The 253,112-nt window shown below is 44.5% G+C and overlaps 3 protein-coding genes, 1 long non-coding RNA gene and 1 other non-coding gene across 18 annotated transcripts; 2 read left to right on the top strand and 3 right to left on the bottom strand.

Moving 5' to 3' along the window:
* Positions 1 to 10,691: 10,691 nt before the first annotated feature.
* HOMER2 (homer scaffold protein 2) lies at positions 10,692 to 138,818 on the bottom strand. 9 transcript variants are annotated; one of them, XM_086364345.1, is made up of 10 exons: positions 69,393 to 69,569; positions 67,530 to 67,693; positions 48,401 to 48,557; positions 40,796 to 40,927; positions 26,392 to 26,484; positions 20,785 to 20,891; positions 16,576 to 16,732; positions 14,321 to 14,431; positions 13,080 to 13,160; positions 10,692 to 11,583 (listed from the first exon to the last, which is right to left on the bottom strand). In XM_086364345.1, exons 4-10 carry the CDS (start codon positions 40,895 to 40,897, stop codon positions 11,395 to 11,397), a joined length of 840 nt encoding a protein of 279 aa, XP_086220471.1. In that variant the 5' UTR covers positions 40,898 to 40,927; positions 48,401 to 48,557; positions 67,530 to 67,693; positions 69,393 to 69,569; the 3' UTR covers positions 10,692 to 11,394. The 9 variants fall into 9 exon arrangements, 8 of the variants coding, with proteins under 8 accessions (XP_086220471.1, XP_086220472.1, XP_086220469.1 ...); XM_086364346.1 differs by lacking the exons at positions 67,530 to 67,693; positions 69,393 to 69,569 and adding an exon at positions 138,129 to 138,818; XM_086364343.1 differs by lacking the exons at positions 67,530 to 67,693; positions 69,393 to 69,569 and adding an exon at positions 101,163 to 101,350.
* TRNAG-GCC (transfer RNA glycine (anticodon GCC)) lies at positions 51,968 to 52,040 on the top strand. Its single transcript has one exon. It is a non-coding gene; the product is annotated as a tRNA-Gly (tRNA).
* A 2-nt stretch (positions 138,819 to 138,820) lies between the features above and the next one.
* On the top strand, positions 138,821 to 144,179 carry RAMAC (RNA guanine-7 methyltransferase activating subunit). 2 transcript variants are annotated; one of them, XM_086364353.1, is made up of 4 exons: positions 138,821 to 138,919; positions 139,629 to 139,677; positions 142,458 to 142,636; positions 143,356 to 144,179. In XM_086364353.1, the coding sequence occupies exons 3-4, from the start codon at positions 142,467 to 142,469 to the stop codon at positions 143,540 to 143,542; spliced, it is 357 nt and encodes a 118-aa protein (XP_086220479.1). In that variant the 5' UTR covers positions 138,821 to 138,919; positions 139,629 to 139,677; positions 142,458 to 142,466; the 3' UTR covers positions 143,543 to 144,179. The 2 variants fall into 2 exon arrangements, with proteins under 2 accessions (XP_086220479.1, XP_086220480.1); XM_086364354.1 differs by having other exon boundaries at positions 138,821 to 139,280.
* Positions 144,180 to 154,453: 10,274 nt separating this feature from the next.
* On the bottom strand, positions 154,454 to 161,318 carry C21H15orf40 (chromosome 21 C15orf40 homolog). Of its 5 annotated transcripts, none has more exons than XR_015150015.1 (4): positions 161,065 to 161,220; positions 159,614 to 159,740; positions 157,415 to 157,651; positions 154,454 to 155,983 (listed from the first exon to the last, which is right to left on the bottom strand). XR_015150015.1 is itself a non-coding variant. In XM_086364351.1 (4 exons), the coding sequence occupies exons 1-4, from the start codon at positions 161,212 to 161,214 to the stop codon at positions 155,888 to 155,890; spliced, it is 501 nt and encodes a 166-aa protein (XP_086220477.1). In that variant the 5' UTR covers positions 161,215 to 161,318; the 3' UTR covers positions 154,454 to 155,887. The 5 variants fall into 5 exon arrangements, 3 of the variants coding, with proteins under 3 accessions (XP_086220477.1, XP_086220476.1, XP_086220478.1); XR_015150014.1 differs by having other exon boundaries at positions 160,541 to 161,186; XM_086364351.1 differs by having other exon boundaries at positions 157,415 to 157,542; positions 161,065 to 161,318.
* Positions 161,319 to 172,698: 11,380 nt separating this feature from the next.
* Positions 172,699 to 233,383, bottom strand: LOC147349586 (uncharacterized). Its single transcript, XR_015150018.1, has 4 exons — positions 233,268 to 233,383; positions 184,826 to 184,909; positions 173,072 to 173,872; positions 172,699 to 172,873 (listed from the first exon to the last, which is right to left on the bottom strand). It is a non-coding gene; the product is annotated as an uncharacterized LOC147349586 (long non-coding RNA).
* Between the last annotated feature and the right edge of the window lie 19,729 nt (positions 233,384 to 253,112).

Here is a 253,112-nt window from a genome sequence, read left to right as displayed (position 1 = left end):
GGAGGTAGTTCACATAGCACTTGAGGCCACTCACGAGTGAGCTGGGAGGGTCTGGAAAGCAAGTGGACATGAGTGGCCACAGAATCACTTCCATTCAGTAGTGTGCTCGCTCTTGCAAACACGCATCGGCTGATCCAGCTAGCAGCCTTCCAAGTTAAACTGGGGCTTCCCAGGTGCCTCAGCAGTAAAGAATCCACCTGCAGTGCAAGAGCTGCAGGAGACATGGGTTCAATCCTTGGGTCAGGAAGATCCCCTGGAGGAGGGCATGGCACCCCACTCCAGTATTTTTGCCTGGAGAATCCTATGGACAGGAGCCTGGCGGACACTACTGAAGCGACTGAGCATGCACACACAAAAGTCAAATCATCCACTCAACCTTTGCTGTCAAACAGGATGGTGCATAGAGGATCTGGGGTCAGAGCCTAGGACAGCCTCATGGGGATTTATGCAGGACAGGGAAAGCTGGGGAATTGTGAAACAGAGGTGGTGGAGTGAGAGGGCAGGGGCAGGAACAGGGGACATCTCAGCAGACATAGGCTCCCCACTACCATCCTCGGACTATGTAAGCCCTCAGCCTCTGAAAACTCACCTCTGGAGAAAAGGGGGTCCCAGGAGTGACTGAGATCAAACTGCATGAGGCTGGTAGACTGAGGACCCAAACAGAAATTTTCTTGAATGAAGGGATGATAGAGAAGGTGGTATTGCTTTTACTCCTGAGCTGTGAACTGAGATTCACACCTCCTCCACGTATTTGGGAAAAGTTGGTTCTCTGCCGGGCACAGACTCTGCTATGTGAATAATCTGCTCGAACAGCTCTGGAAAAATCTTTCCCAGTAGAATGAGCCTCTGAGATTAGCTTTTCCTGCAATAGCCAGGAACACAAGCATAACACTCTCTGCTGCCTTCTGCTCAGAAGGACAGCCCTGCAGCAGAAAACTGCCTCTTGGGTTAAGAAAAGCCTTGGGGGACTTCCCTGGTGGTCCAGTGGTTAAAACTTCACCTTCCAATGCAAGGGGTGTGGGTTCGATCCCTGGTCGAACTAAGATCCCACATGCCTCATGGCCAAAAAACCAAGATATAAAACAGAAGCAATGTTGTAATGAACTCAATAAAGACTTGAAAAATGGTCCACATCAAAAAAAATTGTAAAAAAAAAAAAAATAAATAAAGCTTCAGTATTGACTTCATGAAGGCAGAAGATAACCAGCTGGATGGCAGGTGATCTCTGAGCACACCAAGCGTGGGGCTGCCCTGAAGCAGGAGCTGGAATTGATGGCAACTCCCCTAAACCCTCATTCGGTTGCAAAGGCTTAAATGCCTCAATGCACACTGTCTTCCTTGCTTGGGCACAGGAAGTCATCCTGGAGAATATCCACCTACCCTTGGGAAGAGCCAGAATTTCCAAAGTATCTTAAGACACAGAGGGCTTCTCAAAGATTTTTGTTGGCTTAAAAACAGACACAGACATTTTACTGAACTATGTATTTCTACATAAACAACTCTGTTACAACAAAATCAGGTAAAATCCACAAAAGTATATAAGTCTTTGAAGGAAAATACCTTTTCCCTTTAAGTATAAAAAGATGTCAAATAACATTGTACTGAAACACATGAAGCAAAAGCTGTTAGAAACACAAGAGAAACAGAAATATAACAGTAGTGGGAGACTAACACACTCTCCTTAGTCTTTAATGAATCAGGTCAGCAAAAATTAAAAGTCTGTAACATTATAGTTAATAAGGTCAGATCAATACATATAGATTGAACTTTGTTCCCTTCTGAGAATATACCTTCCTTTCCAGTTTCCTGGGAATATTTATTAAAATAAACAATTTATTAGGTCCCAAGAAAACATCAATAAACTCCTGAATGCAGAAATTGTACAGGCCACACCCTCTTTGACAACAAGGCAGTAAAAGTAGAAATATATAACAAGTGTTAAAAATAACAACAAAGAGTATCAAACTATCTGGAAATTTAAAAGTATAATTTCAAATAACTTTTAAGTAAAATATAAAGTCAAATCTGAAATTACAAATTATTAGAACTTAGAACACCATACCTAAAAATGTAAGGATTACAGATAAAGAAATATTCAGAAGAAAAGTCATATAGCCTTATGAATGCTAGTAACTATATCTACTATTAAACAGGAAAAAGTTAAAATGGCATTCAACTTGAGAAGGTGAAAAAAATCATAAGATACAGGAAGAAATTAATAAAAACAAAAAGTAACCAAAACATCATAAAATGGTAAAACAGTAAATTAAGACTGTTTAGGCTTAAGCCCTAAAATAAAAAGCACAAGCGCAGAACATTATGAACGAGAAAAGAAAATACAATAGTGCCAGCCCAGCGAATTTGAAAGTCTGAACAGAATCGTTATTTAGGAAGTTTAAGTTGCCAAAAACTTACAGAATAGGAAGAAACTTTAAAGAGACTAATGCGTGTGGAACACTGAATAAATTGTCAAAGAATTATTTCCTAAAAAGGCACTAGACTTGGACAGATTTATATACGTTATAAAGACCTCAAGGAGCAAAAAATTCTCAGTATTATTTAAACTGTTCCAGGGCATAGAAAAAAGAGATAAAGCTTCCCAAGTCCTTTTTTAAAGAAGTTAACACAAAACCAACATCAATACCTGACAAAGAAAGCAGGAAAAAAAAATTATACAAGTATCCACTTTAACATTTGAAAAATTCCAAACTAATAAAAGGAAACCAAATCCAGAGCATTTTCCTTATTTTAAAGCTCCTATTTTTATTATACAAGTCATAGCAGAGCCATGTAGAAAAATCAGAAAAGATAGATAAGAACATAAAATAAAACTCTACCATAAACCAACCCATCATAAATAACCACTGTTAACACTGAAAGGAGATGTACATCAAAGAATAATGACAACATTAGATTTTTCTAGAAATGCAGAGACAGTCTGACATTAGCAAATCTATTAAAATGATTCATATTAAGTCATGATAAAGAAAAACCATTTGATCATCTTGAAAGACGTGGGAAACAAAAGGCATTTAATAAAATGCCAACATCCATTATGGATTAAACTTTCAGCAAATTTAGAAAGAGAAGGGCCTAACATTATATAAATTTAAATGTTAAGAATATCTCATACTAAGAGTCAAATCTGTACTTCTGAAGAAACACTGGAGGTATTACCAAGTAAAAAATATATATAAAGAAGAATGTACAATATCGGCACAATTTATATAGATGTTATTTACCATTATTCTAAAAGTGCTGGTCAATGTGATAAGGTAGTGAAATAAGATTATTTAAAAATATGGAGGTAAAGTTACCATCACTACTCAGAACTATTATCTACGTGAAAAAGGCAAGAGAATTAACAGTAACAACAGCAAAACAATTAAAAGGAAATTCGGTAACTGGCTAGCTACAAAATAAATAACCAATTATCACATTAGATAAACAAACAACCATAGAACTCTCTATGAAGAGTTAAGAAAAATGAGGTAGATTGATATCTACAGACAGGAAAATGTCCAAGATCTATTGCCAAGGGAAAAATGCAAGTAGCAGAAGGGTCTATCATATGGTCCAAATGATAAAATATATTTCAGGAAAAAAAGATTTGAGGACCAGGGATCCCTGTTGTGGAGAAGGCAATGGCACCCCACTGCAGGACTCTTGCCTGGAAAATCCCATGGACGGAGGAGCCTGGTGGGCTGCAGTCCATGGGGTTGCAAGGAGTCGGACACGACTGAGCGACTTCACTTTCACGCATTGGAGAAGGAAATGGCAACCCACTCCAGTGTTCTTACCTGGAGAATCCCAGGGACGGGGGAGTCTGGTGGGCTACCGTCTATGGGGTCGCACAGAGTCAGACATGACTGAAGCGACTTAGCAGCAGCAGCAGTAGATCCCTGTTGACTGTTTTATCTTGGGGCAGAGGGATTTTTAATTATGGGGGGCTTTCAATTTCCATATTATGTTTTTTCATAATCTTTACATTTACATAGCTTTTATGTAATATTTTAAATTTAAAAAATCAATGGATTTAATTGATTTAATCAGTGGTGTACCTTTATGTGAACAATAAGAGGTTGGAAAATATAATGGACAAAGAGCTCATTTACCATAGAACCACAACGACAAAAAAATGATCTATACCAGAAAGAATACACAGAGGAACACAATACTTTATAAATTTACTGAAATGAAAGGTTAAATATTATGAAGTTGTTAATTCTAGTTATGTGTTGTGCTAAGTCGCTCAGTCGTGTCTGACTCTTTGCAACTCCATAGACTACAGCCCACCAGGGCTTTCCATGGGGATTCTCCAGGCAAGAATACTGGAGTGAGTTGCCATGCCCTCCCCTGGGGATCTTCCCAATCCAGGGATTGAACCCAGGTCCCCCACAATGCGGGCGGATTCTTTACCATCTGAGCCACCAGGGAAGCCCAATTCTCTCTATAGTAACCTATAAATTTTACACAATTTAATTTTCAGTTCTTCTATAAACATTACAAAATGAACCTGATGTTCTTTTGGAAATATCAACATACAAAAGTACTAGGACATTTTTGAAGACATTTATTTAAACGGGGACATTCAAATGTGAGATGATCAAACTATGCGGTACCAGTGCCAAAAATGTACACCGTGGACCACACAGAAAGTTCAGAAGGATGTTTATGACATATAAGGATTGCGTACACAGTGAAAAGTGGGGTCTTGTATCAGTAGAGAAAGGAAAGGTTTCCCCGTAAGTGAAGTTGGGGTAACTTGGAAAATAAATTCCAAATGCATCACAGATTTAATTGCTTAAAAAAATGATAAAAGTACACAAATAAAAGACTGGTGAAAATTCATAAACTTGAAATCAGAAATGCAAAGATGTTTAAAAGCAGGCCAGCAAAGGCAGCAGCAATGAAGGAAAAGATAAAGTTGACTAAAAATAAAATTTTTTTTGTCCAAGTCATATATGGAACTTAAAAAAAAATATTTTTAGGGGAAAAACAACTTCTTAGAAATCAACGAGTCAGCTAATCAGGGGGCAGTGAGGGCGGCTGGGGAAACAACTTCTTAGAAATCAATAAGACAGCTAAACACCTTGTGAGAAAATTGGCCAGAGAAGATGAATAGGTAAACAAGAAAAGAATATAATCTAATAAATATTTCAGCTAGGGTGCGTCACACTTTCAATTAAAAAAATGCATATCAAAACTAGCCCTGTGGTCCCCACAGTAACACCAGTGCAAAAGAGGGAGTCAGACGTTCTCACACACTGCTGGCAGGAGTATAATTTGGTATCATCTTTCTGGAAGGCAATATGAGGAGAGATGTTTACCAGCTGAGCCACCAGGGAAGTCCCATATTAAAAGTCCCCAACATGCGCATATTGTATTCTTAGTCAGGATACATTATGTGTGCTTCAGTAACCGTGACATGCCAGTAGTGTTAAGACTTAACATTTATTCTTTATCCACACTGCAGGCTCATGCAGGTGGGGCCGTGTCATAGTGGGAGAAGGGCAGCTATCCACACAGTCACTCAGGGACCCAGGCTGACAGAGGCTCCAGCCCTGGGACGTCACCAAGGCAACAGGAGTCTGCAGACCTGCCCAGGGGCATCTCAGAGTCTCAGCCTGGACGTGTCACGTGTCACTGCTGCTCGTACTTCATTGGCCATAATTAGGAACAAGACCTGAATGACTCTAGGGGCTGGGAAGTGGTGTCTCCTGTGTGCCCAGGAGTGGGGGAGAAGACAGGGCATGCTTGCACCACCCTTCATACTTTTAGCCAGCAAGTCCAATTTTAGAAAGTTATCCTAAGTAAATATTCTGAGAAGTTCATGAAGATGTTAGAAGAAAGGATTTCATCATATCCTTGAGCTGCTGCTAAGTCGCTTCAGTCGTGTCCAACTCTGTGCGACCCCACAGACGGCAGCCTGTTAGGCTCCCCCTTCCCTGGGATTCTCCAGGCAGCAACACTGGAGTGGGTTGCCATTTCCTTCTCCAATGCATGAAAGTGAAAAGTGAAAGTGAAGTCGCTCAGTCATGTCTGACTCTTAGTGACCCTATGGACTGCAGCCCACCAGGCTCCTCTGTCCATGGGATTTTCCAGGCAAGAGCACTGGAGTGGGGTGCCATTGCCTTCTCCCATCCTTGAGCATAACCATATAAAATTGGGACCAACCTAAGTACCAAAAGTACAACCTACACTGATGTTAAACATGATGCTGTTACACATTTACTGACATAGAAATATACTCACAATATAGTGTTAAAAGGAAAAAAGCAAATTAAAACAGTATAATATGTATAACATAGTTGCATCTCATGAAAAAAGTAATAAAACTTATATAGATGCATACAAAAATGTCTGAAAAGATATATGCCAAAGTGTTAACAGTGGTTATAATCAGATGGTATAACAACAGGTGATTTTTTTATTTTCACTCATTGTAATTTCTTCTTAAAAAAAAAAGGGATATATTATTTATGTACCAAAAAGGCATGAAAAAAACCCCAGTATTCTTGGGAAAGTCCACTTAACTACCTCACATTCATCATTAAATTCTTATATGTGATGCAAGAAATGCCTAAATTGTCTGTCACACCATAAGACACTGCTATAACAGTTTATTTAAAGTCAGGACTTTAAAAGTGGAACACAGGGCAAGAACAGTAACGCACTGCCCATGGCTGGGTATCATCAGACCTGTCAAGCATCCCACAGTCTGGACTCTACCGTGGTTTCTCTGGGCTCCTGCCAGGCGCATCAGGGATCTGTGTGGCCTGGGGATGGGGTGGGGGGCCCCTCTTTACAAGGCTATGCATTCGTCAAAGAGAGTAGGGCACTGTACAATTCCGCTCAAAACAAAAGACCCACAAGCTCCTCTTCTCAAAGATGGATATCAGAACATATAACATCACCACCAGGATTACTGAAGACTCCTCTTAGCTACACATATATTCTATAATTGAGAACCCTTCCTTGTTTCTCCCTCATCTCCCTGCTGCTCCCTCTCCCAACACATTCACCCCCCAGACACACTCCAAAGTTCACTAGACCATTTCACTCAGCTGCCAGATTCTTACCATAATCACCTTCTTCCTGGCTGGTGTTTAAAAAGGAACCGGGAAACCCATATTCTTGAGATAAATGTATGCAAAAGAGACGTAACACAACACACGTTTCTATACAGGATCCCCCTCTCCATGCCGTCTGTCACACTCACCATCCCCAGAATATATATTTCTTTTGGGGAAAACCATGCAATCAGAAATCAGGGTCCTTTTCACCATGCACACCATTTAAAGATCTATACGGACGTTGATTTGCAGGCTTCTAGCTTACATTGTCAGTGCTTCAACACCCAGTGATGTTTCAAGTAAATAAAAGAATCATCACAGCTTTTAGAAGGACAAATGACCAAAACAGCCACTTTCAGTGGTGAGGAGAGAACAGTGGCTGGCTCTGTCTTAAAGGGCACCCTCTGACTTAGAGGGCAGCCTCCATCGAGTGCCTCTGCTAAGTCCCATCTCGGCTGCCTGCCTGCCTGCCTTCTAAAGGTGCACCTGGCCACACCAGATGTCCCACAACAAGGTCCCTGGCACAGTCTGTGGTTGGCTCTGGCTTTCACCTAGAGTGGCCCCTGATTTCTATGGAAAAGCAGTGTTTCCTACAGAAAAGGAGTCTTTTCACAATGGGCAATAGTGATGCCTCTGGGCAGCACATTAACTATATCCCCCCCTTTGCTTGATGTTTTATGTCAGACACAGTGGTCAGGCATCAGCCAACCACCCTCTAGGCTGTGCCCGTGGGCTGCCAAGCCTAGAGATGTCCACAAGGAGCCTGCAGGATGGAGACCAACAGCTCAGACAGTGGACAGTCCTCCTGGGGGCTGGTCAGGTCCCATTCAACCTGTTCTAACCACTGGCCCACCTGCTTTCCACCTGGTGCTGGCTCCAGTCTGGGAAGGGGGTGGGCAGTGATGGGCACCTCCCCCAACCGCTCCCCTCCCCGCACCAGCATTCTGGTTACTGCTCTGCCTTCTTGGGGCCTCCTGCTTGTTTTGAACACACAGCTCTGTCTCCATGAAAACCACTGATGAAAGACTCAAAGCATTTGCATCTCATCACTCCGGCCTCTCAGAGCACCCACATCATTTTAAACAATGATCTCTTAAAAAGATTCCTGCAAAGCCAGAATCATTCAAAAAGGAACTCACTGCTGTAATGAACACAAATGTAATTCTGATTTGCTCATCTGTAAGTCGTCACTTGCTGTGGACACGTGTAGGAAGACATAGGACCAGGGTCTCCAGGAGACCTGGATGCCACCCAAGCTGTTGCTCATTCACTAGCTGGTTGACCCTGGGGGAATAGCTTGTCTGCTTCCTCTGCAAAACAGGGAAAGATCTGTGCCCAACCATGATCCAGAGTAACAGCCTGCCAGGGAGTGTGGAAGAGGGAGCACCCAAGTTCCGGGTCTCGGGTAGACACTCTCTTTTCAGGCCTGACCATGCTGTCCTGGCCTCTTACTCAGGTGGTTTTCTGTTCCCTGGGCACTAGGAATATTTCACCTCGCCTCCCCACTCTCCACTGAACCACACATCCAGTGGGGCTTTATTTACTTGAAACGAAAATTATTTTTAAGGATCATTATGGCTGAAGGCTTCCAAATTTTACTTTGCTTGTTTTAGTCCCGGATTTTACAGATGCAGAAAGAAAAAAAGAAAGCGCATCAGGATTTAGGCAGCCAGTCTTGGAAATGTCAAATCAGGAGACACCACTCGGAATAAAGATGCAGCCCTGGCTCTAAACCCTCCGGCAGCACAACGTGGCGGAGGTGCCTGTGGGGGTGGGGGTGGCGTTTATGCCCTGCCTGCGTTTGGCTTAAGATAGAGACAACTGAAGCGTGTGAGTGCTGAGAGGGGAGCTGGACTTCCTGATAAACAAGCTCACGGGGGAACTGAGACAAATTCAGTGGGTCATTATCATGACATCCAGAGGCTGTCGGATAGGGCCAGACTCTCGACAGACTGCCGAGGTTGTCCTGGGCGTGTTTTTTTCTTTTAAAGAAAGTAAATGAAGAACTGTTAAGATTTTTAGAGAAAAGCAGAAGGAACTGAAGTCCATAGTTTCTGTCCCTGCTGAGCCCAAGTCAGCTTCCCCATGAGGGGTGCCCCTCCTGGGCTGCATGGTGTAGGGCCAGCTGGGCCTGCCCCATGGGGGCTCGCAGCTCCTCACCTAGACCTGCCAGCGCTCACCCAGCTCTTCAGCTGTCGGCAAACAGGGGTCAGGGGTCTCAACCACACAGGGATAAAAGCAGCCCACCGTGCTCACGGCCCTGCTGCTCCAGAACGTGCCGGTGGCTCTGACAACTCTGTCCTCTAACGAATACATCCCCTGTGTGTATTCAGGACAGTCAAGACAGCTCCTTCTGGATGAATAAACCGCCTCACAGACAGGGGTGGTGGGCGTCAGATGACCCAAGCTGAGGTTTCGGAATCCTGGTGTCCGCTGCTCCTGGACAGCAAACTCGCCCCACCTTCTGACAGGTGGACTTGCCTGACCTGAGAAGAACACCCTTTAGCCCAATGCTGGGCCACGGGGCTGACCCAGGGCCAGTCTGGCTCCCCAGGTCACCATTGCCCCGAGAGCTGTCTGGAGCGCCAGGGAGGGGGCGGGGCCAGCAGCCCCACCGCCCATCGGGAGGGCTGCCTCCGGCCCAGTGGACCTCACCAAAGCCGCCCACCCTGCTTGTAGGTCTCCCTGGCATGCCCCAGTGCTCCAGACCACCAGCCTCCCGTCTTTCCCCATCCCAAACCAGACCTCCTCGCTCTGGGAGATATCTCAGCGACACGAAGGAGAACAGTAGGACGTGGACAGTCACATCCGTGTGTCCCCTGCCCACCTCCTCCGACTATTTTATTGCTTATCTACATTCAGCAGGGATAAATTCTAACATGTGAGAAAACCTTTTTAGAGGGACATGTTCTCGCAGTGGTTCTCAAAGCAGGTACGGGGGGACCAAAGCCTCTCCCTCCGTCAAAGGCATTTAGAAATGCCTACAGCCAGGGAAATTCAGACAATTGTGTCATGCACAGGGCAAATGAGATGCCCACTTACTTGCTCCACTAAGAAACTCAGTGAGAGAGGAGAGGCTTACGGCTCTGGTCCCTCCCTTCCCAGGAACCGAGGGACGCAGGAAGCAGACCTCGGCAGAACTCCTCTAAGGCCGAGGCTTGGTCACTTCGAACCCACTCTCGCTCATAGGCCTGTGTGATCCTTTGTGATTTCTTTTTCAATTATCTAAACCCAACAGAGGATCCTACCCTAAATCCCAAGCCCTGGGCAGCCCCTCTACCAGGGACAGTCGGCAGTCCTAGAATCCCCAGACCTCACACTTGGAGAGGAAGAGTAGTTGGAGTGTCAGAGGTGCCCCCCACCCCTATCCCAGGACAGAGAACCAGGATGGGCTCCCGGGGCTGGGGGAGGCTCAGACTATTTCCTGCTGCTTCCACCGCCACCTTCCCCACCCCCAGGGCCACCTGAGCCAATCCACGAGTCTGCTCACAAAGTCACATTCATGCCTGATAAAGAATGACCCAGTGCACCAGGACGGGGGACTTTCCAACAGGGGCTTTGGCAGGAGGTGGGGGGGGGTGGGCGGGCATTGATTAAAACACTAAATTCTCTGTATACATTTAATTGAACAAATATTTATTAAGCACCTACTTTGTGCTAGGCACCCTCACTGTGTGCTGTCCCCACAGCGCAGTAACCTGTTCAGAAATTAAAACCAAGAAAAGGAACGTTGTCGCAACCTTATAAACTGGAGGGCCGGTAGAAGTGGGCTGAGTGGATGTAGGTGATTCCCCAGCCAGGAAACACCCCCAGGAGACACTTGTCTCCTCTCAGGACAAGTATCTACTAAGTCATTGTTTGAAAGCATCTCTATATATGCTGAGAGGGAAGTTACTATGGCCACACCCCATGCACTGGAGCTGGTGGACATTCAAATACTCTGAGCTCTACTCAAAAAACAAAACAAAAAAAGAGGTGGAAAGGCTATTCCTATTTGGATTAGAAAATACTATTTTTTTTTCCAGTTCATATGGTTGCAACAGCCCTTGAGAAAGATATGAACATCCTTGCCCTGACTGCGTAAACGTTTAAGGTAGGCCTAGTTCTGGATTCCTGAGTCAGAATCGTCCAGTCATCCACGACCTCGCGAGGCCAGAGAAGAAGCGAGGGGGGATTTCTATTCCAGAGAGGAGAGGGTGGACGGCACCCCTGGTTTGGAAACATGACAGACCGCGCCTGCATTGACAGAAGCCACGCGAACGGGAGGAGGTCCTAGCACTACTGCGGGTCACACACACCCTGGGGACTCAGGCGGGACCTAGTTGTCGGCACCCAGCTTGGAGAGGCCCCGGCGGAAGTCGTGGAGGTCGTCAATCTTGCCGTCCAGCACCTCCAAGAAGCTCTTCAGCTCCACCTTCAGGTGGCGCTGTCGGTACTTGCTCTCCTCGATGTCCGTCTTCAGGGACCGCACTTTGTCCTCCAGGTTCTGATTGTCTCTCTCTGCCGCCTGCAGCAAAAGGAGAGAGGGTGGACTGCTGATACAGTGGAGGGGAGTCCGCCTGCCAATGCAGGGGACGCGGGTTTGATCCCAGGTCTGGGAAGATCCCACAGGCCTCAGAGCAACTGAGCCCATGCACCACAACTATTGAGCCTTTGCTCTAGAGCCCGGGAGCCGCAACTAGTGAAGCCCTCATGCTCCGCAACAAGAGAAGCCACTGCAGTGAGGAGCCCATGCTCCTACAACAAAGTGTAGCCCCTGCTCATGACAACTAGAGAAAGCCCCAGCGCAGCCAAAAACAAACAAACAAACAAACAAACAAATATATATATATATTATTATTATTATTATTTTTTTTTTTAAAGAGAGACAGAAAGAAGGGTCTGGGAACAAAGCAGGAGCCCACTGAGACCTGTGATAGTCGGTCAGTCAGTCCCCGCGGTGGGCCTGCCTCTCTGCGGGTGTCAAGTGCCCCCCCCACCCCCGGAAATCAGGTGTGTGCCCCTTCTTCCTGCTGTTTGCCAGCAGAGATCTCATCTTAAAATGATGCCCACAGAGAATGCAGAACTCAGAGTTCTGCCCAAAGCAGCCTGGTGCCAAGCGATGCTTTCATAAAGTGCCTGGCAGAGGAAATCTGACATCCCAGCCCATGGGGTTTTCAGCCCCAGGCCCAGGATTGTCGGCAGGGCCCCCTCTGGGTTCCATTCTGGGGGAGAAACAGCATGAATGGGAGAGTGACTTGTCTCCCCTGAGAAGGCAAGGCCTCCTTGGCCCCAGGCCAGCCGCTGGCCCTCCGTGAGGAAGCACTGGCCGTGCCAGACGAAGGGACGGTGGGTCTGCGCACCGTCTGTCCTGTGGTGTTGCCATGGAGACAGTCAAGCTCCCAATGGCGGGACTGCTGTGAGTCTTTACGTGATCATTCTTCATAGCAAACAAGAGCTTCCATCTTGTGGGGATAAAATGAGGCCTTCTAAAAATGTGTTACAGGAACCAGTTACTAACACTGAGGCTGTGTACCTGAACAAAGTGCTCTGGAAGTGAGGAGACCCTCGGAGGTGAGGGAGGACCTGAAAACACTCCTTCTGTGGATCAGAAATCTGAGGCCAGAAAGGGGTGTGCCCGCTCAAGGTCATATCCAAGGTCACTGGCTGGGGCAGTGGAACAGTCCCTGGTCTGAGGCTCTCCCTTAGCTCTCCCTCAGTCCCCTGCTCCTTCCTGGCCCTCCTGTGGGTCTGCAGGGACTTCTGCCGGCAGGAAGCAGCCACCTGCGCTACAGTTACGCACACGACACCTTTGTGTAAGTGGAAAAACAAAAAGGCAGACTCGGCTGAGTCTTCCCCTGGGGGCAGAGCAGGCATCCAGCAAGTAGTTACACTGGCTGTTTAGGAATCCGAAGTCATTCTTCTTCACCAAGTGAGGCGAGAATGGCAGAGGCCTTGGAGAAATGGGTAACATGACCTATGCCTTCGCACCTGAGTCAAAGTGCATGTGCTCCCCGCTCTTACCTCTAACTTCTCAGAGACGTATTCACACTCTGACATGAGCTGAGGTATGATTTCACTTTGTTTTCGGAGGTCTATCAACTCCTACAGGGGACAGAAATTTGAAGAAGAATATGAGAGCAAGTCAGATAAAATGTATTCTTGAAAATCCCCAACTTTGTGTGTACAGTCATGGAAGCAGCTTTTGGAACCTGTGTTGTTTGTGTAAATAATGGTGATGATGTTATACCTAACACACATCAGGTAATTCTAAAGGCTGAGTATGTCCCGTGAATTAAAGCATGAAGCCTGGATACCACCGTGAAAAGAGAAGTATGATTCCTGTTTTTGTAGGGAAACTGAGGCTGAGAGAGGACTGGTAACTTGCCCACAGTCTCCAGCCTCTGTGGACAGTGAGTCCTCTCCATACGAACCTTCGAGCTGCAAACTTACAAAGATGAGAACGTGCATTCGCATGTCCAGTTGCATAAATCAGTTCACGTGCCTGGTGTACATTGTCACATGCAAGCATCCTCTACAAGTGGGGGAGCTTTTGTGTCCTTTTACTACACAGGACTATACAGAGGACAGCAGTATAGTATCTTTATTTTAAGTCCAGGAGGTCCAGAAGCAAGTGTCAAAGCAGTGGTGAGGTAGTTGATACTTCTGTACTTTTCAAGGTACTAAACTGCAAGATTAAAAATGTTTTATTTTTGGGGTTTGCTTTTTATGTATTATTTGTGTGAAAAGTATGATAAACCTATTACGGCACAGTACTACATAGCTGATTGTGTTAGTTGGGTACCTAGGCTAACTTTGTTGGACTTAGGAACAAACTGGACTTGTGAACACACTCTCGGAATGGGACTCGTTTGTACAGAGGGGAGTCACTGTACTTAGCTGTCCTGTCCCCCCAAGAGAGAAATGACTGTGTGACTGCTGCATTAATTTGACAGCAGAACTCAACTTCTGATGAGGGACCATCTATGAAAGTTTCCAAGAGCGTTTGAAAATGTCCAACTCCTCTTGGATCTGAGACTGACTAAATATAATAAACACAAGGAGGCTGCACAGGGTAATGGTCAGGCCTTTGCTCTGGGCTCTTTGTGCCTTGGTGTGGCTCCTGGCTCTGTCTCTGTGCTGCTGTCTGGGCAGCTGCCAGGGCCAATCACACGTCCCACGGCCACCTGCCGTGTCCCTGGGTGGAGCTCACCCGCCAAGGCCCAGGGGATGTGAGCAGCATGGCTCAGAGCTCTACCACTCACCGTCTCCTTTTCTCGGAGTTCTGATTCTAGCTCCTCAATCCTTCTCTTCAACTGGGTATTCTTCTCCTTCTCTCTGTTGATCTCGCTGCACTGCTCTTCCAGCTCGTCAATCTTTAATAATAAATATCACATGTTAAAGCAGGGGTGCCAGTTTACTTTGGGCTTCTCTGGTGGCTCAGATGGTAAAGAATCCGCCTGCAATGCAGGAGACCAGGGTTTGATCCCTGGGTTGGGAAGATCCCCCGGAGAAGGGGATGGCTACCAACTCCAGTATTCTTCCCTGGAGAATTCCATGGACGGAGAAGCCTGGATGGCTGCAGTCCATGGGGTTTACTTTAATCATTAAACAAGAGATTGCCACAGGTCTTTTAAAATAAACCCTAAATTAACCCACTTACAAATGTTTCCTTGTGGCTACAAATGAACTCTATGGGGCTGCCCCAGGCTGTTTGCTCATACTGGCACAGGGCGCCTCACTTAATACCAGAGAAGCCATGGAAGTCACACAACCTGGCTTCAGGATGCTCCAGGATTCTGGTTTTCTCTTGCGGCCACAGGACAGTAGTTCTAGGTTTGCTTTTAAGGACCTGTCACAAGTAGGAGCCAGATGTCCCATGAATCTGTCTGCTTCTCCCCAGAATGACGTTCACATTATTTTAATCATGCCCTGAATGATTCTGTTGCATCTCCAGAGCTGAGGCCAGCAGGGTAGAGAATCCAGCAGCTCTGTGGGACTCAATGACATTTCCAACACTTTTAAATCAAGATGACCTTTCCCCACTGATGCATGCAGAAGGGGCCTGGCCTGTGGGCCTCTTCCTGGAGAGACGACAGTTGCTAGCTGACCTGGCACATCCTCACAGTGCATCTTTCTCTCCTTCCCCAGCTTGACCCCCCAGAAGGGATGCATAGGCCTGACAACCATGGCACTGCTGTCTGATGCTGGACAATTTCCAGGGGCCAGAGTGTGGGTACAGAGTGGCCAGCAGGAGTGGAACCAAGTAACACAAGAGTGCCAGGTCAGTGGGGCCCCCACTAAGTGGACAGTGGCAGTCCTCGGGGTGAAGGGCAGTGGGTAGTCACCTTGAGGACAGTTCTCAGAGATGACTGCAGCAACCCTCAGGATCTGCACCCCCAGCCTTGGGGGCTGTTGGAGGTCCCCCAACATCCACATCCCACCCTGGAAGTCAGGTTCCCAGGGCTCCCCACGCAGCAAGCAAGTTACACAGCAGGCGCTTCCTCCATATCCCCCCGCACGGCCCTTTGGTTCTTACACTCAGACGTGAAGCGAGAAAACTCAGCTCTTGGCTTGGAAAAAGAGGGCGATCGATCCCTCTGGCAGGCAGATGAGCCCAACCCAGGAGGGAAGGTGCAGAGTCAGCACTTGGCCTGCGCCCCTCACCATCAGCACTTTGTGAAAAAAGGACACGAGGCAGTTTCACGTGCCATCTGCACAAAGTGAGACGTGGAAGGCGAGCGGTCTCCAGGGGATCCGCTCAGAACAGGGTGGGGGGTTACAAACGTGGATGAGGGGAGCCAGTCCCTATCTCAGTGTGATGTGGACCCTCAAATCTGCAAAGCAGACCACAGTCAGCAACTGTGGGGTCAAAGTGCTGACCAGCAAAACAGCATGGCAACCCCAGGACCTCAACTGGGGGCCCCCAAACCTCCAAATCAGTTCAGCCCAATATCAGAGTGTGAGGGACTGATTACAGAGAAGGGCACAGGTGAATCCTGGAAAAAGGTCGAGATGCTCGGATGTTGAGGTAGGAGGGTGGAGGGCACATGAGGGCATTGGCCCCCCCACCCCACCCACCACGTCACACTTCCTGTCCTCGCTTCCTAACTCACGTTTTCGGAAATAGTGGTCTGCACAGAAGCAGGGTTTCTGAGCAATCATGCCTCACCGTTTCCCCAGTCTGTTTTCTTCCCTCACCCTCTGGAAGGTCACTGAACCAACAGAAAATACCAAAAGGAGGCTGCCCATGAAAGGCCCACCCGCAGTGCACATGGGAGGGTGCTCTTTGAGAGACAAAGCTGCTGTCTCCCATTGATTCCTCTTCCCCTTGGCAACACAAACTATGAGACTTGGTTCAATAGAAGGATTAAGTCACTTCTGTGCGTGGCTACACTCCCTTTACTAAGGCAGGCGGGAGGTGGTGGCAGGGCGGGGAAGGAGTGGAAGGAAGGTCCCGGCTGCCTTGTCCCATTCTGGCCCCCCACTCCCCGTGGGTTAGGGTCTCAGCTGAGCCCACCTTGTTCCGGAGCCGGTCGTTCTCATCTCGGCACAGGGAGAACTGGCGCTTCCACTGCTCCACGCTGGCTGCCGACTCCTGCAGCGCTGAGGTCAGCCGGGCGTTGCTCTCTCTCAGGGTCTGCAGCTCAATCTCCCACTTCTTCACATTGGCGGCACTGTGGGGTGGGGGCCAGGCGGTGACCGGGTGATGGGTGCCTTCCACTCCACTGCCCCAGGGCGGGGGGACCCAGACACCCCCTCAGCCCAGCCCTCAAGGCCACATCCTCTCCTACCGTGGCCTGGCCACAAGGACCACGGGTCCCGCAGGCCTGGTGCCTCTCTTTAGTGGGAACATATTTGCCCCACTAAAGGGGCACTAATTTGCCCTGCTGGGTGATTTTTCTCAAGGCATCACTTTAGAAAGGACAGAATTCTCAGGGAAGGAAAAGATGAAACTAAGAATGAACTGAGCCATAAAAAAGAACGAAATAATGCCATTGGCAGCAATATGGATGCGACTAGAGATTCTAATGCTAGGTGAAGTAAGTCAGAAAAAGAAAGACAAATATCTATGACATCACTTATATACGGAATCTAAACTATGACACAAATGAACCTATCTCCAAAACAGAAACAGACTCAGAGATGTAGACAGCAGACTTGTGATTGCCAGGGGGGAGGGGGCTGGGGGAGAGATGGACTGAGAGCTTGGGGTTAGTGAGATGCAAACTACTACATACAGAATGGATAGATGACAAGGTCCTCCTATATAGCACAGGGAACTCTGGAGAGAAGGGAACCCTTGAACTATATGCAACATCCTGGGATAAACCATAATAGACAAGAATATAAAAAAGAACTATATACATATACGTATAACTGAGTCACTTTGTTGTATGGCAGAAATTAACACAACAGTGTAAATCAACTCTAATTCAATTTAAAAAAAACTATGAATGAAGCCACACTGTGGTGGAGACCCCCCTGCCTGCTCCCTACTGACTCCTGGCCACAGGAGGGGTCCCTCTTGCCCCATGTCTAGCTCCTTCCTGAAATGAGCCTCAGGGATAAAGGTTCTGAAGTGCTGGGGTGGAGCCCAGGCCCCCTGAGACTCTCATGAAAGCTGTGGATCTTTTCAACAAGCTCCTGACGCCCCACTCTCTGGAGCCCAATGACTCTAGGTTTAAACAGCTAGCCTGATCCAGATTTGACAGCTGAGGACTAGAGGACAGAGGAGACAGGGCTGGGAATCCCCTGAGGGAAGAACTGGGGTTCCAACCACAGTGTGTGTGAGGGAGTCCTGGCCGACCCCATGTCACCTCAGGTCTGAGGGATGCCTCCATGTTATCACCAAACAACATGATAATCTCTGATCCTCTGTGATGAGGGAAGTTTTCAAAAACAAACTGCAGTTAGGTTCCCCTCAAGCTGCTCTGCCCATTCCACACTTCCCTTTGTTTCCTTGCTCTGGAGCCCAGTGTTCACTGCAGCACTATTTACAATAGCCAGGACATGGAAGTGACCTGAATGTCCACCAACGGAGGAATGGATAAATACACCGTGATACATACATACAACGGATACTACTCAGCCATAAAAAGGAGCAAAATAGTGCCATTTTCAGGGATGTGGAGGGACCCAGAGTCTGTCACACAGAGTGAAATAAGTCAGAAAGAGAAAAACAAATACCTGATAATATCACTTATTCATGGAATCTAGAAAGATGGTAGAGGTGAACTTATTTGCAGAGCAGAAACAAAGTCACACGTGCAGAGAACAAACATATGGACACCAAATGAGGAAGCTGGGGGAGGGATGGATTGGGAGATTGGGATTGACATATACCCACTACTATGTATAACATAGATAACTAATGAGAACCTTCTGTATAGCTACTGTGACCCAAATGGGGAGGAAATCTAAAAAGGAAGGGTAGAACTGATTCACTTTGCTGTACAGTAGAAATCACCACAACATTGTAAAGCAGTTATGTGCTTAGTCGCTCAGTTGCGTCTTACTCTTTGTGACCCTATGGATTGTAACCCACCAGGCTCCTCTGTCCATGGGGGTTCTCCAGGCAAAGAACACTGGAGTGGGTTGCCATGGCCTCCTCCAGGGGATCTTCTCAACCCAGGGATCGAATATGCCAATAAAAATTAATTTTTAAAAAACCCAACGCATCAGACTTAGCTACTGAGAAAAAAAAAAAGTTTCTGACTTCTAATCTATACTGCCTGGCTGAGGAAAGTTCTGTATCTAAAGTCTTCTTTAAAACAATTTTTTAAAGTAAATACAAATGTATTTTAATAATCTGCATTATCTTTCATCCACCTCAAGGTCCTAGACTGGAAAATATGTACTTTTGGTTTCAAACACCACAGACTGAAAACACAGCAAATACCATCATGTGATTAATTCCAGAGTTGACGAGTGAGAATCTGACCTGATTTAGGGAAATGACTTCACACTCATTCCTGTAATTCACTTGTCAATTAAACTGGAATTAAAAAAAAAAAAACAAAACATTTATTTTTAGGGGTGAAACATTTTCAACCAGGCAGTCCACTGTGACTTAAACAACCAAAAACAGTCCTCACGATTGCCTGATGATTAAGAGAGACTGGTCACAGTTTTGTCCTCTGAAGCACCTGATAAAACCCACAGTACGAAACAGGTGCTGGATCTGTGGATCTCACGTTCCTTCTGGAATTCCCAGGTCAGATCATGGGAACTGAGTTCCAAGCACCGGTCAGGCCGCTGGGGGGCAGAAGCGGGTGCTAACCCGTGGGCTCCAGCTGTGGAGCACGACTGCTGCCCCGGGAGGATTCCTGAAGGCTCCCGCCTTGAGTATAGGCAGGCAGTGTGGAGAATCTACCAGCCGTGTGACCTTGGGCAAGGACTGGCTGTACCACTTGGGCCTCGGTTTCCTTATCTGTGTAAAACGGAGGGATTAATATGACAGAGCTCTTACACAGGGCAGCTCTGAAGAACGCAGCCACAGGGAGGCTGGGGGGAGCTGGCAGAGTTCCCTGCCAGGTGAACAGAATGACCCCAAAGTCAGCGACCCTGAGGGTGCTCATAGGGCCAGCCCACACGATGAGGTCCAGCCTGGCTTTGGGAAAGATGCCACATTCTCGAGATACGAAAACACAAGCATGGTTACTGTAGTCATTAAAAATTAAAATCTTGCTGATATCATTATGGGGACTGCGTTAACTTTATACATCAATTTAAGGGAAATTGATACTTTTTTAAAATATTAAGGCTTCCTACTCCTTTCCAATAGACTTTTTCTATTTGTTAAATTATTCATGTATGGTCCTCAAAATTATTTGAGTTTTCTTCACAAAGATCCTGTACATTTTATAAGTTTATTCCTATGTATTTTATGGTTCATATTATATTTAATAATTCATACTATACAGGAAGGGCTTCCCAGGTGGCTCTAGTGGTAAAGAATGCCTCTGCCAATGCAGAAGATGTAAGAGACTTGGGTTTGATCCCTGGGTCAGGGAAGGCCCCCTGGAGGAGGAAATGGCAACCCACCTCAATATCCTTGCCAGGAGAATCCTACAGACAGAGGAGCCTGGCAGACTACAGTCCATGAAGTCACATTGTTGGACATGATTGAAGAGACTTAGCATACAGGCATTATAAAGGAAATCTCTTCCTCAAATATATAGTCTATGTGATGTTTGCATATAGAAAAGCTACTGATTTTTGTGAGACTTTATATTATTGTATAATATAATATATTATATTAAACTATATTAAAGATAGTTTCTTAAGATTTTTATATGTTTCTCTTGGATGTTCTAGACAGTCTGTCATATACAAATAAATGATAAATTTGGCTTCTCAAAAAACAAAACAAAGTGAAACATGATCACCCTGGCAGTCCAGTGGTTAGAACTCCACATTTCCATTGCAGAGGGCCCAGGTTCAATCCCTGCTTGGGGAACTAAGATCCCACATGCTATTTAGTACAGCTGAAGAAAAAAAAGGTCACATCTCTCTTTCACACACACACACACACACACACACACAGGCTGATGTGGACAGGCAACAGCCACGGAGGCAGCTGGTCTTCCTCTGGCCAGGAGACAAGACTGGCTGTTCTGAGCAGGACCCGGTCTCCTCCCCCAAATTCCTGAAGCCCTGCCCAGTGGGAGAGGCTGCAGGGGAGTGCTGGCCCTGGGCGACAGCACCTGGATTTGCACATGCTCACCTCTGGGTCAGAGCGATCTTCAGCTTGTCATTCTCAGACTTGAGGTGTGTGTCGGCAGGACCCGCACAAGAGGCCTTCTCATCATCTGTCCCATTGACACTGGATGCCTGAGTAGAACAGGGGGTTACCTTCGCAGCTTATCACTTGATCTGACAGCGGCAGGAGCTGTGTGTTTAAGAGTGTGGGAGACCCAATGCCTCCAACCAGAACACGCAACACGAAGACTAATAACAAGACTGGCCCTGGAGAGTCCACACGGAGTGCAGAAAGTCTGTGCCTTTTATTCACAAGACAGCATCTGGGGCCGTTAGGCAGAAACTTTTAAAATCAGACTTTACGGATAAACCTACAAGTCAGGATACCTGGTCTCCTTAAATAAGACAGGACAGAAGCCACAGATTAAAAAGGCAGCAGTGGTGGGGATGGTTATAATAAGAAACAGTGACTGAGTTTGGAGAAGGAATAGCAACCCACTCCAATATTCTGCAATGGGAAATCCCATGGACAGAGAAGCCTGGCAGGCTATGGTCCCTGGGGTCACAAAGGAGTCAGACACGACTTAGCAACCAAATGACAAGAAGAAGCTGAGATAACCTTTTTTATCCTAAGGCTACAGAAAGATTATTTAAAAAAAAAAAAAACCCACCAGGAATCAGATATGGGTGTCTGCTGTCTCCATTACTATTAGCATCATTATGAATATTCTGTAATGCTTTCTGTAATAAGACATACCACATGGAGGTTAATCTCATCTGGTCTCGGATAAGGTCTTAGAAAGACCTTACTTAGTCTCCAAGAAGCATAAAGGCAAAGGGAGGAAGCATAAAGGCAAAGGGAGGAACCATGAAGGGAATGAATTTCTGGCTAAATTTCTACATCACAAAAAAATGCCACGAACTATATTAGAATGTAAACAATAATGTGGGGGAAATATTTGAAGTGGATATGAAAACCAAAATGCCAATACTTATATTTAAAAGAAACTCTTAGACTTCTCAGCTCTTAGAGCGACACTCTGAAATATTTGTGGATGAAATGATTCTGGGATTGGCTTTAAAAAAAAGGTGGAGGGATAGGGTGGGTATAGATGAAATGTGAAGTGAAGTGAAAGTCGCTCAGTCATGTCCAACTCTTTGCCATCCCATGGACTATATAGTCCATGGAATTCTCCAGGCCAGAATACTGGAGTGGGTAGCCTTTCCCTTCTCCAGGGGATCTTCCCAACGCAGGGATCAAACCCATGTCTCCCGCATTGCAGGTGGATTCTTTACCAGCTGAGCCACGATGATTGGTCATAAATTCCTAATTGTTAAAACTGAACTGATGGGCCCATGGGGTTCAGTTACACAATTTTGCCTAGTATTGTATATGTTCAAAACTAGCCATGCTAAAAAATAAAGTTCTTGGAAATGAACATAAAAAAGGGAAAGGATATGCAATTGACATTTACAGTAGAAGACACACATAGACTCAATAAACAAAAAAATTTAATCTTATTAGTAAAGCAATGCAAAATGAAAAAAACAATAAAATACATTTTTCTTTTGTCAAATAAACAAAGCTCTGTGGGTAAGTGTGTGGGAGGAAAAATTTCTCTCATTCACTCCTGGTGGGAGTCAGAATTGTACATTTCTGCAGGGATGTTTGCAGTATGCGTCAAAAGCTCATAAAACCTCCTACCCTTAGTCCAATACTTCCATTTCAAGAATTTATCCTGCAGTATATGTATAACTGAATCACTTAGTTGTAGACCTGAAACTAACACAACATTGTTGTCAACTATACTCTGATGCTGAAGCTGAAACTCCAATACTTTGGCCACCTGATACAAAGAACCAACTCATTGGAAAAGACCCTAATGCTGGGAAAGATTGAAGGCAGGAGAAGGGGACAACAGAGGATGAGATGGTTGGATGGTATTACCGATGTGATGGACATGAGTTTGAATAGGCTCCGGGAGCTGGTGATAGACGGGAAGTCTGGCGTGCTGCAGTGCCTGGGGTCGCAAAGAGTCAGACACAACTGAGCAACTGAACTGAACTGAACTGATACTCCAATATAAAATCAAAAGTTAAAAAAAAAATAATCCTGCGGAAACCATCAAATGCACAAAAAGTACACAAGAACAGCTTATCACGGTGTTATTTCTATTAATGAAAAATTAGAAATAACATCAGTTCAGTTCCATTGCTCAGTTGTGTCTGACTCTTTGTGACCCCATGATCCACAGCATGCCAGGCCTCCCTGTCCATCACCAACTCCCAGAGTTCACCCAAACTCATGTCCATTGTGTCAGTGATACCATCTAACCATCTCATCCTCTGTAGTCCCCTTCTCCTCCTGCCCTCAATCTTTCCCAGCATCAGGGTCTTTTCAGATGAGTCAGCTCTTTGTATCAGGTGGCCAAAGTATTGGAGTTTCAGCTTCAACATCAGTCCTTGCAATGAACATCCAGGACTGATCTCCTTTAGGATGGACTGGTTGGATCTCCTTTCAGTCCAAAGGACTCTCAAGAATCTTCTCCAACACCACAGTTCAAAACCATCAATTCTTCTGTGCTCAGCTTTCTTTATAGTCCAACTCTCACATCCATACATGACTACTGGAAAAACCATAGCCTTGACTAGACAGACCTTTGTTGGCAAAGTAATGTCTCTGCTTTTTAATATGCTGTCTAGGTTGGTCATAACTTTCCTTCCAAGGAGTAAGTGTTTTTTAATTTCATGGCTGCAATCACCATCTGCAGTGATTTTGGAGCCCAGAAAAATAAAGTCAGCCACTGTTTCCACTGTTTCCCCATCTATTTGCCATGAAGTGATGGGACCGGATACCATGATCTTAGTTTTATGAATGTTGAGCTTCAAGCCAACTTTTTCACTGTCCTCTTTCCCTTTCATCAAGATGCGCTTTAGACTTCACTGTCCCAAATTATAGGAGTTTAGTGGAATAAGTTGTGATATAAACAAACACTGGAATTCTATTTATACATTAAAATAGTTTTGAAAAGTGATATTTGAAAACACGAGGAAATGATTATAACAAACATAAGTTTAAAAAAAAGATGAAAAAGAATAATACAAAAATGTACTGGAAAACTATATTGGTAAGAAATAGTTTAAAACATTAAGAAAATGTCTTCGGTAAGAATATAGGTAATTTTTATTCCTTCGTTTATAGTATGGCATATTTTAAATTTCTGCAATAAATATGCATTGCTTTTACATTCAGAAAAAACACATTAAAAATTTTTGTAGTTAGGTTGTTTAAAATCTTCAAGTATTTAGAAAACTTGGCCAAAGTACTCATTCTCTAAGAAATTCAAAAAACCAAGCAACTGTGTGATTTTTAATAAAAAGAAAAATGGACAATGATCTCCATAGTTGGGAAAACATCAGCAAGGGTAAATAAAAACTAAAGCTTAGAAAAGCCATTTATATGTAATTAATATATATCTATATAATAACATTTTCTCTGTACACTTGACTTTTTTCGGTTTAAAATACTTTAGGGGAGAAAATAAACATTAAAGCAAAAACACTATATAAAGAAATTCAGATATTAAAGATATCACTATAACATGACATTTAGAAAAAGATGGTATATCAGAAACTTTGTATCATAAGTTATCGCTTATATGTAGAATCTAAAGTAATAGTGCAAATGAACCTATTTACAAAACAGAAGTTGAGTCATAGAGGTGGAAAACACACTTGTGGTTACCAAGGGGAAAGGGGGCATGGGGGGGATAAATTAGGGGACTGAAACTGACATATACACACTAGTACATATAGAATAAATAGCTAGTAAGAACCTAATGCAGGAGACCCCAGTTGGTTTCTGAGTCGGTAAGATCCCTTGGAGAAGGGATAGGCGATAGGCTACCCACTCAAGTATTCTTGGGCTTCCCTTGTGGCTCAGCTAGTAAAGAATCCACCTGCAATGCGGGATACCTGGGTTCAATCCTTAGGTTGGAAAGATCCCCTGGAGAAGGGAAAGGCTACTCGCTCCAGTATTCTGGCCTGGAGAATTCCATGGACTGTATAGTCCATGGGGTCGCAAAGATTCAGACATGATTGAGCAACTTTCACAAGAACCTACTGAATAGCACAGTGAATTCTGTTCAGTTCTATGTAAAGAATCTAACTCTGTGTGTGTGTGTGTGTGTACGTATACACAACTAAATCATTTTTCGCTATACAGCAGAAAGTAACACAACATTGTAAATCAATTATACTCCAATAAAAATCAATTAAAAGATAGATTTTCCTCTATGTAATAAAATAAAATTTAGCATTCTAAAAAAAAAAAAAAAAAAAGAAACTCCTTAGACTATGGACCACTTCAAGTGCCCAATTTTAGAGTTCCTCAGATATTACTCAGTACAGACATTAGTATGCTAAATCAACAGTATCATTTAGATGATATTACAGATTGTTTATAAAGATTCAGGAAAGTTCCTGTCCACTTGGAGTCTAACACACATTCATTTCCATAAGTCCAAAGGGACATCTTTTATATGATCCAGGTTTGGCTATGGGAGATGATCAAGCCTAGGGTGTTGACCTTGGCCACTCAGGATGCCCATGCCTCCTGGTTCTCTTCCAGGAGGTAGGTTCTCATCTTTGCCCCAGAATCCATCCATGGCCATCCCGGCATGGCCATTCTCCATCCCACAGCCTCCTCGCCAGTCTTCCCGCCCTCGGCTGCTCCCTGACTTCCTCACCACCCACACGCAACCATCATGTCAATTCCTGATCAGTGGCCATAAAACACCTCCAGTGTCTTCTCACTATCCAATAATACAAAATTAGGTAAGAAGGGATCCACTAATGCGGAATTATGGGTCCTTCACGGTCTCTCCAAGTGCATCCCTGGTCCTCCCATCGCACTCGTCTCCCCCAGGCCAGTAGACTCGTAGCTTTCACATACATCATGTTTATTCCTAACCCCAGATGCTTGCTCCTCATGTCTCTGTTGCCCTGTCTCTCTACATATAACTCTGTCACAAGGCAAGGCTTCTGCCTACTACTGCATACCCCACTCTAGACATCAGGAAGGCAGGTATTTTATTTCAGGTCCCTTTTAGTCAGTGACCACACTTTCAAGCAGACAGATGACTCAGTTCCTGGCAAAGCCACATTTTCGTTGACTAAACTAGAGCTGTTGAAATACCACCTCCCACCTGACTTTGTTATAATAGGGAAACAGACGGGGAGCCTCTGGCATCGACCAAGTTTTCTCTGTCATGGGCATAGGTACCTGCATTGGCCCATGAGCATGCTTTATGGAGACCTCCCCTCCCAACACAGAAAGAAAACACGTCCCCCTGGCATTGGTATTTAAACAGTGACCAGAGAGAATTCCAGATGAGGGACATGCATTAACTCTCATCTCATCAAATGTTTTCCATCCAAAATATATCACCACATCTTGAAAAATTCAAGTCTCATAAAAACATGTCACATCTTTCTCATTGTGAAAAGGCTAATAGTTGAAAAAGCCTTCAAAATGCCCTACTGTGAAAATTTGTTCTTTCCTGTCAAAAGTGACAGGAACAAAGTCCCAATCACTGATCACACTCATTTATTTTACGGGCAAATTACTTACTTGGGAATGATTGCTCGAAGTTTCAATTTTCTCCTGGGATTTGTCTCTGGCTAGTCTGGCAGCTTCTTTCACTTCCTGGAATTTCTCTGCAAACTGAACATGAAGAAGAATTATTAGAGGTTTCCTTAACCTTATATATGGATGATATTCAGAACCCACCTTTATTATTTTGCATTCATTTGAAGTCAATAAATTCTGTATAAATCCAGGAAAGAGATTTTATTTGAGATTTAAGAGAAGTGAATATAAGAAATGCTTTTTCCTGAACAACAACAACAAAAAAGAAACAAAAAAGCTCAGGTCAGATCTAAATTAATTTCTAAGATACTGAAGCAAGATTTGATGGCAAAATATTAAAAACACACACCTCTAGTTAAGAGTACCTAATACAAATGCAACAAAAGGAATTTAGCTATAGCACAGAAGGAATCCCCTCAAAACTTCATAATCTCTGATGAAAGATCCAAGAACTCTTACAAGTCAATGGTGTGAATAACAAAAACATCCAAAAAGTTCAGGGGAAGGAACATTCTAGATTTTAAAAGCCTAATATGCAAAATGTAACATGTTAGCCTAGGACTAAGTTCTCTTTAAAAGAAATTTTATTTATTTGGCTGTACCAGGTCTTAGCAGCAGCATGTGGGATCTAGTTCCCTCACCAGTGATTAAACGCAGGCCCCCTTCATCGGTAGCTCAGAGCCTTTAGCCACTGGGCCACGAGGGAAGTCTGAGTCCTCTTTTAAACAGACCAATTATAAGATTTCTGGGCAACAACAAGGGATATGTATGGACTGGATAAGATGACACCAAGGAGTTACTGTTTTATTAGTCCTGTTAGAAGTGCTGCTGATGTTGTGGTTATTGGAAAATGTCATTATTTAGAGATAAATACTGAAGGATTTGGGCTTCCCGGGTGGCACAGTGGTAAAGAATCCCCCTGTCAATGTGGGAGATGTGGGTTCAATCTCTGGGTTGGGAAGATCCCCTGGAGAAGGGAACGGCAATCCACTCCAGTATTCTTGCCCAGAAATCCCATGGACAGAGGAGCCTGGTGGGTTACAGTCCATGGGGTCACAGAGGGTTGGACACGACTGAGTGAGTGAGCACGCACATACACTATGAAGTATTTAGGCATGAAATGTCTTTATGTCTGTAATTTAAAGTATTTCAATAACAATAAAAACATGTGAAAGTCACTCAGTCATGTCTGACTCTTTATGACTCCATGGATTATATAGTCCATGGAATTCTCCAGGCCAGAATATTTCTCTTCTCCAGGGGACATTCCAAACCCAGGTCTCCCACATTGCAGGCGGATTCTTTACCAGCTGAACCACAAGGGAAGCCCAAGAATACTTGAGTGGGTAGCCTATCCCTTCTCCAGGGGATCTTCCTGACACAGGAATTGAATCTGGGTCTCTTGCATTGCAGGTGGATGCTTTACCAACTGAGCTACCAGCAAAGCCTGAAAACAGATGAAGAAACATGGCAAAGTGTTCACTATTAAATTTATGTAATGCATCTGTGGGTGTTCATTCTACTATGCTCTCTGCTTAAAGGAATGTTTTAATATTTTATTAAAATTAAAATATTATTAAAATCCCAGAGCAGTCATATAAATCACTGCTTTAGTGTCACTGACAAAGCAACTGATTTTAATTAGCAAATACACTGAACAGAGAACTGCCTGTCATAGCTAATGCTGACATCACACAGCAAGAGAGAGCCCAAAGTGGTTGCTGAGTAGCAAGAAAAAGCCAGCCAGTGCCAATGCCACCGACAATGCTGTGGCTTTCACCAAGAACTCGATTTCTGGGCATAGGCTGCCCCCTGAGTGTCTCACAAGGTCAACGATAGCGGTCTGCTTTGGGAAACCCTGCTGGATGACAGCTGCTGGTAAACCAAGCACCTGGCGGAAGCAGAAAAGGTCAGCCTTGCAATGCTGGCTGGCATTGCTCCTGCAGGCCTGGAAATAAAGCCACTGACACAGGGCTTCATTTAACCAACCCAGAGCTGCCAGTGAAAAATCACATTACCTGTTGCTTAAAAGGTCTGAGGCCCAGAGAGGATGGACGAAGCATCCCCCTTCCTTTTAGGGGCCCCGTAAGTAAAAGCATCAAGTCATGAGTTCCTTGATGGCAGGGCCCATGCTTTTCCCCTTTGTACCTTCCCACGAGACCAGGTGGAAAGCAGGTATAAGTAAGTTTGTTAAGAGAATGAATGAGCTCTGGGTTTTAGATTTGCACATTTCCACCCTCTTGGGAAAAAAAAAAAACATGTCAAAGTACGGCCGAACCTAAGGACCTGGGGAGGTACCATGGTACTGGAGGTACTCACAGGCATGGAAATACTTCACCAGGCTCCCAAACCAAAGGCATTATTTTTTTACAGACCCTTCTTGCACCTGTCAGGGTCTCTTTTTCTCGGGGTCTTATTTGAAGTTGTTTATAAACTAGATTAGAAATGTCATCGCCAGGGTCATGTTTACTCAGTCAACAAACATGGTCTGAGCACCATTCAGGACTTCAGCAAACAAATATGGGGCCGTGGCCTAAGCTAGGTGCTGGGATATGAACATTGTAAGCATCAGAGAGAGCTCCAGATTTGGGTAGCAGGAGAGAGTGGCAAACAAGTCAGTCAATAAAGCCCTGCCAGGTTTTGATAAAACAAGGGGCCTCTGGACGGAGCTTGGGGCTTCCCTCCTGACCCTGACTGTCATGATGACCCTCAGCTCAACTCCTGGAGACTCAGTCCAGAAGGTCCAGTGGTCCCTTCTCTCTTGGTCCCCTGATACCCATCATGCTGGTCCCTCCAGATATCCCACAGTTTTGCCTTGGGTGGGCATAACTATCACCCTCTTCCCCTAGACCCTCAGCAGAGCCACATTTACAAGGCAAGGAGTCTAATGGCTTCTTTTATTAAGTTTTATTTATTTTTTGGCCACGCCTTGCAGGATGTGGGATCTTGGTTCCCCAACGAGAGACTGAACCTGTACCCCCTGCATTAAAAATACAGAAGCTTAACCACTGAACTACCAGGGAAGTCACAGAAATTTAATGACTTTCAATACAAATTCTCCTGTTTGTTACCCTCTATTGGACAGGAATTCTTATTCATAGTTTCCTGATAAGAAAATAGAGTCTTAGAGAGGTTAATATTTGCCCATAGTCACATGGCTAGTAAATAATAAACCTGAACTGGAGCCTAGATCTGATTTCTACATGATCATCTACACATCCCATTACTTTCGTGTGCCTACACGAATGCCAGAGACTTGCACAACAGTTGTTAAACATTTATCGATGGGGTTTTCCATTTGCAAAGAGAATTGTACTTAAAATAGAACTCTACTCACTTCCTCTTTAAAAGAACATTATAAAAGCTTTAATTCCAAGGCAGGTCATGGGAACCTTTAAGGCAAAGATAAGGCCTGAGGATTAGAAAATCAGAGGTTAATGGAGTGAATAGCCCGGGCGACAGCTCTATCATTGCTAAAAATTTTGTGACTTGCTTTACCGCAATATTTGCTTCATTGCTGCTACTGCTAAGTCACTTCAGTCGTGTCTGACTCTGTGTGACCCCGTAGACGGCAGCCTACCAGGCTCCCCCGTCCCTGGGATTCTCCAGGAAAGAACGCTGGAGTGGGTTGCCATTTCCTTCTCCAATGCATGAAAGTGAAAAGTGAAAGGGAAGTCGCTCAGTCATGTCCGACTCTTAGCGACCCCGTGGACTGTAGCCCACCAGGCTCCTCCGTCCATGGGATTTGCCAGGCAAGAGTACTGGAGTGGGGTGCCATGCTTCGTTGCAATGGTCTGGAACCAAATCCACAGTATCTCCGAGGGATGCCTGTGAACAGTAACAGCCTGGAACATCTCAAAAGGATGTCACCTTGAGGTGACAGTGCTATTAAACTGGCACACCGCGCTTTACCGTGTTTCACGGATACCGCGTTTCTTACAGATTGAAACTGGCAGCAACCCTGCACTGAGGAGTCTATCAGTACCATTTTTCCAACAGCATTTACTCACTTTGTGTCTCTGTGTCACATTTTGGTAATTCCCACAGTATGTCAAACTTTCATGGTGATCTGTGATAACTGATCTTTGTTGTCACTACATTCACTGAAGGCTCAGATGACGGTTGGCAATTTCTAGCCATATGGTACTTTTATTTAAGGTATGGTGGTGGTTTAGTCGCTAAGTCATGTCTGACTCTTGCGACCCCATGGACTGTAGCCTGCCAGGCTTCTCTGTCTATGGGATCTCCCAGGCAGGAATACTGGAGTGGTTGCCATTTCCTCCTCCAGGGGATCTTCGCAACTCAGAGCTCGAACCCGGGTCTCCTGCATTGCAGGAATACGAACACTCTTTACCAACTGAGCTGCAAGGGAAGCCACTATGTATTTAAGGTATATACATTATTATTTTGGACATAATCCTAGTGCACACTTAATGGACTACAGTATAGTGCAAATAAGACTGTTATGTGTGCTAGGAAGCTAAAACATTTGTGACTTGCTTTAATGCAATATCTGCTTCATTGCAGTGGTCTGGAACCAAATCCACGGTATCTCCAAGGGATGCCTGTGAACAGTAACAGCCTCAGTTCAGTTCAGTTCAGTTCAGTCTAGAGCATCTCAAAAAGGGCAAAACAGTACATGTATATGCACAGTTATACTATGCACTCCCAGCCACTCTGAGGTCCTCTTACTACTGTCAATATGCAAATGCAGCACAGATGGGTTTCGTAACTGGCCAAGGTCACACTGGGACTGAACACAACCATCTGACGCCAGTGCTGGACACTCCAGGGTCCTGTGATTTACCTACTTAACTGCTACCTTAGCTAAGATGCCCAGCTCTAACCCTTATCCTTCTTTCAAATGCAGGCAAATGAACCACTATACACCTTGCTTTCTTAATCTGTGAAATATGGGTAATAATAATGCAACCTCCATGGATCCCTGGAGGATGAGAGATGGGGCTTTGCGATGGGCATTCAACAAAGGGAAGCACAGCTGCTCACGGCCCTGATTTGACTTAAAACCACGAACTTAGGACTTCCCCGGTGGTCTAGTGGTTAAGACTCTGTGCTTCCAACGTAGGGGACGTGAGTTTGATTCCTGATAGGGGAACTAAGATCCCACATGCCATGAGGGGAAAAAAAGCCACAAATTTTAGTAACAGAGCCCCACAAAAGGGTGAATTCATTCATTCAAAAATATTAACTAGCTCTCTCTAGGTACACTGAAATACTTAAGAAGGACTTAGTTCCTGTCTTCAAAGGAATTCTGGGTCTGTAGAGGACTTTATATTTAAATGGGTGATAATCAAAAGAATTTTTATCAGAAAATAAGCTCAAAATCTCATGAAGTAGGATAAGCCCTATCAGACAAATTTTAGTTAAATAAATAATCACTTATTTATTTTTATTATTATATATTTTTTAAGGTGTGCCATGTGGCATGTAGGATCTTAGCTCCCCGATCAGGGATCGAACCTGTGCCCCTTACATTGGGAGAGTAGTCTTAACCACTGGGCAACCAGGGAAGTCCCTGAATAATCATTTAAAAAGCAGTGGCAGGATGGGCCCTACCATTTATATAAAAATTAGCTATGACAAAGGAGGAATCATAAATTAATGAGGAAAATTATTCAAAATATAATTGCAATAATTTTGGCAAACTGAGGGGAAATGGATTTAAATCCTTACACAAACCAGTAGCATGATAAATTAATGATGAGTTAAAGGTGTAAGTTGTTTTGTGTTTGTAAAATCTGGATCCAAACAGAGTTGAACATTCATCAAACTTCTGCTTGAGGGGTGTGAGGGTAATTTTCTAAACCTGGAAGAAATAAAAGGAAAATCACAAAGTGACAGACTTGCCTGCCTAACAATTTAAAGCTTTTGTATATAAAAAGAAAGAAAATAACTCAGAAGGGAAACTACAGCCTGGGGAAAATATCTCTCTTTAGACTAGTACAATAGAAAAAGGGTCATTATCTTTAGTATAAAAACAGTTTGTACAAATTGACGAGGAAAATATGAAAATCCCAATAGATAAACGGCAAAACTCACAAATAAAAAAATAGAATAAGTAAGCAACTTAAAGAAAAGATCGTTCAGCCTTGTTGGAAATTCAAAAGCAAAATAATGGGGCACCATTCTTGGCCTGCTAAATTAGCGAACACTAAATACAATTATGATACCCTGTGCTGGCAAGGTATTCCTGGCAATGTTGTGACTGTGAAGCCCCTTGGAGAAGCGGTTTGGAACTACTGATCATAAGTGAGAAAAAACATTTATACCCACTGGCCTAGTGGTATCACTTTTGTGAAACTATCTTACAACAATAATTGAGAGAGAAAAAAAAAAAAGGTCTTCTATACAAAGATGTTAATCCTAGCGTTATCTATCATCATGAAACACTGGAAGCAGTTCAGGGAGCCCTGGGAGAAGGATGGAGAAGGTTTCCACTCAGAGCCTCCAACTGTTGGGACACAAGTAGTTTCACTGTCCTTTGGTGAAAAAGCTCCTCTCTCCAAGTCTTAAGCTTTCTAATATTTCCCCACTTATTATGAAAAAGCACATATGCTTGTACATTTAGTAAGTATAGTTCAGGAAAAATATTTTTTAAAAACGTAGAGTCACATCATCCAGAGATAAGCACTAACCACGTGAATTTTTTTAACTTTTTTTTATCTGTACATATGCATCCATTACACAGATATTTTAAAAAACAGAATGATATTGTATTGGGTTGGCCAAAAGGTTCGTATGTGTTTTTCCATAACATCGTACAGAAAATCCGAATGAACTTTTTGGCCAACCCAACACATCCGCTTTTATCGCTACTTTTGATATTAATATGACAATATTTCCATGTAATTATCTTTTATTACATTATCTGAATTGCTGTACAATATTACCCTGAAGGGTATACTGGAGTTTATTTAACTAATTTCTATAGCTGGACATTTAGGCTGGTGTATTATAACTGATGCCATGAGGAAAATTCTTGTAGCTAATTCTCTGTACGCAGTTACAATTATTTCCTTAGAATAGATTCCTATAAATAAAACCCATGGATCAAAGAATATTCAAACTATAAATATTTCTAAATAGATGCCAAATTCTAATGTCTTTACTCATTAGGATCATTTTCTGTAGTTTTTAAATGTGTGGCAGTAATTTAATAATCAAAATCATCATATTATGATAGAAAGTGAAAAATTATTGTTTTATTTCATTTTTTTTTGGGTGGGGGCCCTGGCCATTGAAGACTCTATGGCAGACATTACCTATTTGCTTATTCAAAATCCATTTCTTCTTTTCTTTTAGCTTAAGAGAATCTTGATTTGTCTAGAACAGAAATTTCCTAGATGGTAGAGAATAAAAACTGATCTAAGATGATCATGGTAAGTCATTTCTCTGCCTCTTTTTTTCTCCCTGAAAGTGGGTATGGGAGGGTGGTCCAGGGACCCAAGACTGACACTGGGTTCCCAAAAGAAATCTGCCACAGGAGTTTACAGGGATGCTGTTGTGGCACCATCCTCCTGCCTCCTCCCTCTTGCTATAAATGCAGATGTGATGGACAGAGCTTGAGAAGCCATTTTATCATCACAAGGAAAAAGGATAAGCAAAGAAACGAAACACACACAGTCCTACACCCAAAATCATGGAGCACTGTACTGATGCCAACCGCTTGCCTCAGGACGCCTTTTCCGTATGAAAAGAATAAGCACCGTGATCTTTGCTACTTGTAGCCACCAAACAGTCTAACTAAAACCTATCAGAAGAATGATCAATATCCTCCACTGAAAGAAAAGTGAGCCTTTTAAATCAGAAAGGTAGGAGATCAGGAAATGTTCTTACAAGGACACTGAGTTAATGAAGGAAGCGTTAAGAATGCAAATTTGAATTAGAGATAACTGAAAAGCAAATGCCACTTAGGGGGCTCAGGGTTTAGCTGGACCAACCACCCAGCGCTAGCAACTCCATCCTGGATCACTGCCCTTTGTGGCAGAATGTGTTTGTTCCAGGCAGCTGACAGTAACCCTCAAACCATTCTGGGCTTCCTGTAAGAACTCTTACTGGAGGAGACCGGGTGACCCAGGGAGACAGGCACTCCTCTTTAATGACAGGACATTTTCTCCTGCCTGGGAAAAAATTAGAAGTGACCTTCCCCAGCACTTTGAGGTTTCCAGCCCTATCACTCTGGATATGAGACACTTGGCAGGGGAGGTATCGCTCCCAGCACCTGCCTTCTCCCACCAGGCGCTTCTTCATGGGGAAAAGGCATGCAGTCCCCACCAGTCTCTTCTGACAGAAGTTCTGGTTAATTATTCTTTCAACAAAGAATAATGGATCAATCACAGCACGAGCAACTCCAACCTGATTACTCCCCTTCGTGGCAGGATGAGACGGAGCCAAAAGTATCAAGGTCAGATGCCAGGAACTGTCTAAACTTGGATGACTGGCTCATTCTTACACTTGGTTCTCTTTCCTCTGATCTCTTCAGAAGGCTTTCTAGTTGTCAGAACAGGCAAGTCCCTTTTCAACACTCTCCAGCAGGCTGAGGCATTACACCCTTTCCAGTGGGTGAACAGCGTTCCAGCTCACCCTTGGGAGTACACAGCTCCTGTTGTTTTGGAAAGCCTGTACAGAGAGCGGAAAGTGTCCCTGTAATACCTTCTGGATTTTGGTATGAAGTGGTCCTTATAACAGGAGCCATGAAGATCAAGGTATCTATTTCCTTCTGGAGGAGTAAAGAAAGAAGTATGTATGAAGTGTTCTTAAATGCTAACATCCACAGTGGAGTTCCTTTTTCCAGGCTAGTTAGAGTGTTTGATTACCAATTCCCCTTTCAGGCCTGTGGGTGGCTGCTCCGTGAAGTTGGGAATATTCAGCCACAGCTGTCCCCTCAGCAACATGCCTCGGGAACCCGTTGGGCCCAAGTTCCTCTGTGCTCACTAATTGCCACTTGTCGAGACTGCCGGCCTCACTTCATGGCAATTTATCAGTGCGCGGTTAATCGTTCCCTTCAATGAGAAAGGGGAGAAGTTGATTTGCAACATTCTGAACAAAGGAGGCATCTCAGGGCTTATTTGATAAGTCTTTGTGACAATGGCAGGTCACAGTCACAGAACGGGACTCCAACGCCGCTGGAGGAGCCTGGGTGACTCGGGGTGACAGGGCACTCCTCTTTAATGACAGGATGTTTTCTTCCATCTGGGAAAAATTAGAAGTGGCCACGCCTGGATGCAGGCTCAGCCCAAGGTCTCTTTAGTTCTCAGAGGCACAAAGAATGGAACTTTAACCACTTCTTCTCATTTTTCTTCTGAGTTCTCCCATCTTTCAATTCTTTTCTTTGAAACGTTCCCCCTTTGTCCTTCCTAGCTACTCTGAGTCCTCCAAAGATTGAAGAAGTTATTCTAGGCAGCTGAAGGTAACCCTCAAAGCTTCTGTGGAGAACTCCAGCCCTGGGTGGGATCAGGGGCTGGTGAGCCAAGGAGGAGGCCCCAGACAGGACTCCATCTCTGACAGAAGCCACCCTATCGGCCCCTCCCCAGCATCGTGAGGTTTCCAGCCCTCTCAGCCTGGATACGAGTCACTCAGCAGGGCAGGCGTTGCTCCGCCACCCCACTTCTCTCCACCAGGCACTTTTTCAGAGGGAAAAGGCATGCAATCCCTACCAGCCACTTCCGACAGACGTTCTGGTTAATGATTCTTTCAACAAATCACCATCAGACTTGCTTCCACTTTACAGAAATTTTCTCAGATCCTCACAGCACCTGTTCCTCTGCCTCATTTCAGAAAATGGCATCACATCGTCCATCCATCACTACCCCACAGACTCTGCCTCCCACATCCTCTCACCAAATTCTGCCACTTTAGCTCCTCAATATTTCTTAAATCTCTCCAGCTCTTATGCAAGCCCTCCTCATCTCTGATCTGGATGAAAACAAGCTAATCTGTCTTGAAGTCAGAAAAAAAAAATCTACCTAAAGTGCAAATCTGATCATTTTCTTTCTTAGCTTAAAGTCTTTCACAGGCCGTGAGATAAAGTCCAGAGACTCCGGCATGGCACAGAAGGCCCTTTCAAGAGCTGGCCTCTAATCAGCCTTGCCCACCCCCGAAACCCGGGCGCCCTATCAACAGTGAACTGTTTGCAGCTTCCCTTACACAGCGTCAGGATTTTGCTCGTGTTCCTTCTGCTATCTGGAGGATGGAGGGAAAGGGAAATGCTCCCTGTGGCATGATCTGAACATCTCATTGCCTGGTGTGCACAGCAGAGGTGGCCTGGAGTTGGGAACTACACTGAGCCCTGGGGACACGGTTGAGGGCCAAGTTGCATGGGAGGGATTGGGAAGAAACCAAGCTGAAGGGTTAGTGACAAAGAGATTTGGGAAATGGCTATAACAGTGGGTCCAAGTGGAGCCAGAGGCTGGAGATATTCACCTTCCCCATGAATGCCTGCAATGAATGGACTGAAAGTCCGTGTTCTCCCTCAAAATTGTAGGTGGAAATCCTAAATGCCAGTGTGATGATTAGGAGGCGGGGCCTTTGAGAGGTGACTGGGGCACAGGATGGAGTCTCCATGAATGGGAAGAGTGCCCTTAAAAATGAGACCTCAGAGAGCGGAACTGACCTCCTTCCAATGAGAAGCTGACAGTCTGCAACCCAGAAGAGGGCCTTCACCTCACCCTGACCATGCTGGCACCTTGATCTCAGACCCCAGCCTCTAAGACTGTGAGAGGCTGCTGTTTAAACACCCATCTATAGTATTTTGTTATAATAGACTGAACGGACTAAGACCATGCTTTTCTGAAGCCTCCACCCTTTAGCAAAGAGAATCCTGAGAACTAGGGACAGGAAAGATGCTCTATGGACACCCAGTCACTCTCTTCCCCAGGCACTTGCTCAGAAGGTTATGGACACACTGGCCTTGGTACCAGGGATAGAACTGTGGCTTTGACAACACCTCCTCCTCCTATGGCCTCTCTGACTTCTGGCCCTGCCGAGTGTCAACTGCCAACAACAGGGACCCACCCTGAGGCCTAGATTCTGCCAAGTGACCAGGAAGTGACCAGGAAGCGCCCTGGGGAAAGCTGACTGCACCAGGCCCTTCCTCCAGAGCACATAGCGATTTATCCTCAGAAAACAGACATGGACTGTGAACCATCAGGTCTCCCGGCCCCGCCACCCTTAGACTGACTTAATGCCTTCCATACCACACAGCACCACCTCCAAACAACCAACCAGCTTCTCTGCAAGGTCTACACACCACAGGATTCTCGATCCTCCCACAAACCCTATCAGCCCAAGCAGCAGGCCTTCCAGAACTCTGCCGTGCTGCCTGTTAGAACACAGGCATCACGCAGGCCCCTGGGATGGGATGCGTCTCCTCAGGGCCATGGTCAGAGACTGAGGGACCAGAGATGGAGATGGCACCTCCCACGTTTACACCCCCGAGCTACCCTTCGGGTTTCTGCTTCCTGCCCCATGATGCTGAGCCCTAGAGATCTGGAGACTTTAGTACCCAGGAGAGAACGTGTCTATGAGGGGCTGGAATAAGAGAATGCGCAGAGTGCTACTAGGCCATCTGGGGTTTGGGTTTCGAGGGGCAGCGTCCTCAGTAGCTGGGACGCAGAGCAACACGGTCTGTGGTGTGCCCTTCATCAGGGGGCTCGTTTGTGGCTGGGTGCAGGTGCTGGGTTTGGATGCCTCCTTAGAAAGTGCAGGTGTGTATATGTGGTGTTCACACACACTGGACAAATGAAAGGTGCATGTAGCAAGTCCTTTCACAGTGGCTTCCTGACTCATCTCAGTCCCGCTCTGTGAAAGTCCCTCTCAGTGTGCACAGGGCACCCAAGCAGCCCAGTCTGCACTAAAAGCTCCGTGAGTTCCCCAGGCATCTGGGACTCTAAGGGGCACGGGCACAGGACACCCGCTCTGCATCCTCGGGGCCCAGCTCCGTGTCGGCACAGCAGGAGCTCACTGAACACCTGCCCAGCAGCCAGTCAGATGGTCAAGGAAATGGATGAGAAACAAGTTCGGGAGCTGAGCTGCCCAAAGCCAGCCTGGCTCTAGCCCTTCTCAGATTTTCAACTCTCTCTTGGGTTCTCTGGATACTCTGATATTCTTCCAGTAAATTCTTGTGTCACACAAACTAAGCAGTCTTGCTTTTTGTTTTGTTTTGTTCCTTTTTGGCCATATTGCAGCATGTGGAATCTTGGTTCCCTGGTCAGGGATAGAACCCGTGTCCCTTGAAGTGGAAGCGTGGAGTCCTAACCACTGGACCACCAGGGAAGTCCCTAGGCAGTCTTGCTTTTAACCAGTACATTCTCAACACCTACACAGGGCTCTCCACCATCCTACAGGCAAACCTGTTCTCCTAAAACAAGCTGCTGGCCCTTCAATCGGCTAGGGGAGGCCTCTTAGAGTGGTCAGTTTGTTCCCTCAGTCCTCACTGTTCTGTTTGTGGTCAGCCTGCTCGGCTCCTCAACACCTTTCTAACCATCCACAGTCAGTGCCCCAGACCCCTTGGGCCACCAAAGCAAAGCTATGAACCCTTTCCCTAGAAAAAACAGCAACACACACACAGAACGTTGGGTGACATTTGAAGGGTTGTGGGGACTTCAGGTTAAGAGCTTGTGACATTGTGACATATAAGAAATGCACATATTGGTCTTCCTCCACGGGCTCCTGGGCAGTGAGAGCATCTTTTGTCGTATTTGGTTTCTTGTCCTCAGTTCTGAGTTCAGAGCCATAGGGGAGAAATGGGTGTCTTGTGATTTAGAACAACCCCCTTTCCATCAAAACCGGGTTTATGTTAATGAGGTGACTTCTGGAAAGGACCTAAGGATGGGGGCTGTTTGCCAGGGGGACCAATCATGAATACAGGTGGAGGTGGTGGGGGACTTTTAGTCCCTCTGGGGAGGGGAGAGGGCTGGAGGCTGAACCAACCACCAAAGGTGGATGATGTAATCAATCATGACTAGTTAATAAAGCTTCCATAAAACTCCAAAAGGATGGTGTTTGGAGAGCTTCTGGGTGGGTGAACACGGAGAGGTATGGGAAGAGGGGCATACTTCAGAGAGGGTGTGGAAGCTCCGTCCTTCCCCCGCACCTCGCCCTGAACATCTCTTTCAACCAGCTGTTCCTGACATATACCCTTTTAAAAACTGGTAACCTGAGCAACTGAGTGAACTGAACCTAGTAAGCAAAACGCTTCTCTGAGTTCTATAAGAAGCTCTGGTGCTGGTGCTGGTTTAGTTGCTAATCCGTGACTGACTATTGCGACCCATGGACTGTAGCCCACCAGGCTCCTCTGTCCATTGGATTCTCCAGGCAAGAATACTGGAGTGGGTTGCCATTTCCTTCTCCAGGGGATTTTACCCACCCAGCAGTCGAACCTGAGTCTCCCACATTGCAGGCAGATTATTTACTGACTGAGCTATGCTGCTGCTGCTGCTAAATCACTTCAGTCGTGTCCGACTCTGTGCGACCCCATAGACGGCAGCCCACCAGGCTCCCCCGTCCCTGGGATTCTCCAGGCAAGAACACTGGAGTGGGTTGCCATTTCCTTCTCCAATGCATGAAAGTGAAAAGTCAAAGTGAAGTCGCTCAGTCGTGTCCGACTCTTCGAGACCCCATGGACTGCAGCCCACCAGGCTCCTCCGTCCATGGGATTTTCCAGGCAAGAGTACTGGAGTGGGGTGCCATTGCCTTCTCTGGACTGAGCTATGAGGGAATCCCTATAAGCAGCTCTAGCAAATTAATTAAACCTTAGGAAGGGGATCAGTCAGTTAGAAACACAGGTGACAGTTGGGAGTCTGAAGTAGGGGGGATCTCGTAGGACTGAGTCCTAAACCTGTGGGAGCAGACACTACTTCCAGGTAAACAGTGTCAAATTGAGGTGCATTGCAGGACACCCCACAGGGGGCTGAGAACTGTTTGGTGCTGTAGGAAACACCCCCGCCACCTGCATGCATGTTGGAAATTGGGAGCCGAAACTTTTCAAAACTCTTACCGAGCATCACCTTGCTCCCTTTCTCTGAGGGCTCCAACCATAGAGTCACTGACATTGCTGGCTGTCAGACAAACCCTGGGTGCAGGGAGCTGGGGTGGTGGGGGGTTGTGGACACTAGGCAAAGCTAGTCCTGAGGCTGGGATGCAGCATTTTTAGAGACGTTTTCCCTCTCCAAACTACATCTCCATTTTTAAGGAACCTGGTGATTTCTAAAAGGTCATCTGGTCTGGCAGCCCTGCAGTTCCACAAGGGGAGAGGCTGAAGGCCACAGAGGAACCTGCTCACCAGTGGCAGTGCTGGATCCCTTGACAGGCAACTACGCATCGGACAGCGGCACTCATGGTGCTGTGGGGAGGACCACCTGATTACCTTTGTCAGCTGTTGCTCCGAGGAAAACCCCAAACCAAACACCGTGTTGGCTCTGCTGTCCGCCCACTGCCCAAACTTCTGTGACGTTTTGGTGAAAGTCATATTGGGCGTGATTGTGCTGTTGATGATCACCTGCAGAGAAATAGCCCAAAGAGTTGATGCTGAAACACTGAATTAGACACCCAAGGGAGTCCTTAAAAACACCCTCTGTTGGCAAAGCTCGTATGTAAAGCCTACCTCCCCCACTGTTTCATGTGGTCCTGAGTTCTTCCTCTTCTGGCTCATCCCACACTGAGTCATACACACACCACCATGATAAGGGGCAATTTTAGAGACTTAAAAACAGGCAGTTGGCCTAAAATAAGATTTCACAAGTTATCAGTGGGAGAGAGTCTCTCCTAAGGACAGAATAGTTTCCAGAACTGCTATTTATTATCCCAAAGCTGTTGTGCATCCGATTGTCCTGAATGCCTAGCCGTGTCACAAATCCTCTGAAGAACACAGCTGCTCACCATTCTAAGTGCCTGGAGCCCCGGGGCCCACCTCAAATCACTTAAAATCTTCATGAGCAGTGGGGGCTTGCTGCTTTCCCACAGGAAAGTAAAGGTACACTCCGATTGGGATAATTGGTGGAGAGTTGATTGACAGATTAATTAGGCAGGTGTGAGCTGGGTGCATGGAGACTGTAAGGACAGTGCAGGGATCCGGGGCTAGCTGTTGCTGCTGCCCTTTGGCTTTAAAGGATGAGGAGGTGTGGGAATTTCCTGGTGGTCCGGTGGTGAAGACTCCATGCTTCCACTGTAGGGGGCATGGGTTCCACCCCTGGTCAGGGAACCAATATCCCACATGCCTCACAGTGCATTCCCCAAATTAAAAATAATTTAATTAATAAAATAAAGGATGAGGGAGTGAAGAGGCTGTGGGACGTGGAAGGAGACAGTCATGGAGCACAGGCTGTGTTAACAAGAGAGGTGACCTTCTGCTGAGGGCCACACCAGCACATGGTGAGCCCCCAGGAGAGGAAGCCCACAGGACAAATGCCCTCAACTCTGCCATTCTGATTTCCCACCACCCACCAGAGCCAACCAGAAGCCAGTGGCCCCGCAAGCCCTCCAATGTCATCAACAGGGCAGCCCCCTGGGGACCAGAGCGAGTGAAGAAGAGTAGAGGATGAATGCGGAGGTGATCACTCATTCCACAAGCGCTCACTGAACATTCACTGTGTGCCTGGGATTCTGCTGGCCAAGGCACAAACAGGAAGGAGTCCAGAGTCCTGGCCTTGAGACTTCCCTGGTAGTCCAGTGGCTAAGGCCCTGCACTTTCACTGCAGGCAATCAGGGTTCAATCCCTGGTCAGGGAAACAAGATTCCACATGCCTTGCGCTGTGGCCAAAAAAGAAAAAAAAAAAAAAAGATTAAAGCACAACGTTTAATGTGGACTCCTGACCCCTATGCCTACTCCTTTCTTTTTCTGTGAATTCTCTCTGAAACTTTCATGGAGGAAAAAAAGAGACTCCTTGGTAAAGACTCAATTCCTGCAGAGCCCTGAAATCAACTTTTCAGAAAATGCACAGAACACATGCCATTAAGAGGTACTTGGAAGAAGCAAAAAAGCTAAGTGCCTCCAGTCTCCCGTCTGGCTCCAGACTTCAGAGGAGGCTGCTTGTCGCAAAATGTGAGGCAGGTCCCGTGGATTCCTTTTCAAGGCAAGTTTTCCTCAATCCAAGGAGAGAGAAAAAGGACTTAGAAATTTTCCACAAGAGGCTGGGAGTGACTTATAGCAATTAAAAGACCTGGTGCCTGCTTCCAGAAAAGGTATGAATAGACTATTTTCAAAAACATTTAAAAAAAATATGTTGGCCACGGTGCATGGCATGTGGGATCTTAGTTCCCTGACCAAGGATCAAACCCGTGCCCCCTACATTAGAAATGTAGAGTCTTAACCACTGGACCACCAGGGAATTCCTATCAATAGATGCTTTTATTATTTTTTATTTTAAAAAAGTCAGGAAAGAAAAGAAACCAACATTCACTGAAATCCTACTATGTGCTGAGAACCTTTCCTATGTTTGCTCCCTTAATAGAAAGTGGTCTATATTGATTCAAAAGAGGAAACTATAATGTGAGAGTTGGACCATAAAGAAGGCTGAGCACCCAAGAATTGATGCTTTTGAATTGTGGTGCTGGAGAGGACTCTTGAGAGTCCTTTGGACTGCAAGGAGATCAAACAAGTCAGTGCTATAGAAAATCAACTCTGAATATTCATTGGAAGGACTGATGCTGAAGTGGAGGCTCCAATACTTTGGTCACCTGATGCGAAGAGTGAACTCATTGGAAAAGACCCCGATGCTGGGAAAGATTGAGGGCAAGAGGAAAAGGGGGTGACAGAGGATGAGATGGTTGGATGGCACCATTGACTCAATGGACATGAGCTTGAGCAAACTCTGGGAGATAGTAAAAGACAGGGGAGCCTGGCATACCGTGGTCCATGAGGTTGCAAAGAGTTGGACATGACTTAGTGACTGAACAACAACAACAATCATAATAATGGGTGGAGAAGGGGACCCTGACTGTGTTCTTGAAAGCAATTTCCATTCCTAGAAGAAAACACCAAACAAGTCAGGGTTTCAGGGCTTGTATCTTCTGAACATTGGTGATCATGCAGAACATAGCAGGTGCTGCTAAATATTTCTAGACTGGATGACCTCTATGGTCTCTTCCGATACAGGCTTCCGTGATTCTATAAATAACTGAGAACCAAGGGCAGGAGAGCCATCCAGAGCCCCTGGGAGAAACACCTGCTCCAGGCAGATCCTGTCCACGGGTGCAGGCAATTTCTCATAAGGATGGCAATGATTAACGCTGTCTGCAAAGAGTGCCAACAGCACAATGAAATCAAGCGCTTCGATGGCTCAATTAACAAATGCTCTGGGAACGGAGTTCCTCTATAATGGAGTTGGCGGTTCTGGGCAGAAGCTCGCCATCACTCACACAGCTGTTGGTTGTGGCTGTGGGTGATATGACGGCTTGTATTAGGGCTCCGGGAAGCTGAGAGGTGGGAGGTAGCCTCACGTGGCTCTCCTCTGTCTATGCGCAGGGCTGACCTGGGGTGATATGCTGAGGTTTCCATCCTGGCTCCGTCTTGGTGGTGACCCTCCTCTTGGCCTGTGGACATGGCACACCTCCTGCAGGCCTGACCCCATCCGCCACCACATCTATGGCGTCGCCCACTCTAGCTTGGTGCTGGGACCCCACAGGTAAGCCAGGCCTGCTCCTCCAAGAGCACAGTCTCCTGGAAGCCCTCCCTCCCAGAAATGGATCCACAGAGCCCCCAGGCAGCGCTGGAGCTATGTATTCCCACCAACATATGCCTTGAGGGGCAACTGTGACTGAGATGTGAAATACTCTCCCTGGAAGAAGCAAGCACCTCAGTGTTTCAGGAAGGAGGAGACACAGGTCTGAGCATAGGTTTCTCCTATGATAAGCAGCACCCACAGCTCTCAGGGGAAGGAGGGGGCCTCCTGGCAGCCTTCCCCAAGGACAGCACGGCAAGTGATGGAGAGGGCAGAGGGGCCGCTGTGCCCACTGCAAACAACAGCTGTGACAGCTGCTGCTGCACCTCCTCACTTCACGGGGAGCCCTGCTCTGCAGGGTGCCCATGGTGGGCTCCACGGCTGTGGCCTTTGCTCACCACAACCTTCGAGTCCTGTTCACACCGGCAGCCTGTCCCTGAAGCAAATGCACTCCTTCATCTGGGAGGGGCAGAGCAGGCTTCCCCTCCAGCCCGCAGCAGCAGAGGGACAGCTGGCCCAGCAGCATCAAGCATAAGACCTGATATGGCCAGGCCAGGAGAGAGAGGCAGGACAGGAGGCCCAAGGTCAGAGCTGCAGCCTGTGGGCCAAGACACAGCCCCCAAGGCTCAAAGCACCTGACCATCTGTCATCGCAGTTCAGATAACACTTGGAAGCAAAAGCCTAAAACAAAGCGGAGTTGTCCCAACGTGGTGGGACACAGAGCTGGGGAGCTGGAAGCAGGGGTGGGATGCAGATGGGCAGTGGACAAGAGTGGCACGACCCTGGCTCAGGTCAGCATACTGTGCCCCGCTCCAGTCCCTGGGAAGAAAGGAAGGAGATCCATCTGGATCACTGGAGCAGGGTGGAGGCTGGGGCTGTGGAGCTAAGGAATTCAGCCACGGGTTGGGAGGAGGAAGGTGCATAAGACTGGGTGGTGGCCATCGCCATGCTGGGGTCCTTCTCCATGTCTCACCTGATGTGTGGAGCAGCTGGAGGTGCAGGAGCTGACCTAGAACTGGCCGAGCAGCTCCAGGAAAGGTCCGGCAGGGCCGAGGTGGCCTGGGGATCCCTGTCTGGTATCCTGTGCTCCAGCTCTCAGGACAGGACACTCATCCCCTACCCTCAGCCCCAAGTGCCATTCACAGTCACTGAACAACTAAGGCCAGCCCCTCCCACTACCTGGGCCTTCTGCTCCATCACAGGACACTCCCTTTTTGTAGAACAAGGCCCAGTCACAGTGCATGTGCCCTGCTGCTTAGGCAGAAGCTCTAGGTGGGCCCCTGGAACTCCGGGTGGTTGGGCATCATAGGAGGGGTGGCTGGAGATCCTTGGGCTCCAGTGCTGGATTCCAGGGGCACCCCACAGCCTGAGTTCCCCATTCTCACTTTCTTTTTGGCAGCACTAGGTCTTAGCTGTGGCACTCATGATCTTCGATCTTCATTGGGGCACATAAAGAAGGGATCTTCGTTAGTTCCATGACCAGGGATCGAACTCAGGAGTGCTGAGTGCAGCATCTTAGCCACTGGACCATGAGGGAAGTGCCCCCTTTCCCACTTTTTAAGTGACTCCTAACTTGATGGAGGCCCCACACTGAGCCTGAACTAACTCTGTTCTGTAGTGGGGGCCCTCCACCCATCCGATTGCTCAGAGTTGGCTCCTCTGGCTCTGACCCCACCACTGTCACAGCTTCAGGAGCTGCAGAGCTGTGCGCTGCAGTGGCTGACACGCTGACACATTACTCAGAGCCCAGCTAATAGGACTAAAACACTTTCTCTAGGAAAGTCATTTGATCTGTATTTAAGCCCACTCTATCCTTGGATAACTCAGCTGACAAAAGTGCAAACCCATCTCAAGGGATGGAGGATGAACTGACAGGATCTACAGATAAAAGAAAGCAAGACAGCTTGACTCACCACCCTGAGCAGAACATCCTGGCAAGAGTCTAGGAGATTCCAGTCCAAAAGCACAGAGAAGGAAAGCGGTAACACAACGGCATTATCACCATGTTTCCCAGAGGAAGGAAAAAAAATAAAAGCACCTTCCAGATACTCAATCCTCAGACACAAGGTGCCTACCTACTATGCGCCAGGCACTTGCACACTCCCTTAGTGCTCACCGGATCCCTGCCACACCTGATCACCCAGCTTGCAGCGGGAAGTGTGCCCTAACTCAGAGAGCTGGGAGCTGGTATCTGAGGACCTGGGCACAGGCAGCAGTCTGTCAAGCCTCAACAGCAGGGTGAACTCAGTGTAAAATATGAGTAAGGGCTGTGGCAACCTGAAGGAAGAGAGAGGACTGCGAGGCCAAGCTCCTCTATCTGCAACCTCAGCAGTGCTGAGAGTACAAAGGAGGCCTTTAGAGAACTTAAGCTGAAGGGAGAATTTGCCTGAAGACGGGAGCCTCATCAAAAGATCCAGGGTACCACGAGCTCTCAGAATGTTCCTGGGGGATCCTCAATGGAGGCTTCCTGCTCCATGGTCGTGGGGGTCATGGAGGGAGGAGCCCACAGCCAGGCCCCATTCTGCAACCAGTCTGCACCCAAAACTCCCCTGCTTCCAACTGCCTAGGAGCACTGACCAGACACACTGCAGGCAGGAGGAGGCCAGTCAGAAGGCTACTGCAACAGTCTGAGCAAGACTGTACCAGGACAAGAGTTATGGCCTTGAAATCTAGAACGAGGCATAAACGTGAGTCCGGCTTTCATTTGATCAACTAAAAGGGAACTGACCCTGCGCTTTTCCATTTGCTTTCTTTTTAAAAATATTTTCTGGCAACAAATGACTGGGAAAATGGAGAGGTGGTTTAGAGGACAAATAAGGGTATTCAGCTTCAGATACACTGAATTTCTGGTGACAGCAGATAATCCATGTGAAAATGTCCATCAGGATGAACACAGATTAAAGACACAGAAAAAACTATGAAGCATCGAGTCTAGCTCTTTTCTTTTGTAAACTTGGTGATATGTCTATTGATAACCCTCCTTTACTCTGCTCCCATAATAATATGGCAAAATACTGAGGAAGGGATTTCCCTGGGGGTCCAGTGGCTAAGACTCTGAGCTCCCAACATAAGAGACTTGGGCTCAATCACTGGTTAGGGAACTAGAACCTAAATGCCACAGCTAAGATCTGGTGCAGTGAAATAAAGAAATAAATATCTTTTAAAATATTGAGGAAGACGGCAGAATAATGAAAACACCAGGAAAAAAATTTTTCAAGAAATACTCTAAAACCACTTAATAAAATTCAACTCCCATAGCTAATAACACCAAAACCAAACAAGATCTTATACCTAAGGCTGGCGAGGATGCAATAAACTGGCATTCTTATACAGGCTGGAGGACAGAACTCTTTGGAAACCCACTTGGCAATATTCATCAAGAGCCATAAAGTGTTAATATCTTGACCTATAATATTACTTCCAGGAATCTGTTCTAAGGAATTATCCAAAAGAAAGCAATAGGCATGGGACTTCCGTGGTGGTCCAGTGGCTAAGACTCCATGCTTCCAATATAGGGGGCCCAGGTTTGATCCCTGGTCAGGGAACTAGATCCCATGGCTGCAATGAAGAGTTCACATGCAGAAACTAAGACCCGGAGCAGCCAAATTCTTTATTTATTTAAAAAAGCAATAAGCACAATGAACAAACAAGGGTTATCTGTTTCATGAAGATGCTCATTATCTATAATAGTGAAAAAACTGAAAGCCACTTCAGTATCTAACCATAATGGGAGAGGTTAAGGACATTATAGGTCCTTGGTAGAATTATCAAAATGGAATTATAATGCTCCTTATGAAGACAATGTGCTAACAAGGAAATCTATTCTTTTAAATGTCATACAGAATGAAGTAAGTCAGAAAGAGAAAAACAAATATCGTATATTAATGCATATATGTGGAATCTAGAAAAATGGTACAGATGAACTTATTTGCAGGGCAGAAATAGAGACACAGGTAGAGAAATGTATGGACACCAAGAGGGAAAAAGCGGGGTGGCATGAATTGGGAGATTGGGATTGACAGACATATATTACTATGTATAAAATACAGAACCTGCTGTACAGCACAGAGGGGAAAAAGAAGGTACAATCTGTTTGCAAGACATATTACTGGAGAAGGGAGTGGCTACCCACTCCAGTATTCTTGCCTGGAGAATTTCACGGGCAGAGGAGCCCGGCGGCTACAGTCCGTGGGGTCACAAAGAGTTGGATACGTTTGTAGGACGTACAGTAAGTGAACCTTAAAAATATATCATATTGCTTTTGATGAAAAATAAGTGACTGGGAAGGTTCAAATGAGCCAGTGAAATGGTACCTTGGCTCCATCCACACTGATGATCCGATAGCTGTTTCTTGTGACATCGTAGAAGTAGGAGACGGTGACAGCCTGCTTGCTTGCAGGCACCCAGTTCTTCTTGGTGTTGGGGTCGATCTGGAAGACATGCGCTCGGGTAGTGAAGATGGGCTGTTCTCTGCAAGAGGAGAGACAGGCCCGTGAGTTGATGGAACATGGCTTCATGTATGATTTATGATTTCTAAGCCACCTAAGATTTTAATCATTTATGGGGAAAGATACATATGCATGAGAACAATGAAAACAAGAAAAGGGAAGAGAGGAGGTAAAAAAGACACCTGAGGAGTGGTTACTGAAACCCAACACCCTGAGGCTGAGGGGCAATTGGCTTAATGAGCAATTTGCTTAAAAGGCAACTCCTGGTGCTGTGTTTTTACATCCTGGTCAAGGGTCCTGTTCTTTTTCTGATATCCTCTTGGCAGTTTTTAGGGCTTTGCAACAAATGTATTGGCAGGTAGGGACTCTGCAACAGTTTTAAGATTTTGCAAACCATTTGTGACTTCATACTATATTTCTATGGGCTTCCCAGGTGGCTCAGTGGTAAAGAATCCATCTGCCAAGCAGGAGATGCAGGTTCAATCCCTGGGTTGGGAAGATCCCCTGGAGGGGCAAATGGCAGCCCACTCCAGTATTCTTGCCTGGGAAATCCCATGGACAGAGGAGCCTGGTGGGCTACAGTCCATGTAATTGTGTCCCCTACAGTTATGGGGACATGACTTACCAACTAAGCAACAACTGTATTTCTACTAAATACTACTGATATTTGCAGCATTTTATGAATGATGCATTCATTCATAATTGACTGGGCCTTAAAGTTTTATGTTTCCAACTTACAAATCTTTGGGTTTTATACAGTATTCATTAAATCTCTTTTGCTATTCTTGTCTCTGCATTGTTGCTTTTTCACTCAGACGCCTGTAAACTCTTAATGTGATTATTAACCAAATTAGCACGGTGTCTATGTTTCTATTAAGTTAGGAATTAATTAGATCTTGACAATAGCATTAATAAGGCAGATGAATAAAAATTATAATGGATTTCACTGCATTTCATATTTTAATGTGTCTGCTTCACAAAGTAGCACAAAATAAATCACAGACTCATTACAAAATATAATTTCTTAAAATATAATTATTTTTGAAGAAAGGTAATTCAGGTTAACTGGCTGGAAAATCCTTTCCGAATAAGACAAAATGGGGGTCGGGGGAAGCCACAACACCAGGATGTAAAAATAATCCTCTCATTCATAAAATGCTATCGATTTAGTAAGCACTTATGAGAGACAAAAAATTAAATTAAAATTAGAAAAATTAATTTTTTTAATCCTCACAATTCAAAGAGACAACATAAAAGAATGGGACACCCAAGTGGAAACAGAAGATAAAATCAAAAGGAAAAAGTGAATTTTAGGTGCTCTGGTCTCTGAAAGGAGTGGTTTTAGGTAAAGTCATCTCTGAACCCATCCTGACTAAACAAGGCTCATTATTGGAAAGGAAACCCTTTCTTAAGAGAGAAACTGTATCCTAGAAAAGCAATTTACTAGGCATTTGCACCCCATGCAAGAGATACTGAATAACACCACGAATACCAGCATTAGCCATCAACTGTGACTGTAGATAATGCAGAAACTTCCTCATGACTATTTCTCTGAATGAATAAAAGCCAAGGGCACGCTCTTCCTGCTACTTCAATGCAGCTGTTTCTAGAGTTCAGCTTTCCAGAAGGGACAGAGCTCAGCACTCCTAGCCCCCTGAAACATTCCCCTGTAGGTCCCAGGAGCAGTTTAAGAGTCTCCGGGGTGTGGATCATAAGGACGCTTGTCTTCCTGCCACAGGGACCAGGTTCACCCACCCACTCAGTCCCAAACTGACAGGCTTCTGGCCACAGGATGACAGCTGTGGAAACAAAGGAATATTCTCACTGTAGTGTTCTGCATCTGTTGTTGAGAGGGGGACCAGCCGTTGGGGAGCATGTGTGTGCCCGTGAATACCCGCCCGCCTAATCAATCCACACGGGAAAGCCTTGCATCTGTACACTCGGTGCCACGTTCTGCTAACCATACAAGTACAACACCAGAAAGGAAAACACTTGCTCACCTGGAGTTCTGTATGTTTAAGAGGAGGGAGCGACTGAAAGGGCAGGAATACAGAAAATCTTTTTAAAAGGATCGAATTATGCAAAGTATACAAATACCAAATCGTTGTTGTCTACTGAAACTAACAATGTTACATGTCAATTATACCTCAATTTAAAAAAGAGAATTAAGCTAAAATCTCTGCTTCCTTTGCACAGAGCACTAACAAGCTGGGCAGGGACCCACGGTCAGGCAGGAGCCCTCCCAGGGGAGGGGGTCAGGCTTTCCCTTGTGTCCTCCACACTGGGGAGGATGGATTGGGTCTGGGTTTAGCACCCTTAGACTAGTGTTTCCTAAATCTCTGATAGGAATTAGCTGCGGCACTCAGTAAAAATACAAGTTCCTGGGCCCCAACTTAGCCCCATGGGAAACTGGCTGTGCAGGGAAGGGGCCTTCATAGTTCTATCTTTTAAATTAATTAATTTTTGGTTGTGGGTCTTTGTCGCTGCACTTGGGCTTTCTCGAGTTGCAGCGAGCGGGGGCTACTCTCCAGTTTCCATGCATGGGCTTCTCACTGTGGCGGTTTCTCTTGTTGTGGAGCACAGGCTCTAGAGTCAGGGATCAGTGGTTGTGGCAGAGCATGGGCTTAGTTGCCCCATGACATGTGGCATCTTTCTGGACCAGGGATTGAACACACATTCCCTGCATTGGAAGGAGGATTCTTAACTGCTGGATAACCAGGGAAGTTCCAGCTCTATTTTTTAACAAGAGCTCCAGGTGATTTTTATCCTTAGGAAGCTCGCATTAGACATTATCAGATGATCTAGAAACAGTGGAAAAAGTCGCCACTGCAGCCAGCACCTCTCCTCCAGAATGACAAAAGCAACTCCAAAACACCCTCCCACAGCTTGAAGAGGACAACAGAGGGGCCAAGGACAGGATCTTTGGCTGCAAAGGATGGGGGAGGGGGATGGAAAGGCAGAGGTGCTCTGGTCAGGACAGAGGGCAGCCTCTGGTGGTCCAGCTGTGACCTTCTGAGAGTGACTGAACAACAACAACACACAACCAGAGATGCAGGGATGTTGGGAGAGCACAGTGGGTGGGCTCAGCTGGCCACACCCTCGGTGGCTGCAGCCCTGGTCTCCATGGTCAGACCTCTGCCAAGGAAGCGGCTGTTCCGGCTCAGACGGAGCACGGTGACCCAGGAAGGGAGCTGCAGGGAGACCCACTGACCCTATTCTGAGAGAGGGCCCCACAGGAGTTGCCACAGCTCTTCAAAGACCTGCGATCTCGGGCCTGGGGACCTGGGCTAGACAGGGTCAGTGTGGCACAGCTTTGAGCCCAGGAAACTACCCACAGTACTGGGATTTCTACATGAATAACCAAGTCCTTGGCTTCTGGGGGAGTTCTGTTTCATTTTTCTAAAATTATAAAAATAGTGGTATTTAGGGACTTCCCTGGTGGTCCAGTGGCTAAGACTCTGTGCTGCCAATGCAGGGGACCCAGGTTCCATCCCTGGTCAGGGAGCTAGATCCTGCATGCCTCAACTAAGACCCGGCACAGACAAATAAATAAATAAATTATAGTTATATTTTTTAAAAGTACAAGAAAAAAAATCTAATGGTATTTAAAGAAAAAGAAGAAAAGACAGGATGGAAAGGAAAGTCAGTTAATATTTAGCTGGTATATGTTGTATATGTTCTCATTCAACCTTCTGGACAGAGCTATGAATGGGTAGCATTTTCTATATAGAAAGAAGGTAGGGACTTCCCTGGAGGTTGAGTGGCTAAGACTCTGTGTTCCTACTGCAGGCGACCTGGGTTTTATCCCTGGTCACTGAACTAGATCCCACAGGCCACAACTAAGACCCAGTAAAGTCAAAAAAATACTTAAAAGAAAAAAAAAGAAATTGAGAGTTGCAGGATGATTTCAGGCAACATGGACAGCAAACCTTTACATCTTCACAGGCAAAATCAGAGCACAAACCTTACCACAAAATCCAGAAAAGCAGACTCCAACTCTGAAAGAGCACCGTGCCCTGCCCTACCGGAGAAAGTAAGAGCTGGAACTAGGACACAGAAGTCAGTTCCTGTAAGTGTGCAAATCAGTATAAATAGAAAAACCCAAAGGAAACACAACTGTCCATGCCAGGAGGCCACCTTTCCTTCCCAGCAGGGAAACGCTGAAGAGTGTATATCAGAGAACAGAAACTACCTTCATACCCAATTTTATTCTCCTTTCTTTGGTGTTTGATGCTTAGGGAGTATATTTGAAATATACTCCCATTCCTTCTTCAGTGCTTTAAATAGAAAGCAGATGTTTCCGGATGGCAAACCGTTCCTTTAGGCAGACAATATAACCTACTGTTCCCTTGCACAGTCTTTTTAGAGCTGAATAAACACCAATTGCTGCTCATTGAACACATTTGGGAACCTGACAGTAATTGTCCCCAAGAATAATTAGACACTGCGAAACATATGTATGTTTGGAATATGAAAACCGCTCAGCAGAAAGGCCACTCCTGCAATGAACGATTTCTGGCTCCATGCGAAATGATTCTGCAAAGAACTGGCATGACTACTTTTTGCAGGAAAAAAAAGTAAAGTGATATTTTATTATAATCTCTCACTTGCAACTAGGCTTTTCCTGATATGAACTTGTAAAACCTCATGATTCTTATTATTCTGACTTCTGTCTGATGTGAATGAAAACAAACCATTTAGTCATTATCTTACAGTCCTTTAAACATGTTCCAAAGTCTCCTAGGATGCCCTCATTAGTTTATCTTCCTTGGGTCTTAGATCCTTGTGCACATCATTCACACAGCTCCAAGAGAAGTGTTCGGCCCAAACCTCAATGGGTCTGGCACTGTCCACCCAGCTTTGAGGACCCTCCCTGGCTCTGTGCCACACAGGACCAGCTCCAGATGCATCAGAATGATCCATGGGTACTGAGCACCAGACAGGCTCTGTGCTTTTCTGCTAACACCTCCAAACCAAAGCACCTGCATTTTCACAGGACCATGCATGTGCCCTTCACCGGGGCTAAAGCATCCTCCCCTTTGACTGGCCTTCCACTAGTACTTTGAGTCCTACTATAGCATATTAAAAAAAAATTTTTTTTAATTAAAAAAATATTTATTTACTTTTGGTTGTGCTGGGTCTTCATTGCTATGCTGGCTTTCTCTAGTTGGGGCGGGCAGGGGCTACTCCTTGTGACAGCGTGCAGGCTTCTCACTGTGGTGACTTTTCTTGTTGAGGCTCGGTAGTTGTGGTGCACGGGCTTCAGTTGTTCAGCAGCATGTGGGATCTTACGGGACCAGGGATCTGAATTTGTTTCCCCTGCCTCGGCAGGCAGATTCTTAACCACTAGATAACCAGGGAAGTCCCCACCACAGCATTGTGAGACATCTAACTCGTGCTCTGAAGATACAGGCCCTGCACTGAGCACCTGGCATGTGGGAACAGAAGCTGGCTCACCAAGCTCTCTGCCCTCAATCTACGTCTAGGCCAACAGGCCCTTGCTGGCAGGGTTGAGGCCCCAAGCCTAGGAAAAAGATCTGGTGGAAAAAGGAAATAATGGACAAAAGGTTCTAGCATATTCTTTCATAAAAAGAACCTACCAAACTGACGAGTATCTTGTAATTCTACTTTCATACAAAATCCCCATAATAAAGTTATCATTATTTGCAGATAACGGATCACACATCTGGAACACCCAAAAAAATCAACTGAAAAAGTAACTATGAATAATAAAATCCAGTAAGGTGACTAAGTAAAAAATTACCAAAGAAAAATAAAATCAGTAGCCTTTCCAGATAGACATTATAATAGATTTTAAAAGATCCCATTTAGGACTTCCCTGGTGGTCCAAGAATTCACCATCCAATGCAGGGAGTGCAGGTTCCATCCCTGGTCAGGGAACTAGGATCCCACATGCTGAATGGTATGGCCAAAAAATAAAAATAAATAAAAGATTCCATTTACAGTAGCAGTAAAAAAGATCCAATTTCTAGGAATATATTTAAGAAGCCAGATCTGTTCTGAAAAAATAAAGATAACTTCTCAGGCAAACAAAAGAAAACCTTAATAAGTAAGACATCATGTTCTTACAAGGGAAGGTCAATATGAAGACGTCAATTATCCCTAAATTATATATACATCTTAAAAATGCCAGTATCAACAGAATTATTTTTAGAACTAGACAGAGTTATTCATGTGGAAGACTTAATATGAGAGGATAGCCAAGAAAATTCTGAAGATGAAGAGCAACGAGGAGGTTTAGCCATAATTTAGCCAGATATTGAAATATATTATTATAAGGTTCCAGCAAATGAAATAAGAGGTATGAGCAAATAACAGACAGACTAATGGAACAGAACAGAATCTAGAAACAGAAGTCCAGGGAATTAAGTATACAATGCAGGCAGTACTAACCATCAGTGGGGACCCGGAAATCATTCCCTAAACCCTCTTAGAACAACAGAGTGGCACCTCCCTGGATAAAACTTGCACCTGGCCAACCTTAGCCAGAATCTGTGTCCTTGCCCAGTCTCAGCCCCTTTAAGTGGGTCACAGCAGACCCATTCTGTTAAAGGGATTTCCACCTGCCCCCAAACTGCCCAGATTAACAAACCTGATAAATGAGAGCTATCACATAAGTCACATTTGTCACAAACTTCCTACTCCACTGACTGGGGATCCCCCTTTCGGGTCACATTTACGTCAGGGAACAGAATGAAGCAAGCATCCTGATGAACGCTGACAGGCTTCCTTGATGATGCTAGCTCTATGGGAGAGGGTCTGACAGTTTCTCAGGAGCTCTCAGCCCACGTCCTCCTGTGGGTCTCCTGTGATGTGGGTCTGACAGAGCTCAGGGGCTGGTTCATAGGCTGAGGGCTGCCCTGGAGGGCCCACAGGTCTATTACCATGTGCTCTGGGAAAGGCTCTGCACCGTCCGAAAGGGGTGCTGGGCCCAGAGCACTGGGAGAGGATCCCAGTCATGGGAAGAGGGAGAGGCAGAATCTCAGAAGAGCAAATCTGTGATGGAAGGCGAATATCTGCATGGGGGTGGGTTTACCTATCTTGGATGCTGGATAGGTAAACATATGATGGGAGGATGAGACCAAGGACAGGATCAAGGGAGAAAATAAAACAAAACTCATCAGCAACACCTCAATACCAGGACTTCCCTGGTATTCCAGCGGTTAAGACTCCACCCTCCCCAGGAATAGAGACGCAGACTTAGAGGATGGTCCTTTGGACACAGTGGGGAAAGGATAGGGTGAGACGAACCGAGAGAGTAGCGCTGATGTGCACACACCGTCATGTGTAGACAGGCAGCTAGTGGGCGGCTGCTGCACAGCACAGGGAGCTCAGCTCAACGCTCGTGATGATCTCAAGGGGTAGGATGGGGCAGGGGTGGGAGGGAGGCCTAAGGGGAAGGGGATACATTTATACACAGGGCTGATTCACGGTGTTATACAGCAGAAACTAACAGTACGTTGTAATTATCCTCCAGTTTTTTTTTTTTTAAAAGACCCAATTCTCAAGATATTTTTTATTTAAAATGTCAACTATCACAACACATTGTACAATAAATAAAGACCTTAGAATCACACACTCATACACGCACACACACAAAAGACTCTGCCCTCCCAATGCAGGGGGCCCAGTTCAATCTATGGTTGGGGAACTAGACCCCATATGCCACAGCTAAGACCCAGCAAAGTCAAACAAATAAATACTTAAAACAAAAAAACCAGAAACACTGCAATCCCATCTTGTGTTCAAATGGCACCCTGCTACTCCTGCATAGAAACCCCTCTCCCTCCTCCAAACCCCGCCTCTAACCCAGCCCAGAATCCAGGAAATCATTGGGGTTTAGCATGTGAGGGGGACATGACTGCAGATGTGACAGGTGTGCTCAGAGACTGGCAAGCACCACTCAGGGATACCGGAAGGGCAGGGAAGAGACGAGGCCTTGAGGGTGGGCTGAAGCCAGGGGAACACTGAATGACCCACCTAAGGAAATCGGTTTTTCTCTTAGGGGCCACCGTCTCCAACTGTGCTCCGTGGCCAATTTATGTCAAAGCTATTTTCTCTTCCAAATACATTCCAAGAAATATATATGTAGGAAAAATGTTAAATGCACTTGGATAGTTGTTCTCACAATTATGGGATATCATCATTTAGAGATTGTGTTCTCTACCCAAGGCTTCAGAGAAATCACCAACGCCTGTCTTTTGAGCCTCATACACGTGTGTGACCTGCACTTACAAAGCAGCCACTGCACCAGCAGGCACCTTCTATGCATGATGTTTCATCTGTGGAAGGCATCTTATTTTTAGGATTTCAACATACATTTGTGATGTATTCTATACGCAGCATATTGAACAGTTACACTAAAGAACTCACTCCTCTGGAATCTATGGTGAAAGATGGGAGTTTTAAACCTCAAAGCAGAATTTTATGATTCACGTGCTGTGAACCCCAAAAGCCAAGAATTAGAAAACATCCAAGGGATGATTTCTAAAAAGCCAGGTGTTGAGCCGCCAAGCCATAATGATGAATGATTCCTGGGACAGCTAATTCAAGAGAGTGCAAAACACTGCCCAAGAAGCAGTCGGCATTGTTCCTGGTGCTGTAGCATGTCTGTGCCTGGAGGTTTTCCTGTTACGCTAGATAAAAACAAAATACAGAAGACTTCATGCCATGTCTGTTTTGAAGACATGACTCATCAACATCATTCCATATACTAAGAAGATATTATTTTCTTACAGGACTGAACAAATAATGTTCTCAATTTTAAGTGTTGAGGGCTTTTGTACTCATCTATAGTAAACATAAAGTGGGGAGAATGGGGAGTGACTGATAATAATAAGTTCTGGGCTTCTTGGAGGAGGAAAAAATGTTCTAGAGTGAGATGGTTTTGATGATTGTACAAACAATGAATTGTATATTTTATATAAGTAAATTGTATGATGTATGAGTTATAGCTCAGTAAAGCTGTTTTTGTTTGTTTGTTAGTAAGATCAAGTGTGGAAAAGGATAAGAGAGGAAAAAGAACCACGTTTTCTGGCTTGGGCAATTGAGAGGAAATATGAGTCCTCAACAGTGGACCTTGTTTATGAACCATCTAGAGATGTTAGAAGGCAACTGGGACCCTACTTGGAGTGACTGCAAGGTTAGGAGACTAGACTGGGAAACTCACTGCAACAGCTGAATAAAAATCAGGGGTGGAGGACTTCCCTGGTGGTCCAGTGGCTAAGACACCATGCTCCCAATGCAGGGGGCCCTGGGTTTGATCCCTGGTCAGGGAACTAGATCCCACATGCCACAACTAAAGATCCTGCATGCCACAAGGAAGACTGAAGATCCTGCATGTGTCATAGCTAAAGACCTGGAACAGCCAAATATATACATAAATAAAAAAAAATAATCACAGGTAAATGAAACCACTCAGGGAGAGTCCCCAGGGAGAGAGGAGAAAATGGACCACCCAGCTGAGAGGCACCCACAACAGGGGCAGGAAGAGAAGCCATCCTCAGAGATGAAGGACCAGGGCAGGAAAACAGCAGGGGAGCAGGAAAAAGCATTGAAGCAGGGTCTTTCAGGCTGACTAAGCTTTGCAAAAATCCACTTGGTTGCATATCATCCTGAAAGCCCACCACATAACAGTCCAACCTTTATCAGGAAAGGAAAACAGAGTGATGGACCTCTGAAATATATACTGAAATGACTTGACAGTGACCATTTTGTGTCAAGAACATAACAGGGTTTGGGTTTTTTTTTAACAGTATGTTTTTAATTGGAGTATAATTGCTGTACAATTGGTTTCTGCTGTACAACAATGTGAATCAGCTCCATGTATACATGTGACCCTTCCCTCTTGGACCCATTCCCACTCACCCCTCCATCCCACCTCTAGGTCCTCACAGAGCACCAGGCTGAGCCCCCTGTGTTATACAGCAATTTCCCACTAGCTATCTATTTTACACACGATAGTGTATGTATATCAACACTACTCTTGAAATTTGTACCCCTTCTCCTTCCCCCTCTGTGTCCACAAGACCACGCTCTACCCCTGTGTCTCTATTCTTGCCCTGCAAATAAGTTCATCAGTACTATCTTTCTAGATTCTAGATTCTGTATGAATAATATCTGATATTTGTTTTTTTCTTTTTGACTTACTTCACTCTGGGCTTCCCTGGTGGTTCAGAGGTTAAAGCATCTGCCTGCAATGCAGGAGACCTGGGTTCGATCCCTGGGTTGGGAAGATCCCCTGGAGAAGGAAATGGCAACCCACTCCAGTATTCTTGCCTGGAGAATCCCATGGGCAGAGGAGCCTGGTGGGATACAGTCCACCGGGTTGCAAAGAGTCGGACACGACTGAGCGACTTCACTCACTCACTCACTCACTGTGTATAATAGGATCTAGGTTCACCCACCTCATTCCAACTGACTCAAATCCGTTCCTTTTTATGGGTTTGGTTTTAATTCTAGTTCCTTTCATGGCTCTGTCTACCTGTCAGAGACACAGCTGAAGAGGAAGAGGGCTGCTTCTCTTCATTAAGAATAAAGGGAAAATTGGTTCAGGAACAGTACATGCACCCAAGGAGGACCTGTTCACCTGTATGACCTTGGTCAAGTCACTTCCCTTGACCTTAACATAAGCCAGGTCTGCTCTCAGATTAAATGTGATAATGTCTGCAAAGCTCTTTTTTGTTCGTAATAGCAGCCTGTTAAAGGAATATTGTGATATGTTAATTATAGGCGTGAGACATCACTGTGGGGAAGATAATCCCCTTCTCCACCTTAGACAGCTCCACACCGCCAAAGAGAACTAGTGCTCTCTCCCTGTTATCATCAGCAAATTAAACAGAAAAGAATCTTCAAAAAGAACACCTGTGCACTTTCATAATTAACAAAAATTTTTCATAGCTTAAAAAGTTTGTTTATAAGCCTTTGTTATTGTTGTTCAGTCAATAGTCATGTCTAACTCTTTGTGACCCCCTTGACTGCAGCACACCAGGCTCCCGTGTCCTTCACTATCTCCGGGAGCTTGCTCAGATTCATGTCCATCGGAGTCTGTGATGCCATCTAACCATCTCATCCTCTTTCATCCACTTCTCCTCCTGCCCTTGTTCTTTCCCAGCATCTGGGTCTTTTCCAGTGTTGGCTCTTCGCATCAGGTGGCCAAAGTATTGGAGCTTCAGCATCAGTCCTTCCAATGAACATTCAGGGTTCATTTCCACCTGGGACTTGTTTTTTCCTCTCCTGCAAAGAGTACTATGGCAAACTGGTTTTGCAGTTCATTTTTTTCTTTTGGGTTCCCCAGGCAGCAGCAACAGGGATCCTGGTGCCGGTTCTAGAAGCCATGCGTGTGTGTAAGTCACTTTAGTCATATCCGACTATGTGACTCCATGGCCTGTAGCCTGCCAGACTCCTCTGTCCATGAGATTCTCCAGGCAAGAATAGTGGAGTGGGTTGCCATTTCCTTCTCTAGGGGTTCTTCCCAACCCAGGGGTCAAACCCAAGTCTCTTACATCTCCTGCACTGTCAAGCACGTTCTTTACCACTAGCACCATCTGGGAAGCCAACCCTGGTTAAATATACACCTTACCACTCTGAATTTGGGTTCAGGGGGGAAAGTTCTTTTTGTTTTCCTAGGAACCTCTTGTTTAAAATTAGAATCACACGGTGTCAACAGGCTGGTAACTTGCCAAGTCAACTGCAAAAGTGTAAAATACAAAACCAAAGGTGCAGACATACCTCAAAAGAGCATTTGTGTTGTATTCATTTACACTATCAGCCTGTCTCTCAGACTAGTAGACATTTCATGTGTGTACTACAATAATACGTTATCTACAAAAAGTAGGTGGCAAGGATAGTTGCCAGATTTGGCACACACACACACACACACAAATACAGAACTGGCAAAATTTTAATTTTATGGATATTTTCAAATTATTTTTATGGAGCTATAAATCAGGTAACATAAAACTCATCCTGTCCAGTTCAGGGACTTCCCTGGTTAGGACTCCGTGCTCCCAGCGTAGGGGATCTTGGTTCAACCTCTGGTCAGGGAACTAGATCCTGCATGACGCAACTAAGACTTGGTTCAGCCAAATAAATTATTTTTTTTTAAAGTGTACAGTTTTGTGGTTTGTAGTTTATCCAGAGAATTGTACTCTGAATAAGTAAATAAATAAATAAAATCACCACTATTTAATTTCAGAGCATTTTCATCACCCCTAAACCCCATGCTCATTAGCATTCACTCCCATTCTTCCCTCCTTTAGCCCCAGGCAACCCCGATCTCCCTTCCATCTCTATGGATCTGCCTGTTCTAGACATTTCATATACATAGAATCACAATATGTGGCTTTCTGTGTGTCTGGCTTTTTTTACTGAGCACAAGGTCTTCAAGATTTATCCATGATGTAGCATGTATTAGTACTTCATCCCTTTCTATGGCTGAGCTATTAGTCCACTGTATGGATATACTACATTCTGTCTCTCCATTCATCAGCTGATGGACATTTGTATTGTATCCATCTTTTGGCTGTTATAAATAATACTGCTACGACTATCTGTGTACTAGATTTATGTGGACATGTTTTCTTGGCTCTTGGGGTTTATACCTAGGCGTGGTATAGTCATATGGTCATATGGTGACTCTATGTGTAACTTTTTGAGGAACTGCCAGGCGTATTTCCAAAGAGGCTGCACCATTCTGTCCCCTCATCAGTGCTGGATGAGTGTTCCAATGTGCTGCATCCTTGCCAGTATCTGTTACTGTCTTTTTCATTACAGCCTTCCCAGTGGGCGTGCAATGGAGGGCAATGGATACTTAGCATATCTCCAGGGGAACGTGATGTACCTGACTGAAGGTGACCTACTCCCCAGGCAGACAGAATGCGTGCCCACTTGGGGCCTCCATTGTCTTTCCTGGGTCACTGCTGTCCCAGGGAGGAACCCACCTCATGCTAGGCTGCCTATTTTACTGTCTCTTTTCTTTCTTTCTTTCTATCAATCATTTGATAGATTGATTGATCGATCGCACCATGCAGCCTGCAGGATCTTAGTTCCCCAACGAGGGATTGACCCCACGCCCCCTGCAGTAGATGCCCAGAGTTTTAACCACTTGGACCACCAGGGAAGTCCCTCTCAGGGTCTTTTATTTACAGGAGGATTTTTTTAATGCTTTCATAAATACTGAAAACACAGAAAATGGGGGTTTAGAAAGGGGCAAGAAAGGATTTCAGTGAATACCAAAGCAAATGGTTTTTTTTTTACAGAAGGCAACCTTGAGAGATACAAGCAAACCTGCAGATGGTGGGCGGGCCATATTTCAAAGACTAGGAAGATGCTCTATGGGGCTCTGCCATGCTCCACATGTGCAGAGTGGCCTGGGCAGAGCTGAAGCTCAGCACCCCTGTGGCTGGGGGAGAGGTGGTTACAGAAGTGCCCGGTGCCTCAGGAGCATGTCCACAGTTCTTACTTTGCTTCCAGGCCACCGTGACCATCTCACACAGGCTTGAGTTACAAGAAGAGAGCACTAGATCCTTCCAAAATTTCTCGCATGAAGCTGGAAGCCCCCTGGCCTCTCCTGGCCAATGGTGCCTGCTGGTAGAGATGGAGAGCCTGACCTGGTACTGATAGCCCAAGGAACCCACCTTCCTGCCCACCATGTCTCCGTCACTGTTCTTGCTTCTGTGGTTTCACCTGAACAGCAGCCCTCTCTCTGGCTACCTACCTTAAAGCTGCAGAAGCCACTGCTTAGAAGAGTAAACTATTAACACGACAGGTGGACGGTGATCACACAGTAAAGCTCTGTATGCCTTAGGAAATGGTTCTCATCCCACTCTGCTTGGACCCTTTTCTCTGGACTCCTAGGTCCAGGCTCCCTGCACGGTGCTGGGACTGTGGAAAGCAGTTTGGCAGTTACTCAAAAAGTTAAACACAATTACTGTATGATCCGACTATTCCATTTTTAGGTATATACCCCCAAAGAACTGAAATTCAAGGCTCAAATAAATACTTATCCATTAATCTTCAGAGCAGCACTATGCACAGGGGCCAAAAGACAGAAACAACTCAAATGTCCACCAGCAGGTGAATGGATAAACTGAATGTGTTACACACATATAATGGAATGTACTATTCAGGCATTAAAAGGAATGGAATTTTGACATATACTACAATACAGAGGAACCCTGAAAATTATGATGCTAAGTGAAATAAGCCAGACACAAAAGGATAAATACTGTATGATTCCACATACAGGAATCAAACCATCAAAAGCAGAGACTGAGAGTAGAATGGTGATTTCCAGGGTTTGAGGGCAGGAGAGAATGAGTGTTACTGCTTAATGAGCTCAGAGCCTCAGTTTGGGTGAATGAAGAAGTTCTGGAGCTGGGCGGCAGTGACAGGTACACAACACTTTGAATGGTCTATATGCTGATGAATTGTGAAAACACTTAGAAGGGGTTCAAGTGCTAAACTTACATTCTGTATATTTTCCAACAACAGTAGCAGAGTGTGCTGCTGAAATGGGAGGGAAGAGGGCAGGGCACAATCTTTAAAAGAATGACATGGCCTCAGGACATGACAAAGACTGGTGAGAACCAACTGGATCCAAGATGGCAGAAGAGTCAACTTTCGGTGGACCCCGAGCCTCTTCACGTTCACCCTAACACATCAGCATAAGCTAGGTGACACGCCCACCAGCCCCATGACAGTTCTGAGGCCAGCTATCAAAGGCCAAAACGTGGGCACTGGCCCAATCCCTAGAAATCCTCACTCCTTCCCACAAATAACTGGAATAATCCTCCCACACATTAGCCTATGAATGATCCAGCCCATGAAAGCTAACTGCACCATATTTCAGGGCCTCTTGCCTTTTGAGATGGCCCACACTCTGCCTGTGGAATGTGTTTCTCTCTAAATAAATCCAATTCTTACTATCACTTTGTCTCCAAATTATTTTGAGATGAGGCAAGAACCTTAAATTCACCGGGAACAGCTCCTAGGGAGTATTGATGGAGAGGGCCTAAGGTGGATGAGGCAGGAAAGGGCAACCTTGAAGAACAGCTCAAAGGCATGGGAGAGAAAACTGCAAATAGTAGGCACTGAAAAGGCAGGTGGAGCAGAGGTGGGCAAGCTGGGCAAGAGGGGGCAGCAAAGCCGGCCAGTACCAAGGCTGGGGGTGCGGAGCTCCACGGAGGGAGCTGTCCGGAGCCTCAGGCAGCTCTGACCATGCGGAGGACTGCAGTGCAGAGACACCCAGTGTCCACAGCACCTGACCACAAGCTGCACCTTCTCAGTAAAAAAAGAACAGTGAGCTAAAACACTGAGAAGCTTTCCAGCATCAAATTGTACAGACTAAAAAAAAAAACAAAAAAACAAAAAAAAAACGCACTTCTCTGCTGACAAAGTTCGGAGATGGACGCGGTGACGGCTGCACAACAATGTGAAAGCACTCAAGGCCAGTGAAGCGCACACTTAAATGTGGTCACGATGGCGCATCGTATGTTGTGTGCATTTTACCACAATACCAAAAAAGGATTAAAAAAATATCCAGCCTACTAGAGTGGAATGCATCTGTCTCTTTTACACTACTAATGGGGTGTGACTTGAGAGAATGCTCTGGGAGGCAATTTATTATCGTGAATCAAAAGCCTTACAACTGCATTCTCCTGAGACTTCTAGTGGCCCAGGGATTAAGAGTCTGTGCTTCCACTGTAGCCAGCACAGGTTTGAATCCTGGTCAGGGAACTAAGATCCCACATGCTGCGTGGTGCAGCCAAAAAAAAAAACAACATGACTGCATTCTCTTAAAGCCAGCAACTCCACTTCTAGTATCTATTCAAGGGCAATAAATAAGGATGTGTACAGTATACAGGCAAATGGACAGTCACTGAAGAGCTGTTTATTACACACACGCATACCCCTTTTAAATAATCTAAATGTTCCAAAGTGAGGGATTGTTTAAATTAAGTATAATAGACCCATCAAGACATACCATTCATCCTTTAAAAACTGTAGTATTTAATAAGATGGAAAGGTGTTCTTTTTTTCTTTATCCATTGTGATATACTCTCAACTTCATTAAACTATAGTTCAATGACTTACATCCAGAAGCTACTGAATAAGGAGGCTAATAGGTGTTGCTGAGTCCAGTCTGTGTCCTCTATCCTTCTGAACAGAGCTAGCTAGACCCTGAAGGGCTCCGGTGTCACTCAAAATCTCTTTATTCGGAGAAAACAAAGCTTGGAGCTGGTGCACTGGGATGACCCAGAGGGATGGTACGGGGAGGGAGGAGGCAGAGGGGTTCGGGATGAGGAACACGTGTATACCTGTGGCGGATTCATGTTGATGTATGGCAAAGCCAATACAATATTGTAAAGTAATTAACCTCTAATTAAAATAAATAAATTTATTTAAAAAAACAAACAAAAAGAACCCAGATGTTCCAGAATTCCAACCAAAGCTAGCCAACACTAACACTACAGATGTTAATAAGAATATACAGTATTAAAGTGAAAAGAGATTACAGGAAAACATTATTCTATGATCTCATTCTTATAAAGGTGTACACTAGTATATATATTAAGTTAGCAATCATCTATTCTGCAGTTATATAGGAACACCCCAGTAACAAGACGCCCATGGCCTCTGCCTCAGAATCCAGGGCACTCTGGACCTACCTGAGTGCACAAGAAAGACCATGGAATGGTGACCACAGTGCCAGGGTTGTCTCCGGCAAGAGAGACACTAGGGTTACTGAATGCATGCAAGGTAAAGACAGTGAGCCTTGCTACAACCTGAAATCGTGTCTGGGCAAGAGAGGCCAGTTGCTTGCTTTCCAATCTAAAGGTCAAGTGTAGAACTACCCAGACCAAATAAGACAGATGTGACAGGACCCCAAACACCATGGTTGACAGAGGGAGAGGGATAGGTGCTCTTAGAACTTCATACAGGGACTTCCCTGGTGGTCAGCCAAAAAAAACCACCAAACTCTGACCAGCATGGTGCCAGCAATTAATATTATATTGTACACTTACGATTTTGCAAAGAGTAGATCTTCTGTTAAGTGTTCTTATCACAAATACACAAATAAGCAAGAAGGCCACGAGGAAGCTTTTGAAGGAATGGGTGTCTTTACGGTGTAGGCTGTGGTGATGGTTTCACAGGGTGTTCTTATCTCCAAACTCACCAAGTTGTGTACATCAATTATGTACAGATGGTATGCCATCTCAGGCAGCTCAGTGGTAAAGAATCTGCCTGCCAATGCAGGAGACGCAGGTTCGATCCCTGGGTCAGGAAGATCCCCTGGAGGAGGAAATGGCAGCCCACTCCAGTATTCTTGCCTGGGAAACGCCATGGACAGCGGAGCCTGGACAGCTACAGTTCATGGGGTCGCAAAGAGTTGGAGGCAACTGAGTACTCAAGAGTACACTTCAGTAAACTGTTTTTCCTTAAAAAGTTTAGATCACAAGGGAACAGAAATGACTGAAGCTGGATGGGGATTTGGCACCAATAGAACTGAAATCCCAAGGGGCCCTCTGAGCTTGGCTGGGTATTTCCAAACCACCAGCTACCCCAGAAAGAGTCAGAATCCTCGGGTTTAGTGGTTGTTTGGGCTTGTTTCTAACTCAAAGTTAACCATTTCCAACCTAGTGAACCAAGTAGTCACTTATTATTCATATCATCCTTGTGGACCCCATTTATGGAGAGATTTTAACCTTCCAGGCAGTATTTATGAAAGAGTAATTTGTTTTCTCACTTCTTTATGGACTGAAATCACATGTAACTGCCAGAGAGCTTTCTAATCAGCAGGATTTCACAAAGGTGCTCTCAAGAATTGTTAGGATTCCAGCCAAAAAGGAAAGTGCATTAGTTACCTGCCAAAGGAGCCTAAAGCAGAACAACTGCCCTTTGTCTTGGGGAAATAATGAAATAGCTGGGGCATGGTTCCTACTCGGCATGGTTCCTACCCTCCCAGCCCCTGGGTGGGAGTTGCTGGACAGTTCTTTGCACCCATGGACACTGCACATGACACCAAAGACACAAGCAGGGAGGACCTGCCCCTGTGGGGACAGCAACAAGTCCCAGCACCAAGTAAGGGAGAAGTGACATGTTTAGTATAATATTATGAGGCTGAAACACTGTGTGTCTTAAGAGAAGGAAACCTAGTAAATAATAATAAATCCATTGTTCTTAAGCCACAGTGAGTTCACTCTGACATGCACTAGCAATGCACCTCTCTCCTGTGTGCACAATTGTGGTTGCTGTTCACTTTGCTAAGTCATATCCAACTCTTTGCGACCCCATGGACTGTAGCACTACACGCTTCTCTGTCCTTCACTATCTCCCAGAGTTTGTTCAGATTCATGTCCATTGAGTCGTTGATGCTATCTAAACATCTCATCCTCTGCCTCCTTCTTCTCCTTTTGCCTTCAATATTTCCCAGCACCAGGGTCTTTTCAGATGAGTCAGCTCTTCGCATCAGGTGGCCAAAGTATTGGAGCTTCAGCTTCAGCATCAGTCCTCCCAGTGAATATTCAGGGTTGATCTCCTTTAGGATTGACTGGTTTGATCTCCTTGGTGTCCAATGGACTCTCAAGAGTCTTCTCCAGCACCACAGTTCGAAAGCACCATTTCTTTGGTGCTCAGCCTCCTTTATGGTCCAACTCTCACACCTGTACATGACTACTGGGAAAAACCATAGCTTTGACTCCATGGACCTTTGTCGGCAAAGTGATGTCTCTGCTTTTTAATACGTGTCAGGTTTGTCAGAGCTTTCCTTCAGGCAGCAAGCATCTTTCACTTTCATGGCTGCACTCACCATGAAACTGGTTTGGATGCACAATGTAAGTCCAAAATATTTGCTAAACTAAATTATTTGGCTTTGATGCAATGTGGAAATCATATGAGATGTGCCCAAGAAAGCAAAAGTTCCTTTCTAGTATTTCCCACAATGCCAAGGGCAAAACTATAACCAGCTCACCTGGTCCAAGAGCTCAGATGTGGGGGCCCCAAAGCAGGCCTCCTTCAGTTCTGGGGAGCGTTCCTGGGACAGCTGCCGAGGCCGAGGACTGGACCCTACACTCCTCACAGCCGCTCAGAGTTGGGGTTGTGGAGAACACTGGGGCAGTAGATTCCCAAGGCCACCTGGGGCAGAGAGCAGGCTGGGTTGCTGGAGCCCTTCATCGCCCAAGCACCCAAGTCCAGACCTCTATCTGCACTCTTAAAAGTCCTTCAGAAATCTAACGCTCGGGGGACTTCCCTGGTTGCCCAGTGGTTAAGAATCTGCTTTGTAATGCACAGGACATGGGTTCAATCCCTGGTCAGGGAACTAAGATCCCATATGCCGTAGGGCAACTAACACTACATGCTGCAACTACTGACCTGAATGCCTAGAGCCTGAGCTCTGAAACAAGAAAAGCCACCGCAATGATACACCCACACATGGCTACAAACAGTAGTCCCACCTACTGCAATCAGAGAAAGCCCAAGACCAGCAACAGAGACCTAGTGCAGCAAAAATAATAATAAAAAAAGTTAAAAATAAATCACATAAAATTATTTTAAAAAATCTAACTCCTGGCCCTAGGGACAGACAGACAGATGAATGGAACACTGTGCCAGACAGCACACCCTGGCAGTGACACCGAGTGAACACTGGTGGAGAATGCCAGCACCCGAGGGTGCAGAGCTGAGGGCTCAGGTATGGCAGCCAGGGGTCGCTGCCTGGGATCCCTGACCAGGCTGGGTCATTGCCCATGAGCCACGGTACAGGATATCACAGTGCTCAGATTCCCCTCCCACGGGAAGCTCATTTCTATGTTCTACTTGAATATCAGGCCCTATCTTAGCAGAGGCGTGGGATGGACCTCAGGGCCTTATTTGCTTGTTCTCCTGAGTTCTTCTCTGTGGAGCGCTCACACACACTCACGTCCACATCTTCAAGTACCATTGCTGTATGACGATGCTCAGATGTCTGCCCCCAGATGCTTCCCCGGGTTATCTCTCCTGGGCTTGGCGCCCACATCTGACCTCCCTGCAGCCCTATTTCAGGTGTTCCCACCTTCAGATCTGTCAGAAGAGCAGAACCCCAGGAGTCTCATGCCAGCAGATGGCAAGAACATCTCCAGCCTCCGTCTGCCCCCTAGCAGTTCAGGCCCTTAGCCATCTTCCTAGCAGCATCCTCAATTGGGCCACAGGTATGCTGAGCCACAGGTTCACACAGCACAGAACCCAGAGGGCCTCTGTTCATCACCTTGCTCATAAAAGGTTGGCACACTGACTCTGTCTACTGCCTGGCAGAGTGGGTGTCCGGAAGCTGTCTTGGAAAAGAACTACCTTCCTTCTCATTTGTACAAAGATGTCACTGGGTTGAGAGGAAGTGGCTTGTTGACAAGGAGATCTCCTCAACCCTTGGGGGCAGAGCAGACCCTGGGGTGACTGGAGGGCCTGGATGGGTCACTTCTGACTGTGAACAGTCTTATGCATTTATCCGTGAGCTGTACAAATATTTTCTGTGTGTGCATGACATCAAGAAGATTGGGCAATTCTGACCTTGCTAACAACAATAGCTCTCTTTGTTTCTGGTGCCTTTCGTTAGCATATGAACAAGCTCAGGTTTCTCCCACAGGCACCAAACCTTTAAGACCATGTACCTGCCCCCGCTTCTGCCCACAGGCCGCTGTTCAGAAGCAGCACCAGGCTGCTCTCCAAGACAGGATCCAGTAGGACCAAGGCCCAGTCATGGGGACAGTCTCAATGAGTCCAGTAACCACCTCCCTCCTGAATCTCGAAGTCACACTTACACCCAGGACACCTCCCCTCATTGTATGTAATTACACATTACCTGACAATTCAGTTCTTCAGTTCTTCCCACAAAGAGGCTTCATGGGTCAAACTGACCACAGACTCCAGCATTAGTTACCAAAAAAAAAAAAAAAATAGTCAAAGGCAAGCAGGAATTAAATGGAATATCCAGCACCAGGAAGAGTGCAGTCAACATATGAACACAATAGAGCACTACATCACCATTTAAAAAGAGAGCATGACTGTGACTATATAAATACTGCGCCCTGCAGAGCCAAGAAATGCACTGGGGTTCTATTTCCTTCTGTACAGTTCAAAGTCAGGAGTCAAGCACTCCTCAGAGGGAAAAGTTCCCAGCATCCAGGTCAAACAGCAGCTTCTTGGGACTTCCCTGGTGGTCCAGGGACTAAGACTGTGTGCTCCTAATGCATGGACTTGGGTTTGATCGCTGGTTGGGGAACTAAGATCCTAAGTCGCTTCAGTCATGTCCGACTATTTGTGACCCTATGAACTGTAGCCTGCCAGGCTCCTTTGTCCATGGGATTCTTCAGGCAAGAATACTGGAGTGGGTTGCCATTTCCTCCTCCAGGGGATCTCCCTGACCCAGGGATCAAACCTGCGTCTCCCGTGGCTCCTGCATTGCAGGCAGATTCTTTGCTGCTGAGCTACTGAGGAGGCCCCAACTAAGAGTTCACATGCTTCAGCTAAAGATCCTAAAGCTAAGGCTGGGAACAGCCAAATAAATAAGTAAATTTATTTTTTAAAGAGAAGCATTTCCTTGCCAGCATGCTCCCCACTGTTCAAGGCAGGTGGTATCTCAGTGTGCTTCACATTTGGATCACAACATGCTCGCAATTGTTTTTTATTTTTTGTGGAGTTTTTCTACTGCCTTCTTTTTCCTATTGAGAAAAGAAACAGCCCATCTTCCTATAACCCTCGTGTCTTCCAGCTTCTTGTTCTCTCTGAACGTTTCCTGGAACCCATTCCAGTCTCTGTCCTGGAGATATTATTCTTGGAGCCAATGGCTTCCAGTTCTAATTTGGACTGGGTGCTTCTGAGGCCCACTCACAGCCGTCTGTCTGGAAGTTCTTTTCTTCAGGCTCCTGGAAGCCATCCATTCTCTTTCTGCCCCCAGCTGCCTCCTTACTAGGCTTCACCCTTGTATGGCTGGCACAGACCATCAGAATGAATGGGAATAAACCTTAAGTCCTTGTATACCTATAACTGACTTCACTCTCCCCTGACACTGGATGAGACTGGCTCAGTGTATTTGCTTCCTGGGGCTGCAAACTACAACTAACTGGGTGGCTTAAAAGTACAGGGTCTTGGGACTTCCTTGGTGGCACAATAGATAAGAATTTGCCTGTCAATACAGGGGACAAGGGTTTGATCCCTGGTCCAGGAAGATACCACACGCTGAGGAGCAACTAAACCTGTGTGCCACAACTACTGAAGCCCACCTGCCCCAGTGCCCACACTCCACAACAAGGGAAGCCACTGCAATGAGAAGCCCATACACTGCAGCAAGGAGTGGCCCCCACTCGCCGCAACCAGAGAAAGCCTGCACGCAGCAGCGAAGACCAACCAAGACCAAGACCAAAAGAAAAAACTACAGCATTTGGGAACTTCTCTGGTGGTCCAGTGGCTGGGACTCCGTGCTCCCAATGCAGGGGTCTGGGGGTTCGATCCCTGGTCAGGGCACTAGATTCCACTGCTGCTGCTGCTGCTGCTAAGTCACTTCAGTCGTGTCCGACTCTGTGCGACCCCATAGACGGCAGCTCAACAGGCTCCCCTGTCCCTGGGATTCTCCAGGCAAGAACACTGGAGTGGGTTGCCATTTCCTTCTCCAATGCATGAAAGTGAAAAGTGAAAGTGAAGTTGCTCAGTCATGTCCGACTCTTAGCGACCCTATGGACTGCAGCCCACCAGGCTCCTCCGTCAATGGGATTTTCCAGGCAAGAGTACTGGAGTGGGGTGCCATTGCCTTCTCCAGATTCCACTAGATTGCCGAATTGATGCTTTTGAACTGTGGTGTTGGAGAAGACTCTTGAGAGTCCCTTGGACTGCAAGGAGATCCAACCAGTCCATTCTGAAGGAGATCAGCCCTGGGATTTCTTTGGAAGGAATGATGCTAAAGCTGAAACTCCAGTACTTTGGCCACCTCATTCGAAGAGTTGACTCATTGGAAAAGACTCTGATGCTGGGAGGGATTGGTGGCAGGAGGAGAAGGGGACGACAGAGGATGAGATGGCTGGGTGGCATCACTGACTTGATGGATGTGAGTCTGGGTGAACTCTGGGAGTTGGTGATGGACAGGGAGGCCTGGCGTGCTGCGATTCATGGGGTCGCAAAGAGTCGGACACGACTGAGCAACTGAACTGAACTGAAGAGTTTGCACGCTGCAACTAAAGATCAAAGATCCTGCATGCTACAACTAAGACCCGGCGCAGCCAAATAAATAAATATTTCTTAAAAACTAAAGGATCTTATCATCTCCCAGCTTGGAGGTAGGAAGTCCAAAATCACCTTCACTGCTAAAACCAAGGTGTGAGGAGGCTCTCTTCACAGGCTCCAGGGGAGAATCCGAACGCCTGGCCTTCTCTAGCTGCTAGGGCTACCATGACCTGTCCCTCCACCTTCAGATCTCCCTCTGCTGAGCTCACGGCCCCATCTCTCTTCTGTGTGCAGTAAAATCTCTTGTGGCCTCTCCCTCATAAGGATGCGTGTGATTGCATCAGGCTCACAGGGATAATCCACACTGAGCTCCTCATCTCAAGACCCTTCCATTAATGGCCTCCAGAGACCCTTTCATTAGGTAACACTACAGGTTCCAGTGATCAGGGCCTGACATCTGCGGGAGACAGTGGATACAAAATTTTTTTTTCAATGGTGAAAAAATTATTCTCCCTCAGAGCCTTGAAGGCCCAGCTTTACTATCTATTGTCCTGTGCCCACGTTGTCTGATTAGACATTTATTTTGCTGGCTCTTCCTCTTTCTGGCTCCTCAGTGAGAGCACTCCACGTTCCCTCCCTAGCTGACCTAACCAATGCCATCCATTGACCCCAGATCCACGCAGGACCAAGGAAGGCTTTATTCCTTTTTTTTTTTATATTAGAAGATAACTGCTTTACAGTGTTGGTTTCTGCTGTACAATAACGTGAATCAGCCACAAGCTACACATACGTCCCCCCTCTCTGGCGCCTCCCTCCCAACCCTACCCATCCCACCCCTCCAGGTGCAAGGCTTTATTCTATTGATAGAATGCCAGTACCCACACCCCAGCCTTGCCTCTGCCAACGAAGTCCACCTGTCCTCATCTTCTCCTGAGACCGTCCATTAAAGTTTTAGCTTTTAGGACTTTCCAGGTGGTCCAGTGGTTAAGACTCTGAGCTTCTAATGCAGGAGGTGCAGTTCAATCCTTGGTTGAGGAACTGAGTTCCCAAATGTCTTGAGGCCAAAACAACCCAAAACATTAAAAAAAACTTTTTTAAAGCAATATTGTAACAAATTCAATAAAGACATTAAAAATGGTCTATATGAAAAAAAATCAAAAGAAAAAAAAAAAAAGGAAAAACGTCCCAGCTTTCAGCACCATGTCTCGTTCCTGCTCTGGGATGGACTCACAGGCTTGGTCAGGAGGCTCTCTGGGGTTCTGCGGGGCAGATCAGCCCCTCTTCTTGGGCCCACTGGGCTCTGGGTGTCTCTACAACATTTGTAACATGGCCATGCCTCTACCTGCCTTCTATCACCCAGAAATTTGTTCCGGTCTCTCAGCTGCTGATCATTCCCTCCCATTCACTTCACTGTCATAGGATTATACTTTTAATAATCTCTTTATTATCATTTTAATGGGTTCTGGGGAGGAAAGGTAGAAAGAAGCACTGTGCTGAGTCCTCCATCTTGAACTCTATGTTAATCTCATTAATTTTTCAGTTATAACTTGCATATGCTTAAAAGATAACAGACGGTCTCTTCTAAGCCCCTTGTCCTCAGGCTCTTACAGGAGGGAAGTGAGGGTGGTGATGGCAAGGGTCAGGCTGGCGTCCCAGCTTGTCACCTCCCACCCGCCTCCAATACACACAGACCCTCCTTGTCGGAGCACCACTGCGCCTGACACAGATCTGCCAGCGTGAGTTACAGGACTGGCGACCTGTATGCAGGTTTCCTCTTTCCAGGAATTTTTTTTTTTTTAAAGCAAATTACTTCTGTGACCTTCCCTGTAAGGCTCGCATACATGCACCAGGACACTAAATGAAGAGAAGGGACAACTTTAGATGGGGATCATCTTTTGCAGTTTCCATCAGCCCAAGGGGACCTTTTTTACTCAAAAGCAGAGCTGGCATGATACATCCCTGCCTTACAAAGCCTCAAGTTTAAAAATAAACACGGGCATTTGAAGGAGCACAGAAATAGTTTGTGCCCGCAGCTCCACAGACCCCCCAGCCCTAGATGTCTGCTGGCCCAGGAGGAGCTGAGGCCATGTTCAAAGTCAGCCCTGAGGACCTCAAACGAGCGATACGTGAGTCAAGAAAGCCTTTTCGTGCTGGATTCTCTTGTACTACACGGAGTCAGCTGCACTCCATTCAGACTAAGCACAGGTGGCCGCCCTGCCTGGCTCTTCACACAGGGGCTGTGAAGGCAGTGTGCTGCGTCCCACCAGGGCCCAAACCCACGACCTCAGCTGGCCTCTGTCTCCTCCTCCCCATCAATCCGTGTGCCAGCCTACAGGACTAACAAAACAGAAGCTTCTGCTTGTCCCTCCCTGTGCCTTCTCCCTGGAATGCCTCTTATTCATGGCCATCCCCCCACCACTTAGGCCACCCCCACTAGTCAGAACCCTGTCACCTTTCAAAGCAAAGCGCAACTGGTCGCCTCTTCTGTCAGGGGCACCCGGGTCCACTGCCAGCCCGGAGTCCCTCCCTGGAGCCCAGCTTTCTGGGTCTCCCTTGTGGCCCTCACGTGGTTCTGCTTTGTCTCTGGTGGCTGCAGGTGTGCTGTACCCCCCACATTGGACTGTGAGCCCCCTTGACCAGGAATCAGGTTATTTCCAGAACCCCTGTAGACCCTGGTAGAGGAGGTACCTGAAGTTGTGGCCCAAATTTTCACTGAACCCATGTCACAGAGGGCCCGCCGTGTCTGGCTGCTGGCTGGCGAGCATGACCCTATGAAATTCCACAGGGCAGAGAAGCAGATCGCTTCTGGACAGCAGTGAGACCCCCTCCCCACAGGAGAACTGCTAGGGACTGTCTTCCTCCCAGCACACACACACACACAAGTGCACATGTACACGGTGCATGCACACATATGCACACACACAGAGGTGTGCAGCGAGGCACTGACCCTCTCGCTCCAGGCTGCACCAGGTCAGCAGAAGGCCCAGCCTGTGGCTCCCACCAGCAACTCTGTCCTTTATCCCAGGTGCTGTGCAGATGACCTTTCCAGGCGCCCTGCCTGGCCAGAAAGCACAGCCCTACTGGGGTAAGTGCAAGGGCCAGGACTACATCTGATGTGCTGTGTCACACCCAGAGCCTGGCACCCAGAAAACATGCCTTAACTCATTACTGACCAGGGGAAACTAAGGCCTATGGCTGGCGGTTTTTATTTTGGCCAGCCAAAATATTAATTCTGTTATTTCACCAACACTTTGCAGGCTAGTACATTCAAAAGTTATACCTGAGACACCTGTAAAGTCTAATTTTTGTGAAATGTTGTCTTCGATTGTAGAGGCAAAGGAGCCATCTCTAGCACTGTTTCATGTTCACTGTCCATATCAGAATCAATCGCTAAGGTAAGTTTTGTCTTTTTGTTGGTCTAATATTCTCATCATCTGAATAACTGTATTCTGAAGAACTATCATCTTCTGAGGCACTAGTATATATACATCACTTGGACAATCAGAGAAAATACCTGCATAAAATTCGCTGAAAGTTTTTCTTCACTCAAAATTTCATGATGCATCATTTTTTAAAATTTTATGATAATAAACTTGCATTTTAATCTACATGAGGTTGGAATGAAAACCTGACACAGCAAAATGTGAATGATAATGACAATCATGAGATATATGATGAACCCTCGATCAACTTTAAGCTCTAACAAGTTCACACAGTGATGTTAATCATATCACCCTCTAAAAACATATTAATATGTCTCTGGTCAATAATGTTTGGGTAACATAAGAAACATTAATATATCTCTGGTCAATAATGTGTAAACAAATGGATGAGGGACTTCCCTGGCAGTCCAGTGGTTAGGACTTAGCATTTTCACTGCCATAGCCCAGGCAGTGAAAACAAACAAACAAACAAACAAAAAAACAGAAAGGGCTGAGAGAGAAGGTACACAGAGACAGAGAACAAAAGCGTTGGAGCAAACAGTCAAGTTCCACTTATACTTCTTCAGGTTTGGAAGGGAATGTACAGAGCGTTGGTGGGTCTTCAGTAGACAGAAAGAAGTGACTGTTAGAAGAACGACGTGTTTTCCTATCCCTCTGTGCTCTGCTCTGATGAATCAGATGGGCGCAATTTATCAGACTGGATCTTCTACAGGTTCTTCCCCTTTTTGGAAAAAGTCTGATACTCGACTTCCAGCAGAAACAGGCAGCCAGCAGGTGTCTAGACAGTTGGGGCCTACGTGTGCCCAGAGTCTGGCCCAGAACAGCCGTACTACTTCCCATGTGCCAAGGACACACTGCCCGTCCCCTCTGAAGGCCCAGATGGCCTGTGTGTAGACCTCTCCCTGCTCCATTTTTATCCACTTCAAGATTCCATCCTCAGATCTGCAGGCGTCCGTGCACATTCATGGGCTTCCCAGGTGGTAAAGAACCTGTCTGCCAATGCAGGAGACACAAGAGACACAGGTTCAATCCCTGGGTCAGGAAGATCTCCTGGAGGAGGGCATGACAACCCACTGCAGTAATTGTTGCCTGGGAAATCCATGGACAGAGGAGCCTGGCAGTCTACAATCCATGGGGTTGCAAAGAGTTGGACACGACTGAAATGACTTAGCACAGCACACAAGCACATTCACATCTTTAGTGCAATTCGTGTTCCTCTCCTAAAGGATCTGGCTTTTAAATAGGAGATACCTTTCCGTGTCCTGCAGCAATGCTGAGATCCACACCACCAGCATTTTCAGAAGTACCTCGGAAAAGGTATTTCCCAGAGGTTCTGGTGTGTATTGATCATCTGTGGTTGTCTGGCACTGTTCTGGGCACTGACAAACACAGCTCACCTCCTTTTCCCAACAACCTTGACAGTCAGTGCCTGTGTCTTCATTTTAACAGAGGAAAACAGGAAGAAAAGATGAAGTAACTTACTCAAGGGCACATACAGCTATAAGCTGGGAGTCACCTGGAACATCTAAGCCCAACACGCCCCTCTGGATCCCTTCCTGAGTGCATGCCCAGTGAGGCCCTGCACTTGTGTTCCCTGACCCTCCTCCCCAGGCCACCATGTTAAGGCAGAAGCCTTCTTGAGGGCCTTGATGGGTCTCTGGGCAAATACATTCATCCTTATACATCTCTCTTTTTAAAAAATATTCATGTATGTATGTATTGTTCCTTGGAAGAAAAGCTATGACAAAACTAGACAGTGTATTAAAAAGCAGAGACATTACTTTTCTAACAAAGGTCCCTATAGTCAAAGCTATGATTTTTCCAGTAGTCATGAATGGATATGAGATTTGGACCATAAAGAAGGCTGAATACTGAAGAATTGGTGCTTTTGAACTGTGGTGCTAGAGAAGACTTCTGAGAGTCCACTGGACAACAAGGAGATCAAACCAGTTAATCCTAAAGGAACTCAACCCTGAACATTCATTGGAAGGACTGATGCTGAAGCTGAAGCTCCAATACTTTGACCACCTGATATGAATAGCCAACTCATTGGAAAAGATCCTGATGCTGCGAAAGACTGAGGGCAGGAGGAAAAGAGCAACAGAGAATGAGATGGTTGGATGGCATCACCAACTCAGTGGACATGAGTTTGAGCAGACTCCGGCAGTTGGTGAAGGACAGAGAAGCCTGGGGTGCTACAGTCCACAGGGTTGCAAAGAGTCAAGACACGACTGAGCAACTGAATGACAACAATCACGTAGTTGGGTCCCCATACTTAGGTGCTTTCCAAAAGTCACCTTCTCAACCTAACAAGACACTTTTAGAGCTCTCTTCACAGGAATTTCCAAGGGTTTCAGGAGCTCTGTGACAGGAACAGGACGAAGACCAATTATCTACTTCTTATCATAAATCACAATATCACAGGAGCCTTGCTGAGCCTCTCTCTTCCCGGCCAGACACCCCTATGATCCACCCTCAGGGGACCCGGCACCTCTCCTGCAGGCATTTTTCACAGCTGATCACCAGCTCCTTGCTGCCTACTCCAGGTGATTCTCTTCCCTCTTCCCTCCAACTCCCCAGTCTTCAATCTCTTGTCATCAGGCCCTGTCATCCTCTACCCTTCACTGCTGCTGTCAAACACCATCCTCCGTGTCACTCCTCCTCATTTCTTGATGATTTTAGCTCCTGGATAACCGGCCATCTCTCCTACACGACTCCTGTCCTGATTCTCAGTCACTTCAATACACACACACATACACATGATCCCTCCAACTGGCCTGCCAGTTGCTTGCACTGCCTTCAGCCCCTCCAACTCCTTGTCAAGACCTGACAGTTATCACTAACTCCAAACCCATCTATAATCTTCATTTCATGCACCCCACTCTCTGCAACTGGCACCCACTCACCCACCCCACCCAGTTACTACTCCCAATCATCTTTCCCTGCTCTATTGCTCACAGTATTTATCACCTCTAATATGCTACATAATTTACTTGTTTTCATTTGATTTATCATGCATCTCATTCGAATGCAAGGGCCAGTAAGGCAGAGACTTTTGTCTTTCTGGTTCCTGCATGTAGCACCACAAGTAGAACCTGGTACACCAGAAACTCACAAACTTACTGAATGAATGAATGAATTTTAATCATTTGTGTAATTATTCAATATCCATTTCCTCTGCTATACTGTAAGCTTTACAAGGACAAAGGCCAAGATCCATCTTAGTCACCCCTGGAAGCACTCAGTAAATATTACTTAATTGAGGAAATGGAGGAGCAAAGTTCAGATTTAAGAAATCCATTGCTGGGCTAAATTGGCTGCTTGCAAGGGTCACCTCCTCCCAGACTGCCCAGATCTGGCTCTGTCCCCACTGACTGGCACCTGAATACAGGTGACCTAAATAAAGCTGTTGATTCTGATAAGCCCAAGCACGAAGCATCAGAAGCCCTCAGACACAGAGATCTGAGCGCATACAGCGCTTTCTGATGCCACTGTGCAAATATTTGATCCCGTGGATGGAGGGGGGGCACTCACTTTACCTGTCATCAAGAGTAGTTTCAGTGGCTACCTGAAAAACTTCATTCCAAAAGCATGATGGAGAGGACCTTCAATCATGAACTTCCTCTCAGGAAAAAACAGTTAACAAGATCCTAACTGGGTTTTTTAAAAAGTGTTTTTATTTATTTTGGCTGCCCTGTGTCTTACCTGTGGCATGCAGGGTATTTTAGTTGCAGCATGCAAACTCTCAGCTGTGGCATGCAGACTCTTAGTTGCAGCATATGGGAGCTAGTTCCGTGACCGGGGATCAAATCCGGGCCCCCTGCATTGGGAGCGCAGAGTCAGCCTCTGGACTGCCAGAGAAGTGTCCTATCTGGGTGTCAGATTACAACTTCAGTTTGTGACTTCCTCTTCAAGCTGTACTCATGGCTCACTAGGTTAGTTTTGCCATTCATGGGTAAGAGATTTGCTCCAGGAAAAAAGACACATAAATAAACCAAGCACTTTTTGTAAAAGGCACAAAGAGAACCAAATTTCACTACTTCAGACTTAGTCTGATCTCTCACCCAGGATGGAGGAGCTTGAAAATCCCCTTCTTCTACAGAGATAAAGTGCTGCCAGGGAAACCAGTCCTGAAAATCACATCATTCAAGTACCTTGCTTCTCAGGTTCCTGACAGGCGGGTCCTTCAATTCCAGTCAGGAGAACCTCAGCTGCAACAAAGCAGCCACAACACCTGGGGAAACAGAAGTTCTTGTGCATCTCTGAGACAAGCAATGCAGGCAATCAACTAAGACCTGAACCCCTGGCAAATATGAGAAAGATCCTGATTCACAGCCAAAAAGCAGGTAAGAACAGTGTGGGCTTTGGTGATCTTACCACCCTGCCCTGTGTCAAGACTAATATCAAAGTAAGTCATCAGATACAGACCCAGCCTAACAGGTTTACTTATTGGGGACTTGGACTCCTATTACGTGATCTGAACAACGTCTTAATAGATGTCGATTGCAACATACAACTCAACAAGGGTGAAGAATTAAGTCATTCTGAGAACCTCTACTGAGATCTGAGGAAAAGGGCCAAGAGAAACTGGGAGAGAAGGATGAGAAAAGGAAGACCAAGGAATGGCTCAGTAGATTCAGGGTGAAAGAAATCTGTAGAAAACTTGGCTGTGTTCTGGTGGTGACGACTTCCCCACCAGAATGTGCCTTTCACAAACGATCCCCTCCATCCCTCTCCAGAAGAGGAGAAGAGGACACACAAGAAGCGCCTGGTGTGGAGCCCCAGTTCCCATCTCATGGATGTGAAGTGCCCAAGATACTACAACCATCTCTAGCCAGGAACAAACAGCTTTGTGTGCTGGCTGCTCTACTGTCCTCAGCCAGCCTACAGAGGAAAAGCCAGGCTTGCAGACAGATGCTCTTTCAGATGGAAGCAGCATTAAAAGCACCCTGAATCCAGATGAGTGGGAAACCATCACAAAAAGCACATTTTGGATTTAAAAAAGAAAGAGGGATTTTCCTGGTGGCCCAGTGGTTAAGAATCCACCAATACAGGGGACACAGGTTTGATTCCCGGTCCAGGGAGATCCTACATGTTGCGAAGCAACTAAGCCTGTGCACCACAACTACTGAGCCCAAGCACCTAGATCCTGTGCTCTGCAAGAAGAGAAGCCACCGCCATGAGAAGCCTGCAGACCGCAACTAGGGAGTAGACCCCCACTTGCCTCAACTAGAGAAGAGCCCACACACAGCAATGAAGACCCAGTGCAGCTATAAATAGATAAATAAGTAAACAAATTTTAAAAATAAAGAAAACTCAGCTGTGTGAATGGCTTTGTGCTCACACCAGACTAAAGATACCTGCTCTTAACCCCTGCTGTTTGGAAGGTGTGCTAACAGAGCTTCCTTAAACATATCTCTTCTTTTAGACCTCAAGTTTATACTTTTGAAACAAAGAGTGTTTTTCATTTCTTCTGGAACTGTACAAGTCTCAGAGTCAGATAACATACATAACCACCAGCCCACTCAATGTGCTGGCTGTGTGACATTCGCCAAGTAACTTAACCTCTCTGAAATCATTTCCTTATCCATAAAACATGAAGCTTAAATGAAATAATACCTATAGATAATCAACAAATATGCCTTCCTTTCCTCCCAGCAAAACTCAGTCTTCCACAGAACTCAAGTAAGATACCACATTGACCATCTGACACAACCTCTGTCTGTCCAGCACACCATTCTGTGGCCTCACAGATAAAGAGCCTGTGTAATTATGGAACAGGAAGACAGCCAGGAAATAATCGGCCAGTTCCGAGATGCTACCATGGCTCCTGAGGGGAGGGTCATCTGCTAGAAGATAAAATAGCCTTCTCTTGCCCTCACAGAGTCTCCAGAAATTTCCACCAAGTACACAGAGAAACCAATGTCAATACTACAGTGGCTGGGAGATGGGGGATATGGCCCAAGGCCATGGACACCTTACATGGGCAGTGATGTGGCAGCGAAGGGACAAGAAAGACCAACCAAGACCTCACAGGGCCTGTGCGAACAGCTGCTGGACGGCAGCACCTCAGGGAAAACATGTGCCGTATCACGTGACACCTGCATCCGCTTCCGCGACACTGCCAGGGTTGTGCCAACCTTACCCACTGCTTGAAAGACGGCTGTTTGCAGCTGCATCCATCTCTCTGCGAGGAGGACCTCCTCGGGCTCCCGCTGAGCTCCCCACTTGAGGAGGAGGCTCCCAGAGGAACGGTGTGCCTGGGCCTATGCTGTCCCGCCAACCCCAGTGTGCTCTATTTAATTATTCAAGGGATGAGGCGTTGCTGCCTTTGTGGGCAAAGCTTTCAGAATACTTAAAATTCATGGGAGAAGCCAAGGAGTGGCTTTTTAAAGCTCCCTCCCTTGAAGCCAGTGATAGGGCTTTCAGTCAGGTGGTGGAATTCCAATTTTCCAGAATTTTCCATCCTTGGTGAAACATGCCTGCTTTAAAAAAAAAAAAGAAAGAAAAAAACTGAGAAGGGAAAAAAAAAGAGGAAGCTCTGACAAAAGTCAAACTTGATTAATCATCAGTTTTGTCCCAAGGGAGTCGCTTTCAGACTTAGCAGATCAGATGCTGTGGGTGCCAAAGTCAGGTGGGAGGCCAGGAACCTCTTGGGAGCCTGCTGGGTGTGGGGAGGGAGGGGGCCCCTGAGCTAGTATACTCTGCTCCACCCCAGGGCCGATTCAGAGATCGTCTCACCCAACTCCACATGCTGGAAGAGATGCACAGGCCACCAAGGTGGGCGCCTGAGGGCCCACGAAGGTGGGCTCACAGCCCTGGCTGAGATGTGGGCTAGGGCTAGGCAGCCCTCAAGTCTGTGCCCAGGGAACACTCAGCACACCACATCACAGAGGGGCCCACTGAGGATGGGCGAGGGGCCTGCACCCTGAGAGGACACTGTCTGAGGAAAGGCAGGCAGGCTTCTGGGGGCCTCAGCGTTCACTGAGCCGCACTGAGCCACCGCAGGGCCTTCACGTCTCCCAGTGAAGCTCAGCCCACGACACCACATCCTCACCCTATAGGAAAGCCTGGCAGAGCCCAGAGCTTTTTGCTTCTCAGAACAAGGTCTGGACAACGGTTTCACAGCCATCACAGGCCACCTCTTTCTGTCCCTGCCCTGTGTACCCCTCACCTGTGTACTCCCAGGTCACTCAGGCCCCCTCAGCCCCCATGGAGCCAAACCCTCTGCCTGAGCCTCCCTCCCTCTGGTTCTAGTCCCTCCAGATGTGTCCACAGGAGCAAACCGCCTCCTCCAAATGGCAGTGGTCCTCTACATGGAAGCCACTCTCTCCTGCCTCTGCCTCTTGGCCCAAATTCTCTCTTCTCTCAGCTGAACATGCCCACATCCTTTCAACAGGCGATTCTCATCTCTTTAGGGTCAAGGACTGCTTTGAAAATCTGATAAAAAACTACAGCCATCCTCCCTAGAAAATGAACTCAGCACCCAGAACCACACACAATATTCTGGACGTCACATGCAGCAGACCCCTCACCGCCAGCTATTTCATACTTCGGCTAAGAGCTTCAAAGTTTTAGCCGGCCACATCACTGGAGCTGACTCACAGGGAACCCACCACCAACTCAAATCCCCAGGTCTTTCACATGCTTGGAAAGATCCGTCTCACTTCTCATCCCTCTACCTGGGAGACAGCCAGGGGACCACACCCTCCCAGTCACCCAGCATCATCCAGGCTCTTGGTCCTCCCTGCTAAATTGGAGCCAGTCTTTCCCTCCTCTCTACACTCTCAAATCTCCTAAAGTCCTTGAAACCTGTGGGACCAGCTGTCCAGCCAGAATACCCCCTTCACCTTCACACCGTAACTGACACAAAGCTAGTCCATGAGGACATACACAGCCATACACAGCTGGTCCACTCCTCTCACCCTCCACAAAAGCGGAACCCAAGGGGAGACGGGTGGCTGGTGTCCTCGCGGCCCCCAGAGTGTGGCTCTCTCTGTGCCCTTGGAGGCGAGGCCATTCCAGTCACCTGCCCCTGCCACACCCACGCCGGCCTCCAAGTGTTTCCTGCCACTGATGGGGGCTTCAGCTCCGAGCCCGCCTCATCCTCCGTCCACCTCCTGTCACCACCCACACCCACAGGACAAACGCCTCGCCCTGGACTCAGCTTCTCCCACCCAGTGCCTTCTTCCCCATGCCCTCAGTGAGTTCACTTTCTTCCATCACTGTTCCCCGCCCTGTGGGAATTCCTTGCCTCCCAACCTGATGCACTCTGCCATCTGCCTCCTCTGCGCCCACACCCAAGCAACCGGGTGGACAAAACTGGGTGGACGTGTTTCAGTTTAAATGCATGTTCTCTGACCTCAAACTGTCGCTCTGCAATGGCCCACAAAGCCTAGGTTTCTCTGGGAGGCTGGCCATCCAGTCCCAGACAATTTCACTCTGTTTTCTTCTCCTCAGATTCCCAACCCCTGTCCTCCACCCTTGCTCTGAGCTAATGAGCCTGCCTCATACATCCTGGCAAGAAACAAGAGCCCTGGACTAGAACTCAAGCACCTTCCACCACACCCAGACCTGCCTCCATCTGCTCCTACTGTGGCCTCCTTTCCTCCTTCCCTCTCTGCTCCAAGGGACAGTCTTCCCCCGATGCTCTGAACCCCACTCCTGTCACCATAAGGCCTGGCTCCTGGGTCACCCTGCTTCTCTCGGGCAGCATTCCTGCCAGCATCCACACATGCTGATCTTAATACCTATCTTAAATACCTTCTCCCTTTACCCACAGCCTCTCATGTGGTTGTCTCATGACTCCGTTCCCTCCACTGTCAACTCCACTCACTCGTTCATTCGTTTGGCTGCACAGGGTCTTAGTTGCGGCATGCAGGGTCTTTTAGTTTCAGCGTGTGAACTCTTAGGGACTTCCCTTGTGGCTCAGATGTAACAAGTCTGCCTGCCATGTGGGAGACGCGAGTTTGATCCCTGGGTTGGGAAGATGACCTGGAGGAGGGCATGGGAATCCACTGCAGTATTCTTGCCTGGAGAATCCCATGGACAGAGGAGCCTGGCGAGCTATGGTCCATGGGGTTGCACAGAGTCTGACACGACTGAGTGACTAACACACACATGCAAACTCTTAGTTGCGGCATGTGGGATCTAGTTCCCTGACCAGTGATCGAAACCGGGTCCCCTGCATCGGGAGTATGGAGTCTGAGCCACTGGACCAGCAGGGAAGTTCCAGTCAACTTCCTGAGAAAGTGGTCCACACATCCTTCACACAACCCCCGTCCCAGCCTCCCATTCATCTTCCGGCCCGCCTGGTGCCTGGCCCCGCCTGACTCACCTCTGTCTGGATTCAGGTCAGGGCCACCACCAGCCACCACGCCACTCAGCCCTAGACCACTTGTGCAGCACTCAACACTGACATCCAAGCCCCCTGCTGAGACACAGCCCCTCCCTTCCTGCCTCCCTGGGCTCTCCTCCTCTATCTTTCTTGCTGGCTCCGCCTGCTCTACGACCATCTGGAAAATGGACGCTTCTGACCCCTCTCCTCCTCTGCCTTCCTTCTCAATCCATCAAGAAGTCGCCCAATCTCTTCCAGTCTGACCTCTGCTGAACCCAAGCTACATTAAGTCCCTGCCTTCTGCCCAGCTCCACACACCCCCTCAAGCTTAAGATGATGTGGCCATTTGACCTTGAGTCTCCCACTCCACCCCTCACCTTCTGCTCCTCCAGGCTTCCCTACACCTTATTGTTGTTCAGTCACTTAGTCGTGTCCAACTCTTTGCAACCCCATGGACTGCAGCACACCAAGCTTCCCTGTCCATCACCAACTCCCAGAGCTTGCTCAAACTCATGCCCATTGTGTCAGTGATGCCATCCAACCATTTCATCCTCTGTTGTCCCCTTCTCCTGCCCTCAATCTTTCCCAGCATCAGGGTCTTTTCCAATGAGTCGGGTCTTCGCATCAAGTGGCCACCACTTGCTTCAACCCCAAACCAAAGGGATCCTTCTCATTCCTTCCCTCCCCCTTATTCCTATCTTATAACCAATCTCTCTGAAAGCTCTAACAAATTTTCCCCCAAACCATCTGCAGTCTGCTCACTTCTCTCCTTCCCTCTGTGACCTTCTCAGGCTCAGCCAGCATCCTCTTTGAACTAGAACACAGGAACCCTGTCACTTCTCCTCGCTTCAGGTCTTATCCCCTTTCATCCATTCTGCATAGAGCACCAGAGAAGTCTTCTTAAAATGAAGGAAGGGCTGTGTCACAGGCCTATTAAAACCTTTCTGTCTTTTTGTTTGTTTGTTTGTTTTTGGCAGCATCCCTTGGCATGTGGGATCTTGGTTCCCTGACCAGGGATCAAACCCACATCCACTGCACTGGAAGTATAGAATCTTAACCACCCGCAGGTCTGTCCTAACCCTTCAGTCTTATCTGCTCTCAGAGAATTTCAAATATAAGCCATCATCCATGCCACAGCCTATGAGATCTGGTGTGCCCTCATGCCTAGCTACTCTCCAACCCCAGCCTGGGCCCCCCTCCCTCCCTCACTGCCAGCCAGCCCCGCAGGTCTGATTTCAGTTTCTGAAACATTCTGGGCAGCCCCTTCCCATACTGGGTCTTTAACCCCGCCCCTCCCTCCACCTAAAACGATCTGCTCCTGCTCGTCATGTGATAGAGCAGCTTAAATGTCACCTCTTCGGAGGCAGCCCATAAACATAAGGCCTCAAGCTGGGCTCAGCCCCTGCTTCCTTCCCTCATGGCACTGAGCACAACTTGCAGCTATTTCATTTGTGGATGCTTGCAGAGGGAGGAGAGGGCTGGGAGTGGGCAGAGACAGGTGGAATCTGTCTCCCTCACTAGAACGAGAATTCCATGGAAATAAGAGGGCCATGTCTGACTTAAATTGTTAAATGTTAAAAATAATAATATTTATTTATATATTTGGTTAAAATATGTTAGAATTAACAAATGCAGTATATTAATGCATATAGGTGGAACCTAGAAAAATGATACTGATCAACCTATCTGCAGGGCAGGAATAGAGATGCAGATGTAGAGAATGGGCATGTGGGCACGGAGGGTGGGGGACGGGTGAGTGGGATGAACTGGGAGATTAGGACTGACAAGATATACACTACTGGGGCTTCCCAGGTGGCTCAGTGGCAAAGAGTCCACCTGCCAATGCAGGAGAAACAGGAGACATGGGTTTAATCCCTGGATCACAAAGATCCCCTGGAGAAGGAAATGGCAACCTCCTCCAGTATTCTTGTCTGGGAAATCCCATGGACAGAGCAAGCTGGGGGGCTGCAGTCCACGGGGTCACAGAAGAGTTGGACATGACTTAGTGACTAAACAACAACATATGCACACCACCATGTGTAAAATAGTAAGCTAGTGGGGACCTGCTATATATAGCACAGGGAGCACAGTACTCTGATGACCTAGATGGGTAGGATGGGGTGGGAGGAAAGTCCGAGAGGGAGGGGATATATGTATACCTATAGCTGATTCACTTTGTTGTGCAGCAGAAACTAACACAACATTGTGAAGCAATTATATTCCAATAAATAAATAAATAATATACATTAAAATTCATTTCACTTGTTTCTTTTGCTTTTTTTAATGGAAACTAGAACATGTAAAATTACATTTGTGGCTTCATATTTCTATGGGACTGTGCTGGTCTAGTTAGCAAGGGTGGGAAGAAGCAGTTGATATAACACTGTATTATAATCAACTGCTTTATGTGATAAACAATATAGAGAGGCACAGGCGAAGCATTCAGGTACACAGAAGGCAGGTAGGTCAGACGAGGTTAGAACAGACCTGAAACACCAAACTAATGAGGATGAAGTCATGGATTGCTGCTACTTAGCTGAACGCCCTGCAAGTAGCTTATGCCAACTATCCAATACGTGTGCAGATTTGAAGGCTGCCACTGGAACAACAGAGGATGTGTTTCAACACGGTCACATAGCACATGTCCTAAAGCCCTTCCCAACTCCAGTGGGTTCCTGGGCCTCTAAGAACAGACCTACTGTCTAGATATTCTTGTCTGCATACAACTCAGTGCTCTCCTGGCCAACCTTCCCCTCCTCATACTTAGAGAATTAGACTCATCCAAAGAAACAAGGGGACTTCCCTGGTGGTTCAGTGGTTAAGAATCTGCTTTCCAATGCAGGGGATGGAGGTTTGACATCTGGTTGGGAAACCAGGATCCCACATGCCGCAGGGCAACTGAGACTGAGTGCCACAACTAGAGAAGCCCAAACACCACAAGGAAGACCCAGCACAGCAAAACACGGAAGAAAGGAAGGAAAGAAATGAGGTCTTGCTATGTTGGTTTCTCTGTCTCAACTTCGGGCCACTGCAAGACTCAGAGTGGGACCAAGGAGAGGGCTATGCAGAAGTGCCCAGCCCACCTTCCATGGGGCACATGCCACGTCAGCTGATGGGGGCAAGGGCACAAGATGAGCCATCCCCACAGAAAAGCCTGAGCCCTCAGGTGTTGAGCTGACCCTCTGGGTCACCACATTAATGTTCATTCCCTCCAAGAGATTATCTGCTTCCATGGAGCAAGGAAATCTACTTCTCACAGAGGTTAATAAACTTACAGATCTCATTATTCAAAGAGGTCATGCTGGCAAAAATTTTAATGCATTTTTTAGGAAAGGTCTGGAAGATTATTAACAACAGAAAAATGGCTGGCTATTCGGAGAAGCGAGGGCAGAGAGGTGACTGATGGAGACGAAGCAGGCTCTCTCCTCCTCCACACAGCATCCCCAGGGCTGCGGAAGGTAAAGCACTTGGAGTCCAACTGGGCTGCCCATATCTGACTGCCCACCCTCTGGGTCTGGGGCTGCTTGCCTCTGTTCCTGCCCCCAGGTCACCTCGCACGTTGGCAACTAGCACATTTACCAACATATTCCTTAGTCTCCAATGGACACTGCAAGGCTGCTCACAAATCTGTATTTGCCCACAGTCAGCTGTATCAAACCATTTCTTCTCTTCCTAATCTACCCCCTGGTTCTCAGATCAATTCCTTAGCTTACACAGAGAAGGAAAAGCCAGGCGACCCAGCTCCCTCATTCCCCTTTCCACCTCAGCCTCAAAATGCCACCATACCTGCACCTTGCCTAGTCTCTAAGGGCGATCCTCCCAGCATAAAGCTCTTGTTCTAGTTCCTTCCTGCCATCCACTTCCCTGTGCCAACCACACTGCCTGTCATCTTTCTCTAATATCTTCAATCTCCACTTCTATTTCCCCCTCAGCCTCCCAACATGCTCAACTGATGAAATGAAAATCAGCCTTCCTTCTACCCTGACTCATCCTCAAGCTCAGCCTGACTTCTTTATTCCCCTGCCGTACACTCACTCCTTAAACCACTGCAGATGGATTTGTGCCTTCACACTTGGCTGAAGCTGCTCTTAAAATCCATCAGTGCTCTAACTCTCCCACCCCTACAGAGGGATTTAACAGCACGCACCTTGGGTCCCCATCCAGCTTCCCAAGGCCTTCACTCATGTTGAATACACCTCCCTTTCAGCCTCTTGTCTCCTGGCTTTCACAACACTGCTCTCCTCCAGCCTTCCTCCAGTATCATCACCTCTAAATCTCACTCACTGGCTTTTCCTTCTCTTCAACTGGTGTCCTTTCCCAGAGTTCCATCTTCATCTTTTAAAAGTATTAAAAAAAATTTTTTTATTATTCTTATTGTTATTTTATTTATTTTTATTTTTCGGCTGTGCTGTGCAGCATGTGGGATCTTAGTTCCCCACACCCCCTGCACTGGAAGCGCAGAGTCTTAACCACTGGATGGCCAGGGAAGACTCCCATCTTCATCTTCTTGATCCACTCTCTCCTTGGGTGATCAAGTCCATCTCAGAGGTGATGGCTCTCAAATCTGTACCTCTGATTCTACCCTAATTGCTGAGTGCTAGAGCTGAATTAGGAGAAGGCAATGGTACCCCACTCCAGTATTCTTGCCTGGAAAATCCCATGGATGGAGGAGCCTGGTAGGCTGTAGTCCATGGGGTCGCTAAGAGTCAGACATGACTAAGTTACTTCCCTTTCACTTTTCACTTCCATGCATTTGAGAAGGAAATGGTTACCCACTCCAGTTTTCTTGCCTGGAGAATCCCAGGGACGGGGGAGTCTGGTGGGCTTCCATCTATGGGGTTGCACAGAGTCGGACACGACTGAAGCGACTTAGCAGCAGCAGCAGAGCTGAATTTCTATTGATAGAGGCCACTACACATGACCCACTACAAGTGGAAATTCACCACATTCACCCAGACTAAACTCTCATCAACTCTCTCCCCTAAATTGCATCTCCTCTTGTGTTCTTAATCTCAGTCAATGGCACCACCATCCACTCAGTCAAGCAGTCTAGAAATACCCAAATTGCTGGCAGCTCCACCTCTCCCTTTCTCCCGTTACAACAATCAAGAGCTGTGGGTTCACCTCCCACATGACTCTCAGGGTGCCTTTGGCCTCTAGAAAATGCATCTTAAGAACATGAATTCTGCTCTCAAATAGGCGAGAGCTTGGTTTCCTGGATGTGAGTATGAACAGATTACTAAATCTCTCAAGCCCAGTTTCTCCAACTATGAAAGTGAGGGTTGTTGTGAGAATTAAATGAGATATTGTATAGACACACTGCATACTAACTCAAACCCACTAAGTTCTCATTAAGTAATAGTTTAGTTTGTGTCCTGATTTAGCAACTCTACAGGAAAGACATTCAAGCTTTCACTCTCTCATCTCTGGCAAGGTGTCTTACATATATTTTTCTGCTTTATTGTATTATACATACTCCTAGAAGCTGCCACAGATCCAGAACAGAACAGGGCATGGTTTACATATATAAATCTGTGCCATACATGCTCTCTGCTCTCAACACTTCTTGCCTGGACTGTGGCTAGTTTCTATGAGGTCCCTTTCCTCCAGTCTCTCAACTTTCTGCACTACCCTTCATTATCATCTCTGGAATAATTTTCCTAACACGAGTAATGTTTTTCTCCTCAAAACTGAGTGTTCCCTCATTACCTATAGACTGAAGTCAAAATTCCATAGGACATAGCATGTTTCTGCCTCCTAACGCAAGTTACCTCATCCTCTCTGAGCCCACTGCCTGCTACTGCCTGGAACTCAGGCCTCATTCTTAGGTACCAAGGCGAACTGCTCCTCTCACCTCCAGCCTCACCCATGGCTGGCTCCCCCTGCCACCTATGGGATAAAGTCTCTAACATGTAGCACAAAGGCCTTTCCTTCATGTCTGTACGTTCCTGACCCCTTCGCCACCCTCACCACGCACTTCACATTCTTTCTCACCTCCCTGCCCACTGCTAACAGCTAACGCACATCACAGCATGTGCTTCGTTTAATCCTCACAACCACACTATGATGGTGGTACTATCATCAGTCCCATTTCACATATAAGGAAAGTGAAGTTCACAAAGGTCAGTATCTTGCTCCAAGCCGTATAGCCAGCGAATGGCCAGCCCAGGCCTGAGTCCGAGGTCTCTGTTCTTGACCTGAACACTCTACTGCCTCCTGTGGGCAGCTCTCTCCATCTCAATGCTTCCCTTTGCCCTACAGTTCTGTCTGCCTCGGAAACTCCTCCTTATCCTTCAAAACTCAGTTTCAAAGTCACCTTTTTCAAGAAGCCTTCTGCAACTTCTCAAAGAGTTAGGAATTTTATCCTTAAGGACATTTCAATAAAAGGCTATTTCATTGTCCTAATTAGCTACCCACCATCCATCTCCCTTGGGAGGGCAGGAACCCTGTCCCAACAGCCTCTGTCATCCTGTCGCCTGGCCCAGAGAAGGTGCACAAAAGCTAAGGGATGGCCAAGAAAGTTACAGGAGGGACTTCCCTGGTGGTCCACTGGTTTAGACTCTGTGCTTTCAATGCAGGGGACACAGGTTCAACCCCTGGCTGGGGAACTAAGGTCCTACATGCCCTGTGGTGCAGCCAAAAAATTTGAAAATAAATAAATAACTTTTAAAAAGAAAGTTACCAGAGCTGATGAACAGATGAAGGGTGATCAGAAAGGAGTTCAGATCCATATAAGTGGGTGGGAATCAGAGATATGAGACCCTGAAACCAATTACTGTCTAGTCCACATAGGCCCTGGCCCCATATCAGTATCTCCCATGTTAGTTCATTAGGTAACATTTGTTTGACGTCTACCTCCCCTACTAGACTGAAAGCATCATGGGGCCATCACTGTGATTGTTCACAGCACGTAAGGTAGATGGCCATGATTTGTTGAATGAATAAGTGAATGAATATACAATGAAGGGCTCCCTAACCAGCAGCACAAACCACTAGTCTGATGCCCACAATAGGGAGATACTGATTTTTGGTTTTTATTTTTGGTCCACGCTTGTACCTCCCCAAGAAAGCAACTGGCTGGTAGACTGGTTTTCTTGTGAAGATAGGTGGGTCAGCTCCCTGACCTTTCTTGTCCACTAGCTAGTAACATTTCTCCACCCACACGAACTGAGAGGCTTAGTGATATGAGCGGAAGCTTCAGAAGGCAAACTGCATATCCTCTGGGTCACATGATGACAAAGAACCAACTCTGACAATACTCAGGACTGGGAGAGAGCAGCTGAGGACTTGAGGAGGGCCCAAGAATGGACCATGTCCAACCGTGTATCCCCGAAAGGCACATCGGGAGCCACCTGCAGACCTTCCATCCAAGGCAGAAATGACCATGATAATCTTAGTGAACTTGGTCACCACTGATGAAATATTTATGTCAGTGAAGTATACGTGTGTGCTCAGTCATGTCCAACTCTTTGCGACCCCATGGACAGTAGCCCACCAGGCTCCTCTGTCCGTGGGATTCTCCAGGCAAGAATACTGGAGTGGGTTGCCATTTCCTTCTCCAGGGGATCTTCTCGACCCAGGGATCAAATCCTCATCTCTTGCATCTCCTGCATTGGCAGATGAGTTCTTTACTACTAGTGCCACCTGGGAAGCCATTTATGTGTCAAAACAGTGTTCTAAACGTTATGTACTCATTTTACTCGTCAGTTGTCTCAGTCCTTTGATAGATGCAGATGGTGAAGCTAGAGAGATAAAATGACTTGTCCAAGTTCACACAGCCAGCCAGGAGGGCTGGGATCTGTACTCAGCATCCTCTCCAGTCTCCAGACAGGTGGACTTCCATGACAACAGACTCATCTTGCTGAGATAGCCAGTTCTAGTTCCAGTCTGCCTGGAGGGGTTAGAGAGTTCGTCCTCAGACCAACTGAGCTGAAATCAGCCATGTCTACCAGGAGCTCCTTCTCCTGCCCTTCAGAGCCTCCCAGCACAGGAGGACCTGTTCTTCATCCCCAAGAGGACCTTCTCCATCACCCCTCTCCCACAGGACAACAGACACCAAAGCAACCCTCCCATTCTCCATTATCTGAACAACTCCAATTAAAAGCTTTCCCAATTAAAAATCCCAAAAGGGATCCAATGCCAGGGCAGCAGGGTCTGCAATATGTCTCACTAATTGGATCCCTGTGGACAACCCCTACCCTGTAACCCGCAGAAAAGACATCCCCCAGTGCACAAGGGGAGGAAGGAGGACAAAGGCTGGTTGGATGGTCCTACTCATCACCCAAGAGCTGGACCAAGACCTCCTAGAACAAGGCAACTGAAAAGGACTGGGCAGAGCCTTGCCGGCAGCTGGGATGCAGCCTCCACTTGGCTGGGAGGTACCTGGGTATTTAGCACTGTTTAGGAGGTCTGTTAGGCTTCCCAGGTGGCTCTGTGGTGAAGAATCCGCCTGCCAGTACAGGAGACTCAGTTGGAGCCTTGGGTCAAGAAGATCCCCTGGAGGAGGGCATTGCAACCCACTCCAGTATTCTTGCCAGAATTCCACGGACAGAGGAGCCTGGTGGGCTACAGTCCATGTGGTTGTAAATCAGTCAGATACAACTTAGCCACTAAACAGCAACAACTACTGGGGTCTCTTAATGCACAGCTCTTAAGCTAATTGCTTCGGCTGGTGGCAATGCTTTATCCTAAGCTTTTCTGCACAGGGTGGAGGATGTCATGATCCCCAATTCCTTAGAAGAAGATGACGACTATCAACCAGGCTTGTGAATAAAAATTAAAAAAAAAAATCTCCAGTCGTTGACAAATGTCTAAATGTGTTCCCCACATGCATATTTTTATTCTAACAAGCTAATTTGAAATATAATTTAAATAAATTCTACCAGAATGATACCATATGACTAACAGCCCCCGGCGGCAGAACTACTGGAGGGAGGCTTCATCGTACATTCAGCAGAGGTTCCCAACCTGACACTCTTCCCACACAACGCACACCCCGCTAGGAAGCCGGCTCTGGCTGCCAACATGCACCTCCAAGCCTATAAATATGACTGGAGGTGTGGGGCAGGCCACGCGTGCAATACCTAGAAGTGCAGGCAGAGAACATGCAGGGCTTGGGGACCCAAGGATCCAAACCCATGCAAATCAGCAGCTCTTGGCCCCAACTCCTCTTGAGGCTCCTTTGTGCCTAATTTATTTTCATATTAGAAAAAAAAAAAAAAGTCTAACTCTCAAGATCCATAAGGTCAGGACCCAGCACACCTGAGAGTTCTAATATTCTGAAGAATGCTTTTTCTCTATTGTAACTCTGTTTGGGGGTGCTGTTCACTTTTGACAAAGGTGCAGGGAATTTTTCTTTTCAAAGGGAAAAGGAGATCCCATCCCCACTCCATATACCAAAAGAAGTCTTTCCCCAAAAAGTTTTAGGTGCCAATGCTGGCAGAGGTAATCTGTCACAGGATTTATCCAGATTTTTTTTTTTAAATTGCCTGACAACTGAAGCAGGGACTGTACTGACCTCCCTGACTGTGCGTTCTTGTCAATCCCCTCACCAAGGGAAGCCTCTCTGCAGGAGGGGCCTAATGCCCAGCAGACACAGGGCTTTGCAGAGGAAGATGTCTAAGGGGTGGGCATGGGTGCTTTCAGCTTGTAGGCAGCCTTCTCTTCTAGGTCTTTCAGCAGAATTACTCTGCCCTAATATTTCCAAACAAGCAGAGACAGTTTGAGCAGCTGGGTCCTCGTCCACCAGCCACCCTTAGCAACCACGACGGATCCTCGGTGTTCCTACCAGGATTCACTAAGGAGCGGTGACTCATCCAAAATTACACAGTCTCCGCAAATTACCTAATGTTAATTGTGATCTTGGTCTCCTCTACCATTTCTTTCCTTCAGTAATTCATTTAAAAGATTATCAAAATGTGGCTTTTATTTTTTAATTTACACCCTGCCTTGCTCTAGAAAAGGATTTCAGCAGAGATGTATAAAATTCAGCAAAATGATAAATCAGAAGTAGGTTTGGAGTTGAATGATGGTGTATATTTATAGTAACTGTCAGGGAAAGATGTCCATTCAAGGTATTTTAAGTTGAAAAACTTAGGTTACAAAAGAGATGTGTGACATGATTCCATTTTGATAAAAATATCCAATTTTTTGATACTGCTTGCTCTACATAAACGTCTATCTAGACACTGAGACATGTATACATGGAAAAGAGTCTGCAAAGATGGACATCTGATTGCTGATGGAGGTTATCCTTGCAATGTGGGATGACAAGTAATTTTCACTTTCTTCTTTACACCGTTATTTTTTTAGTATGAACATGTAATACTTTTATAATTAGAAAAAAACAAAGCTATTTCTGTTTTTTTTTTTTTCTTCTTATTCTTTTTTACTTAGTGAAAGAGTGAAGGCAAACCAAGGACAGGGTCAAAAAACTGAGTGAAGATAGTGGTAAAGGATGAGATCTCATCAATGTGATAAGGTCACCACACATCTGTCTCCTAAGTTCCCGAGAAGCCACTGCAGAAAGGAAATCTAATAATTTACACAAACCACTGAGCCCATCAGACAAAAAACAAAGCCCCTTTCTGTTCTAGGTCACCCTTCAGGGAATTGTGCACAAGCAGCAAACATGCCCTCAAGTCCATCCTAAAACCAAGTCAGGAGTTTCAGGACTGTTTCCAGTAAGCATGACAGCATTTTCCCAAAGTGAAAGTCAACCCAAAATGAGTCATTCATTCATTCGGTACATATCTACTTGTTATCTACCCCATGCCAAGCACTGTGTATTTTTCCAGCTCTGACACGAAGGGTGACACTAAGGACTGTCTAAACAATGAGGATGATCCGACATGTTAAGGGTCTCCCTAAGCATTTCTGCCTAGTGTACTGGGGAATCTTTCTTATGTTCCCCCGATAGTTCCTCTGACACCCTATGGATTACAGCATTTTGTTTAAACTCACACATATAGTTGGCACTTGTGTATGTGGCTTATGTTTTCCTTCTAAAGTATAAACTCCACAAGGGCAGCAACCAACTGGTAGGTCTGCTCATCCTGGATCCTCAACAGATTCTCCAACTGCCTTACAGACGACGAGCTTGAGACCTCAGGAAGTCAAGTTTAAAAAACCCACAAGAAGGCATTCCTGGTGGTCCAGTGGTTAAGAATCTGCCTTGCCTACCAAAGCAGATGACACAGGTTTGATCCCTGGTCTGGGAAGATCCCAAATGCCGTGAGGCAGCTAAGCCTGTGCACCATGGAGCCCGTGCTTCACAGAGAAGCCACTACAATGCAAAGCCCATGCCCAGCAACTAGACAGTAGCCCCTGCTAGCCACAACTAGAGAAAGCCCTAGAGCAGCGGCAAAGTTACCAGCCAAAGATAAATTAAAAAAATTAAAACAAAAACAAAAAAACCCACAACAGATGAATTTCCTGGTAGTCCAATGATTAGGATTCTGCACTTGTACTGCCATGGGCTGGGGTTCAATCCCTGGTCGGGGAAGTGAGATCCTGCAAGCCATGGTGTGTGGCCAAAACACACACACACACACACACACACACACACACACACACACACACACACACACAAAAGAAACCCATAACAGAACCAAGGGAAGACAAGTGTCCTCAATATATTCGAGAGCCTGTTATTTATTTTAGTCAACACAAACCTCCCCCTCCACAAAAGTCTCTAACTTGCAAGAACTATGAAATTAGGTGTGATTCAAGAGGAGTGGAAAACTAAAGGAGAAGGAATGATCATCAGAAGAAAGCAAACCAGTATAGATTACCAAGCGAAGGCCCCCGGTGTTAGATAACCAAGTGCAACGTAATCTTGGCTGAACAAAACAAATGAGTGTAAATTGAAGCCAAACAGAAATACAGTAGATGTTGTTTGTAAACACTGACAAAATCATCCCAAAGTCACAACAGCACACAAGCTGGCTTTTCTCTTAGCCTTCTGCAGGCAGGTAGAAAGACAATTTACAACCCCAATGCTCGGGTGACAGCCGACAGCCTGAAAATTAACCCAAGTCACAATAAAAGCTAAACAGTGTGCTTCAGCATTAAAAGAAAACTGTCTCCAAATGTGATTTCCTTCTCTCTTGGCCCTTGCAACTCTCAATTAAGCATGCTATATAAAAGGTAATCCAGAAATTATCACGACTTCTAGGCTGGCATCCAGGCAAGGCTGCCCACCACTTCAAGCATTGACTCAATCAAAAAATTTATTGGAAGCCTATTAGGGGCAAGACATGGTGCTAGGTGTTGGGATTCACTGGTGAAGAACGTAATACCTTATCCTCTCGGGATACTATTGGGGAAGGCAGATGATAAACAAGCACAAAGAACCCAAACAACAGCAGGTGTGGTGAACAATGGTGGGAACAAAGTGTAGCCACCTCATCAGGTGACAGGGGTGGTTAGAAAAGAGCCTGAGCAGGTGATCTCGATGCCCAAATGCCAAGGATGAGAAGGAGGAAGGTTTCTGCAGAGCCGGGGCAAAAGCATTCCAGATGGAGGGAAGAACGAATTCAAAGCCCTCCCAGGCAGGGCAAGAAAAGAAAGGAGGCCAGGGTCAGCAGAAGGCAGGGAGGGAGGCCAGAGGGGCTGGGAGGAGAGGGCACAGGACAACCTCTTGTCAGCAGGCAGAGGCTTAAGGCAAAGAGGGGTATGACCTGATTGAAAAGTGGCGTGACTCATCACCTGGGCTCCTGTGTGCAGAGTGGACCGGAGACACCCCAGAGTGGATGCTGGGGGTACCTGTGAGGAAGTTAGTCCAGGATGGAGGTGAATGGCCAGGGGTAGGGTAGGAGCTGTGATTCTAGGGAGAGGTGAATGCACCCCCAGATAATATCCCAGGAGCAGAACCCCGGGGACCCACTGACAGCCTGTATATCAGGGGTGAGAAAGAGAAGAATCAAGGATGACTCTTACAAGTGGGTGGACGGTGGGGCCAAGGACTGGGGATGGAAGAGACAGAGGGAAGGAGAGGTTTGGGGAGCTCTGTGCATGAACAATAGCAGGAAGCCCTGGGAAAGGGCTGTACTTCCCTGGTGGTCCAGTGGTTAACACTCCAAGCTCCCAATGCAGGGGGCCTGGGTTCAACCCCTAGTCAGGAAACTAGATCCCTGATTTAGTGCCACAACTAAAAATCCTACATGCTGCAACGACAATGGAGGATCACAAGAGCTGTAACTAAGACCTGGCACAGCCAAGTAAATAAAATAAACATTAAAAAAAAGAAAGAAATATAAATATGGGAGTTGCCAGCATATAGATAGTACTGAAAGCCATGGAGGGATGGGATAACATCACCAAGGAAGAGAGTGTGGACAGCAAAAAGGAACCAGGACCAGGACCTAAGCAACCCCATCACTCTGAGGTCAGACAGAGGAGCAACCAGCAGGGAGACTGAAGAGGAGTCATCAGGACCAGAAGGGAAACCCAAGAGAGTGTGGAGGGGAGGGGGAGGGAGTGGCCACAGGGGAGGAACACTACTGAGGAGGGGAGGAAGACAAGGACAGAGGTCTGACAACATGCAGCTCATCAGTGGCCTGGCAGTTCAGAAGCCAGACTACAAGCTATGAAGGGCTGACAAATGGCAGGCAGAGGAGATGAATGGAGACGGTGGTTTCGGGCTTCTCTTTTGAGATGTTCTCAGGTAAAGGGGAGCAAAGAAGTGGAACAGAAGAAGGACAGGGATGTATCAGGTTGGCCAAGAATTTTGTTCAGGTTTTTCCATGAGATGGTATAGAAAAACCCAAATGAACTTTTTGGCCAACCCAATAAAATGAGAGACGCTAAGCTGTGCTATCTAACATGGTGGCTCCACTAGCCACGTGTGGCTATTCAAACTTAAAAAATTTAGGTCTCAGTCACCCTAGCCACATTTCAAGTGCCCCACAGCTGCAGGTAGCTGGTGACCACCGTACAGGACCATGCAGATAAGAATGTTTCCATCAGTGTGGAAAGTTCCATGGGACAGCACTGGACCAAAGCATGTTTGTACAGATAGGAAAGACCCTAGAGACAGATGGAGGGGAGAAAACAAGAAATGTTCCCTGACAAGGTGAAAGGGGATGTGATGGCTGGTCGTCCAGGAGGGGAGAGCCTCTGGCAGGACAACAGGTAGGAGGGAAAACACGGGGGTGGCCACACACGGGACTGTAGGCGTGAGGGTGGGGAGTGTTGGTGAGGCACTTCTTGGACTGTGGCTGTCTTTTGTCAATGAAAAGGGAAGCAAGATGTGTGTGGCGGGAGAAGAGGGAGATCTGAGGAAGGAAGAAAGTAGGAAACAACTTCCTTGGGGAGTGAAAACACAACTTTCCTGGAGAAACAGACACACAATGCACAATACTTCTCAGAAGCGAAGCGGGAAATAGCAGTGAACTTCTGAATGAGGAAAAGCATCTTAAGTGGGGGAGAGAGAAACTCAGGCTTGATTCCTCTCCCCCACCTTTTAAATTTTGGTCATGTCTACACAGTAGAGCTGTGACAAAGCTGTAAAATCACAGCAAGCTTTTCTACTGGCTGCCCTTTCTTAGTTCATCCCCCTCCATCCTACTCAACTCTCGGAAAGGATGACATTGGTTCTATTTTTGGTGAAAATGGCTCCCTCCTCTGTGTGAATAGCTTACCCAGCCCTTAGCTCCATCTCAATTTACAGCCATGGTTTGTATGTTCACATAAATTATAGAAGAGGTGGATATATTAAAAATGGCAGAAGTAGGTAGGAGTTACCAACCAACCCTTACCTACGAGAAGTGAGTAACAGACATTTATCAGATGATGTTAAAATTACATGAAAGACATATTCAGTATTTAAACAAAATCCCCAAGCTACTCCTCCGGCTTCTCTACAAACAAAAATTATTTTCTGACATTTTCTTTAAGCTTTTATGAGTAAACATTTTCATTTCCACAGAACCATTTGATCTCAACCACGGAGCTTCAATATTTGTTTTTGATCCCACCAGTGTGTTGGGTTGGTTTTGTGTTGGCTGGGAGTGGGGGCGGGGGGCAGGGGGTGTACAGAGAGAGTTAAAATTACCAGGTTCCTTTTATCTTCCATCTTGAGACCTACATTTGCCAACTCCTTCTTTCTATACATTTTTTTTTTAAGTATGAAATATGAGAACCTCAAAGGTTCCCACTGCACAAAGAGCAGCCATTTCATAGCCAACCAAGAGGTCACTGGAAATGTTACAGGAAAACAGCTTCCCAGCCAGGGTGCCTCTGGTAAAAACCACTCACAGCTTCCTCCGTGTGAAATCTGGATCAGCACCAGTGTCTTCAGCAAATCTCCAGGCTCCTCTCTGCACCCCGCCCCCCGCCCCCAACCTGCTCACGTCGGTCTGGAGTTCTCACACTTCTCTTCTCAAAATTCATTTCAGCTTCCCTCTGGTTCCTCCAAACACTTTACAGACCCTAGAGGTAAAAATTCACTGGGTAAAATGACTCCACAAACTGGTAAGGACTAAGGCACAATGAAGCCACGGGGGGAGCCCGGTCAGACCACCAGGAGGCCCCTTCCCCTTTCTGCTGCTCACCAATCCTGCCCAGGAAAGTAAGCTCTCTAGACCTACCACCCCGCAGAAGTCTTTAGGTCTTGAGGAATGTGTGAAGGGCGCTCAGTTCAGCAGCAGGGGACACAGAGATTCAGGAACTCCCCTTCAGGTACACACCACCCACCCACCCCAAGCCCACTGTCAGGCTGCGCTGGCAGTCTGCCCCTGCGCTCAGGGGTCATTCTACAAACACTCATCCGCTGCCTGCTCAACCTGGGAGAAGTCACCCAACCACTTCAGGCCTCTGCTGCCTTATCTGTAAAATGGGAATAAAAACCACTCCCAGAACCTGCACAGCACATCATCAATATGTGCTTACATCGGGTGAGCAGATGCACGGAGTTAATTGTGTTATTAACGCAGCGGCTCCCTGACTCACAGCGCCTACTGCTCAGAGAGACGCCAAGGAGAAATCAACCCTGCTTTTTAAATTACTTTATATACTCGGATGCATTAGTCACTTCGACACAGTGCTTCAACTTCTCTCCTGAGCATCTACTCAGTTGTTCAAAGATTGAAGCCTTACCTACACATCCTCCGTCATATCAAAGCATAAAGTCCACTATTCCTATGCAGGGGGTTATTGTTATCTGGCGTGTTCCCTTTCCAGGAAAACTTCGATTTCCATTTTGTACGTAATAAATCCCAACTGTGGAGACAGACAAACTGCTTCTTAGACTCCCAAACACAGGCCCTGGAGTTGATCGCGCCTGGAGCGAAGGGACCGCAGCGGAATGGCCGAAGCAGGGAGGCCGGCCAGTGTGCTTGTCCCCGCCCGGTGCCCCCGCGCCCGGGCTGCCTTAGAGGGCGAAGGCCACGCGCGCTGCGCGGAAAGTACGCGCCCAGGCCGGGGTGCCCCTGCCCGGTGTCCGCGCTCCGGGGCGGAGAGCGCGGGGTCGGGCGGCCCCAGGCTCTCCGGAGCTGGCTGCGCGCTGGCTCCAGGCTCCCGGTGCTGGGAGTAGAGGCCGGTTCGCCCAGGGGGGCTTCGAGCCTAGGGACGCGAGCCGGGGCACCGCAGCCCCTCGGGGTGCCACGCGGGGCGCGCGCGGCGCGGGCTCACTCACCCCATCTCCGGCGCTGCTCCGGCGGCCGCTCCGACGGGGCCTCTCGCGTTCGCTCTCCGCCGGCTCTGCAGCCGCTCCCCGCGCAGCACATGCGGCGGCCCCTGCGCGCCCGGCTCAGCCCCGGCGCCGCTCCATTCCGCGGGGCTGCGCGGCTGCCACTACCGCCGCCGCCGCCACCAGGCGCGGGCGGGCTGGAGGGCGGGGGCTGGGCCGCCGGGGGCTGGGCGGTCGCGCTCGGGCGGCGCCCGCCCCGCCCCGCTCCCCCCGCCCGGCTCCTTACGTAACCTTGTGGCCCCCGGGACTCGGCGCCCAGCCAAGGGGTGGGGGGCACAGCGGGGTGTGCGGTGTCCCCGGGCGCCGCCCCGCGGTCGCCACCCGCCTCCCGGGCTCCCCACCCCTTTCCCTCGGAGACCCGGCACTGGCACTCTCCCGCCCCGTGCCCACCGAGGGGCTTGGCGCAGTGCCAGAGCAAGCATTCAGCCTGTGGGACTGAGAGGACTTGGGCGACCCTTCGTTTGCAGTTGCAGGAACGAGGCCCCAGGAGAGGAAGTGACTTGCCCAAGGACATACATTCAGCTTTGAGCCCAAAGTCTTCAGAATCTGCGATAGGCACGGCCGTGTGCCGCCCTGAAGCCCCCTTTCATCTTGCGGGTCCACTCCAGGGGTTTGGCTCAGGGCACCCCCACCATGAAATTCCGGATCCTACACCCGCCGCAGGTGTTCTGGGCTCTTCTGTGGGCAAAGATGGGTTGGGGTCTCCCGATTACAGCATAATCGCTTTTCAGGAGGCTTAATCAACTTGGCTTGCTGCTGCTGCTAAGTCGCTTCAGTCGTGTCCGACTCTATGCGACCCCATAGACAGCAGCCCACCAGGCTCCCCAGGTCCCTGGGATTCTCCAAGCAAGAACACTGGAGTGGGTTGCCATTTCCTTCTCCAATGCATGAAACTGAAAAGTGAAAGTGAAGTCGCTCAGTCGTGTCCGAATCTTAGCGACCCCATGGACTGCAGCCCGCCAGACTCCTCTGTCCATGGGATTTTCCAGGCAAGAGTACTGGAGTGGGGTGCTTAGAGCAAAGGAAATTGAGATCGTACGGGTGGAGCTTCAAGAAGAGCGATCGCTGAGTCCTCTGTCTACGTCAGGTCCTGATCCCCTACTAAAGGCGGCACCGGACTAACCTAACCTTCATCTCCACTCTGGGCCCTTCACAGGATCATTTTCTCCTGAGAACATGCTGCCCACCTGAGCCTGGTCAGTATTTCTTTACTCAGGACAGTAAACAAAAGTCGAGGGACAAGCATATGAAGCAGGGCCACCACCCAAAGCCTACCCTCCTGTTTCCTGGAACCACAGCTTTACCTGGGAACCCTCAAGGTCTCCTCCTGGGACTGGTGACCCGCTATGAGTAATTGTCTCAATTACAGACCTGATCCTATCTCCTTCACACCATCCTTAGGATGAAGACAAGATACTGAATGTGCTCAAAGGCCTGGCCTCAGGGTGCCTCCATCTCCCTCTCCTTGCATTCTGTCCCCTTGCTTCCTGTGCAGCAGCCAACAGGCCATCCTCCCTTCAGCCCCTGCTGTTCTTAGTCTGAGAAGATACTTTCCTCTCTTGTCTCTGACACCCCAACCCCTTTGCCTTGTCAATTCCTACTCATTTTCAAATCTCAGTTAAACTGTCCCTTCCTTGTGTAATCTTTTTCTAATGCCCCAAACAAGACTGTGAACCCCTGTACTTTTTCTTCATTGTACTCACTGTGTGTAATGTCTGTAAAATTAATAATTCAACCATCTCCCAGGCACATCTGCACACTCTATGAAGCTGTTATAAATTTTGCTCATCACTGCATCTCCAGCGCCTAAAGTCCTCCATAAAACATTTGTTGAATGAATGAATGAGTGAATAGGCTAGGCCACAGATAAACAGAATTGGCCAGGGTCTGTAAGCACAAGTAAGTCTGTTCCCAGGTGGCGCTAGTAGTAAAGAACCCGCTACCAATGCAGGAGACATAAGAGACCCACATTCGATTCCTGGGTCAGGAAGATCCCCTGGAGGCGGGCATGGCAACCCATGCCAGTATTCTTGCTTGGAGAATCCTATGGACAGAGGAGCCTGGTGGGCTACAGTCCACAATGTCACAAAGAGTCATACACAACTGAAGCAACTTAGTACACAACACACAGAGCCAGGACTGGATAAGCATTTGATCCTGGAGGAAACTCATCACCAGCTGAATTCCAAAGGCCAGGTGAAGCTGGTAGGGTTGGGGGTGGGGGTGGGAGTTCCCAGCAGTATCAAAGGGAGGAGTCAGGAAAGAGGACTAGAAGCCTGCTGAACTGGAGTAGGAGGATTGGAGAATAGACTCATGGTGCACTGGACCAAGCAGTGTCCCCAACCCTGAGTGGGAGTTTCCTTTGGCTCCACCAGTGGAAAGGGCAACACCCAAGTTAGCTTGGGAAGAGGTACTGAGGCCATTACAGGTGCTGAATCACCTGGGCTGCTTCACACAGTCAGCAAAAAGCAGGACGGTGCGGGAGGTATAAGCCCGGTAAGGTTAAATACGCTGGGATTAAAGTGACCGTGACCAAAGCTTCCCTATAGGAAAGGGTGGATCAGACAAGAGTGGGAAATGGATGTCCCTCCTTCCGACCAGTTTCAGGCTGCTGTCCCTGGGGGACACTCCTCTCCTTCACCCCCAACTCCAGGCCTAGGTTGGGAGCTGCCTCTCAGGAGCTTTCCCAGATGCCCAGAGCCTTGTCTAAGCTTCCAGTTCTTGCCAGCAGTATTTCATCATCTTGGAATTTTCCCTAGAAAGAGGCCATTTAATTTCCCTATTAGTGCCTCCTCCCTCCATTGAAGCCAACACAGTAACCCTTTTTCTGTGAAATATTGCCCATCAACATGGTCTTTGTGGCCCCAGTCCTTCCTGTTCAAGAGTCTCACAGTTGAGACGCCTAGCGGTCCAGTGACTAAGATGGAGTTCCCCATGCATGGGGCCCAGGGATTAGGGATCTAGGTCCCATATGCCTCAAGAATTCGCAACAAAGACCTGATGCAGCCAAATAAATAAATGAATATTTTTTTTAAAAAGTCCTATAGTCAAAGGGAGAGATTCCATGCTGACTGGATGTTGAGGTGAGGCCAAGGAGAGTCTTTTTAGGCCAAGAGACTTCAGGATTCTTTTAGGTTGAGCAAGAGGAGTCAGTGATGCAGGACAAGACTGAAGATGTGAAAAGGGGCAGTCCTGGGGAAAGCAGGCGGATGGGGTCCAGGCCAGGCAGAGGCGCTGGCCTTGGAGAGGGGTGGAGGGTCTAGAGGGGAAGGTGAGAGAGGTGGAGGGAACCCTTGCCTGGTGGGCTCTTTTTTCTTTTAGTTGTTTTTTTTTTTTAATGTGGACCATTTTAAAAGTCTTTATTGAATTTGTTACAATATTGCTTCTGTTTTATGTTTTGTTTCTTTGGCCATGAGGCACGTGGGATCTTAGCTCCCTCCCCCACCAAGGGCCAAACCTGCACACCCCGCACTGGAAGGTGAAGTCTGGATCACTGCACCTCCAGGGAAGTCCGTCCCATGGGCTCTTTTTCTAAGGAAAGAAAGGACACTTACTGAATGTGCACGAGAGAGAGGAGGCGGGGTAGAAGGCAAACTTGATAGCCTTGGGAAAATAAAAACTAGTGTTTTAACAGGCCCAGAGTTGGAAATGAGCAGGGCAGAGATGCAGAAGTCTGGGAGGCCATGTCTTGACCTGCACAACCTCAGGGACCTGGAATTCCTGCCATTCTGTGTGGGCAGCAGAGGCTCCGGAATCTGATAGGTGGCACGGGAAGGACACCCTGGCCTCCAACAGGGGCAAACTGGATAACTGTTGATTGCTCACCAGAGAGCTACATGAACCTGCGAAATTAAGGAAAACAGAGAGCAGCTCCACGTGTGCCCTTCCTCTGTACTGCAAATGAATTCTCCCAGGCATCCTGGGCAGCCCCTGTGCCTAAGAGGTTTGTGGTCCACATCTCTGGCTTCTTGTCTCCCAAAAGCTAGCTCCTGGAGAAATGGCTGATAGTAGTCTAAGGCAGGAAAAATGAAAACCAGCACAGAGCATCTTGTAGTACCACAAAGTAAGGAGATACAAAACAAAACAAAAAACAACCCAAGGGCTGGGTGTGTGCTGAAGGGATACAGGAGCTAACTGAAAGAGCTTCCAATGGCCAAAGCTGGAAAAATTTTGGCAATATGATAAATAACACTGTATAGGATTATAATGCAAAATGTAACATAAATACACACGAATCCATGCTGATGTAAATTATTAAATAAGTGGGAAGAAACCAATCTTCTCTACAGAAGAATCTCAAATAATATGTGTAGGTACTCTCCCCTCCAGGAGGTAGCGGTTAACACTCCCCTCCTCTACCTCCTGAAGAGTAAGCTGGTCTTAGCATCTTAGTGCTTTGTTTCTAAAGAAGAGAGAATGGGAAGGGAAAAACAGCGACTTCACAGTGGAGAAACCGGATAGACACTACCTTGACCGGGTGATCCAGGTTAACATTGCCGGTGACAAGCCATGTTGGAATCGCATACCCTCTGATGGGATGTGAAGAGAAGAAGACTTCACCTGTATGTTATTTTTCCCTAAGCCCATAACCTAATCGTGAAAGGGTCACTTCCCTGATGGCTCAGTGGTAAAGAATCCACCTGCCAAGGCAAGAGATTCGGGTTCAGTCACTGGGTTGGGACGATCCCCGGGAGAAGGGAATGGCAATCCATTCCAGTATTCTTGTCTGGGAAATCCCATGGACAGAGGAGCCTGGCAGGCTTGCAGGGGTCTCGAAAGAACAGGACACGACTTAGAAACTGAACAACAACAATCATGATAAACACACCAGACAAATCCACACTGAGGGACATTCTAGAAAATTCCTGATCAGTACTCTGCCAAACTGTCAAGGTCATGATAAGCAAGAAAAGACTGAGAAACTGTCACAGACCAGAAGAAACTAAGGTGACATGAGTTAGTATTTGGCTGCTGAGTGTTAGTCACTCAGTTGTATCTGCCTCTTTGCAACCCCATGGGGGTCATAGCCCACCAGGCTCCTCTGTCCATGGGATTTCCCAGGCAGGAATACTAGAGTGGGTTGCCAGTCCCTTCTCCAGGGGATCTTCCTGTCTTCCTGACCCAGGGATCAAACCCAGGTCTCCTGCATTGCAGGCAGATTCTTTACCGTCTGAGCTACCAGGGAAGCCCCAACGTGATGACATGATGATTTACTAAATACTGTATTTAGATCCTGGAAGAGAAAGAAGAAAAAATTTTGAAATCCAAATAAAATCTGGAATTTAGTTAATAGTAATGTATCAGTGTTGGTTTCTTCCTTATGCCACACATTCCATGGTAAGGTAAGATGTTAACAATAGGGACGGACGTCCCTCATGGTTTAGCGGTTAAGACTTCACCCTTCCAATGCAGGGGGTGTGGGTTTGATCTTTGGTTGGGAAACTAAGATCCCACATGCTGTGTAGTGCAGCCAAAAAGATTTTTTTTAAATTTTCAATGGGGGAAAACTGGGGATACATAGGAACTCCCTATACTGTCTTTGCAACCTTTCTGTAAATCTAAAATTGGTACCAAATAAAAGAAAGTAGCCTTGGGAGTTTCCTGTATACTAGAATCCTGCAAGTAGTCCAGTCACTGGTCATCTCAGAAAGGTGAACGTGTGGAACACTGAACAAGAACCTCACCAGGGAATGTCTGGGACTTGAAATTGTCTGCATAACTCCAAAAGCAATGCATCAAAATCTTGCTTTTCCATTTTTAAAAAAAAATTGCAACCTACAGTAAGAAACAGATTTTACACTGTGGCCAGGCAGGTACTTCCACTTTATCTACAGTTATACCTAGACAAAATGGAAACAAAAATTATATATGTAAGTGAAAGTTACACAAAGCAATTCTCACCTGCAAAGCATTCAGACATTTTCCATTCTGTTCTATTTTTAAAAGCAATGCTGTTGATTGATTTCAGAACCTGTAATCCATGTATGTTTCTTCTTTCAACAGCAAAATTAGGCTCACGGTGCATATGTATAATATTAGTGTGTTCAGATTTCTGGTATTGCTAATCCAGGGACTTCACCTTTTTTGTCTTCTAACCCTTCTCTCCACTACATATGAAACAAGTGTCTTATTAAAGTCATTAATTAAACAGGTAATGATCAGGTATATTTTACAGCTATTAAGATTATATCTGTGATATAATTTGTACTATATTTCTAGATAGTAACATAGAAAAATATTCTTTCAAGAAATATTAATCATCTCCTATGTGCCTGGTACTGTGATGAGTTTTAGGGATAAAGTGCTCAGCAAAAGAGACAAAGTACTTCTATAATATCATGGAACTATAAGAGTGGGTGGAAATATTAAAAAATCAGAAACATTTATCTGTTATCTGATAAAAACTGTTATCTGTGTGAATAAAATGGTCCTAATGTAGGTTGAGAGGGGTTGTCAGGAATAGCCTCTTTGAGGAAGCATTTAAGAACAGGCCTGGGAATTTACCTGGGGGTCCAGTGGTTAAGACTTAGCCTTCCAGAGCAGGGGATATGGGTTCTGATCCCTGGTTGGGGAGCTAAGATCCAACATGCCTCTTGGCCAAAAAAACAAAACATAAAACACAGAAGCAATACTGTAACAAATTCAACAAAGACTTAAAAAAATGGTCACATTAAAAAAAAACGGCCTAAAGAACAAAGGGCAGGATATGGTGGAGGGAAGAGGTCCTAGACAGAGGAGCACAGAGGTGAAGAAGGCTGGGAAATTCTGCAGGGTTAGTGTAGTTAGAGTGCACGGAGTTTAGCAAGGCAGGAGATGAGATGGGAGCGGTCCCCAGGGCCCTGATGAAGGGTTAACGGCATTTATCCAACCACACTGACAGGTTGGAGAATGGTCTGGTTTACATTTTTTGAAGCTCACTCTGGCTACTGGGAGGAGAAGAGATAAGGACGAGACAAGAGTGAAAGTAGGGAGACCAGTTAAGAGGCTCTAGCAGAAACCCAGACAGAAGACAAGGGCTGAGAGGAAGGGAAGTGGATTATAGATCAGTGTATTTTGGAGGGAGACTTGACAGGACTTGGTGATGGACTGGGTGTGTATTGTGATATAAAGTTAAATTCAGAAAATCATCCATGTTATTATATTCACTGTGCTGTAGCTATAATTAGGTAAAAGCTACTAGTCTGCATGGACAAGGCTTGGAAGTATAGAAAACGAAAAGTCTGATTTGTTGGGATAGCAGAAGGAACACAGGGTAGAAGCACAAACACTGGAGTCAGACAGACTTGGCCTGTGTCTCAGCCCTGCCACTGACTGTCTCTGTGATGCTTAGCAAGCTGTTCAACCTCTCTGAGCCTCAGTTCTCTCACCTGTAAAATGGGGATACCTCACTGGACTGGAAGATGAAATGAGAAAACATGTAAAGTGCTTAGCTGAGTTCCTTGGTATTTGTTATTGCCGTTCAGTCACCACGTCATGTCCGACTCTTTACGACCCCACGGACGGCAGCATGCCAGGCTCCTCTGTCCTCCACTATTTCCCAGAGTTTGTTCAAATTCATGTCCATTGAATATACTGTACATTCTGAATACATTTCAAGTATTATTATTATGACTGGTTATCACGGGGGACCAGGGTAAACTTTTCATTCTTTATTGTGACTGAATTAATACTGTTATAATGGTATTTATAGAGTTGGTAATTTAAAGTTTAGTAGAGTTGGTTTGAAGATTCTGAAACTGTATGGAAACAGCTCATGCATTTCCTGCCCAGTAACATGTTGCCAACCTGTGTCCAAAGCTCTTCATAGCTTCAGGGTGTCCCTGAAGGGCACCTAAGGGTCAGAGAAGACTATGGGCCATCTCTTTAAGATGCCAGCTCCAGCACCTACTTCTGATCTAGCCAAGGATCTGCTCTTGGAGAGACAAGCTCTGAATGGTTTCCAACATTGCTACTTGTTCTCTCCTCTTCCTATTTGGGTAAGTCTATCTGTTCTAGATGCCTCAGGATTCTGACAACACTCATTCATTCATTCGTTTAACCTTAGCCCCTATTCTGACATAGATCAGACAATCTGACAATCTATGTGCTCAAACAATCTAATAAGTAAAATGTAATGTAACCAAGGTATGAATAAAGTCCCATGAGATACTGGCTTTATCTGGGGAAGGCTTCAAAAAGGGGACACCTGAACTGGATCTTAACGGCTGTATGGGAGAGAAGGTCAATTCCTGCAAATAGACCAGCACTTGCTAAGTCACAGGGACATTAAAGAGTATGACTCATACAGGGAATGTCCACGTGTTTAGCTCAATAGTGTGTGGTAAGAAGTGGCTTCCCAGATGGCTCAGTGGTAAAGAATCCGCCTGCCAATACAGGAGATGTGGATTTTGGGGAAGATGCCCAGGAGAAGGAAATGGCAACCTACTCCAGTATACTTGCCTGGGAAATCCCATGCACAAAGAAGCCTGGTGGGCTACAGTCCATAGGGTCACAAAGAGTCAGACACAACTTAACGACTAAGCAGTAACAACAAGAAGGAAGTGGCCAGGCAGGAGAGGTGGGTTGGTACTACCTTGTGAAAGACCTCAGGGGAATGTTAAGGAGTTTGGACCTGATTCTGACAGCCACAGGGAGCATGTGAGAGTTTTGAAATAGGAGGCTGGTGTGATCAGATTAGCATCTTACAGTCTCTGGCAGCAGTAGGGAGCATGGTCCAGAGGGGCCGAGACTGGAGGCAAGAAGAGTCTGTTAGGAGAATCTAGGCAAGGTTCCAGCCAAGGCCAGAAAAAGAGAGGAAGGGTCTCTATTAGCCTCCAGTAAGGGATGGGAGCCTGAATGAGGCGGGAGGACCAGGGATCTCCTGTGATGCAGGGCCCTGGGAAGCTCAGCTGCTGAGCAGAGAGATCAAGCATCCAACAATCCAGCCTCCAGGAGAGGCTGGACCTCACTGGCTGCCTCCACGAAGAATTTAAGGAGGCAAAACCAGAAATGGATAGGGGAGATGAATGGGGAGATTGGGACTGACATATATGCACTACTGTGTATAAAATAGACAGCTAATGAGAACCTACTGTACAGCACAGGGAGCTCTACTCAATCCTCTTTGGTGACCTAAATGGGAGGAAATCCCAAAGAGAGGGGATATATGTATACATACGGCTGATTCACTTTGCTGTACAGCAGAAACTAACACAACACTGCAAAGCAACTTTACTCAAATAAAAATTAATGAAAAAAATAGACACACTGCTGTATATATGCTCTTGCCTGGGAAATCCCATGGACGGAGGAGCCCGGTGGGCCGCAGTCCATGAGGTCGCTAAGAGTTGCACACGACTGAGCGACTTCACTTTCACTTTTCACTTTCATGCATTGGAGAAGGAAATGGCGGCCCACTCCAGTGTTCTTGCCTGGAGAATCCCAGGGACAGGGGAGCCTGGTGGGCTGCCATCTCTGGGGTCGCACAGAGTTGGACACGACTGACATGACTTAGCAGCAGCAGCAGCTGTATATAAGACATATCCAACAAGGACCTACTCAATCCTCTGTAATAACCTATATGGAAAAAGAATCTGAAGAAGAATGGTGGTAGTGCTGGTTTAGTTGCTAAGTCGGTGTCTGACTCTTGCGATCCCACGCACTGTAGCCTGCCAGGCTCCTCTGTCCATTGGATTCTCCAGGCAAGGATACTGAAGTGGGTTGCCATTTCCTTTTCCAGGGGATTTTTCCCACTCAGGGATTGAACTCGGGTCTCCCGCATTGCAGGCAGATTCTTTATTGGCTGAGCTACGAGGGAATCCCCACGTGGATACATATGTACAACTGAACCACTTTCGTGTACACCTGAAACCAACACAAGATTGTAAATTAACTACACTCTAATATAAAAGAAACATTAAATTTTCAAAATGGGAATGACCATATGAGCAGCTTGGCCACTACCAGCACCCCCCAGGGACATTCAAGTCCTGCTGCTCCACCTCCCTGAGCCAGCTCCCTGACTTCCCCTTCACTGCTCCTTTGGGACTTGTCAACAGGTGAGCCTCTGCCACTAGATGGTGACCTTCAAGGGCAGAATCCCTCCCTGGGTCTTCCTTGCTCTGCCCAGGCTCATCCTCAGACAAGCTCTCTTCTTGGCTCTAGTCTCACATTTATAAGCAGCAGGAAATGAGAAAATTCCCAACCAGTTCAAACCAAAGTCTCAGGATTGAGTTGCACTGTGCCTGACTGGCCTGGCTTGGGGCATGGGCCCATCCCTGAGCCAGTTGCTGTGGCCAGAAGGATGAAATGCCCTTACTGCCTTAGTCTGGGTCATATGCAGCCCTGGGGTGAGCTTTTCACAGGACGGCATGAACCGGGAGTAGGACCAGAGCAGACACTCCAAGGAAACGCAAGAGTTGGGAAAATCAAAGTGCACGGATACAGGATGGTGCCCTCACATAATAGATGCCCACTCTGAGTATATAGTTATATTCGTTTCCCTGTGCCAGGTACAGAGGAGATGGGTGAATTGTTGGATGAACAATAATCAAGAACGTAGAAGTGTCATTCCAAGTTCCTGGAAAAGAACTTGAAAGGGTCAGGCTGGAGAGCTGGAGAATGGGCATAATTTTGAGACCCCAGGACAGAGAAAGTGGAAATAGATGCTTTAAATCAGTCATTCGAAACCTTGGCTGAGGATTAAAATCACCCAGAGGGCCATGACAAGATGCCAGTGCCGAGGTCCCACCTCCAGAGAGAATGATTTAATTGGTTTGGTTGGTGGCCAGGCATCAGCAACCCTCCCCAGGTAGTTCCAATGCTCATCCAGGGTTGCCAGCCACTGCTGTAAGCCTCCTGGTGCCCAACAGAAGTGGATGTGAGACTCAGAGCCCCAGGAGCTTGGGAACTGGTAGGAACACACTCGCTGGCTAGGCTTTCTGGAGACTTAGGACTCCGGAGGAGAACCAAAAACCCAAGAAATTTTTTGAGCCAAGGAGGAGCTGTACTTCCTCTGAGCACAGGGCAGAAAGAATTCTAAAGCCTGCTAGAGCTCTCTGAGAGGGGCGGGAGCTGTGTGGATGAATTGCCTCTGACTAGCAGCAGCTGTAGAACAGGGAGCTACCTGTTTGTACCTGGAATAGATGGGATGGGGCAGGTTCGGAGAGGTGAGGCAAGATTCCAGAGTCACGTCTGGGGTAAACACGAGACTGAGGATGAGTTAAGAAGATGGTGCAGTCATGTGTGGCACTGAGGTCCAATTTGAGATGTTGTTCACACAAAGACACATCTCAAGGGTATGTGGACTCCTGGAGGGGAGCGCAGCAGTGGGTCAGAGTGGAGAGGTGATGAGTTCAGTTTTGTTTTTTGGCTGCATCATGTGGCATGTGGAACTTCCCCAACAAGGGATCAAACCTGTGCCTCTACAGTGGAGGCGTGGAGTCTTAACCACTGGGTCACCAGGGAAGTCTGATGAGTGCAGCTCTGGACATGCTGAGATGCAAATACTGAGGAATAAACAAGATATGTCCAGTAGGCAGTTAGACATGGTAGGCATGGAGCTGGGAAAGGAAGCTTGGGAGCCATTAGAAAGACAATATCTGAACACAGGAAGAGCCTGTCCTAGGAGCAGAGGTGGGGTACAGGAAGGCATAGGGGAGGAAAGGGAGCCTGTGAGGATGAAAGAGTGGCCATTAGCAGCGCCCAGGAGGCCATTCTGTTCTAGATGTGGATCTACCCCCTTTTAGCCTAATTTAGCTGAATCAAATATCTTCTCTTTACAAAAATGTAGTAACTCTTCACTAGAAAACTAAGGGCAAAACAAAAACAAACACACAAAAAGCAAATAGTACAGAACAGAAACAAGTGGGTTTTCAATTCATTTTAATGTAGCAAATATTTACCGAACGCCTACTATGTGCCAGCCCTGCCCCAGATGGCTCAGCTGGCATGCGGAGCTTATCAGACACAGCCCCTCTCCCACTCTCTTCCCAGCCCCATCTGGAGGCCACCGTGGCTTGGGTTCCTAGCATCTCCACCTCCCATCAAGCTCAGCTCATCTGCCAATTGTTCTAAGTGAGGTCCCCCTACAAATCTGGGGTCCTCCTCATAAACAACATCTTTTCTGAAAGCCACCTGTTTTGTAACAGCTGCCCAGCAGGATTGTGGTTCTGTCTGTTCCACAAATCCCTTGACTGTGCTGGGCTTCCCGCTAAGAGTTGGGTTCTGCTTGGAAGCCCACCACCAGCCCCTTCCCAGCTCCTGCACATGGCAGAGATACATGATTGGGTAGTGGGTCCAGAATTGAGTACACCTCTTCTGGCCATTTCTAACCATCTCTCCAACATCTCACCCCTCAGCGCTCTACAGGAGTTTCATTTTGGTAACTTCACAGTAATACTACCAGAATACTTAGCAGAAAATCACTCTGAATCAAGACAATATGTCTTGGGACTTCCCTAGTGGTTCAGTGGCTAAAACTCTATGCTCCCAATGCAGGGGATCTGGGTTTGATCCCTGGTCAGTGAACTAGATCCCACATGCTGCAACTAAGGATCCCGCATACTGCAATGAAGATCAAAGATCCCGTGTGCTGCAACTAACACCCGGAAATCCAAATAAATTAACTCACTCAAAGTACAGTCACCAGCCACCTGTGGAGATTTCTTTCACTGCTTTCTCTGCAATTTCTCATCACCTCATCCCCCCAGAGGACACTTCCTATGCCCAGGGTGGCTGGTAGTGTGAGGGCTGCCTCTTTGACAGACCTTTCCCTTTAGACACTTGCTTTCCACTAGATTTGATCTATTGTTCTCCTTGTACATGCCACATCTTTCATTGTTTTAAGTCTCCAATCTACCAATTCTTTACCTCCTTCAAAACTAGCGCAAAAGCTGTTTCAGTATTTGGTCTACTTCAGGAGAAGGCAATGGCACCCCACTCCAGTACTCTTGCCTGGAAAATCCCATGGATGGAGGAGCCTGGTAGGCTGCAGTCCATGGGGTAGCTAAGAGTCGGACACGACTGAGCAACTTCACTTTGACTTTTCACTTTCCTGCATTGGAGAAGGAAATGGCAACCCACTCCAGTGTTCTTGCCTGGAGAATCCCAGGGATGGGGGAGCCTGGTGGGCTGCCGTTTATGGGGTCGCACAGAGTCGGAAATGACTGAAGCAACTTAGCAGCAGCAGCAGCAGGCCAGTATCCCTTTAAATCACATGCTCCTTCACATTTACTGGCTTATCACTTCGTAAATGTCTTCTTCAGTTGGTTTTAGGGTGTATTTTTGTCTGAACAAGATTTTTTTACCCAATTATGATAAAATATACACAATATAAAATTTACCATTTTCATAATTTTTTATTGTAGTTGGTTTACAATATTCTGTTTATTTCAGGTATACAGCAAAATGATTCAGTGATACATGTTTATATATGTATATGTATATATGTATATTTTCTTTTCCATTATAGGTTATTACAACATATTGAATATAGTTCTCTGTGCTATATAGTAAATCCTTGTTATTTATCTATTTTATATATGGTAATGTATATGTTAATCCCATGCTCCTAATTTATCCCCACTCTTCCCCTTTGGTAACCATAAGTTTGTTTTCTATGTCTGTGAGTCTGTTTTCTATGTCTGTAAGTCTGTTTTGTAAATAAGTTTATCTGTACAATTTTTTATATTCCACATATAAGTGATATCATGTAATATTTGTCTTTCTCTGACTTAGTATGATAATCTCTAGATTCATCCATTCTGCTACAAATGGCATTATTTAACCCTTTTATGGCTGAGTAATATTCCATTGTGTGTGTATGTATATATATATATACATACACACATACATACATATACATACACACATATATACACACATATACCACATCCTCTTTATCCATTTATCTGTCTATGGACATTTAGTTTCCATGTTTTGGCTATTATAAATAGTGCTAATGAACACTGAGTGTCTGTATCTTTTCATATTAGAGTTTTCGTCTTCTCCAGATATATGCCCAGAAGTGGGACTTCTGGGTCACATGGCAACTCTATTTTTAGTTTTTTTAAGAAATGTCCATACTGTTTTCCATAGTGGCTATACCCATTTACATTCCCACCAGCAGTACAAGAGGGGTCCTTTTCCTCCATACCCTCTCTAGCATTTGTTATTTGGAGACTTTTTGATGATGGCCATTTTGACTGGTGTGAGGGGATGCCTCATTTAAGTGTACAGTTCAGTAGAATTATGTACATTAACACTGCTGTGCAACCATTACCACCATCCATTTCCAGCATTTTTTTCTTTATCTCAAATCCAAACATGTCCCAGAAAGTAGAGACATTTTTAATTCATTTTTTATTCCTAGTTCTGCACATAGTATGTGTTCCAAAAATCCTCCTGGCTAATCAGAGATAATATAAAAGAACAGGTTTAATATAAAAGGCACCAAAAGGGCACCAATAGTCCACTCAACCACCTCTTCTAAAATGATTCTTATTAAAACAAGCGGGGGAACAATAACCCAAGAAAAGGGAGAAAACATAAACTTATTCTAGCTGGAGGCTGAGCCACAGGCCTCAGTCAGAGGGGCTAGAAGTCCAAAGCCCCTGAAGAAGATGAGGATGAGGAGGGTAAGGTCCTCGCCATTTCTTCTGATAGAACACAAGACCCTCATGGGATCCCAAGACAGACCAAACAATGAATTGACAGTATAGGGACAGAAAGTTTTTCCCTCCTTCCCCTCTAGCTTCTTTGGCTGGTCTAATGTTTGTTGTTGTTCAGTCACTCAGTCATGTCTGACTCTTTGCAACCCCATGGACTGCAGCATGCCAGGCTTCCCTGACCTTCACCATCTCCTGGAGCTTGCTCAAACTCATGTCCATTGAGTTGGTGATGCCATCCAACCATCTCATCCTCTATTGCTCCCTTCTCCTCCTGCCTTCAATCTTTCCCAGAATCAGGGTCTTCTCTAATGTGTTGGCTCTTCGAATCAGGTGGCCAAAGAATTGGAGCTTCAGCTTCAGCAATAGTCCTTCCAATGAATATTCAGGGTTCATTTCCTTTAGGGTTGACTGGTTTGATCTCCTTGCTGTCCAAGGGGCTCTCAAGAATCTTCTCCAGCACCACAATTTGAAAGCATCAATTTTTCAGCTCTCAGCCTTCTTTATGGTTCAAGTTTCATATACGTACACACTACTGGAAAAACTGTAGCTTTGACTACATGGATCTTTCTCGACAAAGGGAGGTCTCTGCTTTTTAATATGTTGTCTAGGTTTGTCTTCCTGGTACATGCCCTCTATTTAAATTCTTTTAGTCAGGTAAGGGAAGGTAAAAAGCTCTTTGTGAGTCTCTTGGGTCCTGACTGTTCTCAGCTCAAAATAATCCACATGCCAAAGTGGAATACTCTGGGGTGGCATCTTCTGTTCCTCCTCAACAGGAAACAAAAGTACTTGGAGGAATGGACTGAGCCTGGAATAACTAGGGTAGTGTTTCCCAAACTCATCATATAGATCACTCAGGATATTTATTAAATGGACCAATTTAGCATTTCAGGGGTGGGGTGTGGAAAGCTGCATGTTTAGTGCCTGGAGTAATTCCTATGAAAGGCAAATTTGGGAAGAAAGTTCCATCAGCAAGGGTTGTGGTGGGGGGAGGAGGAAACTCCTGCCTGCGACTGTGTAGGTGAAGGCTTTCAGCCAGACTGACTTCCTGTTTCTAGAAGCTACTCAGACTACTTTCCTAAACGCTTGCAAGTCCAGTAGGCCCCAGGACTCCCATAGGCCTTCTGTACACGAGGCCCACATGCTGCCTCTTACTTCTATTCTACTGCCGAAGACCTCGGATGATCCCAAATTTCTGGCAGCTCTGGCCCTGTGCCCTGGCTTGGTTCCCCACAGTTGAGGGATAACAGTGACATGCAGTCCCAACTTAGAACAAAGAGTCAGGTAGTCATTGGCCAGGTATTAATTAGGGAGTGACTACAGATAGCTGGTGACATCATAGCCTATCTTTAGAGCCAGCTGGGTCATTGTATGGAAATAAGTTGGGAAGTTTATATCTACCAAATCCAAGGTCAGGGTTTACAGAGGGAGACACTGGATACTAACTACACTGTGTGAGCTGAAATTTCACCTTGAGGCCCTTGTGATACAAGCCTGGGAGGCTCATTCACATTTGGGTGGCTCCAGTGGGCCCCTGCCTACAAAATATGAGCCCTCCCCCCGGCCCCCGCAATCCCCAACAACTACCTCATGGCACAAGGAATCATTACAAAGGTTGGTATAGTGAAAGCTATGATTTTTCCAGTAGTCATGTAAGGATGTGGGAGTTGGACTCTGAAGAAGCCTGAGTACCAAAGAATTGATGCTTTCGAATTGTGGTGCTGAAGGAGACTCTTGAGAGTCCCATGGACTACAAGGAGATCAAACGAGACAATCCTAAAGGAAATCAACCCTGAATATTCACTGGAAGGACTGATGCTCAAGCTGAAACTCCAATACTTTGGCCACCTGATGCGAAGAGCTGACTCACTGCAAAAAGACCCTGGGGCTGGGAAAGACTGAGGGCAAGAGGAGAAGGGAGTAACAGAAAATGAGATGGTTGTATGGTATCACCAACTGAATGGACAGAAGTTTGAGCAAACTCTGGGAGATAGTGAAGGACAGGGAAGCCTGGCATGCCGACCCCAGTTCATGGAGTCACAAAGAGTTGGACATGACTTAAGAGACTGAACAACAACAAAAACGAGCCAGAGAGGTTTTGATAAAAAAAAGGCTAGAAACTCAGAAATGTCATCCTCTTAATGAAGCCAGTGAAACTTTAATGAAAATACAGTTTCTGAGACAGCTCCTTGTTATCATCCCGTCAGAAAGTTACATATAGCAGTGTTTCATGGAATGTCAACAGGTGTTAAGCATCAGAGAAAGGTTCCATATTCCATAGGTTTGGGAAATACTGGGCTAAACAAACTGAAATAGGTTTCTTTACTGGTGCTTTTTAAAATATTTATTTGGCTGCACTGGGTCTTAGTCATGGCATGTAGGTAGGATCTAGTTCCCTGACCAGGGATCGAACCCAGGCCCGCTGCATTGGGAGTGCAGAATCTTAGCCACTGGACCACCAGGGATATCCTTGGCTTTTTTTTTTTTTTTTTTAAAGAACTTTTAATATGTCAATGTAGACTCAGGAAACTCTAATAAGTGAATATAGTGCACTGTACTTCCTAAATTAAAGGAACTTAAAAATGAAACTTTAAGTAGTTTTCCAAAGGACACATTTTGGGGAAATGTTAAAATAAAGGATCATGTCAGAATAGACAGAAAACAAACTTATGGTTACCAAAGGGGAAAAGGAGTGGAGAGGAATAAATTAGGAATTTGGGACTTATATACACACACTACTATACATAAAATAACCAACAAGAACCTATTGTATAGCACAGGGAACTCTGCTCAGTGATCTGTGATGACCAATATGGAAAAGAATCTTTAAAAGAGTGGCTATATGTATATGTATAAATGATTTACTTTGCTGTACACCTGAAACTAACACAACATTGTAAATTGACTATATGCCCATAAAAAATTATTTAAAAAAGCAAATAAACCTTCAAACAGGTCATACAGAAATATGTACTTCTGTGGGTTAATCAATGCATTATAAACACACACAAAAAGAGAAGACAGTGGAGGAGGAGAAACAAAAGAGTCAAACCTCAGTTTTCTTTAACACAGTGCTGGCTGTAACATATGATCCCCTAGGGTAGGTACCCCATCAGCACTTGACCCTCTGATACTAGTTTGGACAATGTGGAAAACTAAAGGAGTCTCCAGAGAGAGAAGGAGGGTCACCCAGAATTCTATTAAATAAAGATATGAATGGGCTTCCTTGATAGCTCAGTTGGTAAAGAATCTGCCTGCAATGCAGGAGACCCTGGTTCGATTCCTGGGTCGGGACAATCTGGTGGAGAAGAGATAGGCTACCCACTCCAGTATTCTTGGGATTCCCCTGTGGCTCAGCCTTTTCCTTCTTCAGGGGATCTTCCCACCCAGGGATCGAACCCAGGTCTCCCCTAGATTCCTTAGCAGGCAGATTGCAGGCAGATTCTTTACCAGCTGAGCCACAAGGGAAACCCAAGAACACTTGAGTGGGTAGCCTAGCCCCTCTCCAGTGAATCTTCCTGACCCAGGAATAGAACCAGGGTCTCCGGCATTGCAGGAGGACTCTTTACCAACTAAGCTATCAGGCAAGCCCATGATATCAGGTCATGGTGGAGAATTCTGACAAAACGTGGTCCACTGGGGAAGGGAATGACAAACCACTTCAGTATTCTTGCCTTGAGAACCCCATGAACAGTATGAAAAGGCAGAGATATGACACTGAAAAAATGGACTCCCCAGACAGTAGATACCCAATATGCTACTGGAGAAGAGTGGAAAAATAGGTCCAGAAAGAATGAAGAGGCTGAGCCAAAACGAAAACAATACCAGCTGTGGATGTGACAGGTGATAGAAGTAAATTCTGATGCTGTAAAGACCAAGATTGCATAGGAACCTGGAATGTTAGGTCCATGAATCAAGGTAAATTGGAAGTGGGCAAGCAGGAGATGTCAAGAGTGAACATTGACATTTTAGGAATCAGTGAACTAAATAGACTGGAAAGGGTGAATTTAATTCACATGACCTTTATATCTATGACTGTGGGCAAGAATCCTTTAGAAGAAATGGAGTAGCCCTCATAGTCAACAAAAGAGTCCAGAATGTAGTACTTGGGTGCAATATCAAAAGTGACAGAATGATCTCTTTTTGTTTCCAAGGCAAACCATTCAATATCACAGTAATCCAAGTCTATGCCTCAACCATTAATGCCAAAGAAGCTGAAGTTGAACGGTTCTATGATGACCTACAAGACCTTCTAGGACTAACACCAAAAAAAGATGTCCTTTTCATCATAAGGTACTGGAATGCAAAAGTAGGAAGTCAAGAGATACCGCGAGTAACTGGCAAATTTGGCTTTGGAGTACAAAATGAAGCAGGGGAAAGGCTAACAGAGTTTTGCAAGAGAACACACTGATCATAACACCCTGTTCCAACAACACAAGAGAAGACTCTACACATAGACATCACCAGATGTCAATACCAAAATCAGATTGATTATATTCTTTGCAGCCAAAGATGGAGAAGCTCTGTACAGTCAGCAAAAACAAGACCTATAGCTGACTGTGGCTCCAATCATGAACTCCTTATTGCCAAATTCAGACTTAAATTGAAGAAAGTAGGGAAAACCACTAGACCATTCAAGTATGACCTAAATTAAATCCCTTACGGTTATGCAGGAAGTGACAAATAGATTCAAGGGATTATATCTGATAGAGTGCCTGAAGAACTATGGACAGAGGTTCGTGACATTGTACAAGAGACAGTGATCAAGACCATCCCCAATAAAAATGCAAAAAGGCAAAATGGTTGTCTGAGAAGGCCTTATGAATAGCTGAGAAAAGGAGGGAAGTGAAAGGCAAAGGAGATAAGGAAAGATACACCCATCTGAATGCACAGTTCCAAAGAAAAGCAAGGAGAAATACGAAAGCCTTCCTCAGTGCTCAGTGAAAAGAAATAGGGGAAAACAATAGAATGGGAAAGACTAGAGATCTCTTCAAGAAAATTAGAGATACCAAGGGAATATTTCATGCAAAGATGGGCACAATAAAGGACAGCAATGGTATGGACCTAACACAAGCAGAAGATATTAAGAAGAGGTGGCAAGGATACATAGAAGAACTGTACAGAAAAGATCTTCATGACCCAGATAACCACAATGGTGTGATCACTCACCTACAGCCAGACATCCTGGAGTCTGAAGTCAAGTGGGCCTTAGGAAGCATAACGATGAACAAAGCTAGTGGAGGTGATGGAATTCCAACTGAGCTATTTCAAATCCTAAAAGATGATATTGCGAAAGTGCTGCACTCAATATGCCAGTGGCCACAGGACTGGAAAAGGTCAGTTTTCATTCCAATCCCAAAGAAAGGCAATGTCAGAAAATGTTCAAACTACTGCACAATTGTACTCATCTTCCACGCTAGCAAAGTAATGCTCAAAATTCTCCAAGTGAAGCATCAACAGTATGTGAACTTAGAGCTTCCAGATGTTCAAGCTGGATTTAGAAAAGGCAGAGGAACCAGACATCAGATTGCCAATATCCGCTGGATCATAGAAAGCAAGAGAGTTCCAGAAAAACATCTACTTCTGCTTTATTGACTATGCCAAGCCTTTGACTGTGTGCATCACAACAAACTGTGAAAAATTCTTAGAGATGGGACCAGACCATCTTACCTGCCTCCTGAGAAAGCTGTATATGGGTCAAGAAGCAACAATTAAAACTGGACATGGAACAATGGACTGGTTCCAAATTGGGAAAGGAGTACGTCAAGGCTGTATATTGTCACCCTGCTTATTTAACTTATATACAGAGTACATCATGCAAAATGCAGGGCTGGATGAAGCACAAGTGGAATCAAGATTGCTGGGAGAAATATCAATAACCTCAAATATGCAGATGACACCACCCTTATGGCACAAAGCAAAGAGTAACTGAGGAGCCACCTGATGAAAGTGAAAGGGGAGAATGTAAAAGCTGGCTTAAAACTCAACATTCAAAAAATGAAGATCATGGCATCCAGTCCCAGATTTCCTGGCAAAATAGATGGGAAAACAATGGAAACAGTGACAGACTGTATTTTCTTCGGCTCTAGAATCACTGCAGATGGTGACTGCAGCCATGAAATTAAAAGACGTTTGCTCCTTGGAAGAAAAGCTATGACCAACCTAGATAGCATATTAAAAAGCAGACATTACTTTGCCGACAAAGGTCCATCTAGTCAAAGCTATGGTTTTTCCAGTAGTCATGTATGGATGGGAGAGTTGGACCATAAAGATAGCTGAGTGCCAAAGAATTGATGGTTTTGAAGTGTGGTGTTGGAGAAGACTCTTGAGAGTCCCTTGGACTGCAAGGAGATCAAGTCAGTCAATCCTAAAGGAAATCAGTCCTGAATATTCATTGGAAGGACATGCTGAACTTGAAACTCCAATACTTTGGCCATCTGATGTGAAGAACTGACTCATTAGAAAAGACCCTGATGCTGGGAAAGATTGAAGGCAGGAGGAGAGGGGGATGACAAAGAATGAGTTGGTTGGATGGCATCACCAACTTGATGGACATGAGTTTGAGCAAGCTCTGGGAGTTGGTGATGGACAGGGAAGCCTGGCGTGCTGCAGTCCATGGGGTTGCAAAGAGTTGTACATGGCTGAGTCACTGAACTGAACTGTGGCTCAGCTGGTAAAGAATCTGCCTGCAATGCAGAAGACCTGGGTTCAATCCCTGGTTTGGGAAGATTCCCTGGAGAAGGGAACAGCTACCCACTTCAGTATTCTGGCCTGGAGAATTCCATGGTCTGTATAGTCCATGTGGTCGCAACGTGTCAGACACACAACTGAGCAGCTTTCACTTGCACTTTCAGTTCAGTCGCTCAGTCATGTCGGACTCCTTGCAACCCCATGAACCGCAGCACGCCAGGCCTCCCTGTCCATCACCTCCCTGTCATCTCCCGGAGTCCACCCAAACCCATGTCCATTGAGTCAGTGATGCCATCTAACCATCCCATCCTCTGTTGTCCCCTTCTCCTCCTGTTCCCAATCCCTCCCAGCATCAGGGTCTTTTCAAATGAGTCAGCTCTTCACATCAGGTGGCCAAAGTATTGGAGTTTCAGCTTCAAAATCAGTCCTACCAATGAACACCCAGGACTGCTCTCATTTAGGACGGACTGGTTGGATCTCCTTGCAGTCCAAGGGACTCTCAAGAGTCTTCTCCAACACCACACTTCAAAACCATCAATTCTTTGGCGCTCAGCTTTCTTTATAGTCCAACTCTCACATCCATACATGACCACTGGAAAAACCACAGCCTTGACTAGATGGACCTTTGTTGACAAAGTAATGTCTCTGCTTTTTAATATGCTGTCTAGGTTGGTCATAACTTTTCTTCCAAGGAGCAAGTGTCTTTTTATTTCATGGCTGCAGTCACCATCTGAAGTGATTTTGGAGCCCCAAAAAATAAAGTCAGCCACTGTTTCCACTGTTTCCCCACCTATTTGCCATGAAGTGATGGGACCAGATGCAATGATCTTAGTTTTATGATTGTTGAGCTTTAAGCCAACTTTTCCACTCTCCTCTTTCACTTTCATCAAGAGGCTCTTTAGTTCTTCTTCACTTTCTGCCATAAGGGTGGTGTCATCTGCATCTCTGAGGTTATTGATATTTCTCCCGGCAATTCTGATTCCAGCTTGTTTTTCTTCCAGCCCAGTGATTCTCATGATGTACTCTGCATATAAGTTAAATAAGGACCACAGCCTTGTCTAACTTAATGAAACTAAGGCATGCCGTGTGTGGCCACCCACGATGGATGGGTCATGGTGGAGAGGTCTGACAGAATGTGGTCCACTGGAGAAGGGAATGGCAAACCACTTTAGTATTCTTGCCTTGACAACCCCATGAACAGTATGAAAAGGCAAAAAGATAGGACATTGAATGATGAACTCCCCAGGCTGGTAGGTGCCCAATATGCTACTGGTGATCAGTGGAGAAATAACTCCAGAAAGAATGAAGGGATACAGCCAAAGCAAAAACAACACCCAGTTGTGGATGGGACTGGTGATGGAAGCAAGGTTTGATGCTGTAAAGAGCAATATTCTACAGGAAGCTGAAATGTTAGGTCCGTGAATCAAGACAAACTGGAAGTGGTCCAACAGGAGACGGCAAGAGTGAACATGGACATTCTAGGAATCAACGAACTAAGATGGACTGGAATGGGTGAATTTAACTCAGATACCATTATATCTACTACTGTGGGCAGGAACCTTTAGGAGAAATGAAGTAGCCATCATAGTCAACAAAAGAGTCCAAAATGCAGTACTTGGATGCAATCTCAAAAACAACAGAATGATCTTTTTGTTTCCAAGGCAAACCATTCAATATCATGGTAATCCAAGCCTATGCCCCAACCAGCAACGCTGAAGAAGCTCAACAGTTCTGTGAAGACCTGCAAGACCTTCTAGAACTAACACCCAAAAAAGATGTCCTTTTCATTATAGGGGACTGGAATGCAAAAGTAGGAAGTCAAGAAACACCTGGAGTAACAGGCAAATTTGGCCTTGGAGTACAGAATGAAGCAGGGCAAAGGCAAATAGAGGACTGCCAAGAGAACTTACTGGTCATAGCAAACTTGCACTTTCAGGAATGGTTAAGTTACTAATCAAGAGGGAGAATAAAGAGGTTCTTGCTGGTGAGTTCCAGTGCCGAACTGGGGCCTCTCAAATTCGGATTTCAATCATTACATTGGCATTTCATGACTGACATCTGCTGCCATACAGCACTATGGGCCCTAGCAGGCAAAAGAGCTCATCAGAAACTCTTTAGAAAATGTTTGGGTAGAAGTAGAACTTTAATAGCATCTTGTCCAACTTCAAGATGTTCAGATAAGAAACTTTAAATTCCTCCAGATCTCATTATGGCTAAGAATGAGCTGACCCGGTCAGTTCTGGGAAAAGGAGATTGGTCACTTTAAAACCTTAGAGCAACAAGTCAGCCCTAAGGAAGATGTTTGTGAGGCAATCTAGGAAACATAAACACTGCTGTTTGATGACATTAGGGAATAACTTAATTTTTTTAGGTTGATAATGCACTGTAAGCTTTTTTTTTTTTTTTTAAAGAGTCAATAGCTTTTATGAGATGCATACTGAAATATGTACAATTTGCTTCAAAATAATCTAGTAGGTATGGAGGACAAGTGTTTGGGTATAAATGGAGTCAGATTTGCCATGAATTGCTAACTGTTGAAGCTGAGTGCTAGGTAAGTGGGGTCCATGACACTGTCCTACTTTTGTGTACATTTGGAATTTTCCAGTAAAAACTTCACAAAGCAGAGATACCTCATCACACAGATATCTCATTGATACCTAATATAAATCTGTAAATAGGCATTTTTCATTCATTCACTCATCAAGAATATATATACACACACATATATATGGGCTGAAGTGACTTAAGTGACTTAGCATATATATGAAATTATGGTAAAATTCCTGTAACACAATTCAGCACTTTAACCACTTTAAAGTGTACAATGCATTTTGTACATTCATAATGTTGTGCAACTATGACCATTATTCAGTTGCAGAGTAATTTTGTTATTCTGAAAGGAAAACCCAGACCCAATTAAACCATCCCTCTCCGTTCCCTCTTCCTCCTAGCTCCTGGCTGACATTAATCTGCTTTCTCTCTGCATATTTGCCTATTCTGGATATTTCAAATACATTCAACATATTTTTTAAAAATTAAATTTTACTTATTTTTTATCATGAAAAATTCAACAGGGTTAGATTTCAAAAGGTACAAAAGGGTTTACCGTGAAGTTTCCCTCCAACCATTCTTCCTCCAGTGCACAGTCCCCTTTTCAGAGGCATTCCAGTTCTCATACATCCTTTCAAAGAGTGAAAGTTCCTTTTCACCGTCTTTACTTAAATGGAGTACTCTATACTCGCTGATTTGCAGTCAGCCTTTTTTTCGTCTTAGAACAGAACAGAAAGACCTTCCTCCTTCTTCTACAACTGCATGCTCTTCTACTATTTGGGGTTACAGAAATGAATGGTTCTTTTCTCAGGCAGCTCACAGTCTTAAAAGTACTCTGTTTGGAGAAGGGGAGAAAGGCAAATTAAAGGTTCAACTTCAAGGCAGCTCTCGTCACAGCCGTGCACTTGGAAGGGAGAGGAGAGAACGAAACTGAAGGGTTCTGAGAAATCTTTGGTGATTCACTAGGTGTGGCTGGAAGGTGACAACAAACTGCTATCTCTCTTCCACTTTCCCCTGCGAGACATAACTGATCATCTCACTCCCTTACTTCTTTCCTGATTAGAAAACAAAGGGCTTCTCCTTGAGGGAGTTAAGAAAGTGAATAGAGAAGCAGTAATTATCCATAGTTGTTTGTAAGCATTTTAAATAGAGGGGAAAAGCTGCACTGCATTGACACATTGCAACTTACTAAATTATCTCCCCATTGACTTCTGCATTTTAGAGATTCAGAAACCAAAGCCACAGCAGTTGTTTAAGGACCCAAAGGGACATCTAAGTGCATACATTAAATGAGACAGGTAAGATAGCTGGAATCAGATATGGATATTTGAAAATTATCTCTATGGAATTGAAACTGTACTAACGAATAATCTTAGGGAGGATGCAGGAGAGAAAGAGAACAGTAGCTGATAGCTAAGACTTCAGGGATTACTACAACGATTGGATAGTTTAAAGAACCCTGCAAATTAATTAGACGAGTATTTGCTTAAATAGAAAGGAACCTCGGTATCCTCAACAACTACAGAACTCTGCCAAACATATGCAGTAAATGTTGAACTGAACTGAACAGGCAGCCTGATGAAAAGGGATATGGGATATCCAATGAGGGATGGAAGAGGATTCGTGCACAGAATATACTGATGTCTAAATACAGTCAGAACCATACACCATAACTGAGGGTCAAGGGTACCAGCAATACAAGGGGCAGCGGAAGCCACAGGAATAAATACAATTCACATGAAGAGCACGCATGGAGAATGAGAGGAGGTCAAGGGCTGAGTCCTGGACACACTGACCTCAGAGAGAGGTCATGGCAGCCAAGAGTTTTGAACAAAACCTCCTGAACTTCAGATCAGAAACTCTGCCTGCTGGAGGAAAGGGGAGGACAGAGCTGTCACATGGGTATGGAAACCTTTAAGAGTATTTATTAATATATCAGGGGCTTCCCTGCTGGCTCATATGGTATATAATCTGCCTGTAATGCAGGAGACCCGGGTTCAATCCCTCAGTCAGGAAGATCCCTGGAAAAGGAAATGGCAACTCACTCCAGTATTCTTGCCTAGAGAATTCCATGGACAGAGGAGCCTGGCGGGCTATAGTTCATGGCGTCTGTAGAACCAAGAAAAGGGAAAGCCTGTTTGGGGGTCTGAGAAGAGGTCCTTATCCCCAGGGACCTGAGTGACAGGGCTTTACAAATGGACAGGACTCTTCTTTTCAACAATATAATTTTCCTTGAAAATGGATCTAATAATGTGCCTTGTGCTTCCATCAAGACTAAATTGGACTCCACTGACTCATAAGTCTTTTTGTGTCTTCAGCTCCGATCCTTGCTTCCCGTAGCACTCACTAAATGACAGCGCTGTTGTTCTTTCTACCCGAGAATCTATTTCAGGGACACAGTGGACAGTCTATAGTTGCCTGTGCTATTATTACCTGGGGCACAGTGGGATCCTTTATTGCATTCATTTTGGATGTGAAGGAAAAGAGGAAACGCAAAATGAAGTAGAATGATATCTTGCTAGGTAAATCCCCTGAGATGAATGTTCTTTATGATGAAGTCAGCTGTGTGGAGAAAAAAAAATTAAAAATGGCTACTTCATAAATCTTGCCTTGCAGTATTTGCAAGGATCTTTGTGGCTCAGAAACAACATTTGACTAAACTAATATGTGGGGTAAAAATATCTCTAGTCTGTTTGAGTAAAAATGGCTGAAGATACACACATCTTATCCCTGGCAAAATTCAATTCAGTCTGGCAAATATTTATGGAGCACCAACTGTGTTCCAGGGATGCAGAGGTGCAAGGCCAGAGACCATGGCCCCAAGTGGTGCCCAGATACTGAGACACCGGGGAAGGGGCACCCTGAGTCACTGATGGAAAGGAAGGTGTATTTCTCATTGTGAATTAACAAGCTGGTATCTGATCTAACGAGAAACCAGTATGGTGGTTTGGTTAAATAAGCTTGGTTAACAGAGCCAATCCTTGGTGAGCAACTCTGATTTCTGGATTTTTCGGCTGAGGCCTGAGCTCAGGATCACACTGCAGGTGCAGGTAATTAAAATCATTCTGGGAGGGGAGAGGGAGCTCGAGTGCTTCCTCCTGCTGTGCCAGCTTCCTAAAGGGCACCAGGGCATGGTTCCTGTTTCTAATGCTGGGGATTCCTGTCCTTCGGCTCTTTAAGAATTCTGAACTAGGTGAGGGAAGAAGTGGTGGTCAGAGGCAGGAGGGACAAGGGAGCGGGGTGGAGGAGAGAAAGCAGGAGACAGAGAGACAAACAGACACACATACACATACAGAGAGAAAGAGAGGGGGAGGGGATGGATAGAGGCTGTTGGGAAGGCAAAACCACTAAAGGTATCATTTTTTTTTTTTTACTTTGACACCATTTTTAAATAAATGTCAGTAATTCTGGCACCGAGAACCCTGAGCCTGGTGGCTAGCCAGCCTACACCTGACAGTTTAAATGCAACAACTTGCTGTGCGGAATTTATTTTAAAATTCAAATAGACTGTAAAGCGTTCCTGGAATGAAAAACTGATGGCTCTTGCTGTTAAACTGGCTCTGTCAGTGCAGGTCTGAACCAGTGCCTGAAAACCCACTCTATTCTGTGGAAGGGGACTGATACGAGGGCGACAGAGCCAGCTGTTCCTGCATAGCCACTATTCATGTCAGGACTGCCGCCTTTCCCAGGGGTACGTCAAGCAGGCAGATTACCCAGAGTTAGGTGTTTGGACACAGAGATTTTAATTATTCACTCCTACTCCTCACATTTTCTAGGCCGAAATCTTCTCTTCTGTGCTCCATGGCCAGTTACCCCAGGTCTTCACTGAAGTGCTAGCCATATATTCAAGCAGGTTCAAAGCTGCTTTCATCATTTCTCTTCCTCCCCCCCCCCTCCCCCCACATAACTGACATATCACAAGAGTCACTTTTTGTAAGAGTACGATTCATGACTGTTAGCAACGATTCACGACTTTTAGCAACTTTTGGTGCCACTGAACATCTGCATTCTACTCTCTCCTCACAGAGCCTGTCACACAGCTACTTCTCAAAGAAACACTCTGGCTCAAATATGTCGTTCTTCAAGTTCTCTGGTGTTCCTTCTATGGAAATAGGAGAGTTGAGGTCAAACCTCATTTCTTGTTTGCTTGTGTAGCCTTGGACAAATTATCTGTCATCTCTAAGCCTTGTTTTTTTTTTTTTAAAGAAGATAGGGACTTCTCTTGTGGTCCACTGGTTAAGACACTGTGCTTCAACTATAGGGAGCACAGGTTCAATTCCTGGTAGGGGAACTAAGATCTCACAAGCTACACAGCAAAAAAATAAATATGTAATAAAAATTTTTAAAAAGAGATATCTACCTTGGTATGTTATTGTGAGGATAAAATGAGGTAACATCAAAGTGTTGCCCAGCTGGTTGGCCTGTAGTAAACGCTCAATAAATAGTAGCAGTAGAGGTGTCCACAGTTTGACAGGGCTGTTTTACCAGGACTATTGTGAAATGTTTGCATCAGAACCTCTTCCTACTATTCAAATCAGCCAAGTCAGAGTGTTCTCCTTTGGTCTGGAAAAGTGATGAAAAAATGACATTTGTTCATTCTTACATTGTAGGTGGTGGAAATGATTATCATAATTGCATTTTAGAAATTAGGAAACTGAACCTCTCTCTTGGCTAGTCTCCCCACCTGCAGATGCTGATGACTTCTGTGGAGGTGCCCACCCACCTGTGGGTGGGGGCCGACTCCTGTTTGTCAGTCCTTGCAATGTCTAACTGGAACATGCAAAATTCTGAAGGAAATACATGTCTTTCCCCAATACATGTATTGGAATACATGTATTTCCCCAAGTGAGCCAGGATCACAACTCATACCCCAAATATGACAGTGGGTCAGGGGTCCCCCGAGAGGACTTGGGAGAGAGGAGTAGTACGAGGTGGCTTGAAGGGGGAGATGGAGCAGTCTCAGAGTCTTTCTCTGAAAAGCATTCGACAGAAGGATGGCCAGTCTCCATCCTCTCTACCCCTCAAATCCAAATTACACACAGGTGCTACTGCCGGCAATGCTTATACTCTGTGTGTTTCTGTGCTTATTGGAGATTCACCACCTTCAGTAAATTTCTCCTGGTTGATTTCCCTTTGAGCTGATAGTCTCTACTCTGAGGCCTCTCGTACTTGGATATCCAGTTGGAATTACCTTTTCCTGCCCTCCATCAGGTTACTATGCGCGCTTTTACATTATGCCTATCTACATCCATATCCTCTGCTCGATTCTTCAATTAGATCTTAAGATTTGTATTTTACATTTAAAAAAATCTTTTCACTCCCCCAACATTGAGCCTAGAATTATATCTTGGGTGTTAATAAATGCTTGTGGAGTGAAAAAATAAGTTGCAAATCTTAAGAGTCTTTAGGGATTTTTCCTAGAGTTCTAACTGAACAGAAACAAATATTAAATAAATGAGTAAAGTTTGTGTTTAGTTTACAAAAATGAGCAAATTAAAATGCTGAAGAAAAAAATTAATTTTTGTTCCAGAGAAATAACACGCTTTCAGCTCATTTCTAGCCCCTGGGGTTTAGTCATCAGTAGGTTGTCACCCACCCTCCTGAGAAGCTCTCAAGGCATATGTGTCACACGCCTTGAGAGGAACATATGGAACCCACCATCAGATGCAAAGGGGGTGCTTGTGACTACATGGAGACACTGTTTTGCCAATGTTCTCACTCCTTTTGGAGGATTCACCTTCATTCTGACTCACTTTCTTAAATGTTTACCTTTGTATTTGCCAACTGTTTGAATTGGTGTTTCAACTGTTCTGACCATCTGCTAGGAGAAAACTTTGAGATTATGTCAGTTTTTGTGTCAAACTGTATAGGTTTGGAGTTGGAGAACTTGAAGCTCAGCAAGTCTGACTCCTTCATTCATACAGTCGCAAGGCTTCTTCACTCCCTCGTGTGTGTCAGTCTCGGGGCTAGGTGTTGGCAAGGCAGAGACTCCCGGCACTGATACTCACAGGGAAGATGGACATGAAAACAGACTCAATGAGGTGATGCAGGTGCTGTGATAATCGGGTGTCTGGGGAACATGTGCTATGCTCAGGAGGTGAGCTGAGTCTTTATCTAGGTAGAGTGTGTACTAAGAGAGAAGGAAGTAGGAAAAGATTAGTCTAACATACAATGGAGAAGAAGGTAGGGGCAGGACCAATAAACATTTATTGAACATCATTCATAAAATGTTCATATATATGGGCTGCCAGATTCTTTTTTTTGGGGGGGCTGCCAGATTCTATGTTAAAGACGTGAAAGATACAGCCTTCCTCTCAAGGAGCTTATCATTTAAGTGCACATAAACAAATTATACATTGTGATAAATGCACTGACTATATGTGGGGACCAGTTAGAGGCCATCACCTGGTCTTCATGAGAAGGGATGAGGGTCAGAACTAACAGAATGATGGAAGAAAAAAGGAGTGAATAAATAGAAGAGATGGTCAGGAGCTGAAGTCCACCGGACTTGGGGAAGGCCTGGGTGGGTAGGATGGGAGAGAAGGAGAAGTCCTGAGTGACTTCCAGGTTTCTGATGTGGGTAACTGGAAAGAATCATTCTCTGAAAACAGAGATAGAGGCAGATGAACAGGTTCAGGAAGAAAGAAGAATTCACATTAAGATACATGCTGGAGATGTCTGCTGGACATCCAGATAGAAATTTCCAACATGCAGCAATACTTCCAAGTCTAGAGCTCAGATATGATGGATGTCTGGGGATATCCATTGTTGAGTCATCAGCACAGAGCGGGAAGCTGAAGTCATAGAAGAGTCTGAGTCTCCAAGGGCAACACCAGGAGAGCAGAGTTGGGGCCATGGGTAGGGGAATGAGGGGTCAGCCGAGGAGAAAGAAACAGCAATCCAGGGCAGAGAAGAATCATGAGAAATCTGAAAACAGAGTGAGAAGAAGGTTTAAGGGAGGGAGGAGATAAAAGTGTCAAATGCTTCCCAGATCTTAAATAAACTGAAGATTTTAAACCAACAGCAGCTGAACTTGGCCCTAGGTCAACTTTGTCTGGGGAACTTTGCCAGTGTGGTTTCAGTGGCGTTGTCTGTGGGCAGAAACCTGACTACAGTGGACAGAAAAGAGGGGAGGGTAGAATGCTGAGGCTGTGGGCACTCTTTGTAAGATGTGCCCCATGAGGGGGAAAGGAGATCCGAGATCTTTATAGGAGGACACAGGATTGAGGCAGGGTATCAGTTTTGTTTTGAGACTGGAGAAACTTGAGCAAGTTTACATGGTGTGGTGGGGGTGGGAGGAGCCCTTACAGAAGGAGAGTTGAAAACAGAGAAGAGAAGGAATAACTATAGGAGTGATGTTCAGCAGAGCTGAAGGGGACACTGATCAAAGATGCAGCAGCAAGAGACTGGAAGACAAAAGGTGAAAGGGGGCAGAAAGAGGTCACCCTGCAGCAGAGGTCTTTCCCTGTGAGATTTGGAAATCAAGGGAATTGATATTGAAGCCTCAATATTATCTGCAAAATAAGAAAATGAGAAAACCAAGGCCCAGAGAGGTGGTGATCTGCATGATAATCTACAGAGTAATAGTTTGATTTAGTCAAGTTTCTTGACTCCTTGCCTGGTCCTCTTTCTACTCCCTAGAATTAACTCACTTGTTTTGAAGACATTTGCATTGCCTGAACATGTGTTTGAAAATGGGGATTTTTTGTACCTTTCTTTTGAAAGATGACCAGGCAAGGCTGGCTTCACAAAATGGAAGACTATGCCACCTGTCACCAAGGACAGTGAGCCTACCAAAACCCAGGAATGGGACCTAGAGATTTTCCCTCTTGAAATGAGTAAGGGACTTTCCTGGTGGTCCCATGGCTAGGACTCCATACTCTGGGTTCAGTCCCTGGTCAGGGAGCTAGATCCCATATGCTGCAATTAAAGAATCTGTATGCCACAACTAAAGATTCCATGCGCTGCAATGAAGACCCGGCACAGCCAAATAAATAAATGTTAAAAAAAAATTTTTTTTTTTTTAATGGGTAAGATAGCAGCAGTTCACCCTCGGACAGAGATCCTGACTTACTCATGCCTCTTTCCAGTGCTTGGAAAATGCATTGAACACTCAAACTGTGAGCATCACTTCACTGGAAAACATTCTAGAAAAGTACCTGGAGGGAGAGTATGGTGTTATGGGGGAAGGAGTGGCTGACAGTAAATTGTGGACAAGCCTCTTGGCCTTTTCACACACTTTCAAGGTCCTTTCTAAGGGTAATACACACATCTGAGGAAGAGGTGGACAGGACCAAGCACTGATGACCAGAGCTAGATGGTGGAGCACACAGAGAAAACAGTCACCAAAAATACAAAGGAAGGATAATGAAGATTAGAGCCATCATTTAGCCGTGGATGGGCCTGTCAAATGGAATAGAAATAGGCAGAAATTATGTCTACTTGGAAAACATAGCTTGTATCCTAACTCATATAACATTAGGGAAAAGGAGGAAAAAACACCTTCATATCACAATCACACACTTTAGAACTGGAAAAGACTTTAAGTCCAACCTACTAAGACCAATTCATAGTTCTGTCATCCCCAAGATTGCTTCTCTCTCCTTCTTGTGTGATTTATTTAACAATATCAACTGGCTTCTAGGGTAATTAGAAATACTCAGATAGCTAGCAAACTTGCAACAAACACTGGGTTGCTTTCTGCAGTGTCCTGAATAAAGGCCCCTAGACAAAGGACTCTGGATGTGGGAGGCCGACCCTGAGGTGGAGAACTGGATTAAGATCCTATAATCTCTGATCAAAACCATTCCATGTAATTAAAGCCACAGGAGTACAAATGTGGCTCTAAACCAATGCCTCCTATAACTTGAAATGTTTCCCTTTTGGAGATTAAACCTTTATGTAACATATAATAACTTTATCATTATAATTTACATAGCATCTTTCTTCACTGGCACCTAAAGTGCTTTATACACGCAATGATTAATTCTTACAAGAATCTTACAAAGCAGACAATCAGCAAAGGTTATTATTCCCATTTTGCAGAAGATAAAATCAGAGCAGGGAAACATGATGAGATTTTCTGCAGGTCAGAAAAAATGAGTGGAAGATTATCATTTTTAAATTCTCTTTTGGGAACTTATTTATTGAGTTCAACCCTTGTGCTCTGGTGTGTTTGTGATGCAGTAGAGTGGGTGGGGTGGAAAGGGGGAATGGGTTTGAATAACACAATATAAAGACAAAAGAACATTTAGGAGCCCGTAATTCCAACTCGAGCTATAGAAACAGAAGTTAAATTGTGCCACTGGGCACAGTCTATGAAACTACAAACTCAGCAAATCTGCCTTGCCCCAGAAATGAGAGAGAGATTTTTTTACTCCCTTGTGAATGGTATGGATGTTAAAAATAAACAAAGTATTCAGTTTTTACATTCATGATAGGAGAGAAAAGAGGGACTCCACCATATAAGGAAATGGGCTGAGATGAAAATTATCACGCACACACTCCCTGACTATGCTAACCAAAGTGGCAGCCTGTTACCCTCTGTGTTCTTACTGTGCTTAACTACTCTTCATAGCACATACATATTCATTTTTTTAATTGTCTATCTCCCCCACTAGAAATAGAAGCTCCATGAGGGCAGGGCTTTTATCCTTATTCATTGATGTTTTCAGGGCCTAGAACAGTACCTGGCTTCTAACACTCAAAAAGATGTCAAACTAATGAAGAATGCCTGTAGGTTATAGGTCTAGTTCTGTCATTGATCAATTCTGTGACCTTGGAGAAGTCATTTAATCTCTTGGGGGTGTTTATTAAGAGGAAAAAAAAAAAGCATTCAACCAGATGATCCTTTCACCACTTCAATATTGTGATTTTATATACATATATATAATGAACCATAATACAAGGCAAAGTGTGATTAAGCTAAAGTGAATAAATGTCACATTTCTGGACTGCCCAGCATCTTTTGAATATCTTTCTGTTCAGACAATTTACTACCTGATGAGCACTCTCTCTCCAAGGATGATACTAGAAGTTCACTGGCCGAGTCTTCCTTTAAGCCAGGGACAAGCCATTTGACTTGGGTTCTGCTTATGAAATACAACTTCAAGAGATTTTTTTTTTTTTTTTAAGGTAAGCAATGTGAGGAAACAGGTACCATGTGGAGTTAGTTCACTTTTTGGTGGGGAGGTTGCAGGAGTTCCTGTTTTCTGGAGCTCCACATCAACCGTGGAGAGGAAGAGTCCGGGTTGTGTTGCAGCAGCAAAGTTGTTTAATGTGGCTCGAGACTTGTACAGTAGAGAATGAAAAGGAGAAAACAGTGTTTCACTAAGGAAAAAGCAAGGCCTTCTTAAGTATCACAGACTTGATCCAAATCCTGTTCTGCCACTTACTGGCTGTTCCTTTGAATAAATTATATTGCCTCTTCAGCTCCAGTTTAATCATTTAAGAAATGATTATTGTCTTAAATTCACTCACAGCCTCAGAAAACTCTTTGCTGCCACAATTCCCCCTGGGACTTCTGCTAAAGCGTTTGCCTCTAGATCTCTGGGTCAAAGTGAAGCTTCAAATTAGGTCAATCTATAAAGCTATGAGAAGATAAAATACTGAGCTACAACAGTAATAACAGAAACAGCAAAGTCAACTAATAAAAGGTAATTTTTTCCATAGGTATTAACAGGCCCAAAACACATTACTACCCAGCAGAAAAGAATTGTTATTACTTTTGTTATTTAGTTGTTAAGTCGTGTCTGACTCTTTGTGACCCCACGGACTGTAGTCAGGCTCCTCTGACCACTGGGATTTTCTAGGCAAGAATACTGGAATGGGTTGCTATTTCCTTCTACATAGGATCTTTCATGACTCAGGGATTGAACTCTTACCTCTTGCACTGGTAGGTGGATTCTTTACCACTGAGCCACTGGGCAAGCAGCTGATGCTGTAACAATTATCCTTAATTGCCAAGCAAAGATTAAATTATGGCCCACTTACTCTGGTTACGGTACAGAAGTAAGTACTATATTTTACGTATATTTCTAGAAAAGTGGTTCCAGTGAACGTAAGTACTATATTTTACGTATATTTCTAGAGAAGTGGTTCCAGTGAACAAGTTTTGATACTTAAAGGCTGTCAGTTAACTGGAAAATTCCCTTTCATGGAACAGATTATTTCTCAGTGATGCCAGAAAGTGAAATATAGTAACTGACAAGATACCAGAATATGAGAAAATATTATGTGCATAAATAGTTTCATTTTAAAATTGGCTGGCATCCCCAGTTTTTCACAGAAACTCTCTGAAGCCTAGGAGCTCCTAAGTGCAGTTTTGGAATTTAAAGAAAAGAAATATACTCTTTTCTATGTAAATTCTCATTACCTGGAAATAACACTATAATAAAGTCACAAGGAAATCAGAAAGCTGGACTCAAAAACTGATTTCCCAAATATCGTCTCTGACTGCTGATACCAACCAGGCAAGCATTTGCCTGAGTTTTTCAACTATTACATTGCTACCCATCTTTATTCCAATTTCCCCTTCAAGTTTATTATTTCCTATTCCCCCTTCCTAAATATGGGTTATTTCCTGAGCTGTAGGTTTTGGCCTTCTGCTTTTCTCTATAAATACTTTCTCCTTCGGAAAGATCATATACCCTAATGTTTTCAACTGTTGTTTCTTCACGGATGACTCACACATTTACCTATTTAGGTATAGCTTCTCTTTCATCAGCTTTAGTCCTGTATTTCTAAAACCCCCCTAAGATTTTTCTTCTGAATATTTCACTACTATTTCAAATTTTAAAAATCTTTTTTGAGCTCTGAGCTCATTTTTGTTTTAAAACCAACACATGCTATGCACCTCCCTTCTCAGTTACAATTTCCAAGACTTAAAGAATTGGAGTCTTTTCTGATTCCTCCTGATCTTTTCTCCCATCATCCACTTGCCTACTATACCAATCAATTATTGTAATCTTGGTCTTTTTGCTTTCACCTTTATTACCCAACACCAAGACTATCCTATCTTCCCATTCATACTATCTTTCACACTTGAGCTAGGGTAATGTCTCTAAAACGTAGATTGGAACATTCACAGTTCATCATTCATTCCACAAACACTTACTGAGTGCTTATTTTATACAAAGCACTACGTTACACACTCAGGATGCAGAAATGAATGGTTATGGTCTAGAAGGGAGAAAAGACTTGTACACAAATAGAAGTTCCAACTGAGAAACTGGTACTGAATGAACAGATTAAGAATGGTTTCCAAAGCATAATGAACATTCAGTAGAAGGAAAACTTATTTCTAGATGGAGCTATTATTTCATTCAGCTTTAATTAAAGGATAGAATTTCAACATCCCAAGATAGAGACATGAGCCTCTACAGAGCCTCCCCTGAATTTCTTGTCACTAGTCAATTTCTATTGCTTGAGAAAGGCCAAAAACGCTGGTCAGTATCAATGGGGAAAACAGAAATGGCATCAAATTGAAACATTGATGTTTCCAAGCTGGAAACTCATGAGAGTATTAAAGAAATGAGGGAGCCACTCTGGAAAGCAATTTGGGAGGAAGGAGGCCAAAATACTCTGCGGAATAGTCAGCGTTTATACACCTACGATGGAGAAGGCAATGGCACCCCACTCCAGTACTCTTGCTTGGAAAACCCCATGGACGGAGGAGCCTGTTAGGCTGCAATCCATGGGGTCGCTAAGAGTCGGACACGACTGAGCGACTTCACTTTCACTTTTCACTTTCATGCATTGAAGGAAATGGCAGCCCACTCCAGTGTTCTTGCCTGGAGAATCCCAGGGACGGGGGAGCCTGGTGGGCTGCCGTCTCTGGGGTCGCACAGAGTCGGACACGACTTAAGTGACTTAGCATAGCATAGCATAGCATAGCATACACCTACGAACATTACAGAAGAAACGGACAAGACTCCCGAAGGGAGCTGGGTACTGACGACTTAAGCTGGAGCAGAGCGGGGCCGTGTTTCGGTAAAAACAGGTACAAAACGGACTAGAGAAATCTTACTACTGAGGTTCGCCTGAGCAGGAGTGAAGGGTGTAGTATCGCTGAAGGGATCCCCTCGCGCCTACTCGGCCGGCAATCGCCTCAAATTCCTCACGCAGACTCGGCGCAGGCGGCCGAAGGCAGCTTTTCCCGCCCTTCTCAGCTGAGAAGTTCCAGAACTTTCGTCCCTAGCCGTCGCCGGCTCCAAATCAAGAGGGCTCAAAATACAGCGATGCGTCTCTTCCTACCAGTCACCAGGCCAGTTGGAAGCGCACGGAAAGCATCAACACTTTTAGCCCGACCTAACTACTCTCGCCGGAGAAGGCAATGGCAACCCACTCCAGTACTCTTGCCTGGAAAATCTCATGGGCGGAGGAGCCTGGTAGGCTGCAGTCCATGGGGTCGTGAAGAGTCGGACACGACTGAGCGACTTCACTTTCACTTTTCACTTTCATGCATTGGAGAAGGAAACGGCAACCCACTCCAGTGTTTTTGCCTGGAGAATCCCAGGGACGGGGGAGCCTGGTGGGCTGCCGTCTCTGGGGTTGCACAGAGTGGGACACGACTGAAGCGACTTAGCAGGAGCAGCAAGTACTCCCGCAGAGCCCCGCACAAGCCATCAGCATTGAGAAAACTGGGAAAAACGCACAGGGAGATCTGAAGATCCCGCGAGACTTCACAGGCCTGCCTCGGCCTCAGCGCGCCGGAAGCGGAAGTCAGGAGGCGGTCGGATTCTGGCCGAAGTGGCTCTGTTACCTGGGAGAGCTGAAGGAGTGTACACAGAGGTACTGTGCCAGCGCCCTGGACCGGAGGTAGGTTTACGTGCGCATCCGGAGCCCTGAGCGGGATAGACACAGTCCTGGGTGGAGGAGTCCTTTCGGGCCGCAGGGAGGAGGGAGTCGGGCGGGCAGGCCGAACTGAGTGGCCGGCGAGGTGTCCTCGGGCTCTGCAGTTCTGGGACCGGACTTTTTGGCGAAACCAGAAGCCGCTTCCCCCTCTTGGCCTCTGATTTCCCTCGCGCCTGGGGCCGAGGTGTTTTAGAAGGAGCCCAGCAGTCAAAGCTGCGAGAGAGAACTGAGAAACGCAGCGGTTCTCAGTCGGTGTCTTCGTCGGTTAATTCTCTGGGTTCATCTCTCAGGGCATGATTGCCCATTCTGGGTAGTCCTTTCCGAGGTCAGTGACCCACAGCGAAAGTTCCGTGTGGTTTTATTTAGGGCCTAAAAACTAGCCGTCCTCGAGTACACATCTACCTTGTTTGTTGTTGTGTTTGTTTTTAACAGAAAAGAACATACTTTGTCTAGTTATTATTCACGCTCGGATTGATTTTGAAGGCCCGGAGGACAAGTCTTGTAGCTCTTCGGTAGCACTTTAAGCTCCAATTTCCTGTTTCAAATTAGCGTCGGAAGTCTTTTAATCCTACCACTTAATTAACTAAAGATCCTTACGGTTCCCGTCCCCGCGGCACACACCATTTGAGGGTTTCTTTCAAGGGAGTAAAGTTTATTGTTTTTCTTCCCACAGATCTACACAATCTAAACATTAAACAGAACAGTCGCTTCAAATCCCTGAGGTGAGTAAAGCATGGATCAATGAAAATCCTTTCATCCTCACCAGTAATGATAAAGGTGATAAACATTTGCTTATTTGTGGGAGCGGGATCCTGGGCGAACATTAAATACAATAGCACATTTGCCTTGCCTTATGATTTTTATCACCTCTCTGGTTAGGTATGGGTCATCTTTCTGGTGATTCCAGTGTTTCCTAAAGAAACTGAGGCACGGTTTTAATTTGCTGAATCTATCTTAAACTGTACCTTGGATTTGAGAATTTGACAGCTATTTGCCAATCTCAGACACATTAGTATTTAATAAGACATACTCTAATGTCTAGAAGTTAAAACATCTAGATACTGTTTCTTTAATCCAAATAATAATCTTTGTTTAATTTCGTTGGGACAACAGTAGTATTATAAATATTCGCATGAGTTTTGAGGAGTTTGGAGGAAAGACAAACTAATGAAAAAGCTGTCTTCTACTATCACATCTCTTTGACAAAAGCTTTTTATTATAACTGAATTGATAAAGGAAGAAAAATAATTCTAGGATGTCAAATAAGAGAGATTTGGTTTTAAAGTTTTAACATGATGTCATATATACCCCACATCATAAAACAAGTCTTGAGGCAAAGAATAGAAAGATAGGGTTTAGGTTAGGAAAGGTAGGGGATGGGACTGCCTCAAGAAAGGACTGGACATTGAGTGAAGTGAAAGTGAAAGTTGCTCAGTCCTGTCCAACTCGTTGCAACCCCATGGACTATACAGTCCATGGAATTCTCCAGGCTAGAATATTGGAGTGGGTAGCCTTTCTCTTCTCCAAGGGATCTTCCTGACCCAGGAATCAAACCGGGGTCTCCTGCATTGCAGGTGGACTCTTTACCAGCTGAGCTATCAGGGAAGCCCCAGGGCATCTGGGGCTACCTCCAAAATACTTCCAGGGCTGGCTTCCAGATCTTGGTTGAAGATAAAAAGAAGTGAACTCTTTCTTCCTTGATTCCTCAAGGATTAGGCCTTCTGCAGCCTAAGTCAAATCTTTTCTCAGAGGTAGGGAGCTCTCTGAAAATTTGGGTAAATACGGCTTCAAATGTGAATCCATAATTGCCCTGGAAAACTCAGCTGAAAAAAATTTGTTTTCATAGCCATTACATAATATTTATAGTACTTCTTTTCATGTGTCAGAACACCTAGAATAAGAATGTATTAGAGAAAAAGAGAAAATATATTAGATACCATTCTATAGTAATTACCTTCGACTTTAATAGCTCTGTGTTTAAAGGCCTTTTTGTCTGTCTTTCCAGAGACTTCCCTGGTGGCTTAGAGGGTAAAAGCATCTGCCTACAATGCGGGAGACCTGGGTTTGATCCCCTGGAGAAGGAAATGGCAATCCACTCCAGTATTCTTGCCTGGAAAATCCCATGGACAGAGGAGCCTGGCAGGCTACGGTCCATGGGGTCGCAAAGAGTTGGACATGACTGAGTGACTTCACTTCATTTCACTGTATTTTCAGTCTTTTTCTTTCTTTGTTGGCTCTTCTTATATTTTCCTGTCACCAACCATCAGGTGTTTTAGTCTGGGGAAAAAGGGATAATCTTCCAGTAAGCCCTTAGCTACTGCCCTTTGTGTGTGTCTCCAGCCAGGCCTCTTGAAAGCTTAGTATAGACTAATGGGTGTAGATTTCTATTTCCTTACTTTCCAATTACTTCTTAATTAATTGTAGTCCTGCTTTAATCCCTGCTACTCTAATCAGCTCCTAATGGCTAAATCAAATTAATTTTCTCTTGGTTCTTTCCAGTTACTATTCAACACTAATGACCTTTCACTCTTTAATCTCTTGCCTTCTATGATAATCTCTTGGGTTCTCCTCTTAGCCCTTCTTTATCGTCTTTATACGGTGATGTTCTCTAGGATTGTTTTTTGATACTCTTTCTTTTTCCATAGCCTTCCTGAGGAGTCTCATTCTCACAGCATTATCCACCAGCAAAACTGATGTATCCCATTGCATTCATTGTCCACCCAGTTCTCTGTCCCAGATATTTAAACTGTGAACTGACTCTTCATGTGGATATACATATCATAACTAACTTAACTCAGTGTGGATCTTCACCGACCTTCACTTTCTAGTTCCTGTGATACCATAACCTGACCAATTATTTGGCCACAAACCTAGGAGTTATCCTTTATCCCCTCCTCTCTTCATAACATCTACTCAGTGACTGATTCCTTTTGGAATTCTTTTAAAACTATTTTCACAGTCTGTGCCTTGGATTAAATCCTCACCATGTCACCTATGTTATTGCAGTAATCTGCCCTTAAATTCACTAATCTGTTCTCTACAGTGTTATTAATAGAAAAGTGATCCTTCTAAATGGTAAATTTGCACTTGAGACTTTCCTGCTTAAACCACCCCTTTGCCTCAGAAAAAGCAGAGTTGTTTACATTAAATACAAAGATTTCACTATTTGACTTTTGCTCACTTTTAGAGCTTCATTTCTTGACATTTGCTGCTCTTCCCTTTATATTTATACCACGGCTGTCTATTCTACCAGACCTCAGGCTCTTTGTGGGCAAGGTTCATGATATATTGTTCATCTTTGTATCCCAGGCTCCTAGTTAGCACAGTGCCTCTGTTATAGTAGTGAAGAAAGACTGAATTGAATCTAGCCTGTCTTAGGTTTAAAGGTACACAAGGGCTTTACGCATACTCTGCCTAAAAGTGTTTACTTCCTATTTTCTATCTGGTAAAGATGGTGTTACTTAAAAAAATTCTAATAGAGACATATTAAAAACCTGTACAGAATTTCAGAATGACTGACACTTCTGAAGCTGTTCCAAATTTTGAAGAGATGTTTGCCAGTAGATTCACAGAAGATGACAAAGAATACCAAGAATACTTAAAACGCCCTCCTGAGTCCCCTCCGATTGTTGAGGAATGGAATAGCAGAGCTGGTGGCAGCCTGAGAAATAGAGGCAATCGGTATGTATTACTTCTGAAGAGTAAATGCAGATGGCTGATCTGGGAGAGGACAGCTCGAATCATCTAGCCCCCAAGGCCCGTGAGGGCAGGCATCAGTGTTTTTGTTCAGTGTGCTATACTGAGTGCCTAGTAACTGCTTAAGTCCCTGATAAATTTTTGCTTTAATATTTTGTCAGCACCATATTTTTTTTCCCCTTGCTATGCAGCCATGTGTATGTGTATTTTAATGGTTTTTTTTTTTTTTTTTAATATTCTTTCTCTGGACTAATATTTTCTTGGCAATTATGCTTTAAAAACCTAGGGTCTTCTACAAAACGTTTACATTAAATTCCATAAAGAAGGTATTGTTTTGGTTTCCATTTAGAAAGAAGTTTATACAATGGAAATTACTTCCATTTAATACCTCAAAATAGATAAAAGGAATATTACCATACTGCTTTTGAACAACTGAATAGGTTTAGTTTGCTTCAGAACCATCCTATTGTTTTGAGTTTGCAGCTATAGTTTACCTCTTCTCTGCAAAGTCTATCCAGTATAATACTGGATCTGAATTTTAGGAAAGTTTTGAATACCTGGTGCAATAACACTCTAAAGAGAACTGGTTTTTACTGTTTTGTTTACTGAGTATTAGATTGAGAAACGAAATGCACCAGGCTAGATTTCTCATGTGTTTTTATTCTTAAGGGAAGTATAAAAATATTTCTGTTTTGTTGTTGTAGGTTGCAAGATAACAGACAGTTTAGAGGTAGGGATAGCAGACGGGGGTGGCCAAGTGACAATCGATCCAATCAATGGCATGGACGATCCTGGGGTAACAATTACCCGCAGCACAGACAAGAACCTTACTACCCCCATCAATATGGACACTATGGTTACAACCAAAGGCCTCCCTATGGCTACTACTGATAGAAGTGTCACCAACTTTTAGTAAAATTATTTACTCTGTTAACATGACAAAAGTTCACATTGTGTCTTTTGTTGGTCATAGTTTTACATCTGATTGTAGAAAATGGATTGTTAATTTTTTGGAACTTGGGACTTTAAAAAAATTTGCTCTTACTGGAGAGACATGATGGTTGCTGGAAATAAATACTCCCCTAAAAAGGTTGTGGGTTATATTGCTTGACTTCTACCTCAGATTCATCTTTGTTTCATGACTTAATAGTGTTTTGAATGTTGTATATAATTTTCCTTGTTAGACCTTCAGGAGTTGTCTTTGTTTTACACAGAAATAAAAATTTTATGTAGAAAATGCTTGCTTTTAATTTGTAAGATGAAATATCCCTACGCTCGGATGTGTGCATTCCTCAAATTTTACACAGGGAGTACAGTCAGCTCCTGAATGCACCACTATGCCTACTTATGATGTGTTGTACCCAGTAGTAATTGAAAGGTAAAACAACTGCAGTATATTTCATTTGGCTTTTGTTGTTATGTGAATGTGGAACTTTGTAGTTACTCTATAGGTATGAGTCATCTTCACAATCATTTTCGTCTCTTTTTAGAGGGATATCAAGAATAAAGCTATAAAATCAGGAAGGAATCAGTCTCAGTTTCAGTGTCTTATTTATAAATCTAGTGGTGGGTGGGATTAAGGCACACAGTCATTTTACACAAACTCTAAGGCTTTTGCTTACATAAACATTACACGTTATGCAAAAGTTTAACTCTGTAATGTTCCCTTTCTTCTCAGTTATATGTAAATAATGCTGTATTTTGACTCTATTTACTTTTATGGTATTTAATGTAGGTTGAGTTTACAATGTTATTTCACCTCCAGATGTGCATTTTTGCTGCCTCCTCTTCTGTAAATCCAGTGATGCTGAAACTTCCTTTCAGAATGAGCACCATATTTCCCATCATTTTAATGGCCATTATAATGGTTTTATTCAAATAAAATACTTGTAAGTATTTTCCCTCAAATTTTGGTAGTTAGTCCATTGATCAATACGGTGAGATGAGCTTTATTGCTCTGTCCTCATATCTCTTGAAAAAAGTTCATTTGGTTTAAGAGTAATATTAAGAGCACAAGTTTCATGATAGGTCAAAGATATTAAAAGGCAACTTCCTGAATCTGCCTTCTGCTGCCTTCTTTCTTAGCAATCTGCTCTAGAGGTTGACATCTCCAGATACGCTTCTCCTATATGCTCTGGATCTAACTCTCTCCTCCACACCCACTTCCTGCAAAGCCATCCTTTCAGGTAACTGTTTTATTACAAAAGATTTGATAAACCAAGTACTCATGCTCAGCTATAAATAAAACGTTAACAATAAGATAAGGGTTTTCCCCATACCCCTCTTCATTACATCAGTAGGAAACAAGCCAGTGCTGGTATACTAAGATAAGTCTTTATACTACAGAGTACTTAGCCCAGAGAGTTAAGAATGGCTTGGCTATATCCGAAGATCCTTTCTGAAAGCAGGTACGAAAGTGAAGTGTGAAAGTGTTAGTCACTCAGTTGTGTCCAACTCTTTGTCAGCCCGTGTGTTACAATTCGCCAGCCACCTCCATCCAAGGAATTCTCCAGGCAAGAATCCTGGAGTGGGTAGCCATTCCCTTCTCCAGGGGATCTTCCTGACCCAAGGATCAAACCTGGGTCTCCCACATTGCAGGCAGATTTTTTACCATCTGAGCCACCAGGGAACCCCAAAAGCAGATGGGTTATTAAAAATACCTGTCAACTGATAAAGCACAGCCACTGACCTGTTGGGCCACACCTCTGGAGCAGGGTCCTGGAGGCTGTCTGCTGTGCCAGCTATTGACACTAGTTAGATCTCTGGATCGGAGAAGGCAATGGCACCCCACTCCAGTACTCTTGCCTGGAAAATCCCATGGATGGAGGAGCCTGGAAGGCTGCAGTCCATGGGGTCGATGAGGGTCGGACATGACTGAGCAACTTCACTTTCACTTTTTCATTATCATGCATTGGAGAAGGAAATGGCAACCCACTCCAGTGTTCTTGCCTGGAGAATCCCAGGGACGGGGGAGCCTGGTGGGCTGCCGTCTATGGGGTCGCACAGAGTCGGATGCGACTGAAGTGACTTAGCAGCAGCAGATCTCTGGATCCAAGGGACCAGGGAGGATGCCTCTCAGAAAGCTTGGAAGAAAAGTGTTTTCCAACAGTACTTAAATATTTTCACACTGCTACAATAGGGCATATATGGTCTGAGTATCAACTCTTCTTGGAAATATGATGAGTCCTCCTTTTAACATGGGTTATTTTTGCATTCAGCATGGGTAATTTATGTGGTGGTGGGTTTTTTTTTTTTTTGTAAATAGTGGTTATATCAGACTGCTCCCTGTGTATTTAAAATCAGGAAAAAATAAAAGACATGGTTTCTGCTTCATGTGGGAGAGACAGAAAAGAACATCAAAGCAACTTAAGGATCATTGAAAAGTAGAGAAGAAAAAAATAAGTGTCAAGTGAAATTCATCTCAAATAGGTAGTCTCTTGTAATAGCATATAGACTAAGCATAAGGAATCTTGGCTCCAAGTTTGTCTTACAAGGTATCCGACCTTGAGAAAAGCAAGCACTTAAACTTTGAGCTTATTTGTTCACCTGCAAAAATGGGGATACACTTGTCGCTCTCACAGGGTTATCATAAAAACAAGTGACCAGACATATAAGAGCTTGAGAATGGAAATGAAAGCCTGTGACCATTAAAACCTCAGTTGTATATAATTGGTGCTGCATAAGTATTTGTTTAATTAGTGAGAGGGAAGGATTTGATAAACTGTAAAGCATGAAATTAAAAGATGCTTACTCCTTGGAAGAAAAGTTATGACCCACCTAGATAGCATATTAAAAAGCAGAGACATTACTTTGCCAACAAAGGTCTGTCTAGTCAAGGCTATGGTTTTTCCAGTGGTCATGTATGGATGTGAGATGGACTGTGAAGAAAGCTGAGTGCCAAAGAATTGATGCTTTTGAACTGTGGTGTTGGAGAAGACTCTTGAGAGTCCCTTGGACTGCAAGGAGATCTAACCAGTTCATTCTAAAGATCAGTCCTGGGTGTTCATTGGAAAAACTGATGCTAAAGCTGAAACTCCAATACTTTGGCCACCTCATGCGAAGAGTTGACTCATTGGAAAAGACCCTGATGCTGGGAGGGATTCGGGGCAGGAGGAGAAGGAGACGACAGAGGATGAGATGGCTGGATGGCATCACCAACTCGATGGACATGAGTTTGAGTGAACTCTGGGAGTTGGTGATGGACAGGGAGGCCTGGCGTGCTGCAATTCATGGGGTCGAAAAGAGTTGGACATGACTGAGCGACTGAACTGAATTGAACTGAAAGCATAGTATTGATATAAAGGATGTGGTAGTGGTTCAGTCGCTCAGTTGTGTTTGACTCTTGCAACCCAGTGGACTGTAGCCCACCAGGCTTCTCTGTTCATGGGATTCTCCAGGCAAGAATACTGGAGTATGTTGCCATTTCCCTCTCCAGGGGTTCTTTCCCACCCAGGAATTGAACCCAGTGCTCCTGCATTATAGGTGGATTCTTTACTAACTAAACTACAAGGGAATCCCAAATGAGGTAGGCAGATTGAGAACTAAAGATGTGTGATTGTTTCCTTAGGTGTATTATTATACAGATTAGCAAAAGAACAAAACATTGTATCCTTCAGAAAATAAACGCTTCAAATATGGAAGACAGAGAGGAATTCCCTGGCAATCCAGTAGTTAGGACTAGGTAAATGGCTTGGGTGTAGTCCCTGGTTAGGGAACTGAGATCCCACGGTGTGGCCAAAAAGAAGAAAGAAAGTTTATATCAAAGTTGAACCAAAATTACTGGCATTTGTTGTTTGGAAATTGACACTGGCTTTACAATGTTGATTATGGAACACATCAAATTAGTATCCTTTGAGATCAGTTTACTAGAGATTTAAGACAGGAAAAAAAAATTTTTTTTTCTTGAGTGCTAGAAGGATTTGCCCTGGAGGAGGAAATGGCAACCCATTCCAGTATTCTTGCCTAGGAAATACCATGGACAGAGAAGCCTGGCAGGCTACAGTCCATGGGGTCACAAAGAGTCAGACACGACTGAGCAATTAAGCACAGCCAGAGTATAATAACTGTGGGTTACTGCTCTAAGAATAGTTTTTAGGTTCTTGAAACCATATAAGAAAAAGCCAGTAAGAATCCCAGCATAGTTTTGGTTTCCAAAGCTACATTCCTTATAACATAATGCTCAACAGACAAGGATGTAATGTTCCCTTTGTATTTTATTCCCCTAAAGGAAATATAAAACTTTATGACACTTAAGGGTAATGAAATGTCAGTTTTAAGTTTAGAATCCCAAAAAGCAAGGAAATGATCTTTTACCCGGAAGATTACTGATATCACTAATTTTGAACTCTATTGAAAGCACTACCCTTTGTTTCTAAATAGTTTTTAACACCTTAAAAAATTCCCTAGACTTTGTATTCTGTTTGATTCAGTCAACTCAAACACAGATTTCGCTATGTATTGAAATCTATGCTCTGGACCTTTGACTTCTTTTAATTAGCACTACTGTTTGTAGTGAAAGGGAATTTTTGTTCTTGTTAGGAAATAAATACTCCCAGTTTGAGGTGGCTTGTTAGAAAACTTCAGTTAGCTGGAAATGCTATGTGTGAAAGCACTGACTCTGGTAATGTTAGATAAATTGACATATTATATATATATTTATATATTTTATATATATATATAAATTCACTGAAAAGTTTCTTTGGGTTTTTTCTTTCACTGTCCTGTGTTTTAACCAAAGAAGCTTATTTGATATCAGTTCAATCACTCAGTCGTGTCTGACTCTGTAACCCCATGGACTGCTGCATGCCAGGCTTCTCTATCACCCACTCCCGGAGCTTGCTCAAACTCATGTCCATCAACTTGGTGATGCCGTCCAACCATCTCATCCTCTATTGTCCCCATCTCCTCCTGCCTTTAATCTTTCCCAGCATCAGGGTCTTTTCTAAGGAGTCAGTTCTTTGCATCATGTGGCCAAAGTATTGGGGCTTCAGCATCAGTCCTTCCAATGAATATTCAGGACTGATTTCCTTTAGGATTGACTGCTTTGATCTCCTTGCAGTCGAAGGGACTGTCAAGAGTCTTCTCCAGCACAATAGTTCAAAAGCATCAATTCTTCAGCACTCAGCTTTATGGTCCATACATGGACCATACATGACTACTGGAAAAACCAGAGCTTTGACAAGACGGACCTTTGTCTGCAAAGTAATGTCTCTGCTTTTTAATACGCTCTCTAGGTTTGTCATAGCTTTTCTCCCAAGGAGTAAGCATCTTTTAATTTCATGGCTGCAGTCACCATCTGCAGTGATTTTGGAGCCCAATAAAATACATATTAAATACATATATTTGATAAATAATATATATAAATGGGAACTTTGAAATACATCAGGCTTTGGTTAATTCTGTGTGAAAAATCTAATTATATAGGTCACTCAGAGAATGTTTCCTCTGTTTAGATTTATAAACTTAGATATTTTAAAAAATTTTTCCAGTTTTGAGCTTAGAATGAATTAAGACCAACAGTAGTAAATATTCTTGACATCTGTAGAAATTAATGATATTAATTTTTAGATTAATGCTTAAGAATTCAGACCTATTCGGTTTGACATGCTGTAATAGCTAAACATATTTTCCTGGGTCTTGCTACATCAAATTATTTTGGGGCCTGTTCTTGACTGGAGAACCCCAGGGATGGGGGAGCCTAGTGGGCTGCTGTCTATGGGGTTGCACAGTCGCCGAAGAATTGATGGTAGACTATACCATTCAGCTGTAAGGTAACCTTCTAGTCTGACACCTTTACTGGGACCAGCTCTTGGGGAAAATAGGGATGGTAGCAGAGATCCCATGAGCTGTGGAGATGGCAGGGGAGGGCCATGCTGGCTGCATGGGTCTCAGTCAGTTGGACTGCTGAGAATATACCAGGGTTGAAGAGGAAGTGACCTCAGCAGCTGGTAACACTGCTGAGGCCTGCATGTGCCAGAGACACATGCTTATCTGAGTAGTTCGTTATCAGTGCTGTCAGACTGGAAAATGGGATGAGCTGTGGATAACACCCCTCAGATTTTAAGATTTATGGGATGGCATGGGAGGAGGTTAATGAGGACAAGTTGTTCCTCATCAAAATTGCTCATAAGTGATTTGATCACCCCCTTGAAGGATTAAGTGAAAGCATTTGTGCAAAGTAAACATCAATGGGTGGGGCACAGACTCAGTGCCCAGTCAGCATCAGGTTTGTGCCTCCAGAAATAGAGTGGGTACCTCGGCCGACGTGATTACATAAAGTGCAGCTCACAGATCTCCAGTGTCTCTGTGTACTCATGGGCTAATTCAGTTGTTTTCACTCCTGGCCCCAGGGGGTATGGAGAGCCCCATGTATTAATTACCAGTTAGGTTTTCTCCGGGTTTCAGTGACTTCTGAGATGCCTTGAGGGGACGATGTGATGATGATCTCATGGTTTTTTTATACTGTGCTTTTAACTCACTAAAGGATCTCCTGCCTCTTTGAAAGAGGTAAATAAAACTGCTCTAACTGCTAAAGTCCAGAGCTTTTTTTGTGTTTGTGTTTCTCTTTTTAAAGTTTCCTTCACTAATATGTTTTGTGTGTATACAAAATAATACTGTAATAAGTAAAACTAGACAAATGAATAATCTGCACCTAACCAGTGATTCTGCCCTGTTGTGAATGCTTCTGTCTCTTTTACCAGGCCCACACAAATTTATATAAATTTGGTCTATATGTTTTTCCTTTATTAAACTGAGGTTTTTTATATATATATATAAATTCACACGTGTGTATAATTCTTTGTTCATACAACAGATTATAACAGCCATCACTCCAGGTAAGTAGCCATAGATTAAAAATTAATGACTTAATTTTAATAACATGACATGGTATGGTATGGATATACCATTGATTATATGACCATTCTCCAATAGGTAGACACTTCGGTTTCCTTTTTTGCCTCTACTATGCCATGTTGCTTTTATCCATATATCCCCTGACGCTCTTGTGTGTTCTGTTGGGGTGGTCTCAAAAATAGAACTGTTGGGTTAAAAAAACCTGTATTATTTCATTTTAATAAATACTGCATTTCCTAAAGAAGTGTAGAAATTTACATTCCCATCAGCAACATGTGAGTTTGCAGGTATGTTTTCTCTCTTCCTCCCTGTGACTTCAACTTTTTATCTGGATGGCCACAGGCTTTTGTACCTTCAGAGAACTTTACTGGGTTGTGTTTCATTGCTGATCACTGTCATATTTCACCTGGAACACCTTCGTTCTGTAAAATAATCTTATTTATCCAATATTTTGATTGTATCTTCAAATCTTTGTTCCATTTCTTCGGTTCTCTCCTCCTGCTATGTGTTGGTTTTCCTGTGTCTGACTTCTGGATCTCTCATTTTCCTTTCTTTGCTCACTTTTATCCTGCCCTCTAAACTCCATGTCATATTTTCAGCCTCTTCTCTGTTGTGTTGTTTTCAATAGGACCTTTATTTCTGTGATGCTTTTTAGATTTTATTAGCCACACTTCAGGGGCTCAGGATCCACATGTGACTAGCAGCAACTGTCCTGGCATCACAGTTCTATAATCGGACTAAAGGCTTGGGGTTCTGTGGACTTGACTTGCTCCCTTATCCTCCACAGTGCTCCAATTCCTCAGGTATGTCTGGGGAAACCTAAGGCTCTGAAGAGATTTCCCAGAGGGACAGAAGGTACTCACTAGAGGATCCCACTACACAGTCTATTTGGCAGGTGTGTTCTTCACTCCAGTTAATAAACTGGCATCCTTTTAATTCCTTGTCAGTTGTCCAGCCCAATTCTGTTTTCAAAGACAGTGACTAGATGGGATATCTGAAAGCTGCAAAGTTAAGGGAGGCACTTGGGACCTTGCTGGCTCCACCAAAGCGCTGACCCACCCTCTCGAGTACTCAGCCGGCCCTGGTTAATAATGCCAACACTCTGGTCTGTGCTAAACCCAGAATGTGAGGGGATTAAGTCTAAGGAATGTCTCTGAGGAGACCAGACAAGAAGGACCAGAGATTCTGATATTGGTAGTCAGGCACAACAGAAAGGGATTCCTAAGAGTACTCATTTCAGAAGGAATTGAGAATCCATTCCCTTCTTTAAACTGTGTGTGGGTTTCTGCTGTTGCGTTATGGTGCCACCTTTTGGATGTAAACTGAAAATCTAGCCTTATAAACTTTGTCTCTAGTCACAGGCATTAAGAAAGTCTGAAGTAGGGGCCCATGATGGGTTCTAACATTTCTGTTCTACTTTATGGTTAAGGAACTACCTAACTGAATGTCCAGAATGTAAGAGAGGGATGCTGGCGGCCTGAAGCCCAGAGAAGTACTGCCTCCTAAAGTGAGTCTTTCAGTTCAGTTGTTCAGTTGTGTCCGACTCTTTGTAACCCCATGAACCGCAGCACTCCAGGCCTCCCTGTCCATCACCAACTCCTGGAGTTTACCCAAACTCATGTCCATTGAGTCAGTGATGCCATCTAACCATCTCATCCTCTGTCACCCCCTTTTCCTCCTGCCTTCAATCTTTCCCAACATCAGGGTCTTTTCAAATTAGTCAGCTCTTCGCATGAGGTGGCCAAAATACTGGAGTTTCAGCTTTAACATTAGTCCTTCCAATGAACCCCCAGGACCGATTTCCCTTAGGACGGACTGGTTGGATTTCCTTGCAGTCCAAGGGACTCTCAAGAGTCTTCTCCAACACCACAGTTTAAAAGCATCAATTCTTCAGTGCTCAGCCCTCTTTATGGTCCAACTCTCACATCCATACATGACCACTGGAAAAACCATAGCCTTGCCTAGACAGACCTTTGTTGACAAAGTAATATGTCTCTGCCTTTTAATATGCTGTCTAGGTTGGTCATAATCTTCCTTCCAAGGAGTAACCGTTTTTTAATTTCATGGTTGTAATCACCATCTGCAGTGATTTTGGAGCCCCCGAAAATAAAGTTAGCCACTGTTTCCCCATCTATTTTCCATGAAGTGATGGGACCAGATGCCATGATCTTAGTTTTCTGAATGTTGAGCTTTAAGCCAACTTTTTCACTCTCCTCTTTCACCTTTATCAAGAGGCTCTTTAGTGAGTCTTTAGCTGTTCGGAATTTTAAGCACTGTAAAGGTGCCACCCGCATGCTCTGGTTCTCTCCATCCCCCAGCTGGCAAACTAGTGAGGAGGAGCTCACGGCCATCGGGAGTTCAAGCTCCCTGTTTCTGCCTCCAATTTGGTCAGTGTAGTGTAGACAAAGCACCTAGCAGTGTCTGGCAAGCAGCAGGCACCGAAGTTATTAATTTACTATTCTTAATTAAATCATTTTTGCAAGAGTAATTATCATGTATTAAAGTGAAGATGATAGATTACATATGCACTGCTAGACCACCACCATATTATCATCACCAGAGTTGGATAAGTATCTTTCAGACCTTGTTCATGGGCTGCCTGAAAGGCTGGACCCTCAGGACAACAGATACGACAAGAAACACAGCAGTCACTTAAATTTAATGGGGGGAAGGCAGAGCTATAATCATATTATCTGACACATGTTATAGGGGTGGGGGTTTTGTATCCTTGTCCTAGGTCACTGGGCCTGTCTTAATGTTCTTGGAGGAAGAACAGGGTCCAGCTGAAGAAAGCTGCATTAACTACACTTTCACATCAGGTCAAGGTACCCAGGCCTTAGCTGTGATTGTTATTAATGGGGAACAGCCCTCCTGTGCAGGTCAGGAGAGCACAGACTGCTAAAAGGCAACCTTGTTCGCTGAGGAAGAAAGGGAAATCATGTCCCCAGATACAGCTCCTGGACCAGTTACTACCTCTGGCAACTGCTTTTGATGACTGGATGTTCTTTTTTCAAAAGATACAGTGCGTTTCTCAAAAAAAAAGTGACTAGGCAAAAACGTTCCTATGTTAAAATATGGCTATTTAAATAGATGATTGTGGTAGATATCTGTTACTCCTATCCAGACTCCTATTTCTGTAAGTTTTCCTAATTTGTATTCAAGTACTTCCCCTTCTCTGCTCTCTCCTGTTTCTGTTTAGGCTGAGCCCATCTCCAGCTCTAGGATGGACCCTGATTAGTGTAAAACAGTGAGAGTAACTCTCCTCATTAGTCACTGGTTTAGGCACCTTGTGTTACAACCTGGCATTCTCTGACAATAGGGGCTGGTTTAGAAACTTCGTGTGACCTGATCTGGGCCAAGATACAAGGAGAAGCTGATGGAGAGCTTTTGGAAAAGAAATACCAAAGCTCTTATGAGGCCCTTTTTCCAACTGGATAGGTGGATGAGAAGCCCAAAACTGCTGCCTTTTTGCCTCCAGGAAGGAAGTGGGCCTGAGGGTAAAGCTGGCACTGCTGAAGTAAGTCAGGAAGGAAAGTAGGTGGGTCCTTTATGACATCACTGAACTGCTGATGAGCCAAACCAACCCCTAAGTAAACCCTGCCTCTGAGACTTTTCAGGTATGTGAGCTAATAAATCCCTTCACTGCTTAAGCCAGATGAGTTAGGTTTCTGTTACTTATCAGGGAAAGCATCCTAACAAACAAGGATTCATGTAAAGACCACAAGTAAAAAAATGCCTGTAGCGCACACACCAGAATAGTGTTGAAAAAGAACAGAAAGGATTCTGAAGCCAAGACCACGTAAAGCAGAGCACATCTGGCGGCAGACGGCGTAAGAGAAGGGAGCTGAGTGCAACCTGTGCTCTGCCCTTTACTCTGATTTCGGATGAGCCGCCGCACTGATTGTCCTTGGTTCCTCTCAACAAAATAAGTTGTACCGGACAAGTGGCTCCCAGTTCTTTTACCATCCATCATTTTTATTATTGGTCCTTTTAGTGGATTTTATATTTTTAAAAACTTTTGTCTATCAGGTTTTTCTCATGTACTTATTAGACAAAGCAGACAACTGCAAATCAACTCTTCCATCAGCAAAGTTAGTAATTATTTAGATTACCTTAATTACTATAGTTTGTATTGAACATTTAAAAACAAGATACTTATTATTAGTTTTTGAAGCCTCAATATAGATATGACTTCTGACAGGACAGGCTTTCACAAGTATTGAAAATAGTTTCCAGATCGTCTGTCTTCTTTTGAAGATCTTAGGAGATTCATAAGGACAACAGATTTGATGACTGGAGTTACCATCCAAGAGGAATATTAACATGAAATTACAAATCTTTTTTTTTTTTCTTTGCTTGGTAGTGTTCCGCTCATGAGATCTGAGTTTCCTGACCCGGGATTGAGCCTGGGCCGTGGCAGTGAAAGTGCTGAGTCCTAACCACTGGACTGCCAGGGAACTCTCTAAATTGCAAGTCTTGATTGTTCTTTTTAACAAAATGCTCAACAGAATTTTAAAAAGACAAAAAAATGCTGCATTTACATAAAAGTGAAAGTCGCTCAATCGTGTTTGACTCTTTGTGACCCCATGAACTACACAATGCATGGAATTCTCTAGGCCAGAATACTGGAGTGGGTAGCTGTTCCCTTCTCCAGGGTATCTTCCCAACCCAGGGATCGAACCCAGGTCTCCTGCATTGCAGGCGGATTCTTTACCAGCTGAGCCACCAGGGAAGCCCAAGAATACTGGAGTGGGTAGCCTATCCCTTCTTCAGTGGATCTTCCTGACCCAGGAATTGAACCAGGGTCTCCTGCATTGTAGGTGGATTCTTGACCAGCTAAGATACCAGGGAAGCCATTTACATAAGCATTTTAAAATATAAAGTGACACTACGAAGCAGTGTGACAGGTTTCCTCTGTCACTTTTAAACTGGATTAGAAGGCAGTCCCCAGAATTCCAGTAATTGCTGTGGAAATATTACCATTTTAATTTACAACCAGGATAAACTGCATTCAGCTAGAAGCCAAAGGATCTAAGTTCTAGTTGCCATCTTGCACCAAGTGATCCTGAATACTCTCAACTTCTGAAGTCAGAAGCCTCATCACAAAATGAAAGGGGCTGAATCAGGTCATCCTAAATATCCTTTCCAGTTCTGTACTCTGTAATTCTGTGAAAACAGAGTAACATGTCCCGAGCTGTTTGGGATCAGGGATTTGAGAACCTAAGTTCCATGTCCAGTACTTTTAATCTTCATACTTCTTTTTTGAGTCCTGTTCTTATAAAATATATTTACACATTCTGTGTATTTAAGTGTATTTTAACAGTCTCTCCATCATTAGCAATAAAAAAAGTTTTTCAAGGACGTACTTTTCATTTCTTGCTTTTATTTCTTTTCAACTTGCTTTTTCAATTTCTCCAAGATCTCTTCCGGAGGTGTGGAGGCCAAAAGCTTCACCACTTTTTCACGAGATTTACCACCCTGGACCAAAAGGAAAAATCGGTGTCAGGACAACACACTAAACTTTCTAATGCTATTAGTGACAGCAGACTTCAGTTGCTGAGGATACACCACCGTGTCCTTGTGGGGCTGTCACAGGTGGGCTAGTTTTCCTGGTAGCTTAGTGCTGCTTTCTCCTAGCCATTTCTGGTCTATCCAAAGACAGATTCCGGTTCAGTACTTTTTTTCTTTTTCTTTTACAATTCCCCAGAGGTTTTACCTTCATACATCAATTCTGTAGTAATAAAAATTAGGCATTTTCAAAATGAGTATGGAATCTGGACGTACAATATTCTGTTTTCAAGTAATACTTTTGTTTAAATTACCAAAACAAACATTGCAATTTAATATAAACTTTGATTAAAAATAATTCTTAATATAGGATTGCTATTCTCTATACTGTTACACATTTCTGAAAAATTCCAAACAAAAAGTGACCACATATCCAAGTGCTATGATCCCACAACCGATTAAGACAACTATAAGAAGGATTTGTTTAGAAACATCCTTTAAAGAAAGTAAATTCTGAGCAGGTATTTATCTAGATGGGTAGAAGCTGCACAGGTGGAAGCATGGGGAGGGCTTTTAGGCAGATGTTAGGGCATGCGCGCTGGCAGAAAATCAGAAACGACCTGCTGTGGAGGAGATGCGGAGGGGCATGGCCTGATCATATGGATGCTTAGGTGTTGGTGTTCGTCGCTCAGTCGTGCCCGACTCTTTGCGACCCCATGGACTGCAGCCCACCAGGCTCCTCTGTCCATGAGATTTTCCAGGCAAGGATACTGGAGTGGGTTGCCATTTCCTGCTTAGGGGAAGCCTACTAATCAATGACTCAGTGCCCACTGGATCCTGGATGGGAGCTACAGAATATAGCACTGGAAAACAAGCAGAGTTGTAAGAAATATAAGCTTGAGTGGGTCTTACTCCTGCAGATTCTATTTGAGTAAGCCTGAGGTAATGCCCAGGAACCCGTGTTTTAGAAATCATTCCCAGGTGATTTTGATCACCACCTCTAGTGCAGACCCTTGTAGTGCAGAAGTATTAATGACTTTGTATGAGCCATCTCTTTAATGAGTGTCTCCCAGTGAGCAAGTACATGCTGGACCAGATGTGCTTGATGGACTCACTAATGGAGATTACAAACAACAGGAAGCATTTTAGATGTTTCTACTAAGGTGATGAGGGAAGAGACAAGCAAGTTTAATCTGACAGAGCAGGTACAGGCATGAACTCAGAAGGACTAAGGCATTTGGGAGGAAGGGGAGTAGGAAGAATTATAGATTTTTGGTGATTAAATGTATACGAGAGTTAAAAACAACTGGTTTTTCAATTATTTTGAAAAGAAAAAAATTGGTGTTTTAAAAGTAATGACTGATGTAGTACTCAAAGATGTTGAGAGAAAGAGAGGCCTACCTTATCCAAAACCACATCACTCTTCCTGAGTTCTAAGACTTTGGAAAGATAGCGACACAGCTCCGCGTTAGCCTCTCCCTCTGTCGGAGGTGCGGCAATGGCTACACTCACAGCCTCGGTTGTCACGTCTGGAATGAGAACAGATCCTCATAGAGTTCCTTTTCTTCATGAAGTGGGGATATTTTGTAAAAGCATTTGCATTTGTCTGGCATACAGTAGGGATTCAGTGAATAACTGCTGAATGAAGAATGATGAAGCTCATCAGTTAAAGAAACATAACCATGCTACTTCCATTATAGAAACCCAGAGAAGAAAATTGGTTTTCACCTGCTGACCAAGGTGGGCCCACAGAGTCCTGAGCAATAATCTGGAATTAGGAGCTGGAAACTGCTCCTGGTCTGATAGGAAGAGCCCCAGGCAAGGAGTCAGGGGAGCTGGGCTTTAGCCCAGCAGTCACTGAGAAATGAGTGAATGAGGTAGCTCACAGATTGTACAGGGCTGTTCAGAGTTTCCTCATTAGGGAAGTGGCAGCACTGCATTAGGTTCACCTCAGTGAAATGCCTCTCTGATGTTTTTAAAATGTATTTATTTAGTTAACAGCTACATAGCACTTACACCAAGTTTAAGGGCACACAAACATATTTTAAGGGCTTTACCAATAATAACTTCATTCCTATAGTTTATCATCTCCATTTTACAAATGAGGAAACTGGAACCGAGAAGTAATGTGTTCAGGGTCACATAGCTACAAAGTGATGTTGTGATTCAAAAATAAACTTGAATTCATGCTTTGAAATCCAGGGACAATGAACACTGCTTTCTGAAGTGGTTCAGGCTTCCTCATCAATACAGCCTTCATAAAGAGCAACCTGCCTGCAGTCCTCCATGTCATTTCTGAGAGGAGTATATATTCAAAGCAGTTTGCAAATGAGCTTGAGCTAGTCCTACATTTGGGGTTACCCAGGCATTTCCATACTCATTCATCTCGCCTGTGTAAACATGGCCACAGTCCACAGAAATGAGACAGTAGAACAACCCTTCTCCTATCCTGTCACTGATTTTATGATGCAGTTTTCCAATTTTAGTATCTTTGAAATCCAGGTGTTAGATGGGAAAGAAAACGTTTAGTTGATGTGGATTTTGTCTGTCTTACTGGTACATAAAGTACCGTGTGTACCTTACAGTTGATGGCCAATTATATCTGATGAAACATGGTATTCCAACAGTATGCAGAGACAGTGTCCACAGTGACTACTTAGAAAATGCTGGCTAAGGAGGGGACAGCCAACACACAGCCACGCTAACATGGCCATAAGCACAAACCAGGCCCAGCACCCCAATTCTGAGGTCTTGTTTTCAAAATATTAAAAAAATTGGAATACAGAGCTTTAGTGGGTGACAAAGACAATCAAGACTACTCAGATCAATGCTTTTCAAACTTTTTCCCCCACTCAGAATCCCCTACCTCCACTCAATTTCCCCTGAAATTCCAACATTTAAAGCAAATGTCAACAGTTCTCAAGAGTCCTCTCTGCTTACCTCACCTGTGCCCACCACAGAGAACCCTGAGGCAATTTTGGGGGTCCAGGGAATAGCTTAAAAGCTTCTAACAGGCCAACTATCTCATCTGACAGATGAAAGAACTGGGCCCAGAAATATTTTGCATAGCCTGGACTGAAAAGCTCACACAGGTGTTGATCATCAGGTTCTCTCCCTCCTTGGACCAATGATCATTAAAAAATAACCGAAACATCTTTCTCTGAACATTTCTACTTTTGGAATAGGACAAACTAAGAATCATCTAGGCCACATATGTTTCTGTATAAGTTCTTTCTAAAATACCTTTTTTAAAACTGAGGTATGATTGACATATAACAGCTGTACAACATAATGATTCAATATTTGTATTTTGAACTGATCACCACAATACTGGCTAATAAAATATTAAAAAAGACAGTGTTCAGTGGTTTTTCATCTAACTTGGTATGCTTTAAATATATACGTATTCAGTTTTAAGCACTAGATTATACCTTTAAATTAGAATTCAGAGTTTAAAAACGGAGGAGCCTCTAACTGCAGACGTGAAAAATACACTTGACCATACAGGATAAATTTTCAGCAAACTAAGGCAAAAGAAGGATGGAGCAGGGGACAGCTGAGTCCTTCATACAAGATCCCTACCCCAGGGTCCAAGTATACCTGTCACAGCATTTTGTTTGGAACCCGGTTTGGCATGGATGGCTATGCTGACACCGCCTTTAGGATCAACTGTCACAGGACCTAAGGGAGGAAGTGGTCTCTCTGGTTCCTTGCTCTGGTTTTTACCCTAAAACGACAAGAACAATCACAGTACAGCTTCACAGTTTACAAAACACTTTCCCACGCATTTGATCCTGCCAGGATTCCTTTTCACCCTTAACCAAGGCAAATTAGGCTGATTAGTCATGTCCAAGGATTTCTGGTCATCTAGAATGGTCTTCCAACATCTTTCACGGCTCAAATCAATTATTCCACAAAGCCTCCCCATCAACTCCACTGTTTTTTTCCTGCCTTGGTAAACCTTAGAGCCGGTTCCTTTGCATTTCCCATTCCTCAGGGGCAGCGACTATTCACTATTTATCTTTGTATTTTAAGCAGCACAAGTTGAACGTTTGTGAACAACCACGGCTGGACGTGTTTTTAAGAGGGGAGGGGTGGAGAAAAAAGGAACAACAGTGGTATTTAAAGGACTTATTGTTATTTAGCCGCTAAGTCGTGTCTGACTCTTTCCTACCGCAGGGACTGTAGCCCGCCAGGCTCCTCTGTTCATAGGATTTCCCAGGCTAGAATACTGGAGTGGGTTGCCACTTCTTCCTAAAGGGGATCTTCCCAACCCAGGGATCGGATCTCTGTCTCCTGCACTGGCAGGCGAACTCGTCGCCGCTGAGCCACCCGGGAAGCTGATTTAAAGAACTACTATGTGTCAGAAGCTGTACTAGGAACTTTCCACTCAACAAACATAAACTGCGCACCAGGGGGGTGTGGAGGCAAAGGATGAGTAAAGATTGAATAAGGACACATGGCCCTTGCCCTCAAGGAGCCCGGACTGTGGACTGGTACACTGTGCTAGGAGCGCCGACCACACACCCACGGGGCATCACCGCGCAGCGAAGGAGGAGGCAGTTCGGCCTCGGGACGACGGGGAAGCTCCCAGCAGGAAGCAAATTTAGAGCCGAGTCTTAGGAACCAACCGAAATCGGCCCTGCAGAGACAGTGAAAGGGAAATGGGAAGTGGTGGGTTCCCGACGGAGGGGTGGGAAGACAGTCGAGGGAAGGAAAGGGGACTGAACGCTGGCGAGAGCCTCCCAGGGAAGTACAGGCCACACCGCGCTGCCGGAACACGAATCGCGAGCCTGGGAGTGCGAGAGCGAGGCCGGAGGGGCGGCAGTCACCGCTCGGGGAGAGGCACGCGCGACGCCGGCCCAGGTGCTCGACCTCTCCGGGTGGCCTGCGGCGCAGCCGAGTCGGGTGGGGAGAAGGAGGCCTGGGACTCGGAGACAACAAGCGGTTAGCGGAGCTTCTACCCACCCGCGTGTCCCGCTTCTCTCCCGCGCTCCTCAACCAGCATTCCTGCGGCCCACCCTCCCACGGCCACGGGAATTGCCACTGGCCTTGTTCGTCGCACCACATTTCTTAGGCATGTCGCCCAAAGGGAGCCGGGTGACAGCCCGAGAACCAGATCCAGCTTCAAGCAGCCTCAACCCGTAGCCTAACAGCTGCATCCCAGCCAGGCGACGGAAGAGCCCTCTGCGCCTGCGCATGCAGCAGCGGAGCGTGGCCCGGTTGGCCTGAGCCTCCGCTAGGGCACGAGGGCGACGCCTTCTGGCTGGCCGGAGCACGACTCCTTCTTCCTGGAAAGACCTGAAGAACTACTGCATGCATGCTCAGTCGTTAAGTCGTGTCCGACTCTTCGGAGAGCCCACGGACTGTAGCCCGCCAGGTTCCACAGTCCACGCAGTTTTCTAGGCAAGAGTGGAGTGGGTTACCATTTCATCTTCCAAGGGATCTTCCCCACCCAGGAATCGAACCCATGACTCTTGGGTCTCCTGTATTGGCAGGCAGATTATTTACCACTGTACTTCCTGGGAAGCCGTGAAGAGATACTGCAAATGGTTAAAAAAAAAAAGAGGGGGGTGGTCTATGATCCAAATGGCAGGAAACCCATTATTAATGTTTATACTTGTTCCTATTTTCTCTTTAATTTCTTTCAGGTTTTAGTAAAGTTGAATTTAAAAACTCAATGTTGTCTTAGCTTTTGCCAATGGAGAAGATGGAAAATGGATTTTTCAAGTGTACAAAGTAGGCAAGAGTAATGAGCCGTGTAGCTTTTGGAGCTAGGATACTATAGCACCATGCTGTCTTAGGAATGATGCATTGTCTAGTTCAAGGGACAGTTTTCAGGTTTTGAATCTCAATGACTGGAACAGGGAAGCAAAAAGGAGATGGTTTGGAGCAGATAGGACTTGAAAGGGAAAAGATTTGTCTAAAACATACTGCATTTGAAGATCCGGCTCTTTAATATCCTATAAGGTTGTCTATTTCCAGGTAAAGTTTTTTCTTGCAAATTAAAGTACTACTTATGTGGGCCTAAAAGAAGGACCATTTGATAACGCAAATAAATTATCACAATTTGTTGGACAGATACTGGAGTAATTACACTTAAAAAAATAGAAAATTCTCATATTTTGCAGTAAATACAGATTGGCAAAGTATCTTTCAGGGTCTTATTGTAAAGTTTGAAAATGGTGACATGTTATTTTGGGACCCAGCAAAATAGTTTCCCAACTTTATAGCTTGGGAGATAGACCTGGGTTTAAATTTGACTTCCCACTACTTACTGACCTTTTAAAACATGAATTTCTTGGCCTGTGAAATGGGTCTTATAATAGTACTTTTCTCATATGATGTCGTGATAAGCAAATGAGAATGTGTGGCAACTGTTGGTGGGAATGCAAACTAGTATAGCCACTATGGAGAACAGTGTGGAGATTCCTTAAAAAACTGGAAATAGAACTGCCATACGACCCAGCAATCCCACTGCTGGGCATACACACTGAGGAAACCAGAATTGAAAGAGACACGTGTACCCCAATGTTCATCGCAGCACTGTTTATAATAGCCAGGACATGGAAGCAACCTAGATGTCCATCAGCAGATGAATGGATAAGAAAGCTGTGGTACATATACACAATGGAGTATTACTCAGCCATTAAAAAGAATACATTTGAATCAGTTCTAATGAGGTAGATGAAACTGGAGCCTATTACACAGAGTGAAGTAAGCCAGAAAGAAAAACACCAATACAGTATAATAACGCATATATATGGAATTTAGAAAGATGGTAACAATAACCCTGTATGCAAGACAGCAAAAGAGACACAGATGTATAGAACAGTCTTTTGGACTCTGTGGGAGAGGGCGAGGGTGGGATGATTTGGGAGAATGGCATTGAAACATGTATATTATCATATGTGATAATATATGATATGATAATATATGATATAATATATGATAATCATATATTATCATCGCCAGTCCAGGTTCGATGCATAATACAGGGTGCTCAGGGCTGGTGCACTGGGATGACCCAGAGGGAGGGTATGGGGAGAGAGGTGGGAGAAGGGATCAGGATGGGGAACACATGTACACCCATGGCAGATTCATGTCAATGTATGGCAAAACCACTATAATATTGTAAAGTAATTAGCCTCCAATTAAAATAAATAAATTTGTATTAAAAAAAAAAAAGAGAATGTGTGTCAAGTGCTCAGTGCAGATCCTGGTGTACAGGAGTCACTCAGGCAGCTCTTTTAATAGGAAATGATAGCGTGACGTTCCTTACCCTCTATCAGAGGAAATAACAAAAATAGTTCTCTCTCACCTACCGAGAGCAGTGGAGAAAAACCCAAGACTGCAAAAAACTGGTGAAGCAGCAGATGGCAGCACTTGTTTTCCACTGTAGATGTTTAAGTTGAGTTGCATTATGTCCATAAACAAAAAGAGCTTCCCGAGTGGCGCCTGCCTGCCAATGCAGGAGAGACAGGAGAAGTGGGTTTGATCCTTGGGTCAGGAATATCCCACGGACAGAGGAGCCTGGCGGGCTACAAACCATGGGGTCACAAAGAATCGGACACGACTGAGCGTCTAACACACCTAAATAAAAATAAAGCTACTAGAAGATCTTGCAGAACCAATCCAAGGAATTTTTGAGAAGAAAACATTTTGAAATACATGTGCAACCAAGCATGCACTGGACTGCACTTTACAACAGCCAAAAAGTGGAAATAAACATATTGATGGGGAGATAAATGGATAAAGAAAAAGAGACCTATGTACACAATGGAACATGACCCTGACAGAAGAAAATGACATAATGTGATTCTCAGGAATATTGATAAAACTAGGGATGATCAAACAACATGAAGAAACTCAAAATCAGAAAAAGATATATATCTTTAGATATCATTTATAGCTGGAATTGATAAACACCCACCAATTTATTCACTGAGAAACATGAAGACTCAGAGACCTAGAAAACAATCTTCTGATTATTAAGGAGAAAGCAAGTGGAAAGGGATAAAATAGAAGGTTAGAGTAAGCAAATATAATCATTGCATGTAAAAAAAGTAATCATCAAAGACCTAGGTATAACAAAGGATTTCTGTGAACACACTGTAATGAATTCCATGGGGAAAAATGCAAATATGAATATATATATATATATATATATATGTAAAACTGAAAACACATTCAGTTCACCTGCCACTCACAACACACTGTATATCACTGTTACTACAATATAGAATAAGGATTAATTTAAAAAAGAAAGCTAGGGAAGAACACACAAGCTTTTGGATATTTGTTCAGGTACGTTCCACACTAAATTACAGCCTTGAATGAAAACTCTCATAAAGCTTTCATTTCCAGAGTAACCACAGTTGGGCACTAGAAAATCCAGCAGCCTTGTGGCCATTCCCAGCAACAGTTACATTAAAAGTTTTGCTTATGAGTACCATGTTGTTCAGTCGCTAAGATGTGTTCAACTATTTGCAAACCCATGGACTGTAGCACGCCAGGCATCTCTATCCTTCACTATCTCCCAGAGTTTGCTCAGATTCGTGTCCACTGAGTCAGTAATGCTATCTAACCATCTCTTCCACTGCCGCCTCCTTCTCCTTTTCCCTTCAGTTTTTCCCAGCATCAGGGTCTTTTTTATGAGTCAGCTCTTCACATCAGGTGGCCAAAGTAATGGAGCTTCAGCTTTAGCAACAGTCCTTCCAGTGAATATTCAGGGTTGATTTTCTTTAGGATTGACTGGTTTGATATCCTTGCTGTCCGATGGACTCTCAAGAGTCTTCTCCAGCACCACAATTTCAAAACATTAATTCTTCGATGCTCTGCCTTCTTTACTATCCAGCTCTCACACCCATACATGACTACTGAAAAGATCATCAGTTCACTTCAGTCACTCAGTCGTGTCTGACTTTTTGCAACCCCATGAACCTCAGTATGCCAGGCCTCCCTGTCCATCACCAACTCCTGGAGTCCACCCAAAACCATGTCCATCGAGTCGGTGATGCCATCCAACCATCTCATCCTCTGTCATCCCCTTCTCCTGCCCCAATCTTTCCCAGCATCAGGGTCTTTTCAAATGAGTCAGCTCTTCGCATGAGGTGGCCAAAGTGTTGGAGTTTCAGCTTCAACATCAGTCCTTCCAATGAACACCCAGGACTGATCTCCTTTAGGATGGACTGGTTGGATTTCCTTGCAGTCCAAGGGACTCTCAAGAGTCTTCTCCAACACTACAGTTCAAAAGCAATTATTCGGTGCTCAGCTTTCTTCACAGTCCAACTCTCACATCCATACATGACCACTGGAAAAACCACAGCCTTGACTAGACAGACCTTTGTTGGCAAAGTAATGTCTCTGCTTTTTAATATGCTATCTAGGTTGGTCATAACTTTCCTTCCAAGGAGTAAGCGTCTTTTAATTTCATGGCTGCAATCACCATCTGCAGTGATTTTGGAGCCCCCAAAAATAAAGTCTGACACTGTTTCCACTGTTTCCCCATCTATTTGCCGTGAAGTGATGGGACTGGAAGCCATGATCTTAGTTTTCTGAATGTTGAGCTTTAAGCCAACTTTTTCACTCTCTTTCACTTTCATCAAAAGGCTCTTTAGTTCCTCTTCACTTTCTGCCATAAGGGTGGTGTCATCTGCATATCTGAGGTTATTGATATTTCTCTCGGCAATCTTGATTCCAGCTTGTGCTTCTTCCAGCCTAGCTTTTCTCATGATGTACTCTGCATATAAGTTAAATAAGCAGGGTGACAATATGCAGCCTTGATGTACTTCTTTTCCTATTTGAAACCAGTCTGTTGTTCCATGTCCAGTTCTAACTGTTGCTTCCTGACCTGCATACAGATTTCTCAAGAGGCAGGTCAGCTGGTCTGGTATTCCCATCTCTTTCAGAATTTTCCACAGTTTATTGTGATTCACACAAAGGCTTTGGCATAGTCAATAAAGCAGAAATAGATGTTTTTCTGGAACTCTCTGGCTTTTTCCATGATCCAGCGGATGTTGGCAATTTGATCTCTGGTTCCTCTGCCTTTTCTAAAACCAGCTTGAACATCTGGAAGTTCACGGTTCACATATTGCTGAAGTCTAGCTTGGAGAATTTTGAGCATTACTTTACTAGCATGTGAGATGAATGCAATTGTGTGGTAGTTTGAGCATTCTTTGGCATTGCCTTTCTTTGGGATTGGAATGAAAACTGACCTTTTCCAGTCCTGTGGCCACTGCTGAGTTTTCCAAATATGCTGGCATATTGTGGCACTTTCACAGCATCATCTTTTAGGATTTGAAATAACTCAACTGGAATTCCATCACCTCCACTAGCTTTGTTTGTAGTGATACTTCCTAAGGCCCACTTGACTTCACATTCCAGGATGTCTGGAATTGACATCCTGGAATGGAAAAGATCATAGCCTTGTCTATATGGACCTTTGTCGGCAAGGTGATATCTTTGCTTTTTAATACACTGTCTAGGTTTCTCATAGCTTTCCTGCCCAGAAGCAATTGTCTTCTAATTTTATGGCTGCAGTCACCATCTGGAGTGATTTTAGAGCCCAAGAAGAGGAAATCTGTCACTGCTTTCACCTTTTCCCCTTCTATTTGTCATGAAGTAATGCGATCGGATGCCATGATCTTTGTTGTTGTTCAGTTGCTCAGTCGTGTCCGACTTTGTGACCCCATGGACTGTAGCACACCAGGCTTCCATGTCTTTCACCATCTCCCAGAGCTCACTCAAACTCATGTCCATTGAGTCAGTGATGCCATCCAACCATCTCTTCCTCTGTCATCCTCTTCTCCTCCTGTCTTCTATTTTTCCCATCATCAGGGTCCTTTCCAGTGACTTGGGTTTCTGCATCAGATGACCAAAGTATTGGAGGTTCAGCTTCAGCTTCTGTTCTTCCAATGAATATTCAGTGTTGATTTCCTTAGGATTGACTGGTTTGTTCTTTTCGCAGTCCAAGGGACTCTCAAGTCTTCTCCAGCACTACCGTTTGAAAGCATCAATTCCTCGGGGCTCAGCCTTCATTATGGTCCAACTATCATATCCATATGTGACTATAGGAAAAACCATAGCTTTGACTACATGAACCTTTGTCAGCAAAGTAATGTCTCTGCTTTCTAATATGCTGTCTAGGTTTTTCATAGCTTTTCTTTCAAGGAGCAAGGATCTTTCATTTCACGGCTACAATCACTGTGATCTTTTTTTTTTTTTTAAATGTTGAGTTTTAAGCTGGCTTTTCCACTTTTCTCCTTCACTCTTATCAAGAGGCTCTTTAGTTCCTCTTTGCTTTCTGCCATTAGAGTGGTATCATCTGCATATCTGAGGTTGTTTATATTTCTCCCAGCAATCTTGACTCCAGCTTATAACTCATCCAGCCTGGCATTTTCCACAATGTGCTCAGAATATAGGTTAAATAAACAAGGTGACAGCAGACAGCTGTGTGGTACCTCATTCTCAATCCTGAACCAATCAGTTGTTCCCTATAGTGTTCTAACTGTTGCTTCTTGACCCACATACAGGTTTCTCAGGAGACAGGTAAGGCGGTCTGGTATTCTCATCTCTTTAAGAATTTTCCACAGTTTGTTATGATCCACACAGTCAAAGGCTCTAGCATAGTCAATAAAACAGAAGTAGATGTTTTTCTGGAATTCCCTTGCTTTCTCTATGATCCAGCAAATGTTGGCAATTTGATTTCTGGTTCCCCTGCCTTTTCTAAACCCAGCTTGAATACCTGGAAGTTCTTGGTTTGTCTACTGCTGAAGCCTAGCTTGGAGGATTTTGAGCATAACCTTACTAGCATGGGAGATGAGTGCAATTGTTCAGTGGTTTGAAAATTCCTTAGTACTGCCCTTCTTGGGGATTGGGATGAGGATTGACCTTTGCCAGTCCTGTGGCCTCTGCTAGGTTTTCCAAATTTGCTGACATATTGAGCGCAGCACTTTAATAGCATCATCTTTTAGGATTTTAAATAACTCGCTGGAATTCCATTCCCTCCACTAGATTTATCGGCTGCATTGTTTCCTAAGGCCCACTTGACTTCACACTCCAGGATGCCTGACTCTGAATGAGAGACTACACCATTGTGGTTATCCAGATCATTAAGATCTTTTTTGTACAGTTCTTCAGTGTATTCCTTCCATCTCTTCTTGATCTCTTCTGCTTCTATTAGGTCATTACCAGTTCTGTCTGTCCTTTATTGTGCGCATCTTTGAATGAAATGTTCCTTTGATATTTCCAATTTTCTATGGCTACCGACTTTAAAAAAAATTACCTATCTATGCACCCACTAGATGAGGCACCAAGTCTGCCACAAAACTTCCTGTTCATAATCCAGCACTAGCCCCTAAAATAAGGAAATTGTGAACATGCGCTGCTGCAGAAGAACAAAAATTCTGAGGTAAAGACTCCTTATCCTTAAATAGTTTGCGCTAAACAAACTCTCCATAACATCCTTAGGAAGCCCTTGTCCCAGATACGTGGCCATGCAGCTGTCAGGTGTCCTCTATGGCTCCATCCCGCACCCCCTTCCACACAGCAGACACACTGTACCCAATCACCCCATTTCAGAACAGGAATAATTTGTTTCTATGAATATGATTTTAATAATATTCCATAAGTATTCAGTAATCAAAGTTTTCTCCAAATCAAGAAAAAATCCAAAGTAATCAGCAAATATTTTGTGTGTATATATATGTATATATACACATATAATTTTTTTAAAAAATCCCTTTCCGTAATTTAGTTCTGACTTCTCAGTGACGGAAGCAGGGAAGGACTCAGTGTCAAAGCACACTGTGATAAGACTTTTTCAGGGCAATCAGTTTCTTGTGAATTATTCATCAGGCTTGCTCCAATTCCACAAGGACTCCACCACAGTCACTAGGATGGAGAAAGATCATTGGTTTTCTATGTGCTCCTATTTTGGCCTCTTCACTTAGAATACAAATCTTTTCTTTCCAATCCAACACAGCTGCATTTATATTATCCACCCTAAGAAAAGGAAATAAACAAGAACACATCTGAAATCATAAAAACACCAAATTATAGTATCGTAAGACTTAGAAGAAACTTTGCAAACTCATGTGTCTGACTCCTCTGCCTTTGGGCAGAACCATTCTTTAACCATCACAAAAATAAGCTTAATACTTCTAGAAACCAAAAAGGAGGTTGCTAAATTTTCCTAGGTGAGAACCACATGCTTAAGAATTTTCTCCATTAGTAAACATTTCTCCTTAGGGCCTAAATGATGTTTTCTCCACTTCATAGTATGTTCTTGTGGCAACACTATTGATGATTCCTCACAAATTATTTTTTCTAAGAGCCTTGGGTTCCTCATTTATAAGAGGGAGATGAGGCCTGCCATATAAATGGCCAAGAGAGCAAAATGAGATAACAGATAAGCAGCTCTTAGCACAGTTTACAGAAGGTACTCAACAAATATGAGTGCTTCCCTGATCTCCAAACCTCCCATCTGCCAAACTGTCTGGTTATTACTTTTATTTTGGCCATGCAGTGTGGCATGTGGGATCTTAGTTCCCCGACCAGGGAACTGTGAGCATTTCCAGGGAGTTACTGAGCATGAGGGTGGGTTTGTGCTGTTCTATGCTTAGTCACTCAGTCATGTCCAGCTCTTTGTGACCCCATGGACGGCAACATGCCAGACTTCCTTGCCCTTCACTGTCTCCCAGGGTTTGCTCAAACTCATGTCCACTGAGTCAATGATGCCATCTAACCATCTCATCCTTTGTTGTCCCTTCTCCTCCTGCCTTCAATCTTACCCAGCATCAGGTTCTTTTTTCAGCGAGTCAGCTCTTGACATCAGGTGGCCAAAGTGTTGGAACTTTAGCTTCTTCCAATGAATATTCAGGGTTGATTTCCTTTAAGATTGACTGGTTTGATCTCCTTTCAGTCCAGTTGACTCTCAAGAGTCTTCTCCAGCACCACAATTTGCAAACATCAATTCTCCGGTGATGGCTGGCTCTAAATTGTGCAGTCTGACTAATAGGCATATCAATTAAAGTTTATATATATATATATACATGCTAAGTCACTTCACTCGTGTCCAACTCTTTGCGACCCTATGGGCTGTAGCCTGCCAGGCTCCTCAGTCCATGGGATTCTCCAGGCAAGAGTATTAGAGTGGGTTGCCATGCCCTCCTCCACATATGTATATATACACATACACATACATTGTGTGTGTGTATAGGTGCATATGATGTCAACTGTATGCATTACTTGTATTTGCTTTTTTATTTAAGATGTCTTAGCAATTTTTCCATGTCAGTACATAGAGGTCAACAATTTTTAACCGACTACATAGCATCCTAAACAATTATTTCATAGAAATACAAAAGGTGATCTAATACTTCCCATAGTAATAAGCATTTGGACTATAAGAAGGGAAGTGGGCTCTTCTCAATGGTTTGGTGGTAAACTATGCATCTCTAGTGTTGCCTGTTGAACAAAAGAGTTTGGTGCAAGTTTGTGGACACCACTCCACTGGCATCTGAAGCCACATGCACACAGCAGGGACAGGCGGAGACAGATACAAATATTCTAGAGTGAAACTAAGAGATATGGAGGACAGCTTCATATATTCTAACAAACCTGAGCTAAAGAAAAAGAGATCAGCTGGAGTAAGAGTAGAAATATGTGAAGAGATATCTGATAATTCTACATAATTGAAGAGAGAGATGAGTTCTCAAATTAAAAATAAATAAATAAATAAAAATATTTATTTTATATTGTTATTGACAGGACACAATCCTGTTTGATGACATTTGACATAAAAATTGAACTGAACAGTGGTCTGATTAGAACAGCAAATAATATGGGTCTAATTAGCCCTTATTCCCGATGACAGACTTGGTCAGTTGCCAGATATTTATACTTTCTTTTCACTTGACTCTTGCTGAAATATTGCCTCTAGTAGGGCTGCTTACTGTGCTATAAATAGATGACTTGGTAAGAAGCCAGAAACCCACTGATGGGTGAGACGTGGGTAAAAATTATTGGAAAACCTCCTCCTTGCTAGGAGTCACTATTTCTTCATTTCACACTTGAAGGTCCTTTCTACAGATCCCACTCTTAATCTGTTTTTGTTTTTGTTTTTTTGGTTGGATGAGGTAACTTGGCCTAAAGGCTTAAGGAAATCTGCGTAATATCAAGTGGAGTCCCTTGCTTCAGTTTATTAGATGTCAGGGTTTCCTGCATAAACTCTCCTGGCCTCTAATGTAGAACTCACCTATGAAGTCCTGTCTGACTTGAACTTTTCTGTATGTCAACAGGATGTGGTTTTGTTTGTTTGCTTGCTTGTTTTCGATTAAAATATTAAAGTGTTGGCTTTACAAAAGAACTTTACAAAATGCAGAGACACAAATACGAAAGAAGTAAAATAGCTCAGCATCCTTCCACCTAGAGGTAGCGGCCGCTAACATTTTAATTAACCTCTGATTCCCTTCTTAGGCATGGACACACTTACCTGTATTAAATGTGGTAAGGCTTACATTCTTCTCTAATTATTGCCTTTTACCCCCAAATTTTTAAAAAGAAATTTCAAAATCCATAGAAATTCAGAGAAAGCTAACATCCATTCTGACTTCATCACCACCTGACTTCACCAAATTGAATGTTTTGTCATGTTTGTGTCAGATTTTTTTATGGGAGGGGTGGGAGGAGAATAAAATGTTCCGTTGGTGTTCCTTTTGTGTGTTTCCCTAACAGCCTTCACTCCTCGTCTTGTTCCCTCCATCCTTAGAGGCACTTTGGTGGGTTTTCTTCCAGCCCATACGCTTGTGCTTTTTATTGCCGCATTTTTGTGTGGCTATCCACGTTTGTTGGTGGTGTTTAGTCAGTAAGTCATGTCTGACTCTTTGCAACTGCATGGACTGTAGCCTGCCAGGCTCTGTCCATGGGATTTCGCAGGCAAGACTATTGGAGTGAGTAGCCATTTCCTTCTTTAAGGGATGTTCCTGAGCCAGGGATAGAAACGGCCTCTCTTATGTCTCCTGCATTGGCAGGCAGATTCTTTACCACTAGTGCCACCTGGGAAGCCTGGATATTCACACACTTATCACTTTATCTATAGGTGAGATAGAAAATGCTATGTGTGTTTCTATTTTAATGTAATTAAATCTGTCAGTCTTTTCCTTTAGGATTTCTACCTTGGTTGATGTATCTAGGACACTCTTCGTTGCATCAAGTCTGTGTGACTTTTAATCTATAACTTTTTTTTACTATTTTACAGTGGTCAAACAACTCCATTTAGAAAAATTATTTCCAGAAGATACGTCTTTTCCATGTTTTTAAAAAAAGAAACAAATGGGCATTTACAAGATATATGATTTTCTAACTTGACTTTATCATACTTCAGCAACCTCTTCGTATCTAGAAGGCCTAGATATAGCGTGAGTTTCCTTTTGCAAGGTTGAGTGAAAAATTGAGAGCAGCTTTTTCATATTATAGACATAGGCCTTCTATAAATGGACAGGAAGTCTTCCCAAAGGGCGATGGTTAGTTCCTATTGGCTGCATGCGGTAAGTTATTCCACCATTTCTATTAATGTCTTTCGACGTCAAGGTCTTGGCAGAACCACCACCAACTGCCGAACCGTTAATTTCTACCCGTTGCCCACCGCGGCTCAGCTCACCTTCCGAGCCGTTAAGGTCTTCGTCAGTCTCCACGCGTAAGCGGTCACCTCAGGTACCGGATCCGCGCGGGTCCAAGGCGTCCACACCCACCCGTGAGGGCCTGGCGGAGGCTTGGCCTAAGCCATGCAGCCTTGGGCCAAGAAACCGCGTGGGTTGGTCAGCGAGATCCGGGCTCTCAGCGGCCGCCGACATTAGGCTGCAGAGGTGAGGGTGAGGGTGAGGGTGAGGTTTGCTGCGGCTTCCAGTGGGTGGCGGTGGTGAGAGCTCTGGGGCACCGCAAGACACAGCCCAAGCTGTCCCAGTGAGTGCGCCCCCAGTTCACCTACCCACCGCGGGTCCCGGCCCCCGGCTCGCCCGCCCGCAGGAGGTCCAGGCCTGGGGACTCCTAATTCACCTGCCCACCGGAGGCCAGAGGACCTCCGGGTTGAAGGCCGCCATCCGCTTCTCACCGCACTCCCTGCCGGAACTGTATGTAATATTCTTGAAATGCAAAGATTATAGACATGTAGAACAGACCAGCAATTGCCTGATATTAAAGAAGAAGTGGGGGTGGGTGGAAAGGAAATACGACTGTAAAAGGCAACTTGAGAGATCTTTGTGATAGAAGTGTTCTGTATTGACTGAATTAATGTCAACCATACCGCAATTTTGGAGAAGGCAATGGCACCCCACTCCAGTGTTCTTGCCTGGAGAATCCCAGGGACAGGGGAGCCTGGTGGGCTGCCGTCTGTGGGGTCGCACAGAGTCGGACACGACTGAAGTGACTTAGCAGCAGCAGCATACCGCAATTTAAAAATTGGTGGAGAAAGGATGAACATTCAATACATGGGGTTCAAATATGATTATTAATATCCAAAGGGAAAATATTAGAAAATATCAACCCATTAAAGAATAAATTCCAGGTGGATTAAAATCTATTTATGAAAAGTAAATCTTAAAGCATTTAGAAAAAGAATATATAGAATATCTGTATGATCTCTGGGTGATGTTTGTGTCCTTAACTAAGATACAAAGGGCATAAGTTACAAAGGAAAATATTTATAAATTCAAGCAGGTTAAGCAAACACCTTTGTATCATACAAATGTATATACTATGGGGACTTACCCTGGCGGTCCAGTGGTTAAGACACTGCGCTTCACTGCAGGAGTCGGGGTTTGATCCCTCGTGGGGGAACTAGGATCCTGCATGCATGCCCTGTGGTGTAAGCAAAAAAAAAAAGGAAAAGTATAGAGTGGGAGAAAATCTTAATAATAAATATAACCAATAAGGAATTAGTGTATGAGATATTGAAATACAATAAAACAAAGGCAAAGTGAACTAATAGAAGAATGGGAAAAGGATATGAACAGGAAGTTCACAAAGAGGAAACTGCATAGTCTAAAACATGAAAATATTAACTTCACTAACAAAAATGCAAAAAATACAAAAATATTTCATATTCTTCAGAGTGGGAAATTTTTTAGTTAAAAAATGCCAAATATTGGCCTTGATGTGTAAAAACAAGAACTTTTCTGCACTACTAAAGGGAATGAAAATTGGTATTCCACCTTAAAATGACAGTTTGTCATTATCTGGTACTAGTGAAGCTCTCAATGTCCACAACAGAGCAGTCTCACTAGAGTACGTATCCCAGAAAATGAGTGCAAATGTACCCTTTGTTGGAGTTGTTCAGTCACTCAGTTGAGTCCGACTCTGCAACTCCATGGACTGTGGCCTACCAGGCTCCTCTGTCCATGGATTTCCCAGTCTAGAATGCTGGAGTGGGTTGCCGTTTCCTTTGGGAATCTTCCTGACCCAGAGATTGAACCATGTCTCCTGCATTACAAATGGATTCTTTAACACTGAGCCACCGTGGAAGCCTGGAATTCTAGTACTATAGGTGACAATATAAGATTGCTCATTGCAGAACCAATGTAAATCTTCATAGGCTTTTAAGAAAATTGATCAATAAAAAAATGAAAAGAATTGATGAATCAGGCTATATTTATAAATTGGATTACTCTGGAGTCATAAGAGTGAATGGGTTAGAATTGCATGTATCAACATGGATATTTTCAGTAACATGGTGTTGAGACAAAAAAATCCCGCTGTGAAAGGTTAGGCAAACTATGATACTGATTACTTTGTTACTTCTTACCAAGGGGAGGGAGGCAGGGAATAGGACTGAGGAGGTTTGGCAGGGGGCTTCCACCATGTTTGTAATGACACATTTCTTAAATACAAAGAAAACTTTTAAGAAATGATGAAGCTTACTGGTGTGTACAAGAGTTTGCATTGTCCTCCTGACCTTTTTTGGATCTAAAATATTTCACAGTAAAGTAATTATAGGGGCCCCAAAACAGGTCTGTCCTAAATATTGCTACTGTATTTAGAGTCACCATTCCTGAAGTAGTCCCTTTTTTATTTTTTTATTTTTTTTTGGTATTTATGCAGTATTATTTAGTCTGTTTTGTCCATATTTTAATCTATATTTTAAAATTTACTTTTGGGCCCAAGAATCTCCAAATTTTTTCTTGCTCCCTGAGCTCATCTAATTCAAATACATATTTGAAGATAGGGAAGATTCCATACCAAATACAAGAAAAAAAATTAAATGGGTGTGTAGTGTGTTCTGAGGTATTTACAGGAAAACAAGTGTGATGATCTATGTTCTCAGCTTAGCTCTTGATACAAGGTCAGGCCTGTGATACACCCTCTCTTTCCATGATTCTGATAAGAAACAGGGACAGTAATATTTTTTCTCTGCACAAAAATTAGATTATTTCAGAGGAAAGGCATCAAGATCATTAATAATTCTCTCATCCCTGCTCCACATCTTTTATGCAGCCCCAGGCCTTACGTACCCACTCCCATATTGAGATGTTTCACTGTAACTTGGGAAGTACTCTGAGATTATTAGGAAGGAAATCTACTTCCCCTGGAAAGCTTATCAGGTCTCCTTAACCTTGAACAACCTTGAAAGTGAAAGTTGCTCAGTTGTGTCCAATTCTTTGTGACCACATGGACTGTATAGTCCATGGAATTTTCCAGGCCCAACCCAGGGATCAAACCTGGGTCTCCCGCATTGAACAGCCTTAGAGACTCATTGAAAGTGAAGTCGCTTAGTCGTGTCCGACTCTTTGCAACCCCATGGACTGTAGCCTACCACGCTCCTCCATCCATGGGATTTTCCAGGCAAGACTACTGGAGTGGGTTACCATTTCCTTCTCCAGAGGATCTTCCTCACCCAGGGATCGAACACAGGTCTCCCCTGTTGTAAGCAGACAGATGCTTTACCATCTGAGCCACCAGGTAAGTCCTATTAAATCTTCATAAATATTGAGCTTTTGTGGTCAGCGTTTCTTGAAAGAGGTATGTGGAGGGGGGTTACATAAAAACCAAGGAGAAAGCTATTCCAAAGCTTGAGAAACCTTTTCAGTGCCTATTTCTATCAGTATGCACCTTTAAATTCATGATTTAGGAGAGGGCATGAACGTGGCTATTTTGCTCATGTATTTCTTTGTGGATAAAGTTATTTCAGAATTTGATTGCATTTAAATCCACACTCAATCCTTTTGGACTGTGGACCATACATCAGCCAGAATGTCTCTTTCGCTTGCAGAAATTTGCAATTTGATATTCTAGTCAAGTGCCAGCCATGGGAAAAACAGGTTTAAGTTAACTACTATTTTAAAAGATTAATATATTTCTTTTCTTCAAAACATATGCTTCTCAGTTTTTAAGACATTAGTATTTGAGTCAATATATCAGCAAGTGAATGCAATAAATTATAAACTCTAGGGAAAAATTATTAATGTATTCTCATGTGGAATCAACATGTTTTTTATATATTTATAAAATTTATGGCTTCAAAAATCTTCAATTTCAGGGTATTATGAATGTTGTAATAGATAAAAAATATATAATTATGAAATGATGTTCTTGAATTTTCATATACTACTGATAATCATTAGCTCTTGCAAATAATAATTAGAAGGAAATTAAAAACTTGTAAGTCATATTTCTGCAGCTCAGCTGCTTTGAGCCAAAATAATTATTTCCACAATAAGCTGGCAGGTTCCTACTTGGAGAATTAAGACTTCAGTATCCTTAGCTTTAAAATAACTTGTATTTCATTTCATGCATGCTTCATAAAGTGGGCATTCATTTTTGTGCTAAATTGTAAGCAAAGCATGCCACATCAATAGAGGCTAGTCAGTGGGTTCAAAGTGTGTTAGATTGGACAAAGTGAAGTAGGACGTGAAAAATGTCTGCCAGATGCTTGGGTTAAAAAACCCTTACTACTGACTCATTAAGGGAACTGAGAGATAACCTTCCTGCATCCTTATATCCACATCCTAGTACATGAAAAGTGAAAGTGAAAGTGAAGTCACTCAGTCGTGTCCGACTCTTTGTGATCCCATGGACTGTAGCCTATCAGGCTCCTCCGTCCATGGAGTTTTCCAGGCAAGAGTGCTGAAGTGGATTGCCATTTCCTTCTCCAGGTGATCTTCCTGACCCAGGAATCGAACCCTGGTCTCCCACATTGCGGGCAGACGCTTTACAATCTGAGCCACCAGGGAACATGATAGGTTCACCATAAAAAGTCATTGGAGAAACAATGTGTCCAAAATGGTACTTTATATTTTGAGAATTCCTGAAATAAAATGCTCTTCTTTTTCATATCACTTTGCTGCAGTTGTAGTGGGACTTTTAGTAGAGATATATTTACATTTTAGGTTTAGATTTTCAGGCCCAACACTCAAGATGCAAGTTAGTGCCTCACAGTTAGGATATAGCAGATGGCATTGGGGTATAGACCCCACCAGTGGTTATGAGACATAACCATAGCTGCCCGTCAGCAAATATGTTTTCCTTTTAGTGTTGTTTTTCAATGTTAGTTTTGTTTTTCATTTAAATCATTAAAATGAAACAATTACTAAAAATGCATTTGAAAATTTTTTTCTGAAGTTCTAACACACTTTTTAAAAAATATCATTCTTTTTAAGTTTCCACAGTTTTTGTGTTCCTGTATTTAGATTAACTCAAATACAGTCTTAAACCATGTTTTTGTAATTTGCCTGCCTTTTGAAATTAGAATCAAAAGCTTTTTAGGGTTATAAGTCAGCATGATACAAGAAATTTTTGGTCATCACTTCCCTAATCTGTTAGTTGCTTTCCAAAAAAAAGCAGAGTACTTCAAATTACCCTTTCACTTTTTCTGTAATTTATTTTCTTCCTTTATCCACACATAATAAGCACAATGAAATAAGTCATGTAAATAGATGACCTTGTACACTGGCAAGGCTGTTGTTTCCCAGGAGAATAGAGCTGTATCTTTTTGACTAAGAGAATTCTCCACCCTCATAAATTTCCCCTGCAAGACTCCCAGTTTGGTGCTTCTGGAATGTTTAATGTAGCCTGGCTGGGAGTTTAATAAATTTTAATTTATACCTTTGATGAGTCACAAAGATGGAACTATACAGTGTTAGAAAATACTAACTAAGCCTGGGTCAGCCTATTGTGATAATACAGAAAGATGTTCTCAATGAACAGTCAAGAGAACTGTATATCTGGATACTTGTTTCTATAGCTCCCATGTAAGCTTATCATTAAACTTGCCACATCAATTTGGAGCTATATCTTTGTATCTTAAAACGAATTTGCATTCATTTCTGTATCATCAGCACTCAGCCCTGTGCCTAATACATATATTGTACTCAAATGGTTTTGATTAAATGAATGATTGCATAACTCAAAATAAAATATATCCTAATTCATTGTTTAAAAATTGGAACAGACATTAATACTCAGGAGTGCCACACTAGTTTAATTTGTTGCTAGTTTAATTTGAACTAGTTCAATTTGTTGCCTCCATATACCTCAAGAACAACTAAATCTTATCATTGTTGAATTCTGCTATTTGGACCTTAAGTTGGTGATTCTCAACCAGTGTGAGGTCTGTAACTCTAATGTTATGGATTTAGTTTTATAACATTCATCTTCATAATGTATAAGGGAATGAACACATGTATAAAATTTTAATGTAAATATTTGTATGTATTTATATTTTGTATACTATATATTATATATGTAAGTTTTATGTATTATCTTTATTTTATATAAATATTTATATATATTCAAATATAATAAATTAAATAAAAAATTTTTTTAAATAAAAAGAGGAAACTAATTGGATACCTAGTCTGTATTTCAGTTAAGAAATGTAACTATCATTTAGGTCATGCTTTTGGAGGCAGCCCTAATGCTGTTCATTTCACTCCAAAAAGTCTTTCCTCCTTTATATTTTCTAACTCCCATTAGGGATTGTACCTCCCAGAAAATAGTTATGAAGAGACTAGGATATAAACTGCAATTGGAACAGAAAGGAAGGTGAGGATAGTTTGAGATGGAGAAGGATGAGTTCATGAAGGAGTACATGGATGCTTGGGGCTGGTGCACTGGGACGACCCAGAGGGATGGTACAGGGCGGGAGGAGGGAGGAAGGGTTCAGGATGGGGAACATGTGTATACCTGTGGCGGATTCATGTTGATATATGGCGAAACCAATGCAATATTGTAAAGTTAAAAAATAAAAAAAATAAAGAAAAAGTGTATCAAAGTTGTTCCCTGGTGACCTTGCAGTTTGGATTCCAGGCTTTCAAGTTCACTCCTGTCACCCAAGTTCAATCCCTGGTCAGGGAACTGAGATCCCTCAAGCTGCACAGTGTGGCAAAAAAAAAAAAACAAAAAACAAAAAACAAAACAAAAAAAACAACGTATCAGATAATAAAATACAAGCTAACCACTACTGCTACTGCTAAGTTGCTTCAGTCCTGTCTGACTCTTCACGACCCTATGGACTGTAGCCCACCAGGCTCTTATGTCCATGGGATTGTCCAGGCAAGAATACTGGAGTGGACTGCCATGAAGAAAAGCAGTCATGTGGAGGGATATCTGTAGGAAATTTCTTGGAAGTATAAGAATGAATGAGATATAAATTAGAAAAAAATCATAGATCAATAAATAATAGTAGCAGAGGAAAGGAACTCTAACTTAAGAATACAGATATTCTTGGAACAAGAGCAGTAATCACAATTATAATCTGAGAATAATATACAATGCTGAAAATAAAGACGTTGAGTATCCAGTCAAAAAGGCCAACCATTTTAGTCAAAATAGATGAAAATAAACAAACAACCATTAACAGGTACACCTTGATTGCAGTTTTTACTTCAAGTGCTAACAAAGCAAAACCCTATATGTTTGCATGCAGAAATATAAAATACATGTTAAAAAGTATAAAACTCAGACTTCTGCAAATTTAAATTTGCAGAAAGGTCAGTGATTCATGTCTACAGTTTTGAGGGGAAAGGATCATGAAAAAAAAGTAATGTATCTTGCAGCGTTGCCTTCCCTCTGTGAAGTACAAAGGTCGGTAATGTGGGAGACATTTACCCTTCTTGAAGAAACAACCAGTGAAATAATACTTAGCCAACCAAGAGTTAAAAATGCATGCATGAAAAAGTCCTAAGATAAAAAGACTGGTATTTGTTATCCATTTCTAGATATGTATCCTAAATTTGAACAAAAATGAAAACATAAAGATATGTAGCAAAAAATTATTATGTGAAATAAGGAGACTCAGCAATCCCTCTTCTGAGTGTTTACCCAAGAGAAATGAAAAGCTGTGTTCACACAAAACCCATATGTGAATGTTTATGGCATTTTGTTTATAATTGCTAAAAGCTGGAAACAACCCAAACATCCAGCTGGTGAATAGGTAAATAAATTGTGTGATACACACAGTGGAATACTGTTCAGCAATTAAGGAATGAATTACGGGTACACACATCAACATAAATGAATTTCACATGTATTATTTTAAGTGATGCTTAAAATAGTCTCAAAAGTCTCAAAAGTCAGTCTCAAAAGACTATGTACTGTATGATTCCATATACAGGACAAGGCAAAATTAATGGGTGCAGAAAACAAGTCAGTGGTTGCCAAGGGCTGAGGGTGGAGAGAAGTTGGATACAAGGGGCAACCTGAGGGCATTTATGAGATGATGGATCTGTTCCATATGTTGATTGTGGTAGTGCTTACACAACTGTATGGGCTTGTTAAATCTCATGAAATTGAGCACCCCTCAAAATTTTTACTGTATGTAAAATTTAAAAGTAGAGAAAATGAAAAGACAGCACAGGTGCCCACAAAAGGTAATGTCTGTGTATGTGTGTGTATTAATTGCTCAGTCGTGCCCAGCTCTTTGCAATCCCATGGACTGTAGCCTGCCAGGCTCCTCTGTCCATGGGATTCTCCAGGCAAAAATACCGGAGTGGGTTGCCATTTCCTACTACAGGGTATCTTCCCCACCCAGGGGTCAAACCTAGGTCTCCTGCACTGCAGGCAGATTCTTTACCATCTGAGCCACCAGGAAAGCCCAGTGTCTGTACAACAATGTGAACATGCTTATAGTCTTGCATGGTATACTTAAAATTGGTTAGGATGGTAAATTTTATGTAATATGTATTTTACCACAGTTTAAGAAAACTCAAAACTGTAAGATAGACATTATATATTTATAATGGATTATTATGAAGTCATTAAGCAATTTTTCCAAGAAATTATTAATAAAATTGGAAAGTGGTTATAATTTTAGATTAAACTGAATACAAAGTTGAATGGGCTATAAATAAATCTGTAAATAAATCATGGCAGAAACACTGGAAGAGGAAATGCTAAAATATTAAAGGTAAAGGTCTTGATGATGGGATTTTTTAATGATAGATTTTCCTCCTTTATACTTCTTGGCCCATTATTAGTTTTCACTTATTCTTTTTGTCAGTTCAGTTCAGTCTCTCAGTCACGTCCAACTCTTTGCGACCCCATGGACTGCAGCACACCAGGCTTTCCTGTCCATCAGCAACTCCCAGAACTTGCTTAAACTCATGTCCATTGAGTCGGTGATGCCATCCAAGCATCTCATCCTCTGTTGTCCCCTTCTCCTCCCACCTTCAATCTTTCCCGCATCAGGATCTTTTCCAATGAGTCAGTTCTTTGCATCAGGTGGCCAAAGTTTTGGAGTTTCAGCTTCAGCATCAATCCTTCCAATGAATATTTAGGACTGATTTCCTTTAGGATTGACTGGTTGGATCTTTTTGCATCCCAAGGGACTCAAGAGTCTTCTCCAGCACCACAGCTCAAAAGCATCAATTGTTTAGCACTCAGCCTTCTTTATGGTCCAACTCTCACATCCGTACATGACTACTGGAAAAACCATGGCTTTAACTAGATGGACCTTTGTTGGCAAAGCGGTCTCTGCTTTTTAATATGTTGTCTAGGTTGGTCATAGCTTTTCTTCCAAGGAGCAAACGTCTTGTAATTTCATGGCCACAGTCACCATCTGCAGTGATTTTGGAGCCCCCCAAAATAAAGTCTGTCACTGTTTCCATCGTTTCCCCATCTATTTGCCATGAAGTGATGGGACTGGATGCCATGATCTTAGTTTTCTGATTGTTAAGTTTTAAGCCAACTTTTTCACTCTCCTCTTTCAGTTTTATCAAGAGGCTCTTTAGTTGTTCTTCACTTTCTCCTATAAGGGTGGTGTCTTATACTATGTCTGTCTGCATATCTAAGGTTATTGATATTTCTCCCGAATATCTTGATTGCAACTTGTGCTTCATCCAGCCTGGAATTTCTCATGATGTACTCTGCATATAAGTTCCTCCATAGCTGCTTTCTGTTAATTAAACACAGCTGATTTTGTAAAGCTTGATTGGTTTGGGGGGTTTAAAATGTTCAAGATTCAAGAGTCAGACAGCTAGCACTTTAGCTGGAGCATGCTTAGGATGGTAAATGAGCCTGATGCAGGGGAAGTTATTTTTACCCTGCTCTCTTATACCCTCTGGTTTGGATTTCAAAGACTCAGATATCGAGAAAATTGGCCATGGTTGAGAAAAGTGGAAGTGAGACAATTTTATTACTGATAATCTTCTCTATGGCTAGACAGAAGACAAAGCCCTTATTCCAAGAGAAAAATGTCATCCAATTTTAATCCTCTTTAATTTGATTCTTTCTTCCATAGGTGTGACCTTGGTTAAGGGTTAATCTTGCTAAAGCAAAGAAAAATGTGGACACAATATAAGATTTTAGATTGATTCACAATAAAGTAATACAACTAATTCCAGGGGAAAGTTTATTAATTATATTTAATTTATTCCCTACCTTTTGGAGAAGGAAATGGCAACCCAGTCCAATGTTCTTGCCTGGAGAATCCCAGGGACAGGGGAGCCTGGTGGGCTGCCATCTATGGGGTCGCACAGAGTCAGACACGACTGAAGCGACTTAGCAGTAGCAGTACATTCAAAAAGGATTTGAGGTACTTTGTGAAGGCCCAAAGCATAAACACAGTAAAATACAAAAATCAAGTAGGAAAAGGGGATAAATAAAATAAATTGTATTTTAAAATTCTGGCTGGTAATCTGTTAATAACTATTTGCAGAAAAATAAAATTTGAGTTCTACCTTACCCCATAGATCAAAATAAATTCCAAATGGAGTAAAGAGTTACACTTAATCACTAAACTATAAAAGAACTAGAAAAATATATTTAAGTATTTATCTGTTTTCAGGTCAGGGTGGGAAAAGCATATCTCATTAGTAAAGAAAGCTTAAAAAGAACTGACTACATAAAAATGTAATACTTTTTGACTTCACAAAGCACCAAAACCAAAAATTAAATGGGGAAAATATTTCCAGTACAGATGACAAAGAATTGATAACTTCACTATGAAATGTATGAAATGTAATAGCTTTACCTGTTAAAATAATAAAAGCATAAACATTCCAATAAACAAATGAAGGGAAGAAAACAAGAAAATTTTGAAGACTTAATGCAAAAAAAGCAAATTACGTGGAAAGATATTAAACCTAGGTAAGAAAGAAATGCAAATTAAAGCATTGAAATTAAAAAAAAAGGAAACTATTTAACACTTATGATTAGAAAAAATTTTAGAAAATTATATCCAAACTGAGAAGAGGTACTGAGAAAAGGGAACTTAGGTTGCCTGATGATAATAATAAGACCTTCCTGGAGGGCAGTGAAGTAATATGTTGAAAAATCTTATGAAATATACCCTTTTTCTCAGAAATTTTATTTCCAGAAATTTGTCCTTGGGAAATAAAATGTTTGTTCAAAGATATATGTATAAAAATCTTTGTTATTTATTCTTTTTTTAAATAGAAACTATTCCCAGAGTTTTTACAGTGAACATTTATTTCTTTTACAATACGAAAAAAAATATTACCTTTCTGTATCTGTTTCCTTTAATTAGGAACTGAATTCATTCCCATTAACTGGGAAGTCTGTGCTCAGTTTTGAAGAGCAAACTGATATTTTTGTCATTCAGTATCTTGCTTTAGAACTCTGATGAGATCGGTTAGTAATTAAAGAAGATCTTTGAGTTATCAAGTCTTGTACAAACACTTTTTACTATTAGTATGAGAGCTCCTTGGGTGCGTTTACTTGCTTTTGTTGTAGACAGGATTTGAAAAAGCTCTGTTATCTCTCTATGTTCTAGAGCCAGTGCCAGGCAGGCACTGAGTACCAGTAAAGAAAGAGTGATGGCTGGAGGCGTGAGAGCCAGAGAGGAGAGGCGATGAACAAGACGACAAAACCAGTGAAACAAACACAAGTTCCCACATCAGTGCAGCAGTTTGGGGCCAGTTAAAATAAAGGCTAATAATCATTTACATTGAAATGGCTCCTGAGAGCATGGATGATGATTAATATTTCCTATGAAGAACTTAGGTCACCTAGAAAACTAAAAAAACATAGGTCACCTGGAAAACTCAAAAAACATCCCATTTCCCCTTGTTTCAAAAAGGAGGTTGTGTAATGTGTTTGGAAATTAATATTCAATATGGTTGAAGTAGAGCAGAATTTGGCATTTATATAGGGTGAGCTTTAATTATCTGGAAAAAACTACCTGAGTGGAAAAATAATCAGAATAAATGAGGTGATCCCCTCTGTGATCAGAGAGGTACCAGTAGAATTTCACAGTGAAGATTCTGTTTTGAAGTTAAAAAAATCAAAGGAATGAAGTGACTTTCAGAGAGAAGCAGGTGGGGTCTGCTCTCAGGACTTGGGGAAACTTGCCCAGCTCACCTTGCAATGTGCCTGTGGCCCTTTTTCTCTGCCTCAGGACTGCTCTCTGGGTGCGGAAGACTTCTGAGCCCAGCAGTGTTCAGCCTGCAATGATGTTCAATACCTGGGATGTTATTATGAATGGCTTCCACAGTACAACGACACTGCCACCCTCTGCACACTCAAGTGTCAGGCACGGGGACAAAACTTTGTCCTAGATGGGACTCTGTGCACTGCTGACTCCTTGGACGTGTATCAGTGGCATCTGCCAGGTAAGCCACACCTGCTTCCCGGACCCCTGGCTCCAGCTGGTGCCGCAACCACTGTCAGTAAAGATAACCTTTCTCTTCTGTACTTCTGTTCATGCAGACCAAATATTGTCTTTGAGAATTTTAATGTAAAATGTATTTTAAGGAGTATTATTTACCTGAAGATTATGTTTTACTTATTTAAAATACCATGATCAGAGAGGTAACAATAGAATTCCACACTGAAGATTATGTTTTGAAGTTAAAAAAAAGGCAAAGGAATGAAGTGACTTCTGGAGAGAAGCAACTGGGGGTCTGCTCTCATGGGACTCAGGGAACTTGTTCAGCCTAGTGCTGGCTCAGCTCACCTTGTGATGTGCCTGTGGCCCTTTTTCTCTGCCTCAGGACTACCCTCTGTATGCAGAGGACTTCTGAGCCCAGCAGTGTTCAGCCTACAATGATGTCCATATTTTGGACATCATTTTGCCCATATAAAGTCAAAAGATCATAATGTATGACTTGTGGATTTTTCTAGATCAGTGGTTCTCCAACTTGAAAGTACATCAGAATCACCTGAAGGACTTGTTAAAAGCAGTGTTCTGGGCCCTAATTCCAGAGCTTCTGACCCAAAAGTTCTGGGAGAGCGTCTAAAAATTTGCTTTCTACCAAGTTCCAAGGATATGCTGCTGATGCTGGCCCAGGGACCCCACTTTCAGAACCACTGGTTTATTGGTATCAATAGGTTCTCTGACTTCTCTTGTCAAATTCATCGTTTGAGGCCTATGGGAGCAATGACTTATTTACTAAGTAATTAGAGCGAATGTTCTCCAGTAAACTTTTCAGAGTGGACTTTGCAGAGCTGTGATGAATGTGGTTGATGTATAACCCCCCACAGCTTGTAATGGGGGTGAGAACTCAGGGGACTATAACAGGTTGCTGAGACAGTGTGGGGATTGTAGGGAAAAGATCGAATTCTACTCCGTTCCTTTGATCACTGGAAAAAATTGTAAACATAGTGAATGCTTACTATTCCATCTACCCTATTATGTTCATAATAAAAACAGCAGTAACAGTAGCAAATGACCTTAACCATCTACTAAGTGTCAGACCCTGTCAGGCACCTCTGACTTCATATGCTTAGAGGAAGTCATGGTCCTGCTCATCAGATGAGCTTCTCTTTCCTGCATCCCTTCATCTAGAAAACAACCTCCAGTTGCTCACCACAAAACCTTGGAGTCATTCTTTTTTTTTTTTAATAACTTTTATTGGAGTATAGTTGATTTACAATGTTGTGTTAGTTTCTGATGGACAACAAAGTGAATCAGCCATACATGTACACATATCCCCTCTTTTTTGGATTTCCTTCCTATTTACGTCACATATAGCTTTGGGTAGAGTTCCCTGTGCTAGACAGTAGGTTCTCATTACTTATCTATTTTATACATGGTAGTGTATATGTGTCAATATCTACTTCCCAATTCACCCCACCCCCTTTTCTCCACTTGGCTTCCATAGGTTTGTTCTCTATGTCTCTGTCTCTGTTCTGCAGATAGGCTCATCTGTACCATTTTTAAAATAATTCTTGATTCTTCTCTTTCAATCTATACATCTAATCCATTGCTGAGTCAATTCTACCCTCAGACAACATAGTTAGATCTTGTTATTTGAACTACCATGACATTCTTTATCTTTTTAACTTGTGCCTTTCAACTCACTGCCATACTCCATTACTCCCACAATGTCTGTCCCCATCAAAGGTCCTCGGTTAAAACTGGTTGAATAAATGAGTCTTATCTATTTGCAAATGCAAAGGTTGTTCATATCTCTTGGTCTCTCCTTTATTTCTGTCTCAACCTCCAATCTTGAATTTTCTGGTTCAAATTTGATTACCATTCTGGGAGATTCCACAGATTCCTCCAGTACACCATGGGAATTCCTCCTGTCCTCACCCTTTCTCAAATGAACAAGTATTGTTCTTCCCAGATCCACTAGTTATTCAAACTTCTATTTCTGTTGGTTTCTGTTTATGACACCACAATTCTCAGTGTCACCTTCCTGAATTCATGTTGTGGTCACCGAGTGTATTTGCTTACATGTCCTCTATCCTGGTACTTCTATCAAATTTCTCACATTTCATTTTTCTTCCCCCTCCCACTTTCGCCTTTTTACCCCAGAACTAGACTAGCCAATCTTCCTTTGGTGGCCTAACTAATCGCTCTTCCTTTCTCTTCTACTCTTAAACCATCTTATTTGTTGTTTACTGTTGACTAATCTTCCCAAAGTTTGGAGTTTGACTTTATTCTTTTATTGTATTTGCTGTCAATGATTTCCCTTTGTAACCACCAGTTAACTTTTGGGCTCTTCCACAAAATAATAATAATAGCTATTTTTGGTCAGTGAAATTATGCTTTTTAGTTTTCCAAGTTTTTGACAGTGAATTGTTGATTCACTAAAAACAATTTAGTCTGGGCTAAAGAGGAGCAATGCAATCCAGGTAATGTTTGGACACTGAGGCTTTGAAGACTTGAGTAAAAGTTACATAAACCAAGATGAGGAAGAGATTACCAGGCAGAAGAATAGAGTTTGTAAAGAGATGTGACAGTAGGTGTGTTTAAGCATCTTTGACTCATTCTGTAGAGTTGACGTGAAAAAATACCTGTGGGACAATGCTACGAGTTGAGGCTGCAGACGTAGGTGGAAACCAATCATGAACTGATTCTCAAAGTTGTAAGAGGAGCCAGTGAAGAATTTTATAAGAAATAGCTTGGATGGAATTGTCTCTGGGAAGGTCACTCAAGTGGCAGTGTGGCAGATTATCTGGGGAAGATGGGGTCAGAGCAGATAATAATAGGTTAAGTTGGGATAACAAGAGGGCTTCCCAGGTGGCTCAGTGGTAAAAAAAATCTGCCTGTCAGTGCAGGAGACCTGGATTCGATCCCCTGGGTCAGAAAGATCCCCTGGAGTAGGAAATGGCAATCCTCTCCGGTATTCTTGCCTGTGAAACACCATGCACAGAGGAACTTTATGGGCTACAGTCCATGAGGTCACAAAGAGTTGGACACGACTGAGCGACTGAGCAGGTGCACAGGATAAAGTTTGTTTTCAGTGCTGAATTAGTCCCTCTAGAATATGTGCTTCCTGGGATTTCCCTGGCAGTTCAGGGGTTAAAACTCTATGCTTCCAATGCAGAGGGCGGGGCGCAGGTTTGGTCCTTGGTTGGGGAACTAGGATCCAAAAGGAAAAAAAAAATAAGGTAGAATGTGTGCTTCTTAACATGTTTTTGTTAGTCTGTTGGACAAGTGGATTTTTGGGGCAGGTGGTACCTTGCTGAAAGCTGAGTGCTCTTCTGGCAAGGCCATTCAGGTCAAAAGAATCGTATGCACTTCTTTAGAAGTGACTCACATGCTTCTCAGTTGAATTCAGGATCTTTCCTTCTGCGGGATAGTGTTCACATAAATTCTCTTTCCTGGACAGTGTGGCCATGGCCGTCCACAGTTGTCAGAATGGGAGAAAGTAAACTCTGTGATTCTCTCTGATTGCCTCAGGATCAGTGAACTGAGCCCTGGTGTTCACTTGGCAGAGACTACAAACAATTTTTGCAAGTGTGTTTACAGTTTGCTCTTTTACATGACTGTGTCACCATGCTCCTAGGAACAACCTACAATGAGTGTGAGCACAGCATCTAGCATGAGACAACAAAACTCAATGGGATTTGCTTCTGCTTTGGGGCCCTGATTTTTACCAGAAACAGGACCTGATTGGAACCAGATCTGCAGAACAAGTCCATTGTATCTTTCAGGTTTATTGAATTCCTTGACGACTGGGTAAATGAAGAAATCACTCTCTGTTTCTGGTAAAAAGAACACCATCCAACACATACTGGATGCTTACTCGGGGTCAGGCACTGTCTAAGCCCTTGACTGTGTTAGCTCATCAGACGCTCTGAAGCTGGGACAGTCATTATCCTCACTCTGTTCATAAGGAAACTGGAATTGGAAGAGGCTAAGTGATTTGCCCTGATGATACAGCTAGAAAATGGTAGAGCTGGTATTTGAACCTAGGAAACTGAATTCCAAAATCTATTTTCTTAACTGTTGTGCTGTATTGATGATATTTGTACTTTTTGTGTTGCTACAAGTATCACTGAAGTTTGTAACTGGAAATGAGATGCAATTCTAGTAGACAACAGTCAGCACAAGAGGTGTGTGATGCTTAGACAGTTTAGGATAGAGGTTGAAACTGAAATATCTACACCCCCCTCAGGGAGGAAGACTGCTCAGGTGTAGTCATAGTGAGTCACGAGGGCTGTCATGAGCTGGAGAGTATATACCTGCTTGTTGATGTGCCCAAGGGATCAACCATGTATAAACATGTCAGGTTTTTTGTCAACAGGAGCCAGAAATCTAGATTTTAATGTGAAGTGTCCAGTTTCAAAGAACACCATGACGTTAAAGACCTTTCTCTGTCCATTAATAGTTAAATAGAATTCCAATATAATACAGGCTAGGTTTTCCTTCAGTAATAAGCAACCCCCCAAAAACTCTGAGCTTAAAACAACTAAAGATAACTTTTAGCTCATGCTACTTGGTCAGTGTGGGTCAGCAGGGGTCTCTGCACTTGAATGTCTCAGATACCCCATCTGAGGGAGGCTTTATTTGCACACACATTTTGCATAATAAGTACAGTATCGAGGAGGGGAATGTGTGACTTACACGCTGACCCTTGAAGCTTCTAACAGAAGTGACAGAGATACTTAGACTCATATTTCGTTGGCCAAAGATAATCAATGATCACATTTAATTTCCAAGGGAGTGGGAAAGTGCAGTCCTCCAGGGGCTGAAGGGAGAAACTATTTATGAATATTCCTAATGACTACCATAGCTCCATATACTCTGATTTTTCAGGCAGAAATGTTAGAATGTTTTGTAATGTAGAATTCAATTTTCAGAGATCTCAAACAGAAGTTGACTCAAAAAATTATTTGTTTCTTGAAGGATTAAATTTGACTGCTTTGGAAAATTCACACTTTGCTTCATCTGGAGTAAAGACCCTTATTTAAACACTGACTTCTATGAACAGATTAAGAAATCATAGGCCAGAACTATGAAATAATCCTTCACTAAAGTGATGATTTATATATCAGTATTTATTCCCCAAAGTATTGACCATATAGCTTAAATTTTTATTTATATTATCCCCTATCTTGTGTAACTAGTCTCATCAACTGCACTGCAAAATAGGAATCCCATCTTATTAATTTAGACTCTGTTATGCCTGGTTCTATACAAATTGGCTATGTGGATGTTAATAAATTTTATTGATGTGTTTATCAATTAGTGATTTTTAAATCATTACAGCTAGCAATCTTGACTTCAGGAGAAGTCACTGAACTTGAAAATACTTCTGGAAATTCTTAAAAAGTTGCTCATCATTGATTATGATGAGATCTGAGAGCCAATATTCAGTAGTCCCGCAATTTCAAGGGTGGTTTAGGCTTATCCCCTATGAATCACAAGGCAATCAGATATTTTCAGATATTATTTTTCTGTTTTCACATGCTTTTTTTGGCTGCAAGATTTGGATGAACTGTAACTTAAAAAATTATGAAATAAATGTCAGTGCTCAGGAAGGTATTTGATTTCCCAAGATCCTGCAAGGCTCTAAACACCCTTCAAAACAAGCCCATCCTAGCTCCTAAACCCACACCCTTCCTGGATGACCAGATAAAGAGTGATTGTCATTCTCATGAAATGAAAAGTGCTCAGGGACTCACATGTATGAGAACAGAGCTTGCCCCAGGAACAGTATTTCTATAATTTAATGGTAGAATTACTCCCCTTGGAGAAAGTTGCTTGAACACAAGTTACTCATTGATTGAATCTCAACCATGCAAGTATGGTTCCAGGCTTTGTTGTCAGTTCCTTAGACTAGAAGAGTGCCATCATTCTTTGCCTCTTGCTCATATTTCCCCTGTCTGTAATTAACTACTGAGTTGTGAAGTCATATCTACTAAAATCTTTCTCTGTTGCAGCTCCTTCTCTCCATCCCCACTGCCATCCTTGTTCAGGTCCTGAGATCACATACCAAGACACCTACAACAGCCTTCTGATTTGCTCCCCACTCTATCTCCTCAAATCCACCCTTTAACCCAGAGTAGTCTGGTTAACGCACAAGTCTGATCTTTCCTTACAATGTTCAGCATTTCCCGAAGACTTATGCTCATTCGCTAGCCAATAAGTCATAGCGGGGTATCACCCTACCTGGCTCCCAGCCTCATCTCTGACTGCACACCCCCCACCTCCTGCTTAGACTGGAATGGGGTGCTCCAGCACTCGCTGCTGTTGGCTGTTTCTTGCCTGCAATGAGCTGCCACTCACCTCCTTTGCTTTAACAATGTTTTCCTCTCTGTTGGGAATGGCCTCCACCTGGATTTTAAAAATCTTTTTTTTTTTTTTGGTTGTTATAGAAAATATCAAGCCTGTATGAAAGAGAACAGTGTGACAACCCCCCATGTATCTGTCACTCAACAGCAACAGTTAACTCAGGGCCTCTCTTGTTTCTTTTTCACCCCTGCCTCCACCCCAGTGGGACATTTTTGAAGCACACTCAGAGAGCATATCCTTTCATTCATAAATATTGCAGTGTGTAGCTCTAAAAGAGAAAGGTCTGTTTTTGACAACCAGAATACCACTATAAAAAAATTTTTTTTTGGCCATGCCACACGACATGTGGAATCTTAGTGCTCAGACCAGGGATGGAACCTGTGCTGCCTGTATTGAAAGCTCAGAGTCTTAACCACTGGAGCAACAGGGAAGTCCCCACAAGACCACTTTTTAAAGTGTGGTCCTCAGATTGCTTTCTTTAGAAGCACCTACCAAATTCAGACTTAAATTTAAGAAAGTAGGGAAAACCACTAGACCATTCAGGTATGACCTAAATCAAATCCCTTATGACTATACAGTGGAAGTGAGAAGTAGATTTAAGGGCCTAGATCTGATAGATAGAGTGCCTGATGAACTATAGAATGAGGTCTGTGGCATTGTACAGGAGACAGGGATCAAGACCATCCCCATAGAAAAGAAATGCAAAAAAGCAAAATGGCTGTCTGGGGAGGCCTTACAAATAGCTGTGAAAAGAAGAGAAGCAAAAAGCAAAGGAGAGGAGAAGGAAATGGCAACCCACTCCAGTATTCATGCCTGGAAAATCCCATGGACCGAGGAGCCTGGTGGGCTACCATCCATGGGGTCACAAAGAATCAGACACGACTGAGCGACTTCTGTGTTTTTGAAGCTCAAAGGGATATGGGTCACTGAAAAGGATATAAACCAGGGCAGAATTTCTTAAAGAAGTAACAGATTAGTTAGTTACAACATCAAGATAAATGGAATTGAAACAGAGATGCTACCAAGAGAGTTGGGCAGTACTGCTTAAATAATGCTCAAGAGTTTCTATTCTTAAATTGTTTCCTCCTGAGAGAAGAGGAGCAGCCCTGGGCCCACTCCCCTCCGCCTTTTCTGTTCCCCACTTTGGTTGTGTTGTCACTTTCAGAATTGCACTTTTTTCACCTTGTCATAGTAGCTGCCAAAGTGTGTTTTTATAAACATGGGGTTCTAGAGCGCTGGCTTCCTGGGGCAGAGGAGAGAAAGAAATGTGTGTTGTACAAAATCAGTACGTTCATATGTTCAATAAAATAGTTATATTATTGAAAAAAAAAAAAAAAAAGCAAAGGAGAAAAGGAAAGATATACGCATCTGAATGCAGAGTTCCAAAGAATAGCAAGAAGAGATAAGAAAGCCTTCCTCAGCGATCAATGCAAAGAAATAGAGGGAAACAACAGAATGGGAAAGACTAGAGATCTCTTCAAGAAAATCAGAGATACCAAGGGAACATTTCATGCAAAGATGGGCTCAATAAAGGACAGAAATGGTATGGACCTAACAGAAGCAGAAGATATTAAGAAGAGGTGGCCAGAATACACAGAAGAACTGTACAAAAAAGATCTTCACGACCCAGATAATCATGATGGTGTGATCACTCACCTAGAGCCAGACATCCTGGAATGTGAAGTCAAGTGGGCCTTAGAAAGCATCACTATGAACAAAGCTAGTGGAGGTGATGGAATTCCAGTTGCATTATTTCAAATCCTGAAAGATGATGCTGTGAAAGTGCTGCACTCAATATGCCAGCAAATTTGGAAAACTCAGCAGTGGCCACAGGACTGGAAAAGGTCAGTTTTCATTCCAATCCCAAAGAAAGGCAATGCCAAAGAATGCTCAAACTACCGCAGAATTGCACTCATCTCACATGCTAGTAAAGTAATGCTCAAAATTCTCCAAGCCAAGCTTCAGCAATACGTGAACCATGAACTTCCAGATATTCAAGCTGGTTTTAGAAAAGGCAGAGGAACCAGAGATCAAATTGCCAACATCCGCTGGATCATGGAAAAAGCAAGCGAGTTCCAGAAAAACATCTATTTCTGCTTTATTGACTATGCCAAAGCCTTTGACTGTGTGGATCACAATAAACTGTGGAAAATTCTGAAAAAGATGGGAATACCAGACCAGCTGACCTGCCTCTTGAGAAACCTGTATGCAGGTCAGGAAGCAACAGTTAGAACTGGACATGGAACAACAGACTGGTTTCAAATAGGAAAAGGAGTACGTCATGCTGTATATTATCACCCTGCTTATTTAACTTATATGCAGAGTACATCATGAGAAACGCTAGACTGGAAGAAATACAAGCTGGAATCAAGATTGCCGGGAGAAATATCAATCACCTCAGATATGCAGATGACACCACCCTTATGGCAGAAAGTGAAGAGGAACTAAAAAGCCTCTTGATGAAAGTGAAAGAGAGTGAAAAAGTTGGCTTAAAGCTCAACATTCAGAAAACGAAGATCATGGCATCCGGTCCCATCACTTCATGGGAAATAGATGGGGAAACAGTGGAAACAGTGTCAGACTTTGTTTTTCTGGGCTCCAAAATCACTGCAGATGGTGACTGCAGCCATGAAATTAAAAGACGCTTACTCCTTGGAAGGAAAGTTATGACCAACCTAGATAGCATGTTCAAAAGCAGAGACATTACTTTGCCAACAAAGGTCCGTCTAGTCAAGGCTATGGTTTTTCCTGTGGTCGTGTATGGATGTGAGAGTTGGAATGTAAAGAAGGCTGAGCGCCGAAGAATTGATGCTTTTGAACTGTGGTATTGGAGAAGACTCTTGAGAGTCCCTTGGACTGCAAGGAGATCCAACCAGTCCATTTTGAAGGAGATCAGCCCTGGGATTTCTTTGGAAGGAATGATGCTAAAGCTGAAACTCCAGTACTTTGGCCACCTCATGCGAAAAGTTGACTCATTGGAAAAGACTCTGATGCTGGGAGGGATTAGGGGCAGGAGGAGAAGGGGACACCAGAGGATCAGATGCCTGGATGGCATCACTCACTCAATGGACGTGAGTCTGAGTGAACTCCGGGAGTTGGTGATGGACAGGGAGGCCTGGCATGCTGCGATTCATAGGGTCGCCAAGAGTTGGACACGACTGAGCAACTTCACTTTCACTTTTCACTTTCATGCATTGGAGAAGGAAATGGCAACCCACTCCAGTGTTCTTGTCTGGAGAATCCCAGGGACGGGGGAGCCTGGTGGGCTGCCGTCTGAAGCGACTTAGCAGCAGCAGCATGGTGCTATTTAAAATACAGATTTCTGGACCTCACCTAAGTCAGGCATTCTGGGAGTGGGTCCAATTGTGGTAAAATAGACATAACCTAAAATGGAGCATCTTAACCCTTTTTAAATGTACAGTTCACTGGTATTAAGTACATTGACACTATTGTGCAACCCTCGCCACAATCCATCTCCAGGAGTTTTCATCATCCCCACCACAAATTCTGTACCCAGGAAGCACTGACTCCCGGTCCCCTGTCCCTTTCCCTACAGCCCCATGGTCATCTCTGTTCTACTCCCATGTCTATGGATTTGTCAGCAGCATGTTTTAGCAAACACCCTGGGTGACCAGAGCGGGCAGGGATGCATCCAGATTTGGTAACTATTGTACCAGATAATCTCTAGGGTCCCTCTTGGTGGTAGTGGTTTTAGTCGTTCAGTCACATGCAACTATTTGGGCCAGGCTCCCCTGTCCTTGGGATTTCTCAGGCAAGAATACTGGAGTGGGTAGCCATTCTCTTCTCCAGGGGATCTTCCCTATCCAGGGATTGAATTCATGTCTCCTGCACTGGCAGGTAGGTTACCAACTGAGCCACCAGGGAAACCAGGCTCTTTCTTAAGTTTTACCTAACTGGAAAAGGGCCGTATCGTGTACGCTGCAGCAGGGTCTGGCCCCATGTTCATCCTCAAGCCTGCATGTGCTGTCAGCCGCACCTGACTTTGGTGGTGGCTTTTCCTGTTTACATTCACTGAGCAAAGCTGATCCGCCCTCTCCTTCTGCGGGACTGCTTCTTCCTCCCCAGCACCTATTCCTGGGCCTGAATGGCTGCCTCTCCCTCTCTCTGTGGTCTCTCTGCAGTTTTCCTTTATATTTCATGCTGCCTGGCAGTTTCTGCCCTGTTCCTGTTGTCTAGTGTGGAGTTTATGGTTTCCTCCCACCACTCTGACTCTAGTCATTCCCTTGATTTCCAAACAAAACCACAGCATATCTCAGCTTCCAGTTCATCCTTTTATTCCCCCGTTGTGGTTTGGGGATCCTTGCCTATTGATAGTGAGTGAGAAGAGGAACATAGCTGTATTTCAGATTCCTTGAGGAATGTCTGCCAAAGCCGCCTGGAGAAGATAAATATTTCTGCCTCTGTGGTTTACCATGACTCGAGCTCTGACTTTACATAGAGAGCGGGTGTTCAAAAGGCTTTTCTTTTTAATTAGGAAAATAAAAATTACAGCTTATAAAATGAAGCCAGGGGAACTGCAGTTTTAACCTTCTTAGCTTTCAGCTGTAGAATGTGTCCATAGTTGATATGGTTTATCATTGTTTTAAAAACTCTTCCCTGAATCCTTCCTAGTTTCTATGGAATTCAGAGCTTCCTTAGTCATGCTGCCTTCCCTCCTGTTTTGCATGTATAAGAACCAAGGAAATGAAACAGATTCAGAGCACTTTGTATATTTTCCCCACTGCCATTTTAGCCTCTCCATTTGTACTTGCTCAAATTGAATCAGGTTATATTTTAGCCATGCTGTTTTTCTCACAACAACAGCAGTAGCAACTAATGTTGTGGACTTTGTGCCAGACTGTGTTCTCAGTGTTGTATGTGGATTAATTCTGATTTAATTCTCACAATAACCCCATGAAGAGGCATTACTATTAGCTTAATTTTGGGAACAAGGAAATAAAGGTGTAGATTAAGGAATTATCTCCCAGCATTTCAGATCTACTAAGTGGCGGATGGTGGTGCTCTGGCCTGTGATTTGAGGAAGAGTTCCAATTTTATGTCAGGAGACCTGAATTCGGGGCTCTCCCATCCTTGGGTTGGTCTCATAGGGCAGACAGAGAATTTAGCAATTAGATTGCTGTGTTGTGAGGCTTAAAGCTCAGGGATGGCTTCCTGGGAGAGCTGGTACACGAAGTGATGTCTTAAGATGTACGTGGGTGTTAGAACAGCACGTCAGGCATTGAGGTTGTACGTAGGCCAGCTGGTCCATGGGAGCCACCACACCTGGGCACTGAGGGTGCTGAATGTGGAGAGGGGGCTGGAGGCTGAGGAGGTGGTAATGGCAGCCAGGAAAGTGGGCAAGTCTTGGAGGCCTTTTATGGCTTATAAAGGAATTTGGACTTCATCTGGAGGCAGTGAGAGTCATTTAGGGATTTTTAACAAGTGATGTAATCATGATTACATTTTTAGAAAGATCTTTCTGGCTGTCTGCCATTTGTATCTAATTATTCACTATGATAAATAAAACTGTAGCAAATCTCAAATTGCACCTCTCTACATCTCTAATTGTCTCCTTAGGACACATTTGCTGGGCTGGAAGTTGGGGGCCAGAAGATGGGTTCATTGAAGGCATTTAATTTCCATTGTCAAATTTCCTTTTTAAATTTTAAACAAAAGATAATACAGTGTTCATGCAGTACTGAATCTTGTTTTGCTTTTGTTTTCTTCCCATAGTAATTTTAAAAATTAAATTCTCATTAAATGGGAGTGTATCTTTCTGCATTTTTTTTTCTGGGAGCTTATATAGATGGCATAATCTCTAAGACTCTCTGTATTTAAGAATGCCTTTCTTATACCCTCAAATGAGCGGAAGTATGAACTCTTGTTTAATAAACTTCTTTTTATCTTAAAAAAGAACACATGAACACATGTATCTGAACACATGGCTCTGAATAATGAAGAGGAGATATTTGTGCCTAAGCTGTCCTTTATCCTTTTGTTGTGAGCCTTATTTTTTTTCCCCACTTAGAGATTAGATTTTTCTTCATATACTTAAAATTAGAGGATTTTTCTAGAATAAGTCCAGGTATTATTTTCTTTTCAAAAATTTTGGTAAGCAGAATTTTTAGGACATAGATTCAAATCTTTCTTGGGCGCATGAAAGTTTTCTTCTATTGTACTGGTGCCTCTTTTCTATTGTTTTTCTATTATTTTAAAGGTTCACCAACTCTCTGTTGACTCTCTCTCTGTTTTTAACACATGATACTTCCCTTGCCTGTTTGTGTTTTTTTCCTCTGTGTTGGATGCACATCTCCCCTTCAAACAAAACCACTTGCTGTCCTTATCATGAATGTATTTTCAACTCTTCATTTGGATTTTCTTCTGTCATAGAGCAAACTTGGCATTATTTTGTATTTTTTTAGTCTTCCCTCAGTGAAGCCAGAGGTTTTTTCCGGCCGTGTTCTGGCGGTTTTTCTCCTGCGTGGTGTTTGTTGCTGTGCGCTCTTTCTCCAGGTGCTGTGAGCAGGGCTGCTGTCTGGCTGTGGTGTGCAGGTTTCTCACTGCAGTGGCTTCTCTGGTTGTGGGCACAGGCTCTAGGTGCACGGGCTTCAGTAGTTGTGGCACGTGGGCTTAGTTGCTCTGCAGCATGTGGGATCTTCAGGAATTGAACCCTTGTCCCCTAAAATGGCAGGCAAATTCTTAACTCCTGGACCACCAGGGAAGTTCATGTTCTGACTTTTTTAGTCTCATTATTTATCTCCTGTTTTATAGAACGTTTCATTGAATTTTATTGTCATTAAATTTTAAGGAGATGCTGTAACATTTCCTTATGTTTGATAATATTTTTCCTAAAATATGCTTTCCTTTCACTTATATATGTTACATTCTTTGTCTTTAATAGCAAATAATTATTTTAGCAGGTGGATATTGGTGTTTATTTATTCGTTTTTGAAATCAGAAAAATACATGCCCCAAAATATTATTTTCAAATTTTCCTAGGATTCTTTCATTGTTACCTTGGATGATCTTAAATTCCATCTCTCACCTGTGATACTGCTGAGGCAGGGTAAAATAATGCTGGTAGTTTATCCTTGATAAATTACCCTCAGTTTCCTCATTTCTGGGCTTCCCTTGTGGCTCAGCTGGTAAAGAATCCACCTGCAATGTGGGAGACCTGGGTTTGATCCCAGAATTGGGAAGATCTCCTGGAGAAGGGAAAGGCTATACACACTCCCGTATTCTGGCCTGGAGAATTCCATGGACTGTATAGTCCATTGGGTCGCAAAGACTCAGACACGACTGAGCAACTTTAACTCACTCCTCATCTGTACAATGGGAATAATAATAATACTTCCTAATGGGGTTGTTGCTATGAGTAAATGAGAAAATACATGTGAAGTACATAGAACAGTATCTCACACAAATAACAATGCAATGAATGTTAGTTGTTGTCATTTTTGTTGTAATTATTGAACTTTTCACTCTGACAGCTCATTTAATCCTTACCGAACCCCATGAGGTTGGTACTATTACTGTTCCTATATGACAGGAAATTATTGCCTTTATATTTGAATAACAATTTGACTGGACATAATATTCTTGGGACCCCAATTCTCTCTCTCAAAACTTTTGTTCCATCTTTTTCTGGTTTTGAATGTTGCTGAGTCTGAAGTCCACCTGAGTTTTTATTCTTATAAGGGACTTGATTTTTGTACTTAGATGCTTATACAATTCTTTTTTCCATCCTCAAAGTCTTGATTTTTGAGTACCTTCATTTACATAAACTTAGTGCTTTAAGATAGCACAAATGTATTATCTCACAGTTCAGTGGGTCAGAAACCCAGTAGATTCAGTGATTTCTATAGGTCCCACCAGGCTAAAATCACGGCATCTGTCAGCCTAATCTCTTCTCTGGAGACCCAGGGTGGAATCCACTTCCAGGCTCATTCAGACAGTTGACAGAGTGCAGATCCATGCAGTTGCAGAGCTGAAATCTCCATTTCCTTGCTGGCTCTTGGCCGGGAGCTGTTCCCACTTCTGGAGGCCTCCTGCATTCCTTGGCTCCTGGCCCCTTCCATCCTGGAGCCAGCCACAGTGGGTTGAGTACCTCTCATGCTCTCACTCTTGTCTCTTGTTCTGCTGCATCTAACTGCAGCCAGAGAATTCTTTCTGTTTTTAAGGACTTGTGTGATTAGGCCCACTGGGATAATCGCCTTGAGATCCATAACCTTAATCACATCTGCAGAATCCCTTTTGCCATGTAACAGCATATTCATATATTCTAGGGATTAGGGTGTGGGTATCTTTAGGGATATCAATAACCTCAGATATGCAGATGACACCACCCTTATGGCAGAAAGTGAAGAGGAACTCAAAAGCCTCTTGATGAAAGTGAAAGTGGAAAGTGAAAAAGTTGGCTTAAAGCTCAACATTCAGAAAATGAAGATCATGGCATCCGGTCCCACCACTTCATGGGAAATAGATGGGGAAACAGTGTCAGACTTTATTTTTCTAGGCTCCAAAATTACTGCAGATGGTGACTGCAGCCTTGAAATTAAAAGATGCTTACTCCTTGGAAGGAAAGTTATGACCAACCTAGATAGCATGTTCAAAAGCAGAGGCATTACTTTGCCAACAAAGGTTCATCTAGTCAAGGCTATGGTTTTTCCTGTGGTCATGTATGGATGTGAGAGTTGGACTGTGAAGAAGGCTGAGCACCGAAGAATTGATGCTTTTGAACTGTGGTATTGGAGAAGACTCTTGAGAGTCCCTTGGACTGCAAGGAGATCCAACCAGTCCATTTTGAAGGAGATCAGCCCTGGGATTTCTTTGGAAGGAATGATGCTAAAGCTGAAACTCCAGTACTTTGGCCACCTCATGTGAAGAGTTGACTCATTGGAAAAGACTCTGATGCTGGGAGGGGTTGGGGGCAGGAGGAGAAGGGGACAACAGAGGATGAGATGGCTGGATGGCATCTCTGACTCGATGGACGTGAGTCTGAGTGAACTCCGGGAGTTGGTGATGGACAGGGAGGCCTGGTGTGCTGCGATTCATGGGGTCGCAAAGAGTCGGACATGACTGAGTGACTGATCTGATCTGATCTTTAGGGAGGGCATTCTGCTGAAATGTCTAGGTTTTTACATTAATCATTTTGTATCACTTTTTCCTGGAAGACAGTGTAACCTTTCCAGGCTGTATTTTAGGCACATTTTTCACATATTTTATTTATGAACTTTTTTTTCTGTTTCATGTGTTGAAACCTCTACTTGAATAATCCAGCTATCCTCAATATTGGATTCTCTCTCATTTTATCTCTAAATACTACATTAAAAATTGATTTTAGAGAAGTATTGTGTACAAACAAAAGCTGTGTCAATCTAAAGTGATGAGTTTTAACAGGTGGACCTGACCACAGAACCCCAGTCCCATTCATGATACAGAACATCGCCATCACCCAGAAGCGTCCTTTGTAGCCCAGCCCTCTGTTCACCCCTCTGATTGCTTTAAAACTTTTCTTTCTCTCTCTCAAACACTGCATTCACTTCCAAGTCTTGTTTCTGTGTCATTAATTGGACCTTCAGCCACGTTTCTTCTATTTTTTCCTCTTGGTTCTGAGTTAGTTTTTAATGATGTTATGTTTCACAGTTTGTTTCCTCAGCTCTGTAGTTTTCCATTTTATTCTGTGGTTTTATCATCTCATTCTTAAGCTCTCATATAAGTGAATTGTTGATCTTTTTTTTTTGTTTTGGGGCTTCCCTTGTGGCTCAGCTGGTAAAGAGTCCAACTGCAATGTGGGAGACCTGGATTCGATCCCTGGGTTGGGAAAATCCCCTGGAGAAGGGCAAGGCTACCCACTCCAGTATTCTGGCCTGGAGAATTCCATGGACTGTATAGTATAGTCTGTGGGGTTGCAAAGGGTCAGACACGACTGAGTGACTTTCACTTTCACTAGGGTGGGGGGCAGCTAAAAATACATTCTGTTCTACTTTGCAAATGATATCATATGATGCTTAGGACAAATATTCCAAAATCAAAAGGAAGCACCGGAAAACAATTAAGTTAAAGGCACAGGTGTACTCAGTGGAGTACAGCTGTGGACACAGCTGGTTAGCCACTTACTTGTGATTATTACAAGAAAATCTGGCACTTTCTGTGATCATACACAAATCAGTCTTCGTCATATCCTATCTCATCTTTTTACCCAGTGTCAAAAGGAAAGGAAAGGCTGCTTGGAACAAGGACTAAAAGGAAAGCAAGCTGGGATTATTGGAGGTGGTCAGCTTCAACTTTTCTAAAGGAAACTCCCATTTTCACCTTTCCAGAGGGTTCCATGACAAATTATTTATTCAGCTTTAGGACTCATTTGAAGTTAAGAAAAAGAATTAGTGGAGAAGTAAGAATGGAATTGAAATATATCTTGAACCTGTCTTCTTAATCCCTAATCCCTGCTAAATCATCTTTCATCTCTCTTGGTCTGATCCACTTTTGAGAAAGAGAACCCACTAGGGCATCCCCTGGGAAGACCCTCCTCTTCTGTCCTCTTGTCTCTGCTTAGAGGGTCCTCAGGAGCCGGCCCACTGCATAGAGTATCTCCTCCTTCTCTGGGACTTTGCTGGCAGATCCAGCTGGTCTGAGACAGCCCCTCTCCCAGGCTATGGTCCAAGGACTCCATCCTGGTTGCCCACCCCACACCCCCCCGCCAGGTATTACAATGAGCTAGTCAAGGGAAAATGAGATTTAAAGGACCCCTTTGCACCGTCTCAGAGAAGGCTATGGGACCCTACTCCAGTACTCCTGCCTGGAAAATCCCATGGACGGAGGAGCCTGGTAGGCTGCAGTCCATGGGGTCGCTAAGAGTTGCACACGACTGAGCGACTTCACTTTCACTTTTCACTTTCATGCATTGGAGAAGGAAATGGCAGCCCACTCCAGTGTTCTTGCCTGGAGTATCCCAGGGACGGGGGAGCCTGGTGGGCTGACGTCTATGGGGTCTCACAGTGTCGGACACGACTGAAGTGACTTAGCAGCAGCAGCAGTTGCACCACCTGATGGCAGATTCTCTGTGTGCTACTCAGAAGTTGACAGGGAACTAATCAGAAAGCAGCTCATGGTGGTCTTTAGCCGGGTCGTCTCCAGCCCATCATCCCTTCTCCTCCAGTGGCCATCTGTGACATTCCTTTTCTTTCTGAAGAGACTTTCTGGGAGCTTGGTGACTGGATTCATTGTTCTGACACGTGCGGCCACTTGGAAGCCCAAATTCAGAGATCCCAGTGCCTGATGGCCAGCCAATGGGCAGGAAGTCAGCGAGGCCTTCTGTGACAAGCTCCGGAAGCCATGGAAGAGCTGCATTCCACCCTTGTAACATCCGGGACTGCCCCACCTCCCCGAGGTGTCTGCAGTCACTCTTCTCTGCTTGCTACCAGGCATTTCACTTGTTTTAAAATGCACAGTAATTTGGACTGAATAACTCAACCACTAACATTTGTTTTACGAGGACTGTATGAGGTGCTCAGCTAAGTAGTGTATGTGGATCACCTCACAGTCACCTATCAAGTTGAGATTATTCATTTTCTTTTTTAAAAATTAAAAAAAAATTTTTTTGGTTGTACTAAGCTGCATGCCCAATCTTAATTCCCTAACCCGAGCCCCCTGCACTGGATCTCAGAGTCTTAACCTCTGGACCTCCAGGGATGTCTCCAGTGTTGTTCATTCTCTATTATACAGTTGGAAAAGGTCCTCTAGGCTACACAGAATTCAAGTTGGGTTATTCTGATTTTAGAGTTCCTGCTCTTAATTACCTGGAGAAGGCAATGGCACCCCACTCCAGTACTCTTGCCTGGAAAATCCCAGGGATGGCAGAACCTGGTGGGTTGCCATCTATGGGGTTGCACAGAGTTGGACACGACTGAAGCGACTTAGCAGCAGCAGCAGCAGTAGCTCTTAATTAGCACCCTCACCTGCTCCCTGCACTCACAATGGACCTTAAGAGCACAGGGAAACTGACTTCAAGGGTTCACCTAGGAGATATGGCAGTGGGCCAGCATCACAAGAGGTACTTGTGAAAAATCACCATTCCTCAGACTCTACCCCTAGGGTATTGTTGTTGTTCAGTTGCCCAATTGTGTCCAACTCTTTGTGACCCCATGGACTGCAGCATGCCAGGCCTTCCTGTCCCTCACCATCTCCCCAAGTTGGCCCAAGTTCATGTTCATTGCATTGGTAATGCCATCCAGATATCTCACTCTCTGACACTCTCTTTTCCTTCTGCCCTCAATCTTTCCTAGCCTCAGGGACTTTTCCAATGAGTTGTCTGTTACATCAGATGACCAAAACTGGAGATTCAGCCTCAGCATCAGTCCCTCCAATGAATTTTCAGGGTTGATCTCCCTCAAGATTGACTGGTTTGATCTCCTTGCTGTCCAAGGGACTTTTAGGAGTCTTCTCCAGAACCACAGTTTGAAGGCATCAATTATTAGGTGTTCTGCCTTCTGTAGGTCCATCTCTCACAACCGTAGGTGACCACTGGGAGGACCATGGCCTTGACAATACAGATCTTTGCTGGCAGAGTAATGTCTGTGCTTTTCAACACTGTCTAGGTTTGTCATCGCTTTCCTGCCACGAAGCAATCATCTTCTGATTTTATGGCTATAGTCACCATCTGCAGTGATTTTGGAGCCTAAGGAGAGGAAATCTGTCACTACTTCCACCTGTTCTTCTTCTATTTGCCATGAAGTAATGGGGCTGGATGACATGATCTTGGTTTTTTTTTTAACTATTTATTTTAAGCCAGCTCTTTCACTCTCCATCACCCTCATCAAGAGACTCCAGTTCTTCACTTTCTGCCATTAGAGTGGTATCATCCTCACCCCCAAGAGTAAAACCATTAATAACCTTTCAGTGTCATAAATGACACAAATCAATAGTTTTAAAGGTATTCAAAATCAAGCTCATAATCTCCACCAAATCTGATCTGCCCCTAGTGTTCCAGATCACAATGACTATATCCTAAGCTACCCACACCCCTTTCCTCTCACTTCCTTCCATTCCTGTCAATTTATCACTGTCATTGTCATTCCTCATGAATGCCTCGGCAGGAGCCTCCTGAGTTTTGTCTCCTTCCTAGAGTGCCTTCAGAATTCCCTGATAGCTCAGTTGGTAAAGAGTCTGCCTGCAATGCCAGAGAATCTAGTTTGATTCCTCAGTGAGGAAGATCCGCTGGAGAAGGGATAGGTTACCCATTCCAATATTCTTGGGCTTTCCTTGTGGCTCAGCTGGTAAAGAATCCGCCTGCAATGCAGGAGACCTGGGTTTGATTCCTGGTTTGGGAAGATCCTCTGGAGAAGAGAAAGGCTATCCACTCCAGTATTCTGGCCTGGAGAATTACATGGAGAGTGTCCATGGGGCCGCAAAACGTCAGACAGGACTGAGAGACTTTCACTAGAGTGCCTTGTTAACTTTATAAGCAGAAACATCTTTTATTTTACTTTTTTTTTTTTTTTTTTAGTATAGTTGCTTTACGATGTTTGTTTCTGCTGCACAGCAAAGTGAATCAGCCCCATATATACATACATCCCCTCCTTTTTGGATTTCCTTCCCATTTAGGTCACCACAGAGCACTGAGTAGAGTTCCCTGTGCTGTACTTTGGGGTCTCATTAGTTATCTATTTTATATATATCAGTGTATATATGTCAATTACAATCTGCCAGTTCATCTTCCAAGATGGCGCTAGTGGCAAAGGATCTGCCTGCCAATGCAGGAGCTGAAGGAGACACAGGTTCAATTGCTGGGTTGAGAAGATCCTTTGGAGGAGCAAATACCAACCCACTCCAGTATTCTTGCCTGGGAAATCCCATGGACAGAGGAGCCTTGAGGGCTACAGCCCATGGGGTCGCAAAGAGTCAGACACAACTGTGCGACTGAACAACAAGAAGAAGGAGCACATATGTGCTTCCTTTTCCTTCCCTTTGGTTTCAATGAGTTGAAATCCACCTTTTTGAAATTTCCACCTAATTTTGCCCTAGCTCTGCTCTCTGAGGCCACACAGATGATGGCTTTTGTATCCCTGAGGGTGACTTTATCCCACACCCATGCTCTTGTCTCTACATGGCAATTCTGTTGCTTCTGAGTGAAAGGAAATCTGAGAATATGGCTGGGCATTATATGTGCTGCTGCCCATTCCCAGATACATGTGTGTAGGCCCTGAAACAATCATAATGCTAGGATGGGCTTTCCCTCTGGAAGACAGTCCCCATAGGGTTTGACCTACTAAGCTCCTGTAGTTTTTGTTCTTAGGTGGCTCCCGGGCACGTGGTCAGAGTGCTCTGTGCCTTGTGAAGGATTCCGCAGTCGGCAAGTGACATGTAAGTGCACAAGAGCCAACAGAACGGTGCGGGGGTTGCCACTGACAGCGTGCATCCCCAGAGGCAGGACTCTGAACGAAGGAACTAGGTAGTGCTAACAAATGTAGAATTTTCAAATCTTCCAGTCCCTGCAGTCAAACCCACGCATCAAAAAAGGGGCTTCCCCTGGCAGTCCAGTGTTAGGAATTTGCCTTCCAATGCAGAGGGTGCAGGTTCCTTCCCTGGTAAGGGGGCTAAGATCCCACATGCCACGAGGTCAAAACATCAAAACATAAAACAGAAGCAATGTTGTAACAAAACCCCACCCATCAGGGCTCCTTCCCACAGGGGAGAGGAGAGCACCCAACTCCTGCAGGACATTCAGGAAACTCATCTGCACAGGGAGCTGACCACACTGCACACTGTTTGGTTCAGGGGACTTACTATTCTATCCTAGACCTCCCGGTCCTGATTAACTCAGGCTGCAGAGATCAAAAGTTCCCCTTGGCCCTTCTGAAAATGTTCAGTATTGTCAGTGCAGGAGGATAATACACTCTGCATTTCTGCCCTGCAGTGCAGCAATTGTCTCTCTTGAGAATGATTGTGCTAATTCTTAGGTCATTAACTCCAAGTCCTACATGACTACACACTTCTCTAACTGGAGAGGATATAGAACTGAGGGTGATACATCTTTCTGGAGAAATGAAGTTTATTAAAACTATGAAGAACCAGAGAGTTGGCAAAAACTAGCCCCTCCACCACCAACATTGAAGGGGGATTGTGGAGGAAGGGGGACATGCCTTGGGGGATAGTTCAGTCTATGAAGATTTACCCAGTAGGGGAGGAGGGGTGGTCAGGCCAGGGTGATGCCTCATGGTCGCCCAGGCCACTCTAGACCATCCTTCTAGCTGGCCAGGGTTTCTGAAGGCCTTGGAGGTGCTGGATTTGAAAATCATAGTCCACTTGACAGGGTCCCAGGGAGCTCGGCAGATCTGACCTTTTGTCTCCATTAATCATACAAGAGTCATTTCTGGGACTATTGTATTTTTATGCCTCTTGCTGGGGAGCCTGCAACATAAATGTTTCACAATAATATTTCATATTCTCCCAGCCAGCCCCTTCTATTTCTGGCTGAGGCCAGAGGGAGTGGCTGGGGAGTGGGGCTGCCCAGCTTGGGAGGAGCTTCTGATGGTGTTGGCCACACTCAGGGGTCAGTTGGGTCAGTCCCTCTGAGGCTTTGCTGCAGGTGCCTCGGGTGCTGCTGGTGTCTTGGGCGCTGCTGCTGTCGCAAGTGTTGTGGGTGCCGCAGGTGTCGCAGGTGTCGCAGCCGTCACCCATGCCACTTGTGGAGGGGGAGGTCTCAAGGTCTAGACTTGGGGTGGTGGCCCTTGCCTCTGGGCAGGGTGGGGCGGTAGTAGGCTCAGTGGTCTTCGCCTGTGATTCATGGGTTGTCTCCTGCCTGGAATGGTCTCCCACAGGAATAGCCAGGCCAGTAGGAGGGTGGATGCCTCAGGGCTTGGAGACTGGAGATCTCAGCTGCTAAGGTTCTTGGAAGATGAGGGAGGGCCTCATAATAATGCTCTGGAATCCCACCTTGGGTCCCTTCAAGTGCACGCTCTGGTCCCACCTTGAGCCCAGAATCATCCCCACTGTCACCCCCGAGTCCTCTTCACAGAGTGGCAGGAGTGGCTCCTAGCCCATCTTAACCCATGGATGCTTCCAAGTATTAGCTAAAGTACCTCTGTTGACAAACCCTACAGGGTCAAGAGTCAGCATATTTGCCAGTGAGCTTCTTATTTCAGACGATAGGTAGTGTGGGGTATCGCCCTATGAGCGATACGGTATTGCCATACCATATGGCATACAATACCACATGGTATTGTCCTATGAGCACTCTGTGTCAGAGCTGCCAGAAATCTTGTCCCTGGAAGGGGCAGGACCAGGTTACCATGACTGCAGGACGACACTGAGGCTCCACACGTCTGCAGGTGGGCCCATGCAGCTCCGCCCCGGGACGAGCTCAGGGGCGTGTAGGCGGCAGTGCAGCAGAAAGTATCTAGGTTCTCTCTTGGGCTGTGCTCGTTGCTCAGACCCAAGTCCGAAATCTTCACCTGGTTCTCATCGCAGAGCAAGTTGCTCAGGGTCAGGTCCCAGTGAATGATACCCCGACTCTTTTGCAACCTCATGGACAGGACTTTAACCCACCAGGCTCCTCTGTCTCTGTCCCCACATAACCTCTTCTCTTTGTACACATAGAAAGAGAGGGTTCTGCATGTCTCTTCCACTTCTTGTAAGGACACTTCCTATGGGATTAAGGCTCCACCCTTTGGCCTCATTTAACTTGTAACCTTCTTATAGACCCTGTCTCCAAATATAGTCACGTTGGTGGTTAGGACTTCAGTATACAAATTTTGAGGGGATACAGTTTGGTCCATAACATTTTGCCTTTTGGCCCCCAAAATTCATGTCCTGTTCATGTGCAGAATACACTCACCCCATGTCAACATCCCCAGAATTATTAAGCCATTCCAACATCAATTCCAAGTCCGAAATCTCATTAAAATGTCACCTGATCAGATATGGGTGAGAAGTGACACACAAAATTAATCCTCACAGAACCCATAAAGAAAAATGCAACATATTGTTGAAACACATAACAGAAAATCTGTACAAGTAAAGGCACTCTGAGTACTATAAAGGAGCCCATTCCCTTAAATGAACTGGAACACATACTTCCAATTCAAATTGCTGTAGAATTCTTTTTTCAGAACTTCATATAATTTTGACATTCATATGGGAGAGTAAGGACAAGAGATTTTTAGAAAAACATATCATTCAGATCAGATCAGATCAGTCGCTCAGTCGTGTCTGACTCTTTGCGACCCCATGAATTGCAGCACGATTAGGAGTTATAGAAATACTTTCCTTATCTGATGTCAAAGTGTCCTGCTAAGCTGTTGTAAGTAAAACGGTATAGCATCAGTGCAGAATAGACATGAGTTGTGGGGTATAATAAGAGTTCAGAAACAGACCCAGGTTAAGTGAATTTAAAGTCCCAAATCTGTTAATCATAGAGGGAAGAAGAGTTTTAAAAAATGAACAGTATAAAACTACAGAGAGTCTTTTTTGAGGACATTAAAGAAAATGTGTTAGTCAGTCATGTCCAACCCTTTGTGACCCCAAAGACTGTAGCCTGTTAGGCTCCTGTATCCATGGCATCCTCCAGGCAAGAATACTGGAGTGGGTAACCATTCCCTTCTCCAGGGGATCTTCCTGACCTGGGGATCAAAGGCAGGTCTCCTGCATTGCAGATTCTTTACCATCTGAGCCACCAGGGAAGTACAAGGACTATTACAGAAGACCTAAATAAATGAAAAGGCATTGTATATTTATGGATCAAAAGACTTAATATTATTCACGTGACAGTTAATTGATCTACAGATTCAACACAATCCCTATCAAAACCCCAGCTTCCTTTCAGAAATTGGCAAGCTGATCCTAAAATTCATATGGAAATATAGAGGACCCAGGATAGCCAAAGCAATCTAGAGAAAGAACAAAATTAGAGGGCTCAGACATGTCAGTTTCAAAACTTACTGCAAAATGGTAATAATCAAGACAGTAAGGTACTAACATGGACTTCCCCAGTGGGTCAGCGGTAAAGAACTGGCAGATGTGAGTTTGATCCCTGGGTCTACAAGATCCCCTGGAGAAGGGAACGGCAACTCACTCCAGCATTCTTGCCTGGGAAATCTCATTGACAGAGGATTCTGGCAGGCTGCAGTTCACTCTGTTCATTGGATTGCAGAGTTGGACATGACTTAGTCACTAAACAACAACAGCAATGTGGTGCTAACATAGCATAGACAGGTAGATTGATGAAACTGAATTGAAAGTCTAGAGATAAATCCATATATCTATGTCAATTGATTTTCTACAAGGGTGAAAATACTAATTCAATGGGGAAAGAACAGTTTTTTCATCAATGGAGAAGGACAGCTGAATATGCACATACAAAAGAATGAACTTGGACTCCTAGCATATAATGTTTACAAAGCATTAACTCAAATTTTATCAGAAACCTAAATTTTTAAAATTATTTTATTTTTTGACTTTACAATATTGTATTGGTTTTGCCATATATCAAAATGAATCCGCCACAGGTATACACGTGTTACCCATCCTGAACCCTCCTCCCTTCTGCCTCTCTGTACCACCCCTCTGGGTCGTCCCAGTGCACCAGCCCCAAGCATCCAGTATCGTGCATCAAACCTGGACTGGCGACTCGTTTCATGTATGATATTATACATGTTTCAATGCCATTCTCCCAAATCATCCCACCCTCTCCCTCTCCCACAGAGTCCAAAAGAGTGTTCTATACATCAGTATAGACACATCAGTGTCTCTTTTGGTGTCTCGTATACAGGGTTATTGTTACCATCTTTCTAAATTCCATATATATGCGTTAGTATACTGTATTGGTGTTTTTCTTTCTGGCTTACTTCACTCTGTATATAGGCTCCAGTTTCATCCATCTCATTAGAACTGATTCAAATGTATTCTTTTTAATGGCTGAGTAATACTCCATTGTGTATATGTACCACAGCTTTCTTATCCATTCATCTGCTGATGGACATCTAGGTTGCTTCCATGTCCTGGCTATTATAAACAGTGCTGCGATGAACATTGGGGTACACGTGTCTCTTTCCCTTCTGGTTTCCTCAGTGTGTATGCCCAGCAGTGGGATTGCTGGGTCATATGGCATTTCTGTTTCCTGTTTTTTAAGGAATCTCCACACTGTTCTCCATAGTGGCTGTACTAGTTTGCATTCCCACCAACAGTGTAAGAGGGTTCCCTTTTCTCCACACCCTCTCCAACATTTATTGCTTGTAGACTTTTGGATCGCAGCCATTCTGACTGGTGTGAAATGGTACCTCATAGTGGTTTTGATTTGCATTTCTCTGATAATGAGTGATGTTGAGCATCTTTTCATGTGTTTGTTAGCCATCTGTATGTCTTCTTTGGAGAAATGTCTATTTAGTTCTTTGGCCCATTTTTTGATTGGGTCATTTATTTTTCTGGAATTGAGCTGTAGGAGTTGCTTGTATATTTTTGAGATTAGTTGTTTGTCAGTTGCTTCATTTGCTATTGTTTTCTCCCATTCTGAAGGCTGTATTTTCACCTTACTTATAGTTTCCTTTGTTGTGCAGAAGCTTTTAAGTTTAACTAGGTCCCATTTGTTTCTTTTTGCTTTTATTTCCAATATTCTGGGAGGTGGGTCATAGAGGATCCTGCTGTGATGTATATTGGAGAGTGTTTTGCCTATGTTCTCCTCTAGGAGTTTTATAGTTTCTGGTCTTACATTTAGATCTTTAATCCATTTTGAGTTTATTTTTGTGTATGGTGTTAGAAAGTGTTCTAGTTTCATTCTTTTACAAGTGGTTAACCAGTTTTCCCAGTACCACTTGTTAAAAAGATTGGGTTAGGATTGCTGCTGCTAAGTCACTTCAGTCGTGTCCGACTCTGCACGACTCCATAGACAGCAGCCCACCAGGCTCCCCTGTCCCTGGGATTCTCCAGGCAAGAACACTGGAGTGGGTTGCCATTTCCTTCTCCAATGCATGAAAGTGAAAAGTGAAAGTGAAGTCGCTCAGTCGTGTCCGACTCTTAGCGACTCCATGGACTGCAACCCACCAGGCTCCTCCATCCATGGGATTTTCCAGGCAAGAGTACTGGAGTGGGGTGCCATTGCCTTCTCTGGGTTAGGGTTAGAAAGTGCTAAAATAAAGCTGTTGGAAGAAACTGTAGCCATAAATCTTCATGCTTTGGATTAGGAGATGGTTTCTTAGATATGAGACAAAAAACATAAGCTACAAAAACAGCAAAAATACATAAATGGGACTACATTAAAATTTAAAGCTTTGTTGCTACAAGGGACATAATCAAGAAAGTGGACAGCCATAGAATGGGAGAAAATATTTAAAAACCATATACATGAAAGGGAAATTGTTTCTAGGCCTGTTTGTAAGTCCAACAAAGTTAGCCTAGGTACCCAACAAGCACAATAGACTATATAGTATTGCACTGTAATAGGTTTATAATACTTTTCACACAAATAACACATAACAAACAAACACACAAAACATTTTTGATCTTACAGCACAGGACCTTGAAAAAGTACATTAGTACAGTTATAATAGCTGACATACAGGGGCACATTTGTATCTTTGAAAGTTCTCAACTTGAGGGTTCATATGTAGGGGAGGGATTTACTGTAAAATGCGTACATTAAGCAGTGACTTTTAGGGTATGTGAATTATTTATCAATAATGTGGGCAAATTAAAAAAAACTATTGTATGAGGGAAATTGTTCAACTAATTTAAGAAAAATAAATAGAGAACCCAAACTCACAGCATACAACAGAATAAATTCATCCTTGATTAAAGTGCTTCAGTGTAAAAGTCATTAAACTAGAATAGAACTACCAGGATGCAAAGGATCTTTTCAAGTATAAGACAAATGAACAGAAAAAATTGATATGTGTTATTAGTACAGAAAAATTTTAGAGCTGAATGTCAATTTTTGTTTTCTGTAATTGAACTCACCCCCTACACACAAGCCTCCATTTTTGCTCTAAGCAGGAAAACACAAACTTGGCTATAGCTTATGGTTTTAAGCACAGTGATTTCTGAACCTTAACCTGGTCAGTTAGAGATTGGCCCTGTCTTTTCCACCCCTTCTCCTCAAGGATGGTTTCAGTTTATGAGGAGGAAAAGAGGATGAAAGGAAACTTAGGTATCTATCTGGCTCTGAAGGAGGGTAGTCTGATCCTCAGATCTGGGCTTACATCCTCCCTAACTTATCTGAATATTCACTGGAAAGACTGATGCTGAAGCTGAAGCTCCAATACTTTGGCCACCTAATGCAAAGAGCCAATTCATTGGAAAAGACCCTGATACTGGGAAAGATTGAGGGCAGGAGGAGAAGGGGGTGACAGAGGATGAGATGGTTGGATGGCACCACTGACTCAGTGGACAGGAGTTTGAGCAAACTCCAGGAGACAGTGAAGTACAGGGAAGCCTGGTGTGCCGCAGTTCATGGGGTCATGAAGAGTCGGACACAATTGAGAGACTGAACAACAACTTCCCTTGGGGACAGCTGACCCCCTGTAGCTCGTCTCTTGCAATGCTGCCATGGCACGTGGTTTTGGTACCCCAGCACGCATGAGCTCACAAGGTGTTTTTATAAGATCTGTCTTTATTTTGGCCACACTGCACAGCATGTGGAATCTTAATTCCCTGTTAGGGATCAAACTGGTGCCCCCTGCATTGGGAGCACAGAGTCTTAACCAGTAGACCGACAGGGAGGTTGTTCACAAGGCTGTTTATACTGCACTGTGCTTTCGTTTCAGTGTCCTGGATGTTTCCTGGGTCACATTGTGAGGATGCAGCAGCATCATGTAATTTGTCAATGCCCCAAGAGTTCTGAGTCCAGCTGTGATGACACAAAGAGGTACTGGCCCCACCCTAGGGCAGCACACAACCTCTCCCACCTCAGATAAGGACTTATGATGTCCGGAAATGGCATCATCCCTCCCGTACAATACCTCTCATAAAGCACAGTTCCTACTCAATTATGATTTTTTATGGCGCCATCCTCAATGGTGTATGTTATACTGTTGCTGTTCGATCACTAAGGCGTGTCCAACTCTTTGCAATCCCATGGACTGCAGCATGCAGTCTGTAGGGAAGCCCTGTCCTTCAGCATCTCCTGAAGTTTGCTCAAATTCATGTCCATTGAGTTGGTGATTCTTTCTAACCATCTCATCACTTTGATTTCCTTTAGAACTGATTGGTTTGATCTCCATGCTATTCAAGGGACTTGTAAGAGTCTTCTTTTGAAAAGCATCACAATTTGAAAGGGTCAGTTCTTTCTTCAGTGTTCAGCCTTCTTTATGGTCCAATTCTCACATCCGTACATGACTACTAGTAAAAACCACATCTTTGACTGTACAGACTTCTGTTGGCAAGGTGATGTTTCTGCTTTTTAATATGCTGTCTAGGTTTACCATAGCTTTCCTCCAAAGGAGCAAGCGTCTTTTAATTTCATGGCTGCAGTCATCATCCTCAGTAATTTGGGAGCCTGAGAAAAGAAAATCTGTCACTGCTTCCACTTTTCCGCCTTCTATTTGCCATGAAGTGATGGAACTGGACACCATGATCTTACTCATTTTTTGAATGTTGAGTTTCAAGCTAGCTTTTCACTCTCTTTTATCAGGAGACTCTAGTTCCTCTTCACTTTCTGCCTTTAGAGTGGAGTGGTATTATTTGCATATCTGAGGTTGTTGATATGTCTCCCAGCAATGTGGATTCCAGCTTGTGCTTCATTTTGGATGATGTACTCTATGTATAAAGTTAAAGAAGCAAGGTGACAGTATACAGTCTTGACATACTCCTTTCCCAATCTGGAGCCAGTCCATTGTTCCATGTCCATTTCTAACTGTTGCTTCTTGATTTGCATACAGGTTTCTCAGGAGACAGGTAAGAAGATGGCCTGATATTCCCATCTCTTTTGAAATTTTCCACAGTTTGTTGTGATCCACGTGATCCACACAGTCAAAGGCTTTAGCATAGTCAATGAAACAAAAGTAGGTGTTTTTCTGGAATTCTCTTGGTTTCTCTATGATCCAGCAAATGCTGGCAATATGATCTCTGGTTCCTCTGCCTCTTCGAAACCCAGCCTGTACATCTGGAAGTTCTCAGTTCACAGACTGCTGAAGACTAGCTTGAAGGATTTTGACCATAACTTTGCCAGTATGTGAAATGAGCACAATTGTACAATAGTTTAATCATTCTTTGGCATTGCCCTTCTTTGGGATTGGAATGAAAATTGACCTTTTCCAGTCCTGTGGCCACTGCTGAGTTTTCCAAATTCATCAGTTCTCTTTAATTTACAGATTAAATCTGGATCCTAGTGTTTTCAACTATTCTAAACTTATTCCTCTGTTTAGAAACTGTTTGATTAGGATGTAGAGATAGTGGGTTGGCAGAGAATAAAATAAACTTTTATCTTAAGGGGCTTACACTAGAAGAAGAATGTTGCTGTTTTGAATAAAAGTCTAAAGTGGTAGATGGTTTAGAGGGTAGAAGAGCTCTGCTCCCTGAGGTCACTCAGAGACCCAAATGTCTTCCATCTGGCGGCTCCACCACACTAGAGGAACATGCTGCAGCCAGAGGAAATGGGAGAGAGCCGAGAGGCCACCAGTGGAATCTGGAGTTCTGCCATTCTCTTCTTTTCCTGGTGTAACTTTGAACTTGCTAACTTCCTAATCGTCACATTGGGATATTATTGTCCGTGTCAAATTATGATCGGGAAGTTGTTTTTTAATTGAAGTGTAGTTGATTTATGATGTGTGTTAATTTCTGCTCTACAAGTCAAGTGATTTAGTTATACATACATGTACATTCTTTTTTAATATGCTTCTCCATTATAGTTTATCATAGGATATTGAATATAACTCTCTGTGCTATACAGCAGGACTTTTTTGTTTATCCATCTTATATATAAAAGCTTACATCTGCTAACCCCAGCCTCCCAATCCATCCCTCCCCCATCCCCCCTCCCTTGGCAACCACCAGTCTGTTCTGTCAGTGATTCCGTTTCTGTTCATACGTAGGTTCATTTGTGTCATTGTTTAGATCCCACTCATAAGTGATACCACATGGTATTTGTCTTTTTCTGACTTATTTCACTGAGTATGATAATGTCTAGTTGCATCCATGTCACTGCATATGGCATTATCCCATCCTTTTTGTGGCTGAGTGGTATTCCATTGTATATATGTACTACATCTTCATCCATTCCTCTGTCGATGGACACTTAGGTGGTTTCCGTGTCTTGGCTATTGTGAATAGTGATGCTATGAACACAGGGGTGCATGTATCTTTTAAAATTATAGTTTGTCCAATATATACCCTGGAGTGGGATTGCTGGATCATGTGGTAACTCTTGTTAGTTTTCTGAGGAACCTCCATACTGTTTTCCACAGTGGCTGCACCAATGTACATTCCCACCAGCAGTGTAGGAGGGTTCCCTTTTCCCCACACCCTCTCTAGCATTTATTTGTAGACTCTTTAATGATGATCATTCTGACTGGTATGATGTAGTTCCTCATTATAGTTTTGATTTGCATTTTTCTAGTAATTAGCGATGTTGAACACCTTTTCCTCGAACTGCAAACTTCCAGATGTTCAAGCTGGTTTTCGAAAAGGCAGAGGAACCAGAGATCAAATTGCCAACATCCACTGGATCATGGAAAAAGCAAGAGAGTTCCAGAAAAACATCTATTTCTGCTTTATTGACTATGCCAAAGCCTTTGACCGTGTGGATCACAATAAACTGTGGAAAATTCTTGAAGAGATGGGAGTACCAGACCATCTGACGTGCCTCTTGAGAAACCTATATACAGGTCAGGGAGCAACAGTTAGAACTGGACATGGAACAACAGACTGGTTCCAAATAGGAAAAGGAATGCGTCAAGGCTGTATATTGTCACCCTGCTTATTTAACTTCTATGCAGAGTACATCATGAGAAACGCTGGCTAGAAGAAGCACAAGCTGGAATCAACATTGCCAGGAGAAATATCAATAACCTCAGATATGCAGATGACACCACCCTTATGGCAGAAAGTGAAGAGGAACTAAAAAGCCTCTTGATGAAAGTGAAAGAGGAGAGTGAAAAAGTTGGCTTAAAGCGCAACTTTCAGAAAACGAAGATCATGGCATCCGGTCCCATCACTTCACGGCAAATAGATGGGGAAACAGTGGAAGCAGTGTCAGACTTTATATTTTTGGGCTCCAAAATCACTGCAGATGGTGACTGCAGCCATGAAATTAAGAGACGCTTACTCCTTGGAAGGAAAGTTATGACGAACCTAGATAGCATATTGAAAAGCAGAGACATTACTTTGCCAACAAAGGTCGGTCTAGTCAAGGCTATGGTTTTTCCAGTGGTCATGTATGGATGTGAGATTTGGACTGTGAAGAAGGCTGAGCGCCGAAGAATTGATGCCTTTAAACTGTGGTGTTGGAGAAGACTCTTGAGAGTCCCTTGGACTGCAAGGAGATCCAACCAGTCCATTCTAAAGGAGATCGGTTCTGGGTGTTCTTTGGAAGGAATGATGCTAAAGCTGAAACTCCAGTACTTTGGCCACCTCATGCAAAGAGTTGACTCATTGGAAAAGACTGTGATGCTGGGAGGGATTGGGGTCAGGAGGAAAAGGGGACGACAGAGGATGAGATGGCTGGATGGCATCACTGACTTGATGGACGTGAGTTTGAGTGAACTTCGGGAGTTGGTGATGGACAGGGAGGCCTGGCGTGCTGCAATTCATGGGGTTGCAAAGGGTTGGACACAACTGAGTGACTGAACTGAACTGATTGCTTTTTTGGAGAAATGTCTATTTAGCTCTTCTGCCTATTTTTGGATAGGCTTTTATTGTTGTTGAGTTGTATGAGTTCTTTGTACATCTTGGAAATTAAGCCCTTCTTGGTTGCATCTTTTGCAAATATTTTCTTCCATTCTGTAGATTGTCTTGTGTCTGGGAGGTTTTGATTAACTGGTTTAGTGTGAAGCAATTAGCAGCCTGAGTCATAGCAGATGCTCACTCTATGGCTCTTTCTTCCTCCTCCAAATCGTGAGTTGCTGGGGAAAATGAGATGACCTTGACCATTGGCTCAGTTTCCATTTTGAGCCTTCACTAAGATTTGTCAACGTAGTGTCAGCTGCATTTCCTATTACCAGCACAGTTCCAGCCAGAACCATTCTCCTTGAGTGGAAAATGTTCAGAACAGCTGCCCTGATTCTCAACAGAAAACCTAGTTTCCAATTTTGTTTTAGTAGCTTATGGTGGATATCTGGACCCGACTGAGTAAGAAGTCTATCTTTTAAGACCACTGTTCCCTTTTCACTTCTGGGATCAATCTCAGTGAATCTGTGAAGGGCTTCCTGTGGTCTGTCTAGGAATTTACCAGGCTCTTCTTTCTCTCCCTGTTTTATTGTTGCCAGTTTGGCATAGTTTAAAGTTTTAGGGTGTGGTTGCCTGAGTCCTTCAAGAACACATCTGACAAAGTGACTCTGATCCCATCTTTCTTTAGCCGTGTAATAGTCCCAGTCTGGTTCTGTTGTCGGGACTGCCTGATTCCCAGTAGGGAGGGCGGCTATCTTGTCCTCTATCTTTCCTGCTGTTTCATCACCAAGCCATTCATCTCCATAGGCGACGGCTTTCTCCAAAACTCGAGTTTTTGAGTCATGAGTTAGCGTCTGTCCCAAGATATACATCACATCTTTCCAAGTAACGTCATAAACAGAATAACACCCTTAAATGCTCTAATATATTTCTCTGCATCCTCCAAATAGTTTCCCAAATCCTCCTTGATTCTTTGTATTTCTTGATAAGAAAAGGGGTGATTAACTCTCATAGACTGGTTATTCCTCCCAGTGGGTCCTTCCTGAAGAGGCAACAGCTTGTGTGGCTGTTCCTCAGCCTCTCTAGCTGCCCTTTGCATATGATCCCAGGGATAGATTGGAGAAGTCTGTTTTTCCTTATCTCTGTCTCCTATCCTCCATCTCTTCCTCCATCTCATCTCCTTTCTCATCCTGTATTTTACCCTTAGTTTTAGTTGCCTGAGTTTCCTTTATTTCAACTGAGTTTCTATTGAAACCACAGTAGTCTGAGGTCATCTTGAAACGAGGATTGCCTGAACCTCTGCTGAGACTGCAGGAGTTTGAATTTAAGTATGAATTTCTACCGAGACCAAGGCAACCCTTCCTAGAGGGGTGCCCTGACTTTGAGTTTGTTCAGTTGGGAGCCCCAGATATGGGGGCAAAGTAGGAGAACAGGAGGGAACTGAAAGTGTCACACCCAAATCTATACCCTTAGGACATGTCTGGCGTGTCTCACAGAGAGAAAAAGAGCAGCGCATATGTCACTTCTACCCATTTCTCTTGTTTTCTACAGAACTGGTCTAATTGTAAAATGGTATAATTAAGAGACACTCCAACCGGCCATTGTTTGCTGTCCTCCAGTGGATACCGTGGCCATGCAGTTTCACATAGGAAGGTCAGGTGTGTCTTCTTTAAGCCCTGGGAATTGAATCTATCCCAGTTTTCCAGGATACAGTCCAAAGTAGTATGGCTGGAACTGTTAGCTCCCGTTTGTAAAACAGAAAAAAGCAGTGTCCCGCACTTTGGCTCTTTTCTACCCGAGGTGTCCCTCTTTGCTGTAGATGGGAATGGAGATAGGGCTTCCACCTAAGCTTCCTTCCCTAGCTGGAGTTAACCTGTCTCTTACCGACACAGGTGTCTCATCACTGGCCTTCTCCATTCTATCAGCAAGGCGGGATAGAGATGAACCAGGGGTAGACCTGATGGCATCCCAGACTGATGTCCAGTTGCTCACCATTAAGACCTTTTCCTGATTTCTGCTCTTCCTCTGATGTCACCCAGGGTGCAACAGAGTAGCCTTCCAGAATGCCTCCCAAGCTAAGACGACTAGAGGAAAGATTCATCTCCTGGGTGCCTGTGCACAGTCCTGAATATATTCCTGACCACAATAAAACTGGAAAACCATAAAGGGACAAACGCAAAACCCAAAATGTCCCTTCGGAGTGTCATGACACCAGTATATGTCATAGTGAAAGAAGTGGTGAAGGGCCGGCCAGAGAGGAAAAAGTGATTTTTGTCTTTGAGCTATTAGGGCCAATCCTTTGAGTTCATTTCCACAGATTCCACAGGAAGAATATCTAAAGAGTTGAGACAAAAGTCACTGGAGAGCCTCCTCTGGTCCCCTAAGAGCTAGTGTTACCAAAGGAAGAAGCCCATTGCACTTCCAATCTGACCAGATCCTAGAATTTCTGTGCTGTGTCCTCAGAAACCTCATGATCGCCCGCAGTGCCTCTCTCCATGTAGACTGGAGGCACGGCTGTGACAAGGACTCACTTTCAGGTTGCTGGCCCCTGAGGCAGGCAGCTAAGAGAGCAACCTCTAGCCTGAGAGACGTTCCTGGAGCTAGAGCTCCACCTAACACCTAACTGTACTGCTGTCTGCAGTACATGAGAATACAACCAAGGTAACTTTTGGTTCCTAGAAAGGCTAGATGCTTCATGACTATCAATCCAAACTTGGGGTCTAAGTAAAAGTACACAGTAACAGCATGGATCTCAAGTCCCTTGAAAGTCTATTATTTTACAGATTAGGTTAGTAGTTTCAATTTCCCAGGTAGTTACAAAATGGCCAAAGAGGCCAGGAAAAGTTGACTGAGAAAGAAAAGTCAGGGTCCGCGTTTCACCCATTTCTGGCCACTCCCCTCACAGGGACATCAGATGGCTCTTGGCATTGGCAGGTCAGTATAAACCCCTGACTGGCTCCCTTTTGGGCTACCTTCAGTCGTTATGAGGCGCCATGGAACCACAAAGCCAGTCTCAACTCCTGCTTCACACTTGTTTGTGCATCTCTTCCCTATAGCATTCACACAGACCAGGCATACTGTGTTAGTAAAGTAGAAAACATGTTTACTAGGAGAACCAAAGAACTAGAGCTCTAAGTGTCTTTACCATGTCCTGAAGATCCTGGAAGAGCCCCTAAGATGAAAGGTTGTGGCTGTGAGCCAAGAACGACAACGGAATTTTTGGCCTGCAGGTGAGAATATTTCAATCTGGGGCCAGAGACAAGGCTTGATCACTCAGAGCTTTTGTGTAGCAAAGTTTTATTAAAGCACAAAAAGGATAGACAGAGCTTCTGACAATAAACAGCAGAAGTGGGCAGAAAAGATACCCCCTTGCCGGTTTTTAGCAAGGCATCTTATGCCTGTTAGCAAGTTGTCGATCATAGATAGAAGAAACACCTCAAGGTTGAGAGAGTTGCACCAGGTTTCTCTCCCATAGCGTACATATCTGCACAAGGGGAGTCCTCTCCAGACTATATGTCTCTGGGTGAGATATATTGTATCCACAAAACAATTAAGTCTTGAAGGAAAACAGACCTCCAAACAAACAAATAGTTTCATTAACATAGCTTAAGAAAAACTTTTTCATGAGTAAGATGTATTGTTTCTTTGGGCAATTAGCAGCTCAAGGTTTGGGAAAAAGGTACTTTCAGGTAGAACCCATTGTCATCATAGCAATTAAAAGGAGCCTCCTACTCGTGACTAAAGCAGGAGCAAAGGAATGTCAGAAAAAAGGTCCACCGCTTGCCATTCATTTCCTCCTGCCGCCTGGGGACGTCTGGCCTCCCTAGCATGACTTGCCAAACGGTGGGGCCTTAATACGATAGGAAGTGTCCTTATAAGAAGAGGAAGAGACGCCCAGAACTTTCTCTCCTTCTGTGTGAACAGAGAGAAGAGGTCATGTGAGGATGGAGACAGAGGATCCTGGTGGGCTACAGTCTTGTCCATGGGGTTGCAAAAGAGTTGGATACAACTTGTGACTAAACAACAACAACAATGTTGGAAGAGGGCTATCTACAAGCCAGTAAAAGAAATCTGACTGAAACCAATCCTAACACCTTGATTTTGGACTTCTAGCCTCTAGAGTTGTGAAAAAATTAATTTCTGCTGTTTAAGGGATCCAGTGTGTGCTTTTCTTTTATGGTGCCCTGAAGACTACTGGGGCTTCCCAGGTGGCACTAGTGGTAAAGAATGTGCCTGCCAATGCAGGAAATGTAAAAGATGTAGGAGACATGGGTTCGATCCCCTGGGTTGGGAAGATCCCCTGGCAGAGGGCATGGCAACTGACTTCAGTATTCTTACCTGGAGAATCCCATGGACAGAGGAGCCTGGCAGGGGATCGCAAAGAGTTGGACATGGCTGAGTGACTAACACTACACAGACTACTACTAATACAGGGTCCTACACATTACTTTAAACATTTTTGTAGATTTTTTTTATTATCATGTTACTCGAGGTGGCATTTCGAATAGGGGGTTCTGAGACTTTTGTGCATCTATTAATAGTGGTCCTCGGTTCCTTTTCCTAAAGCCTGCTCTTATTGTTATTGCCTCACATCTGTCTATCTTGTAGCTTCTGTTATTGAGCTGCCATATTGAAAGGGACCTGACTCTGGCTTACCTTTATATTGGAGGACAAAGACACTACAATTTCCAAATGCTATCCTTGAGGTCAGACACATACATTCATTCTTAGAGACCAATCAGATTTTTTCTTCTCCAAAAAAGTATTAGAACAGATGATGATTTTTGTGTGTGCATGTTTATTACATAATCAGTTCAGTTCAGTTCAGTCGCTCAGTCGTGTCCGACTCTTTGTGACCCCATGAATCTCAGCACACAAGGCCTCCCTGTCCATCACCAACTCCCGGAGTTCACTCAGACTCACGTCCATCGAGTCAGGGATGCCATCCAGCCATCTCATCCTCTGTCGTCCCCTGTTTAGCTTTTCTAAACAGCCATCTATCTATGGACCTCATGGCCATCTCTGCTAACAAGGATGCTGGCACTGAGATTTACAAAATCCTCCACACAATCAGAGGAAGGCCACTTTGCCAAAGTAAAGTTGGCACGGCATGTTGTGACAGGGGGACAGGTGCCCATTAAGGTCATAAATGAACGTCAACAGAGCTTTTCCAGTTTCCAGGAGCTCCTTCCTGAGGTCAACAGTATGCAAGTTCTGAACCATCCCAATATTGTGAAACTCCTGAAAGTCACTGACACATGAGAGAGACTCTCCTCATTATGGAATGCCTCCGTGGGGGAGACATGCACACTTGCCTGGATGAGCAGGGCCGCGTGACGGAGGCGGGGCCCGAGGCCGCTTCCGGCAGCCGCTCTTGGCCCTTCAGCTCTGAGCAGCGAGCGCGATGCACCGGGCCCTGGCCCTAAGCAGTTCGCTCCGCTATGGGAACCGAAAGGCGGAGATTGCAGACTCCGGTAAGCAACGAGCACAGGCCCAGAGAGAAGCTAGATACCTTCTGCGGCACTGCAGCCTACATGCCCCTGAGCTCGCCCCGGGGCGGAGCTGCATGGGCCCACCTGCGGACGTGTGGAGCCTCCGTGTCGTCCTGCAGCCATGGTAACCGGGTCCTGCCCCTTCCAGGGACAAGATTTCTGGCAGCTCTGCACAGAGTGCTCATAGGGCAAAACATTGTGCCCCACACTACCTATTGTCTGGAATAAGCTCACTGGCAAATATGCTCACCCTCAACCCTGTAGGGTTTATCCACAGAGGTACTTTAACTGATACTTGGCAGCATCCATGGGTTAAGATGGGCCGGGAGCCACTCCTGCCACTCTCTGAAGAGGACTCGGGGGTGACAGTGGGGATGATTCTGGGCTCAAGGTGGGACCGGAGCCTGCACTTGAAGGGACCCAAGGTGGGATTCCAGACCACTGTTGTGAGGCCCTCCCTCCTCTTCCAAGAACCTTAGCAACTGAGAACTCCAGTCTCCAATCCCTGAGGCGTCCACCAAGGCTCCCCCCTCCCTCCCCGCACCCAGCCTGGAAGTGAGGGCAGGTACCCCAAACCCAGCCCCCTCGTGTGACCTTTCAGCCTCCCCCTGCATAAGTGGCATCTGCGACAGCTGCAACACCTGTGGCACCCACAACACCTGCGACACCAGCAGTACCTGCGATCCTGTGACACAAGTGGCTCCCACAACACCCGGGACAGCAGTAGCACCCGTGACACCCGCGGCACGTGCAGTACCCTCAACATTCGTGGCACCCAAGACACCACCGGGACCCATGACATCCAAGACACCAGTGGCACTCAAGACAGCAGCAGCGCCTGAGACACCAGAGATGCCAGCTGCACCAGGATACCAGCGGCACCCACTATGCCACTGACACCCCAGACACCAGTGGCACCCAAGATGCCAGTGGGACCCGAGTCACTAGTGACACCCATGACACCACTGACACCATGACACCAGCAGCACCCGTGACCCCCGAGACAGCAGCAGCACCTGAGACACCTGGAACACCCAGGGCACGCCCTCCACGCCGCACCCAAGGCGCCCCAGGCACCCAGGGTACCAGTGGCACCCACGGCACGTGGAACACCAGTGGCACTCCCGGCACACTGACACCCGAGACACCAGCGGCACCCACGACACCTGTGACTCCAGGGGCGCCTGAAAAACCTGCAGCAGAGCCCCAGAGGGAACCCACTGACCCGAGTGCAGCCAACATGGTCGGAAGCTCCTACCAAGCCAGGCAGCCAGAGTTCCCAGCCACTCCCTCTGGCCTCAGTCAGAAAAAGAAAGGGCTGGCTGGGAGAATACAAAATTTTATTGCGAAACATTTCTGTTGCAGGCTTCCCAGCAAGAGGTGCAAAAATACAATAGTCTCAGAAACAACAACTGTATGACTAACTGAGATAGAATGTCAGACCTGCGGAGCTGCCTGGGACCTGATAGGGTGGACGATGATTTTCAAACCCAGCACCTCCATGGCCTCATAGGGCATTACCATGTGCTTGACCCTCAACCCTACAAACAGAGCTAATTTACCATGTCTTAATCAGCATCCATGGGTCAAGATAGGCCAGGAGGTGCCACTCCCACCACTCTGTGAAGAGGACAAGGAGGTGACAGTGCAGATGCCTCTGAGCTTGATGTGGGACCAGAGCCAGAAGTCAGAAAGCCTGTGTGCAAATAGACCCAGGGTGGGGCCCCATACCCTGACTGTGAAGCCCCTCCTCCCATGATGAACTCCAGTACCCAAAAACTCCAGCCTCCAAGCCCTGAGGTGTCCATCTTCATTTCATCCTGGCTATTCCTGTGGGAGACCATTCGGATGCAGGAGACAACCCACGATTCAAAGATCACCAACCCGAGGGGAGGAGCCAAGATGGCGGAGGAGTAGGACGGGGAGAACACCTTCTCCCCTACAAATTCATCAAAAGAGCATTTAAACGTCGAGTAAATTCCACAAAACAACTTCTGAATGCTGGCAGAGGACATCAGGCACCCAGAAAAGCAACCCAACTCTTCGAAAGGAGGTAGGAAAAAACATAAAAGACAAAAATAGAGACAAAAGAGGGAGGGACGGAGTTCCGTCCTGGGAAGGGAGTCTTAAAAAGAGAGAAGTTTCCAAACACCAGGAAACCTTCTCACTGCTGAATCTGTGCCGAGCTTTGGAAGCACAGAGGGCAACATAACAGGGAGAAAAAATTAACAAGTAAAACTCGCAGATTGCGAGCCCTACGGTAACTCCCCCAGCAGAGAAGCAGCGCAGACGCCTGCACACGCCATTATCAAGCGGGAGCTGGGCAGGGAGGCGCAGCGCCGGCTACATCGCTTAGAGTAAGAATCTGGCCTGAATACCCTGAGCGCTATCTGAGCAAAATAATTTGGGCTAGCAAACCAGACTGTGGGATATCTACCACGCGAAAAGCCAGCCCCAACCTAAGACACCACCAGGCCCGCGCACGGAACAAAGGACTGAACAGAGATAGCCGGCTGCAGACCTTCCCCCTCCGGTGACAGGCAGCCAGAGCCGGAAGGGGGCAATCGCAGCCCCAGAGAGACATTATCTATAAAACTGTAAGCAGGCTTCTTTGCTAACTAAAACTTCTTGGGGGTCTGGACGGTCAACATCTCCCTGAGAAGGTGCGCCGGTTTTACGCCCAGATAACCGAGTGGCGGGGAGGTGATAAGTCGCAGCATTGGTGTTCGCCAAACACCTCATTACCTGAGCTGCTCGGACCCGGGAAGAGCACAAAATGCAGGCCCAACTGAGTCTGCGCCTCTGAGGACTACCCGAGTGCCTGAACCTGAGCGGCTTGGACCTGGGAGGTGCATGCAACCCAGGGCCGGCCTCGGATTGTTCTCGGCGGAACAACCTAGAGCCTGAGCAGTGTGGGCAGGGAGGCTACACGCGCCGTTAGTGGGGGCAGACCCAGTGTGGCTGAGGCACTGCGAGCGCACGCCAGTGTTATTTGTTTGCAGCATCCCTCCCTCCCTCCCCACAGCGCGACTGAACAAGTGAGCCTAAAAAAAAAAATAAATAAATAAAGTGTCCTCCACCGTCCCCTTTGTGTCAGGGCGGAAGCCAGACACTGAAGAGACCAGCAAACAGAAGAAGTTATAACAGAGGGAAACGCCTTGGAAGCTACGGGCAATAGATTAAAACCCCGTGGTTACTACGGACTGCATAGGAAGGGGCCTATAGATCTTGAGAAATATAAGTCGGACCAAGGAACTAGCCAAAAATGAACTGAACCCACAATACAACAAAACCAGAGAAAGTCCTAGATATATTTTTACTATTTTTACGATCATTCTTTCTTTCTTTTTTTTTTAATTAAAAAAAATTTTTAAGTCCTCTATCGTTCCTTTAATTTTCACTTTTATAACCTATTACTTTGCAAAAAAAAAAAAAAGACCCTATTTTTTTTCTTCTTCAGCAAACTTCATATATATATATTTTATGATTTTTTTGACCTTTTTTTTTTTTCTTCTTCTTTTCTTTAACATTGTATTTTTGAAATTCCAAACTCTACTCTAGTTTTTTAATTTTAGCTTTTTGGTATATGTTATCAATTTTGTACCTACAGTTTTTTTTTTTTTTTAATAATTTCTGTGACTTTTTTTTCTGTTTCATTCTCTTTTTCTTTTATATAACATTGTATATCTGAAATTCCAAACTCTACTCTAGATTTTTAATTTATGCTTTTTTGTGTTTGATATCAAATTTGTACCTGTACTTTCTTTATAATTTTTGCTACATTGTTTTTGTTTGTTTGTTTTCTCTCTTTAAGTTTCTTCTTCCTTTTTTTTAACATTGTATTTTTGAAATTCCAAACTCTATTCTAGATTTTTAATTTTTGCTTTTTGGTATTAGTTATCAATTTTGTACCTGTATTTTCTTTATAATTTTCACGACCTTGTTTGTTTTTCTTTGTTCATTTTTTCTCTCTTTCTTTTCCTTCTTCTTTTCTTTAACATCATATTTTTGAAATTCCAAACTCTACTCTAGATTGTTAATTTTTGCTTTTATGTATTTGTTACCAATTTTGTACCTTTAAGAACCCAATCTTCAGGACCCATTTTTCACTAGGGAGCAAGACTGGCTTGACTGCTCTCTCTCCCTTTGGACTCTCCTTTTTCTCCACCAGGTCGCCTGTGTCTCCTCCCTAACCCCTCTCTACTCTACCCAACTCTGTGAGTTTATGTGTGTTCCAGATGGTGGAGAACACTTAGGGAACTGATTACTGGCTGGATCTGTCTCCCTCCTTTTCATTCCCCCCTTTTATCCCTCTGGCCACCTCTGTCTCCTTCCTCCTCCTTCTCTTCTCTGTATAACTCCGTGAACATCTCTGAGTGGTCCAGTTGTGGAGTGCACATAAGGAAGTGACTACTGGCTACCCCACTCTCTCCACTATTGATTCCACCTCATCTCATTTGGGTCACCTCTAACTCCCTCCTCCCTCTTCTCTTCTCCATATAACGCTGTGAACCTCTCTGAGTGACCCTCACAGTAGAGAGACTTTTCATCTTTAACGTAGATGTTTTATCAATGGTGCTGTATAGAAGGAGAAGTTTTGAAACTACTGTAAAAATAAGACTGATAACTGGAAGCAGGAGGCTTAAGTCCAAACCCTGACTCCAGGGAACTCCTGACTCCAAGGAACATTAATTGACAGGAGTTCATCAAACGCATCCATACCAACACTGAAACCAAGCACCACACAAGGGCCAACAAGTTCCAGGGCAAGACATACCAAGCAAATTCTCCAGCAACAAAGGAGCACAGCCCTGAGCTTCAAGATACAAGCTGCCCAAAGTCACCCCCAAACCATAGACATCTCATAACTCATTACTGGACATTTCATTGCACTCCAGAGAGAAGAAATACAGCTCCACCCACCAGAACACCGACACAAGCTTCCTTAACCAGGAAACCTTGACAAGCCACCTGTACAAACCCACACACAGCGAGGAAAAGCCACAATAAAGAGAACTCCACAAACTGCCAGAATATAGAAAGGACACCCCAAAATCAGCAATTTAAACAAGATGAAGAGACAGAGGAATACCCAGCAGATAAAGGAACAGGATAAATGCCCACCAAACCAAACAAAAGAGGAAGAGATAGGGAATCTACCTGATAAAGAATTCCGAATAATGATAGTGAAATTGATCCAAAATCTTGAAATTAAAATGGAATCACAGATAAACAGCCTGGAGACAAGGATTGAGAAGATGCAAGAAAGGTTTAACAAGGACCTAGAAGAAATAAAAAGGAGTCAATATATAATGAATAATGCAATAAATGAAATTAAAAACACTCTGGAGGCAACAAATAGTAGAATAACAGAGGCAGAAGATAGGATTAGTGAATTAGAAGATAGAATGGTAGAAATAAATGAATCAGAGAGGATAAAAGAAAAACGAATTAAAAGAAATGAGGACAATCTCAGAGACCTCCAGGACAATATTAAACGCTACAACATTCGAATCATAGGGGTTCCAGAAGAAGAAGACAAAAAGAAAGACCATGAGAAAATACTTGAGGAGATAATAGTTGAAAACTTCCCTAAAATGGGGAAGGAAATAATCACCCAAGTCCAAGAAACCCAGAGAGTCCCAAACAGGATAAACCCAAGGCGAAACACCCCAAGACACATATTAATCAAATTAACAAAGATCAAACACAACAAATATTAAAAGCAGCAAGGGAAAAACAACAAATAACACACAAGGGAATTCCCATAAGGATAACAGCTGATCTTTCAATAGAAACTCTTCAAGCCAGGAGGGAATGGCAAGACATACTTAAAATGATGAAAGAAAATAACCTACAGCCCAGACTATTGTACCCAGCAAAGATTTCATTCAAGTATGAAGGAGAAATCAAAAGCTTTTCAGATAAGCAAAAGCTGAGAGAATTCTGCACCACCAAACCAGCTCTCCAACAAATACTAAAGGATATTCTCTAGACAGGAAACACAAAAACGGTGTATAAGTTCGAACCCAAAACAATAAAGTAAATGGCAACGGGATCATACTTATCAGTAATTACCTTAAACGTAAATGGGTTGAATGCCCCAACCAAAAGACAAAGACTGGCTGAATGGATACAAAAACAAGACCCCTACATATGTTGTCTACAAGAGACCCACCTCAAAACAGGGGACACATACAGACTGAAAGTGAAGGGCTGGAAAAAGATTTTCCATGCAAATAGGGACCAAAAGAAAGCAGGAGTAGCAATACTCATATCAGATAAAATAGACTTCAAAACAAAGGCTGTGAAAAGAGACAAAGAAGGTCACTACATAATGATCAAAGGATCAATCCAAGAAGAAGATATAACAATTATAAATATATATGCACCCAACACGGGAGCACCGCAGTACGTAAGACAAATGCTAACAAGTATGAAAGGAGAAATTAACAATAACACAATAATAGTGGGAGACTTTAATACCCCACTCACACCTATGGATAGATCAACTAAACAGAAAATTAACAAGGAAACACAAACTTTAAATGATACAATAGACCAGTTAGACCTAATTGATATCTATAGGACATTTCATCCCAAAACAATGAATTTCACCTTTTTCTCAAGCGCACATGGAACCTTCTCCAGGATAGATCACATCCTGGGCCATAAAGCTAGCCTTGGTAAATTCAAAAAAATAGAAATCATTCCAAGCATCTTTTCTGACCATAATGCAGTAAGATTAGATCTCAGTTACAGGAGAAAAACGATTAAAAATTCCAACATATGGAGGCTGAACAACATGCTGCTGAATAACCAACAAATCACAGAAGAAATCAAAAAAGAAATCAAAATTTGCATAGAAACTAATGAAAATGAAAACACAACAACCCAAAACCTGTGGGACACGGTAAAAGCAGTCCTAAGGGGAAAGTTCATAGCAATACAGGCACACCTCAAGAAACAAGAAAAAAGTCAAATAAATAACCTAACTCTACACCTAAAGCAACTAGAAAAGGAAGAAATGAAGAACCCCAGGGTTAGTAGAAGGAAAGAAATCTTAAAAATTAGAGCAGAAATAAATGCAAAAGAAACAAAAGAGACCATAGCAAAAATCAACAAAACCAAAAGCTGGTTCTTTGAAAGGATAAATAAAATTGACAAACCATTAGCCAGACTCATCAAGAAACAAAGGGAGAAAAATCAAATCAATAAAATTAGAAATGAAAATGGAGAGATCACAACAGACAACACAGAAATACAAAGGATCATAAGAGACTACTATCAACAATTATATGCCAATAAAATGGACAACGTGGAAGAAATGGACAAATTCTTAGAAAAGTACAACTTTCCAAAACTCGACCAGGAAGAAATAGAAAATCTTAACAGACCCATCACAAGCACGGAAATTGAAACTGTAATCAAAAATCTTCCAGCAAACAAAAGCCCAGGTCCAGATGGCTTCACAGCTGAATTCTACCAAAAATTTAGAGAAGAGCTAACACCTATCCTGCTCAAACTCTTCCAGAAAATTGCAGAGGAAGGTAAACTTCCAAACTCATTCTATGAGGCCACCATTACCCTAATACCAAAACCTGACAAAGATCCCACAAAAAAAGAAAACTACAGGCCAATATCACTGATGAACATAGATGCAAAAATCCTTAACAAAATTCTAGCAATCAGAATCCAACAACACATTAAAAAGATCATACACCATGACCAAGTGGGCTTTATCCCAGGGATGCAAGGATTCTTCAATATCCGCAAATCAATCAATGTAATACACCACATTAACAAATTGAAAAATAAAAACCATATGATTATCTCAATAGATGCAGAGAAAGCCTTTGACAAAATTCAACACCCACTTATGATAAAAACTCTCCAGAAAGCAGGAATAGAAGGAACATACCTCAACATAATAAAAGCTATATATGACAAACCCACAGCAAACATTATCCTCAATGGTGAAAAATTGAAAGCATTTCCTCTAAAGTCAGGAACAAGACAAGGGTGCCCACTTTCACCATTACTATTCAACATAGTTTTGGAAGTTTTGGCCACAGCAATCAGAGCAGAAAAAGAAATAAAAGGAATCCAAATTGGAAAAGAAGAAGTAAAACTCTCACTATTTGCAGATGACATGATCCTCTACATAGAAAACCCTAAAGACTCCACCAGAAAATTACTAGAACTAATCAATGACTATAGTAAAGTTGCAGGATATAAAATCAACACACAGAAATCCCTTGCATTCCTATACGCTAATAATGAGAAAACAGAAAGAGAAATTAAGGAAACAATTCCATTCACCATTGCAACAGAAAGAATAAAATGCTTAGGAATATATCTACCTAAAGAAACTAAAGACTTATATATAGAAAACTATAAAACACTGGTGAAAGAAATCAAAGAGGACACTAATAGATGGAGAAATATACCATGTTCATGGATTGGAAGAATCAATATAGTGAAAATGAGTATACTACCCAAAGCAATTTATAGATTCAATGCAATCCCTATCAAGCTACCAACAGTATTCTTCACAGAGCTAGAACAAATAATTTCACAATTTGTATGGAAATACAAAAAACCTCGAATAGCCAAAGCGATCTTGAGAAAGAAGAATGGAACTGGAGGAATCAACCTACCTGACCTCAGGCTCTACTACAAAGCCACAGTTATCAAGACAGTATGGTACTGGCACAAAGACAGAAATATAGATCAATGGAACAAAATAGAAAGCCCAGAGATAAATCCACGCACATATGGACACCTTATCTTTGACAAAGGAGGCAAGAATATACAATGGATTAAAGATAATCTCTTTAACAAGTGGTGCTGGGAAAACTGGTCAACCACTTGTAAAAGAATGAAACTAGAACACTTTCTAACACCATACACAAAAATAAACTCAAAATGGATTAAAGATCTAAACATAAGACCAGAAACTATAAAACTCCTAGAGGAGAACATAGGCAAAACACTCTCTGACATACATCACAGCAGGATCCTCTATGACCCACCTCCCAGAATATCGGAAATAAAAGCAAAAATAAACAAATGGGACCTAATTAACCTTAAAAGCTTCTGCACATCAAAGGAAACTATCAGCAAGGTGAAAAGACAGCCTTCAGAATGGGAGAAAATAATAGCAAATGAAGCAACTGACAAACAACTCATCTCAAAAATATACAAGCAACTCCTATAGCTCAACTCCAGAAAAATAAATGACCCAATCAAAAAATGGGCCAAAGAACTAAATAGACATTTCTCCAAAGAAGACATACAGATGGCTAACAAACACATGAAAAGATGCTCAACGTCACTCATTATCAGAGAAATGCAAATCAAGACCACTATGAGGTACCATTTCACACCAGTCAGAATGGCTGCGATCCAAAAGTCTACAAGCAATAAATGTTGGAGAGGGTGTGGAGAAAAGGGAACCCTCTTACACTGTTGGTGGGAATGCAAACTAGTACAGCCACTATGGAGAACAGTGTGGAGATTCCTTAAAAAACTGGAAATAGAACTGCCTTATGATCCAGCAATCCCACTGCTGGGCATACACACTGAGGAAACCAGAAGGGAAAGAGACACGTGTACCCCAATGTTCATCGCAGCACTGTTTATAATAGCCAGGACATGGAAGCAACCTAGATGTCCATCAGCAGATGAATGGATAAGAAAGCTGTGGTACATATACACAATGGAGTATTACTCAGCCATTAAAAAGAATTCATTTGAATCAGTTCTAATGAGGTGGATGAAACTGGAGCCGATTATACAGAGTGAAGTAAGCCAGAAGGAAAAACACCAATACAGTATACTAACGCATATATATGGAATTTAGAAAGATGATAACAATAACCCTGTGTACGAGACAGCAAAAGAGACACTGATGTATAGAACAGTCTTATGGACTCTGCGGGAGAGGGAGAGGGTGGGAAGATTTGGGAGAATGGCATTGAAACATGTAAAATATCATGTATGAAACGAGATGCCAGTCCAGGTTTGATGCACGATACTGGATGCTTGGGGCTAGTGCACTGGGACGACCCAGAGGGATGGTATGGGGAGGCAGGAGGGAGGAGGGTTCAGGATGGGGAGCACATGTATACCTGTGATGGATTCATTTTGATATTTGGCAAAACTAATACAATTATATAAAGTTTAAAAACAAAATAAAATTAAAAACAAACAAACAAAGATCACCAACCCTATGAATCCCCCACCCACCCCATCAGTCTCATGTGACCCTGGGGCCACTCCCTTCACCAGCAACATCTTCAGCACCCGAGGCACTTGCCACACACCCAAAACCTGCTGCACCCAAAGCACCCCCGACACCCAGGGAACTAGCAACACATGCGGCACGCGTGACAACAGCAACTAGCGACAACTGACACACCAGCAACACTCAGGACACCAGCAGCACCCGAGACATCCTCGGCACCCACGAACCTGTGGCACCAGGGGCACCCGAGACACCTGCAGCAAAGCCCAGGAGTGTACTCACCATCCCCTGAATGTGGCTGACACCGTCAGAAGCTCCTACCAAGCCAGGCAGCCAGATAAGGGGGCTGGCTGGGAGAATACGAAATTTTATTGTGAAACATTTCTGTTGCAGGCTTCCCAGCGAGACGCACAAAAATACAATAGTCCCAGAAACAACCCCTGCATGACTAACTGAGACAAAAGTTCAGACCTGCTGAGCTTCTTTAGACCCAGTCAAGTGGACTATGGGATTCAAATCCAGAACTCCATGGCCTCTTAGGGCATTATCATGTGCCCAACTACTTATCATAAGAAATAAAAACGTGATGGCAAGCATGCTGATCCTCACCCTTAAAAGCAGGGCTACTTTACCCTGTCTTTGGCAGCATCCATCCATCGAGACGGGCCAGGAAAAGCCACTCCTGCCACTGTGTGAAGCGGATCAGAGGGTGACAGTGTGGATGCCTCTGAGCTCGATGTGGGACCAGAGCCAGAAGTCAGAAAGCCTGAGCCTGAATAGTCCCAGGGTAGAGCCCCATGCCATCACTGTGAAGCCATCGCCTGCCATGAAGAATTCCAGCACTCAAAAACTCCAGCCGCTATGCCCTGAGGTGTGCACCTTCATACTGACCCTGCTATTCCTATGGGAGACCATTCAGATGCAGGAGACAAACCAAAATTCCAAGATCACTGACTCTACCTCTTCCCCACCTACTGCATCTGCCTCGTCTTACTCTGTGGTCACTCCCTCCACCAGTGGTATCTACCCCAGCCGAGGCACCCGCCACACCCCTGACTCCCACTGCACCCAATGCACGCCCGATACTGGCCGCACCCGAGACACCCCCCACACCCAGGGCACCGGCGACACCCTGGCACGTGCGACATCAGTGGTAGTCACTAACACCAGAGACACCAGCACCACCCGAGAGACCTGAGACACCAGCAGCACCCAAAACACCCTTGGCACCAGTGGCACCAGAGACATCTGCGGCACCCATGACACCAGGGGCACCCGAGACGCCTGCAGCAAAGTCCAGGAGTGTACCCACTGCCCCCTGAGTGAGACCCACACTGTTGGAAGCTCCTTCCAAGCCAGGCCGCCAGAGTCCTGAGACACTCCCTCTGCCCTCAGCCAGAAAAAGAAGGGGCTGGCTGGGAGAATACGAAAATTTATTGTGAAGCATTTCTGCTGCGGTCTTCCTGGCACAAGGCGCAAAAATACAATAGTCCTAGGAACAACCCCTGCATGACTAACTGAGACAAAAGGTCAGACCTGCTGAGCTCCCTGCGTCCCGGTCAAGTGGATATGGGATTCAAATCCAGCACCTCCACGGCCTCATAGGGCATGACCATGTGCACAACTACTTATTATATGAAATAAGTAACTTAATGGCAAGCATGCTGATCTTCAACCCTACGAAGAACTACTTTACCCCATCTGTGGCAGCATCCATTGGTCAAGATGGACCAGGAGGAGCCACTCCCACCACACTGAAGAGGAGTCAGAAGTGACAGTTGGGGCTGCCACTGGGCTTGAGGTGGATCAAGAGCCAGAGCTCAGAGAGCCTGTGCTTGAATGCCCCCCCAGGTGGAGCCCTGTGCCATCACTGTGAAGCCATTGCCTGCCAAGAATGCCAGCACTCAAAAACTCCAGCCTCTATGCCCAGAGGTGTACAGTCTTATAGCAGCCTGGCTATTCCTGTGGGAAACCAGTCAGATGCAGGAGACAACCCACAATTCAGAGATCACACACATTACCACTCCCTCACCTACCACCTTGAGTGACCCTGGGGCCATTCCCTCCACCAGTGGGATCTTCCCCAGCCGAGGCACCTGCCACATCCCCAACACCCGCTGCACCTGCTGCATGCCCAACACCCTGGGCACTGGTGAAACCTGTGGCATGTGTGATGCCTGCGACATTCGCAACACCAGACACACCAGCCACACCCCAGACACCCACGGCACCCATGACACCTGTGATAGCAGGGGCACCCAAGACGCCTGCAGCAAAGCCCAGGAGTGTACCCACTACCCTCTCTGTGGGGCTGACAGTCCCCAGCCACTCCCTCTGCCCTCAGCCAGATAAAGAAGGGGCTGGCTGGGAAAATAAAGAATTTTATTGTGAAACATTTCTGTTGCAGGCTTCCCGGCAAGAGGCACAAAAATACAATAGCCCCAGAATCAACCCCTGCATGACTAACTGAGACAAAGTTTAGACTGGCCGAGTTCCCTCAAATCCAATTCAAATCCAACACCTCCACAATCTCATAGGACATTATCATGTGCCCGACTACTTATACGAAATAAGAACGTGATCGCAAGCATGCTGACCCTCACCCCTAAAAGCAGGGCTATTTTACCCTGTCTTTGGCAGCATCCATGGGTCAAAATGGGCCAGGAAAAGCCACTCCCGCCACTGTGCGAAGAGGATCTGAAGGTGACAGTGTGCATGCCTCTGAGGTCGATGTGGGACCGGAGCCAGAAGTCAGAAAGCCTGAGCCTGAATAGTCTCAGGGTGGGACTCTGTACCATCACCGTGAAGTCGTCACCTGCCATGAAGAATTCCAGCACTCAAAAACTCCAGCCTCTAAGCTCTGAGGTGTCCACACTCTTGCTATTCTTGGGGGAGAAAATTCAGATGGAGGAGACAGCCCATGATTCAAAGATCCCCTGACCCTACCACTCTCCTACCCATCTGCCTCGTGTGACCCTGGGGCCACTCCCTTCACCAGCTGCATCTTCTGCACCCGAGGAATCCGCTGCACCCATTCACGCCCGACAGCCGCCAAACCCACGGCACCCCTGACACCTGGGGCACACATAACACCAGCAATTTTCATGACACCCAAGACACTGGCAGCACCGAGACACCCGTGACACCAGGGGAACCGGGACACCTGCAGCAAAGCCTCAGAGGGTACCTGCTATACCTGCTGCCCCCTAACTGGTCCGACACCATTGGAACCTTTTCCCAAGCTGGGCAGAGTCCCCAACCACTTCCTCTGTCCAGGCCAGAAAAAGAAGGAGCTGGCTGGTAGAATAATGAAGTTTTATTATGAATCATTACTGTCTGCTGCTTGCTGGAAACAGGCACAGAATTACAATAATCCCAGTAACAACCCCTGCATGACTAACTGCAACAAAAGGTCAGACCTGCCAAGCTACCTGGGACCCAGTAAAGTGGACTATGGGATTCAAATCCAGAACTCCATGGCCTCACAGGGAATTAGCATGTGCCCTCATAGGGATTTATCATGATAAATTTCATATTATCATGTGAAATAAGTACCAAATAGCAAGCATGCTGATCCTCAACCCTAAAAACAGCTAATTTACCACATCTTCGGCAGCATCCATGGGTCAAGATGGGTCAGGAGGAGCCGCTCCTGCCCCTCTGTGAAGAGGACTCGTAAGTGACAGTGCAGATGCCCTTGGACTCAAGATGGGGCCAGAGCCAGAGCTCAGAAAGCCTGTGCTGGAATAGACCCAGGATGGCACCCTGTACCATTGAAGAGGAAAAGTTAAAATTTTACCTCCTTCTGCCTCTGTAACTCACCTTACCCCTTGCAAAGTCTGGATCATGTAGGTCACATGGTCTCAGAAAGTGGGGACTTGGAATACTAGGAACTGGAATTTATCTTACTCACCCTTGTCTTGCTCTTTTCAATTGCCCAGCTGCTTCAAACCTGATTAATCATGCCTGTCCAGATCAGGCATCCCCCTCCCCATCTTGACCACTATACCTGCGTGTGTGAAACCCCTTAGTTTAAATTAAACCAGCCTATAACAGCTAGTGTTGCCCACTACAGTCTGTCTATAAAAACTCTGTAATCCCTTTGTTTGGGGCTCAGAGCTTGAAGTGTTAACTCCTCTGGGCCCGCCTGTGTAATAAACCTGAGTTCTCCAACTCTCCAAGTGTGGTGCTTGGTTTCTCGAGTACTGGTTTCTGCAACAGCATCAATAGTGAAGCCCCTCGTGCCACGAGGAACTCCAGCACCAAAAAACTTCTGCCTCCAAGCTGTGACGTGTCCACCTTGATTCCGGCCTGGTTTTTCCTGTGGGAGACCATTCGGATGCAGGAGAGAACGCATGATGCAAAGATCCCTGACACACCCGAGGCACACCTGACACCCGATGCATTCGGTGCATGCCCGATGACCAACACACACAGGGCACTAGTGACCCCTGAGACACATCTGCCTCTTTTGACCCTGTGGCCCCTCCCTTCACCTGCGGCATCTTCAGCTTCCAAGGCACCCGCCACACCCAAGGCACACCTGGCAACCCCGGGAGAGGGTCACTAGCAACACCCGCTGCATGTGGCCACCAGCGACATTCACGACACCCGAGACACCAGTGGCACCTGAGACACCCTTGGCACCACTGACAGCTGTGACACCAGGGATACCCGAGACACCTGCAGCGAAGCCCCAGAAGTTACCCACTGCCCCCGAGTGCAGCCGACACAGTTGGAAGCTCCTACTAAGCTGGGCCTCCAGTGTCCCCAGCCAGTCCCTCTGCCCTCAGCCAAAAAACGACGGGGCTGGCTGGGAGAATGTGAAATTTTATTGTGAAATATTTCTATTGCAGGCTTCCCAGTAAGAGGCACAAAAATACAAGTCTGAAAAACAACCCCTGCATGACTAACTGAGACAAAAGGTCAGATCTGCCGAGCTCCCTGGGTCCCAGTCAAGTGGAGTATGGGATTCAAATCCGGCACCTCCACAGTCTCATGGGGCATTACCATGTGCCTGACTACTTATCATACAAAACAAGAAGTTTAATGGCAAGCATGCTGACCCTCAACCATACAAACAGCTACTTTACTCCGTCTTTGGGAGCATCCATGGGTAGTGAAGAGAATTGACAGGTGACAATGCGATGCCTCTGGGCATGGGGTGGGACCAGAGCCACAGCTCAGAAAGCCTGAGCATGAATAGACCCAGGGTGGGGCCCCAACCACCACTGTGAAGCCCTTCCCTCCGTGAAGAACTTCAGCCCCCAAACACTCCAGCCTCCAAGCCCTGAGGTGTCCACCCTCATACTGGCCTGGCTGTTCCTGTGGGAGACCAGTCAGATGCAGGAGACAACCCCTGATTCAAAGAGCCTGACTCTACCACTCCCCCCACCCATCCAATCTGCCTTGTGTGACCCTGGGGCCACTCCCTCCACTACAGGCATTTTCGGCACCGGGGCACCAGTGGCACCTGTGACACCAGCGGCACTGGGGATACTAGCAGCACCAGGGACGCCTGTGGCACTGGCGGCACCAGCTCAAAGCCCAGAGGGAACCCAGTGCTCCCTGAGTGTGGCCGACACCACCAGAAGCTCCTCCCAAGCTAGGCAGCCCCGATCCCCAGCCACTCACTCTGGCCTCAGCCAGAAAAGGATAGGGGTGGCTGGGAGATATGGAGGTTTATAATACAACATTTCTGTTGTGGATTGCCCAGCAAAACTTGCAAGAGTAAAGTAGGCTCAGAAACAACCCATATATTACTGACCAAGACAAAAGGTCAGACTTGCTGAACTCCCTGGGACCTGGTCAAGTGGACTATGGAATTCAAATCCAGCACCTCCCTGGCCTGCTCAGAGGATGGTCTGGAGCGGCCTGGGGACCAGAAGAGGCACCACCCTGACCCAGCTGCCCCTCCTATCCCACTGGGTGAAACTTGACAGAATGGACTGTCCCCCGGGGCATGTCCCCCTCCCCCCACACTCCCCCTTCCATGTTGGTGGTGCAGGGGATAGTTCTTACCAATCCCTTGGTTCTTCATAATTTTAATAAACTTCATTTCTCTGGAAAGCTCACCTCTGGAGATCTGTCCTACCCTCTGTATAACCCTCTGTTTTACATCCTCTCCAGTTAGAGAAGTGTGTAGTCATGTAGGACTTGGAGTTAATGACCTAAGAATTAGCACAATCATTCTCAAGAGAGACAATTGCTGCACTGCAGGGCAGAAATGCAGAAAGAGTGTATTATCCTCCTGCATTGACAATACTGAACATTTTCAGAAGGGCCAAGGGGAACTTTTGATCTCTGCAGTCTGAGTTAATCAGGACCGGGAGGTCTAGGATAGAATAGTAAGTCCCCTGAACCAGCTGCTGTGCGGTGTGGTCAGCTCCCTGTGCAGATGAGTTTCCTGAATGTCCTGCTGGAGTTGGGTGCTCTCCTCTCCCCTGTGGGGAGGGGCCCTGAAGAGTGGGGTTTTGTTACAACATTGCTTCTGTTTTATGTTTTGACGTTTTGGCTGCAAGGCTTGTGGTATCTTAGCCTCCTGACCAGGGATGGAACCCACAACCCCTGCATTGGAAGGAAGGCCCTAACCACTAGACTGCCATGCTGCTGCTGCTGCTAAGTCGCTTCAGTAGTGTCTGACTCTGTGTGACCCCATAGACAGCAGCCCACCAGGCTCCCCCATCCCTGGGATTCTCCAGGCAAGAACACTGGAGTGGGTTGCCATTTATGTATGAAAGTGAAAAGTGAAAGTGAAGTTGCTCAGTCGAGTCTGACTCTTGGCGACCCCATAGACTGCAGCCTACCAGGCTCCTCCATCCATGGGATTTTCTAGGCAAGAGTACTGGAGTGGGGTGCCATCACCTTCTCCGCTAGACTGCCATAGAAGCCCCTTTTTGGATGTGTGGGCTTGACCACAGGGACTGGATGATTTCAAAACACTAGATTTGTCAACATTACTTGGTACCCTTGTTCAGTGAGCCCTTGAACACCAGGATGACTGGAACAGAGTCTTCTCCCCAGAGTCCTGTCTCTGGGACGCAGGCTCTCAGAGGCAGCGCCTGCATCGTTTTGTTGGCTCTTATGTGCTTATATGTCACTTGCCCACTGTGGAATCCTTCACCACAAGACACAGAGCACTCTGACCATGTGCCCGTGACCCACCTAAGAACAAAAACTACAAGAGCTTAGTAGGATAGACCTAATGGGGACTGTCTTCCAAAGGGAAAGCTCATCCTAGCACTGTGACTGTTTCAGGGCCGACACACATTATCTGGGAATGGGCAGCAGCACATATAACTCCCAGCCATATTCTCAGAGTTCCTTTCACTCAGAAGCAACAGAATTGCCATGTAGAGACAATAGCATGGGGGTGGGATTAAGTCATCCTCAGGGATACAAAAGCCATCATCTGTGTGGCCTCAGAGAGCACAGCTAAGGAAAAATTAGGTGGAAATTTCAAAAAGGTGGATTTCAACTCATTGAAACCAAAAGGAAGAAAAAGGAAGCAACTATATGCTCCTTGTTGTTTAGTTGCTCAGCCATGTCGACTCTTTGTGAGCCCATGGACTGTGCCCTCCAGGCTCCTCTGTCCATGGGATTTCCCAGGCAAGAATACTGGAGTGGGTTGCTATTTCCTCCTCCAGAGGATCTTCTCCACCCAGGGATCGAATCTTGAGTCTCCTGCAGCTCTTACAGGAGAGGCAAGCATATTCTTTACCACTAGTGCCTCTTGAAAATCCCATGGACGGAGGAGCCTGATAGGCTGCAGTCCATGGGGTCGCAAAGAGTCGGACACGACTGCCAGACTTCACTTTCACTTTTCACTTTCATGCATTGGAGAAGGAAATGGCAACCCACTCCAGTGTTCTTGCCTGGAGAATCCCAGGGACGGGGGAGCCTGGTGGGCTGCCGTCTATGGGGTCGCACAGAGTCAGACACGACTGAAGCGACTTAGCAGCAGCAGCAGCAGCGCCTCTTGGGAAAATGAATTGGGAGATTGTGATTGACATATATTAACTACTATGTATAAAATAGATAACTAATGAGACCCTATGTACAGCACAGGGAACTCTACTCAGTTCTCTGTGGTGATCTAAATGGGGAGTAAATCCTAAAAAGAGGGGGTGTGTATATACATGGGCTGATTCACTTTGCTGTACAGCAGAAACTAACACAACATTGTAAAGCAACTATACTCCAAAAAAAAATAAGTAAAATAAAAGATGGTTCTTCTTATAGAGTGGACAAGGCACTCTAGAGAGGAGACAAAACTCAGGAGGCTCCTGACGTGACCCTCATGAAGAATGACAATGGCTTGGACTTAGGTAGGAACAGTGGGAAACTGACAGGAATGGATGAAAGGGAGAGGAAAGAGGGGTGGGTAGCTTAGGAGGTAGTCCTTGTGATCTGGAACACCAGGGGCAGATCAGATTTGGTAGAGATTGAGTTTGATTTTGGATACTTTAAAAACTATTGTTTTGTGTCATCTATGATATTGAAAGGTTATTAATGGTTTTACTCCTGGGGGTGAGGATGATACCATTCTAATGGCAGAAAGCAAAGAGAAACTAAAGAGTCTCTTGATGTGGGTGAAAGAGGAGAGTGAAAGAGCTGGGTTACAACTAAATAGTAAAAAAAACCTAAGATCATGGCTTCTGGCTTCATTACTGCATGGCAAATAGAAGGGCAAAAGGTGGAAGTAGTGAGATTTCCTCCTCTTAGGCTCCAAAATCACTGCAGGTGGTGACTGTAGCCATGAAATCAGAAGACCATTGCTTCATGGCAGGAAAGCAATGACAAACCTAGACAGTGTTGAAAAGCACAGACATTACTCTGCCAGCAAAGATCTGTATTGTCAAGGCTATGGTCTTTGCAGTGGTCACCTACGGTTGTGAGAGATGGGGCTACAGAAGGCAGAACACCTAATAATTGATGCCTTCGAAATGTGGTGCTGGAGAAGACCTGAAAGTCCCTTGGACAGCAAGGAGATCAAACCAGTCAATCTTGAGGGAGATCTACCCTAAATATTCACTGGAGGGTCTGATGCTGAGCCTGAAGCTCCAATATTTTGGTCATCTGATGTGAACAGACAATTCATTGGAAAAGTCCCTGATGCTGGGATAGATTGAGGGCAGAAGGAGAGGAGGGCGTCAAAGGATGAGATGGCCGGACTGCATCACCAATGCAATGAACATGAACTTGGGCCAACTCTGGGACATGGTGAGGGACAGGGAGGCCTGGCATGCTGCAGTCCATGGGGTCACAAAGAGTTGGACACAGTTGGGCATCTAAACAACAACAAGACCCTGGGGCAGAGTCTGAGGAATGTGCTTTTCACAAGCACATTGTGATGCTGGCCCACTGCCGTATCTCCTAGGTGAACCCTTGAAGTCGATTTCCCTGTGCTCTTAAGGTCCATTGTGAGTGCAGGGAGCAGTTGAGGGTGGCAATTAAGAGCAGAAGTCTGAAATCAGACTAACCCAACTTGAATTCTGGCCCTCATACCTGTGTGGCCTAGGCGACCTTTTCCAAATGTATAATAGAGAATGAACAACACCGGAGACATCCCTGGAGGTCCAGAGGTTAAGACCCTGTCTGAGCTTCCAGTGCAAGGGGCTCAGGTTCCCCGGTCAGGGAATTAAGATTGCGCATGCAGCTTAGTACAACTAAAAAAAAAATTTTTTTTTTAATTTTTGAAAAAGAAAATGAATAATCTCAACTTGATAGGTGAGTGTGAGGTGATCCACATAAACCACTTAGCTGAGCACCTCATACAGTCCTCGTAAAACAAATGTTAGTGGTTGAGTTATTCAATCAAAATTACCGTGCATTTTAAAACAAGTGAAACACTGGTAGCAAGGAGAGAAGAGTGACTGCAGACACCTCGGTGGGGGCAGTCCTGGTTGTTACAGGGCTGGAATGCAGCTCGTGGCTTCCGGATCTCGTCACAGAAGGCCTCACTGACTTCCTGCCCATTGGCCATCAGGCACTGGGGTCTCTGAATTTGGGCTTCCAAGTGGCCACATGTGTCAGAACAATGAGTCCAGTTACCAAGCTCCCAGAAAGTCTCTGCAGAAAGAAAAGGAATGTCACAGATGGCCACTGGAGGAGAAAGGATGATGTGCTGGAGATGACCTGGCCAAAGACCACCAGGAGCTGCTTTCTGGTTAGTCCCCTGTCAAGTTCTGTAGTAGCACAAAGAGAATCTGCCATCAGACGGTGCAAAGTGGTCCTTTATCTCATTTTCCTTGACTAGCTCGTTGTAATACCTGGTGGGGGGCTGGGGGGTGTGGGGATGGGCAACCAGGACGGAGCCTTTGGACCATAGCCTGGGAGAGGGGCTGTCTCAGACCAGCTGGATCTGCCAGCAAAGTCCCAGAGAAGGAGAAGATACTCTGTGCAGTGGGCCAGCTCCTGAGGACTCTCTAAGCAGAGACAAGAGGACAGAAGAGGAGGGTCTTCCCAGGGGATGCCCTAGTGGGTTCTCTTTCTCAAAAGTGGATCAGACTGAGAGAGATGAAAGATGATTTAGCAGGGATTAGGGATTAAGCAGACAGGTTCATGATATATTTCAATTCCATTCTTATTTCTCCACTAATTCTTCTTCTCAACTTCATATGAGTCCTGAAGATGAATAAATAATTTGTCATGGAGCCCTCTGGAAAGGTGAAAATGGGAGTTTTCTTTAGAAAAGTTGAAGCTGACCACCTCCAATAATCCTGGCTTGTTTACCTTTTAGTCCTCATTCTAAGCAGCCTTTCCCTTCTCTTTTGACACTGGGTAAAAAGATGAGGTAGGACATGATGAAGACCAATTTGTGTGTGATCACAGAAAGTGCCCGATTTTCTTGTAATGATCACAAGTAAGTAATAGCTACCAGCTGTGTCTACAGGCTGCTCCACCGAGTACATCTATGCCTTTAACTTAATTGTTTTCCGGTGCTTCTTTTTGATTCTGGAATATTTGTCCTAAGTTGCATATAACATTATTTGCAAAGCAGAAAAGAATATATTTTTAGCTGCCCCCACCCAGGATTACAGTTTATTTAAAACATTTTTTAGAAATAGCTAAGTTTATTGAAAATTTTCCAGGTTGTAGGTACTGATTTAAAGAGTAACATCAATTTTCCATTTAATCTTTATAGCCATCTTGTGATTTAGATTATTTTTACTTGCAGAGGTGGAAATGGAAAAAAGTTAAGTGACTTTTCCAAGGTCCTGCAGCTGCACTGGAACCCAGTGTGTCTGATGCTGAATCTAACTGTTTTAAAATACTACATCACATTTCACAAAGGCCCCTTGACAGTTCAAGGCAAGACATACATGCCTTTCTTTTAAAAAATAGATCTCATTTTTATTGAGGTATAATTCAGATACGATAAAATGCTCAAATGTCAAGCACGTAATTCTGTGAACTTTCACAATTGTATGTACTTAGGTAACTATGATCCAGAGCAAGGTATATGACATTTCATCACTCGCAAAGCTTCCTCTTGTCTCTTTTTAATCAATTGCCCCCTCCTCCCAGGCAACTACTTCTTTACTTCCAGCCACATACATCAGTAGTATCTGTTCTTGGACTTCGTACAATATGTACTCCTTTGTGTCTGGCTTCTTTTGCTTAACATAATGTTTTTGAGATTCACCCATATTGTTGTGTATATCAGTAAGTCCTTCTTTTTTATTGCTGAATACTATTCCATTAAATGAATATACCATAGTTTGTTTATCCCTTCTCCTATGGATAGCCATTATGAAGTAAAGACTGCGATGAACATTCTTGTATGATTTTGTGTGTGTGTGAACATGTTTTCATTTTTCTTGGGTAAATACCCGTGAATGGAATTGCCGGGTCAAGGGTAGGTGTGTGCTTAACTGCCACATAATTTTCCAGCATTGTTGTCCTCTTTTACCCATGTATCCACAGTGCATGGAGAGTTTCTCTTGATGCCAAAAACTTTACATCATCAGTCTGTTTTCACTATTCTGGTAGGTGTGATAACTGCATCTCACTGTGCCTTCAATTTTCATTTTCCTGATTCTATCTGTCAGTATTTTTTGTGAACTACTAGTCTTTTGCCATTGTCTTTCTTGGGGAGGGAGAGTTCATGGTTTACCTGAAATAGTTCCTCATATATTCTGGATATAAGTTCTTCATCAGACACAGGTACTGCCAATCTTTTTCCCAGTCTAAGGCTTATCTGTTCATATTCTTAATAGTCTTTGATGAGCAGATTTTAAAATTTTTGATGAGGTCCAATTTGATTTTTTTTTTTTTGGTTTTATGATGAATGATTTTTGACAGAAATGAATTGGAAAAGTAGATCATATTTCTTCCCACGTAGAACTCCTCAGTGGTTTCTCATGTTTTGGGAGTAAAACTCCAGTCTTCACCTTGACCCTCAAAGCTCTGATTTGGTCCTCAAAAGCTCTCCAGCTTCATCTCACACCCCTTCTTCCTCTGCCCCACTGCACCCTCACCACATGAATCTTCTTTCTGTTCCTTGACCACGCAAAGCCTGTGCTCACTTTAGAGTCCTCGTGCTCACTGCTCCCTCTGCCAGAAATGCTCTTTCCTCATCTCCTGGCATGGGTGGCTCTACCCCATCCTTTAAGTCTGGACTCATGTATCCCCTCCTCAGAAGGCCTGTCCTGACTCTCTTCACTAAACTAGTGATGCCCAATCACTGGGCATCCCTCCACCCTATTTCCTTTTCTTCATAGCACTTTCCACAGAGAAACATCCTGTATATTTGTTTACCAGTTTATTATCCATATCTCCTACTAGAATGCCAAATCCTTGAGATTAGACATATTATATCCTAGGTGCTCAGGCAGTATTTGTTAAGTTGACAAATGAATTTTTTTGAAATGCTAACTACTGAAGGATTGGCATATTCCACAATGTACACACACACACGTGTGTGTGTGTTGCATGTGTGCGTGTGCAGGAGGTGGTAGAACAATGTAGGTAGTTTCAATAAATCAAAGTTTTAATTATTCCAAAGATGTCACCTTTACCATCAATTTCAGCCTCATGAATATTCCAATCTTTTAATTAACTGATTTGAAGGCATTCATTTGATTTTCATGTTCCATTCCACATGGAACTTCTCTCTGCCTTTGAACATCCTGATTTTTCTGCCTGGAACGTTCTTCTTCCTCATCCCAGAGCAACATCCCGACCTATGTGGAAGCCTGATTGGCTTCTCCGGAGAACTTTAGGGACCGCTCCTCAGAGCTACCGTGTCCCTTGGAGCCGACTCACTGGAAAAGACTCTGATGCTGGGAAAGATTGAAGGCAAATGACAAAGGGGGCAGCAGAGGATGAGATGGTTAACTAGCATCGCCAACTCAATGGACATGAATTTGACCTAACTCCAGGAGATAGTGAAGGACAGGGAAGCCTGGTGTGGTGCAATCTATGGGGTCGAAAAGGGTCAGACACAACTTAGTGGCTGAACAACAAACAACCATTACAGTGCTTGTCACTCTGCTTCAAAATATCTGTTCACATGAGCACCTCCTTCTTTAGACTATGAGTTTCTCAAGGGCTAGGTTATCTACGTATTCCCAGCTCTGGCAAGAATAAACTGGGCAAATATTTGTTGAACATGGCTGTTTGTGTCTGTCTATAATTCATGTGTCAAATCCTAACATCCAATGTGATGGTCTTAGGAGGTGGGTCTTTGGGAAGTAATCAGGTCACGTAGGGGAGCCCTCACAAATGAGATTAGCGCCCTTATGAAACATCTTGTATCATGTGGCAAGCATAGCGAGCTGGAACTCCTGCACGGCTACACCCGAAGGACCTCTGACCCTGCTCCTGACCTCTACCCTCAGCTGATTTTAATCTGCATCCTAAGCAACTCTTTGCCTGCTGCAAAGAGAAGTAGCTTGTTCACATATCCCTCCCAGGGCACGGGCTCACATGGGCAGACCCCTCCCAGGGCAGGGGACCCATCTGGGCAGGGCTCAGCACACAGGAACCGTGCACAGAGCCCTTGTTGCAGAGCACCCCCAGCCCTCTTCCTGGGCAGAGTTGGCTCTGAGTACCTCAGAGCAGGATATGAACTAACAGCTGCTCCTGGACAGGTTGTTGACCCTGCGCTTCACTCTATGTGGCCTCCAGAAGCTTCCACTGCACCCAGGGCCCTGGGCCTCTGTCTCCACCCACCACTCCTCCTCTTCCTGACTCCAGGGTTCCTCTCCTTAGGAGAAGGTCTCCTTGAAATTCTGTCCCGCTCATGGCCCAGAAAAAATGATTAGATATCAAGCCAGGGCTGCAGCCACATGTCCATCCTGACCCTCAGGACCGCACTTCTGTTTCTTGCACCTGGCCAGCACAACAAGCCCCATTTTCTGCAACCATGAGCCCCTGATGGGTGAGGATTGGCTGACCTGGGGGAGCCAGCCAGCCTTTCCCAGCAATGCCTGGGTTGAGGTCTTTATAAACACCTGCCTCCAGGCAGTAGGGCTTCCCTTGTGATTCATTTAGTAAATGAATCTACCTGCAAGGCAGGAGATTTGGGGTCAGGAGGATCCTCTGGAGAAGGCAATGGCAACCCACTCCAGTGTTCTTGCCTGAGATATGCCATGGACAGAGGAGCCTGGTGGGCTACAGTCCATGGGATCGCAAAAGACCAACCTTACATTTAGATCTTTATCTTGAAAATCTGTTGCTAAATTGTGTTCGGCTTTTTTGCTATCCCGTGGACTGTAGCCCACCTACAGTCCACGATCCTCTGTCCATGGGATTTCCCAGGCATGAATACTGGAGTTGGTTGCCATTCCCTTCTCCAGGGTATCTTCCCAATGCAGGGATCCAAAGCTGAGACTGTTGCATTGACAGGTGGGTTCTTTACCACTGAGCCATACTAAGGTGGGAACTTTATCTTATTTGGAGTTTATTTTTGTATATGGTGTTCAGGAATATTCTAATTTCATTCTTGTTTTCACTGTTCAAGGAACCAGTGAAGTAGGAGATAGATGGGTTCCAGGTTGGAAATTCACAATCAGCCAGCCTCTTCTCTGCATTTCCTGAGGCAACAGATAGGTGGGTTCCAGTTGAAGAATTTACAACCAGCCCCCTGTTTGCTCTCAGAAATTGAAGTAACAACAGAAACAGAGTATGTAGCCAGTTTTTGTGGAGAAGGCAATGGCACCCCACTCCAGTACTCTTGCTTGGAAAATCCCATGGACGGAGGAGCCTGGTAGGCTGCAGTCCATGGGGTTGTCAAGAGTCAGACACGACTGAGCGACTTCAATTTCACCTTTCACTTTCATGCATTGGAGAAGGAAATGGCAACCCACTCCAGTATTCTTGCCTAGAGAATCCCAGGGATGGGGGAGCCTGGTGGGCTGCTGTCTATGGGGTTGCACAGAGTTGGACACGACTGAAGCAACTTAGCAGCAGCAGCAGCAGCCAGTCTTTGTCTCTTGTAAACACCTCCAGGAAATAATCTTGGCAAGGACAAAGGGAGGCGAAACCTTTGTGGAAACTTGCTGCTTTTTTATGGTGCCTGCACCCATTTACATTCACATCAAGAGTGCAGGAGTATTCCCTTTTGCCTCCATGCTCTGTGGCACGGATTCCCTGTAGGTGGTGTTTTAGATGGTGGCCATTCTGACCTGTGTGAGAGGGTTTGTCATGGTAGTTTTGTTTTGCCTGGGCTTAGTAGTTAGTGACAGAGAAGGCAATAGCACCCCACTCCAGTACTTTTGCCTAGAAAATCCCATGGACGGAGGAGCCTGGTAGGCTGCAGTCCATGGGGTCTCAAAGAGTCGGACACGACTGAGCGACTTCACTTTCACTTTTCACTTTCATGCATTGGAGAAGGAAATGGCAACCCACTCCAATGTTCTTGCCTGGAGAATCCCAGGGACGGGGGAGCCTGGTGGGCTGCCGTCTATGGGGTCGCACAGAGTCGGACACGACTGAAGTGACTTAGCAGTAGCAGCAGTAGTGAGCAGGAGTACCTTTCCTGGTGCTTTTTAACTTATACAGTGTGATTATCGTTTGCCTTTTAAAGTTATCTTCTTGAAAGGTGGCCCTGTTTGAATTCCTTTCCAATGTTTTACCCCAAGACACGACTGGAGGGCAGGTGTCATTTACAGCACCCTCCCCAACCAACCTGGCTTGTGAATATTCAGAGCCCGACAGCACCTATTTTAAAGTTGTTCTGGAAAGCGGTCCTAAGGAAACAGCTTTACATCCTGTACAACTCTGGTCCTCAGGCAATGAGTCTCATGGAAAACTCTGCTCCTGGATCATCAACTAAGGGGAATGTGCCAGAATAAACACCCAAGGCTTGTATCTCTTTTCTCTTCCCCCTTACTCTTTATCCCCAGGACACACCAATTTTTGGAACACCATTCTGCAGAGGGTGCTATCATCTGTCAGTGGGGCAGCCCTAAGGACAGAGGCTGGAGTTGGGAAATAGGGGACACACGGTGCCCAGGGGACCATGCAAAGCTTTTCCAGCCCAGAGGCTCCACCATTTTGGGGGTGAAGTAGGCGTGATTTCCCTGCATGTGGGCCCACCTGGATCTGGAGATTGGGTGCTCATGCAGATAGCAAGAGGCCCTCTAGGTCCATTGTAGGGAGCACATTTCCTGCTCCCAGCTCCACCTGCCCCGAGAGCCTTCAGTCTTGAGACTGAAGCCTGCTCAGGCTCTAGGGATGTGACACCAGGCCAGGTCACTGTGGCATGAGGGCGAGAGTCACCATTCTTTATTTTTTTTCCTTTTTTGTGTGTGTTTTTATTCCCTAATTTGAATTGGAGTATATAGTTGAATGACAAGGTTGTGGGGTTTTTTTTTTTTTTTTTCCCTTCCATTTTGGATCTACAGCAACTACATTCACTTATACATAGATGTACATATGTTCTTTTCCATGTTCTTCTCCAGTGCAGGATATTATAGAGTGTTGAATAGGATTCCTGTGTTACACGATGGTTCCTGGTGGCTTCTTTTTATAATATTACCCTCCATATGTTAGACTGAAACAACTGTTTTCTCCCTGACCCACAGATGCTGGGAGCCGGCGAGAGGCACTCCACTCATGATCCCGCAAAGGCGGGATCGAGCCTCAGGAGTCCCCCTGGATATTCTCCAGCATCTACCCCAAAAAACCAGAGTCTGCCTACTTTATTGCTTTGTGCTCTCACCTCTGAATTTACTGGGGGCTGTCCCCCACCACCATCTCACTCTCTCTGTCAAAGAGTTAACTTACAACTCCAATTAATGAAGTTCTTGGGCATTAGGAGTGTTTAAATCCAAACCCCTCAGATAGCTCTCTAACTCGCCTGACAAGTTTACCCGGTCTCCTACAGCTATGCATACGATTGTTTACAGTCTCCCAGTCTCGAGAGGCATGGGAAGCTTAAGATATTCAAATAGCCTAGAGCCTCTCAGAGAGTTAGAAACTGTCAGAATAAAACTAGTAAAAGATTTCATTGATGAGCCAATGCTTGCTGCCAAGTTTCCACATCCCCTGTATTGTATCCTTGAATGTGTATTAATTAATATAGTTGGTATGTGGAAAAAATAAGTAGTGGCCTTAGTGTTAGCAACTTTAGACCCTTAAGGTAATACATTCTTTCCTTTGTTGTAAACCCATTACGCCTCTGCCCTATAGGAATGCAATTTTATCTAACACCTTTGGAAAATGGGCCAAACCTTTAAATAATTACTCTTAGAGAAAAGAAGTCTTACGGTTGACAAACCTTTGTCAAGAGTCATAAAATGTTAATAGGCCTTCTGGCCATAAGATGATGTAAATCACCTAAACCATTTGTATACGATAAATTTGCAGGAAAGAAACCCTAGTTTTTGATGAGGATCAAAGACTGCTGACTTTGCATCCCCTATTATCCTCTATGTGTAACTTAGGGTATAAAAGCCCCTGTTGAAAATAAAGCTACGGGCCTTGCTCACCAAAGCTTGGTCTCCCCATGTCATTTTTTCTTCTCAATTTCCAGCTGAGTCTCCATCTGGAGCACAGAGGTCCTCTGCGACCACTTATTTGCCTGGGCTTCTAAGACCCACTCGAGAAGGTGTCTAAGGTGGGGGACCTTCCGCTATTCGAGAGGGCGCCTGCGGCCTCCATGGTCAGAGCTAACCTGGTGTCACAGGTTATATTGATTTTCCGTGTAAACCAAGCTACTCAACCTCTTTTCTCCACTGAATTTTCCTATTGAGCTATCCTCATTCTATTACTCTTTATGTCTCTAATTAATATTTAAATAAGCTGCCGACGCCGTCTCTCCTTTGAATACCCTGGATCAGCCAGGGCTGGACCTCGGCACCACACCTTTCTTTTCTGGGGACCATAGTTTCTTTTCTCAATCTGTGAGACTGTTTCTCTTTAGTAAAGAAGTTCATTTGTATCCATTTTTAGATTTCAGCTAGAAGTAATATCATATGCTAATATATCTCCCTGTGTCCCTCACTTCCTTGGTATGATCATCTCTACTTTCTTCTCTAAGGCTGGATATAGCATTATGTTCTGCTTCTTTATGGCTGAGTGATGTTGCTTCACGTCTGTGTACTCCCATCTTCCTTATCCATTCATCTGTCCTTCTACACTTAGGTTGCTTCGTGTCTTTGCTATGGTATCTAGTGCCACCATGATCACAGGGGAACCACTGTCTTTCAAAATTTTGACTTTCTGGGATGGATGCCCAGGTGTGGGGTTGCTGTGTCCTCATATAATTTTATGTTTATATTTTTTAAGAACCTCCATGGTGTTCTCCCTAGTTCATGTACCGTTTCACTCTCCCAACAAGAGTGTAGGAAGGGTCCCTTCCCCTCACACCCTCTCTAAACTCTTTTTTGGAGATGTTTAGAGATGGCCAATCTCATCAGTGTAAGGTGATACTCACTGGACTTCTGATTGGCCTGTCTCTAATAATTAGCAATGCTGAACATCTTTTCATGTGCCTAATAGCAATCTGTATGCCTTCCTGGAAGAAATATCCATTTTGATCTTTGGCCCATTGATTTGTTGGGCTGTTTGTCTTTTTGATATTAAGCTACAAGGGCTGTTTCTAGGTTTTGGACACAAATTCCTTGTGAGTATCTTCATTTGAAAATATATTTCCCCATTGTGAGGGTTGTCTTTCTCTTTTGTTTAAGGTTTCCTTTGCTGTGCAAATGCTTTCAAGATTAATTTGGCCCTGTTTTCTAACTTCTCATTTATTTTTCATTATTCTGAGAGGTAGATCCCAAAAGCACTTGATGGAATTGATGTCACAGCATGTCCCACCTATAGTTTCCCCAGTAATTTCATAGTATCCGTCCTTACACTCAGATCTTTGTCTTATTAGAAGTTTATTTTTGTGTATGGCTTGAGGAATGTTCCAACTTCATTCTCATTTTCATTGCTTAAGGAACCACCACACTGTCCTCCACTTTGGCTTTCACCTATTCTCATTTCCAGCAATGGAGGAGGAAGGTTCCGTTTTCTCCACAGCATCTAGTGGATTTAACTTTTGTAGTTGTTGTTGTTCAGTCACTCAGTCATGTCCAACTCTTTGTGACCCCATGGGCTGCAGCACACCAGGCTTTCTGGTCTTTCACTGTCTCCCTGAGCTTGCTCAAACTCATGTCCATTGAGTCAGTGATGCCATCCAACCATCTCATCCTCTATCACCCCCTTCTCCTCTTGCCCTCCATCTTTTCCAGCATCAGGGTCTTTTCCAATGAGTCAGTTCTTCTCATCAGGTGGCCAAAGTATTGGAGTTTCAGCATGAGTCCTTCCAGTGAATATTCAGTGCTGATTTGCTTTAGGATTGACTGGTTTGATCTCCTTACAGTTCAAGGGACTCTCAAGAATCTTCTCCAACATCACAATTTGAAAGCATCAATTTTCAGCATTCAGCCTTCCTTATGGTCCAACTCTCACATCTTTACATGACTACTGGAAAAACCATAGCTTTGACTATACGGACCTTTGTCAGCAAAGTCATGTCTCTGCTTTTTAATACACTGTCTAGGTTTGTCATAGCTTTTCTTCCAAGGAGCAATTGTCTTATTTTTGTGGCTGCAGGAATAGTCCACATTGATTTTGGAGCTTGAGGAAATGAAATCTGACACTGTTTCCACCTTTTCCCTATCTATTTGC

This window comes from Bos grunniens, chromosome 21 (assembly GCF_055505025.1).
Source record: "Bos grunniens cultivar Pamir isolate PY7600 chromosome 21, Bosgru_T2T1.0, whole genome shotgun sequence".
Lineage (NCBI taxonomy): Eukaryota > Metazoa > Chordata > Mammalia > Artiodactyla > Bovidae > Bos > Bos grunniens.
This window is presented reverse-complemented; position numbering and strand designations above follow the sequence as displayed.

Coding starts and splice junctions, on each gene's coding strand:
- HOMER2 (XM_086364342.1), bottom strand. Junction 26,485..40,795: donor CGGAGCAACAGCTGACAAAG/GTAATCAGGTGG, acceptor CTTCATGTTCAG/TTTGCAGAGAAATTCCAGGA. Junction 14,432..16,575: donor ACGACCGGCTCCGGAACAAG/GTGGGCTCAGCT, acceptor TTATTATTAAAG/ATTGACGAGCTGGAAGAGCA.
- RAMAC (XM_086364353.1), top strand. CDS start 142,467: ATGACTGACACTTCTGAAGCTGTTCCAAATTTTGAAGAGATGTTTGCC. Junction 142,637..143,355: donor CTGAGAAATAGAGGCAATCG/GTATGTATTACT, acceptor TTGTTGTTGTAG/GTTGCAAGATAACAGACAGT.
- C21H15orf40 (XM_086364350.1), bottom strand. CDS start 161,083: ATGTGGTGCGACGAACAAGGCCAGTGGCAATTCCCGTGGCCGTGGGAG. Junction 159,741..160,540: donor TGCGCGGTGATGCCCCGTGG/GTGTGTGGTCGG, acceptor TTGTCGTTTTAG/GGTAAAAACCAGAGCAAGGA. Junction 157,543..159,613: donor CAAACAAAATGCTGTGACAG/GTATACTTGGAC, acceptor TTCTCATTCCAG/ACGTGACAACCGAGGCTGTG.